The 261,646-nt window shown below is 41.0% G+C and overlaps 7 protein-coding genes across 10 annotated transcripts; 4 read left to right on the top strand and 3 right to left on the bottom strand.

The window, feature by feature from the left end:
• Positions 1-3,838: 3,838 nt before the first annotated feature.
• Positions 3,839-9,116, bottom strand: LOC137297683 (uncharacterized). The gene is made up of 3 exons (XM_067829599.1): positions 9,086-9,116; positions 6,387-6,419; positions 3,839-4,461 (listed from the first exon to the last, which is right to left on the bottom strand). The coding sequence occupies exons 1-3, from the start codon at positions 9,114-9,116 to the stop codon at positions 3,839-3,841; spliced, it is 687 nt and encodes a 228-aa protein (XP_067685700.1).
• Positions 9,117-27,743: 18,627 nt separating this feature from the next.
• Positions 27,744-42,052, bottom strand: LOC137297999 (large ribosomal subunit protein mL45-like). Its single transcript, XM_067830017.1, has 8 exons — positions 41,790-42,052; positions 40,883-41,032; positions 38,630-38,765; positions 34,784-34,848; positions 34,383-34,534; positions 33,845-33,899; positions 28,995-29,144; positions 27,744-28,476 (listed from the first exon to the last, which is right to left on the bottom strand). Exons 1-8 carry the CDS (start codon positions 41,832-41,834, stop codon positions 28,195-28,197), a joined length of 1,035 nt encoding a protein of 344 aa, XP_067686118.1. The 5' UTR covers positions 41,835-42,052; the 3' UTR covers positions 27,744-28,194.
• A 3,727-nt stretch (positions 42,053-45,779) lies between these two features.
• On the top strand, positions 45,780-69,658 carry LOC137298533 (eIF5-mimic protein 2-like). Of its 2 annotated transcripts, none has more exons than XM_067830830.1 (13): positions 45,780-45,877; positions 48,126-48,193; positions 49,337-49,419; positions 49,701-49,794; positions 49,931-50,040; positions 52,037-52,238; positions 61,355-61,464; positions 64,060-64,146; positions 64,515-64,598; positions 64,909-64,974; positions 65,533-65,752; positions 66,854-66,976; positions 67,412-69,658. In XM_067830830.1, exons 2-13 carry the CDS (start codon positions 48,133-48,135, stop codon positions 67,432-67,434), a joined length of 1,263 nt encoding a protein of 420 aa, XP_067686931.1. In that variant the 5' UTR covers positions 45,780-45,877; positions 48,126-48,132; the 3' UTR covers positions 67,435-69,658. The 2 variants fall into 2 exon arrangements, with proteins under 2 accessions (XP_067686931.1, XP_067686932.1); XM_067830831.1 differs by having other exon boundaries at positions 45,783-45,877; positions 48,104-48,193.
• Positions 69,659-70,447: 789 nt separating this feature from the next.
• On the bottom strand, positions 70,448-130,627 carry LOC137298051 (dual oxidase 2-like). Its single transcript, XM_067830097.1, has 32 exons — positions 130,611-130,627; positions 102,533-102,631; positions 100,699-100,782; positions 95,929-96,090; positions 94,377-94,564; positions 93,857-94,061; positions 92,820-92,986; positions 92,282-92,342; positions 91,790-91,886; positions 91,577-91,637; positions 91,074-91,176; positions 90,730-90,902; positions 89,798-89,976; positions 89,473-89,591; positions 89,038-89,175; positions 88,375-88,503; positions 86,387-86,598; positions 85,699-85,884; positions 85,049-85,141; positions 84,414-84,549; positions 81,573-81,666; positions 81,135-81,310; positions 80,961-81,006; positions 80,566-80,807; positions 79,770-80,000; positions 79,371-79,511; positions 78,460-78,741; positions 77,387-77,616; positions 76,824-76,988; positions 76,317-76,472; positions 71,882-72,013; positions 70,448-71,583 (listed from the first exon to the last, which is right to left on the bottom strand). The coding sequence occupies exons 2-32, from the start codon at positions 102,606-102,608 to the stop codon at positions 71,461-71,463; spliced, it is 4,587 nt and encodes a 1,528-aa protein (XP_067686198.1). The 5' UTR covers positions 102,609-102,631; positions 130,611-130,627; the 3' UTR covers positions 70,448-71,460.
• LOC137298052 (dual oxidase maturation factor 1-like) lies at positions 126,783-158,371 on the top strand. 3 transcript variants are annotated; one of them, XM_067830099.1, is made up of 9 exons: positions 126,783-126,854; positions 148,283-148,445; positions 148,600-148,657; positions 151,145-151,279; positions 151,570-151,635; positions 153,198-153,351; positions 154,846-155,057; positions 155,329-155,465; positions 155,797-158,371. In XM_067830099.1, exons 2-9 carry the CDS (start codon positions 148,284-148,286, stop codon positions 156,337-156,339), a joined length of 1,467 nt encoding a protein of 488 aa, XP_067686200.1. In that variant the 5' UTR covers positions 126,783-126,854; position 148,283; the 3' UTR covers positions 156,340-158,371. The 3 variants fall into 3 exon arrangements, with proteins under 3 accessions (XP_067686200.1, XP_067686202.1, XP_067686199.1); XM_067830101.1 differs by lacking the exon at positions 126,783-126,854 and adding an exon at positions 130,013-130,076; XM_067830098.1 differs by lacking the exon at positions 126,783-126,854 and adding an exon at positions 130,889-131,043.
• Positions 158,372-185,492: 27,121 nt separating this feature from the next.
• LOC137298856 (UPAR/Ly6 domain-containing protein qvr-like) lies at positions 185,493-225,544 on the top strand. The gene is made up of 3 exons (XM_067831189.1): positions 185,493-186,413; positions 218,342-218,479; positions 220,378-225,544. The coding sequence occupies exons 1-3, from the start codon at positions 186,326-186,328 to the stop codon at positions 220,599-220,601; spliced, it is 450 nt and encodes a 149-aa protein (XP_067687290.1). The 5' UTR covers positions 185,493-186,325; the 3' UTR covers positions 220,602-225,544.
• A 14,658-nt stretch (positions 225,545-240,202) lies between these two features.
• LOC137298895 (uncharacterized) lies at positions 240,203-243,693 on the top strand. Its single transcript, XM_067831259.1, has 2 exons — positions 240,203-240,277; positions 240,742-243,693. Exon 2 carries the CDS (start codon positions 241,031-241,033, stop codon positions 242,066-242,068), a length of 1,038 nt encoding a protein of 345 aa, XP_067687360.1. The 5' UTR covers positions 240,203-240,277; positions 240,742-241,030; the 3' UTR covers positions 242,069-243,693.
• The last annotated feature ends 17,953 nt before the right edge of the window (positions 243,694-261,646 follow it).

Raw genomic sequence — 261,646 nt, 5'->3', positions numbered from 1 at the left:
ACACACTTTGAATAAGAGAGTAAGATTCTTTATGGATAACAACTTCTTTATTACATATGATGCAACATTTCGGTATGTATCATTATACTCTTGTCAAGCATTTCTCATAATGCCAATCAAACAAACACTTTGAATAACTTTCTATTTTCTTACCAACAAAAGCCACTAGATTCAGTCAACTAATGCATACTTTGTGATGTCTGTATGTTAAGTATGTGTTACATCATGAGCTGGAGCTATAGATATCTTGTAGTCACATTGTATTGACATCACAATCTAGTGGACTAAGCGACATATGTTGCATTAGGTTTACATGTCATAATACCTGTTGGGAGTGAACAGAGTTTTTCTAGCTCAGAATCATGTGCAATAGTGTGACGTCATGGTTCAAGAGTTAGCTGGTTGTGTCAGCATCTTTAGTTGTTAGTGTTTAGGTGTTTTTGATTACTTATACACTTGTTTTGGTTTTTAATGGTGAAATATATCTTTTATTTGCAGTGAAATATTGAATAGTATTTACATTTATTAGAAATCACTGGGTGAGGTTTTGTTCCAGGGGATGCGTCAGACGTTGTGTAATACCTGTCAGTAGTTACACCTGGAATTTTGATTATGTTAATGTATTGTATATATAGCTTTTGATAATAAGCATAAAAGGTGAGTGAGATTTATGCATAAATTACATACTGATTGACTATGTTGTAACTATATTAATCCAGACAATGATGTCCACAGTGGAAATCTTGTTAATAATACACAGCAATGTTCCAAATGGAGCCCACGTAAATCCAGACATGTTGTTTACAGTGAAACACTCTCCATAGTCCAGACAACAGTATCCTCTAGTTGATCCAACACAGCAATGTTCCAAATGGAGACATGTTGTTTACAGTGAAACGCTCTCCATAGTCCAGACAACAGTATCCTCTAGTTGATCCAACACAGCAATGTTCCAAATGGAACCCTTGTGAATCAAGACAATGCTTTTTACAGTGAAACCTTGCAATCCCGATAGTAGTATTCCTTGCCCCCAGTGAACCAGACAGTTCCTCGGCTTACAAGTCTGAAGAGTTAGTGTGGTATTATACACAGATGTCGGCAACAGGAGGACAGCATGTACGGACTGATAATGTTTTACTGTATATGATATGGTGGCATTTCACACTGACAATGTTCAGCATGAAGATGAACCATTGCTGTATATATGACATGTTCCTGTATATCAGGGTGTAGTTGTGTGCTTTGCTTGTTGATAGTTGTAGTGGCTATATATTCAGGATTGTGGAGCACTGCAGCTATATACACAGTGTGTAGATCAACATATAGATAGCATGCAGTTTACATGGTGCTACTCTGTACAAACAACTCTAATAAATTGGTTGAAAATTTTGGGAAGCAATTTTACAATATGTGGAATCTTACATATGAATAAATTTCCTAATCATATTCAGTGAATGTGTTGTATATTTACTGAAAACAGCAGAGTATGAGGAATCAGATCCTCAAAATGACGGAGTTTGAGGTTGTGTGCTTAAATGGCCACTGGTTATGAGAATCAAATAGTCTCTATGTCACACATCAGAATGATGGTGGAACATTAGAAATCAGTCTAAAGAAATAAGAGAATCTGGTGGACAAAGTGACACCTGAGAATTGTGTTTCATCAGAGAGTATGAGGAGCTGACAGTGTTCGTTGGTAGTGGTAGACCACGACAGCATCGCCTCATTACATTACTGGCCCTACGCAATGGGTTCAAATCAGCACTTGCCATTAATAGGGAACTCCGTATGTTCACTGGGCGACGAATTTCACACTCAACTGTTAAAAACGGCTCTATCAGGAGGGTGTGAAGGCAAGGCAGCCTTAACAGTGTTACCGTTACAGCTCAGCATAGGCGCCAAAGACTGGGATGGGCTAGGCAGCATGAGGGACGGGCTTTGTGCCATTGGTGTTACACCATGTTCTCGGATGAGTCAAGGTTCTACCTCAGATTCACAGTTAGCAGAGGTTGTTGGCGACGTAGGGGTGAGCGGTATGCCAGAGCGGCAATCATAAACCATGATCGGTGTGGGGGTGGTAGTTTCATGGTGTGGGGGTTACACATGACTGGTGATCAGATCTGGTCATCGTTAAAGGATAATTGACTGATCAGCGATACGTTGACGAAACAACTGGCTAGAATCATTGTCAGGAATTTTGATTTCGAAGATGATAATGCCAGACTTCATGGGGCGCCGGAAATTGATGAACAGTATGCCATCAAGGTGTGGTGAATGTGTCGCCCAATATGGTGGACACACCAGACATTGAACTTTACGCCCAGATGTGATTAAGTGAATGTTCAGAGCTATTTCACATTCACTGTCATTTCATCAGTTCCCTTATTTTTTGTCGGTAGCATATATAAACTGCCTGCTAACGAAGTTGAGCACTCATGTTTTACGATGCCAAATAATGGAACACACCAGAAAAGGTTGTTCAGTGGAAATGTATTTAAAATGGGTGTTTTAGTTGTGTGCTGTACCTCACGTTTACGGTGTTTTGAGCATGTGTTTTCAGCCTGGTAATGTTTTGATAAAGTTGGAACCGAAGACCCTGGAGATTGAATCTACTATTTTGTTGAAACCCCAAAACCAGAACTAAAATCGGACCGAAAGTGGAAGTTAAACTTGGGATACGGAGACCACTGGGCAATCCATATTCCCCTTATGTCCCAAAGACAATAAAACTCAAAGTGATGTCACACCCAACCTTTATTCTAGTTATACTGACACAGAACATAATGCCATGACAACAGTACATTTACACGTGTGTATAAAAATAAGGTAGAAATATACTATGCATTCTTCATCAGAACATGACACGGGTTCAGAAATAAATAGGAGACGACAGAAAACCGTCCCGATACAAACATCTACAGAAGTATGCCGGATCCTAATGCGGAATACTTCCAAACTGCGGGTCTTCAGTCTACTTTGGTACGCCCTGGTTCGTCAAAAGTGACGTCATCAGATGAACCTGTATATGTTCGCTGGTTTCCGCCGTCACTCGGAAATTCGAACCGGAACCTTGCGAAGCTGTAGACGAAGGACCACCTGCAATGACTACTAACAGGCACGGGAACATACTCTACTGCTACGGTTAAAATTTGGGCAAGTCTGGCTAATTTACGCTGCCACTCCGAGTTATCACCAACTCTACATGCTTTACCCCAAGAAGACGCGCTGAGAGCTCATGTCTACTGGTATACTGTGCATCTTGGGTTCAAATCCTGTACTGACTAGAGTAATAGCTACGCCGCCAGAGAATGGCGCTCGGGAGGCTATAAAACAAGAGTGTATGGCTTTACAAACTCTCTACATGATTCAGCTGGTGGATAAATTACCTGCTCAAGATGACCCTACAAGAACCCCCGAAACAATAACTAGTGGCTGTGTCCACTGGACTTGGCGGAAGGTGTTCCTGTATGCATCTTAGGACCTCAGTCACATCCCATGACATCCACATATACATGACTCACAAGCGGCCATAGTTCTACACTTAGTGTAAGTCACTGTTAAATTATAGGCGTTACAATTATTTTATCGCTGAGACAGCAAGATGAATAGATAGTAAGTGATCTACCCATTGTCTTGAACTGTTAAAGCATATTACTGTGGTTTTCAACAATATTTGGTAGAAACAACAATGGAATCGTACAAAGGTCATAATATGTATACAGCGTCTACAGTTCTGTACCCGCGCAATGGAAAGACAGTGTCAAGAACGTCCCAGGGTGAAGGTCATTTCACCTTCGGTGGACAGAGTAGAAAGTCAGCATCACAGATGTCCGCCATCTTATTTTTTCCAACTTCCATATTTCTTGGTGGCGTAAGAAGCCTTTCCGTATACCCTTTCTCGAGCATACCCGCTTGCCGCACGTGAAGCGTAACCTCCTGCTGAATAACCGCCGTAGTTGGGCTTTACGTAGCCGTTGGTGACATACTGTGGTCTGGCGTAACCGTTGTTGTAGTTGGCGTAGCCTGCTCTAGCTACGAAGCCTCCGTACTTGTGGCCAACACTGGGTGGGTAGGTCTGCTTTGTGTAGCCTGAGGTTCCGAAGTAGTTGCCGTAGTTGTCGTAGTCGTTGGACTTCACGTACGAGCCTTCATAAACTTTGTCTCCCTTATTGCTTTCGTAACCGTAGTTGTCCTTGACGTAACCCTTGCTGCTGTCGTAGTTGACGAAGCCGACCTTCTGGTAGCCGTAGCCGTCATCCTTCACCAATTTGTAGATAGGCTCCAAGATGGCAGTAGCACATGGCACATTGTAGGCGTGGTCGCAAGTGAGGATGTGTTGGTTCCAGTGTGTGCCCGCGGGGCAAGAGAACTCGATGGGCGATCCCCAGAAACAGCGGTAAAACTTGCTGCAGTCTGTAGGATGCGAGTAGAAGTTGAAGAGAGTCGGGCAAGATCCAGATCCTGAAATGATATAACGTACAATGTATTTGTAGCAAGAAGCTGCTGGCAGCTACAACAGCATCGTCAGGTACCATGGAGGTGCTCACATTGCCCTACGTCCCTCTCTGTAGCAAAGACTAGAGTACACTCATGGAAACGAATAAGAAAACACCTGAAAATACAAGTGTTCCTTTTTTCCCAGAATTTCACCCACGGTCCAATGCAAAGCTTGTGAAGAAACTTGGAAAAGAATAAAGGAACACTGGTACTTTCAACTGTTCCCTTATTCATTTCCATGAGTATATATACAGAATCGCTACAAAAAAATCTGTGAATGATTAAGGTTAATACTGCTTGTGTCATTATTTCAGTGATGTCACGACGGGGGACCCCACTCAATGACAGATTGTTCACTTGAATATCGAACCCGAGTTTTCGGCGTTTTATTCAACTGGCTAAGCCACCACTACTTGTGACGAAAAGCATGGCATTTTGAGTTTACTAAGAATAATCAGAGATCGTTCAGCAAATTAGGAACCATTGTCATTGGAATCAGAATTAGTCAGTATCATTCAATCTTGTTTTGTGTTCCCTAATTTGTTTTCATCAGTATTTCGCGATACTTCTCCAGCAGTATCAACCAGCATACGTGGTCATGTATTTCCAATATGCTTCCAATACATGATAATACAACTAAACTAGCCGAAACAGTTACGTTGTACTCTTACACAAGTGGGATTTCATGCAATATTATGACGTGGGACACAAGTAATGGGCTTCATACATTATACCCATGTGAGGAATCGAACACAGATCTTCGGCGTGACGAGCGAACGCTTTAACCACTAGGCTACCCCACCACCCACAAGACTCGAAGAGTCTTACCGGCTGGAATATCGTTTAGTGCATTTAACATTAAATAGCAAACAGGCTCCGATGGTACACCGCAAGAAACAGCGGTCAGTCACCGCCCACGGGTGCCAGGTGAACACAGCCCCTCCGAGTCGGAATATAACAGACAGCATAGGAACATGCGGACTGATCTTTTTGAGTCATTGCGAACATAATAAGGACAACGGGATCGTTGACATTCGCTCTTTTCTAAACTTCCTCAAAAACTGACTTCCTTAAATCAAGCACGATTTAGCTGTCTGTTGTGTCGGGGAACAAATTGACAAACGAGCTCCACAAACATGTCGTCTGCTCTCGGCACACTCAGGGCAGATTCGCGCGGGAAATGGGAGGGTAAATAGGGCCAACGAGCTGCGGCTGACGGCTTCATTGACAACTGCAAATCAACTGAACGACTCAGTCCTAAGTAAATGCTAATACAAGCCCTAGGGTTGTCGGACTTGTTCACAGCTAATGAGACGATGATTTTAGAGAACAGGCTCACGTTAGAGACGGGGACACCGTTCTTTGATTTGAGACTTCTTAGTCTGTTTGGGATGTTATTGCATACGAGCACTCAACAGGCATACAGGAGTAGCATAAAAGTGCATTTGATATGAAGAGATCTTTTATAAAGACCCAGAGACGCTGGTTCTGTAGCAATGATCTTATTTAGTGCATTTAGGTTGCGATAAAACTAAACTATACGTAATGTGTCTCAACCGACACGTCAGGTGAAATAACAAAGGAGCGTGCTGTAAATACTCCATGCATCCATGTCCTACAGTAGGGATATCATAGTGCATACATTACTTTGAAACAACACTAACACTTTTTATTGGATTATCTGAACTGAAGTTGAAGGTGAGTTTAAGTCGCATCGGCGCCTCTACACCAAATTTAATCAAATATACAAACATCCAGTCAGTCACACCAATACATAATTCCAATTTATGACAGAGACCAGCTTCTCTCATGTAGTTAACAATGAAGATGTCCGCTAACGAGGAAAACAGATCTTTCAAAGTTATTGCTTCCCAGTCAGTACTTACCACTGGAGGCTGCTGGGACGTGTAACAGGGCGAAAACTGGAATAAACAATAGAAAAATGAGTTAATGTGCAGTAATGTATCATCTGTCTGGCTGCCCACCTCACAGATCTATGTGATTAGCTCTACTCAAATCCATGATTAATCGTTGGCAAGATCAGCAAAACGCACAGGTGTTGACTGTGCCCAACGATTAATATTTGGATCTGATCGGGAACAATTATTTCATTTTTTGAAACGGGATTATTGTCTCGGTCACGGTTGCCACCCAAGAACACCACAAACCACAGACAACATGTCGGGTCATCAAATAAGGCAGTTTCGTTTGACAGTTGCTACCGCCGCAATGAAAAACAAAAATTCCTTAATAAACAGAACACTTGGATCCTCCCTGTTTGGTAAAACCGGATAATCTTATTTCGCCAATAATCTTCAGAAGTGCAATGGACTGCTGCTACTTCTGCCAACTAGCTGCCATCACGCGTGTGTCTTCACACAGGTTCGTACTGTTTGTCTACAGCGGTCCTCGCGGCAGTTGGACAATGTAGAATATTCCTGATGATAATCAAAGATAGGCCGGCGTCACGCGACCCCGACTACTGTACATCCTCTTGTGTGTTCAGGATTAATGGGGGACGCTGACAATCTGTTCCCTGGCATTGATGTGGCTACGTCATCAGTGTTGAATCTGTCCTCATCAACGATGATGTTGGGAGGGATTTGTTTGTATTGGCGTTAGATGTGCTTATCAAGAATGGGATACCAATTGTAGCGATTCCAATCATTTCCGCATTGGGAGAGGGTTGACATGCACACTGCTAATCACTGCGATGTCACAAGGACATCGGGACATCCTCTATATTGTATAGCGCCCTTATTGTATACTACGACGGTTGGAGACATCGAGGACAAGCACGACGTTGTCATTTACCGGACCGGACATTACCATTTTGAGACGTTAGAGGAAAGGGCCAGTTTGGAAAACTTATTTGAATTATATCGAGGGAATTCCTACGAAACGTACCCTGTGTAATCTTGAATCAGGAGCGATTATTGTTGAACGCGTTATGGGCGGATGGGATAAATTGTGATACAACACTAGCTAAAGATCACTTATTCAAATGATATGATATTGGATCCCGATAATACATCTTTAAATATTTGAACATGAATTATTCCATGAACATCGATCAAATATACCGGAATATGTTGTCAACGTCGTGATTCTCCTGACAACTACAAGGGGAACCTTTCCATGATGGGTCTGACAAAGTAGCAATGGCGCTGTCCAGAAGCAACAAGTGATATATAATAGGGTGGTATCAAAATCTGATGGCAGACCCAGGACACAGACAGTAACGAGATGGTATTTCTTGAAATACAACAATCATGGCTACATAATATTTACGATTAACCGTTTTATTAACTTTCTGTTGTGTCGACCGATGCTATGTTTGACAAACGTAATTGACACTATTTCTAAATCATGTAAACTTATTAGCAATTTCAGAGACGAGTGATACAAACGATGTCGACACGGTGTTATCCTCTGACCTATGACTGACCCCGGCAGTCTGAAATGACCTCCGGAACCATTACAGAATCTTACATAGAAGAACATTGATTTGTATTCCTTTAAGAAAAAAACCCAAAACAAAACAACAACAAACCAAAATAAACAAACATACAAACACAACAACAAACAAACATAAAAAAACAACAAGCAGCTGACAACCTTGCACTTGATACCTTGTGCCAACTGCCTCTGAGCTTACACGTATGAATATCATGTGCTGTGTTGAACGTTTCAACGAATTGCAAGATTGTCATCTAAGTGTTAACTGATGAAGATTTATCGTATAAATGACATCTGGGAGCTTCGAAACTGATGGATCCTAATTTGCTAAGAATTCTACATTCTAATTTTAGAACTAATTTGTGCTTCCAATGCAGTAAAATTGTAATAGAAATGATCAAAATAGCTTCTTAGAAATATATATGTATCTCATGTAACTGGAATTAGGAAATCTTTCATTCTAAATCTAAAACTGTACTGACGATTGCTGTCACGTGAGAAACTAATGGCTGCTGACAATGCTAAATTAAAATCCCGATATGGACGAACAGATACCAGAACATATAGAATGTTCGCTGTTTTATCAACTTGACGTTTTCCAATCTTGTAATGACAAATGTTTCATATGATTTATCCAAGACGGGGATGCAACCTGCCCATGAACCCCCTTAATGACTTAAGCTGAGTTGCGATATTCGCTGCTTGTAGCATACTCTAAGGAAAAAAACAAGACTTCAAGGAAACATGGATTCGAACCCATAACATAAAATCTTGTTCAAATATACAAGCGGGTAGAAATGAGGCACAAGACAAATATCCTTTGCACATCAACTCAATGAGCTCAACCCATAACGTTACAACATGCATGTTATTACTTAAATTCTTACCTCCACAAATTTATTTAAACTGGTCTCGAGAACGAATAAATGGGAAAAAAAGAATTTTGAGACATCTGACAGTGTGTCCAATTTAAGTATCATTTAATGACAACTTGAGCATAGGAGCTTATATTGCAGCATGGTTGCAGTTTCTCTCTCGGCGTGTAGCACCGGAACAGGTAAACTGGAACTCACAGACATCTGACATATTCCTCAGTGATTAAACATTAAATGTAGTAAGGGGTTCTTACCTGCCAGCGAGCAGATGGCAGCGTGGATCATTGTTACAGATGTGAGGTTCTCTAGTGCTGGTTATTACTCCCGAGACCGTTAGCTACTGAGAGGATAAAGGGGGTCCCCCATTTTATAGTCCCCCTCTGGAAGCGCGTCCTGTTATTATGTCAACAGGTGAAGCCCCTTCCTACTCAACGAGTAGACAAATGGAACGCGCCGTAGCTTTGTGTGTAAGACAAGCTGCTATTTGACTGGCTATGTTTGGCTCCCTCCCTTCCTCAACTTTGTAGAAATTATCGCATATTCCGTCACGATCAGATGCCCGCGTTGTGATTGATGTAGGTAAACTAATGAGCGCTAATATGTATTGCGAAAGCACTCTGCAATACTGTTTGCTTTAAACCTCATGTTCTTAATTTGGTTAAAAGTAAAGAGATATTTCAGTTCATTTGAAGGGACTATTTATTTGCACTCATCTAATTAGAAAGTCAAGGGTTTTCTTCCTACCTCTGACCAAAGGTTAAACACGCCAATAACTACGCGGACTTCTGTTACCGGGTGTCAAGGGGTAGAGGGTGACAACGTTTTGTCATTACAAACAATTAAGACAAATTTGTTCCCCACGTTTGGATTGAAAGTGATATTTGCCCAATACAGTGGAATTTGTAAAAGCATTACAAGATTTGCAGCCTGCTTACTTGAATCAGTGTAAGGCGACATCCTAGCATTTAGATCGGCTTCGTCGGTGTTAGTCGGAAGATGGGCTGTACAGGAGGCATGAAAGGTATATCGATGAATGTACAGGTGGTCAGTGATAGTCGCAATGTCCACTTTCTCAGATTACTGTCAACAAAGACCTCTCGGACACATGAATACGTTTTGTCCATGGTGACATCGGCCATGTTAAATTTCACCCATTCTGTGATTCCTTATGTCATTTGTTTTCTTATTTATTTGCATCAGCATCCACCCACTACAAATGCGATTATTGACGTATGTAGTTACATGCAAAGATTTCTCAAATCTGTTTTCCATTCATAGAATTATGACTGAGCAACACTTACAACCAATGCGTAAAATGTGAGATCTCCACACCATCAATCGTCCAGCTAAGAGGTAATGAGTGAGTTTAGTTTTACGCCGCTTTTAGCAATATTCCAGTAATATCATGACGGGTACACCAGAAATAGGCTTCACACATTATACCCAGTAATTGTCTGAGAACACGTCTACCTAGCACCTGTTGAAGACAGCAATAACGTCAATATACTTGACCAATTAAATTAATACCTGAAGAAGAAATATCTGTCCCGCGTAGACTGAACCTTTATCAGAACTCGGAAATGTGTTCAGGTTTATTCTTTCTGTAAAGGTGATACACAGAAAGACGCAAGTATGAAACAAGCTGGAACTGTACTTATAACAGCGGTAACACCCGCACGCTTCATCAATGATGATGGTGATTATGTGTGTGTGTTTTGCGTGCGTGTTTGTGAGTGTGTGCGTACTGGTCAAGTTCAATGTAAGGACAGATATTGTACTTGGGCCGTGCGTTGCTGGAAAACCACAACAATACACCAGTGTGAGCCGTGCCATGAGTCATGGGGAGGCATTTGTAAGACCTCTAGTTTTATGTGTTGTATTGAGTATTGTAATTACTCACGATAGCATGTTTTTCAGTTTTCCAGACGGACTTATTCCATGAACTGCCGAGACAAAAGGTATCCTGGTTTTTCACAAACACATTCATGTGACTGCCTTCATAATGTTCTGTTTGTATAAACTGCCACCTTTCATTTGCACTTAACGAAAAAATTGAAAACAATACAAACACACGGTATGCTTAACAATATTTAAATGTCTTTTTTTTTCAAATTAACACTGCTGCCTATGTGATGGTGACATATACACGGAGACGTCGTTTATCCACACATACCGTTTCCTCAGTTGTTGTCCTAATTAACATATACCGGCTGACAACAACAACAACAATAAAAATCTAAGAGTAATGCAATTTCTTTTACATACATATAGAATTCGCACACAGAATCTTACAGATTGTAGGGTTCCCAGACTATCGGTTACTCCCGGAATACCTCCCGCCGTGGAACGTAAAGAATGAGTGTGTCAGAGAAACTCCAAGTATGTCCACTGTTTCTTCAATAAGCCCAAAGTTACGCTAAGCCTTTGTTTCTGCATGTAAACAAACACTGCCCATCTACTGATTATCTACCAGATCTTTCAAGAAGAATCTTTATAACTCTTACCAAAACGTTACTAAAAGTCCCCGAAACAAAGCAAGATCTAAACCTTATCCATGATGGCGTGATGAAACACAAAGCCATCGACTAACCGTTTCTTAGTTAGTGTTATATTTAGCCACCATCAATCTTGGCAAATACTTATTTCCACCTGTTAGTATAATTAATTTATGATGGCTTGCTGTGGCGGAATGGTCGCTAGGACCTGTGTGTACCTGGGATAGTCAAGTAACATAGTACCATGAATGGACTGGCGCTTAACGTAACTTCTCACACAGGCCTGTGAGGCGAAAGGTTTCGACTGGTAAAGATAAATACAATTCAGTAATACGTAAAATGATGAAAGGGAATTTGAAGTGGATTCGTTTGACCCCCGGTCGCTTAACAAACTCGCCTGAGCACGTTGGAAAATATTTGACAGAATTAATTAAGACGTACAGTGTCAGAGTTTAATCTGATGCTGGGTCTTGTATGAAAAGCGAGTCTGATTGCTTGATCTCCTATATACGTAAAAGGATTAAGATATTTGCCAACGCAAAACAGACAATTATTTACAATTTGACTTTACGAATCCACCTGCTTTTTTCGCCATTGTGTTGATTTTCGTCCCATTGGTCATGCAAGCTCTGCCACTTGACCTTATAAGGTGGCATTTGCCCACATGTTCTAAAATGCTAATGGGTATGATCTGATATTGAGTCCAGTGATGGCGGTGTCCACTATGTGCCCAGTGTCACAGTTTTGGGGGAGTTCACACCTGATACACACGTCCAGAGGACATATCTTGTATACATGAATCTGTATTACAAATATTTCCTGATACGTGTTTATAGTTTTCATAAATTGTTCTGTACAAAGCATTCAAGTGTTGTATATATGCAAGGCGTTGTGGATCATGTTTATACAAGTGTAAGAAAAGTGTTTAGTTCGTTTTGTGGTTTCCTTTTTTAGGCGTCAAGCATCTTATTTTTTTTTTTAAAAAAACTAATTGCAATGAAACAACTGCACATTATAAAATAATCCCCGAACATATTCCAGGAACATCAGAGCTCCCACTGGTGCTGGTGTCTGCAACAGTTGTTCTTGTGACTACACTCATCCAGCATGAAGCGGTAAATGAATGTTGCTCGTAAGAAATGAATTTATGCTTTGCGTGTTTTGTATCTTCACTCAGAGCATCAATCACCTGATTGTCTGGTCCAGGCTATACCTATTACAGAGTGCGAGTGTTTAGAATATATACATCTGAATGTACTTAAAAGACCCAAGAGATTTATTCCGGGAACATATATGTAGGGCGTTATTAAGTGTTACTCTTCAGGAGTTTGTACATCCCTTTAAACATGATTGCTTTCGTGAATATGTTACATAATATCTGAATACATAGACATAGATGATGAGTCGACATGGTTTGATTCGAGTTGACTTTCGTTGATTAACTGTCAATAACAAGGAGAACTATCACATGTGAAATGTGTTGCGTCTCGTAGACGACAGCGCGATAAATGCCTTCCATTGATCGAGTTGAACTTGCTGAATAAAGGCCGTCCGCGTCAAAGTGATTGGTGATTGGTGATTGGTCACATACCACACTGGATCCCGACATGCAATGGTACATGTGCCCCTCTCTCACTGCAAATGACTGAACAGTTGAAGTAGTCCATTGACACGTCTCTGTGTAAAAATCTACTTGGATATGCTTTGATAAAATCTTGGGTTAATCGTATATTTATGCATACAAGATCAAAACACACCTTTTTTAATAAACCTACACCAAATGAAACATTGACACGTATCTTTGAAAAACTTAAGATCAAATATACTGAAGACCCTTAACATTCATTGCTGTTCGCTCAGTGTCTGATCGTAAAGCGAATATTTAACCTATAATAAACAGTGGCCATGTACCCCACTATATGTATGTGGATATTCTTTATTGACTACACAGCCAGGTGTGCGAGTGGTAAGTCAAGATGTGTGAAACTAAACACGTCAATAGCAGTGCCCTCTCCTCACGGTGTACAAGACTGTCCGAACAAGGGGCGTGGTCACTGGGTGTCACGTGGTTCTACTAAGCAATCTATCACTGGACACTGTACTGGCTAGTGTGGTTGGCACAATGTTGAATTACCTGGACGTGGAAATATTGAGTACCCCAGGTGGTGCTGACCTGTATTAAGTATGTTACTTGTCCAGGTGTCCGACACCTCGTCATCAGTAGGGGGCACGGTTGTAGTTGCCAGGTACCTTGTGTGTGTGGAAATACCTTCATCTTTGTTTAATCACAGAAACACTGGACATGTTTGTTAACGATGTTTGGGATTGTCGCAATTCAGATCAACGCTCGGGTAACCAGTGGTTCGTTCGTTACGTCTAAGGCCCGGTTCCATATTTCATATGGATACAACTCGTCACGCCAATTATTAGAATGTTCTGTCATGTTTGCGAGTGGGGGTTTCTTTACTCATCTTATGACAGAGAGGAGACAGACACAATATTCACCGTGGGAACCTTGGTCGTCGGCTCGGCTACAGAAGCTTAATTCACTTGACTTTCTCAGCTATAAAACATTTCCTTTCCGAATGTAAGGTGCTAGTTGTGACAAACGAAAGCTAGATGTGACAAACAGGTGTGTGGCGATAAACAAAACCGAGAAACATAGCTAACAAAAGAAAGAATACATTACAAACAAGATTTTGGTTATTCGATGGTGATATTATTTAATACAGGTATCACAAGCAATACTGAATAAGTGTTTCGGTAAGTGATGTCAGCCTTGCCCCATTTTGATAACGTTTCGAAATACTTTTTTTTAAAGAGTATACTTTCTTTTGCCTAGAAAGAAGTTAAACCTGACTAAAAAACAAAATAAAAAGTACCTTCCCTAACTCCAGACATACACATTAATGTGTTTAATAACCCGAGTCCACATTAGGAATATTTTACAGGAAGTTATCCTGTCTTCCTGTGACGTCATCTAGCCATATGTACACACATTAATTAATCATACCGTCAAGTCATGTGTATTTAGGACAAATGAACTTTTTCGGTCTGGGCGCAATATGGAATGCGAAGCTAGGTTTGCGCGTCGAGCAAACTTACTCTTTAATACAAATTACTGGATTATTTTAATTAACACCCCTTGAAATCATTCCCACCTTGTTTAACCACACTGTGAGTTGTCCTAGCGATGATTTACGGGATTATTATATGTGGGATACTGTTAATGTAGCCCTGGTGATGAGGTTGCCGCGTCCCTCCGGGAGTAAATACCCATGTGATGACCTGTGTTTGGTCCAGTATAACAACGTCCTAGAAACATCTTCTCTCTTCCGGGTCAACATGACGTCCCGGGCTTGATAATCCAAGGAAACATCACGGAATGTTTTTTGTCTGTCTGTATGCTGGGAGACTTCAAAAACAAGTGCAAGTTAAATAGTGGAACCTTTACAAAGAGAGTTTTTAAAATTAGAGTATTATCTAAAATTGATTTGGGCGTGTATGGCCTCATCTTCTTCATTGTAGAGATAACAATTGGCGCGGGTCACGGAAGGCATCAGTGAGCGATAGTTTAGGTGTTGTATGGGATTTTGTAAAAAAGTATTTTGTGTGTGTGTGTGCGTGCGTGCGTGCGTGCGTGTGTGTGTGTGTGTGTGTGTGTGTGTGTAGAGTTCTACATCACACGACTGATATTTTGTGAAAATGTTTTTCTGACTATTTTTGTATTGTATATTTCTGCAGAGAAATTTTAATGTGTCGCACAACATTCTTTATTGTCTGGCATGCCTGATTTGAAAGGTTGTCATAAGTGAAATATTTATATTCAACCCTGTTGTTTAACAAATAAGCACACATTCCAAGATAAAGGCTGGCGAAGCATTCAACTGTCTTTAGGTAACTGTCTTTGAATGATATGTGTGGTCCTGTGCTCAGAGCGCAGGTAGTTAAGCAACGATGAGCGCGGAGTATCCTTGGATAGGTGACTGTGTTTGGCAGCCTGGTTCCTGAGAGTTTCAAGGACTTCAGACCTGCTCTCACCTTTTGCTTCTGTTTACTCAGCAGAAATATGGGTACCCGGTGGGACAGACCATGTGACTATTAACCTTCTAGCGCTTCACGGCCGGCTCGGGTTATCCGTGGTAAGAATAATCATTTTGTAGAGCTTTTAGGCGAACCCTACGTGGTGCGAAATTCAGCGCATTACAGATGTCTTTATTATTAACATTGCAAGTTAAATTGCAATGTATTTCATACAGACTTTACTGCAATATTGCTCTTTGGCCCGTTAACTCTGTAATCAACCTATGACAAGACATTGAAAACAAAAGTACTTTTTACGATTACCTGTAAATGCATATAAATTCTTGTAAAGAAACACAACTATCAGAATATGTCCTTGTTAGTTCTGACTGAACACACCAATGATCAGATATTGATATCAGAATTAGTAATATCAATTAGTATAAAGGAATTACCTCCCATGACAAGAACAGTGGCCATTATTGACAACTGCCACACTGCCAATCACCGGACTGTCACAAAATTCTCAAGCCAGATGTGTAAACATGCACACGTTGTTGCTCCATAATACAATGTGCTGTAAATGTCCTTTCTCGTATTGAGAGTGTTTTTAACATTAATATTTGTCTTGGGACGGCTTCATGACGGTTGTATGTGCATGTCCTCGTCTGCCGGTTACCATATTGGCACGTTTGTCCTCTACACTTTATGGGGAACTATCGCCATTTTGATTTTACTTGGTGTGTTATTCGGAATTCTTGGCACTTTACCGACGATCAGGCAAATCAAATGTCTGGCGCATGCCTCACTTGGAGGATCCGTTCACTTCCGGCTGTAATGACCACGATCAAACAACTAGGTGCTTCGCGACAGCAGATATCCCTTAATCAATTATCTCACCGTTAACATTCTTCTTGTGGGTATTTGCTGAAAGCCATCAGTCTGCACTGACCTGTATGTTGGTTGTAAATAGGTACATTCTTCAGCGTTCAATTTACTCTGGATAAAGGTGGTTATAGGGAAATGCATGAATAAAAAAGGTACGAGTTTATTAATTGTTCATTAATTATGTTTATGATGGGGCAGGATGCGGTCACCTTTTCGCGAACACCTGATGCCCACACTATACATTGAGTATAGTAATTCCTGGTGCCCCCCATCGTGTTATTGCTGGAATACTGCTAAAAGCGGCGTCAACATAAACTTGTTTGCATGTGCCCACATAGACGAGCTTACATGTATAGAGAATGAAATATTGTACTGTCTAATCTGCACAAAATGAAAAGCTGGTTTATATTCATTGATGTGTTTGACAAAATGAGGTATTATGTTGACTATTTCGTCCTCGAGATGTGCACCGGCATTACGACACGAGGTGAAGGCCACAGTAGTGCGTCTTCCGAGCAAAGCATGATTCTATTTTATGACGATATTGCTTAAAATATCACAAAAAAGAATAAGAACAAAGACGTATCAGTCAGACTCTTTCATAGAGTACAGTCCTAAGTGGAGACGGTGATGGACCGCCAGTCAGGTCAAATATTAGCTAATATGAGAGGGAACACAATAGGACAAATAACCACAAACGACAACGTTCATCCTTGAATTTTGTATAGCTTTGTTTAACCTTTGTAGTTTTATCTGCGAAAAAATATACAAAACAAACTTCATCAATGCCGTTGCTGCACTAATTGCATGTGCAGCATATCACAGCTCACCTGATTAGAAAGAACAATAAACAGGTGGGACGGGCTGTTTGAAGCTACAACATGTCTGACACTCATCCACTGCTAGTCCACGCCGTTGTATATCTACACCTCCGTGTTTACGACGTGCTCGGCAACGTATACCTGCGTAGTTGCTTAGAGTGTTGTTGTTGCCGCCGCGTAGAGAGGTGTACGTCTGTAGTTGGTCGGTCAACAATGGGTTGAGTAGGGATGTTGGCATAGGTGAGGGCTTCCTGGCTGAGGGTGTGCCCATAGGGGTGCATGCATATGTGAGGACGGCGGACGTGACGACATAGTCTCCACCGTCTACACATGACGACGGCAGGCCAGGGGTAGACACAGTGTCTCCAGGGACGTCTCAAAGGAAGTGACTTTTTTTTGGTTTGTGTTTGCTATATTGAAAGTACTTTGGAAAGTTATAACTCCCATGTTGATGAACTGGTGAACTGTGTGAGTGTGTGAGTGTGTGAGTGTGTGAGTGTGTGAGTGTGTGAGTGTGTGTGTGTGTGTGTGTGTGTGTGAATGAGTGAGTGAGTGTGTGTGTTTGTGCGTGTGTGTGTTGTTGTTGGTTGTCACTAAAATGTCAGTTGCAGTCGTTTAGCTCTTAACAAGAGGAACAGGGCTAGAACAATGGCTTTCAAAAGTGGTCAAATGTAACTCATGTTATTATAGGGATTAAACTTTCTCGGTAAAGTACATATTCTACTACTCCCACCAAGCAGTCGAATCCACGCTCTCAGCCAGCACACAAAGTCAGCCATCTAACCGCCACCGTGCCTGGCAATTATAAACACACTATGGACAGTCGTGGGAGGTCGTATATACATTATATAACATGCAAATGAACCACTTTGTACGGTTGTCGAACATGTACATGTAATTAAAACAAACGAGACAAAACAGTTCATATATAGAGTCGCTTGATCTGTTTGACTTAATGTAAGTATGCGTTATATTAATCACTAACCACTAGAGGGTTTCACGTGATGATTTTCGCAACAATTCCGGTGATCTGTGCTTTTCAACCGGAGCGAAATTTCTATGTCCATTAGAAACAGATCTACCACAGAGTGTGCCTAGTTGGTGTCCGACGGAGTACCAGCCTCGAGACCCGTCCCCAAAAGTCCCGTGAACACTCTAGAGGAGTGAGTGAGTGAGCGAGTTTAGTTTTACGCCGCACTCAGCAATATTCCAGCTATATGGTGGCGGTCTGCAAATAATCGAGTCTGGACCAGACAATCCAGTGATCAACAACATGAGCATCGATTAGCGCAAATGGGAACCGATGACATGTGTCAACCACGTCAGACCACCCGATCCCGTTCGTCACCTCTTACGACAAGCATAGTCGCCTTTTATGGCAAGCATGGGTTGCTAAAGACTTATTCTATTCCGGATCTTCCACCTTCAGCAAAGTGTGGGTGTGTAGAAATGGAATACAGGTCTAAACACTAGAGAGTCAGTAAAACATGACACCGTCCTTAGGTGAATACACCACCCATTCTCTCCATCCATGTTTAACTGAAACAAGTTCCAAGGAGACGGCAAGCTCGCAGAGCCAAGTCAACGACCTAGGTACCACGGTTCCATGGGTTCGTGTCTGTTTCTTGAATCCCATGACGTGATATTTGCTGCAATATTGCCTGGACACATTTTCAACAAGGAATGACATCAGACGCTTTGGTGATTTCGTATTTCCCATTTTCACCGACTGGGGCCGAATGGTGTGAAACGATGCGTCATTTAACAGCAGACACCTATAACTGGTTCAAATCCCGTTTCTGGGCCGATCATGTTTCTACGGGTACGGCGGCCAGATTCCAGAGTTGGCGAGTTTCACTACACTGGTAAACATTGGAGACATGCATTGCTTCGGGTTCCCTCCCATTTCTGGTTTTCGCACTGGATTACTGTCACACGTGTACTCACTCACTCACTCTTTGACTGTTTCCGATCTGGTGACAGTTTCCATACTGATGAACCTTTGACGTACGTCATACCTTTCAATCAATTATTAGTAGAAGTGTCTACCCCTGTCCCCGGGTTTCCGATATCGCCGCCAGATACACAAGGCAGAGAGGAGCAAGAGCTGAGTGAGTGAATTGAGTTTTACCCTGTCTTTACCAAAGTCCCACCTAAACACGGCGGTCACGGTTTGGGATGTACACTTTCGAGCTTCGGCATAACGAGAGGAGGTTTTACTAGTCTTCTCCACATACCTTCTTACCTACTTCGCCACGACTTTGTTTGGGGAAATGTATCTCTCCATTCCTTACAGAAGTGGGGTGAGGGGGTGTGGGGGATGCTTAACATAGCATCTTCGCCACCTTTTTCATTGCAGCGATGTACTAGAGTAAGATGTTGTACAAAGATGTAAAAACAATTAGCAGAACAGTATCAATATTTTCAATGTTCACAGGTTCGCCTGGTCAAACGCCGCTGATTTCTGTAAATCACGGTCCCCGCATACAGAGACTATTTGTCTCCCGCTATATCTATAGACCTTGCGTTGTGATATGTTCGACCACAGTGGTCAAAGGGAACGTACACCGGGCACCATGCTGTGGCCTTTAAAGTGCTCAAGTCCTCACGAAAAAAAGAAATCGAATACTAGTACCACATTTAGGCGTTCGTGTAGAATAAAGCCTGTAGTGTAGGTGTAATGTTATGGTCTTAACACAATTAGACCGAGTCCAAGTATTTTTGTGTCTAAACGACATTAAGTTACCGAGGATTTCCTATGAGCGAGCTTCATTAAAATAAATGAAAGTCGATAATAATTTGCCTAGTTTTCATTTCTTTGTATTGCTTATCATAATTTATTGTACGACGGTATCGACTTTGTGTCGCTAATTTTGTAACAATAACTTTAAAATGACGAAATATCGTAACGGTTATTCATAGCCATAAAGGTATATGCTGTGATGTGGTGAAGACGTTGTGGTGTAGAGTACAGTATTTCTTCACTACAATCGGCAAAACTCGCTGCTTCCCGTCATTGGCCGACCCTTTCTGAATGTATTTGCCAGTGTCTACTGGACAGTTCAAACTACGGCAACGGCGAGCACGTGATTGCGACTGATGACGTATATTTGATGGGCTAATCTTTCATCTACAGTTACTCAAACACGCCTTTTATGACCTTTGACTGTCCAAGTGTTTGGACATTGGTATAATTACGACGTTATTTGAAAGACACCGCCGGACGACTGGTGATATTTTGATCAAACCTCCCGTATTTGGAGTGACACCTGGATTGTGTTGGAGTGACATTTATCTATCATTAGGGCATGATTCGTGATATTTGTATATATAAAACCTACCACGAAAGGTGGAAGGTGAACCATATCTGCACTGACTGTTGACTTAGTAACATCAATAACCTTCGCCTCTCCATTGTGATAATTGCCAGGTAAGTTCACACTCTGAGGCAGGTGTGAGTATGTATGGACCATATGACTGTCTGCTTGAACTGTCATTTTACCACATGGAAACATTAAAGGAGTAGATTAAAAGTAAAAAGGCAGTTTGGATTAATGTTTAGGGAATTTTTTAGAGGGGATAGGCCTTTACAGAGTGAATATGGTTTTCTTCGCCCAATTAAGTAATATTCAAACAATATGACGATGATGATAAATGGGGGATCGACCAGGGGGGTGGGGAGGGGGGGACGACAACCTTAACCGCGAGGCTACCCGCCACACCAAACCAATAGGAAAACATATTCTCAGGAATGGTAGGACAGGCCTACATATCTATCATCACTGACTATTTCACACTGGCTTGGTTCATGTCACTGCTGGAGATTACAGTACACAGTTGAACAGATACCGCTGAACGCGGGCAAAGGAAAGGAGTCTTGTAGTATGAGATACTTTACCTGCATATAGTATGTATTTGCTTCCAGTACATCAAGTAGACCATGATGATAATCAACCAAGAAAGATGATTCAAATTGTTAAAAAAAATATTGGTACACACAAAGGTATCGCTAAAAAACTCAGATTTTGTTATTTTTATCATATTATAGGAGATGAGGAACATTTTATATTAGTAACAAGATATTCTCACAGGCATTTACCAAACACCTCCTAACACGGGGATCTTGAAGTTAATTTGCTAAATACATCAAGATTATGACCCATCGTGACCTTCTCAATTCCAGTTGCACTGTCGTTATTGAATCATCAGGTCTTATACACGTAAATATACTGTATAATTGTATTGCCATTAGCTGTACAAAATTTCTGGAATGTTCAAAAGAAAAAGCGACACCATAAATAAAAGTTGTTCTCAGTTAAAATCAATTCACTTCTCACAACCTTTGCATATAAAAAGCCCACACCCATATACTACGTTCTTAATGACTCACAATAGACACGTGTGGTGTTCTGATGGTGTGACAAAGAATGAATAACCAAGGACACTTTCACCTGTTACAGTTTTACATTGGTGAAATATCGTGCTGCCATTGCAACCTACGTGTACTTGCCTCCCCTCAGTCAACACTGCAACTTTATCTTTGATATTTTCTCCAAACCAAACGAACTCGATGACAAATGGATTTGTCTTGTGAAGCTATGCATTCTGCAATGGGGTCCGTGTTGTTTTCTGGCCGTCGGCGTTGTCAGCAAAGTGTAAGTCGTGCCGTCTGCTGGATGTGTCGTCTGCCTCTCATCACACACACATGAATCCTGCTTTACTTAAACACAAAACACTGGCTTAGCGAAACTTGTCCATGTTTATATATTCAATTATACAATCATTTTAACGTAATTGTTGACCTCGCAGAGGTGCACAAAAACTTGAACCAAGAGTCCATAAAAATATCAGTAATACTCTAGATGAAAACATTTGAACTGAAACCAAACCTTATGTATACATGTCGTTGTGAAGTTTTATAATGAGTCATTGTGCAGCTGGGACATGCTGGGGTCACTCCACAGATAATTACCGGTCACTTTGCTGCACGAGCTGACCTTATTGGTCACGTGGGCAGTGATTCTGCCTCAGGTTCGTGGTTCAAAGTCAAGGAAATAACAGTGGTACACTTGAAGAGAAATGTGGTACATACTACGAAACTAAAGTCATCGGGTGGTACGCGAGACTCTCTGACTTGTTTGATCCATATCCTCATGTCCAAATTGCGTGGACCTATGGATTCTCAAGTGGTCAAATTACGAGATTTTCTGGCCCAACATATTGCAGTCAAACCAGTCCGTGAGTAGGAACCCTCCACCATGCAAGTAGGTATTGAGGTAAACTCCCTTAGAAATGTTCAAAGTCTGCCAGAAACTCCTGGATCAGGAATGTTCGATGTTGGACCTGAACACACACAATGGTTGGTTTGATAGTTTACGAAATTTTCAGGTACCGTAATGAGACTTTTTGGTTGGCATTCTAGAAATTGGATAGAAGGAGGATGAGGCTATTTTATGGACACACAACATCGTTATTTTGTATAGGCAAAGTTTCGACATAGAGACTAATGTCGTTGTCAAGGAAGTGATGTGAAGTACTTGACAACAACATTAGAATCTATGTTGAAACGTCGCCGATAGAGAATAAAAGTTGTATATCTATAAAGATAGCCCTCATACTTCCTCGTCTTGAGACACAATTTGTGATACTGACACCTAGACAGCAGCTCCGTTCCTCTCAGTGTCCCATCACTCTGTGCATCCAGGAGAAACCATGAAGAAACAATGTAGACATGTACATGCTGATCTGGGTTCCGTTTCCTACAAGCGTGAGAGTCCTCAAACCGAGTCCATAAACACTGGGAGCAGGAAGCCGTGAAACCCAAATCCAGACGCTTAATACAGTGGTTTGTGTGCAATATTTTAGCTATATAAGAGACGATATAATGTCATGTTCGATGTTCAGTAATTACATTACCTCGAATGTACGATTAGTTTAATCTTTACGTCGACCAGACAATCAAGTGCTTGGCCCGCTGGACATCGATCTTGGCAGTTTGGATGCAATGACACATAATTATCAACAGTCTGATCACCCGACCTTGTCAGTCATGTCTTTTGACAATCACTTGTTGCCCAAAACCATTCCAATCCGGATCTTCAGGCATGTCTCGACTGGTTCTTACCACCATGTACACCAAAGCGCCTTTCTGGAGTCAAATTGGTACCGATTTGAAAAGACGAATTTGAATCTGTAACGTGTTAACAACAACCTAGAAAGTGCTCTGTATTAGATACACGGAACTGTGCGAAGGTACTTTGCAAACACACACAAGGTGAGCTGGGATTCTGAAACCGCCGGCAGCAGCTATACTGCTGTCATGCAACACGGAAGCGACACACGGACCGCGGAGTCTAGTTGCTAGAACAACCACACTAGACCAACAATAAACATGACAGGTAAATTAGTTCAGGCAGTTGCGGGTTGGTGCCGTAACATTTTTACAGGAAATAAACAATATTAAGAAGGAACTCAATTGTGATGGGAAGGAATGTTGCAGTAATTGGAATAGAGGTTGGGAGGGGGAAATGAAGGAGGGGTAATAAAATATCAGGCAAGTTCCTTCAATGCTTCTCATTGTTTACAGACGTTTTTGTGTGCATTACAACAACTTTTTAGGCTGTTCTCGCTAACAAAATGGCATTTAACACTTAGTGTGACCTAAGGAAATGAGAAGGTAAATATGTATTTTGAGAAGTTTTTCTTAATTATCCGTCAAGGACTTAGGTGGGGGCGAGCCCTACTATCAGCAGGTTGAAATATAGGTTAGATTTGGTTAGTAACTAAAGGGACTTTGTTCGAATTAGCAACAGGATATGTAAAGTTTTTTTGTTTTTTTTAATGCATGAAAAACAATCCCCAAAGAAGAACCATCCTCCGCAACTACTGCACATAATGGCTTGCATTAGACAGTACAGTGTGCTGACGGGGATGGTATAAATACATGTACAGTGTATGAAATGCCACAGGAGTGGTTCCTAGAGACAAGGTTTTAAAGACAGTTGAGGATATGGTAGTTTCTATTACTGATATTACAGTGAACACCATTCAGCATTTGGGTAAATTGTTGGAAGTGTTGTTAGAGCGCCGAATTCTCAGGGTTTAGTTACAGCTGTAATGACGTAACAAGTACATGGTGAGTGTGTGAGTGAATAAGTGAGTGAGTGTGGCTTTACTCCATTTTCAGAAACATTCCAGCAATATCAAGGCGAGGGACACCAGAGATAAGCTTCACACGTTCTACCCATGGGGGGAATCAAACCCCGGTCCCAGAACTACTATTATTGAATCGCACATAACACATACTACTTACTGTAAACAGAGAAGCACGACACCTTGTTATGGACTAGTCTGATACGACAAAAATTGTGATGAAGCATGTACAGAGTCTCTCTTTAACTCCATTGTTGGAGGTACTTATTTTATCTACACTAGAACTGAAACCGTCAATATGTTCAAGACTCGGCAAACATAAGTTTCCTGTTATTGCAAAATGACATGAGTAAATATGAAACGACATAATTACAGACCGATGCGAAACTGTACATATCTGATTATTGTTTCATAACGCACACAGCAATAGTCCAGTCTGTAGAGTGGTTCGTGATGTCTGTCTCTGACTTGGATATAATCTGTGGCGGGGCGGTAGCCCAGAGGTTAAAGAGGTTAAAGCGTTCGCTCGTCAAGTCGATGACCCGGGTTCAATGCCCACATGAGTATGTTATGTATAGTAATTCCTGGTGTCCCCGCCGTGATATGCTGGAATATTGCTAAAAGAGGTGACATCGCTTGAAGACTGCTCTGCGGCGTAAACATGTATTCGCTCGAAGTTCATTTTTAGGCATTGACACAGCGAGCTTGTGGACTAACTGATTTGCCCTACGTTTTCGAAAATCATGTTTTATGAACAAAATATTTGTTTGGAACTCTGCTAGTTCTGACGAGGAAACTTTCGTTAAAACTTGTTACTTACCATTCACAGAGTACGGCATGTGTTAATATGCTGTTAGTTGAAACGGGTCTACCAAACAGTACTTGTAACTGATGGTTAAAAACTGGTGAGAACAATTGACCCCGAGACGTCCTTTCAAAGTCACCCCGGCAATGAACCCAGAATATTGCTCGACTGATGCTGACAGAGAAAAGATATTTAACCAAATATCTGGAAATGAGTAGGTATGCTTAGACAAATTGAGGATTGTCTGCTGTATGTATATAAAAACGTAACCGTCATCCAAACGTGCTAATGCTTCCAGTTCAAATTTATATAGTTACACGAATACATGTGCCATTACATCTTGGTTCTGATATGTACACACTTTCTCGCTGTGTTCATGTTTCTTAAACTGACGAGGCTGCTTCTTAATCAGAGTTATTTAACGAAACTAAATTACAGCCTGCTTCTTAACAGGATGTTCAGATAACCAAACTGGAAAGACTGTCTCAAGTTGATGTGTTTGTGCGTTCTAAAGACCAGCAGACTGCTCAGGCTCAACACCATTATAAAGCATAACGTATTTCGTTTTGAATGCAGCTTCTTAATTTCTCATACTGAGTGAGGAGTATTGTTTTTAGCAACATTCAAACAACCTCACGGTGGGGGCCTCACATTCTCATACTGAATAGCCCTTTAAAACTATATTTAGTTTGGGATGGTGTTTTGTTCACTGACGAATCGAGATTTCATCTAGACAGCTCAGATGGCAGGGCAAGGGTGTACTTGCAGCGAGGCGAACTGTATGCTGACGCTTGCGTTGTTCAACGTCGACAGTTTGGTGACGATAGCGTTATGGTATGGGGTAATCACATATCACACAGCCTGTCATTATCAACTTCACGCTTCAGCAAGAAAATGACTGTTTACATGTCGCTCGTGTTGTTACAGATTTCCTGAGAGAAGACACTACGATAGTCCCCTGGCGGGCTGTTTCTCCGAACTTCATTCAGCACGCGTGTGACATGGAGGGACACTTACGTCAAGCCCAGAATCAGCCATTGACATGTGCTGAATTGGGACAAGCGTTAGTTCAAAGGCGGTCTGTAAATAATCGAGTCTGGACCAGTCAATCTAGTGATTAACAACATGACCATCGATCTGTGCAGTTGGGAACCGATCACATGCGTCAGCCAAGTCAGCGAACCTGACCACCCGATCCCGTTAGTCGCCTCTTACGACAAGTATAGTCGCCTTTTATGGTAAGCATGGGTTGCTATTCTACCCAAGACCTTCACGGGTCGGTAATTCCCCAAGCATTCTTCAATTGCTTAGTGTCGTCCATACGTCGTAGGTGTCAAACGTGCATCAAAGCCATTGATGGAAACACAAGATACTGAATTTGTAAACTCACACCACACCTCTTCAAGGTCGTGTGACAATGCCAAGTGACAAATCATACATACTTCGATATTATCTTGTCAGCAGTTAAACTGTGACTATGAAAAACACCACCGAACATTGATTCACCATCAAATAATGCAGATACTATACTCTAGTAATATATTAGCACAATTGCGCATATTCTAGACTTCGCTGAATCCTTTTTATCTACATGTATTCCCTATGGTCTGGGAGACTGGCTTTTCGTTATGAGGAAGGGACAGGAGGGTTCCGTGACTGCGCTGATGGTATGTCATCGTGTCTCAGAGACGTGGATTGTCGAAGGTGTTGTCTGCCACTGATATGTGTGGTGCACGGAACACTGTGGTAGTTATATGGCTGGAATGCCCTCTGTCTTGTTTCAATCAACTCTCAGTTAGCTGGAGAAACAATAAGATCACACTAAACCTAAAGTTCCGATGTCTTTATAGTCTGGGGTAGCTTGAACATCCTAACGTTTCCTTGAATACGTACGTATGGTATTGTTTAATATATCCAAGCATTACACTTGCAAATTGTGAGTGAATGAGTATGGTATTAGCTTTTAGCAATATTTCAGCAATATCACGACGGGGGAACCACCAGAAATGGGCTTCACATGTTGCACACATATGGGGAACTGAACCCGTAACCAGCGGATGTTTAAACCACCAGACTATCCCACCACCAAAGTTGCAAAATATTCTGAGTATTTCTTTAGGAGTCACACAGAAATCTGTACACAAGCCAAACATGTAAAGGGTGCGAGGTAATGTAATTATGCTTGGAATTCTCACTTGTCCACATGATTAAACTCAGGTGTAAAATGTGTCGGAAAGATACTTGTGGTTTTAGATAGAGGACAAAATGTGTAAAGCATCGTGTACACATGCGTGTGTGACTAGTTGTACTGTAGTTCTGGCTGCAGCTGACAAGAGCAACCAAAGCGCTATAAAAGACCTAAGTCTCTGTTCATGTATAACTTGACTTCCAAATTGCTTTGCAAACTACATCCAGATTATTGTCCCTTTTATTAAGCTACCCTTCAGAAAAGCCATGCCACAGTTTAATAATATCTATCTGACTCCGACACAGTACAGGGACACCCAGACATTGTTTTATGGCATAAACCTGGAGTGACAGACAGGTGACGGGACATCACTATTTTGAATAACGAACTGGGTATGGAACGCTGACCTTTTGGCTTCTGATAGAAGCTCTGTCTCAACCACTGTCACCAACAGCACGACATACATTATGGTAACTAATAAGTCATCACCATAATCAAATGTTTCTTTAGCTTAGCATAAGAGAACAAGGAAACTCACTCTTTACTGTTCAGCTTTATTACAAACTCTCACACACTCTCGTACCCATGTGTATATCGTTAGGAACGCACACCCAAGTACAACTGGATGCATCACAGAAAATATATAACCTACAGTCTTACGGGGTCAAGGAACATCATCAACACTTCTCATCCAGGGCATTACAAGAGCTGAATGTCTAACTGAGGATACAGAGCCCCTTCCATCATGGACATAGGCAAGTCGTCAATACTGTTATGTCACACAACGAGCACATGAAAAAATATTTATGACAGTTTATGACATTACACAGCCTCCATGAGGACTGATGTCTGGTGCTGTGGCAGGACTTCACCAGACAGGGTGTGAACATGACAGATAGCACTGCCCCAGCTTGCCCTGTGACACTACCAGACATTGTCCAGGGCCAGATACTCCACCACACTGCTCATACTACACGACTGGTTGCCTGCCTCACGCAGCAGTCTGCACAGAAGTGTCTTTGTCCGGCTTCTCCTTACTGGTGGATGAATTGTCTTCCTCTAACTCCTCCAGAGGTTCAAACTTGGGTACACGATATGTCTTTATCAAGGGCTCTCTCGGGGGCATCCACTCTGGAATTATCTTGCCATGAACTCTCCATTGTCCATAAACATTTGCAATATGCTTCTCAAACACGACATACTCTAAACAGTCTTTAGGAATAGTCTCACTGCCATACATCAGACGACCAAATCGGTCATAGATAGCAAGGATCTGCAACAAAGTTCAATTACAATGAGAATGGTGATATCTGGTACAGAACTTACACCAATGAATAACACTTGTGAACATATCGGCTTGCTGCTGCACGTCTCACCACTAAATGTACCCCTGAAGATGTGTTGAGCCACACAGGAATGAATAACACCCCTGTAAGCCCACTTACATTAAGTAACCCCTGAGTATATGGTGAAATGCCTGACCACGCTGTTGTGGCCGGACCACCCTTGAGTATATGTGTAAACACCTGACCACCAATGACTATATGTATAAACACCTGACCACCCCCGACTATATGTGTAAACACCTGACCACCCCCGACTATATGTGTAAACACCTGACCACCCCCAACTATATGTGTAAACACCTGACCACCCCCGACTATATGTGTAAACACCTGACCACCCCTGACTACATGTGTAAACACCCTGACCACCCCGGACTACATGTGTAAACACCTGACCACCCCTGACTACATGTCTAAACACCTGACCATGCTGCTGTGGACTGACCTGTTTGGTATGCATCCTGACGGTGACCTGGGCATACAGGTTGTCCTTCCCCAGGACCTCTGTTGTTCGGACATGAGTCACACGGGGCGGCTCGATGGACTCCACAAATCCCCAGCGAAAGGTTTTGTTCTCCAAACCCCACACCATCTCCTGCAGAAACAACCACATTGACAGGATAGTATCAGAGAATTCAAAGGTAGTCAATAACAAGAGTGTTTCTTTTTCCTTGAGAGGCATTTCAGAAGTTGTAAAGGTTAAGGAAAACCAAGTTCTATGGACAGTCAACCTATATAATGCAATTAGTGTGACTTTTTGGTGTAGGTACTAACCCTGATATCCTGATATCATCACATGTTTGGTAACGGTGTTAGTATCTACAATGAAATGTGACACTCATGGCAATAAAGAAACTGACAATCCATAAAACTCGGATGTATTTCTTGAACTGAAAACTACCTTCACTGAGTGATAAAGTTATTCAAATATCTGAGAGTGCTTCATCAAAACAATCATGTAACAGTAGCACAGTATGTGTAAAAAAGATTATTTGTTAAACACTCAATGAAATTAGCGATACTCCCGACACCATGTGGAACTTTCTCAACAGACATCAAAATAACATCGGAAGAGGTATGAAGTGAGTCATCCTCGATATCTCCAGGGTCTGTGTTCTGATAAGTCTCCACTATACCCTGGATACATCTACTTGTTAGCCTGATAATTTTGTTAACTCTATCTGCTGGCTCTGCATTCTTACAGTAGCCATTAAGCTAATCCACAGTTATAACTGAACTTGCCAGAGTACCTCTGCATTATATGTGTTGCCAAGTTTCATTGGTTAGATAATTCAAAAAGTGAAAGTGAGTTGTGATTGGTTTGCACAACTTCCCATTGTAAACACCTGCTTGGATAAAAAGCCAGTCAAGGGAGGTAATAAATTCATGGGGCTGAGGCGTAGATGCATAACGGGGACTTATCGGAACATATACCCCGGACAAATATCAAGCATACAAGGGAGATAACTATTGGATAAACCAAGCTCTATGTTTTAAGTCTTTTATGAAAATTCACTTCTTGTGTTGGGAGCAGTAAACTCACACTGGCACACTGAGCATAAATCAGATACCATGATTAGATGTTAGTCAAGTAATCAAGCATTGCCAGAAGATTTGGGGTTCCATTTTCAAAAATTCAAGTGAGCGATTTAGTTTAGTTTTATGCTGCTTTTAGCAATATTCCAGCAATGTCATGTGAGGGGACAGAAATCAGCTTCACACACTGTAGCCAAGATGGGAATCAAACCATGTCTTCAGCATGACGAGCCAACATTTTAACCACTGGGCTACCCTAAATCCCCCAAGTGCAAGTCTTTTCACAGATGAATATATAGTACTTTTACAGTAGCATATACAATGCATAACATCAGGTTGGAGACAATCACTTACTCATTGGAAATTAGGAAATATCCATGTTGTGCAGAGTAGCAAACAGATAACAAGCAAACTAAACAACACTGTGAGCAATCTGTGGATAATTGTGGTGTGGAGAAGCCTTGGGTTTAAGTGTCTGTTCGTCATGCCTGGGGGGCCTGTTTCTTTCACCACACGGGTACAATGTATGAAGTCCATTTCATGTCGCCGTGATGCTGCATGGTTAATGACTACTCAAGCAATAGCAGTACTTATCAGTGGATACAATGTTCTTGTAAATAATGTAATTTTCTGAATGAAATTGATATTTTATACTTATCATGACTCATGCTTATTATGCTTATCTTCTCCCTCTATGCAAAGATAGAGGAACACTTGAAATCCCTTGCAGTTCCTTTCTAATTGCAGTGGATGTACAAAACAATCACCCACTAGGCGCCTTCCATTTCCCACCAATACAGTCACATGACCAGTCATGCTTGCCACTCTCTCCGAATCACATAAGCCCGACATGAGTATTGCTGGGACTTTAGTATGCCAAAGAGGGGTGGTTAGGAGGGCTTGATGCCATGAGTCAGGATAAGTATAAAATATAAATTTTATTCAGAAAATTACATATTTTTCCTTATCTTGACTCATGCTTATTATGCTTACACAATCTGATGGAAATGGGGGTTGGTCAGGCCATGCTGGATTCTGTTGACTGCCATATAAGTATGTCCAGTCACAGGCAAACTGTAGTGTAAATGGGGTTGCCCAGCGTAGAGAATATAACCAGTCTTCATAAAAGGGAGCAAAGGTTGGCATTGCACTTCCCTCACTTTGGTTTGAAAAATATCTTTCATGTCAAAAATTAAATATCGCCATCATCAAAGGTACACTCCCATTTCCTCACTTGGTTGTGCTCCCTGATTTCTAACCCAATATTTAATAATTATTCACATGAAATATTTTTTATTCGATGTTTTAAGCACCACTCATGGTATGTAGGATCATTCTTGACCTCCATGTCCCCATACCAGCTTCTGATTCAACACATCTAACATGTTGAGAAACTGAATTGGGAACCGCTGTAATTCATGTAATTGTAGACATCCTCGTCTGGTCAAATCCTGTGCTGATGTGAGCAGACCGAGTAGACATTGCCACTGTCGTAGTAGTAATGGAGAGAGTACAGCTTGTTCTATCATGGCTTGAATTTTGACAGACTGAACATCTGAGACGATGATGTGGTTCAACGGAGTGATGAATTGAATAGCGAGGAATTGAAGATCTTGCCTGTAATTCTGATTTCTGTAGATTCACAAGCCATCCAAATTGGGTTAGCAGCCTGGTGGTGAAGTCTTAGTGTAGTCTGAGTTGACTTGTCTAATGATGTGTCCAGTAAAAGGCAGTGGAAAGATAGGTGCTGTGGTGCTGCCTGTAGTGGGATCTTGTAGATATTTCGTAGGATGCTCATGATGTAAGATTCGTACAGAAGTCCCCAATTCCTCCAGTAGTGCTGTCCACCCACTTGTGACGGTTGTATGGGAACGGCTGTGGGTGGAAGACTCCAGTCATTCCAAACCATGGGAGCACCTGTTTCCTCCGGCTGAGCGATGCAAAGAGCCCTTGTCGTCACGAGTGTTGTACTTCTTGTCTCTTGTGCTCTGAACCCTGGAGAACTTTGACTTGTTAGAGTAACACTGAGAAGTCTGCTTGAGGACAGTAGTCAAAGTGTCGATGGACTATCATCATTCCTTCCGTGCACTCCCGAATAATGTATTTGGTGACGTCCTCAATTCTGCTGTAGAATACCGTGGGTGCTGACCAGGAAGCTCTATACAAGGGTTTAACAAAGCTGTTGCCCCAAGAAGATATTGATAGTAGACCTTGCCGGCATAGTAAATTCAATCCAACGACCTTGAGGCTAGATGCTCCAAAATGAATTGGTGATCCTTCTTCTGAGTGACAAGTGCAGACAGGATCATCGTTTCTTCCTTATTCTCCGGGTTGCTGAACTTGGAAAAGAGAGCCTCGTTGATAGCCCTTGAACAGGTGAGTCAGGAGAAGGTACGCCACGTGGTTGTGTCCAGCTAAGCCAGTCACTTATCTTCCACCTTGTAGGATCTATTGCAAGTATCGTTGATGAGCTTGCATGATTTGTCTGCTTTAGGTGCTTTCATAAAGGGCTCCATATGATGAAGTGGGAATCGACGAGCGCTGAAGGCCAGGATGTGTTGTTGCTGATACTTAGTCACCGTCTGAAAGGCTGTTGACAAAGCACAATCGGCGAAACATCAAAGTATGGATGTTGACTCATCATATCGGTATGTTCCTCATTGGAGTCCTTAGATGGTTAGAGTAAGTTCAAACCATTCGTGATCCATGATGTAATCTCTGAGTCTGAGAAGAGAGCTTCATTCAAGGAAGAAGATCAGAGATGTCCATCTACGTCCTGTAAATGCGCACCCATCTGATGAAGATGATGAATGATGATGGCGTCTCTGATGAATGGGGGATGCAGGCAGTGAATGCTTGCGGCTGTAGCATGATCTATGAGTGCGAACACTCGGCAAGTCAATGGAAGGCAGTTGAAGACTTAATCTTTGACAAAGCCCACTTCAACTTCTTCGTTTGAGACGATCCCGATTCTGACGATGTGCTCTTCTGAGATCTTGTTGATTCACTGGTAACTTGATCATGCTCCTGCGGTACGTCTGGCTGATCACTAAAATGATGAATGTCAGCTGTTAGCAACATGTGGTTACAAGACTCAGAATCAACCGATTTAGACATGACTAGTGAGCCTATATTGTATGTCCTTCGTATGCCTTTGAATGGAATATAAACATCATGCAAATTCTGAATCAGATTATTTCTTGCAAAGTTCACAGCAAAAAAAAAAAAGGTAAGAACAAATAGGTTTGCATGAAAGACATACTACATGAGGATCAATCGCTCACAGCTGTACTTTACACTGAGATAATGATTTCATCAACTTAGACCAAGTCCAAGTTGATGGAAAATATGTCCAAAACACAAGAGAGTTTAAAAATTTTGCACAAAAACAATAGGGATACAACATAATTTAGATCATATGACATTAAGGCAAAAGCTTAACGCCATATCAGGACAAAAGTGTGCCTCCAACCATCCTCGTCGGGCGATGTAGGAGAGAGTGAAAAGCATGGTCATGTGATTGTAATGGCGGGAATGGGAGGCTCACAGCGAGTGAGTGTATTGTACAACCGCTTCAATTATAAGGGAACTGCAAGGGATTTCAAGTGTTCCACTAACTTCGCATAGAGGGAGAAGATAAGCATAATAAGCATGAGTCAGGATAAATAACAGTTTATGATTAAGGACATTTATAACTAACTAAAAAACTAATCAGGGTTAGTTAACTTCTTCAGTGCTGTATAAATGACTTATACCCACCACATATCCCTTCTCAGATACAAGTTCATGGAGTCGATTCTTGTTGCCTCGTACACTGAAGCAAAGAGAGGAGCATTGTGAGGTTCGTTGGTTGGTTTGCTGCCTAACACCACACTCAGCAATATTCTAACTGTATGGTGGCGGTCTGAAAATAATGCAGTCTGGACCAGACAATCCAGTGATCAACATCATGACCATCGTTCCATGTAATTGGGATACAATGACGTCTGAATGAAGTCAGTGAGCCTGACCAACCAATCCTGTTAGTCACCTCTTATGACAACCATGGGTTACTGAAGATCAAATCTAAGCCAGATCTTCACAGGTCAGACAACAGCACCACCAGGACAAATGGCAACATGACTAAATATGACTCCCTGTCGAAAGTTTACACATGCAGCAAATAATATTTTATAACAACTAAAATCATGTTTTAAGAAAAAAAAATAAATCATGTTTTAAGAAAAAAAAAAAAGAGTTCTTTTTGTATAAACTGGCACAACTGTCAACTACAGTACAGGCTAAACAGTCTTCTTACTCCTCCAAACACTTCTGAGCCTCCATCAGAATGTCTTGGGCCTGCTGTGCAAAGTCCTTAATATCGAAATCATCTTCGAACTGTCGCACTTTCCGCAGGGCCATAAACGACTTGCCTTTCTTCTCAAACTCTGTATACTTCTGCTTTACTCCCTGTCCAACAGAAACAAACAATCTTCAGAAATAGGAAACAAACAATCATTTCCTTGTAACAACAATAAAACAGGACGTTAAAGCTGATAATCATATGGAAATCTTAGAATTTCAACAAGTCCTATCATATATTTTATATTTTACCCATTAGACAAATTGGAACAATCCATAATTATGTGATAGAAAAGTTACATATTCTACATGTACTATTCTGAAACATTCTGAAGTGATTGATAAGGGTACACTGACCTCAGTTGAGAGAAGGGAAGACTTGCCATCTCCTTCTGGAGGGACGAAGGGTTCAAATATGGCAGCTGCAACAACACCACCAATATATCATCTCCTTGCCTGCACTGAGGGAGGAAGGGGGAGGGAGGTGTGGTCAGGAGAAATGCTTTTTAGAGCTAACCCATTGAAATACCATGTAGGGGATTAACAATGAAAACTGTCAATGGCTGATGACCAAACACTTCAACCAATACTTTTCCAAATCGCCCAACTTTAAACACCAGACTAGGGGTGGTGGTAGGGGGCTCCCTATACGTTAAACAGAGGATGGTACTGTCTCATAACAGAGGATAGTACTGTCTCATAGCAGAGGATGGTACTGTCTCATAACGGAGGATGGTACTGTCTCATAAGCCATTAGGTGTTGCATACTAATGAGAAGAAGTAGGGGAACAGTTGAAATAATGGTGAAGATTCAGAGACAGTAACATCATAATGTCCACTAAAATTATCCACAATGACAAAAATTTGATAGTTTATCTGTTCATTGAGAAATTGATCTGTTGGCATTGAGTAATTAACAACTTTTTATTATATTATGATTAGAAAGTATATACATCTAACAGGGATAAACAAAAAACAACATGGTAGTTAATCCCCTCATGTGTACAATCATGTTGTTTAGGTTAATCTAGACATATATACATCTGTTCTGTGCTGTAGTTCTTCAGACTTGCTTCACAGAAGTATATGAATCTGAACTGAAATGTTGCATAATGTCATATAAAAGTTTAAATGCATAAATTATTCTGTATTTCTTGTTCAGTACCACAGGCAATTTTAAACGTGAGCTTAAAGAGGCTGCATTAGTGATAGAGTGTTACTGCGTGCACATGAATAACTTTTTGCAGGATATAACATGACCCGCGGGGATTATTGAAAAGTAAGCTCGCTTCCCGCAGGAAAAGCCCAAGGCCAAAGGCCTGCAGCTATTTTCGAATTAAATGGAGCTTACTTTTCAATAACGCCCAAGTCATATCAACCTATAAACAGATTGAAGATATACTTTATGCATAATTTCAAAATTTGGAATTCACTGATGAAATAAACTGGGATGAGACTGGCAGCAGACGCCTCGCCTTGCACGCGTAATAATCCATGTGTGCTGCATGCACTGCTCTTCTTGCGAGAAACACACAATTCATACTAAGAAACATACAGAGATTTTACATAGCCTAGTGGATAAAACTGCCAAGTAGCAAGCCAGTACTACATGTTGGAAATTGTCAGTAATGTCATATTTTACGATCATATTCAGAGAAAGAGAGAGAGACATAGGAGGATCAATCTTCAAAACAAGTAAAAGTTTGGGGGTAGGGGGAGATTATTAAATCACATATACTTGGGGGGTACAAATACATAAATCATTTATTAACATTGTTATAAATGAAACTCTGTCATGAAAACTACTCATTTCGAAATTTAAGTATCTTAAATCGACCTTTTTGACAACATCCGCCAGTCTGAGAATAAATGGTATTTAGGATTGTTTTTACCAAGTTACAAAATCTAAACTACTTTCTACTTGTAGTCAAATATCCGAGGACGAAATCGTTATGCTACAAATTGTGTCGTTCAAAATCCTTTATCAATCATTACTACAACTCGTAAACAGTTTTGATTTTTAAACTTCATGACAACAAATCTAAACAGCATCTTGAAATGGGGTAGGTGTCCAAGAACCTGATTTAATATGCACAGGGTTCCCTAATGCTCGCTTCGCACTCACAAACCACATATTTAGCATGAACTGAGGGGTCCTTTGGAAATCTGTTTATGGTGACACCATTACCCGACACCTGGTCGCATTTTGACAGCAACCTAACAATTCCGCATGCCTTTCTTGAAGTCAAGAAATCAGCAAATAGTCAAGTTTGCTACACATTTACTATCCACTAACTGAAAGTCCTTCCTCACATGACATCACACCGGTTCGCTGCAGTCCCCTGGTGACAGGGTTATGCAATCTGTCTGTGTTTTCGTTGGCGGGTGAGTGCGAAGCAGACAATTTTTGACAACTTTTAATCACTCTGTATTACTTAATCAAGCTTTTTTTTTTTAAAGAAACAAATTGATGTTTTGCTTAAGACAAACCTGAAGTCATCCATATGCAAATTTGTAATGTTAAAAGAGAACTAAACATTTGACTTGTTCTTTAAGATAAGGCCAGATCAAAGGGACATTATTTAGATAATTGTCCAAGGAGGTGAGACTGTATCAGATTTGAAGGTCCCCTGAGAACAATAGAGTGACGTCACTGTCAGTTTATAAGTGAAAGTTCATGTTGTTATTTTAAGTTACGTTCAGATGTAACTCCATGCTTTGTTAATGTAAACCACATACAAAAACTACATAAAGCTACATAGAAAAATCATTACTCGGATTACAGTCATCCCTTGCAATAACGTTCTTCGTTGATCGTACATAGCCATTGTTTTTCAGATGCTCGAAACATTCAGGGTTTGCTCAATAATAGTAATGCGAACAGCGAAATATCGCAGTAACTTACAAAAGACAAGACATGCCACCAGTCGAGTACCTACAGTGTTTGCTGTGATGCAACACTTCACCCTATAGCATGGGTAAACACAGTCATCCGAGAATGCATGGTGTCAGAAAACACATTTTATTTGATTAAATTCAATCCCATTTGTATTCATTAAAACTGTTGACAGTAACAACGGAGACACTGTGAGAGAAATGGTATCACCTCATTCCATATGTGTACAACCTCCACTTACTACATTCGTGAGGGTCCGTTTTTCGCTTACGCCAATAGCACCAATTTCACATTATCCTTAGCAATCACAAACAGATTACAGCCCTGTAATCCATGGACTCAGAGACCCATGCTATTGATTCATTGAAGTCATTTTTGACAATTAAGTAGCCAAAATTTTGTTTTTACAATCAAAGTTGCAAGTACTGCGGGAAGTCAGTGGTGACTTGTCAAACTGTCTACATAAAATGTATCCAGACAGGTAAGGGCCTGTGTACATTGTTACGTTAAATATGTTTGTGGAAAACATGCATTACATACTAATATAATAGCAATAAATAATATATCTGTTACAATAACTGGTTAAACATATAAATTATCCTCATAATGGAAAAGAAATTCTTTGATGTAATATTATCGGATCGTTTTTAACTGAAAACATTGGTATATTGGAGCAAAACATCTGTGCACAGCTGATCCTTATTTTTGGCTAGTTGAATAACAGGTAGAAAAACAGGAACAACAATCAAATTATCACGTCTATTGATTTTTTATTGCAAGTTTGCCGTACATATAAATATTTTCATTTTCAAAGTTTGTTTCTTTTCACTTTCTGAGCACAATACATGAAATACATGAAATGACAGTTTTGTTATGTCCTTGAACAATACGATTTTACTTGGCCTTTGTTCCACAATATGTAATGGGTACTGTAACGTGGATATCTAAGACTGCAGGGGGGTCATCTGTGAACCCCAAGACGTGTTATGGCAAGGGATGACTATTTTTAATCAGAGGCATAGTGTACACTAATAAATCAAAACTTTAACTGAGTTGTCCTAGACTGTGTGCTATCCCACTGGCTATTTGTAATTATGTAATGGATTCCTTATATTGTTATTATGATATGTAGACTTAAAAAGGTTTGACAAGTATTTTGTAATACTAAACCTGAGGCATGGGAGGTAATAACATGGAAAGTCAAAATTTACATTATTTCTTACGGAATTTGAAACAGTCCTCCTCATGGTACTATACATAACTTGCTGTGCATACGTCCCTGTCATTGTGGAAGGGAGGTAACTCACATGTGCAGCTAATATTGATGGGTCTCTCTTGAAATATTCGTGGTGGTGGAATTTTGTCTTCCTTCATTTGTTTGTGCTTCTCATCAGCTGACATGTTCCTGTCTTTCATCACCTTTCCATAGTCTGGCAAGTCAATCTGAAACAACAGCCATAGGTGTATGGTTGATCTAAAGTAACAGACATTTTTGCAAAGCCATTCCAGCATAACAGATCATGAAATTAGATCATTACAGATGACTATCAAAAGCATGTTTGAGTTTTCTAAACTTGATCAAGAGATCACCATGTAGCTTGTAACCTACATGCCATGGACAAGCATGTGAGTTCCACACAATGTCAGTATCTGGAATCTATCAGTGAGAGTAAGTGTGCGTGTGTCTGTGTGTGCATGTGTGTGCGCATGTGCGTGTGCATGTGAGAGTGGTTCTGGGTCACTTTTAGCAATTTCCCAGCAATATTATGGTATGGAAGATGGGTTTCACACATTACAGCCATGTGAGGAATTCATCTTAGAGAGTCATGAGTGAATGATTTAACCTTTAGGCTACCACACAGACCCTGGCCAGTGAGTGCTCAGTGAAGCGTTTCACGGGTTCCAAAAAATAATTTGAAAGCCACTTGCCACAGTGACTTAAAGCAGGTAATTATGATGTAATTATGAATGAATTCATCAACATAGTATTTGATGTTAATGTTTACTGGACTATCAATTAAGAAGTGATCAATAGTAAAGTAAGATAACTCTACTTTAAAGGTCACATGCAACGTAAAACACAACTTTGCAGATTCTGATACCTTTAGGTATGCACTTACTGAAACAAATCATAAAAAATGTCAATTCAACCTATAAAGTTGAAAAAAAAAACGCGATGAAAAAAAGCCCGCGAAATCGGAGTTCAAACATTTCACTAAATTCCCCCCAGTGCTGGGCGGAAAACTGGTTTCAACAGCTGTGCTGCGCTGCGTCCATGACGCATGCGCAGTGAATAGGTTCACGGAGCTTGAAACAGTATGCATGCCCAGCGTCGTGAGCAGTAGTCTAATCTTGGTTGTGTACACAAACAAGTAAATAATCTACTCGTTACGTAAAACAACTTGTTGATTGTGGTAAGCAGTCTCTGTCACAGAGAAAGCTCAGTGTCTGGTTTATTCACACCTATATGTCTGTCTGCCTGTCTGCTAAAGGCAACATGCAATACACAGCTTCAATTATTGACCACGTGCAATTTGAACTTAACACCTATCAGACTATACGACATAAAGAAAATAAGTTGATTTATGACTCGTGCACCCGTGTCCCATGTCTGCCACATTATGTAATTAGGCACGTGTGATACACATGACATGTTTTTATGTCTGTGGGTTGGAAACAAACTACATTCATTTTTTTCGGATGATGGACTTGACGGAAACTGGTGCAAACTCTTGTCAGTTTCAAGTCCTGCTTTGTACTTGGACGAATGACAGATTCCAGCCACGCAGTAGTTTACAATCTCTACTGACATGATTTTTTATTGGATCGAGCGCAAATTCAGAGAACATGTATTTTCTAAACCAAACATCTCTATGTACATTCTTCATAGATAACGACTTCTTTTAGTGTATATGGTTTTGTTTGACAACAGTATATGAATCTATACTGAAACGACGCATCAAGTACACAAAAATAAGTTGTTATCCATAAAGAATCTTACTTTCTTGTGACTCGCTATACTTCTATAATGCCCATCAAACAGATCATCTTTCTGTACACACAATGAACTCTCAGCATATCAGGAAATGAAACAGCCAATCAGAAGCCGTTGTTACACTTGAGTGCATATCCACCCGCTATGACTGGGTTCAGTCTCCCGAGGGCTTCGTTTCGGGGGAAGTAAGCCCAAGTACAAAATATTGCACTTTTGAATCGCGATTGTACGCTTATAATTGTGTTTATTTGTTTCTTTAAAGTATCAATGTATATTATATGTCATGAATAAGCGATAAAAGAGTTTTAACTATGTTCGATTTTTTGGTTGCATGTGACCTTTAATATCATTGGGAAATTCAATAGCTACATTTTGAGCAGATATGAAATGAAATTCAAGTTTATTTGCAGTTTGAGACTGCAAGCTGTAATTATCTAGTAAGTAAGATACCCTTGTTTGATTGCCCATAATGAAAACTGACTTGTTCTGGGCGTGTGGCGATGCGATTTTTTAACCTGTGTGTTTTGTTGCCTGTCTTGGCAGGGCTTGGTGCAGCCAGCCTTACCTTCATAACCTTCTTCCTCCGGAGTTTCCGGAACTTTGGGTTGAAGTGTTTACTTGATGGGTATCGCACCTGAAGTACACACACAGCGGGTGCACACTGGGATATGACAGGCACAGAACATCTTGATACCACTTGACAGCTTAATATTTTCTGAAAAGAAAACTAAATAAGTATGAGCATGTGGGGCTGTTAAAAGATACTGAGTCTGATACTGGGAAGGATACTGGAGCAGATGACAAAGGCTTGCAATAGTTACTCAAAAGTTACCACAAACTACAACAACTGAAACCTGAAAACTGTATTGTGCAAAAATAGTCAAAGAATATAGTTAAAAAATATCTAAGCAACATCGTTGCAAAGCTGTAAATGTGACAATGAAATTCTGTTATTATTTATCCATGCATTCAAGGGCGAATGTTTCTGGATATCCCGTTCTGACAAACAACTCCATGAAACAACCAGCCATTAGAAATCAGTGAAGCGATCAAAAATGTTTTTTTAAAACATATATAAATTTCTTGGGTACTACTAACTGAATGCAGGCCGTGAATCGGGAAAAGGTGTTCAACCCAAAGAATCCTTTATATGGGTAATTTTCTCAAAGCCGAATCTATAAAAAAAAGGGCAAGCCTAGTTAATCAAGTGTGGGTTAGAGATCAATAGCAGTATGTAGTTCAATAATATTAAGTCTTGCAACCAGTGGAATATAGTCTGGTAATAGTGTCAACCGAAAAGAAGAGGACGTGCAACAAGTGCACGAAAACAGGGGTATCTGTTTCCACGCTCGCTGCGAGCTGCTCAAGAAATCAATGTTTAACAAACGAATGGGAAAGAGAAAGACATTGATCAAATAACAAAAAGGACACACAGTAATCAACATAACAAATGGTACGCAAATGTCATTCACCTGATGACAGCCGATACGCACGAGTCGGCTTATGTGCGCGGCCATTTTGCGGGGACAAATTACGCGTCACGTGACTAGCTAGCCAAAAGCGTGGTCGTGATACATTTGCCCTAAGAACGAACTATAGCACTTCTATGTCGTCGACTGAATGCCATATATTAATTTGCTTTCAGTTTAAACGTCCATTTCTTTCATAAAATCCAGAGAAACAAATCCGTAATACAGTCTTACGCTGCCACCTCATGCCAGAGTACCATAACTATTATTTTCATGATGAAGAATGCCGTATGTATGAATACTTTTCTCGGACTAATTTTGAACAATGTCTATTCTGAAGATTTTATGGATATCAACTTCTTTATTATGATTACACTACGTTTCGGAGTTAATGCTTACTCCTTTATTCTACCTAAGAATGAAGATTTTATGGATATCAACTTCTTTATTATGAGTACACTACGTTTCGGAGTTAATGCTTACTCCTTCATCCTACCTAAGAATGAAGATTTTATGGATATCAACTTCATTATTATGAGTACACAACGTTTCGGAGTCAATGCTTACTCCTTCATCCTACCTAAGAATGAAGATTGTATGGATATCAACTTCTTTATTATGAGTACACTACGTTTCGGAGTCAATGCTTACTCCTTCATCCTACCTAAGAATGAAGATTGCATGGATATCAACTTCTTTATTATGAGTACACAACGTTTCGGAGTTAATGCTTACTCCTTCATCCTGCCTTAGAATGAAGATTTTATGGATATCAACGTCTGTATTATGAGTACACAACGTTTCGGAGTTAATGCTTACTCCTTCATTCTACCTAAGAATGAAGATTTTATGGATATCAACTTCTTTATTATGAGTACACAACGTTTCGGAGTTAATGCTTACTCCTTCATCCTGCCTTAGAATGAAGATTGTATGGATATCAACTTCTTTATTATGAGTACACAACGTTTCGGAGTTAATGCTTACTCCTTCATTCTACCTAAGAATGAAGATTTTATGGATATCAACTTCTTTATTATGAGTACACAACGTTTCGGAGTCAATGCTTACTCCTTCATCCTACCTAAGAATGAAGATTTTATGGATATCAACTTCTCTATTATGAGTACACTACGTTTCGGAGTTAATGCTTACTCCTTCATCCTACCTAAGAATGAAGATTTTATGGATATCAACTTCTTTATTATGAGTACACAACGTTTCGGAGTTAATGCTTACTCCTTCATCCTACCTAAGAATGAAGATTTTATGGATATCAACTTCTTTATTATGAGTACACAACGTTTCGGAGTTAATGCTTACTCCTTCATCCTGCCTAAGAATGAAGATTTTATGGATATCCACTTCTTTATTATGAGTACACTACGTTTCGGAGTTAATGCTTACTCCTTCATCCTACCTAAGAATGAAGATTTTATGGATATCAACTTCTTTATTATGAGTACACAACGTTTCGGAGTTAATGCTTACTCCTTCATCCTGCCTAAGAATGAAGATTTTATGGATATCAACTTCTTTATTATGAGTACACAACGTTTCGGAGTTAATGCTTACTCCTTCATCCTGCCTAAGAATGAAGATTGTATGGATATCAACTTCTTTATTATGAGTACACAACGTTTCGGAGTTAATGCTTACTCCTTCATCCTACCTAAGAATGAAGATTTTATGGATATCAACTTCTCTATTATGAGTACACAACGTCTCGGAGTTAATGCTTACTCCTTCATCCTGCCTAAGAATGAAGATTTTATGGATATCAACTTCTTTATTATGAGTACACAACGTTTCGGAGTTAATGCTTACTCCTTCATTCTACCTAAGAATGAAGATTTTATGGATATCAACTTCTTTATTATGAGTACACAACGTTTCGGAGTTAATGCTTACTCCTTCATTCTACCTAAGAATGAAGATTTTATGGATATCAACTTCTCTATTATGAGTACACTACGTTTCGGAGTTAATGCTTACTCCTTCATCCTGCCTTAGAATGGAGATTTTATGGATATCAACTTCTTTATTATGAGTACACAACGTTTCGGAGTTAATGCTTACTCCTTCATTCTACCTAAGAATGAAGATTTTTATGGATATCAGCTTCTTTATTATGAGTACACAACGTTTCGGAGTTAATGCTTACTCCTTCATCCTGCCTAAGAATGAAGATTTTATGGATATCAACTTCTTTATTATGAGTACACAACGTTTCGGAGTTAATGCTTACTCCTTCATTCTACCTAAGAATGAAGATTTTTATGGATATCAGCTTCTTTATTATGAGTACACAACGTTTCGGAGTTAATGCTTACTCCTTCATTCTACCTAAGAATGAAGATTTTATGGATATCAACTTCTTTATTATGAGTACACAACGTTTCGGAGTTAATGCTTACTCCTTCATCCTGCCTAAGAATGAAGATTTTATGGATATCAACTTCTTTATTATGAGTACACAATGTTTCGGAGTTAATGCTTACTCCTTCATTCTACCTAAGAATGAAGATTTTTATGGATATCAACTTCTTTATTATGAGTACACAACGTTTCGGAGTTAATGCTTACTCCTTCATTATGTATTTCACTTCTAAATGCCCCTCAAAGAATGTCTACTCAGTGAAGGAAGCAAACATGCTTTTATACCGATGTACCTACCCACCTACTTATAAACAAACACTACTTCAATAGCTTTTTCAGTTTGCATAATAGACTGACCAAACGTAGAATGTAGGGAACGTGATGCTTTTTGTATGTTTCTCTTATAAAAAAAATACCCTGAGGTGTTGGTCAGTATATCACTCACGGGGTTACATGCCCCTGGCTTGATTATATACCGGCCATACTCGTCAACTGAGTGAGTGAGTGAGTGAGCTAGGTAGGTAGTTACGCCGCACTTGCAATATTCCAGATATATGGCGACGGTCAGTGAATAATCGTGTCTGGGTCAGACATTCCAGTGATCAACAGCATGCGCATCGATCTGCGCACATGGGAACCGACTACACGTGTGTCAACCATGTCAGCGAGCCTGATCACCAAATCCCGTTAGTCGCCTCTTAACATATTCCCCTTTTTGGGCAAGCATGGGTTACTGGAGACCCGCTCTATCTCGGATTTCCATGGGTCCGTCAAATGACAATTTAATGTGCATAAGCGAATGTTATTGTTTTTTTTCTCTAAACCTGTCACACAGCCTTTCAGTACATCTTTCCACGCATAATCAAAATGTGGCCCGAAACACTGTGTAGCTTGTAGCTGTGCGTGTATTCATGCCACGTATGGCTTCTTCACCTACTCAGCTTGCTGACGGGGTTGACCTCTTTGGTCATGTGGACAAGGAGTCCGTCTTCGGATCAGAAGGTCCATCGTTCGAATCCCAGCACGGGACTCGGAAATATTGTGGATGCTACATCGGCGCCCAACGCGGGGCTGAGCACGTACATGTCAAATTTGAACAAAATAAGCCTCAGTACCCAACTATGCGGCTCGGGACCTGCTTCTGTTGACGGGAATGTATGTAGCAGGGTATGAAGTTCTCCCACAAATGACATCCTTACCTTGTCAGTTTATTGACGGGGGTAACCTCTTTGGTGATGTGGACAAGGCATCCAACTTCGGATCAGAAGGTCCGCCATTCTAATCCCAGCAAGGGACTCGGAAATTGTGGCCGCGACAATTACATAAAATCTTTCTATGTGTATGAGTATAAATTTAAGCTATCTCGTTCACGGACTCTACTTCGATTAATCAGCATGAGTCAATAAGACATGGCATTTACGTGTTGGGGATAATATATATTATCCGATTGTTTGTTAAGTTTACAATTTACGTCATTTTAGACCTACAAACAAAACACACTACCTTCGTTTTCGTTGAACTATGGTCAGTGAGAGGTGCGTAAGATGCAGCGCCTTGATTAAATTCATCAGGATGTTATGCATCGATATTACGGGTAGTGATTAGTTGTTTAGTGGCAGTATCTGCGGCATCGATTCATCACGAGAACTTGCGCGACGCTGCGAGACTTACCCTCAAACCGATTCCTGTCGAAAGGAAAGGCTGTATTGAACGTAAGGAGATTTTCAGTTACCAGTTATGGGTTTATTGTACGATTAATTTCCATGAATTTATGTCAGACGTTTAGTATATCGACTGTATTGTAAGATGAAAGTAGTTGATCTGTTACATAAGCTTCCTGTATGCGAACATTACTCAACTTGATGCAATGTGCGTGGTTTCGCGTCATGGCTGCTGGTCCGTAGCCATGTTGTGACTGGAAAGGCAAGAGGATAGAAAATGTTTTAGCGAACCGAGGTCAACGTTTCTTGAAAACATTCAAGTGTGATCGCGATTATTCTGATGAATGTTTCTTTACTTTTAATCGTGTTCACATTAGTTAATTGACTTAGCCATATTTAAACTTTTCTGTATTTTTTTATGGAAGTTACTAAAAAGAATTAGATTTTTATTCCGAAAAGGGAACTTAATTACATACGTGGATGTAATGTTGGAGACTCTCCACGCCTTTAATTCTCTTTGTATCATAAGTTGACACTTACTGTGAAAATATTGTGACTCATCATGCTGGCAGATTTGGCCTCGCAGCTCAAATATCAGTCATCACTTGTATATGGCTTTAGCCGATAAAGTGAAAGGGTAATCTCATTTTTTGAGATGGCAGTTAGGCAGAATTAGTGATTCTTGACTTTTGTTATTGGACATGTTGTCAGGAACTGTTCCAAAATAAAGGACATAAATTGCTGATGAGGCATTATTGTCAAAGCGATGACATGTTAATCACATTTTTTTTTCATTTGTAAGTATCCACAATTTGTGAGATTTCTTTAGACATCTTAAAACTGTTAGACATTTGAAGTAAATAGTGTACAGTGTGTTTATGAGTCTGGAACCTTAGAATGGGTGTGTATGATGTTACGGCCATTTTGATGTTTTACACTAACAAGAGGTCAGTGAGCAAATTAGGCAATGGCAAAGCAGAAAATGCCGTGAAGGCATTTTGTCTTAGGTGTCTCTACCAACAGTCTCCTTCAAGGGTAAATCATTAGTCACGCTTGAATTGAAGTTTTTTACATTCAGGAGTATCTTTGTATTGCATTCAGTGCTGAGAATAACAATGTCATTTAGTTGTGCATTATGTGAAATCTGTCACTAGTGCAAGTCCCTGTAATGATGATCGCTTAAGCCAAAGTTAAAAATACCACTTTACATTTTATTTGTTACTTATGTTCTAAAGAAAAAAAGGAAAGATATCTGCCCGTAACCCCTGTTTTTCATAATTATTCTGTGTCCAGTAATAGATGGTTTTATAGAAAGCCAGTCTAGGTAAACTTTGTCTCAGTGTATTTCGTTACACTCCACCACTGAGTGTAACAAAACCTAGTAGAAGGTTGCGTCAGGTAACCTTTGAGCGACCAATGACCGTCCAATCAAATGCGAGACGGTTAAATAGATTTAACCAATCACGCAACGGCTACTATTACTAGTACTATTTATTGATCAGAGGGATTTTCAAAATATTCAGCCAGGTCACTGACACAGATCTCTCCACAAACAAAAATCCTCATATATCACAGCTATTTGACCTGCAGTATATACGCTAAGGGGTTTCAGTTGACATGGTTACCATTAGCTAATATTTCTGCAGTATAACATCCTTGAAAATTGCCTAAAACACTATTTTCAGTGACTGTTTACTCACCATTGTCATGATTGTAAGTATGCCATGTGCATCACCCGGCAGTGAATGTACGCTAAATAGCATTCGGAATCATTCGGGTACAAACCTTTTTGAGATTAAAAATTCAAAAGTTCTGTGCGAATGTGCACGTTCGCCGTTTAAGCTGTGCTCTGATTGGTCAGTCTCAAAGGTTACCTGACGTGACCTCCCATAAGGTTTTTTAGACTCGATAGTGGAGTAAGTTTATTTAGACTATAGAAAGCCTACAACAAACCTAACCCTAAACCTAACATGATGTTAAATCTAAACCCTAAACCCTAAACCCTAAACCTTAACCCTAACCCCCAGAAATAATCATAATAAATTGATTGCATTTCAAGCAGGGGTTATGTTTGGAACTCTGGCCAGATAAAATAGTGAATATTTTCTGTGTTTTGTCATAGGACTAGGAGATGCCCAGTAAATCATGTTAATGTAAAGTATTGAGGCTTAAGTTATTTTGACTACCATGATCATTGTTCACAATTGACCCTTAATAATAAACCCTTTTTGGATCTTTTGTTGTTCCTTTTACTGATCTCTGGTTTTGTTTTAACAGGAAATTATCGGTGTATTTGCAGAAGTTTTATGACTACTAAGGCAGAAAAACCAACACTATCAGGCACCCGTCTGAAAACCCGGAAAAGGGGTAAGTGATTGTCTTTGTTTTGTAGTTCAAGAACCAGAATTATAATCCTACTCCTAGTATACCAGGTAATCAGTCTCTACCAAAATTCATTGAGTCTTCTAGCGTTTTAGTTTTTAGTGTTGATTTATTGACTATCAATGCCAGGGTTTCCTAGACTTCCAAAAGTTTATATGGCCGATGCTTTTGTCTTGTTGCTAAAGTCAGTCTTGCTAATTGTTTTTGATGTTGGTGACCAATGATCCTTTTATGATCGTGTAATTATTTGTGTAGTGAAACAGGATTTATGTAGGGCTGTGGCATATATGTAGGTTGATCAGATAGCTTCGCACCAGTTTGCTAAACTCTCTGTACCCGGGGTTTGAGCAGTGGTAACTTTGGAAAGATTTTCGCCAGGAACCTCCATATTTGTATTTTATCATTCTTTGCCTAAGATTATAGGATTAATGTTTTCATGAAAACCTACACCTAACCTTAATGTACTGTCGGAAATAGGAAAAACAGCTGTTTTTAGGCTGTTACTCTGTATCCCTCAAATTTACACAACTGCAAATATATACAACTGTATGTTATTTCAAAATAACTCACTTTGGCCTAAGTGGGCATTCAGTGGGATGCGTAAGAGGGTATCCAGAAAAGCATGTTTACTCATAAAATGTGGCGAAACTTTGACATAGCGTTATCATATGTTATCTGATATCTCTATCCTCAAGCCCAAGCCCAACTCCAAGCCCAACCCCAACCATCATCTTCTTCACCAGTCCTGGTTTTGCTTTTGAGACAACCCCTCATATTGGCTTATTTTTACAGTGATACTGAGAGTCCATGGTAGCTACAATAGTTTCAGCATGAAAGTTATTTTTCACTACAACAGCTATCGTTCATAATCAAGTTAAGTCTAATTGCAAAAAGTGCCCTTTGCAAAACTGTTTATTCCATAAAGCCATAGTGTGTTCCAAATAAGTTTCTTTGGAAATAAAAATCAGCATGTTAACTTTTAAACTCTGATATTGCTTTTGCATGTGTGATCATATGCGGTTTATACCTTCCTAGTTAGAAATGATGATGGAAGATGAAGGTAACCATTTAGTACTTCCTGCTGACTTATGTCACCAAATGGTTTATGCAAATATTGTTGTTCATCAGATGAAAAAGAAAAGTACGACCCTGCGGCTTTTCGAGACACCATTATCCAAGGGCTTGATGAAACTGAAGGAGATTTAGAAAAGGTGAGCATGAAGCTGACTAGCTGTTAGCGTATGTAACAGTATATGCATGGCTTCTATAGTTGTGAAGTAGGTATTACATGAACATATCTGTTTAGGGTTACTGTTATTTTCATCATGCAGCCTGTAGCTTATTACAGGTACTGTATGAGGTTTGTGGGCATGAATATGAGATGTTCTAGGCCAATATTTGTAACATATCACATAGTTTCATCTTGGTCGTCTGTGTCAAGCAGTATTTTCACTTGCATAAAAAAATCTGTTATCTCGTCTTTTCATTCCAGGTTTCTAAGTTCCTTGACATTTCGGGCTCCCGACTCAACTATCGCCGCTACGCTGATGTGCTTTTTGATATTCTCTTTGCTGGTGGACAATTAGGTAAATGTTCTGTGAATATGATGGAATGTTTGCGCAACAAGATGTCATTCCTTGATACTGCCATTTTCTTTGCTTTTTTGAGAAATGACTTGGTAGATGACTGTCAGGTTAGTGCATACTTCTTTACTCTTTACAGCTCCAGGTGGATTTGTCGTTCAAGATCCTGACCCAGAAAAGCCATCACGCACTAATGTTTGCGTGTTCTCCACTGAAGAAAACGTTGAAAAGCAGAAGAGCTTCTATGAGGTCCGTAATGTCATGAAATTTATCACTGTGAAGGTTTGTCTGCCAGTAGCAGAGTTGCCAACCTCTTAAGATTTTATTTCATTTTCAGAGCAGAACTCAAAAACTTCTTAATATCTGTTAGTAAAACTTTCTAGATATGTGTGGCAGACCCCAAAGTGGTGCCTTTTGGTTTTTAAGGTTTCTGTGATTTATTATTTTCTTGGTTTCCATGGAAACGTTTCAGACTTAGTCTCAAAATGGAGCGTGGACTTCGTTCCCAGAGCACAACTCGAAAACCATGTCATATCTTTCAAAAGATCTTGGCAGATATATGAAACAGATCTTGAAATTGTGACTTTGCTGGTTACAGACATATGGCATTTATAATTTTCATGAATTCCATGGAAACAAGTCAAACTTAGTCTGAAAAAACAATGAGTAACTCATTGTCCTTTCAAACATTTGGGGGCCAGGGGGATTTGTCATCTTCTTATGACTCTTGTTTTTGTTTTTCCCTGGAAAATTTTTATGTTAGTCTAATAGTTGGGTGGGCTTCGTTTTCCGGAGCAGAACTCTGAAACCGTTCAATATTTTTCTGCAAAACTTAATAGATATGTGTGACAGATCCCAGAGTGGTGCCTTTTGCTATGTACAGGTTTTTGTGATTTCTTATTTTCTCCGTTTCCATGGAAACGTTTCTGACATAGTCTTGAAATGGAGGGATTGGGTTCGTTTCTGGAGCAGAACTCCAAAACCATTCAATATTTTTCTGCAAAACGTGGTAGACTTATCAATCGGAACCTAAAGTGGCGCCTTTTGCTATTTGCAGGATTTTGTGATATATTATTTTCTCAATTTCCTTGGAAACGTTTTGGACTTCTGTCTCAAAAGTGAGAGGTGTGTTTCGTTTCTGGAGCAGAACTCAAAAACTTCTTAATATCTGTTAGTAAAACTTGGTAGATATGTGTGGCAGACCCCAAAGTGGTGCCTTTTGGTATTTACAGGTATTTGTGATTTCTTATTTTCTCTTTTTCCATGCAAATGTTTCAGACTTAGTCTCAATAGTGAGAAGTGTGTTTCATTTCCGGAGCAGAACTTATATATATGACAATTATGTTTTTCATGAATTCCATGGAAACATTCAAACTTTGTCAAAAAACACAATAAGTAACTGTCAGATGATTTGCAGTCTAAGTAAACTTATCCTCAGTACTTTTTGTTACACTCCACTACTGAGTCTAACAAAACCATATGGGAGGTTGCGACAGGTAACCTTTGAGATTGACCAATCAGAACACAGCTTACCAAATGGCGGAAGTGCACATTCGCACATACCTGTTGAACTTTTTATCTCGAAAAGATTTGTACCAGAACGATTCCGAATGTTACTCGCTTCCGGATCATGAACACGGCTTGCGTACAGCCATGACAACGGTGAGTAAACAGTTGCTGAAAACTGGACAATATTCAAGGTTGTTATCTTGCGGAAATATTAGCTAATGGTAACCATGTCAACAGAAACCCCAAAGCGTATATACTGCAGGTCAAATAACTGTTATATGTGGATTTTTGTTTGTGGAGAGATCTGTGTCGGTGACCTGAATATTTTGAAAGTCCGATCCCTGAATAGTAGCAGTTGTGTGATTGGTTAAATCTATTTAACCGTCTCACATTTGATTGGACGTTCATTGGTCGCTCAAAGGTTACCTGACGTGACCTTCTACTAGGTTTTGTTAGACTCCGTGGTGGAGTGTAACGAAATACACTGAGACTAAGTTTTCTTTGACTGAGATGAAATGTCCTTTCAAACATGTCTGGTCCGGGGGGATATGTCATCTTCTGATGGCTCTTGTTAGCAGTTAGTTGACTGCTAATTTGATGGTGAAGCTACTTCGTTTGATCCTTGAAACTCCCATCTGCAACACTTTGGGGCTGCTATCTGAAGTCTGCAGTAGCTGCCATCTTCAAGCGTGAAAAAATGTTGAAAATTTTATCAAGATTGCTTGGTTTTTTTCAGGTGTTCTACAAGCTTATCCGTCGCTACAAGTACTTAGAGAAAGCTTTTGAAGACAGTTTGAAGAAGATCCTTGTGTTCTTGAAAGGCTTTAGTGAAGATGAACGTCGCAAATTGGCAATCATCACCAGCCTCCTGCTGGCAAATGGGCTGTGCACTGCACGCGTCCTTGCCAGCCTCTTCGAGGACCACTTGGTCAAGGAGGGTATGTAGTCAGGATTTGACCCCCATGCTGTTTGTTCTCGTAGGAATTGCCAGTATGATTGCATTACAACTGATGTTATGACCATGAGGACTTTCTAGTGACTGGTATGATTTGTTTTTTTTCTGAAAACCAATTAGAAGTGTGCTTTCAGTGCTTAAGCATTTATGCTTTAAGATTATTTTGTGCTGTTAGAAGTCTTCAGGAAAATTCCCAGTTTTGAACTACAGTCAGCTTGTGTTAATCCGATCAGTGTAGTTTATCATAAAAATGTTTGGAGAATGAAACGTTAGGTTTGCTGAAAGTTAGTGAAACAGGTCCAGAGCACCTCACTGCAGTAGCATTTCTCCCCTTTCACTTGTAACTTAATGTAAGAGAACACAAACTGTATGTTACCACAGATACCAGTAAGCTGAATTTTGAGGACTGTAGGTAGTCTGTAGGAAGGAGGGGCGGCCTGTCAATGCATTGCACTTCAGTCTTTTTGTGAGGGGGTAAGAAAATGACATTGTGTCTCTTTGTGTGAAGAAATGAGAAGAGATGACGTTGTCAGTAATGTCAAATTTGCAATTAAACATCAAGTCAGTGTCAAGATTAGTTACTGATTCAGTTCTTATTTGCTTTTGCTAGGCATTGTCTTATATGCAGGAATTAAGATAACATGTGTGATTGTCTTGTATACAAGTGAGTAAGTTGAAAGATAAATGATAATATAACAAGATGAATTCAGATTCTGAAATTGTTTATGAAGAGAAATATAATTCTACTATTACTTCATTTCAACTGGAGGTTGTGGTTTATAATCATACGAGAGGTTATTGGTGTAATGCTGCTGGATAGTTTTTTTATACATGGAACAATTGGATCTGTTACCAATGATGTTTCAAGCTATAGTGAACAAGATTGGTTTACAGCTTAAAGGTTACATGCTATGTAAAACACAACTTTTCAGATTCTGATACCTTTTCGTTATGCACTTACCGAAACAAGTTAACAAAAATGCCAATTCAAGCTGTAAAGTTGAAAAATGTGATGAAAAAAAGCCCGCGAAATTGGACTTCAAACAATTTACTAAATTTCCCCCAGCGCTGTAGGAAAAAGTGGTTTCAACAGCTGTGCTGTGCTGCGCCCATAACACATACGCTGTGAATAGGTTCGTGGACCTTAAACAGTATGCATGCCGAGAGCATCAGGTCGTGAGCAATAGTCTAATCTTGGTTGTGTATACGAACAAGTAAATAATGTACTTGTTACCTAAAGATATGTTGATTATGATAAGCAGCCTCTTTCACAGAGAAACTCAATGTCTGGTTTATTGACACATATATATCTGCCTGCTTGTTTGCTAATGACAATGTGCAATGTCACTGACCACATGCAATTTGAAATGAACACCTATTGGGCTTATACGGCAGAGAGCCGGCAGATGAGCAGGCCAATGAAAAGAATTTCTTACACTTGAGTGCTCAGCCAACGGCTCTGACTTGGTTTGGTATCCTGGGTCCTTTGTTTTGAGGTCAGCAGACCCCAGTACAAAATATTGCACTTTTGATTTGCGATTGTACGCTTATAATTTTGTTTGTTTTCTCATAATCAGCAATGCATATTATATGTCATGAATAAGTGATAATTGTGTTTTAATCATGTTTGATTTTTTGGTTGGATGCGACCTATAAGTCTGTTTGGATGGCGTGGGAGTCAGATCATTGGGGACTGGAATAATGAGGGAAAGAAACCTTTCAAAATTTCTCATCAGAACACAGGACCAGTAATTAGTGGTCCTGTCAGTATTTCACAGGCCTCAAATAATAATAATAGATTTACTCACAACTATCAATATACAGTAAATCGTATGCCATGACTACCGCAAACTTATCAGTGGTTTTGATTCAATCTTCAACCACAAGGCCAGCGAAAATTTCGCACACTGATAATGCCACCTGACTATATCTTTTACCTTCCTGGTGTACCCATAGTTCCTGAAAAATGTAATCTCTTTTTATGTCCCCGCCATGATATGGCTGGGGGCATGTAGGGTTACCCTCTGTTTAATCTGGTGAATGTACACAATCCACTTTTCCCCCAAAACTGTATGGAATTCAACAAACTTATACATGGGCATACATAATGTAGTAAGGGACGAAGTGGAGGTGTACGTTATTACACCTGAGATTACACATGTGGTTTAAAGGGACTCTAAAGGTGTGCATCTCATATTTTGAATTTGTATTTTATTTATTTTTCCAATTTTCATGCCGTTTGAACTTCTCTGAGTATAGTGTTACAAGGGATGAAGTCTATCCACTTCTCCACAAAAGCAGCTCAACAGAATTGACTGAGCTTTTACATGTTTCATTGAGACTCTCATGCCTTGTTCATCCAGTTTCTTAAATTTTTAACTTACCTTACCATAGGTCTTATGCATATTACCTCAAGCTTCGCTAGTAGAGATCAGACAGACGTTGATTCGCCATTCCCTGAATGGCTACCTCGTATAATCTACGGATGTAGTCACGGAAGTGACGTGATCTCCCTACTCGCGGGAAAGCGAGCCATCCCAAAATTCACTTTTACTTCTAGCGTTCGTCTGATCAGACGTGTTTGTTTCGCTCGGAGTTTTCTATTGTGTTGAATAAAGTTGTCGTTCAACAGGTAGGTATGTCTTGTTTCCCTAGGTGTGTGGTTAGTTAAATTGAATTTAACTTCACTTACCTTGCTACCTCGTGTTGTAAATGTTTCTTTCTTTTTCTCACTTCGATGTGGGTTTTCCTGCGTTGTTTGTGAGGTGTCATGGCGGCCTTGGAGGTTCTTTATTCCGTCAGGAATACTTCCTCCATCTGTTCTGCTATTTTGTATGGTATTTCCTCCCGATTTTTGCCGTTTTCATGTGTTTTTTTGTCCCACGTGGCATGTTTCACAGGTAGCCATGTTGGTTGCTAGCCGTCGCTGTCGCGAGCTTACAGGCGTACCCACTTTAGGTTGTGGGTGCGCTTTTGCTGCATTTTTTATGTAGGGGTGTTTTTCGTTTCTACCTCTAGCGTTATTGTTTTATTTCACGCTTCGGGTATGTTTTTATCTGTTGCAGTTAACTGTGTATGACTCGGCAGTTTTGTACTGTCTGCAAGGGGCAGAAGTCAGCCAAGGATCCCCACCCCTGGTGTCCGGATTGTGCATCGCAGACCTGTTCCCTTGTCAGCCGCTGTCAGCATTGTACTAGTCTTTCTGTGGCGGATTTCAAGACCTGTTTAGCTGTCCGTAGAAAGAGGTTTACTCAGCGGAAGAGGAGAATGTCTTCCCCAGCTTCTTCTTTAGGTTCTTTACAGGACGACCCGGAGCTGCCTACCTTTACAGCACCAACGCCGACGTCTGGTTTGGAGCGCTCATCTACGACGCCGGTTCGATCGTCTCCGGAGCCACTTCGCTCGGACGCCTTTGTTGACTTATCCCGTCCGGACGCCTTAGCGCACCCAGAAGTTCAGAGGCTATTACGGTCTCTCCTGACGCCCAGCACTTCTACTAGAGAGCCAGCGCCGACCTCAGCTACTGTGCCAGCGACGTCAACGCCTACGCCTATGCCAGCACCGACACCTACGTCAGCGCCTATGCTCACGTCAGCGTCTACAGCCTTGATGGGGACACCTTCACTGGTTCCAATACCAGCACCTATACCTACGCCAGCGCTTGTTCAGACGCCGGCTCCTGTGCCTCCGCCAGCGCCTTACCGGATCCCCAGGATCTCTCACACGCTATCTAGAGAAGAGGTGCTACAACGTCAGCTAGACGAGGAGCGCGCTCGGCGCTTAGAAGCTGAGCGCTCGAGACGCAGATCATGATCCAGATCTCCAAGGAATCGGCGCTCCCGTTCTCCTCACCGTAGTCGGCGCCGGCGCTCGCGCTCATGCTCACGCTCTCCTAGACGACGGCGCTTCCGTTCGCGATCCAGATCTCCTCGGCGCTCTTCCAGAACCCGGCGTTCACGTTCACCAGAGGCCTCGCGAGTTTCACTGAAGGATTCTTCTACTCGGACGCCTTCTACCTCTTCCACCCAGCGGCGGGAATCGACTTCAGTCTCTTGGGAAGATTTGGAGGAGCAACACTTCTGCCCTGACTATGAAGAAGAGGCAGGTGTAGGCGAGGATGATGGCACCTATCTACCACTATCGGCAGTGTTTGAGTGGATTGCCGACAGGCTACCTGACTGTCCTTCTCCGTCAGTCGATCCTAATAATCCGGCGTCCATCCGTTTGTCCCCGGAACTACTAATTCCACCTCATCCTATGGTGGCGGAGGCAGTGTCTCTCCTGGACGAGGATTTTGCCAAGCTGTCTCTGAATCCTACGATCAAGGCGTCTAAGTCGAGGAAGTCGGATTACAAGATCCACAGCCTAGACTTCACAGATAATGGTGCAGCCCAGGACGACTCACTCAAGCGCTTGTCAAGTTCTTCACTCTCAGCTTATAAAGTGCAGGACTCCAAATTAGCAGCTATTGACACGGAACTCAAGCGTATGCTTAAACCCATTTCGGCGTTAGCCTCAGCTACTTCAGCGGCTGCAGCAGACCTATCAGAAGACAACGCCTCCAGGGTGGATCATCTCACGACGATCTTCCAGTGGCAGGGCAAAGTTCTTCATGACTTACTCGGTCACTTACGTGCAGCGTTGGCTATGACAACTTCGGTTCGCCGTTCCGGCTTCCTGGATACATGTAATTGGCAGGAGGAATTTAAGCGCCAATTACTTCGGGCTCCCTTCACTTCCAAGTTTCTGTTCGCCGACAAGATTCCAGATATTTACAAGTCGCACGCGGAATTAACGAACACTGAAGTCGCGCTGTCTACCTTTGAGGCGCTTGGTTCTGCCTTTCGTGGCAGAGCCAGAGGAAGTGGAAAGAAGCGCTATATTCCCAGGAGGGAATCCATCCGCTCCTCCTTTGGGAGGGGACGGGGCCGCACCAAGGATAATGACACTCAGCGGAAGCCCCAGGAGCGCAGCCGGGACACCCCCTCGATGCCAGGGCGAGGCAGAGGCAAGCGCCCCTACTCTGGTCGCTGAAGCCGTGGATGTCTCCGACTGGGACCTCCCACCCCCAGTCGTACCTGTCCATCCGACTCCAGTAGGTGGGAGACTAGGGATCTTCTGGCCCAACTGGTCATTCCTAGAGGATCCGTTTGTAAGCAAGATTCTGAAGTCCGGCTACAAACTACCATTGGTCGAGACTCCACCGCTGACATCTACTCCCCAGTCGCGGATATATCCTCAACACCAACTAGCTCTCCTAGAGTCCAATATCGACATTCTGTTATCCAAGAGAGCCATAGAGACAGTGCTGGAACCCCACCGCTCCCCGGGGTTCTACTCACCCATCTTCCTGGTGCCAAAGAAAGATTCCGACAAGATGCGCATGATTCACAACATGGCGGTCTTCAACAGACAGTATCTGGCCGACCCTCCTCATTTCCGAATGACGTCCCTAGAGCAGATTCGAGCCAAATTGTCTCCCGGGGCTTGGCTAGCCAGTCTGGACCTACAGGACGCTTACCTACATGTTCCCATACATCCGCGTCACAGGAAGTACCTGAGGTTCGTCTTCAACGGAATACATTACCAGTGGAGGGTGCTTCCGTTTGGCATTTCTACGGCCCCGTGGCTTTTCACACGCATCACGCTTCCGGTTACCAGGTTTCTTCATCTAAGGGGAGTGGACTTCGATCCATACATAGACGACTGCCTTCTCAACCACGGCAGTCCTCTACTGCTACGCAAACACTTGGACTTCTCCACCCGCCTGCTGCATCAACTGGGTTGGATGGTCAACACCAACAAGTCACATCTGGAACCAACTCAAGAACTGACCTTCATCGGGGGATTATTTTTAACAAAAGACAATCTTGTCAGGGTCCCTCCAGATCGATGGCTAAAGATTCTGGCGTTTGCGGATCGAGGTCTCTCTCAACCCATGACCCTCAGAGAGTGGCAGTCTCTGTTGGGTCTTTTGACATCGGCGCAGGATCTTACTCTCAGAGGGCGCCTTATGCTACGGCCCTTACAGAGGTTTCTGTCACCATTCATCCAGATGAACGACCTCAAGTCACGGGTTCTTCTACCTCCACATCTACATCAGTATCTCCGGTGGTGGAGGGTAGAATCGAATGTCTGCGTCGGCGTCTGTTTGGAAGACTCCAGTCACGACCACGAGTTGTTCGTGGATGCGTCTCTACTAGGGTGGGGCGCCCATCTGGCGGGCCGAACGACCTCAGGGCTGTGGTCCGACGCCGAAAGGTTGTGGCACATCAACAACCTGGAATTGCAAGCCGTCATTCTAGCAGTTCGCCGCTGGCTACCGATTTTGTCCAACACCAAGCTCCTGGTGGCGTCGGACAACTCCACAGTCGTCTGGGTTATCCGGAATCAGGGCACGACCAGGTCCAAGCAACTTCTAGACCAGATGTTCGTGTTAGCAGATCTGCTAGACAGCAACAGGATCACAATCAGGGTTCGACACATACCCGGCTGCAAGAACATTCTGGCAGACGCGTTGTCGCGCCCAGGCAGACCTTCACCGACGGAATGGATGCTTCATCCAGACGTGTTTCGTCAGATTTGCCTTCGCCACGGGAGACCCTTGGTGGACCTCTTCGCCACCAGCTTCAACCATCAGCTACCAACTTACGTGTCTCCCGTACCGGATCCACAGGCTTGGGCAGTCGACGCTCTATCTCTGTCGTGGGAGGGTCTAGACGCGTACGCTTTTCCACCACCCGTTCTTCTCCCAGAAGTGATTGGCAAGATCAAGCAGACACAGAACCTGAGACTGCTTTTGGTCGCGCCCTGGTGGCCAGCCAGACCGTGGTTCCCCGATCTGCGACGCCTCGTCAGCGGAGATCCGGTTCAGCTTCCAGATTGGCCACACCTCCTTCGTCATCCGCACAGTCAACAACTCCATCCAGATCCGCTGAGATTCCATCTGCACGGCTGGACCATTTACAGAAGGCATTAAGGGCGAAAGGCTATTCCTTGCAAGTGGCGCTCATTTGAAAGCTTTTGTGCTCAGAGATCACAGGATCCCATGACAGCTTCCCCACAGTTCGTGGCGAATTTTTTGATGTTTCTACGTAATTCCAAGCATCTCAAAGGGAGTACGTTGGGTACATACTTGTCAGCGTTGAACTCCGTCTTGGCGGTCAAGACGGATCGTCAGATTTCTAAAAGTTCCAGAACTGGTTGCCCTGCTGAAGGCGTTCAAGTTGGAGGACCAGAAGGTCAAGTTCCGCCCTCCAGCTTGGGATCTGAATGTTGTTTTGCAACACTTGAGAGGCTCCCCATATGAGCCCCTAGAGGATGCTTTCTTCGAGCTGTTGTCCAGGAAGACGGTCTTCTTACTTGCCCTAGCTACGGCAGCTAGAGTTAGTGAGATTCATGCCCTGGATGTCACACAAGTGCGTTTTGAACAAGCTAGGCATGGTCGAGTCCACTTGGGATTGCTGTGGGACTTCATTGCCAAGAATCAGCTTCCCGGGCAACCAGATAGACGGTTCTCCATCCCGCCTTTATCGACCATCCTCGGACGACATGATACGGAGGAGGAGTTCCTGTGTCCAGTCAGGGCCCTTAGATATTACATCCAGAGGTCTGCCTTGAAGAGACATTCCCGAAAGAGACTGTTTATCCCTTTTTCTTCATCGTGCAAGGGGGAAGTTAATAGAAACACTATTGCTCTGTGGCTTCGTGCGACTATCCTGGCGGCGTACGATGCCAAGAAACTCCCCCATCCGACGGCGAACAACCCCCATGAAATTAGAGCCCTGGCGTCCACTATGGCCCTCCACAGGAACTGTACGGTGCCACGGATTATGGAGGGTTGTTTTTGGAAGTCGTCCACCGTTTTTGCCTCACACTACCTGAGGGACTTGGCTGTCGAGGACATGGAGGGGCTTCAGTCTTTTGGCCCGTTGGTGGTTGCACAGCAACTTACCCAGCCTTCCGCCCATTAGGTAATTGTGTTGTTCTTACCTTTGGTCTTAAGATTAACCTCACCCTCTGGGTGCGTCGGTTTCTCTTTGGAGTTCCCTTGGGTTATCCTTTGTCCTGTTTCCAGGTTTGCCCTGTGACGTTGGCATTGGTCTCCCGGGTCTCCTGTGCATGTGCTTGGTCTGCTGAAGATGTGAAGGTCCTCCGGAGTCCACACCACCGTCCTCTCTCTGTCGAAGCCATATGCATAAGACCTATGGTAAGGTAAGTTAAAAATTTATTAAAATCTAAATATTTTAGATATTTAAATACTTACCTTACCATAGGGCGGTGACTCCCTCCCAACGCTGGATGCTCCTCCCCACTTTGGACTCATCGGACCTTTCTTTCCTGCTGCCAGTAAAAGTGAATTTTGGGATGGCTCGCTTTCCCGCGAGTAGGGAGATCACGTCACTTCCGTGACTACATCCGTAGATTATACGAGGTAGCCATTCAGGGAATGGCGAATCAACGTCTGTCTGATCTCTACTAGCGAAGCTTGAGGTAATATACATAAGACCTATGGTAAGGTAAGTATTTAAATATCTAAAATATTTAGATTTTAATAATTTTGTCACTTCTGCAGATGTTTGAACTTAGTTGAATTTGGTTCTATTCATCCTGTTCGTTCGATACAAGTGGGAGTGTACTTTCTTCACTTCTTCTCAAAAACCACTGCACAAACCTCAAGCTTTCATGTGTCTTTTATAGGGACTCTAAGTCTAAAGGTGTTTGGATGTTTAAAGACATTTGAATGTTGATAAATTTTTCTCTGATGGGGAAAAAGGGGATTAAGTCTATAATATATTAGTCTATTACTTCTCCATAAAAACTGCTGAACAGAATTGAATAAGCTCATTCATGCGTTTCACTAGGACTCCAGAGGTGTGCATCTAAGAGTTGCATAGATGTATATTGAACTTGTTTAGAAATAAATCACCACAGCACACTCAATGTAGGGAAACGCTTCTTTCTGCAGCAGGGGCATCCATGTCTCTGGACACAATTTTGTCTTGTTTTAATCCTAAATTGTCATAATATATAGATAATCTGGTACAGTATCGATGGACTTGCATTCCAAGATATATTTATTTCATGTGTGTTTTTCAGGTCTCTCTTTGGAATTCTCCACGGTAATGTTTAAAACATGGCTCGGAGAACGAGATTTGAGTTCAGTGTTCTCAACACTGAAAAAATCCCAGATTGACACACGTTTGATGGTAGGTACACTTGTCTTCAAGCAACTGTTGCAAAATACATGTAATTTAACATTCATCTAATGCAGTGCTTCAGCCAGATAGCGCCATTGTGCCATTCACCCTAAAACATATGTTACGGTTAAGAATTTGCTGTGACAAAAAGCGTGAGAAATCCCCCGTGAACCAGCAAAACAGAATAAAGACAAGTCTAAAACATTCAAATACTGTATTATTAGATCTAAGCAAGAGAGCAAGTTATACAAGGTCACAAGTCATTTTCACAATACCGATTTCAAATTCAATACAAGTGAGACAAAATCTAAGGCAATGGGTCACAAAATATAGTATAGCAAACTCACCAAAGTCATAGTGCAAGAGAGAAACAGTTATGCAGAATGTAACTCAGCAAGTGGTCTGATGGCTATGAAGATCAAGCGTTGGCACTGATTGATGATGTATATACTCCAGTAATTGTGAATCTGTGTCTGTGTGTTCATCACAACACAGTGAAGCTGTCTTACTCGGACCCTTAGTAACTCGGTTTTCTATATAATTCGGAATGAATTGTTGGTCCTGACAGAAGTTAACTAAGTTATCATTACATATAGGCTATATAATTCAGACTTCATGTAACTCGGATTTCGGACTGAAATCTCCGCCCTTCAAGTTAATTTACTATGAAAACATTGCTAATTAACTCGGACTAGCGGGACTGCATCAGGCGGAAGTGCTTTGTAGTTAGCCGATTACCGACTTCAAACGGATTATCAGGTGTGATGATAACCAGTTAACAAAAGGAATTAACACAGAAGCTCAGCAAGCTGACATGACTCACTCAGTGAAGATTGCATCACATGCGCTTCCATACAAGGGCGTTATCCTGCAGAATAGCGAGTACCACGAAATCATGGTACGTCACTTCTAGCGCTCGTGCTTACGGACAAGATACAAAATGTATGTTGCATTGGAAACCACCAGACAAGAGACCATTCTAACAATAAATTATTTATAAAAGATGAGGTGATGTTTATTGACGGAATTACAGTTTTGATAATCTACTGATACGCAATAATCTTCATGATCATCTTTTGTGCTATTACCCCCGAAAACACGTTACACCATGGTAAAAGTACCATGCATGCATATCTCCTGGTCAAGGGAGCTAACTCTTGACTCTCACCAGTCCAATTCGGACTCTTCGTAATTCGGACACAAAGGTCGGTCCCTGTCGAGTCCGAATTAGACAGCTTCCACTGTATACAGTTGTGCCCCGTTTATCCGAACACTTGTGTTTTTATCGAAATGGTCCAGATAAGCGAATTTTCAGATATCTGAATCACAGGCCATATGTACAAAGAAACGAACATAGAAGGCAACATACATAATCTTTATTGATTATGGAACACATAAACATCAGTGCATACAATGTCTCATACCTGTTCATGCAGTTATGCTCGCTTGAAGAAATCAGTCATAGCTTTTTGCACTGGCTGTATAGAAAAGCGAGAGGACTTTTGCCAGTCAGTTCGTCACTGTCAACATTCACAAGATCATCGGCAGTAACAGTCACATATGCAACTTGTGCTCAGGATTGTAGTACATCGCGAAGTTACGACAAGGCCATGTCTTCTTGTGGGTCCTCATTTGATTGGATGATATCCACATGACAAAAGCAGTTAGCAATTGCCTTTTCACTCACAGCTGTCCAGGCTTGCTTAATTCATTATGGTGACCCACAAAGTGTGCGCCTCAAAATTAACTCTATGTCATCTTGCTACTCAGAGGAAAATAATCTTCTCACCCTTCAAAGACTGTCGACGTCTTTGTTACGTGAGGCCCTTGGTAATTGCGTGTGTAAACATACAGGTGCTCAACCATCCGGATATACGAGACAAAAAATGCACATAATTTAGTGTTTTGTATGTGAAAATGACTGTACGGTCATGGAAACCAGATTTCTGGATAGGTGAGTAGTTTTACAACGTTGTGAATTCGTTTTAAGGAATTTTCGTCCTGAAGTATTCCGGATACCTGAGGTTCGGATAAATATTCGTATATATATTCATTCATTTCCTAAAAGTTTGAACACATACGACCATCGTTACTAACGTGGTAAGCTCTACAATAATCTCCCGGAAGTAAACAAATAGAAAGGTTAGGTCAGATAATTTCCAGAGAGTCTGCTGCCAAAATCTTAAAAATGCTGACCATCTATAATATGAAATGTGACCCATTATAATTATTATTCAAAACACTAAAACCGTTAGTATTCTGACCCAATTACAACTAAATCAGTAATGACCCAAATCATGGAAAATACACACTCGTAACACATATGCAATGGCACATTTTTCAATGCTAGAGCGTACTCATTGGCACAGTGTTTAATATAATCCACAGGTGTTCTATACCATGGTTACCATGAATGGCAGAAGTCCCAAATGCAATCGCTCACTTCGTAGTAGTTAAGGTGCCAAATGGCAACACTCACAAAAATCCTGTCTGAAGCACTGCTAATGATCTGAGAAGTGAAAATACCAGAGGGATTTGTATCTTTCTCTCTCCGTGCAATATGTGTGACAGTTGTAAGCAGTGTTTTTTTTCACTTTGTTTTAGGAACTGTTTCCCATCAATAAGAGGAATCAAGATGTCTTCTCGACATATTTCCGGAACGCTGGTCTAGCAGTAATCGCTGAAATGCAGGTTTGTTCTTCCATTACCTTCATCCATGTAACGTTATACACCCACTCTGTTACAGTGTCTCTCTGCCAGAGAACTGTGTACATTGAGATGAAGCCTTCTCTCTTGACATGCCAGGAGACATATTCTTAGACTAAGTGGAAATATGGCAACACATTTTTCCCACAAGTGTCAGTTTTATGTGAATTTAATACTGGCTAAGTCACTACACATATACACTGATGCATTCCAGGTAAGGTTGTAGGACTAAACATAGGTATGCACTGTCTATTCAATACTGCTCTAGTGCCAGTGGCTCTACAAAGTATACTGTGGCAGGAATGAGCAAGGTACTTTTGATGATACAGCTCATTGTTTGATTTATTGTGCAGGTAAAGCAGGAGGCTGTAGAGACAAAGAAAAAACTCCAACAGGAGATGAATGATATGATCCGGGAACAGCAGCCAGCAGCTGAGGTATGTCAGACATAAAGCAAGTGTTAGCTCATGTAGTATGAAGCCAAAAATGTAGTGAGTAAAAATGTTTCACATCACAAATATATTGTCACATGTTACTAGATTCCAAATTTGTGCAACATATTGAGATATTTAATATTTACTGAGAGTGGTTAATTTCATAAAACACCAAAAATACAAATCAACAATCCTAAATTCAGCTGTGGTTCTGAAGATCAGTGTGAGGTCAAGTTCTCTCCTCCTGTACTGTTTGTTATGATGGATTATTAAGTTCTTGCACATCATTTTTATACCTCTCAAATTGTTACAGATTAGGGCCTATGTTCTTGAAGAGATGCAGAAGAATGGCATCCCAGAGCATGAGGTAGTCATCCTGGTAAGTATGCATAACATGTTGCCATTCGGTTAAGTCTGTTATGGCCTGTGAAAGACTGGAAATTAGATCCTACGAGAAAGGCTCTAGTGGCTAGATCTCTTCCATGATGGCCGTCATGATTGGATCCCCTGAGCTCTTGCCTTAAGGTGTTACAAGACATTATCTTGTCTTGCACTCGACTTTAACAGGGAACACCAAGGAGTTCATGTACTGTGTCAGAGTAAGGTATCCATTTTTTTTACTGTGGCATGGACCCTTAGTGGGTTGGTACTTTAATAATGGGATAAGTGCGGACTACTACAAATGTACTGAGGTTTGGCACCCATTAGAACAGTTCAGGAGCTTGTACACTAGAAGGGTCACCAAAACAGGTCACCACAAGTCTTTAACAGTGCTAATAGCATAATTTAGCATGGCCAGTGTCTTAGACATTCATGGATGGTAGCTGGCATCACCACAGTTGCAGTGATCTGTAGGCTTTCCCCATATGGTATATGTAAACAGTTGCTGTATTTGTGAAGTCGTTTGTCCATATTTGTATCTTATGCCTGATTGCAGGTGTGGATCATTGTGATGGGCTCTGTGGAGTGGAACAAGAAGGATGAGCTGGTCACTGAGCAGGCCTTGAAGCACCTTGCCACCTATGCTCCCCTCCTGGCTGCAGTATCCAAGTCGGGCAAATCCCAGCTGGCACTTATTCTCAGGATCCAGGAATACTGCTATGAAAACATGAACTTCATGAAATCCTTCCAGAAGATTGTTGTCCTCCTGTATGATAGTAAGTTTTTGAAATTGTACCATCACTGTCATCATGGTTTGTTCATTGGGTCAGATCACCTCAATCTTCTTTCATCAAGAAAAAATAAATAAGCTAGCTCTTGATTCATCAAGACACATGCAAAACATTTTATGATGAGTGCATATTGAGAAATCTGTAAATGTATGAAACTCATTTATAACGTTTTTCAAAGTTTTGCCTTTCATAGATATTTCTGAGTATCTGAGGACAGAAGTAATTACTCGCAAGTCTTTTTGTTGATTGTTCACTGGTGGATTGAAGGTTTATCTATTGAATCTGTATTGATACACATGGCTGAAAGGTTTATGTTTTACGACTAATCAGGTCAGTTCCAGTGGCCTTTACACCTTTTATTTGGATATATGAAATGAAGAAATTAACTATTTAGAATCGATCAGAACTATATTTGTACTTATGACATGAACACAACATCCCATGAAGATACAGAAAATAAATCACATCTTATGTCGATAGCGTTCAGTCAGTCCATCTGTCCATCCTGAAACTTTGTCCGGAGCATATCTCTTAAAGTTACATGCTACGTTCACCAAACGTCACACATGTTAATCATTACCTATACATGTGCCTTTTGTTGTTTTGAAGCTTTTCAGAATTTTGTTTTCTTTTATTTTTCCATGGAAACACGACTCAATGCCAAATGTGTATGATGGTTCTTTCCGGATCATATTTCTGAAAGTTTACATGCCAGGTTCACCAAACTTCACACACAAGTTGATCATTGCCCATTGATGTGACTTTTGCTGTTTCACATTTTTTTCTGAAATTGTTTTGTAGTTGTTTCCATGGAAACATGACTTGGTGCAAAATATGTTTGATAGTTACCTGGCCACAGCATATCACCTATTATCTAACACGTATATAAAGTTTAGAAAAGGGAAGGAGAACATTTTGTGAGCTGCTGATCCTTGTCACATACTATATCAATATCAGTCATTTCCATGTGTCAAAGTTGGAAGTGGGGGTATGTGAGCTGTTGTACTCACTTCTACACTCCTTGTGTTGATAGAGCTGATGTTCCTGTTTGAGACTGTACCAACATGAACTACTGTTTCATTGCAGAGGAAGTACTCAGTGAAGATGTTATTCAGAAGTGGTATAAGGGAGGCCACTCTTCCAAGGGCAAGAGCACCTTCCTTGAGCAGATGAAGAAGTTTGTAGAATGGCTTGAGAATGCAGAAGAAGGTAGGGTCTCATTTGCTGGGCAATTGCAGTACATCAGCTTGCTATTTAAAGGTTTTTTTTCTGTCTATGGATTGATATTAATGTAAGAGTAGACAAACAAGTAATCAATATAACATGCAGTGTATGAATTAGTCTGGTCCATTTAAAATGTCCTTGAGCATGGTAATCTGCATAAATGTAAACATTGCTATGTCTGTGAATTACGTTAGTGCTGGGTCATTCAGCAACCGGGTCTCATCATGAGGGTTTAATGAAAATGGCAGACATCTATTTTCCGTTTAAATTAGTTTTTTTATGAAAGCTTTCAGAATTAATATGGTCACTGATGATGTGGTAAAGTCTAGCAAAGGAAGTGTGCACATATTAGGAACTATGTAGAACCATACCTGCCCTCACTGAGACTAGAGATTTAACTAATATGTTTTGCCATTCCAGAATCTGATGAGGATGATGATTAATGCTGGATACAAGCATGATGGATACAAGGACAGATCTGCAGCTATGCACCAGGGATCTCTTGCTTTGATTCAAGTCTACCATGACTGCATGTTGATGCAGTGATGTTGTACACTGGACTGCCTGCTTTGACAAGGTTCCCACCAGTCGTGCTACAGTCCTTCACTTCCTCAGTATCGGTGTGTCTCCTTGTTAGTACTGGTCCAAATCCGTCTGATTCAGCCCTCAAACATGTATGACCTATATAAAATGGAGAAATGTTGACATCTTGATATTTCACTGGACAGTTGCTGAATAAAGAACAAGTGGAAATATCCTGACTTGACGCAGTTCTTGTTTTGCTCTATATGTTCATGTGTTTTTGCTGTGGCAACAGGTCAGAGAACATCAATGAGTTTGTGGAGAAGGATGCTTTTCACTCAGCTCTCCATCATGATCATGAATTTGGTCTGTACTCATGTATCTTGGTATGGTGGCTTTTATCATAGACGACTTTCTGATTTGCTGCAGACTGTCTTTACAGTCCACTGTTCAGTTCATGCTTTGCATCTGTAGAGACTGTCAAATGTTTGCCCTGTGCCGACCAGTGTCCTCTAGTAATAGGTTTTGATAAATCTTTTTACTATGTTAACTTGTTACTTGTCTGACAAGTGTTAATGAACTAACTACTGGAAAGACTGATTCTGTATGTATAGTTTTTGTTATAAGACATGTGTACTGAAATGTTTTCAACATGACAAAAGGAAATATGTTATTGAAGAATGTCTGCCTCAACATGGAATAAGACTGCAATAATATTTGATCAGTGTATTTTATCTTGCCAAAGATTGTCAGTTTTCTGAATTCTTCATGACTTGAAATACTTGTACATGTCTATGGCCAGTGTAGCCTATTTAGGGTGTTGATGATCATTGCATATACTCAACAATTGTCAGTGTAAAATACCTCAGCTGCACGTTCTGGGTATAAAATGAAAGCAGATGTATTGTTTATAGTGGTGTTCACTCTTCACAGCAGATATATTACAAAGTTCTGAACTCCAGTTGTTAGCAGATGTAAATATTGCCCTATCAGGGAGGTGTTTGGTTATGTGCCTGGAACGTGTAGATGGCCGAGTTATCATTTCATTAAGTTAGTATATTTTTGTAAGGTCATCCACCCAATCATGGGCCCAGTAATGACTCCACTCAAGCAGCAACTCTGTGGCCTTCCAAACTTGTTACAAACTTTCGAAATATCGAAAGAGAAAAAAGTTACTCATCATTGGTGATATTGTTCGTGAACCATCAGTTGTCTATTTGTGACCTGTTTTGTTTCATATGTTAATTCAGTGGAGTTTGATGTGCATCACATGAAGAATGTGTAAATAAACATTATGAAAACATCTTATTCAGAGCTCATATTCAGACATTGGAAACATTGCCAGGTCATGCTAGAGTTATATTACAACATACTGATACGCCCAACATTGCATCTCTTGTCCCATCTCATCATCATGTCTGAGTCGTGTCAAAGCTAGCATGTGAAACAAGGCTTATATAAAGTGCAGCAGTTCATTGGGTACTGAAACTTTCAGACAGAAAAGTCTAGTCAAATTATTCTGTGTCACAAACATTACATTTGTCAGCTTGACAACAGCTGTGAATTGAAACATTGCTAGACCTTTTCTTGATGTTTCACTGACTTTTCTTCAGTTTTGGTGGCAGCCATTTTATTGTACGTGTGACCTCATCCTTTGATTCGGTTTGGACTCCCTGGCTTTTACTTAACTGACGCTTACATCAAAATCATATAGTAATCAGTTACATGGGGTCATCACATGAAGTGTTTGTATGTTAGTCACATTAGCCTTCATACCCTGTGTTACAGTATTTAACCATTCTATTTTGTTATGCAAACCCTCATTTTTGAGGGGTTTGTGCATGTCCTGCACTCTTTCATCCAATAAGTACACTGACTGTTGACCACTTGAGTATATATTTTGAAATCGTAACATGCCCGGAAAACAACTCCAGATGGGAAGATCATGTGACTTGGTCAGAGGCACTGTGGTACATAGTTGTCTTTTTTTGTAAGAACTATGAAAATTTGTGAATAAAAATTATTCAAAATAGTTCTTTGGTTAATAATTATGTAAGCAACTTGTTAACCCACAGGTTTGTGGTGACAAAAAGAATCGATATGTGGATAGAGTCACAAGAAATAAAGCATCTGTATGAATACCAACGTGTTTGTATAAGGTTTTGTGACTTCATGTTAAAGCCATGTGAAGACTTTCACTTAATGTCCAGCAAAAGCTGAACATTATCTTGTAGTGTATTAATTGTAAATTGATGATTCCGCTGACGTACAGTAAAACGTGGCCATTATCCAGAATATACGACAAACTACTAGTGAATGATAATCAGATTTGATAAGGGATGGATGCTATTGTGAGATACAGCAAACTGGTGGAAGATAATGTATTGATATGATTTATCTTGGACTTAATCAAGCTCCATTAAGCTCTATAAAGTAAACGGCGGTGGGGTAGCCTAGTGGTTAAAGCGTTTGCTCGTCACGCAGAGGTTCGATACCCCAAATGGGTACAATGTGCGAAGCCCATTTTCTGGTGCCTCCTACCATGATATTGCTGGAATATTGTTGAAAAGCGGCCTAACACTAAACTCACATGTCTTGTCCCGACCGCGAGTTCGCCGTGTCCTTCACTTTACTGGCGTTCAATGGGTTCATTTAGACTGGCGAAACAGTTTGTTTTGGAGAGATGGGAAGGCCGTGTATCACAAAGATTTATCTCTGTCCCTTCAAACATTCTTTGTATAAGTTAAGAGTCCATCTGCTGCCAGTTTTATGATGGCCTCCCCTCTCTCTCGTATATATAATATAAGACCTGTTGGTATTGTAGCACAACCGTCCAAACTGGGGGTGTCCCTTTCTCTTGTTTCGAGTGGTTGAGCAAAATGCTAGAATGACTGGAATGATTGGCGTGTTTTTCGAGCAATCACAAGACGCTGATGATCATTTATGTGTTTTTATTCCCTTCTCCAGTCGAATTGTGATTCAGTCGAAAATGTCGGTATACACGTGAACGATGTGATGTTGATTTATGTACAGTGCACATGAATTTGGTAAGTAACATTGAAATATGTTACACTAGGGTAACAAATCTGACTTCAACAGTGATACTGAACACACGTCGGCCACATCAACCCTAATAGTGGGTAATATTGTCACACATCCGTCGTGAAACATGGTTGGACGTAGAGGGAAGATGTGTCTTGTATCGTTAGTGTCGGATATTATAAAACTATTAACCATCTCTATACAGCGACATGATGCCAAACCTAACACTCCGACAAAGATGTAAAGATCTGGACAACAGATCTCGTCAACATTTTTCAATTTGTCATCTGCTGACGCCATCAGAGCATCAAGTTCAAAGTTTGGGCATAGGTGGCTTTTGTCAACTTAATACCTTCTTGACATTGGTAGGTAAATGCGAATGTTAATGTAAACTGTGCATGATATGTAAATGTCTATTAACGGCGACGAAATTGTTACCGAGACCCGTGAGCACGACGAACGACTTGAACAGGCATCCCGTGGCTGTCTTTCTTCTATTACGGAACGTGGATAAAACTTCTACAAAACGCATCTGACAAATATTTTTCTACAAAACGCATCTGACAAATATTTTTTTTTGTAAAAAACACATTGCAAGCCATAATCATATACAACACGAATATTATGTACATGGTATAAACTTGAAGAAAACAACGTTGTCGCCAAGCGTACAGACTTTGGCGGCATATCACATCGGCTTATCACAGTATGGCTGGCTGTTACCAGAACCCTGCTTTACCAATATCGTGTGTACAGGAATAGAAAGCAAGAGTCTACTGACACTCGTAGTAACATATACCTGGTTGTGAAATACAGGTAGTTCTAAGCCAGGTAGGTCTGGATACACCGAGAAAACGGCCCCGTTAAGGCACTCTATCTCATCTAGTTTCTCTAGAAGTAGAAATCTAGAAATTCTCGAAGTGGTGTTCAAACAATGCTTTTGTCATCTTGCTGGAGTCTACACATGCCCGCTCCACGCCCTTTGTCACGCCGGGAGGTCCACAGCTGAATACGCCCACTTTCTTCACCTAGAATATAAGCACACGGCTATACATGCAGAGTTGCGTCCCTTAGATTAGCTAGCCCCTTACCTTGATTTTGACTTCAAAACCCAAATTCTACGTGATAACGTTTCTATGTATTTAGGCACCATGGATTTAATCAGAATCATAAACATCTAGGACCTGCATAACATCAGACTTTCCTCACATGTAAAGCAGGCATGTCATGATACAGCTGTAACAGCGTGCAGATACGACGGTATGTGACAAACATGTCGCTCACTTATTCCACCATTATAAGTAGATACACCAATGCGGGTCGTACCTGTGGATGAGCACGGTGTACAGCGTTCATGATCTTGTTGAGTTGTGGGCGGCCGAAGTGAGTGGTTGCCTTCAGCCCGGTGAACACACTCTTTCCCCCTGTCATCTTCTGAAAGTGCTCCTCGAATATGTACTGCAACAAATTTAGCATTTAACGATTACGGAACGCACTATCTGAGAGTTTCCGGTACAGTCACGTGATTGCTAACTCCCAAACCTAAGTCCGATTCCGGATATACGAGGGTTGGCTGAAAAGTTCTCAGCCTGAGTGTTTTTTCCCCACCAGGTAGAGACAGGTGTTTGCCACCAATGAGGACAATCATTTAGTGAATCATAGACACAAGAACTACAAACGTACTAATAGTTTTATCTCAACTACAGCTCTTTTGGTAAACCTACCCTCTGAAATCATCAGAAATGGACAAAACTGAATACAGGGCAGTCATCCAGTACTTGCAAAAGAAAGGGATGTCCCCAACACAGATGCATGCTGACATGGTCTCCACTCTAGGGGATGATGCTCCTTCATTTTCCACAGTAAAGAAGTGGGCTGCAGAATTTAAGCGTGGCAGACAAAGCCTTGATGATGACCCACGCTCAGGAAGGCCTTCAACGGCAACCACTCCAGAAAACATCACGCGAGTGCTCGATATGTTGATGGATGATCGACGATTGACTACTCGACATATTGCTAGTGTAGTGGGCATATCTCATGAGAGGTTTGAGCATATTATCACCAACGAATTAGGAATGACTAAAGTTTCTGCAAGATGGGTGCCAAAGCTCTTGACAGCAGAACAGAAACGTGTCAGGTTCCAGACGTCCCTTGACAATTTGCGTCGTTTTGAAGCAGATCCCGATGATTTTGTGGCACGATTTGTAACCATGGATGAGACCTGGATACATCACTTTCAACCAGAAACAAAACTACAGTCAAAACAGTGGTAGCATCCTGATTCACCAGCTCCGAAGAAAGCCAAGTCTGTTCCTTCAGCTGGAAAGGTGATGGCATCTGTTGGGATTCCAGGGGTATTCTGCTCATTGATTATCTTGAAAAAGGTCAAACTATCAACGGCAGATACTATGCTGATCTGCTGAACCAGTTGCGAGAAGCAATCAAAGCCAAACGACGAGAGATGAGCGCTAAAGGTGTCCTCTTCCACCAAGACAATGCGCCTGTTCACAAATCGGTGGTGGCCATGTCAACAATCCGCGCTTGTGGCTTTGAACTCATTGACCATCCTCCTTATTCACCTGATTTGGCTCCTTCTGACTTCCACCTGTTCCCCAAAATGAAAAAGGAACTCGCCGGTCGCCATTTTGCAAGTAATGATGACGTCATTTCCGCTGTGACTGATTTTTTTAGGGTAGCTGAAGATTTCTTCCTGACCGGGATTCGGGCCTTGCAGCATCGCTGGCAAAAGTGTGTGAACTTGGAAGGGGACTATGTAGAAAAATAAATTACAAACGTGGACTTTGTAACTCTTTTTCACAGTGAGGCTTAGAACTTTTCAGCCAACCCTCGCATGTTTCGTTGGGTTAGATCGCAGACTTTGTGTGACTTGGTGCCTGTGTCTGAGAGTGTGAGAAAACGCACCCCGCACGTGACACCCCTATAGCTTAATTGTACTTTACTAAGTACGTGACATCCCTAGTTGAACTGTACTTTACTGTGTACTTGACATCCCTAGTTTAACTGTACTTAACTGAGTACGTGAAATCCTTAGTTTAACTGCACTTCAATGAGTGCGTGTCATCCCTAGTTTAACTGTACTTTACTAAGTACGTGACATCCCTAGTTTAACTGAACTTCAATGAGTACGTGACATCCCTAATTTAACTGTACTTCAATGAGTACGTGATATCACTAGTTTAACTGTACTTTACTGTGTACTTGACATCCCTAGTTTAACTGTACTTCAATGAGTACGTGACATCACTAGTTTAACTGTACTTTACTGTGTACTTGACATCCCTAGTTTAACTGTACTTCAATGAGTACGTGACATCCCTAGTTTAACTGTACTTTACTGAGTATGTGACATCCCTAATTTAACTGTATTTAACTATGTACGTGACATCCCTAGTTCAACTTTACTTAACTGTGTACTTGACATCCCTAGTTTAACTGTACTTTACTGAGTACGTGACATCCCTAGTTTAACTGTACTTTACTAAGTACGTGACATCCCTAGTTTAACTGTACTTTACTGAGTATGTGACATCCCTAATTTAACTGTATTTAACTATGTACGTGACATCCCTAGTTCAACTTTACTTAACTGTGTACTTGACATCCCTAGTTTAACTGTACTTTACTGAGTACGTGACATCCCTAATTTAACTGTACTTCAATAAGTACGTGACATCCCTAGTTTAACTATACTTAACTGTGTACTTGACATCCCTAGTTTAACTATACTTAACTGTGTACTTGACATCCCTGGTGTAACTGTACTTCAATGAGTACGTGACATCCCTAGTTTAACTGTACTTTACTAAGTACGTGACATCCCTAGTTTAACTGTACTTTACTGAGTACGTGACATCCCTAGTTTAACTGTACTTTACTGAGTACGTGACATCCCTAGTTTAACTGTACTTCACAGAGTACGTGACATCCCTAGTTTAACTGTACTTAACTGTGTACTTGACATCCCTAGTTTAACTGTGCTTTACTGAGTACGTGACATTTTTAGTATAACTGTGCTTAACTGTGTACTTGACATCCCTAATTTAACTGTACTTTACTGAGTACGTGACATCCCTAATTTAACTGTACTTAACTGTGTACTTGACATCCCTAGTTTAACTGTACTTAACTGAGTACGTGACATCCCTAGTTCAACTGTACTTCAATGAGTACGTGACATCCCTAATTTAACTGTACTTCAATGAGTACGTGATATCACTAGCTTATCTGTACTTAACTGTGTACTTGACATCCCTAGTTTAACTGTACTTCAATGAGTACGTGACATCCCTAATTTAACTGTACTTCAATGAGTACGTGATATCACTAGCTTATCTGTACTTAACTGTGTACTTGACATCCCTAGTTAAACTGTACTTCAGTGAGTATGTGACATCACTAGTTTAACTGTACTTAACTGTGTACGTGACATCCCTAGTTTAACTGTACTTTACTGAGTACGTGACATCCCTAGTTAACTGTACTTTACTGTGTACGTGACATCCCTAGTTTAACTGTACTTTACTGAGTAAGTGACATCCGTAATTTTACTGTACTTTACTGAGTACGTGACATCCCTAGTTTAACTGTACTTTACTGAGTACGTGACATCCCTAGTTTAACTGTACTTCAATGAGTACGTGATATCACTAGCTTATCTGTACTTAACTGTGTACTTGACATCCCTAGTTAAACTGTACTTCAGTGAGTATGTGACATCACTAGTTTAACTGTACTTAACTGTGTACGTGACATCCCTAGTTTAACTGTACTTTACTGAGTACGTGACATCCCTAGTTAACTGTACTTTACTGTGTACGTGACATCCCTAGTTTAACTGTACTTTACTGAGTAAGTGACATCCGTAATTTTGCTGTACTTTACTGAGTACGTGACATCCCTAGTTTAACTGTACTTTACTGTGTACGTGACATCCCTAGTTTAACTGTACTTCAATGAGTACGTGACATCTCTAGTATATCTGTACTTAACTGTGTACTTGACATCCCTAATTTAACTGTACTTAACTGTATGCGAGACATCCCTAGTTTAACTGTACTTTACTGAGTACGTGACATCCCTAGTTTAACTGTACTTTACTGAGTAAGTGACATCCGTAATTTTGCTGTACTTTACTGAGTACGTGACATCCCTAGTTTAACTGTACTTTACTGTGTACGTGACATCCCTAGTTTAACTGTACTTCAATGAGTACGTGACATCTCTAGTATATCTGTACTTAACTGTGTACTTGACATCCCTAATTTAACTGTACTTAACTGTATGCGAGACATCCCTAGTTTAACTGTACTTTACTGAGTACGTGACATCCCTAGTTTAACTGTACTTTACTGAGTACGTGACATCCTTAGTTTAACTGTACTTTACTGAGTACGTGACATCCCTAGTTTAACTGTACTGAGTACGTGACATCCCTAGTTTAACTGTACTTTACTGAGTACGTGACATCCCTAGTTTAACTGTACTGAGTACGTGACATCCCTAGTTTAACTGTACTTTACTGAGTACGTGACATTCCTAGTTTAACTATACTTAACTGTATACTTGACATCCCTAATTTAACTGTACTCTACCGAGTATGTGACATCACTAGTTTAACATATTATGTAAATGTTTGTTACATTTCTAAATGTGTCTTCGTGCCCATTTGTGCCCATCTTGTTAATCAAAGCGACGTAAAATATCACTCACATTATTGCTGAGAAGACGAGAAAAGACTTACCAGCATGGCCGTCCTGAGGTCGAAGTTCTGGAAGAACTGTGTGATGAAGATATCAATGGATACCATGCCCATCGTGTCGATCTCTTCCACCTCCCGCAGGATGTCGATCAACCACTCAAAGTGACGCTGGCTGCCCGTGATCCAGATGAAATACAACTGTAACACACACACACACACACACACATCATGTTATTGTAACGGAACACGTGGCCACACACCAAAACAATGTCATCCAATCGAACACGGTCTGTATGCTGAGCTGGTATTACAAACACATCGGCCGCGCCATCCAGCCGAACAGATTGCTAGGAAATCGTAAATGGAAGTTTACGTCTGAAATAAATTTTTATTCTGTGATTGACCGAAACAGATTTGGCGTAAAAGTAAAACAGGTGATGGAAATCATACATATGGATTATTATGAATGTGTCCCTAATACTCGTCCAGACAAGGAACTCGATCTTAGGAGCTCCTCTAGAACAGCTTGAGTCAGTATATGTAGCTTACCTTCTGGCACTTGACTTTGTACATGCTTCTGATGGATGACATGTGGACGAAGTCCTTGAGGATGGAGGCGTAGGGCGTGACTCCGATGCCGGCTCCAACCAAGACAGACACCTCGTACTGGTACCAGTCCTGCTGCCCAGCACCATAGGGACCGTCCAGATAAAGCTAAACGCACATGTAGTCAAATAAAGTCAGATACACAAGTTGTCTTCAGGAATAATTGCTTGCTGTTGCAGAAATATTGAGAGATCACTACACATCACTGAGGAACTTAATGTATATCATTGATGAATTTTCTACCGACGAACGTTATTTAGGAATGTGGTCACAAGTGGGGTACTACATATCGTTAAGGGACGTACTGTATATTATTTGGGAATAGCGAAAATACACATCCAAATCCAAAACTTTGTTCATAAGAACACAACGTTACCCTTGGTTCGTCACTGACATGACTACACCATCATACTGACGTACACAATGCTGTTATCTTGAGGAGTGGATTGTCTTTGATGTAATTGCGCACACGATCCATCCATTCACCCATCTGGGTTATTACTCACCTTCGGGAGTGGGTTGTCCTTGAGGGTCTGAGAGTCAAATGTCTGCCGGATGTTCCATGTCCATGGCCCGAGTGCCCTGATGTGCACCTTGAGCGTGTCCTCGTGGGGCGCCGACGTCAGTGTGAAGGGGTGGTACTCATCCTTGCCCTGAGAGAGGCAGGCAATCCGCACCCACTGTCCTGACTTGTACTCGAACTTGGACGGACGTTTGAATTCAAGCATCGTTACGTCTGATGGAGTAAGACAGAGTTAGGGCTAAAGTTAGTATTCAGAACACCTATGACATCTGTGTAAACATGTGACACTTCAGTGATACATTTTTGGATACTGACTTGCAGGTGCTAGATGGCTAACTTGGAAGTCAAATATTATCTTAAAACACGCCTCTCAACTGCAGGTGACTCTTGAAGAATCGAGCTACTGTTCTCCAGAAACATATCTTATGAAAGAATGGCCAGGAGCACCGACATTCCAAACCCAGGTCTTATTGTCCTAACTGGACATAAGTAGCTGTGAGTTGGTGATATGCTCATAGAAAAGCAAAAACGTAAAGGAAGGAATGTAGACAAAGAAAGATGATGCAGGAGAGCAGTTCAGCTGATCACGTCCTCGTGTTTTTGCGAAGAATACTTGTTTTTGAATATATATCTCAATATTATCATCTCCAAATACTTCACACTTCGGTGCACCCAACTGCCCTGTTTTGCCGATCGCTACGCTACTATCGCATGCAGTCGATTAAAACTGTACGTAAACAACATTATGGATGACTGGCCCATCGAGCACCACTCACCTTTTTAGCAACAACCCAATGTAAGCTTCTCTCATTAAGGAAGCTACGCGTGTGATAAGGGACATCATACATAAATGCAGATGATATGAACACGGTCAGATGTTACCCAGTGTCATTCAAATCTGCTCCTTTTACTGGATACCCGAGGTCAGCACAGGTGAACTTTGTAATCAGCCAATGAACGGCGGAATTTCACAATTCTTACATGAAACATCCAGCAAGTGCGTGTTCACGCACAGCGTTTCCTTATCGAAGTAGAATGTCTGAAGTTGGACGTTACCTGACGGGAGATTCTGTGCTCGGACGATGCTGATCTGGACCTTCTTCCGGCTGAGACTGACCATCTTGTCTATGGTGAACAGCACCGCGGGACCCACGAAGTAGGCGTAGAACAGCGGCTTCTGGACGATGACAGACGCTCCGTGCAGGATGACGAGGACGTACATGACGATGAACAGTTTGTGTGTGAGCCAGAACAGGTTGAAGATATGGCGGCGAGCTGTCTGGGTCGCAAACACGTAAATGATGCACAACACAACCACCAGAAGGACACCAGTAAACCCTGGAGCAGAACACAGACTGAAGGTGAGACTGGACAAACATGGGGCGGATCTTAGTTCACGACAGCCAAAACCTTCAGTATAAATTTGAAACGATATCATATTACGCACTTCATGGAAATGTACTTGCTAGACCACAGAGGTTGACAAACCGGTGGTTAACAGTATGAGTACAAATCAGTGTTCTAAACAAACCAGTTCGCAGTGAAGAAATTATGCAGGTGTTGGTCATAAATCATAAAGAGCACCCTCGTACCCAGTCCCCCTTAGGCCTTTCTCCTCAGACACGTCAACAGGCACGTTACAATGTCTGATGTATCATGACCAAGAGCAAATCACGCAGAATGTTCCTCTTTTGTCAATAGTAGTGTTATAGGACATGCAGGCAAAAGAGGAATTGCGTTGAAGCAATATTTTGATGTTATCAGATTCTGTGTTGTTTGGTATGTGTGTTGCTTACGTTAATATCTGTAATTTGTGTATGTACGGTAATCCCTGTGAAAGTGTGTTTGTTTCTACTTGCGTGAAACTGTGTTATAACGTGAATTTGTTCGTATGGTCTGCAATCTGTATGAAACTATTATGACATATTTGTCTGAATGGTAATCTATATGTGTTATCAATTTTGTACCTGTCATGTTTCCGAACAGCCAGAAGGTGAAGGTCGGGAGCGCCTCAGCGCGGAGTACGATGCTGTCGAAGATGCATAGGAAGCGGGTGGGTTGTGTTGCCAGGCTGTAGAAGTTGAAACTGTAGCCGATCACATGGACGGCTGGTAAAGAAAAATAACATTGTTAAAATCATGTCACAAAACACGTTAGACTTCTATAAGACATAGGATCGGTTTTAGCTGTGGGACATCGCCATGTGTGTAGGAGTTTCACATACATCATTCCAGAAGTCCGGGGATATCAAGAACGTTCATTCTACGTTCTACCTTTATCAGGAATCGAACACGGACAGCGAACGCTTTAACCGCCGGGTCACCCTATCCTGTCCAGAATTCTTCCTGATATCTGACATGGCCTACCTGAGAAGAACAGTGCCGTCCAGGCTACGACCTTGTGGAAGGAGACCATAGAGTCGAAGGGGATGAAGAAGTTGAGGAAGGTGCTTCTAAGGAAGGTGATAGTGTTGCGACACATCGTCAGTAACAGCAGGGAGAATGTGAACGACATTGCGGCGGCAGCTCCTCGTGTCATGCTGATGCCGTAACTCATGAGTTTCCGGAGTCCACTCTGTTCCCTCTGTACCGTGTAGACTGTGGGGAGACAGGGGATATTGTACAGCACCTCAACGTATATAGTGCTCTTTTGAAGTCATGTTTGAAGGGGAAAGGTTAACACAGTAAGTTAACGTACCGAGAGATTAACATTCATCTAACATGGAAAGACATCAGATTTGAGCACCCCAAAGAAGTCATATTAAAAATGCTCGCTCTCGCGCAATAATTATTCAGCATTTTCTAGTTAAAGGCAATTTAATTTGTCATATTTGGTAATGTGTACACAAAGTTTTGAAAGATGTGTTCGCACGTTTCACACAGAAAAATTTAGTACCGATAGGTCCGTAAAGCTTAGTGTGTAAGTGTTTCTTCTTTGAATACAACTATTTAAGTGACTTCTCAAACAGGCATTATTTTCGTGCAGATATTTAAGTGGAATCGCAGGTTTTAAGTGGACTCCCCCCCAACTGTGAATTCGAGCATTTAAGTTGATTCACAAGCAACTGTGAATTCAGTTCAAAGTGGACTCTCAAAAAACTGTGAATTCGAGCATTTACGTTGATTCACAAGCTCAGAAGTTCAGGTAGCTAAGTGCACTTACAGTAGAACCTCTCTGCAGCCAGCCCTAGGGTGATGCCGAAGAACATGACGAGGAAGAAGATGTGAGCCCTGTAGTTCTCCACGAAATGCTTGGCCATCTTGATCTTGGCCTTGACCGGAGTGTACTTCTCCCGGACGGCCGTGAAGCTCCGTTTAGAGCTTGGTGAGGTGATGGAGTCTGTGCTAGACTGACTTCCTGACGTCTGATGGGAATTGGTGCGCTGACGGACTTCAGAATCACTCCTGTGAGGAGATCCAAAGCAAATTTCAACAAAACATAATGTGCTCTTGGCACTCGCTGCGCCCAGCATGTGATCAAAGAAGACGCTGTGATGGGTATATTCCTTTGTTATCTCAGTACTAATCAGTGATGTAGATGGAATGGCAAATACTTACTTCGCTTTGTGATTACTCTTCTCATTGGGCAAGCAGTTCTTGATTCCTGAAACATGACCAAGTAAAGTTCATTAAGTCACATGATATACAAGGCCGGATGAATGTAACTTATAGTATATGATCAGATCACCGCATACAGGCACTAACATACGGTCTACCACGGATCCAACCAACCTTTCCAGTCGATGGAGGCTCCCCACAACATGTCCATCTGGGGAGACAGGATCTGGCAGAAGTCCTCAAACCGGAAGTTCTCCTTATCCGCGAGCCCCGCCTGGACCGACAGAGACTCGACCAGTTGCTCAACCTCGTCACTCTGCAGGTTGCTCTGTGCCAGCTCCAGCAGCGACCTGGGGTGAGTGAGTGATCGGTTGAGTAGTGGGATTTGCAGAAAATACCGTCACAGATGCACCATGACAGAGGACAGTAAAATGTGACTTTATCAAAAGCATTTTGACATCCCGCAACACTACACAAATGATCCTTACAATGTGGACTCTTTATTCTTTTCTTAAGTATTTGGCTATAATTATGTCAGTTTGTTTTTGCTTTTGCCCATTTCGTTGATGAATAAGGTATCGAAATGACACGTGTTGTCGTTATTTGGTGTACCTGAACATCTGACAGATTTCCTTTTTGGTCATCACGCCGCTGCCATCCAAGTCGTACATGTAGAACATTGTTTGCAGCTTATCCTGGCACGTTCCTGTGGGTGGAGGAGTCATGCAACTATACGGATGCACTACAGACACTGTTCTGAGGCGTATGTCAGATTTATTTAAATACATATAAACCGGGTGTAGTATTGACACATCTCCGAGGCAAACGTTAAACATATGTAGCCTCGATATACTGTTGGCACTGCTTTGAGGTGAACGACTGATACCATTGAAATACATGTAACCGTATGCACCATTGACACACCACTAAGATACACGACAGGTTTTAGTTAAATACATGTAACCGGATGTACCATTGACACATCACTAAGATACACGACAGGTTTTAGTTAAATACATGTAACCGGATGCACCATTGACACACCACTAAGATACACGACAGGTATTAGTTAAATACATGTAACCGTATGTACTATTGACATATCTCAGAGATGCACGGCAGGTTTTAGTTAAATACATGTAACCGGATGCACCATTGACACATCACTGAGATGCATGGCAGGTTTTAGTTATACATGTAAACCGGATGTACTATTGACATATCTCAGAGATGCACGGCAGGTTTTAGTTAAATACATGTAACAGGATGCACCATTGACACATCACTGAGATACACGACAGGTATTAGTTAAATACATGTAACCGGATGTACCATTGACACATCACTGAGATACACGATAGGTTTTAGTTAAATACATGTAACCGGATGCACCATTGACACACCACTAAGATACACGACAGGTATTAGTTAAATACATGTAACCGTATGCACCATTGACATATCTCAGAGATGCACGGCAGGTTTTAGTTAAATACATGTAACCGGATGCACCATTGACACATCACTAAGATACACGACAGGTTTTAGTTAAATACATGTAACCGTATGCACCATTGACACATCACTAAGATATACGACAGGTTTTAGTTAAATACATGTAACCGGATGCACCATTGACACATCACTGAGATACACGACAGGTTCTAGTTAAATACATGTAACAGGATGTACCATTGACACACCACTAAGATACACGACAGGTATTAGTTAAATACATGTAACCGGATGTACTATTGACATATCTCAGAGATGCACGGCAGGTTTTAGTTAAATACATCATGTAACCGGATGCACCATTGACACATCACTAAGATACACGACAGGTATTAGTTAAATACATGTAACCGGATGCACCATTGACACATCACTAAGATACACGACAGGTTTTAGTTAAATACATGTACCCGGATGCACCATTGACACATCACTAAGATACACGACAGGTTTTAGTTAAATACATGTAACCGTATGCACCATTGACACATCACTAAGATACACGACAGGTTTTAGTTAAATACATGTAACCGGATGCACCATTGACACATCACTAAGATACACGACAGGTTTTAGTTAAATACATGTAGCCGGATGCACCATTGACACACCACTAAGATACACGACAGGTATTAGTTAAATACATGTAACCGGATGTACCATTGACATATCTCAGAGATACACGACAGGTTTTAGTTAAATACATGTAACAGGATGCACCATTGACACACCACTAAGATACACGACAAGTATTAGTTAAATACATGTAACCGGATGTACTATTGACATATCTCAGAGATGCACGACAGGTTTTAGTTAAATACATGTAACCGGATGCACCATTGACACATCACTAAGATACACGACAGGTATTAGTTAAATACATGTAACCGGATGTACTATTGACATATCTCAGAGATGCACGGCAGGTTTTAGTTAAATACATGTAACCGGATGCACCATTGACACATCACTAAGATACACGACAGGTATTAGTTAAATACATGTAACCGGATGCACCATTGACACATCACTGAGATACACGACAGGTATTAGTTAAATACATGTAACCGGATGTACTATTGACATATCTCAGAGATGCACGGCAGGTTTTAGTTAAATACATGTAACCGGATGCACCATTGACACATCACTAAGATACACGACAGGTATTAGTTAAATACATGTAACCGGATGCACCATTGACACATCACTGAGATACACGACAGGTATTAGTTAAATACATGTAACCGGATGTACCATTGACACATCACTGATATACACGACAGGTTTTAGTTAAATACATGTAACAGGATGCACCATTGACTCACCACTAAGATACACGACAGGTATTAGTTAAATACATGTAACCAGATGTACTATTGACATATCTCAGAGATGCATGGCAGGTTTTAGTTAAATACATGTAACCGTATGCACCATTGACACATCACTAAGATACACGACAGGTCTTAGTTAAATACATGTAACAGGATGCACCATTGACACACCACTAAGATACACGACAGGTATTAGTTAAATACATGTAACCGGATGTACTATTGACATATCTCAGAGATGCACGGCAGGTTTTAGTTAAATACATGTAACCGGATGCACCATTGACATATCTCAGAGATGCACGGCAGGTTTTAGTTAAATACATGTAACCGGATGCACCATTGACACATCACTGAGATACACGACAGGTTTTTGTTAAATGCATGTAACCGGATGCACCAATGATACATCACTGAGATACACGACAGGTTTTTGTTAAATGCATGTAAACCGGATGTACTGTTGACGCGAGGTAAACGACAGTTGTCATTTAAACATACACAATATTCCATAGGACAGATGTCATGCTCATGTGTGAGAAGGGATGGCTGCAGGGAATCACAATTCACGTCATGATGGGGTGGAACATAGACATACCTTTTGAAAAAAGTACGACAGCGTTAAGGAACTCCCTGAAAGAGATGTAGCCGTTCCGGTCGGAGTCGATGAGGCAAAAGAAGTGTTCCACGAAGTCGGAGTCGGCCTTCACTGCAAGAGCTTCGGCAAACTCTTCCTAAAGGGGTCGAATAAATGGGTGATTGAGTGAGTGGAGAGGGAGGTAGCATGCTTCGTCATTCATCGACTTTATCTACAAAAGGCATTGCTGAGTGCATCATCCTGTGAGTTACGGGTGTGTGTGATATCTTCGTGGTGATAACGTTCGCTCGTCACACGTTAGACCCGGGTTCCATTCCCCACATAGGTAGAATGTGTGAAGTCCACCTCGAGTTCGAGTATGCTTTAAAGCTTCGTTCGAAGAGTGACAAGGGCGACAAAGCCGTTTGAGGGGACGCATTTTACTGTACCCACCTTGAGCACCATACACGTGGTCGCGGGATTTGTATCAGTGGTAGATGTCAAAGACCGGCGTCAGCTGGGGCTTTCCTAACGCACCAGGCTCACAGGCCGTGATATATCAGGAATACTGGTCAAAGCGGCCATATACACAACAAAATCACCTCCCAGACTTACACAACGTGATGCAGCTCCTAGGGTGGTTCTAGGACACCTACCTTAGAGAGTTCACACTGAAGGATCTCCTTAGTCTGTTTCTTCATGTCCAACTGGACCTGGTCCAGTGTCGGGTCATAGTCCATCTGGAACGCCTGAAACAGGAGCCAGGGGCTATGTTACATGAACTGATCTCCGGCGGAGATTTTTTTTTTTGAGTTATAAAGTGTTTACCTTTATTGACATTACATTGAAACGAATTATCTCTGACATTAACTTACTAGGAGGGAAACAATAGCACCATTGACAAACTAATGATATGTTTAACACTTCAGACCTGTGAAGATCCCGGGGTAGAATAGGCCTTCAGCCACCCGTGCTTGCCATAAAAGGTAACTGTGCTCGTCGTAAGAGGCGAATAGCAGGATCGGGTGGTCAGGCTTGCTGACTTGGTTGATACATGTCATCGGTTCCCAATTGCACAGATCGATGCTCATGTTGCTGATCACTGGATGGGTGGTCCAGACTTGATTATTTACAGACCGCCGTAGTAAACTAGGTTTATAACATGGTTATATCGGATATAACAACCTATCACATTTGTCCTTTGCACTTACTGCACGTTTTCGTTGAAATGCACCTTTAAGTGGCTCTTTTGAGTTTGAAATAACTACTGCAGTGTACAACAGAACATACTGTATGGAATCGTTACCTCCGCAAAGACAGTCTTAAAGAACTTCTCCAGCTGGGCGTTCCTCTTGGTTTTCGTCATGGCCATGTCGTACAGCTCCTTCACAGACATCTCCTGAACCACGAACTCGGCACTGTAGCTGTTGAGGTAGTCGGTGAGACTCTGCTCAAAGTCGTTTCTGTGGACCTCGCTGGGGAACTCCAACACCTGTCACAGATGACGGTTTAGTGGAGTACACCGCCGTTATATGTATACACAAATGATCCCAGGACAGATCATACCATGGATTTACGTGCAACTTCGAGGGAGCATCTCGGAGGGTTCATACATGGTGCATAAACGGTGCATATTGTGGTTTAGTACTTTGTACATGTTCAGGACAAGGAACTGTCATCATCAGAAATACTTCGGATTCGAAACCACAATGAGCAGATCCTGTCATGTCTAAGATACGCAACGCTGCAGTGAATTACGGTACTATATGCCAGTGTTCAGACATATAGTGTATTGGCAGGAACACTACAAACTCTTGTCTCATAATCAATACTGTAGTCATGGTATACTGCAGGTGTAATATATCTGACGTTTGCACCTACGATTAGGTATAATATATCTGACATTGGACATACGGTAAGCTATGATATATTTGACGTTTACACACATGGCAGGGTATAACATATTTGTAGTTAATTTCAAAGCATTTTCGTACCAAGTCGTACTCTTTGGGTACATGGACCATGAGTACATTGCGTCCCTTGTTGTTGCTGATAGTGATGTTGATAATGCTCATCTTGAGGAGCTTGATGGTCCTGAGATGCGTCCCCTCAGTGCTAAACACCTCCAGCGTCTCCTTAGAGGTGAGATGCAGCTCCACACATCGCCCTGCCGCATCCTTTCCGCACCATTCCTGGGTCTCGTGAACTATACACAGGATGTGACATTATTGCACGGGTGTACTTCAAGCAGTGTGTGAATTTAGTTTTACGTCGCACCTTGCAATATTGTAGGAATATGGCGAAGGACTGTAAATAATCGAGTCTGGACCAGACAATCCAGTGACCAACAGCATGACCATCGACCAACTGGGATACGATGACATGTTTCAACCAAGTCAGCAAGCCTGACCACCTGATCCCGTTAGTCGCTTCTTACGACAAGCATGGGTTACTGAAGATCAGGTCTAACGGGTAACCTGCCTATATCACACTGCTGTCTAAGGTCAAAGGTCTAATCTAATGGGGTGGCACACGTGCACTGTTAAATGTACTTTTTTGCATGACATATAAAGAAGATAGCGAGGAATGGCTCGGAACTACACTAAAACACATACCCCAAGGATAAAAAACTGATTGATATCTATTGAATAACTATGTTTGTTAAATTTCTTTATAGCTACTTTGCATTAATGACTGATCTTTATCAACTGAAACCTTTCTTCATTTTGAAGAGTTCTGTAATATAATTAAGTGTTTGCCTTATATCAGGTACTAGATGTATAATACAACAGAAAATACAACAGAAAACGAAGCACTTTCACTTTCCCCTCAAATACTGACGCTGCAAAGCGAAACATTGTGAACTGAAAGCGTATTTTGCTGAATGGCCAACATGGTGCCGTAGATGGAAGCAGCAAAAGATAGCTATACCAAGCCGACAACGGTTGCCGTTGTCAACGCCTCACACAGCAGACTCATCTACAGACTACGCAGCATAATGCCAAGGTGTGCTATGGTTAAAACAAGTGTTCTTTACGAAACGTGTTTTTCAATTTATCAGGGTCATCATAATAACGTTACGGTGAGTGTTAAGTATGATGTAAGTATTCTAGTATTATGGTAAGAGGAACGATACTCTTGTGACATCATTATAAGGTATGACCTTATTTGGCGGTTAAACTGATAATTGTGCATGTGGTGTATTACGTATTAACGTGTATGTTAGGAGGTAAATAAAAATTAAAACGTTGTGATTGATATTTGTGCGAAAAAGTTACTTGTTTATTATCGAATGGCATGGTGCACAAAATAAGTTGAAATTACTTCTTGATTTATCTGTAACAAAATATTGAAACACATGATGTATCATGTACCAAAGTGTAAAAAACATCCTCTTTCAAGTTAAAAAAGACATAGAGATATTCTAATCAGACTACGGTTAGTCTACCAAAAATACAAAACTAGGTTCAGATTGACTACTCATGAAAAAATATATAAGTAAACACACAAAGTTAATAACATCTTTGAGCCATAACAAAATACACATTTTTTCGAGGAAGCTCATTTCTGTTTTGTCATTCTGATCAGGAGCTTGTTTGTGGAGTTCTTGGAAATTTCTCTCTGTTGAATAACTGTAACTCTCCAAACGGAAAAAAATTAAGAACCCCGATACTCTGATTTTTAAATACAAAATTGATTTTCGGGACCGTTATTTTAGTCCGTAGTCAGTAATTGAAAAAGTCCGGATTATAAAGCAAGCTTTAATGATTAATTAACAACAAATTTAATAGGACTCGGAGTGTAGTCTTGATTATGCTAATATAATACAGTGAGTTCAGATTTGACATATTCCACTGTATATTCCTAAGGGTTTTTCAGTGTCCAAAAGTTTCATATCGCGGTTATTTTTGTGAGCAAAATCATTGGAAAAAGTTAAGTAGTTATAGTGACCAGTCGTTCATGACGTATCTGTATGGCGTACCTGACACACTGGACGACAGGGTACGTCGCAAGATCCTCTTCCTCTCCTTCTCCTCCCTAGCGTCCTTGACCCTCTTCAGGTGACGCCATTTCTTGCACTTTGCCAGAACATAAGCCACTAGGATGCATGCTGTAGACACAGGGATGATTCCGTTCAGAACACGTTTGTGATGCAGGCATTGTTTTGCTGGAATATTCTCTTTATGTGTGTGTAATTCTCAAAGGTCTAATACCGATTGGATTTACTCTTTCGCCGAGACCATATGTTTGTTCTAACGAATTCGTAATGTTTACATGACGACAGCGGATCCACATACTGGCACAGAATAATTATATTCCCTTTCCATTTGGTACAATACTCCGTACATATCAGCAACATTAGCTTCGTTTCGGAAGAAACGTCATCATTATTATCGCTCATATCTGTAGCTTAACAAAGCTTTAGCTCCTGCAGTTATTAGATAAAACGACCATGTTACAACACACTTGAAGATCGAGGCTGCATTCACTGTAGCCATATTTGAAGTTTATATATCTAGACCGTTCAACAGATCAGCCTGGTTCCCTGGGTCTGTTGCGCCTGCGCTATCGCTCAGAGTAAGGGAATCAGGCTGTGCAAGAGCTTAACAACATCTAAGCCCAAATATGGAATATGTGACGTCACCTAGTGGTATAACTCCTATACATGTCCAGATGATGACGTAAGGTATTTCACTTCCGGAGAAGAAGTTGTAGCCCTTGTGTGCTGGACAGGCGCCGAGCATGCTGGAGTTCATCAATGAGGGCATAGGGCAGGGGTCATCTGAAATGCAATGTTTGGTAACAGGCGTGACGCACAACTACACTTATTAATGGTGCTGAAACTGACTAGATCGCCCTGTGCAAACCTCCAGTTATGTCTTGTAACCACACTACACTTAAATAACACCTCAAAACATATTGTCTAGACTGAAATAGGAAGGTGCACGGTGCAGATAACTGTAATGTAAAATTAATGTATATACAAAAGCATCTGCAGTAACTGTTTGCACTAAGTGTCTACATGTGTCTGTCTGTCTGTATGAAGTCATGTGTTGGCAGGCAGTGATCTGGTACTGACTGTCTGAGACGGTGAAGACGTCCTGCTGGATTTCATCCTTCATTATCTTAGTGGTGTTGACGATGATGTCGTACATGGTGATGGACATGATCTCGGCGACCTCCTCGTCTGAGAATATTCTGAAACAGACAGGTAAATAGAAACAAACTGACTCGGTAACAGCAATATGGCAGTAGGGTAGACACACGCGGTGCCAGCATGATACAAGTCTTTAGACGGAAGAAGGTAAAAGTTCTACTGCAGTTTGTGGCTATTGTTAAAACTGACGTGATGTCGCCCCCAAGGTTGCGTCAAAAGGTCCCCGGCAAGTGTTCCCCTCACTCACCCGTTGTTGCTGTTCTCGAACCAGAACCTGTCCCCATCTCGCAGTCTCAGGAACTGGTCCATGATGATGAGGGAGAACAGCTCCCCAGGCCCTCGCGGCGTCGTCTCCATCATCCCTCCCACATAGATGTCGATGTTATCAAGGTTGTCGTTGTGGAGGACGCGCATACGTTCTATTACCTACAAGTGTAGATCACACGTGATGGTCACTGTGAGTCAGAGGGGACCTTACACTGAGCACACTCAGTGCTACGACTGGGGTCTCTGCTGTATTGTATCACAAAGTCGTAGGACTATGCGATGGGAACGGGCCAAGTATGGCCCAGAGGCAGTTCGTGAGGAAAGAAAATGGACACAAATATGCAAAAAAGAAATGATGGAGGGTGGCATAGGTTGATTCTCTATGACCGTATGCATCAAGCATCCCAACAGCCTGTATGATACCTTACTGTGACACGTCAATACATCAAAATCAAAATGGTTCTGTTTATGCGTCCTCGTCTCTCTCTCTCTCTTTCTCTCTCTCTCCCTATCTCTCTTTTTCTTTCTTTCCCTCTGTGTATGTAGAACCTACCCACTGAAATGCCATTCCCATGTCAACCTGGACTCACACACAGACTACTAAGTACTGACAGGATTAACCATTACCATCCATAATTTTAGTGTAGCGCTAAAGATCGAGCCATGGACCTCGTCGTCTCCAGACGGGACAGATGGTAGGCGATAGCTGTAGAATAATCGAAAGAAATGGCAAAGTGCAATATTCCAGCAGTATTTAGCCAATCCTGGATTTCTGACGCGCCTTCGGGGTGAACCTTCGGTCTTTGTAGAGGGCCATTTGTACCCTATGATCATAGTGAACCCAATGGTGAGACGGTTAGTGTGAGGTTGTTGTGACTTGCACCTGCAGATCTGCGTTAGAACACTGATTACCTCGGGTTCTGTGGCGTTCAGCCATGGGTTGATATCACCCCAGGATGTGATAGGGTCCAGACCCATCTCCCGCCGGGCGGTGTTGTAGTCGGGCAGGCCGTAGTCGCGACCCTTCATGATGTTGAGGACAACGCTGTCGTGGCGGGAGTAGAACAAAGGGCCGTAGAACTTGCCTGTGAGAGGAGATTTTCAGTGACATAGAAACAATAACATTTTCTCTATTTGATTTTTTAAACTGTTGAATGATACCTTTTTTCTTGGAGTACAAAGTAAAATAGTTGTCTTATGTGAGGAGCTACAGATGGTACATGGGACATACAGCTACAAAATAGTGCTTCACTTACTTCTGAGGTCCTCGACGATGATACGGTCCTCTCCCTCTGCCTGCTGGGAGGCCAGTCCTAGCAGCGTCTCTTCTGTTCCCTTCATACTTCCGAACAAGACATCCTGAAACAGTGATAGAATGCAGTACAGAAACGATCAGAGTTGAACGGTGCGATATATACATGACATCCCAGGCTCAGCTGCACGAAGACGGCAATATACACACAGCCTCTGGGCGTTAAATAGCGTTCACACGGTGTAATATGTACCGTTGAAAACTTTGACAATCCAAGCACGCTGATATACATACAGCATCCAAGGTCTAAAAGACGCGGACACGGTGACACAGACTTTAGACAAAGCTTCTAAGCTGTAAATAGTCCTACAAGAAAGTTTACCATTTGATGGTGGCTACAATGAAACAAAAACGAATATCATAGTTGTGTCTTGGATCTTGAGCTTGCAGTCTTTTTGCCACTGTTTTTTATCCCCGCAATATTTTAGAAATGTCATCGGTTCCTACCTTTGCGTTCCAGTATGTGTTGCACAGGCGATGTGTCTTCAAGAACTTACACTTGTCTGTTCTGAAACACCAAAAACGCAAAAATATACATCGTTAATCCCTTCACTGTAAGCGTTGAGTGGCACATGTCTGCACAATCTGTAGGTATGACTTGCACGTATACAGGCATAACTGGAGTGCTGAATGAGTATGTGAGATGGATAGAGTACTCACCGTTGATAGAGCCCTGACGGAATCAATGTGTCGATGTATTTGATGGCTGTGGCGTCAAACAGGTCAGTCACTTTGCTCTGCACAGTCGGCCGGTAACCTAAGTAAAAATGGTGACGTCAGAGCACGCGACGTTCAAATTCCTTTTCTCGGTAAAGCCAGAACACAGCAGTTGTGGGTTTGAATCCCATTTCATCCTATGTTTACCAGTCCTATACCCGTGCTCGTAAGGTTCACACAATGGGCTGACAAGATGTGATGGATTGGAATATTGTTCTAAGCAGTGTAAAAGCAACTCACTCGTTCATTAAAACAATACTTCTACCCCCCCCCCCCCCCCAAATGTGATGTTGTACCATGCAGGTATACCGAGGATGCGATATTGCAGGCGATCTATGATAATGTTACCTTAGTAGTACTTAGTAGTATGTGTACTCCGGAAGTTATACTGATACATTACGATGGTGATTCCAGGAATATTATCAAGCTGAGTACCTGTATAGTTCGGGATAGACGTGTTCAGCAACATCGGCAGCCAGTCGTATACGATTACTTTCTGGAAGTACAGGAAACACGTATAACACCTGCATATAGATTGTGTGTCAGGCACGGTTATGTCATGTTAACATCGTTTGCATCTATTGTAGTTGGAAACAGAGTTACGCCACTCATTACGAGCTTACACGTTGCCATCATTAGCAGAGTAAACAGTGAGAGGACAATTACAGAGGCTGTCGGACAGGATTCGGAAATTCTAATTAGAGGGTATTTTCAGGACGCAAATATAATCCATGACTTAACAAAAACGAAACAAAGATGGTGGAAGTGAACACTGACATTGTGTAGCATATTATTTCAATAGTTTCAGTTAACTCTAGCTTTTTGTCTGCTTGTCTGTGATATCGCATTTTGACTGTGAATTCTGGGATGTACTTTTGAGACAGGTGTTCGTAATTCTGGGAAGGTCAAACTCGGGATACAGTATGAGAGTTGCTGGCATCCTCACTGCAAGCAGATGGGGACCAAGGTTTACCTGAAGGGAGGCAATCACCCATCTCCGGGAACGCTCGAAGATTTCGTCTGAGGACAAATTGGGGTGGTATTTCCTTATGTGGTCAGCACGGTAGTTATGGTAACGGAAGAACAGCACGCCAAGGGATAAGATACCGGGGTTTTCGTACACGTGGGTGTCACCTAGTCCTGGAAAACGGAAACGCGTCGATTAATGTCGAAGCTACTGTTCAGTGTGCTTTGTACAAATCACCAGACGTACTGAAGTGCCCTTAGAAATATTTTCTGTTCAGTAACCTTGCATATTGTTTCTCGCTCGTGGCCTTCCGTAAAAGAATGACCATTGTTGAAAAGTGTACATAATAAGCATTAAAAAGTCCAAAATGATCCAAGACTGTATTTAATACAGAACTTTTTTGAATAGAGCACGTGGTATTTAATTTAAAAAAATGTTACAAATATTCGTCTCTTAAGGTATCTTCATTATGATCATATTTTATAACGAGTTGAAAGCACAAGCGGTTGTGAAGAATGACAGTAGATATTGTGGTCGCCAAGATTCTTCAGTGACGATAGAGGAAAGAAGTGATATTTCTACTTAACAGAGAGGAAAGAAGTGATATTTCTTTTCAACTACAATTAATTTAGTGCGTTATACTAACACAACTTGCCGTGTATTGATTCACTCGACTAACTATGAGGTTGTCAGTGGTGATCTAAGGAAGTCAGTTTCACTCCTCTGACAGAGCCTTGCCAAGTTCAGCCCACCTTGTCGGCGGCCTATGCCGTGAACACACTCACGCCTTCACGTGGTTATTGGGGTAAACTCTTTGGCATATGACTGACCATGACATTCTTTGGATGGCGTGTTGCTGGTGCTGATTCGTGCATGATTTGTCGTTTGGAAAGATGAAGGTTTCCCTCAACGTCTTGCAAACGGACAAGAAAGAGCGTCAGTATGTTGTTCTGATAAAACTGTCAAGCAACCTTCCCGTGCACAAGATGAAGTGATGCCACCCCTAAATATAACCTGGATGACTACCCCCTGTCAACACTTACTCCACAGTTCCTCGGGGTTGATCATCTTCTGATTGCAATCGGGGTACATCTTGAAGGGAAGTCGGATGTCGTTTAGTTTTGGGTAGCGTCCCCAGTTGTCCTGGCAAGCCAGCTTGCCAGAGTCGTGCTCCCGGAGGTAGCCGGTGCGGACCACGGAACTGCCGTACACGAAGCTGCCGTCGATATAGCTGGACGCCTTGTTGATCTGCAGTGGGCAGAATAATGAGAAGGGATAGTTGTATATAACAATCTCAGCGCCAAGACTAAGGTATACTCCAAATATTTAACCGAGATATCAAATATAAGAAAAATGATGACGAAGGTGGTGGTGGTGGTGGTGGTGGTGGTGGTGGTGATGATGATGATGATGATGATGATGATGATGGTGATGATGATGAAAATCTCATTCACCAAGTATTGTTCATAGCGTTACCTTAATTATAACACCTGTCAAAGGATTCGTTTTTTCATACTAACAGATTTTCATTTAATGAGCTGTGAGACCTAAGCAGGGACGAACCTGTTTTCGTGGGTTGTTGGGCGAATGGCCTGAATTTCGTGCATAGGCAATCCGCTCATAAGGCATGGACTTATCTCCCTTGCTCTCGGGGTCAAAGTCGGGGTCTCCACGCGGGATAGGTATTTCAATGATCTCAACTGGACAAGTGGCGTCATCGGTGTCCGAGATCTCTCTCTGAACAAGCTGACCTGAAGTGTAAGATATATGTTTGTTTTACAACTGTTGTGTTCTCTGGAATCGGAGAGTGAGTGAGCCTTCAACCCAACACTAGTTACACCCCTTCATTTGTTGAACACGATAAGCGTTAACGCACATTCAATGGGTCGTATCACATACTGGAATCTCCTTGTAGACAAGAATTTCACAACAGGATAATCTATCACCACTGACGTCAGACAATCCATTCAACAAAAAAAAAACTAAATCCCATTTCTTCAATTACGTAGGCTACTGTTTCTTTTCCAAACAATGTAGATTCGGCGGTTGATTTATTATACTAAAAATATCATTTAATCATTGACAGGATTATCAAAATATCATCAAAGCCCATAAGAATAAATCGGTGTTTAGCAAAAGGCACCGTTATCCGTCTCGTCATTCAACATGTCGGTCATACCCACTGACAACTTCCCACTTCTCTATAAGTAGTCATGATTCGAGACAAAGCTTGATTGTTTTAAACTGACAAGGATCACGTGCAGTGTTGGTAGCAGACGACACACGATGATGGATGTTGATCGTTAATGTGTCTTGTGCCAATCACTATCAACATTGCTCTATCCCAAAACGCAACTCTCCCCATCCCCAGACACTTACATTCACAAAAACGATTAAAATGACCCCTAATAACGATATACCGTAAGGGAGAGGTTACGTCAATATTGTACGTCATTTCGTCATGCGGACATTACACCTGCTAGTGCTCACACGACAGGGTATGATTATGAACGTTCAACTCTACAGTATGACACACCCGCCCCATATTCAAGACGAGTTAATCCCACGGTATAGTAGTCAAGTTATGGATGACGGACGCAGCACTCACTGCTTCCACATCCATGTCATTGAACACCAGTGAAAACACACGGTCCATCACTCAGCCCAGCGGCAAAGTCAGTTGACGTTCTTATTCGAAGCACATATTTTCTATAAATATACTTTATGACGTGTCAGGTGGATCAGAAAACAATTCCAGCTCAATACCTTGTTCAACCAGTCATCTTCTACTTGTGAAAGGATCCTAATAATACACACACACTATATATGTGTATAAGGGAATGTGATCACACAACTGGTCACTATACAGAGGAATGTGATTACAAAACTGGTCACTTTTCAAAGGAATGTGATCACAGCTGTCACTATACATAGATGAATATGATCGCACACATATCACTATTCACGCAAAGGAAGGTGATAACAAAACTGTCACTATGAATAAAGGAATAAGATCGCAAAATTGTCACTTTTTACACAGAGGAATGTGATCACACAATAGCTTCAATCTACACATAGATGTACGAGTATACACAACGAGAAACCATGCACCTACCAAAGAAAGCGAAGAGCGCCGTCCTGTTGTAGAAGGAGGGGATGGCGGCGTCCCCCTTGAAGAGGTCGTTGCTGATGGAGCGAGGGTTGGGTCGTTCCTGACCAGACGGTATGTAGGTGAAGTCGGTGTAGCTGGAAGTGATGTTCCTTGCCAAAGGCTGGTCTGAAGCAAAACGTGGATGCCATGTGTTACAGTCAACAACTGACGCCGACAGAGTTTGCATCATTCATAGCTGACCTGATGGCATTGCATTTCAATATGATAAGATGGACAATTATGTTTTATGATTTTATCAATAAATGTAGAAGAGTGAAACGAAATTTAGAATGTAAACAGTTCTCTCGGTCTGCGCCTTATTCAGAGCGTCCAAGTTCGACCCCAAAAATGTTCAAGGTGTTATTTCATGTAGAGCAGTATAGGGCATGACATGAAAAACGCCGATGCAGTGTGGATATCGTGTGACTAAGATGTGTTGAGAGTATTTAGCAGTCATGATTCTACCAACTGATCTTTTGCTATATTAACCTTCAGTAAAACACCTAACATGTTCGTTAGTGTCGCAACTACGTCGCACTCAGAAATATTCCAGGTATTTGACGGTGGTCTGAAAATATTCGAGTCCGGACCAGACAACCCAGTGACCATCGCAATAGGGAGCTGATGATATATGCCAACCAAATCAGCGAGCCTGACCCCCGAGCCTGATCCGGTTAGTCGCCTTTTAGGACAACCATGGTCGCCTTTTGTAGCAAGTATGGGTAGTTTAAGACCTATTCTAGCCAGAATCTTCACAGGTCTGGGTTAACTCGAAGTAAGTGGGACGCGTGAAGATCCAGGTTGGAACTGATCTGCAGTAACCTAGGCAACTAACGGGATAGGGTGGTCAGGCTCACTGACTTGTCACATGTCATCGTAACCAAATTGCTCTTGCTGTTGATCACAGGATTGTCTAATCCAGGCTCGATTATTTACAGACTACCATCATATTTGTGAGTTCGGCGTAAAACTAAACTCACTCACGTAGGAGGTGGTTTCAACCTCCACACAACTATATTTAATGTAGTTTATATGTGAAAGGCGCGTTGTCTGGATATAGTGAGTGATCGAGTGACTTCGCTGTTATATTACGTCATTCTCTGCAATATACGACCTGTATCCCGACAAACATAAAGTATTTTCTGAATGTCATCTTCATTCAAATCAATGAAACAAAACGAAGATGTAATCTGCAAATAGCATCTTCTAAAATGCCTATCAAGCATCTATATCCCGACAGATACCGTTATCAGCTTTGTTGGGAAGTTGAGAGCACATTATCAGCGCATAATTAAGCCATGCATTCTCCGAGTCCACAAAAATAAAGCCACGGGCTAAAGATAGCCGCGCTGTAAGCAGTTTAATAACCTTAAGTCGACTATCTCGGTACTTTTCACGCATTACACCTGGACAATACCCGTGGGCAGACTGTTCAGAATACCACACTACCTGTAATATCCACGTTACATACCTAGGAATGTGATCAAACACCTATGTCTCTAGATATAAGAACACAAAACCATCCAGTGTTGGTTATCTTGAGAAACAGATCTCAGTGGGTGTACATGGTAAAAGAACTGTTACAATGAATGGACCACTGAAAATCAGCAATAACACAAGGTTTCTCCCGATGAAATGAGAGGACATTGACAGAAATCTTAGTACCGACGTATACATTATGACAAGGACGTTCAAGCGAAAAAACCCGAATAAAATGTAGCTACATCTAAGTATGTCCGATGTCACATTAAGCAGGAGTATATGTGAAAATCTTTCTTAAACGATGCAGTAGCCATCTTTCATGCGTGTACCGTTATTGGATTACTTAAACAGCTTTTAATACCTTCTGTGTGGTTTATTGTGATGTATTCGCCGACACTGCGATAATGAGGCTAGGGGCTGGAGTTAACAGAGATATCAACGTCTCTTTAACATTAAGTAGGCTATCTCGCTCGTTTCCATTCAACTAATAGCTAATATACCCGCACAATACCCCGGGGCATGTCGCAGATGTAGAACCCGATCAATTCGACACACTGATGAGAGCATTCAATAGGTGATGCAGTACGTATAAGAAGTCGGTTCTAATATCACCTGTATTTTCACTTAAGATTACGTGTCACGCCTCGGATGCTTACCTACAAATTTTAATTTCCCCGAGTCGTGACTGGCACTAGTTGCCGCGAACATAATTATCATGTATTTCTTTCATTGTCTAGCTCACATACTCACAAAAAATGTTTAATCGGTAAACTGGATTTTGTAAGGGATCATCAGATCTGGATGTGATATTACGTCAGAGGAGTTTGGAAAAAAAAATTGAATTCGTGTCAAAACCTAAGAAGCTCAACGGTAGACTGTGCGGATTAGAATAATGATTGCATCGTGTTTTTGTACAACATTTATTTTATGTACTGACGTGGTAGGCCAACATAGTTAGATAAACTAAACCCAAAAGGTTTTGTAAGTGACATGATGCTTATCTGTACCTAGTAACGCCGGCTGACGGAACTATGAGGGGTTGATCGATTCATATTGATCGTTTCATAAACCACATACGTAAGTCATTGTTATGTACCGACATGCGGGTAAGTTACATACGTATTTTAGTGTGGGGATAGATATAGGTCTCCTAAACATTGTCCGGGGAACTGAACAGGGGTGGTGTGTGTGTGTGTGTGTGTGTGGGGGGGGGGGGGGGGGGGGATATTCGACTTGGTGACATCGAATGTGCTAGATGTACTAGTCACTAGTCTGTCCGGTTATTTGCTAGCCGCCTACATATAGCAGTGTTATTGCTGTATCTAGCTTTAAACAACGCTATAAACAACGGTTATCACGAAGAAAATATATACAACAAAAAGCTTGGACAAAACGTTCGTTATATCCGTCTGATCGATACTAATGTATTCGGTATAAGTGTAGTTTATTGTATGTTCTTCTACTTATACAATGTAATATCGTAAGCATTAACAGACGGAGTGGGGGATGACGTGTTATACCAGGTATAAATTATGAACATTAAGACTACATCAGGTTGATGCAAGTACAAGGCAAATTGTCATACGTGATGACTGTTGTATTTTTACGGTTTGTTTATATTTAGAATAAGGATACCAAACTGACAGAATGTTACAACATGCACCCAAAACAAACCCCGGACATACTAAATATCACTGGATAAGTCAACAATGGCTCCGGCTACCTGTGCAAGTTTATTAGGGGGATATATTTGTGTGGCTTAACTGTCTAAAAAGAATATAATCTTATCAAATAAATTGTATCACCAATATACAGATACGAAATGTTATTTATTTGTTAAACACATGTATTCAAATCTTAAATTCGAATATATTTCCTAACACTACTGCGAGACATAAAGCGGCTTTTGAAAACAAATATCCCTTGAAATCAAGGAAATCCTCTATATCAGATTCATACTGTATTCCATTCACACGATCATTTTTTTGAAAGTCTAATTCTAAAGAGATGTTTTTTTTGTAACTAGTTCATTATCTCAGGTCAAATATGTTTCCATACGGACATTGCAGGTAATGTATTTATCGCCCGGGAAGAACCGATGAAAACGAACGAGTGCGATCAGATACTTCGACTTGTGTATTCGGAACACAAATGAGCTGGATTAGAAACGTAAAAATATTCGGTGCGCCGCGTCCATAAACGGCAACAAGGATGCGGAAATTGTGTTGGCGACAAGTACACCTGTGAGTGGTTGGTGGAGCATCATACCAAGGCCGGTAACTCTGGCAGGTCTACAAGACGTGTATGTCGGCAACAATATCTATTCAGTATTGTCGTGTCAGCACAGCACAAACTGTGTAATAAAATATTAGGTTTCATTTACAAGACTGGACTTGATATAATCCACAATACCAGCTTGTCATTCACAAGTACACAATATTTTCTATTTGTCCTGGTAAATTTTCACTTCACTTATCGAATTGTACATGGGGGAGGGGAAAGTGGGATATGAATATCGTAAGGAGCTTATCTAGTATACAGCTGCACACAGTATGCACCGAGCGTGTCACGCCTCATATCACAATGGTTTGTCAAGGGATTTATCACCCTCCTCCAACAAACACGCGAGGACGTGTACGGGACTTTCCCAAACTGACTTCCGCGTTGGATGTGTAAGCGCTCGTTCCTGTTTATATCCGGAGTGTATTATTGCCTTTATCGCCGGGGGTTGCTATTGGTTAAATGTCGGGTGGATAATATTCGTGGTATTTGAATCTTGTCCGTTGTTGCGTTAAAAAATAATGCGGTTTAATATATAGGCATTTTTTCACAAATATGGTTGTGAAGGGCGTTCAGGCGAGTGCGTGTGCGTGTGCGTGTGCGTGTGCGTGTGCGTGCATGCGAACGTACATGCGTGCACATTTCGCTAAGCATGTAAATTGTCCTGAGAATAACTGTGTTGTGACAATTTTTCAAATACATTTTGGCTCCTTCATACAGACTAAAACGACTAGTATGGTTCTTGTGTGTCTGTTTAAGAAGCAGTATCTTTGATATCTAAATCATTCCTCTGAACCGAGTGACCCTTGACGGCGGCGTCTCACACCGGTGTGCTATCTGCGGAACAATCGCAGGTCGTTGGGGTTGCAAAACTCACATTAATTTCTGGTTGTCATGGAATTTCAACATTTATGGCTGCTTCTAAATCTACAACTGGAAGGTGAATCTTGGTGAAAGAATTCCTGTACTCACTTGTCCCGCCGTCTGTGGGGTTGCCTAGGTTGTTGTAGAGGCCATCAAACCTCTGGGTGGTGCCCAAGTTCACACCGCTCGTGTCTGTGGAAAGCACAATACATTTCATATAGGGATAACCTTCACACAAGCGAGTGAGTGAGTCTAGTTTTACGCCGATTTTAACAATGAACAAGCAATATCACGGCGGGGGACACCAGAAAATGGACTTCACACATTATATGCACGTGAAGAATCGAATCCGATTCTCTGCCACGACGGGCGAACGCTTTAACCACTTGACTACGCCACCGCCCTCATATCACAGGTGTAACCTGGCATTTCACTTGAGGGTAATATTTATGTCACACTGTGAACACGTATTCGTTGGGGGTATAACATCATATTACAGGAGGAAACATGCACTTCATATGGGGAATAACATCATATTACAGGAGGAAACATGCACTTCATATGGGGATAACATTATATTACACGAGGAAACGTGCACTTCATATGGGGATAACATTATATTACACGAGGATAACATTACACTACACGAGGAAACATGCACTTCATATGGGGATAACATTATATTACACGAGGAAATATGCACTTCATATGGGGATAACATTATATTACACGAGGAAACATGCACTTCAAATGGGGGATAACATTATATTACACGAGGAAACATGCACTTCAAATGGGGGATAACATTATATTACACGAGGAAACATGCACTTCATATGGGGGCAATATTATATCACATGAGGAAAGTATTTAACAATGGGATAACATATACATCGCAAGGGAACACTATTTCACACAGGATAACATTTGTATCACCTGGGAAAACATGCGTTCCCATTTTTTACCCATGGATAAATAGGAGAATATACATATATAAAAATCAAATAACCCTATGTTGTGGCATATATTTTCAACTTAATCGATGTAGACGACACGAAGTGAACATAAGATATGAGGTGAGAAAATAGATATAGAACACCGAGAAGAGAAGAGAAGAGCATATGAATATATTAAGATCGCACGAGATGAACATTTGTAGCACTGCTATATCAGAGGAGCATGGATTACTAAGATATATAAGCATTGCACTGATTAGTACTCAGTGGGCTAGATCACATCCCAACCATATGTCATATAGTCAGTGAGTTAATATTTATCGCCACATCGGCAATAATTCATCCATATCGTGACAAGAACAATTAATAATTCTCGGGTATTTTATAGATCAATAACATTAGAACTGTTGACGAAGGACAGTAAAACTACAAGCGTATCACAAATATCAATTTTAAAACCAATAATTAAATCTAAAACTTTTTACATTAAATAACAAGACAATATATAACGGGCGATAGATTACTAATAACTGAAGGTAGATCACGGTACTAGGGAAACATGTCACATGGAACGACAAACCCAGGAAGCAAAACAATAAGGGAAATGTAATATAAATATAGCTTCCACATCTAAGAAATTTATTCCACGATCTACTTATGTAAATTGTGGAGTGTACATCGTGCCACGGTGCACTCTTTATTTATTGCAAAACGTCAATCAAAATATAAATAACATATTAAAATTGACAACTTTGATAAACTTTGAGGAACAATAAGTTTTCGTTGTCTTAAGACGGTGATAAAAAAGGCGACGAGCTGCTCTTAAGGTGGCGGTATGTTATGCTACCGCTTTCATCCCCATTTATACTACACTACAAAACACGGTGCGGGATATACGGCCTAGTTGTTGCTGAAACACATAGCCGACTGTCAACAGATAGGGATAACGTGGAGAAACTGACAGGTAACAACTTAATTCAGCTCACCTTGAAAGAAAAGAAAACTGCAACATATCCACACACCAAGCATCGTCTCTAGCGGAAGGTACCTGTGGTCCTTCATCTCCGGAGCACCTGAGATTTTACCTGTAATCAAAAGCAAAACAAACCCTTATCCAGTTAACAACCTACAGACACAATGACGCATCACACCGTCAAGTTGTCTCAAGCCGCGAACAAATAGTCCGTGAATAGAACGCTCCTGTCAGGCCGTGCGTTGTTTCCAGGTCATCCCGGACCTAGTGGGGCGGATATTGCCGAAGTGTTCCGGAGTTAGAATCCAAGAAATCAAGTGACGTATGAAATCCGGTCAGATCCGGGTAGCAATTGCTCAACACGTGAAAATATATGAGCATGGATTTACTCTTCGGGATAATATTTATTCCAAATAAACATTTACACACACCAGTACATTGTTGTTCTTACAGTGAACACGAACGAACTCACGTGAGTTAGTGTATGTTACATATATAACAACATTATTACAAACCTTGCTATTTACTAACAACCATTAGTTTGTAATAAAACGTTAAGCCGAAATGTTGTCCTGTTAAACTTTAGCTAACTCTCCACAATGAACTAATGAATTGTTTTGTGCGACTGTGAACGAACACTAACATAGGAAAGTTCAAACAACTTCAGAGACTAAACGCCTGGTATAACCTGTGGTTAATGTATTCGAACAGACGCTTCTAAATACATGTATTGCATTGAATATATACTTGATTCCCTCGAGAGTGACAGATACTCCAGTTCATGAATATTAAATACGATCACGTGACTAAACACCGCTGTTTAATTGGCGCACGTTGAAGTCAGTTACGGGAATTATTCACTTCTTTGAATAATGTATCTGCATATTCACACAGACTTATACCTGTTTATAGTGTTGTTTATATTCCATGCCGAGTGTCTCGGTGCAATAGAATCCCCGCCGTGCTACCCATGGTATTCACTGACTCACTCACTCGAAGATCGTGATGCCAGTTACGAAAGATTCTAACTAAACGAGCGTGGATTATATTGCCTTCTGATTTTGTGTGTCAAAATTAATATGTGTCACATTTGGGAAAACACTTCCTGAATAAAATGCACAATCTCTGTCTACTCCGGTTGAGCATCATCCCGGATTCGACCCACGTTCTCAGTGAGACATCTAATCGCTAGCACTAGGCATGTTTATCCACGTGTGAAACTTGGGATGATATGTAACTGATTTCAGACAAAGTTGACAATAATGGTTTGGTATAGGTCGCGCAGTTTGCGTCATAAGCGTCTTTGGGGAAATCTAATCAAAGAACTAAACACCCAATAAATATAACGTTTTTTGCAGTTTCCGTATATGTTGACGGTCAATGGACCTGGTCAGTGAAGGAGGTCGTTTTACGCCGCTTTTAGCAAGATTCTAGCAGTATCACTGAGGGGACGCCAGAAATAGGCTTCACACATTGTACCCATATGGGGATTCGAACCTGGGTCTTCGGCGCTTTAATCACTAAGCTACTCCTCCACCTCTCCTGGTCATTGACCCTTCTCAACGTATCGGTGCTCAAGGAGTAGGTAAAAGTACCCCGTGCTGAACCCCATCAATGTACTTAGACAATGTACAAGGTCAATGGACCTGGTCAGTTTCCATCTATACAGAAGATATAAATAGACTTCTATCACTGGTGTAAGAGATTACTGGTATCTTGTCCTTCAGGAAAGGTGTGGCTTCACTGACGTGATGACAACCCGAAGCTCCACACTCTGTAGTCCTGTGACTCATGGTAAGTATTGTTTGGTACCTACTCCAGTCAGCGAGAGAGTTTGGGGTGACTAATCTGCACAAGCCATAGCACTGTGTGTGGGCGGGACATATCAGTCCGAACAGATGACGTTATTGCGCTGGGTATTGCACTGACGGTGTACTGCTTGCAAAGACTACATGATAATGTATAAATATATTATAATGCAGGTTGATTGCAATGACATATACCTTAGCGGGAATGAAGATTAAGCGCCACTTTGATCAATATTTTTACAATATGAGTTTTGTGTAGATGGAAAGCCCAAAGTAATGCAATTCTTAGATTTACCACTTTATAGATACACATGAGCAAGAGTTCGGCGTTTAGAAAGCTAGACACACAATCAGAGCAATCTGAGGACCCACAATCACAGGTACCTGACTCGTCAAAGGGACGCAACTCTGGCGATTGATCTCTGTTCCACCCCACCCCTCTTTCCATAAGTACGAACGCTTGGTAGGAGTTCAGATATCTTAATTTCATGTATACGAACAGTCATGCCCTCAAGCGATGAAAATCTTGAGAAACCTTTCATGTAAACAAAGTCAAACATGACCTACAGCGAAGCCAATCGGTAATTAAAACAAAACTGCCTCTCACATCATGTCTGATGTCACCACTGCATCTATCCAATGACCAATGTCGACGTGAGTTGTAGAAGTTTTTTTTCTAGCATTGCAATCTGAAAATGAAATATTCTACCTTTCCTGTTTAACGTCTCTCTTCCTGATTAATCGTACCTCGTAAGCGCGTTGTTTATATAGAGCATCGCCACTGTCAAACGCGGTGACAGATTTAACCTACGTAATACCTGTCATTGTTCTCGATCACTGGAAACTCTATATTTCTAGGTAAGGCATCTCATCACTTTATTGATTTATAGGCTGGATTGTGACTTTAATCTATGAATTATATGCCAGGAAGTCATATGAAGTTTTATCAGTGACATAAATTTATATATAAAATTTAAACCCAAACCCAAATCCTAAAATTTATATTTATGACACATTACCTATAGGTATCACGGAGTTTCTTGCTAGTATTGATTCAACCATCGTGTTTTCATGTTACATCTTTATCATAATGGCACTCTCTTGTGACAAAACACATATACAAAGAAAGGCACACTATTCTACACATAAGCACACGTGCGCAAGCACGCGTACACTCACACACGTACACGCAAACACACACACACACACACAAACACACACAAACACACGCAAAACCACAAACACAAACACAAACACACGCAAAACCACACACATAAACAAACATAATAATGCTCACCAGATAAAGCTTAATACTTGTGTATCAATGTAGACGCCAAATCAAAACAGCAGATATTGCGTACGAGGTGTGTCTCGCTATTATAAAATGTCTGTTGAGAAGATCTAGTTGTCGTCTCTCTAAGGCCGTGGCCGACAGAACCCTTCAAAACACAGAGATCAGGTCCCGGATGTTCACACTGACAAAACCAACTTATCAGCGTCTGCTGTACAGCGTGGCATTATATGCTGTACAAGTGTCCTGCGTGGACCAGCTGTAGACTGTACACACTGTACACGTGGGCACCGTCACTGAAACCTCGTACAGGGTTCTCCTGGAAATATTATTACGTGATATGAATTGTTGAAAACAGCACGTCCACAGCACAGACTCCTTGCTCAAACAACTTTACTGCTGCTAAATCGTTTTTCTATTCAAATGATTTCTCTTCAATTCGGAGAAAAGTAATTACTTTGTGACTCGCTTAGTGTGCACATGACAGGTGTTTCTGAATCAGCACAGCACAGACTTCTAAAGGTTTTGGGATCTTAAATCCGACCGAGTGTATATCGCTTGCATACTCTAGGCTAAAGACACTTTATCTAAGACTATCACGCAAAACCCGTGTTAACTATCGTACAGATTGTGTCACAGTGACGCACATCTCCTGCATTTATTATTGTAAAGACAACGAACTTGTCAAAGTGACGCACACCTGCTGGTGCCTATTATTGTAAAGATGACATGTGAAGATCCGGGCTAGAATTGTTCTTCAGCAACCAATACATGTCGTAAGAGGCAACCAATGTGATCGGGTGGTTAGGTTCGCTGACTTGGTTGACGCATGTGATCGGTTCCAAGTTGCGCAGATCGAAGTTCATGCTGTTGGTCACTGGATTACCTGGCGTTATTTACAGACCGCCGCAATACGAATGGAAGTTACAGAATATGGGTGGAATGAGTGCTGTGTAAAACTGTGTAAACTCGCTCACTATTATAGTACAGATAATCACTGTGTCACAGTAACGCACACCTGAGTGTGTGTTATCATTGTACAGTTAACCAGTGTGCCACAGTGACGCACACCTGATTGTGTGTTATCAATGTACATTTAACCAGTGTGCCACAGTGACGCACACCTGATTTTGTGTTTTCATTGTACAGTTTACTAGTGTGTCACAGTGTGTTATCATTGTGCAGTTAACCAGTGTGTCACAGTGACGCACGCAAGTATCTCCCGCATAGCACGTGTTTATTATTGTGCCAACAGTAAAGGTTTGATATAACAGTAGCTTGCATTGCACGTGTGTAATAAGCCAGATCAAGGGGTTGTACAAATGAACATATCGGTGGGTCATTCACAACAGATAACTCTACACGTGCATGGTTATATGTTTTTGTAAATAGCCAAATGCATGTTCGGGGCATATCCATGGATGTTTAATGAAGGAATATTGTGCACAAAACGTGTTCTGAGCATTACAAGTTACACAGATTCATTACGTTGGTAATTATCCATATACATGTTCAGGGCATATCATGGAATCATGATCTCCGCTGACACTTACCCAACTGGATAGTCGCGGTGTATTAACACTTTGTATCATCAGCCCGTGAAGATCCGGGTTGATTTCAGCAAGTCATGACTGACTTATATTTAGTGAAGTAACTAGATTTTAAAGACCGTATATAACTCTTGAATAAATAAATCAGGAAAGGTTGAGTAATTGTTCCTGAAATTTCGCTGACCACATTTTACCATCACTGTTATATTGTCAACGTTCGGCCAAGAACAGTATTAACTGAAGTAAGGTTTTACGATGGAACTTTCTGCTTTGACCAAGATTGAGAGTATTCGTTTCAAGAACAGGCAACACCCAAAGAGGGTACTTAAATTTAGTACACTACAATTCTGACAACATGAAACAAATTGAAATCACTCTGGAAAACGATTTCGGGTGTAGACTGAACCCAGTTGTTCATCCAAGCAATCTGGCAGCCTTGTGAGAGCAGTGCCTTGGCAATAGAGAGCGACATCGCAGCTTTGTGACAGCTAAATTTCAAGAAAAAGAGAGCTACATCTATGAGAGCTACCTCTCAGGAACGGAACATCTGCACCAGAGCTCCATGTGAGCTACGTTTTTACAACGCAGCTTTATGGGAATCACCTCTCGTCAGCAGGAGAGTTAAGGTAGCTACGACTGCTAAAAGCAAGAGGAAAGCTACATTGCACCAACAAGATAGTTAAATCATCTGTGTTATGTGGTTTAGTTAGTCCCACACTCCCAAAGTAGTGTTGGAAGACCGGGTAGCAATACACAGCGAATTAACAATTTATATATAGATTCCTATTCTTAAGTAAAGAAGGGTCAAAGATAACCTAATCGCATTTTCTAATGTGACATCCTTTCATAGTAATCAGAATCTGTGAATCAATACCTAGTTGGTATATTTTCACATCTTGAACATACCGTGTAAATTTGCTCTTTGGATATGATGGATGTGCTGTTTATTCAACCTGCTTGTTGTAAACACTGATTGGTACGGGGAAAACACAAGTACAACTATTTGTAAGTACGTTGCCTTTAAGTTGAAAAGTAGAAAGCTTGAGTCTAATCAAAATCCTGCATCTCTTAGAAGGTAACAGGAACACCTGCAGGTTTAACATCGTTCTTCAACACCTGTTATTTGGGGTAATGGGTATAAACTGTTCACTTAGCCCTTTCGATTCCGCACGCGGGCACAAACTGTTCAGCCCATAATGGTTTCTACGGCATGACATCGCTGGACTATTGTGAAAAGCGTCTGTTTATACATACGCAGTTTCACTCACATTTTGGTTCTTTGTATGGGACACACCTGTTGTCTCCGTCCATAAACAATCCTCTAGTTATGTGGGGTAGCCCAGTGGTTAAGGCGTTATCTCGTCACGTCCAAGGATCTGGGTTTGATTCACCCACTGTACAATGGTGAAGCCCATGTCTGGCGTCCCTAGTCTTGGTATTGATGGAACATTTCTAAAACCGGCATAAAAACTCACTCCCCTAATTATTTATGTAAAGCGTGGTGTTATAGAAATAAAGGTTTTCAACAGAAAGTGAACTATTCAAGACAGAAAGCACTCATAGTGTTAGTTGCTGGATTCATGTATCCTGGGCTCTAATCCCGTGTCTTTGTCTCACACATTCAATTCATTTGTCAAAAGAAAGAAACAAACAAAAACCAACTAAACTAATGAACATAGTTTATATTGTTCGGTGAATGGACTGCTTCATCGGTACACTTTGTGTGAAAAGTATGTTGTTTGATTTAAAAAGAGCAATGGTACATACTGAAGCACCTGTATTTCAACATTTGGATTCGCCCGTGTCAGTGTACCAAAGTACCCATGATCAACCCGAATGATATCAACATCTGGAGCAAGAAACAATGGAGTACTTTACCAGTAAAAAATGAAAATGAAATTGCATGTATAGCTATGTACTCATCTGTAGTGAAAGAAAAACACCATGACGCATTTCTATTTCTCTGGTTTGACAATGGCATGCCTGCAAGGCACCGCGGTTAATGAATCGACGAAAGTCGTAAACCTTGAACACGTGCACCGTCTATGGAGGGTGGGTCCTGTACCCCTTACTTGTTTGGTGTTAGGGAGTTTTACCCTGCACCCGTCCGATTCTGATTGGCTAAGATGCGACAGCGTTTCCTTATTGGTATTATGCTGCGGATGCGAGATCCAATTATCGCTACAGGGACGGAATGAACCGGTCTTCATAGTGTATCACTGCAGTTGATCGCTTTCAGTAGATACAATCTTATGAACTATTTATGAGATGCTGTGAGGAGACTGTTAGAAGACCGTCAAAAATACATTAAAGCTCTGTGTATGACAGAAGTTTTAATTATTGATGTATTATGAGACGAACGCTTCAGCTATCTGCACTGTTTATCTAGTTGCTTAAACCGGCATGGCCAAGGCGCACGCAGATACCAACAGGAGACTCGTAGGTGGAAGTGTGGAGTTCCAGCACACGCTGACTGTGTTAATGCTAATATGTAGATATCTTTAACACAGGCCCGTTGAGTTACCGGTAATATATGGAGATCTACACAGGTCAGGCCCTTTGTGTTATTGGTAATGTCTGAAGATCTTCAACATTGGTCTCTTGTGTTATTGGCAATATATAGTGATCCACACAGGCAACCTGTGGTTAAAAATGAAGACTTTCAAAACAGGCTCCCTATGCTTAAATGGAGATCTTCGCTGTAGCCCCTATTCTGAAACATAGACATTCTTAACACAGGCCCCCTTGTTCTTACACATGAAGAACTTTAACACAGACCAACTGTCATCTTAAACATGGAGATCCCGGATGCAGGTCGCCTGTACAAAACAGGTCTCCTATGCTTAAACATTGAGATCTTGCATGCAGGCCGCCTGTGCCTGTCCTGTGAAATATCGAATGAGTGAATATGGTAAAGTTCCCTGGACTTCCTCCAGTAGTCGAGAAGAAAAAGGGAGAGGGGAGAGGAATGTGTGTTTGTGGTAGTTCTGTTGTAATTGTTGTTGTATCAGAAGGAGATCGTCTAAAGGTCTTATCTTGAAGTGAAAAAAACCCATAATGGATCTATTTCAAAACATATGCACAATCGATAATATTCTTACGTGCGTCACTAAACGTTGTATCAGAAAAATCAAACACACTTTAAGACTTTGTTTAAGTGCGATACCCATTATCTTTCACCTTTAGGGATATAGCGTTCATCCATCACGTGGGATCCAGTACGTCCTGTGTATTAACAGCTAAGTGCACCTCTCCATGTAGGGTACTTCCAACTTATCCAATATAATGTAGCTTACTTTTTATGCTATTATGATCATTGTCATTAATAATCATGATTAAAATAACATCTATATGATAAGGTGATAGTAATATCTGTGTATAAATATATATATATATATATATATATGTATAAATATGATGTCACACAGTATGGGTACAATATGTTTAAAAGTCATGAATATTATTCAATTAAGAATAATATCAGTAGAAATATTCTTCAATCGCTAGTCATCGTGTAAGTCCTGACACTCAGTTTTAAAGCTAATGTTATATATTAAATAACAAAAAAAAAGTAATATTGCGGGCCACATGTATTTTTTATGTGTTCCCAAGATTGAATATTGGTATATGCAATAACTCCATATTAATAAGTGTGTACAATGGCATGATCAAAGTTCACCGATTCGTAGCATCACAATAATAATAAGTGGAATATTTCAGGGACAGTCCTTCAGTCCTTTGTTTTTTTGTCTGTATTTAATCCTTTGAGTCTTCTGCTCAAAAGGGAGGAGGGTTACCATCCCGGCCCTCCTCAACACAGATCCCCAACACCTCTTACTCATCTCCTGTACATGGATGACATCGAGCGTCTTGCCAAAGGAGGTACCAGTTTGAAGAATTTCTCCTTGTCGAGTCCTTTTCTAATCATATTGGCATGACATTTCGACTCGACAAATGTACTACTGTTCATTTGAAACGTGGCAAGGTAACCATTGATGGATCAGTCAAGTTACCAGGGGGAGGAGTAATTGAGCACATTGTGGAAGATCAGGCACACACCTATCTTGAAATACAAGTTCGAGACAAGCTTCAGAATGCCCAGATTCATGATAACATTCCGGCCGAGTATAAATCTAGTTTAAAGAAAATCTAGAGTTCAGAGCTAAATGCTCGAAACAAGGTCAAAGCCACCATTATTTTTACTGTGCCAGTCTTCTCCTATTCGGAGTAGTTGATTGGACCAAGCAAGAAACCCAGAGTGCCTGACCAGAAGGATCATGTCTGATAAAAGAGCCCACCACCCTCGTTCCTCTCTCAATCATTTACCAATCAATTCTGGAGGTCGGTGTTTCATGTGGAGGCTCTTCATGACAGAAATTTTATTGTGTACCTTTGCACGTATTTATCGCATGATCCTCTGGTGATGTATGTCAAGACTCACAATGAAAGCAACGAATTCCACAGCCATTTCAAGCGTGCCAAGGTTGCTGGACACAGTCTGAAGTCTGAGGTTGATTTTGATGACGGCGATGTACTGAAGGACGGTACAGCGATGGGAGTAAACCAGGTGAAGTTAGTCACCAAGTCTGATCAGAGTCGGTCCTTTTATGGAAAATCTGTCTAAGAAGCCATTGCATCGTGTGTACATGCAGTGTGTGGAACAGAACAGCAATCCAACCGACTCCCTTGCCTTGATGAAGTCGGCTGGTCTCAAATGTGAAACTGTGGGCTTCCTTTTTGCTGCTCAGGACCAGTCATTTCCCACTCGAAAATGTAATTCTTAAAGAAAATATCAATACGAGATGTCGTCTGTGCAATGAATTTACAGAGACTGTCCAACACCTTGTCAGTGGATGCCCTTCCTTGGCACAAACAGCATATCTGAAGAAACATGATGACATGGCTCGCTGCTTTTGCTACCGTCTCCGCCATCCCTGTGACTTTGACCCCGAGGTCCATCCATAGTGCGACCCTCAGCATGTCCAGGGAGTCATGGAAAATGACTATATACAGCCTCAGAAAAAAGCTGATCGTGTTCATTTTGATAAAGCTAATGACATTATTTATATCACTGGATTTTCTGCCCCTTTTGACAGCAATGTCATTGGCAAGATTCTGGAAAAGCATGATACATATGCGGACCTCGCATATAAAATGTCTCGCTTGCATTGTCGTCAGGTTCCCTACTGTTCTCGGTGCCATTGGTTTGGTACCTCCTAGACTCTTGGCGAAAATCAGGAGAGTGTCCGGGTTCTCCACAGGGAGCACGGCCCTTCTGACAATCTGGGTAATGCAGAAGGCTGCAATGTTGGGGTGCCCTCATATCCTCCGGAGAGTGTTTGGTTGTTTCGACAAGGCAGTGTTTTCTGGGAGACGTCCCATTCGCTGCCCAGGCATCATTACAGATGAAATTAGAGCTTGGAAATAGAGGATAAATTTATCAAAGTTATTGTTCCTGATTTTGTCAACAATGTAGATGTCTTTCAAATTTTTTTAAATGTTATTAACTTTTGGAACTATTTTCGTCAAACTGCAAGTATATAAATATATGGCTTTTTGCAGAAAAGATTATATGATTTAGCAACGGCTTGTTTCCCGAAATACCAAAGCCTTTGTTATTTCAGATTTCTGCATGTTTTGGATTATCCAGTTTTCAAGTTGGTTACATTACATTCCCAATATACATGACATAACGTTTCACTGTCCACATGACGAAAGCTACATAGTGAATAAGTTTCAATTTCAAAAGCTCTTTTTTGTATCAATTATTCTGTGCAAAAATTTACATTGTTAAATCTTTAAGTTTTATATCTTTCGCATTCTTTCTGCAAATATTAAAAATCATATGCCAATCAACATCAATACCACACAATATTTTATTTGTCATTTTAGGCAAATATGAAGTTTAATATTGTCAGATAAAGTTTATCATAAAATAATTTTGAACCCCTTTTGAAATCTGTCTGAAGAAAGTTATTATGGTCTTATGGTGCTTTTCCGTGACTCAGGTATGATATACAAAAAATATTCATATAATGCACCTCTAATAACAAATTTGAGCTTCAGATCTTCAGGAGACACGAAACCACCTTCATTGCAAAGGTTCTTAATTGTTAAAAATAAAAGTGATTATGGTTTTTGAAATTTTCATTTAACCACAGGGGTTGTGATAAATTTCGTTTAGTGTTGTCTGATTCTAAGGTATTTTTATTACAACATAAATTAAATGCCAGTAAAACATCTTTCCAAAAAGGATTTTCAATTATGTTATGGTAATATATCATTTTAATGGAAAATTGCATGGACTACTCATATTTGTTTTTCTCAAATACTTTTAATTTCATGACATTAATAAAGTGATCCGTTTACTTAAGGTCGTTTTTGTCATTCCAAATAAATCTAAGGAAGTTGTAAATTCATCAGGTGGATTAGGGAAAGAATTCAATGTTTCGAAAGAATCAATATTTTAAATACAGTGATTTTTCCAATCAGTGTCAGATGTCTTTTTCTCTACGTTGCCAGTAGTCTAGTAATTTCTTAAAGTCTCGAGCTCTTTCGTGTGTTGTTTACCCATAAGTCATTCATCAGGTGTCAACTGAAGACCCAACACTTCATATTCTTTTTTTTACCACTGTATTTTCCAATGTTGACAAATTACATCTCTGCTACTCGAATTACAGTCTATCCAGATGGCTTTAGTTTTATTTGTATTTGTCCTTAACCCTGACCTATGAAAGGGTATTAATGGTATCAATAGCAGCATACAAACTTTAATTATAGCCATCCCCAAATAATTCAGTATCATCAGCATATTGTCCTAATTTATAATCCTGAACATCAATTACAATACCCTTCATATCATTACTTTGTTTTATTATACATCCGAGGATTTCAGTTGCAAAAAGTAACAAATAAGGGGATATCGGATCACTTTGCCTCGCTCATTAAGGAATAAATCAGACAGATATCTATTCTGAAAAAAAAATCACATTACGTTGTATCATAAGTTAAGAGATTGATCCAGCGTGTAATCTGTGGCCTCAAATCAAATTTTAGTAATGCAAAGTTGATAAAATCTTTAGAAACTCTGGCTACAGCTTTTCAGAGGTCAGGTAAACTCAACAGACCAGGGACATCTCTCTTCTTTGTTTCAAACATTAGATCATTTAATAACCATACATTTTGACTAAGTGTTCTACCTGGTATAAATCCAGTTTGTTTATTAGCTTTAGGTATATAAGTGATAACTCCTCTCTTCACGGTAAGAGACATGCTATTTGTTCTTGAAACATCATCGATAAATATAAAGATCCAAATCTTAAGTGTTTCCCATCAACTCCAGGGGTTTTATTAGTTATTATGTTTTTTACTGCCAGTGATATTTCATTCATGTCTGTTTTTTCCAATTCGTCTCTAAATTGGTCACTGAAGATTTGAGTTATTACATTGTCTAGGTGGTCATCGTGTCCTTAATTCTGTCTGAGGAATAGAGTTTTTTTAATAAAATTATTTCAGTTCATTTAAGATTGATTTACTGTCATTAATTTCCCCAAAGTTATCTGTAACAATTCTATTTATTGTTTTTCTGACATAATTTCTATTGTCTAATTGGCGAAAATATTTTATTGCTTCCTCACCTTTCCCACATTCTGTTTCTGAGTTGAGTTCCTCTTGTCTTCTTTGATTTGTTGCAGTTCTAATTTTAATGTTGTAAGTTCAGATAGGACGGCTGCGTTAATATTTTGAAAATCCTGTCTACCAGTATCTTCACAGTCTTTGATTTAGTTTCCAATTCACTGGTCTTATTTATTGTTTTCTTTTTAAGTAAAGATGAAGAAGAGATTGATTTTCCTCTAACTTTCATTAGAAGAGTTCCCAAGAATAAGTTATTATCAATCATCAGTAACATTGTCACCACTCGGTTACTTATCTAAGTATTCTTCAACTGTGTTACCCAGGAGCGATCTTACTAAATCAACGACTATGCTTGTCGTAAGAGGCGACTAACGGGATCTGGTGGTCAGGCTCGCTGACTTGGCTGACACATGTCATCGGTTCCCAATTGCGCAGATCGATGTTCATGTTGTTGGTCACTGGACTGTCTGGTCCAGACTCGATTATTTACAGACCGCCGCCATATAGCTGGAATATTGCTGAGTGCGGCGTAAAACTAAACTCACTCACTCACTCACTCAATGAAGTACCAGTATACCTTCCCTCTTTACTGGTTCATAGTGTTTTAGAAAGTAAAGCTCATGACTGAATGATCTGTTTTATAGCCAAGTATGACATCAGAATCATGTGTTATTAACTCAAGAAAACGTCCAACCTTGCTTGCTGTCTGGGCTTTTTCTCCACCCTGTATACTTCCCTAAGACCAGATTTAGGTCTCTCCAGATATCAGTGAGGGATTGAAGGAATTCGATGACATGTGTTGCTCATATTATATATTTTTTCAAATCGATTGTGAGAACAACAACCGAATTCCACTCCCAAACAATAGCTATGGATTCATTATCAACATTACAAATATTGTCAAAAAGGCTTATATACAGATTTCGATCATCCATATTAGGTCCATAGAGATTTGTAAGGGTGAATCTTTTATCTTCTATAGTTACAACAGGAATAATAGAATTACCATTGTCATCCTCAATTTATCTGTATATGGTAAGATCAGTGTTATTATTAGAAGGTATAGGTACCCCTCTAGAGTTTGATCTAAGAGGTGCAACTATTCTTTGCAAACCCCATTCATGTTCAATTCAATTTACATCTTTAGTCACATTCATGACTTCTTTCCTTTTATTTGTGTCAGCTAAGTCGCTAAGTCTCTATAATTAGCTGAAATCGTTCTAATTGACTTAATTTTATCCACAGTCAGATGCTAAAGGCATTTTTCTTAAAATTAAAGTGGTTTAGAGTACGATTTTGCATATAGGAGGTTTTTCTTTATCATGCCTATTAAGTGTTAAAATATAGCTAGGTCGACACTCTCTTCTGTAACATCTAGCACTGAAGTACCACAAACAAACGACTGATATTAAGATTATGTCCAACATGAAAAACTGAGGAATGCTTTCTTTTCATTTTTGACATCTTCAAACAAATAAATGTCTGCAAAAATGCTCAACACAATGCTGTCAAGAGACCCAGCGTTAATTAATCCACGCCCTCCCATTGTAAAGATAATTACATAATGAGATTGAGGGGGCGGGAAGGCTTTGGGGTGTCTAATGCGTCCACCTCTATGGGCATTCAATTTGATCTTTTAAATATGGTAAAAAGTATGCTTCAAAATGTTGGATTATCATATATATGGCAGTCCCAATGTTTTCCCTCCGCAGCCTGGCTGAAAAACTCTGGTAAATACACACTTATAGATCAGTTTAAGCAATCAGGGAATCCTGACCTTCAAAAGTCATCAAAAGGTAAATATTACTCCCTATATAAGAATACGGTCCATCTAGAACCTTATTTAACCAGCCTCCCATTGAAACAACGTGTTTGGTTAACAAAATTGAGAACGTGTAATCACAGATTAACTAATGAAACCGGCAGGTGGTGTAATATTAACACAGAAAATAGACTATGTACAATCTGTAACCACAACGCTGTATGTGACGAATTTTACGTTATCCTATCATGCACAGCTCTAGATGATGTAGGAAAACGTATTCTCTCTAGCTGTTTTTGCAATAATCCCCATATTGATAAATTTAGTTTCCTTACGAAATCTGACTATTATCCTTTGGTAAAAATTGTCATATTTAACTAAAATTGTATTGTCCCTGTTTTAGTTGCACATCTATATTATATTCATATGCATAATAGCCATAACTGCACATTGTAGCCATCCAAAAACATGCATGTTCTCTATATCATTTTGTATGATTTATGAGAATAAAAATCCTGAAAATGAGAAGCCTGAATCCTGAATCTCTGGGCTGTCGTAATGCTTTGTTTGAGGGTTTCAGTACTCAGATTTTATTGTTTCGTCGAATTAACAACACTAAAAGAATATGAAAAGACACGTACAGTCAGTTGATCCGCGAATTAGTATTTGTGTGCTAGTATCCCCTCCCCTCACCGTCGTAAGTCTGAATCTTTGTCATGTGTCTCCTGAAGCTGACCAATCACGTTATGTCAAGAAGGACAGAATCTTCAGGGACTTACAGCTTTCTTTGGGTGTAAAAAATCTTAAGACTCTTTTCTTCACTAAATCCCTCCAATGACTCTTCATTCTATTTGTACATACGTTCTCTGCGCCATGAGCACCACCATATATGGAGTATTGCTAAATGTCGCGTAAACCTAAACTCACTCACTCATTCACTCACAATGTACCGGACAGTGTATTGGAATCCAAATGTATTGCCCACATTTTTAACCTTTTGATGGAAACTCTCACTTTGACGGTTAATGTAAATCTGAGGCAAAAATCAGAAAGCTTTCCGTGAACAATACTGTATCCCTGTTTCTGTTGTTTCTCCTGACTCTGAAGAGGTACTTTACGAAGGATTAAAACTATCATTGCCAGGTGTGTCTAGACATTAACACCGGGTAAGCTTTTGGCAGCACTTTTGTTGCCTTTCCGATCCACTGGGCTGTCTTAAGTTGTACTTCTGTACACAGATACCTCCATTTGGTAAGTGCAGGCACCTGTGCTGAAGACCGCGATGGCTGACCTAATTGTATGTGTTAGTGATCCACTTCTACCTTCTTTAGCCTGCTTCTACCCGCTTCAGTTTGAAATACGCCCAGCGTGCTCTTTCAGTCGTGGTATTTGCAGTCTCTGTGTTTCAAGAAGCCATCTCGCTACAACTAGCTTTAGCTAAGCATTCCTATCTCCTGTACACGTATAATCAGTTATTCAAACAGAATCGAGGGAGCAATTAGGGTAGCCATAGGTTGAACTGACTTTGCAGGTAGGTCGGTCTGACCTTCTAACAAAGACTGATCTTATGAAATAGCCACGATACAATGAACACGCTCGTGAAGAACGAGTGTTCAAGTTGAACCAAAGGGAATATCACCTTGAAAATAATCATCGACGTCACCTTCCAAACAGGCAGCACCATCCAGAACCTCCCGGTATCCCAGAAGCCAGAACCAGCAGGTGTAGTGTACCACACTGAATGTTACTGCGGCGACACCTATGTTGGAGACCACCCAGACCACACCATCAACTCGAACAACACATTTTTCTCAGAAAAGAACCAATCAGACTTCAAAATCCGCATTGCTACAAGAGGCACTCCACATCATGAAGATTGAGCCAGCTATCAACAGAGATGAGGGCTACCAAATTCCACTCGCATATTATCACTTGCTAAATTAATTCTGTACATCAACCCACTCTGTTATAGCAACACTCTACTGCTTCCAATCTCCTATACCATACTCCTTATTAACTTCTGGCTTTCCATTAGTTTGTGTACATCAACAACATTAATTGTATAAACACTCATCTTCTTCTCATTTATTGTAACAACAATTCATGTATATATTCACTCCACAATTTATTACCCTCCACCATTTGCTTGACAACGACATTAGTATCTATGTCGAAACGTGGCACTCACTGAATAAAAGACATTGTATATCCATACATCATAGTCCTCATCCTACACATAATTCCCTTCACGAATGCATTTGAGCGTGAGATTCAAGTGGATGCACCCGGTACCATGACAACTTATCACCATGGAAACAATGAACAAAAGTGGGCCGTATGGATTAATGTTTCGTATTGTCACAATATATTTACCTTATACGGCAATCTGACATGTTGGCAAGGTGTGGCTGTAAAGTGGGCAGATCTGCCTTGTACGATCCTGCTGATGGAGTGGGCTACTTGCACTTGCTCTAGAACAGCTCGTACATAACTATGTAGTAGTGTACCAGCAAATTCATAATACCCTCCCAGATGGATGCAGCGAGTGCTGACAAGCCCTAAAACATTATCGTTTTGATCCGGGATTCGAACCCTCGATCATCCAACACGCCTAAATATTTAATGATCGTACCCACACCAGGTAAAGCCATATTTCGTTGTGGCACAAACAGGTGTTAGTGAAGCCGTATTTAATAATCATGCGAACAGCGGGTGTTAGTGAAAGCATGTGTAATGGTCGTAGCCGTGAGTCTGTGAAGCCATATTTATCGACACATGAACTCCGAAGCCATACATAATTGTCATACGAAAACGGGTGTTAGTGAGGCAAGTCATTGTCGTACAGAGACCGGATGTTAGTAAAATCATGTTTAGTGACACAACCTGTGTGTTACTGAAGCCATATTTACGGACCATATGAACGCCGTGTGTTAGTGAAGTCATATTTAGTATTCTTATAAACATCGGTCGTTAGTAAAGCAGTATTTAGTGACCGTACGAATATCTATTTAGTGACCGTACGAACATCGGTCGTTAGTAAAGCAGTATTTAGTGACCGTACGAATATCGGTCGTTAGTAAAGCAGTGTTTAGTGACCTGCTGGTACCAGATGTTCATACTGATGTACAGGTAGAGCTTCAACACCAGAAATCACCACAAAAATTACATTTAGTGACCATATTCAATGACCTACGGGCACCGGATGTTAGTAAACCCACATTTAGTGCCCGCACGGATGTCAGTGAAGCAAGATCTAATTAAAGACAAGAAAATATCAGAGGTAGGAAACAAGTGGAAGTGGTCATTATAGTTGTATGTGCCACCTTGCTATATGCCACCACTGTTTCCTCATCAGCTACGCCTGGATTAACACTCCATGGCATCCCTTTGTCCATCCTTTTCTCCATCCACTCAGTCAGTGCTAATTATACTCCTCCCCACTGGCTTCCATTTGTTTGTCTTACAATCATGCCTGGATTAACAACCCCTGGCTTCCACTGTTGTCCATCCACCAATTTACTACTGGCTTCCTTTGTCATACTGTTGTTGTTTCAACATGTACATATGCAGCTGTCTGTTCGTAATTGCTTCATTCACCTGATGAAGAAGTGAGAACATATTTGGAAACGTCGTGAGCCTTCACAATAAAGAAGTTGTCATCCATAAAAAACTGTCTATGTGTATCACTTCTAAATGCCTTTCAAATATCTAATTGCCGTGCGAACGCCGGGCCTTAGTGAAGCAATATTTAGTGACCGATGGGCATCAAGTGTTCATACTAATGTACAGTTAGAGCTCCAACACCAGATATTAAAACCCACTACAAAATTATAACAACGATATATATCCATGAATGAATGTGAAACTACAGTATCTACACTGAGCGTTCGAGAATTGCTATAAAAATTAAGTTCATTCCACCCGGTCTTCTCAAATCAATGTTCTATTGACACCATGCAGTCATTTTCGTGATACATAAACCCTAATCTCACTGAGGCTATTTTTGAATCTGATAATCCTCCTCTATTCTATTGCAGACAAGGTCGCACCCGTTCAATAGGTATTCCTGCAGATCCGCACGTACATGTCCACCATACATTACCGCCGTCAGTCCGGGTTGGTATATTTGAAACTTAACAGGACTTTTTTTGTTGTATAATACCATTTATTTGCAGTAGTCACGTGACCACAGTCTGAGGCCAGACTGTCTTGGAACAATATGTCTGTAGGGGTTTGATTAGATAGAGAAAGCGTTCAATTTTCAAATAGACCTTTTTTATTTTGTCCAGTGATTTATGATATATTTCTCATAATTCTTCTATCCATAATCTTTTAAAGATAATAATCTATATTGAAACTGACAGTGACTATACTGAAAGTGACGTTTAATGTTTTTAAACGTTTAACGCACTTAATCACTTGGAAAAATAGATACACTGATTTTAAATATGTTTTGCATTTAAAAAAATGGCGGCTTCGTGAATCAAGAGTAAAGGCTAACGTGGTTTAGAGTGATTGTTGAGTTGCAGGTATGCCTGTAGGATCTGGATACGTGAGTACAAGGCGTTGGATTTAGACAAAGAGTGCAAGTATACATATCAATTAATTACACTACACCTACTTCAGCACGACAGCAGACGCTTTGACTAAGGGTAAAGAAGGAAGCTGACGTTTGTCAAGTCCACTCACGGTGGCAGTGGGTATGTAGACCGTGCTCTCTAGATATTTCGATCTTGACACAACCAATAAACAAATAGGGTGCATATTGGGACAGGTGTCATATCATACAGTGATGGTGTTGTATATGGGGAGGTGATATTGAGACAGGTGTCATGTCACACAGTGATGGTGTTGTATATGGGGAGGTGATATTGTGACAGGTGTCATATCATACAGTGATGGTGTTGTGTGTGGGGAAGTGATATTGAGACAGGTGTCATATCATACAGTGATGGTGTTGTATATGGAGAAGTGATATTGTGACAGGTGTCATGTCACACAGTGATGGTGTTGTGTATGGGGCCGTGATAGTGTTTCGTGAAGTTGTGGGTATCATATCAGGTGGTGAGAATACAGTGATGGTGTTGTATATGGGGAGGTGATATTGTGACAGGTGTCATGTCACACAGTGATGGTGTTGTGTATGGGGCCGTGATAGTGTTTCGTGAAGTTGTGGGTATCATATCAGGTGGTGAGAATACAGTGATGGTGTTGTATATGGGGAGGTGATATTGTGACAGGTGTCACGTCACACAGTGATGGTGTTGTGTATGGGGCCGTGATAGTGTTTCGTGAAGTTGTGGGTATCATATCAGGTGGTGAGAATACAGTGATGGTGTTGTATATGGGGAGGTGATATTGTGACAGGTGTCACGTCACACAGTGATGGTGTTGTGTATGGGGCCGTGATAGTGTTTCGTGAAGTTGTGGGTATCATATCAGGTGGTGAGAATACAGTGATGGTGTTGTATATGGGGAGGTGATATTGTGACAGGTGTCATGTCACACAGTGATGGTGTTGTGTATGGGGCCGTGATAGTGTTTCGTGAAGTTGTGGGTATCATATCAGGTGGTGAGAATACAGTGATGGTGTTGTGTGTGGGGAGGTGATATTGTGACAGGTGTCATATCATACAGTGATGGTGTTGTGTGTGGGGAAGTGACATTGTGACAGGTGTCATGTCACACAGTGATGGTGTTGCATATGGGGAGGTGATATTGTGACAGGTGTCATGTCACACAGTGATGGTGTTGTGTATGGGGCCGTGATAGTGTTTCGTGAAGTTGTGGGTATCATATCAGGTGGTGAGAATACAGTGTGGCGGTGTATTGCTGTACAGGATAACGTGGATATGTTGTACCTTAACAGGCATTACGAAAATCAACCCTGAAGTTGGTAAAACATAGAGAACAATATAATGTGTTTCTCTAACAGTTTACTATACGCTACCGGATCTCCATGAATTACAGTTACAGTACGCGTGTTACATATAACAGGATCTGTGTTACAGTGTGATGATATCTATCAATGCCCAAACTACTTAATACAAGCAACGTTTATGGTAGTAGCAAAGTACCTGCAAAGTACGATTCCGACTGCACCCATAAAACGTGCGTCGCATAATTAGCAGTATGTTATAAATTTTCTTAGCTAACGTCCTGTTAGAATGCTGCAAATTGTATGCTCCTACATGAGGAGGTGAACGGACGCCATGATCAAACAAAGTTCCCCAGTGGGTAGATATGATCTGTCAACCGCCTACAGTATGACGCAGCTATTTTACAGGAATGGTCAAATAGATAATATCACATGTTGTTGTGAATCGCAATTAACTTATCTGATTAAAACAACTTTGGCTCTGCGCATGTGCAAACCGACTATTGCTATCATCGCCACCGACGTCGCCGCCATCTTCATTATCAAAAGTATCAACATTTCCCCCCTTCTCCGACTGCATGTTCAGTATCGTGATCTGCCCAGCAGACCATCGGTGTTATGTTCGTTAATGTACCTGACCTTGTTAACCGGTTAATTCTGCAATCCAGCAATTATGTCATTCTTAATACACAATGTATATATGTGTATATGGTAATGTTTTAATAATTGTCTCCAATGAACTACGTTCATAAGAATGTACATGTCTGTGTTTTGGGAATGTTTGCTAAAAAAGCAACACACATAATTCAACATTGCTTTGATAGAGACTTAGAAGTAAGATTGAAACATTGCGTGCGTTTTGCCCAAACAGCACATATACAGTACCCAAATGCAACGTTGCCATTTCGCTGTGTGCCTTAACATATATACCATTAATATTCGTAATATCGACTGTCTGTTATACTGCTCCCACATATCACGTACGTGCGTTTGAAAGAAATAATAATTTTTATGGTTTCTCCCGGACAAGACTGTAAAACGTGTCTGTGGCGTTGTGACTTGTATGTCATAATCAAAACACTTTTCTAAATATTTACGCCGTGCTTTTGATGGAAACAATACGTTAAATTCACATCAATAATCAGACAGACAGATGTGAATGACACTTATACAAACGCGGTGCCATAATTTGTAACGACTCATTAACAATAGTGTTTCCTGAGTGGACAGGGTTCCCCCAACCCCACCCACCATCTTTCCCGTTCTGAAGTTTTTTTAAAATGACCGCTTAAACTCTCGCGAAAACGGGTGAGAATAAACTGTGCACCCCTTCTTTCCCCCTAAAAGAGTTGTTTGATTCGTCCCCGATGATAAGCATCACCCAAACATACACCTCCTCCTGACAATACATGAAACCAAGGCCACGGTTCTCAAAGCAAGTAAACAGAGACACAGAAATACGTTACAGTCACACACCATGATTTCTATTAATGCATTCTTATGCCCAAAGCATAAACTTTCCAAAGATAGTTATGAAGTAAGTCCTTTTACGCGTCGATGCACACCCACATTAAATATTTACACGTGCATTTAATGTCGTTGTGAAAAAAACTGACTGACCCCAACTCGTCCTGAAGGTGCGTTCTTTTCAGTTAGAATACCGAAGATTATACAACACGTATAATACGCAAGCGAGTACATGGAAAGGAATTTACTTTATTGCCAAACGAGAACGTTTGTTAAATATAGTGGGCGAAACGGATGCAACGTACTTTTGACTAGACGGACAAAAGCTTGTTATAGAAATCTACATTGCTTAGCATTGCTTTTATAGTACACAGACACGGCACTGCACGTACAGACGAGTGCACCCTGGTGAGGTCTGTTTATTGGCTGTTTGGCCTTCCGCATTGTTGTTGGCGCTCGAGGCTTGAACCAATCACAGGACGCACTGGGCCAGGTGATACTTGCACGTGGAAATCAACTGATGATCACGTGATAACATGCGTGTGTCACCGAAATGTAATAGACCGATGAGTAACACACAATTACTGAATATGTTATTGCTGTTTGGGTTTGGGGTTTTTTTTTGACGACTTGATCATGATATGTGAAATGTTCACAGTTTTTTTGGATGCTTCAAAGGGGGTTCCGGCTCCTGACACCTGTTGTGGTTAATCATCATATGCTACTGGTTATCCAGCGCGAGATCATGGGGTATAATTCTTCAAGAAAGAGCTACCATGAACTATCATACAGATTTTACACATTCCATATTTCGGAGGAAAACACCATATGGCAATCGAACCCGGTCTTCGGGGCGACCACTGTGACCTCTTGGTTGACTACCCCGTCAAAATGATACCACCATGGATATACGAGAAGAGGTCATTTGTCACCTTCAACACCAACTGTCGGGTAAAAGACAGAGTAGTCTTAAAAACTGGATCTGACGCAAGACTTACAAGCCTTGTCGTAACAGGATGAAAACAGTCACTAAAAGTCCAAAGCTGTCACAACTGCAAAACAACCTTAACAGGCTGAAAATGGTCACTGAAAACACAAGCTTCAAAAACAACTGCAAAATGACATTAACAGGATGAAAACGACCACTGAAAACGTAAGCTTAAAAAACAACTGCAAACCGACTTTGTACCCGTATTATATATACCGACATGGAATAAGTAGTTCTGTTATTTTAACACTTAGAATCAACACCAAACATACGTGTATATTGTTTTTGCCAGCAGTTTATTTTTTCGCCTTAGTATTGCTTGAAGAGTGTTCGAAGTGGCGTAAAACTAAACTCACTTCCTCATCACATCAGGTTAAAAAAATGGACGTACAAGGATATATGTAACGGATTGGCTGTTATATTTAGTTTTGATAAAATTATGTAATCTGGACTCAGATGTACATGATATTAACTGACACGGAACCGAGGTTAAACGATGACTGATAACACACTACTGTCGTGGACGTGCAACACGCCACACTCAAAGTCCGAAAACCACAGCTCTCTCGTCACCCAAGCTTGGGCTGGCGTGGGTAGAGCACGGCACACAGATACGTAGAGTCGGCAGGCGAGAATCAGGGTGAGATTTAGCTTTTAACAACCCATGTTTGTCGTAAGATGCGACTAACTGGATCAGGTCTGAACAGGCTAACGCTTAATCCCTGGATATATAATCTCAATGCATTACAAATAGACAGATTTAAATTGAAAAGTAGCACCAGGGAAACCAGAGACCAGGAATCCTTTCGCAAAGCACTAAGGTGATCGTGAGCCACTGAAGTAACTTTGGTGCAATGTTAAAGAATGGGAGTTAAAGGTAACGTAAGTAACGTTGGCTTAATGAAAGAGCCCCAGACCTTGAACTTGAAGTCTAAACTTGCTTCACTTGGTGCAACAACATCGACGGAGGGGCTAGGCCGCAAGGAATTAACACGGTTCCGGGACTGTCAGACAGACTGGGGGCGGTGGGTAGACATGTATAATCATATCCACATTGCGCAGGTCGATGCTCATGCTGTTGATCATTGGAATGTCTGATCCAGTTCACCATTTACAGACCACTGTCATATAGCTAGAATATTGTCGAGTGCAGCGTTATGCAACAAACAAACAAACATCTAGTCAAATATGCCTTTAAATGACAGACCCATGCCTTAAAGCAAACAAACATCTAGTAAAAATGACTTTAAATGACCGATCCATGCCTTAAAACAAACAAACATCGTAACAGAGTTACGGTCAGGGTGTAGATTGTACACTACCCAATAACAAATTCTAAGACAGGTCCCTTGATGTAAAATCTGTTGCCATTGATATCAACTGCATACCCATCTCCTACAAGGAAAGCTGTGAGTGCAACATTATGCTTGTTGAGTCATGTTGTACATTGTAAACAGTGAGTTAAAAGTCATATCGTCAGCAGTGCAGCCATAGCCTGACATTTCGTAAGAATGACCTGAAAGATCATATCTATAATCAAAGTTTGAGCTTGAGCGTACTGTTTAACCCAAAACTTCCTTCTTTCTTATCTACCGCATGAATAGAATATATCGTCCGTGAAGAAACACGTTATGTAAAGCGTAAACCTTGATGTTCTCGGAATAGAACCGGATAAGGAGAAACAAGTAGCCAGAACGGAGTGAATCTAACGCATGGCGGAGTTTGGGATAAACCCTGGAGAGAGATTGCGGGTGCGCACGGCAGTGTTCAACTGACCAATCACGGACAGTGAGACATAAATAGATGACGAATCCGGTCGCGAGGTTTATTATATGTTCATATTTCTTTAAAACTATATAAATGATATTTACACCTGCAGAGACTGTCATTTCCTTATCGCATGATCGAAGGGGTATCATCGTCCTTTTCAAGAGAAAAGCCAAAGTTTGATTAAAGGTAGGTTTTCCAATATTTTTAAACTGTTAATTAAATCTGTTTATATACCAAATGACAAGGGAAAACATTCCCGTTTATGTTAAATGGAAAGAACTTGTTCTCATTGTCTTGGCATTTCTTGGCATGAGGCCGCTTCCTTGTGAGTGTTGGCAGTGAGTGAATGTTATTTTATGCAACTATTGGCAATGTTTCTGTGTTATATGGACGGACAGACAAAATCTGGTTGCCATAATCAGAACAATCAAATCACCGTTGTGCTCCTGCGATACCCATTACTATACAGCTCTGAAGTATAACGTGCTTGGAGTATAGTTCCCGTTAATACCCGATCGGTTGGGAGAAATATACTAGTAGTAAAGGGAATTCAATAGCTCTCTTTTTTCTAACCTAAGGAAACTTGTTTGTATCTGTATGAGTGCGCCAAGGCGCCCCTTTACTCCATATTCTATCGCATTTTCATATGCGTTTCATATGTGTTAACGTTTTCTGTCTATATATAGAATATATGTTATTTCGCCAAATAGTATGATTGTATATTTGCAATGAATTTTGTCACGACTCGGCATGTGTTCTTTTGTTGTGTGTTCTGTTGTATGTTAATGGTGTCCTGTCTTGTAAGATCTTAACACTCTCACTCTGAAACATACGCGTTTCACTTTGTCTGAAAGTAGTCTTGGCATAAACAGTTAGTTTATTCGTGTTTCTGTTTGACAACATGGTATCGTACTAATCAACTGTTTCTTGGCGAGACATATTGTATATAATTAGACCAGGAGCTAGATTTCTTTAATGAGGAGATACAGATTACTAGAAAATGTGGTCTGGTATTTATTGGAGAGACATTTATTGAAGTAGTTTATTCAGTGACTGAAACAAACCATTAAATACCGAACCTTTTTACCAACGTAACGCGGTGTATCAGGAGAGCAATCATTAAGAGAAGACAATCATGTCCTTGGCTATAGAAAACAGTGAAAGCTTCTGCAAACGTAACCAACAACAAACCCCCTGACGTCTACGCTGAATCTCTAACGGATCTATTGTTTTTCTACATTGAAAGAAATCTTAAGAGAACACCCAAATATGTCTTGATTTCTCTGTGCTGTAATGTTCATATGGAATAATATCTGTTCTTAGAACGTTTGGTACATGTGATGAAGTGAACGGGAAATGACTGTATTTGGTTCAGTGAATCTCGAGGAACTGGATCCGGTTTGACCCTGAACATATGCGTGTCAGTGTTTTCCCGTTTGTAATTATGTGTTAACCGGTTGTGGTGAACACGGATATGCATGATGTGTGTTTGGTGAGCCAGCCTAGGATGTCCGGCACCACGTGACACGTGCGCTGGGAAGGGTCTGGGTGCCGGACCCCCCGAGTTTAGAGATATTGAGCATTGAATCATCGAATGTCTCAGAATCAGGACATACATATCCTTCTTAACGCTCCGAAATGTTCGAAGGCGACGTCAGTGCTGACGTATTTCCGAGATCTCTTTCTGAGGACTTTCTTCTCGACACGAACAGCCTTTCATCTTGCAATAACCTCGCCCGATTAGCCTTTCTTCATGCAATAACCTCGCCCGATTAGCCTTTCTTCTTGGAATAACCTCGCCCGATTACCATTTCTTCTAGCAATAACCTCGCCCGATTAGCCTTTCTTCATGGAATAGCCTCGCCCGATTAGTCTTTCTTCTTGGAATAACCTCGCCCAATTACCATTTCTTCTTGGAATAACCTCGCCCAATTAGTCTTTCTTCTTGGAATAACCTCGCCCAATTAGTCTTTCTTCCTGGAATAACCTCGCCCAATTACCATTTCAACCTGGAATAACCTCGGCCGATTACCATTTCTTCTTGGAATAATCTCGCCCAATTAGTCTTTCTTCTTGGAATAACCTCGCCCAATTAGTCTTTCTTCTTGGAATAACCTCGCCCAATTACCATTTCTTCTAGCAATAACCTCGCCCGATTAGCCTTTCTTCTTGGAATAACCTCGCCCGATTACCATTTCTTCATGCAATAACCTCGCCCGATTCGCCTTTCTTCTTGGAATAACCTCGCCCGATTAGTCTTTCTTCTTGGAATAACATAAGTCGTGTGGCCTTTCAGTAACCGAACTCATTACTTTTCATTTGTCAGAAGTGAATAGTCTTGCTTCATTCAGTAGCTTACTGAATCTAAGTGGAACATTGTTACATTTTGTAAGAAACTAACTTGTACTTATTGTGTTTTCTACTGAATCATGCAGATCTGAGATCTCCTAATATTAACCTCATTCGAACAGCCTCTCGTAACCTCGAGTGAACATGCGGCCTGAGGCGTCTCCATGCAAGTCCACTCAACGCCCCCCATCCCCCCAATATTATAAAGAAAACACCAACAAACAAAACAAAAACACACACAAAAAACATAAAACAACGACCAAATACCACCTCTCCCTAACCCCACACCACCCCACTATCTATAAAACATACTATCGTAAAACAACAAAACAACCACATCTCCGTTACAGGTATGTTGTGAGATGTTTGAGACATATTGCCTTTATCTCGGGTGGCGCAAGCATAATGTTTCATTATAACTGGTCCAACGATACCCTTCCTGTGACCGTGTACCAATGACGTCATTTAACAATATTTCATTTTCATATTGGTTGTCGTAAACGACGCACATAACAACGGCAACTGGTTAGGTATGCGGGATCGAGTTTTATCACCATGTACAAATAAACAGGTAGTAACTGGTCTACAGTCTACAGTATTCTCATCCAACACTAAACTAAAATCAATTGGTGTTTTTTGAACAACTGACGTCATTAAAACAGTGCACGTGATATATAGTGCGTTCAGATATCGCGGCCGATCACATGGACTGAGAGACGTTCTCTCAATGCCACGTTTAGGATAAACGATTAATCATGCAACAGTCACCGGTATTCTCCCAAAGTGCAGAGACAAATCCAGTTTTTCCCATCTAGGCTCAGATGTGACGTCACGTCAACTATGTTGATATTTGACCAAATTAAACTGTTGTTGTGAAAGTTGTGAAAGGAAATAATGACTAAATAAAGATGTTTTAGATACAACAGCAGCATTGACCCTGGCCTTGTTACAAATGTGTCACCCAGGTCCGAGGTTTCCCCATATACCAGGTCGACGTGGACGTGCTGATGAGGTTGATGGGGACGGGACAAGCAGTCGTCGTTGCCCGGACCACTGCGGGTAAACACCATGCGGCCTCTATTTTCGCCCACAATCCTTGTTAATCGATTCTGGCAAATTTACACCGGTTCAAGAAACAATGCATACACAAATGAAGGGCAATATTCAAGTTAGACGGAGTCGGGAGTCTCTACGTAGGGGCCCTGTATGGGTTAGACAGACCTAATGTAATTGTCCCTGAGTTGAGCCCAGCTTACACCTCGATATGTGCTATACTTAAATTGATGTTTTTACCTTCGTTTTGGAACTTCAAAGGCAGGGTTCCTTAATCTTTTATGTTTAATTACTTTTCAGAAATGCAAATAAATAAATAAATAAATAAATAAATAAATAAATAAATAAATAATAGAAAAACAAAAACATACCAAGATTGCTCCTGGTAAATAGTTTTCTTTGAACTAATTTAGTAAAAAACTTAAACATGATCGAATAAATTGGACTGATGCTCATCTTAGAATATGAAATAATTTAGCCCTCAGGTATTCATTGATGTTTTGATAAATAATCAAATTGAAAGATCTGTAGAATTGTTACCGGAAGCGTTATTTGCTCCTTGAGAGGGCCTCGGTGTTTCATCACGCCAACTCCCTCTGTAGTGACTTTTGCTGGACAAATGTTTTAATTAGACAGCGTGTCATAGTTTTCGGCGTCATGTGACCGTGTTTGGGGTTGACGGTCAGGCACGGCTGGGAATCAGCTGGTATTTCCGTGAGGCACTTATCTGCCAGTTCGTCCACGGCTGTCAACCACCGCAACTGTCATCGTTAAAAACTCAAGAAGTCAGTACATACATATGGAAAGTGTGAGGTCTGAATGTTCCAGATTTGGTTTCAAATGGAAAGCTCAGTTTCAGTGAAATGTTTCGGGGCATTAATATTTTCAAACAAGATATTTTGCTGCCATCGGCTCGGGTTCATACCACAAGATGGGAGGACGCAGGCTGCACGGGACCCGGATGTAGAGACGGGTAAGCACATCGGCAGGGTTAAGGGAGGTGATGGGTAGCCCATCGGTCACTGCGGTGTGACGCTGGAGGTCCGTGTTCCGTCCGATTCATCACACGTATATTCATTACAAGTAATGATGACGTCACTTTGACACTCTCACATATGAATCTATTGGTATGGTTCATATAGCTAAATGTCTCTTGCAGTTTAATACTGCGACAGATCTTCTACTCTCAAGTGGAACTGAATGTCCCTGAATAAGTACATTCCCTTTAACAAAATGTTATCATCATTGTAAACAACAGCTCTTCCGAGTCGAGCCACTCGATAAACCGGCCCTTGGTGACGAAACGTAAATACGTTGATAAAGGAGACTCCTGTATTTACAGATTTGTGCATGAAGAAAGTTAGTAGGCTTTTTGTATTTCGTAAACGACAGATGGATATTTGGGTGTAAGTGCCGAGGTTAGCATGATTACTTGCCATTAAAGCTACCGATGTAACTGTTTCAAGGAAATAGTCAATATTTATAGAATAGCGTTGAGTTGCAATGTGAATATATATTATCAGTAAGATGTCTGATGCAATTTTCTATTTGACGTGTGTTCTGGGGCTCCTTTCACAAAGCAAACCTTAACTAAGGTTAACCTTAACTCCCATTCTAAGTCTAAAGTAACCTTAGTGCAATGTTAAAGAATGGGAGTTAAGGTTAACCTTAGTAAAGGTTGCTTCGTGAAAGGAGCCCCTGGTGTGTATTCAGGTGAATACTTTAATTTAAATGTGCATGTATTTGTGACCAGGGTGTGACAGGATGGACTCATCGTTTCAAAATGTCCTGGTACAATCATTATTCAAGAATGATTCGTAAACACATACTTATGATTGTGCTTGGAATAGTACAGCGAATTTCTAACGAATTTGGAAAGGTTGTCTCTTTTTGCTCACATGATCATAACTACTTTCACCCACGATGATAAAACCAGGCATATTTACATAAATGAATTACATGACAGTTGGCTACACGTTCCACGGTGCATTTATAATGTCTTTATCTATATATACGTATAATAATTACAGTAGATGAAAAAAACTGATACCTACTTTAAAGAGCCGAGAATGCAACACGGTTCGCCCGTTTCCGTGCTCCTGTCTCTGACGAGGTGTCCATTTTACATATTTGAAGCTTTTAGTAGGATACGTCAGTGTTGTCTTGGCTCTCGACAAGCTCAGCCCAAGACAATCTTACATGATTCACCTGCTGCACCACGATTCAGCTGTGGTGGTATGTGCTAAACCCCGGCACCCCATGCCGAGTTACCTCGGTGTAAACTTTGTACTTAATTTATTTTGAGATGTTGTGTTATGAACGTGCTTGTAAAAACCGAGCAGTCATACCTCATAAGTCAAGTGTACGATGTAAGTATGCTGTGGTATGACTTGAGTGTGTACGTGTAGCCAACGTTCCCACAGGCGTATTGGGTGCAGCAGCCTATTAATCACTGTGATTGTCTTTGTTTCCAGTCGAGTCGTTGTTTTACGGATGAGTCTTCTCATTTAGCCATTTACTGGGATAGAGGTTAGGGGCAGGTTAGACCAGACTGAACGAATCGCGATCATTGACAGATAAGATAGTATAGGCGCCCTAGATTTCTATGACGTCACAAAAGTTTAATCAGCTAATATGTTCCATGATACGTTTAAGAAAGGTAATTGCAGTCAGAGAAGAAACCACGCTTGTAATGTGACGTAAGATTGACCGGGGAGACCAAGCGACATGAAAACAACATAGCATAACACCGTGCGACAAGTGCATAGATCAGTGTCTTCAGACAGCATGTAGACAAATACGTGAAATCATCAGACAGCATGTTGACAAATACGCGATGTCATCAGACAGCCCGTTGACAAATACGTGATGTGATCAGACAGCATGTTTACAAATACGTGATGTCATCAGACAGCATATATACGCATATGTGACGTCATCAGATAGCATGTTGACAAATACGTGAAGTCATCAGGCAGCATGTGTACACATGGGACGTCATCAGGCAGCATGTGTACACGTGTGACGTCATCAGGCAGCATGTGTACAAATAAGTGATGTTATCAGGAATTATAGCTAAAATACATGGAATTATCATGATACGGACCTCCTATTATCAGAAATTTGCGGGCCGCTGCAAATGATATTGGACCGCTCAACCTTAACGACGGGCCATTATCAAGCCCGTTGTTAGGTGACGTCATAAGTAGCTCAGCTGTTGAAGTTCAATCACCTACGGCTCGATTGAACTTGGGTTCATTACTGACCATATATCTGTCTCATATTCGTCACATGTGCCTGTGCCATTATGCACTTTCCTGCCTGTGTCAACCATAACGATTGTACCATAAATGACAACATACAGCAATGAAAATATCGACTTGATGTCTAACGTTGTTGATCACTGAAAACAATGGCGGCTGGTAGTATGAGCAAAGGTCAAGGTCGAATGTCGTCACTCTCAATACTGACGTCACCTGTGTTGTTCTATGACGTGTCTATATTTGTAAAATGTGTGTCAGTGACCTCCGTCGTTTTGTTGTTGGCAGTAAATGCTTCTAAACCGATGCCGCTGTTTTTATTCTTATTTTATTAAAAATTCTATTCATTTTAGCTATAATAACGGTAACGCTATTTTTCAGGGCATTATCATTTGCAGAAGCCCTCGGTCTTTTCAACTGCCCTCCTTCGTCGGGCAGTTAATGAAAGACCTCGGGCTTCTGCAAATGATAATGCCCTAAAAAATAGCGTTACCCTTATAGTACGCTACACATACGTGACATCATAAGGGACCATGGTAACAAATGCGTGATGTCATCTGCCAATATTTGTTCAGATACTAGTATATGATGACTTGAGGCACTGTACTTGCATCAGGTAGCAAGGGTACATATTTAACAAATATATATGATACCATCAGGTCAGAGATCAGAAATTGCAGGTCTTAATTACCCACACGATGGTACGTCGTCTCATGCATCTTGCGTCAGTACATTTTGCTTTTAATCATTCAATGATGTTTCATATTGAGAGTGTCGTAAAGGAAAAGTAGATGTTTTGGTATCTCTTTTCACTATAAAAGCTCGAGATAAACATCTTCACTAGATATTAGTGTCGACTCATTGTAAGGGAACCTATTAAAATCAGGATGTCATGTCGTCAACTTAGGTAAACTTTGAAAATCCTTTAAAAGCATGACCCCCATGTCATCACAATGTATAGTCAGTCTGCTGATGAATATCAAAGATACCTGTACACATTGAAATGAGTCTTGAGGGTGTAATGGAACTTCATCATCAGAAAACTATCTTTCTTTAATTCGCTTCAATGCTGTGATATGAGCCAGCGCCCGGGGCTGATGGCTGTTCCTACTGCGCAGTTGTGTGTATCGTACAGTAAGGCAGTAGGTGACAGCAAGAGTCTTATTTGAAGGTATGTCAGTGCGTTATCGGCGTTATAAAGTAGTTATCCAAAGCGCTCAGATGCGACAGATTTGGGCTGTTGAAGTACCCTGACTATGCATCCACACCTACACACTAGAGGGGAAATATTGTGTAATTAGCTCTACGTCAGGTTAATTGTGGCGGTGTGTTTACTACTGATCTACTTAACTAAGCGTTGCCTTAATCTCTAGAACGTGACGGGCATATCTGATGTCAGCTTCGCTGCGAGTCATGTCTAATTACTATCAATAGATCTAAGGATACACACTTGCTGATATTCAGACCCGTTCAGACATTAGAACCCAATCCTATATTTGAATATATTTTATTGTGCACGTCCCCAGGTGACGTCGCGTGGACGTTCACCAATCGAAATTAAGATTGGTTAACTTCAGCCTACAGTAATTCCCCTATGGCAATAATCTCCTAAGTTATACCGCTCAACGAAATCCCCTAGTGTCTGTCCCAGGGGTCTAATCAGCTATATACAATGCAGAACCGGTCGTGATCAAGCTAGACTCAATACAGAAAAGGCGACAATACAGATAAATGTGACTATCAAAGCAAGAAGAAAGGTATTTATATGTTTTTTGTTTACGGTTATAACCAGATATGTGTGGATTTGATATCTACGCGGTATTGGTGATAGATATATATATGCCTATAGATACTGCCTTTAAAAACCTGAAATAATGAAGGAAACCATGCAAATGTGTTATATTACATTACTTGAAAATTACTCGCGTTTCCCTGATACTTCCAAAACTCTTTCTTCCAATACTAATTATATTGGTAAATTTAGGAGCCGTGTTAGAGATGAGATTAAAATATTTGATTAACAGACGCACAACTTCATCTTTTATTTCATTAAAACATATTATCCTTCCTTTACGTATTTCAAAAGTTAGACAACTTATGTCCCTTACTTGTGCAAGGATCTGCGAGTCGTGAGCTGGAATTTCGAGATCCACATGCTTGTAACATGTTGCGACCCTGATCAAATCGTTTTTAGGAAGAACGGATGAGCTTTCAGAAATATGCATACATCTCATTCTGATCTTACAGATTAACCGTTGTAACATGACAGTCATTTTCAGTCATATTCTTTTGAGTAGTATATACATGATCACATTCGGAGCTGAAATGAACTAGAAGAAAATGATGAATAATTTGAGATTTGTTTAAAATGACAACTCCAGATTTGCGCTTTTCCGATTTTGGAAAATGTGTCACATCTATCGACTAACTTGTAACCGAACGTCTTTTAGCATCTGCTATGCCACACACAGACGAATATCAACTTTCACGTGATCTTTCAGTTTTAATCACTGTCTCTGATTCTCATGAATCGAGTGGTGATGCCAAGTTGTTCAGTGATCCAACCGATTGTCACTATGATACTGATACTATGATCCAAGTTAGACTGTTTTCATAACAGTCGCCTGGTAGAAGTATTGCTGAAAACGGCCACAAACAACGCGCACATACGTTTTGTAAAATTAGTGTGAATGGTGATTTGTAGCCAAAGAACAGGACATGCTAACTCTTTCGCAGACACCCGGTGTCAGAACTGACGTTCATTGCTACATTCGTAAAATTTTCAGTCGGATCTGTTTCGCGAAACAATAACAGCTAAGTATTCTTGCGAGTTGACGTTTAATATTTTCAAATAACAGCTTTAACTTCGACCGTACCATTTTATTCGAAGTATATCCGCCAGGAATATTTGTAGCTATACCATCTGATGCTACTCATGCGCTATTAGAGTTCGTATTTAGAGTGGCGGTCCTGTCCAGATACCAATTTAAGTATTTCATGTCATTAGCAATGCTTCAGTACTGAAAAACGCTTTCCGCAAATTTGGAGACATGAAGTCGATGTACCCAAGAATTATTGACAAACGGATCGTCTTTGTTTTGGGCAACATATTTAACTAACCAGGAAACATGTGTGTTATTCTAAGAAACACGGAGATAACGAATATGAACGGGCACAGTAAAATGTTATTTATATAATAACCGTGTTGCTCTAATGCATGCATGCATGCAGAGTTTGCACTCAGATACTTCCGGGTATCAGCGAGGGTACATTGTCTGCGCAACAATAGATAGACTGACTCGTTTGTATACTCGTGTATATATAACTGCTTAACATCCCCGACCCTTAACATTAATGCTGACATCTACTCCGTTTCTTAACGTAACTGATAACATGGACCTCCAACCCCCATCATAGCGTGGACGACTGTTCCCGGACACTAACGCAGTTTTTATGACTCTTCTCGATCCCTAACATAACTGCTTACATCGACTCCTAACCCCTAACACAGCGTTGACAACTGTTCCCGGACTCTTACACAGCTTCTATGAGTCTATTCGACCCCGAACGTTACTGCTTACATCGATTCCTAACCCCTAACACAGCGTTGACAACTGTTCACGGACTCTTACACAGCTTCTATGAGTCTATCCGACCCCGAACGTTACTGCTTACATCGACTCCTAACTCCTAACACAGCGTTGACAACTGTTCACGGACTCTTACACAGCTTCTATGAGTCTATCCGACCCCGAACGTTACTGCTTACATCGATTCCTAACCCCCAACACAGCGTTGACAACTGTTCCCGGACTCTTACACAGCTTCTATGAGTCTATCCGACCCCGAACGTTACTGCTTACATCGATTCCCAACACAGCGTTGACAACTGTTCACGGACTCTTACACAACTACTATGAGTCTATCCGACCCCGAACGTTACTGCTTACATCGACTCCTAACCCCTAACACAGCGTTGACAACTGTTCACGGACTCTTACACAACTACTATGAGTCTATCCGACCCCGAACGTTACTGCTTACATCGAGGGTCTACACATGAACGTTTGTGAGGTGACACTTTTTGTCACAACTTTGACATTAAGCAGGGATGAAGAACGTACCAATTCTATGGTTGTCCAGAGAAGGGGGAGAACGGAGGGGCTTCGTGTGCATCATGATACATTAGGCTGATTCCTTTGCCCAGAGACAAGTGACTTTATTTCGAACATCATCACATGTTTCTTCATAAACATGAAACGATAGTCAAGAAATAAGACACCTTAGGTAAGAAACGTTTGGACAATGTATGACCACAATGTGTGGAGTTTCAAGACCAATACCCAACAGTATGTATACACCATTGCAGTACTAGCAGTTATTTACTATGTCCAGGCATGGTAGCCTTCACTGAAGAGCAAACCTGGATTCTTCTTGTTCTTGTCACTGAAGCTTCTATTATAAAGACAATGTTCGTCAGATATACTTTACTGTCTATTGCTTGAGGATAACTATTTGTAGTACTACCATAAAGATTTCTACTTGAATTACCAGTAAAACCAATACTGTTATGTCTTCACTATGAGATGGTTTCTCATAACTGTGATCGATTAGCTTATAATTAACAACAGTTTAAACCTGGGACAGAAAATATACTCAGTCAGTGCTCTTCAGGCGGAGCGGTTTTCCCAGTCTGTCTCACAGTCCTTGAACCACGTTATTTTTCCCAATACCAAGACTTCTCTGCAGTGCTAAAACCCTTAAACGAAGCAAGTCTAGATTTCCTCAGGTTCTGAATCTCTGGTCTCCCTGGGGCTCTTTTTCGGTTAAAATGGGTTTGTTTGTTACTATCAAAATTATATATATATTCAGAGACTAAGCCGTAGTCTACCTTTTTCAGTATACTCATGATTTGACGTACACTTACATGCCATGGTTGGTGGTTCCAGATTCATAGTGTCAGCTTCTTCTACCATGGAATCCTCAACAAATACAGTCTAAACCCTTGTCATTTGCTGTGCTGCATTTACATCAGGTTTGACTGTTTATCAAGTCTAAGACCAAATACCACGTGCAGTGATGACCTTCATCTTATTTCCTGCACATAGGATAGACATTTGCTCTGTAGTGTGATCAGCTTGACTTGGCGTTGCGTAGGCGACAGTTGTATGGGGTGGTAGCAATTACGGGGTCAGAGTTAGTGTGCCAGGAGGATCATAACATCTAATTTATATAGGGGTCACAGGTGGGGGCATATTGAACAAATATTGCGACAGCTGAGGAGGCTTAATTACATCAGTGAGTAACACGAAGAAACACTGCTGCTACAATACCCGAAATTTGAATAGTCAATAATTATGACATCACTGAATAGGGATACTTGCAATAGTTACAATGAACCTTGAAACCGCAGTGGTCAACAGTTATGACATCACTGAATAGGGATACTTGCAATAGTTACAATGAATCTTGAAACCGCAATGGTCAACAGTTATGACATCACTGAATAGGGATACTTGCAATAGTTACAATGAACCTTGAAACCGCAGTGGTCAACAGTTATGACATCACTGAATAGGGATACTTGCAATAGTTACAATGAATCTTGAAACCGCAATGGTCAACAGTTATGACATCACTGAATAGGGATACTTGCAATAGTTACAATGAACCTTGAAACCGCAGTGGTCAACAGTTATGACATCACTGAATAGGGATACTTGCAATAGTTACAATGAACCTTGAAACCGCAATGGTCAACAGTTATGACATCACTGAATAGGGATACTTGCAATAGTTTCAGTGACTCTTGTTACTGCAATAACGGTAGTTTCAATAGTCATAAATTATGCCATCATCACAGAAGTGATGCTTGCAAAACTTAACAACACTATTATGAAGCCACTGAAGTACTTTTAACCGCTAAAGAAGGACTACACACTATTATGATAACATTAGAATAGCGATACTGGTAAAAGGTACCAACATAGTATTGTCAGTTCCCTTTTTTCTAGCAATATAGACATCCTAAAATTTACGTGCCCATTACTTTTCGGTGTGCATTCTTCAATACAACAGTGTGCAGCTCTAGAGTTTACAAGTTTTGAAAGCAATAAACGAGGTGGAAATAAAGGAAATATATCTAAAAGCAATTAGCGATCATAGCGGGGGAGAACACTCTTCACAAGCCAGTTGCTGGTTGTATATATGTTTCAGTATATGAGTAACGGACACATTCCAGTTTGTACTGGTTACGGGCCATGGACCAGCAGCAAGACAGACGATGGATTTCCCCAGCTGCCTATACAGCAGCGCGAATACAGTGTCAGTGTTTTTTGGCATGTATACAAATTGACTGCAGATTTATTTTGATTTTATGTCAATTTCATTTTTACCTGAGTTTCTATCCTATTTTTGCATTACTATAGTACCTTCCCTTGTGTTATAAATCCTTTCATTTTCAAATCACAAACACAGTTACCATGAGCAGCATCTCTTTGTGTGTGTGACCGGGTTCACGGATACTTACCAAACCGATACAGATGGATGTTGCTAGAAGATATGGTTATTTCACAGACATAATTCATTATGACTCGAATCTATAGTCGTTGTTCCTTTCGCACAGGGAGATACAGTAGAACGGCCATTAACGTGATGGTCTGTCTATACAATGTAAGTGTCCTGGAGAAAGCTAGATGTAGATGAGTAAGTAAGCCGACGGTGCATACAACTCCCTGGTTGAAAGGGATAGCTACGTTTATTTGTGTTATAACCATGACAGTTCGTACGACCCCGAGTTCTGCAGATACTGCGACAAGTAGATTATATAGATATGTTACAACTATGACATTTATACATCATTAATTTCTGTAGATCCTGCAACACGTAGATATGTTAGTAATATAACGGTTCATATAACCTGTACAATCTGTGTCTGCTTGAATCATTAAGTGAAGAGATTCCCCTGTAGAGGAAGACTTCCTTTATAGAAGAAGACATGTCAGGCTGCCGCAGACCCGGATTCCTGGCTAAGCGTCCGTGCATTATCAATAAATATAAAGATCTAGAACAACACTTCTCTAGTGTTGTGGTGGAGATTATGATATAACAATCACGTTGACGAGACCGACGTTGTGATGACTGTAGTCCAGGGATTACAGTCATTGAGGGATGTAGAGCGGGATATTTTCCACCATCCCTCCACATGCCTCGACCCACCATGTAAGACAGCGGTCGGTCGAAGCAGCATGTCGTTCTGGGTCGCACTCGGGGGCAAGAATGTCAACATTGCAGACGCTCGTTTGCATTACCGACATAAGGAAACCAAAACTACCGCTACTTACCTTCATTGCAACGCTGTCAACTTCTCGCAACGTCAACAAGTTTTGATCTGTTTTCCCGTTTTGCGGGGAATGAATGGACAGCGCTGTTTACGAGATTCAAACGGTTTCAAATCAATCATGGGCCGTTTTGTGCACCTTTCTGTTTGCTGACAAAGCAGGGAACGTTTGAGGGATCTCTTGTTCAAACGAAAGGGAGGTTTAGATAGCCTGAGCTTGTGAGAAGTTAGTTGTTGCCTCTGTCCGAGGAGCATGCTGGCCGGTCGTTAGACACCTGCTTCAGGAGCTCATCGTGACACCGTTCACCTGGAGAATACTGTTCCATCACCGACGTTACTGTAGACGGATGTCAGGACTATGTTTTGACATAGTACACGTGAAATGACGTGTGCGCGCACAGCATGGCCGACGGGTTGGAGCGGTAAGTTCAGGCAGTTAAAACAGAAACCTATTTGCTTTGAAATGTTGCCTAAATCGCCCTGATCTGTAGGACTCCTATAGCTCGAAATCAAATTTTTGTATATATGCCTGCAAGTGCTTGACCACCTCGCAACACCAACCTGGCCCAGAAATATATAAACTCGTACGTTACAATGTAATTGCACGTGGTGAGAATCCTGCTTGTAACCTTGTAACAGCTTGACCGGGATCCAGGAAACAGGAATCCTTCCTCACGTTGAGACTTCACTAACGACCACCTTTAGCTAGGTCCTACTGGCAATGAGTGACAAGAAGTATGCTGAATATGTAAATAAAAACGAAACATTCCTTTTCCATAACAACAGAAAATATTTACTAAAGGCATATTGTGCGGTCAAATATGTCATTGGTAAATGTTTAAAATCACTTTCAAATAATGAGGATACCGGGAACTTGTGGAAAGGTAAGCGTATCATGCCCCTAGCACCCATGACCAGTGGTTTGCACAAAACAATGTAATTGTTCCCATTGACAAAAATAAATAAATAAATAAATAAATAAATAAATAAATAAATAAATAAATAAATAAATAAATAAATATAAAAATTTGAAAAAAATTGTAAACAGCTTTTTGTCTTGCCATAATATATATAAATCTCTCATGGATCAACATCTTTACGATTATATAGTGGCGTTATCGGTTCGGTAGCAGGTCTGTACATCCCATGTAACGTGTCTTGATTTGGGTGTGATCTTGATAACAGTCTATGTAGGATGCAAGGCGATGTCAAGATGGTGAGTCATTTCTGCCATTGATGAGGTCTTTAACCCTATAACATATATTTCTCAAGCAGCCCACAAATGAACACCTATGTTTCTATATTTTCCAAGACTGACTACCCACGAGCATTACTATTAACATTTCTAGGTCGAATTGGTCATGATCACTGTATTTGGTTTTCAATAAATAGGGTCAATCGTGCGACAAGAAGTACCACAGCCATAAAGGACTATACAGCTCTGATGGCACGTATGATTATGATGGGTATGTTGGCAACACTCCTGGGTCACTAGCGTGGTCAGTCATCGCTTCGACCTTTACAAACAGACATTGTCTGATATACATGGAACTCGGTTCAAAGCAGTGTTAGACCAAACTCATCCATTCTTACAAGTTGGGCGGTGGGGCATGCTAGTGCCTAAAGCGTTCGCTCGTCACGCCCAACAGCCGGGTTCGATTCCCCACATGGTACAATGTGTAAAGTCCATTTCTGGTGTCCCCAGTCGTGACATCGATTGAATATTGCAACGCTGAGTAAAACTAAATTCTCTCACTTACAGGTGATACTGGTAGTTAGGTAGAAGTGTAGAATGTGAACAACCATTAGCTCAGTCGCGAACAGGAGAAGCTTCATACCATGTGATTCCCCCTTTCAGTTTGTATCAGTGTCTATTATAACACAGTCTCACAGTCCTGACTCGGAACTGTGGCATGTAACTGAAGATATGGACGTCATGCCTATGTTGGGAGTTGCCGTCAGCTCATTGTTTCCTCTTGTTTTAAATCAATTTAAAGATCTGCTTAGTGTCACGTCAGTGTTTGTCGTCAAGGTCATGACGTTAGTTTGCCAAGGTCAAACAACATTACATGGGCGTCCATAGTTTAGGCTGGTTCCTGCTCTGCTCGAGAACCCGAGTAAACACGCATAAACTAAATAGTAACAAAATAATGGTGAATGTGTAAGGTCTATAACTATTTGTTATCGCGGGTACAGTTCCTACGTCGCACAGAGAGGCAACAACGTGGATGGCTAATAGTTCAGTACCGGTGTGAGATGGTCAATACAGAGGTCAAATGTCATCCCAATGATTGCCAACGTTTTATTAGCTCCATCCTGTTTTAGTGGCTGAAAGATTAAGGCTGTATGTCCCTATGTTAAATAAGGATTACCCTCGATCCCGTGACCCTAACGCCTTCATTCACCGATCCCTAAAAGGGTCTTATTTCATAACGGCCCCGATAAACGCCCTGCTAGGGGAGTGTTTTTATTATTCATACATTTCCTATGACGCCCGAACCCACTCTATAACAACAAAATCGCATATCTAACTAGAAAGGAATATGCAATCACTTGGAAATATGAACTGAAGGTCCTCATGTTTTTCATTCATATCGGTCCCTGGGTTTTTAAACACAGGTAGTTAGATCAGGTGAGTGTTTTCTGTCCTTATGTGTAGTGTTAGATACACCAAACGCAGATTGTCATTTGAAGGGGCAAATTTTAGCTATAGGATTAGACAAAAATAAGAACGAGTTACAAACGGTTGTAACGTCCTGGGTATACACGTAAGAGATATTCGTAAAGAAGGATGTCTGAACTTTCGTAGTTTCAATGTGTATAGCCAGTATATGTATGTCCTTATAAACTGCATTTGATTAACAGATGAATGGATAGTCCAATATGTTTTGTGAAATATATTTTGGATTCACAGTATTTACACATATCATCAGATGTAACGCATGTGTCAAAACCAGGTGTCTATGATTGACAAAGGATTTTTGATATTAACGTGCTAATGTGCCAGGCTGGAGGGCTTTATAGGCCCGTCTCCCCGTGATTCACGAGACGTCTTGCAGTTCATTTCACTTCGTTTTATGACAGTAGAACGCATTAATATGGATAGGTGTGTAATGACGATGAGTTCGACCAGTATGTTAGTGCCCGATCAGTCGGGTGTCCGACCATGCCGGCGGGAGGAGCTGTGTAACGTCAGTGTCACTGTTCAGTGACAGGACTTGAGGGCGTGGCAAGGTAGAACAGTGGACCTCACCCCCTTACCGTGTACAATGGGCAGGTAGGAACCACGCTGGCGAACGAGGAAAATCGAAGTGCGTTCTTGCGCAAGAAATACCACTATCTGTTGATTTTCTTGTGTTTGTGTACTGTGTCGCTGAAACAAGTTGTGTTTGTTAATTAGGACAGTGTCTCTCTTGTTGTTTATTGCTGTTGTTTACATACAGGTAGTGCTTCCTTGTTCTTAAATAACAATGAGAAGCCTTTCTCTCCCTTTATGTTACTTTAACAGTGTGTTATTGGTTTAGATGTTTTCCGAAGATTTGCCATGTTGGTTAATAAGGGAAAAGACTCCGAAATCAACACGATTTCGACAAACAAGAAAATGACAAACACCATATTAAATGTATTGAATTGACCGCCAATAAGCATGCCTTGACAGATGCAAGGACTACCTTCAAGTTTGGAAAGGAGTGATGATTTAAGTTCAATCTTGGTCAGTGTTAGTTTGTCCTTAGCACACGTGTAAGAAGGTTCATAACAGAGGCAGGTCAATTATGTGAATGCATAAATAACCTATTTTGTATCATCAAACCATGTATGATTCATGAACTGTATTCAGCGTTCTCCATGCTCATCACTGCTTCAGAGTGTTCCTGTGTCAACACGCATTTTACTTGTGTTATTGGCATTCTTATTTGTACCCATGCCATTGTATATTTTTCCGTATGTCCCTCTCCGTAAACTTCGGAGCGATTTCCCATAAGTTCCCTTACAGGTCCTCCCATAATCCTCGATGTTCAAATATGTTTCTCTATATTTCATGCATGTTCCTCTGCGTTCTCCATTTTCCTCCAAGTCTCTTTATATTCGTGTGCTCCTCCGTGTTCCTCTATTGTGTTTCACTATGTCCCTCCTTTGTGTTGCCCAGTACCCTTCGCGTTCCTCCTTTATGTTCCTTCTTGTGTCTTTCCGTGTTTCTCCATACCCAGTGTTCCTCTGTGTTCATCACCTTTCTCTTTTGTATTCCTCCTCGGTATTTATCTATGTCCATCCTCTATTATCCTATTCACCTGATCGTCCTATATATTCATCCTCTATGTTCAACATGGACGCATTCCTGTACGTCTATCCTCTGTGTATCTCTTTCAACCAGCCCATGAAGGCGCCGAGGGTATACGGAGTCAGGACTGCCACACTTTGTGGTGTGGTTTATACGACCGACATTCACTAAGCCAAATTACACAGGTATTTCCAGCCAATGTCAAGTCCAACTACACAACAGCTTGTGTGAGGCCTACCTATACAAACGTCGGAAAGTAGGCTAGACCAACCACAGTCCAACGTTCCGGAGACTCAGATGGAGGTTATTGTCATGTTACATGACATAATACAGATACCTAGTATATTTATCGGCTTGCATAGCGCAGTTTTCCTGAACACTGAATACAAAAGTTGGCATCCCGAGAAAGTATGAATTATGATTTTCGATTCGTTGAGTTTTATGTGCACAGTTAGAGGCATCCCATGACGAAGTTTTCTTCAGCTGAATTTAGCATAAATACCTTTGCACTGCGAGTTATTTTACGTCTTCGAAACACTAACTGGTTACACATTGCTTGCTTAACGAATGTTTGTCCAGATTGGCCCAGAAATCCGTAATACCGTGACGCGTCAACAAATATTTTAGGCTGGGCAATATTGTCCATATTTAAATCATTCATATATTAAAATAGAAAGTAATATTGAATGATCTTAGTGCTAAAAGACCGATTTCAGTTGGAAAAAATCTTGAATGATGGTTAGTGCACATTGAAAATATTAGCCACAGGGTACCAGTATGCTATTTCAGAGCTGAAGTAGCACAGCATACACATCCCTTAAATGTGCAGGATGTTTATAACTGATATAGCTACTTAATGTGTATCAGACAAACACATGCGTTGTATTTATCTGGTTAAAAATCATATATGTTGACAAAACAAGAATAGATATATGCTGACGCCCGTTCTCGAGGCAGCCCTCCTGATATGTAGCTGACCAAAGTCAAGAAGGGCTTGTCGGCCACCTGGTTCGGACTAGTTAGCGGCTGTCACACATCCAAGTTCAATGTCAGACATTGTTTTTACTGATCAAAAACAAACACTGGTTGGCCTACAGTGCTACAAGTTTAACACTTGTCAACACTGTCTCACGGCTCCTTGGCTCCGGTATCACGTATTACACAGTTCATAACAAAATAGCATCACAGAAATGGAAGCACGGTTTCCACACGTTTAGTGTTCAGATTAGAAACATCAGATACATTTCTACGTGAATACACGCACATAGCACTATATGAGATACTAGGATAACGGGCATTTAAAAGTATATAGCAAAGACTCTTTGAAATACGATGATCTATTTAAATTTTGCTTTAACGAAATATTGATTGAAAGATTTTGAAAGACTAATCTGTAGGAATCGTCAACTGACTTGAATAGCCAGGCATGATCCCTCACTAGAAACAAAACAGGGTGACGTACCTGACTCTCATCGCCTTTACCTACTTATGCTGTACAAACAACCACGAACACAGTTTGGTGAAATAAGTTTATGCTCTCTTAGTTACATCACTGGAGACAATGTGAACATCAGACATAAAAATTCTGGGTCATTTCCGCTACATGGTTTCAGTTGTCCAGCGTGTGATATGTCAGTTTCTCTTTCCATAATGGTCATGACCTCAAGTGACCGTGAACGTTCTGATTGACGTTCACAGTCGGCAGTACAGGTAACCCTGCGTGGATGTCATCAATAACGTCACATTATTTAGAGGTTGGCTCCCTGTTTGTCTGTATGAACTCTCAGACAGGAGGGGCACGTCTCATGATAATCACTTAGGCCTTCTGGAGAAAGCCACGACTGAGCTGATACAAACGTGCTGGAAATTGGTAAACATGTGTCCCAATCCCACCTGTTAAATAAACGTCAGTAAATACGGTAATCGCTGGGCAAACGCGGACCACATTCATTGCCTTCTTTACAACCTGCGTTTGCTTAATCATAGGGCAATCTGCTTACAAACGAAGCATTTTGACGCAGACTTACGTCATGGGTGCAAGCTGAGTTGATCTGATTGGGGACTTTCCTCACCAGAAAAGTCGCAGCTGTAGCAACTTCTGGTTTCGCTGCCCGGGGCGAAGGGAAAGCGCAGGTAACTTATGTTAACATTGTGACATTTCCCTCTTATTCAGACTGTGCAACTCATGCCAGAATGCATTCTTTTGCTACACCTGCAGGTGAACACTTGGTGTTCAGTCTGTTGACGTCTTCAGTCGTGCTGGGGTTGTATACACGAGGTACTTTGTCTAGTAGATATCTGACGTCAAACAGGGTCTTGGTGACCATACTTATTGCTATTCACCACTCAAGTCTTTATCTGACACATAAACTTTCCAATACATATTTTTTGTCGGTATGCATACGTTGATATATGTGGGACGGTCTGAGTGGTCGGGTGTTACATTTTAGATTGAACCATTGTCAAAGGTAGATCGTGTCTGGCTAAATGAGTCGGATGTATGTAACGTGAAAGTTACGTTGAATTTAGCAATTTTTTGGCTTGTAGGTTCACCGCCATGAGCCAATAGTTATGATGTACGTTCACTAAGATTGCAGTATAATAGGAGGACACCTGTTCCAATAGTCACCAGTAATGACACTCAGCCATCCGAAGTGGGTCTAGGTTAATGGGTCAAGCCTAGCACGTGATGCACATGTGACGTGTCTCACTACCAGGGCTGTTCCCAACTCTTTTCAATGAATCAACTGATGCGTTGAGTGATAATACTGAAATGAAATGTTTGCGGAGTTCATTACCTTCTGACACGTACACCACAAAACACATTTCGGGGTATATCCAAAGATATCCGACAGTTCTACAACTTCACACCAAGGTGAGCCACAGTAGTACTTCTGTAGAAGTAAGCCCACTGGAGCTCTGGCTCACGGATGTCTTCAAAGTTTCATGCGTATGCAGGGTCACCATGTCTGACTTTTGTATTCGTGAATGAAAGTTCCCGAGTCCAACGCTTATTTCCAGGTGACGCAATGATTAATATGTCTGTTCTTGAAGAAGGTATCTTCGTGCTTCCCTTGTCTGACTCTTGTATAGACTTCATGATGACCTTGACTGCCTTGTATATCCACGACATTTCATGTCTGACTACTGTGTACAACTAGTCTTGTCTGACACTACGTACAAGAGTGTTGTTGTATCACACGAGTTACATCAATGTTGTCTTGCCTGACCATCTGTGCAACCATGTCTGGTTGGTGGACAGAGGTGACGCAATCAGGGTTATTGACAGGTCACTTACCTTCAGTGGTGTTAATCCAGTGAGTCTTTGTTTCAGGATGGCCTGGTTTGGCGCGTTTAGAAACAGGCATGGCTTCTCGTGGTACGCTGACAACCCCACCGCAGCGACTGTCGACGTCCCCCTGGCAGCAGTCACGTACTTCTGTGTTCTGGTTTCCGTGGCAACACTGATTGCATCTCTTGGAATCAGAGGCAAAGATGTGAGTAAACGTGATAAAAGTTGTAACGTTTATTCATCCGCTGTAAAACAGTTAATGCTCTTTGGCACTGATTTGTGTTGGCCAACTAGTGTTCTTTGTGTTGTTGTGATGCGGTTTCTTCTTCACTGGCATAAAATGTAACATTTTCTTGCAGAGATGGATGACAGCATTGCGAGCAATTTACGGACTTGCTGTCGGTTCTATCATATTAGGTAAGCAGGACATTTACTTGACATTAAGTCATAAAATAGAATATCGAGATGAGGGAACTCATTACAATATGTCAGCTGAATATCTTTAGAATGATCTTATTGCATAAAATGATCAACTGTGGAAACACTTTTTCTATAACGGACAAATACGTTATTGGTTATGTATCATTATATTATATTAAGATATTGGTATTTTTATGATTGATATTTCATCAGTGAGTCAATGAATAAACAGATCATTATTCATAACTTCAAAATTTACATATATCCCTAACTATTTTTGTTCTGTATATGCCATAAGTCTGTGTTTGCTGTATATAAAACTGTGAGAAGACCACTCAAAGGAAAGCTACCATATACGAGATTAGAACAGTTACCCCACTAAAGGTTGAAATGCTCTGTGGTAAAGTTTGATGGCACTTTATTGTCCGTTTTATAGAGATAATCATTTGCAACTAATCGATACTTTAACTGAAAGATTTAGTGTGCGTTGAATCATAAACTCACCACTCTGCCTAGACACAAAGAACAATTATGTAAATGGAGAGTGTGATGCAGTATTGAAGCATTATCCATGGTAACAAACACGCTGGGAAATATACTGGCCATTGAATTTAGGCCAGCGAAATTATGGGTTTCATTCTATTCTAATTTTGCCATCGAGTATAGATTACAAATAATCACCTACCATTGGAAGAATTTAAATGATCATATCACAATATTCTATACAATACTAGTATTTATGTGTGACAGTTAATAACGACTCATGTCCAGTTCGGTTTGTGGTACCTAACGACTTAATGCCACAATGTGATTTCAACACATAAATCCGTCAAGCTGTCTTCGTCACGCGTGACATTTGACCTCCATGTGCAGAAGTGATGTCGTCTGGCACGATGTTGTTCTGCCATCTTGAATGACAGCTATAGGAAGTTGTATGTGATTTGAATCACGTTTTCACAGACAATAGTTCCTTTTATTTCGAAACATTTGACACGGTCCTTTAAAATATTGTTCATCAATTACTTTGTTAAGAAAACATCTGCTAATATGAGAGTAAACTATCATATAATGGTATGTCGTATAAAAGCAAACCCCTTATTTTTAGTTTGATGTTAGAATGTTTGCTTCCCTCGTGCTCAAGATGGTTTTGTATAATTATACTTGCATGTTGCACGCAATGACAACTTGAATATAATTAACACATTCCTAAAATATCAATTAGTTCTAGAAATAAGTGTTATTTCATAATCATTTCATTATGTTTTAATTTGGAATATCATGAATGTCTAGGTTTACTGTAATGATGGATGAGTTTGACGCAATCGTTTGTTTTACAGAGGTCCTTAAGTTCACAGACAGTGTTTTATGTGTTCATATTAGTGGAAACAGTTTTGTGATCACGTCTTGTCATCACTCTCTATCAAGCCTGTCAAGGGGGGACGCGGGGGACTGGGGTGGGTGTAATGGTTGCACCTCTCGACATTTCTTGACATGTCATTACCCTTCAATAATGATTAACTGTTTTATTGTGACAAAGGTAACAATTACTAATATTCTCTCTAATTATTCGCACAGAAACATTGCCGCATGCCTTAAGTAGTGATACCTTAATGTCACCAGCAAATTATTACTCAATCACTAATTCCGAGCAAAATAACATAGAAATTCTTGTTTAATGAAGACTTTAAGAACTAAAGTTCATTCGAGTGCACTGTATTCGAATTGCAATTTCGGGGACATATTCTCCATTGTATACCTTTTAGGTTGTATGTAATATTTGGTTTCGCATCAAATAACGATGGGATGAAATTATCTAAATAACACCTAAACAGGTAGGTCTTACGTCTCTTAAAATATTCTGTCAAAGAAACATGTTTCAAGTTGGGGATTACTGCATCGTGCTGACATGGCCGCTGTTTTGTTCATCTTCCTCTGGACTTATTCTATGTATTATGAATTAGGAAGACAGTTATGTTTTTCTTGCTCGAGAAATAGTTTTATGGGATGTTAGTTTTTTATGTGCTTTGAAAGTCACAATGCGTATAAAGATAAAAGACCTGATGCAAAGGCTAACCAAGAGAAGCTTAGATAAACATCATCATTCCTTCAAAGTAACCATTTCATAATCCATGGGCCCTTTGGTCATGTGAAATATATTTCAGAAAATTCTTGACACAATCTTTTGCGCTATTTTCGAATATAATACTACAAATTAGGCTAATAAACAATAGTTTTTTATTATAAAAATGAATATATTATTTTTTCAAGATAGCTGCTTCTGTTGTGGATGGCAGAGTGGATGAGTGAGTGAGTGAGTGAGTTGTACAACTTTAAACAAATATATTGACATGCTATGTATAGATTATCATTATTGTATACAGCATGTCAAAATTTTTCGTTTTGGCAAGGAAGATAAAATATTAATTGAAATATTGCTGTGATATACCAATGAATATATATATGAATTGCGGGTGTTCTTTCTAGTGGGCGCCTACAGCCACAGCTGGCAGACAGGGACGGTGGAGGTGACCACGCCATACGTGTACCGCTCCCCCCAGCATTTCCGAGGGGTGGTGGGTGTCCACGTTGCCCTCCACGGGGCCAATGTGACCCTTATAGGTAAGACCTCGAGACGCTTCATGATGGCATCGTTTCTTCTTTGACTTTGTCTACCCGATAGCGGTTTTATGTGATGTTTATGGCGATGGCGTTTCTTTGATGGTATTTCTACACTTCTGTGAGTGCTTCTGTGCTTGTATTTCTGTGACAAGGTTCTTATACATTGTATATCATTGTTTCTTTGTGACCGAATGTCCATATCTGAAATTAAACACAGATTTTTTAGTTAGCAAAATAGCTCTCCTACTTCCCGAGTTTAGTTGACTTCAGGGCGTTTGTTTTGTTTCCAGGTAAATTCGGAGGTTCCCCTCATAGTGGTCACGTGGCCTACTCAGAGGCTCTCCCGTGGAGCGACTGTGAGTACCTTCTCATCTTAACCTGCCAAATTAAAGATGTCATATAAGCAATATCTATGTACTTAAATGCTTCTGTTCATATTGCATGCTGTCGTGCTACTATTTTCATTCGGGTATCTCCCATACGTTTCCTGTTTAGAATGTACCTTCATCATCTCGGCAGTGATTACAGATACGTACTGTACTGCTGACTGTAACGTGATCACGGTCCTGGACAGAGATGAAATCACGTGACCATTAACAACTTCCTGCAGTGTACAGGATACATTCATATAATCTACATACTCCCTAATTACTATAATTCTTAGTAAGCAGACACCAAATGAAACGAGTCCGAAAATGCAAAACACCAAATTACAGTTACAATATTGTATGTGGAGAGTCTTTACAGTTCGATGACCCTATAGAAATATGAAGGAGATTTTGTAACAAATCCACGCCACCTAAAAGCATGTACTAGGGTTTCACACACCAGACATCGGATGGAACATTAAGGTCGAGCCGCACATCCATACAGTGTGTCACTAGACTATTTATGTACCCTATTACCGTGTCAGTGGGTACAAGCAGACAATAACTCAGAGCGAGGTTTATGTGGGCAGGGTTAAACCCCACCCCTAACCCCACCGACTCTTTTATGTACATTATATTGAGATCTATCATAACAGACATATCCGGATGGCTTAATGGGACTATGTACTTCATTAACAGCTTCTCTGGTAATTACATTACGGTTCGTTGCTCCTTCAGTCAAGTGTGTATTCTATAGGTACTTGTTTTCTGTTGTTAAAGATACATAACACTTCATAATAGATCATACTTTGCAAGACGATAATAGCATTTAGAACAATGAAAGTAATGCTATGTTAATCTGTGAATGATGAGATCTATGAGTGACTGTTTGTTGCTGGGATCCGCTCGAATATGGCGTGGAATGTACGTTTTACCTGGTAATATTAACTTTGTGAAGGAAATATATGTGATTGTAATTGTCAACATTTCAGTCTCAAATCATAGGAAAACAAACATGACATGCAGGCCATTTTGGAAGGTTCTTTTGCCAGCTGTAGGTCATGTTGGAATGTTCCCTTGCCAGCTGTAGGTCGTGCTGGAATGTTCCCTTGTCAGCTGTAAGTCATATTGGAATGTTCCCTTGCCAGCTGTAGGTCATATTGGAATGTTCCCCTGCCAGCTATAGGTCATATGGGAATGTTCCCTTGCCAGCTGTAGGTCATATTGGAATGTTCCCTTGCCAGCTATAGTTCATATTGGAATGTTCCCTTGCCAGCTGTAGGTCGTGCTGGAATGTTCCCTTGCCAGCTGTAAGTCATATTGGAATGTTCCCTTGCCAGCTGTATGTCATATTGGAATGTTCCCTTGCCAGCTGTATGTCATATTGGAGTGTTCCCTTGCCAGCTGTAGGTCATATGGGAATGTTCCCTTACTAGGTGTAGGTCACATTGGAATGTTCCTTGCCAGCTGTAGGTTTTATTGGAATGTTCCCTCACTAACTACATGTAAGGTATTAGCTCTGAGTGATGTTGGGATGTTCCTTGTTTCAGATGGTCATGAAGCTGACGCCTTCCATGACTTCATAGGACGTGGTCTCCCTGACCCTATCTTGAGGGTGGTAGAACACCTCTGTGCCGACGCTGGTGGACTGCGGTGGGGGAAGGCGTTTCATACATCCGGGGCTTTCGCATGCGCCCTGCTTTGGTAAGTTATCAAAACATGACAGAGAGTAATTTAGTGAATATCAACGATGAGAAAACACATAATGACGTAAATATAGTTAAAAACCTGTAACACATATGTCAGTATGTGTGCATATATAATGCCATGAGATAGGGTTTTGGACATGAAGCATACGTTTTCAAGGGCCATTGTCTGGTACCGTAATACCTAAAGCCCCCTGCTGACCAACCTAAGTTTAACTTCTGAGAGGTTGTGCACCAGTACGCCTTTGTTATATTTGTGACATTCTGCCTATCAGAAGCTGTCTCAATGACTATCGCCTTACAGTTAATGAGGCCCTGTCTCAAAAAGTGTTATCCCCAGGCAGGGTATCGACAATTTAAGATTGTGACGTGTCGGTGATATTGCTTTCTATGGCCACTGGCAGTTCGGTGAAAATAACTTTGAAAGTAAAGGGTTTATGTTCTCGCTTGAACAGGTGAGTGAACATAGGCGATGCCTATCACTACTGACAGCTAGGCTTGTCATGTGGTCGCTTGACCTTCACGTGGACAATGACCTTGCCTTGATATTTCTTCAGGTATCCTATTCTTTCATCCTAAGTTGAACGCTATAAAAACGTAATATAAAGTGTTTCCAAAATATACTGATCAGCAAAAGAACCGCATCTCATAAATACATAAACATGAACGCTTGCTTTTATGAGATTTTACTTTTCCGAAACTTACGTTTCTTTGCGGTAGAGAATATGTTTTGATATTTGATGAAACCATATGATAAAACCATAACCAAGACACCTGGCGCACGGCATCAATGGGTACACGAAGGACTGGAAGGCTCAGAGTCAGTACATTTTCATGCCTAACTGCAGCATGGTATCTTAGTGAGCTAACGCTATAAAAGCAGTCTGTGTCTTGGCTAGTACAAGCAACCACACATACCCTCGCATGCATGTCATCATAGAACGAAATAATCATATGTACAATGTTAAGCCCCATTTCACCTCACCTTACCTCACCTTACCTCACCTTACCTCACCTCACCTCACCTCACCCCACCTTAAACCGCATTCTGTTTGTTTTCATTTGCTGTTTCTCTTGATTTGAATATTTGCCTTATTCGACTACAATTGATGATCCATGCACTATAACGTTTGTATCAGGAGCACCTCTGTCAAATTTAGAAACAATGTACTATGTACAGAATCGGTAATTGAATAAACAATAAATTAAAGCAATGCAGGCATTTAGGTTTGAAAGTTACATGAAAAGATACACAGAAACAGTGAGGATACCGTGTGCCATGTAGAAAGAGGTCAAATGTCACATATTTGATATTACACTCTCTAAAAGAAGTACCGATTCTTATGCTCTTATTTGGTTGAGTCTCATCGGGGTTCGAACTCACACGACTGTCAGGAACCTCATCGCCAACTAACAAAGTAAGCCGTCTTCTCCTTCAGCCAGCGCGGATTCCACAACTATTTTATCACTGTTGTCTTCTTTATCTTTACAGGACATCTTTTGCATTCTGGATCGTGACCAATATACTCTTGTTCAGTGTCATCTGCTACGGGGGCTACACGTTCACCCTGACGGGATTCTCTATGTCCTTGACCTGTGTGGTGTATCATGTCTGCCAGCCCCGGAACTCTCTCATGATATCATATGGCGAGCACATTCTTAGAACACACTATGGCTGGTCGTTCTGGCTCATCCTTGTCACAGGTGAGAACACGACCGTTGTCCTTCATATAAGACTATGTACAAGAGGAAGGTTGTATATCTGTTGGGTGTCAGCATCGTCTGTTTTCTTTTTCTTGAGGAATGAAACCGGTTTCTGTTGTGAAATGTGATCTTTTGAATTGCATATAGGTCATGCTGGTAATATATTCCCAAATACGCCCTACTGCAGGGTTTGCGACGGGGATGGTAAGATAATAACTTGAGCTAGCAACTTCTACATCTGATCTTTCAAACACCACATCCTCTGTTTAAGGAGTTTCGACTTTCGTCATTGGTCTCCTGATTGTGTTCTTGGACCATGTCTTCCCAAAGAAGATGGCCGAGGTAATGGGCGTCGATGCTGGTATTGAGGACGACAGAGGGGATTTTGCAGCCTTTGTGCCTGTCAAGGTGAGCTGACGTATTATGATCAATCTCCAAAAATACTCCTAGAAAGATAACTAAAAAAATATTATGACATCTTCGTAAATTAGAATTAGCTGAATAACGGACAATGGACCTTATACAAGGATGTATATAAAAATCATAAACAGTGCATGTTTTAAACAGCTATAAACGGTTTGTCTTTTTGGGTGCTTTTACATACCTCCCGTTAAGTAGGTTTGGAACGTGTTTTACGAGAGAGATAGTTGGTAAAAAAACTATTTTGGATCCTTGAGAAGGCCAGTGTGTAGTATATTGAATGCCACATTTCTAATTGATGTGTGGGTGACCTTTGCAGGATCGAAAGGAAAGCATCTTCTTCACAGAAGAGCGGAGAGGAAGCCTGTTCCAAGGTAGAGACAGACGCGGTAGTTTGTACCCTGGGGGAGACAGGAGAACCAGCGTGTTTGGAGATCAGCAGAGAAGAGGCAGTTTTTATGGCACGTCCTGGTATTCCAACAAGGGTTTCAGTTCAGGTGATGAAAAGATGAAAATTAATCCCCTTTTCTCAGGACGGAGCAGCATTACAGAGGAAGACGAGTCCAGACCTGACACGCCCCAGGCGGACGTCCAGATAAACATTGAGGATGAACAGGGTAATATCATTTCCGGTGAAGACCGGAAGTCTACATGTTCGTCTGCAAAGGAGGACAGAGACAATGACTTAAATGAGAAGCAGGTTTCTTCTAGTGTGACAGTAGACATTGGACGGTTGAGCCGGCAGTTGTCGCATGACTCAGGTAATGAAAGCACCTGTATTCAGACCCGTGACACTGACAGTACGTCATCCAGTGATGTTGGAGCTGAATGCAGCCAGTCCGTACACTCCAACACTAGCTGAATATCTGCGAACATTCGTATTGCAAACCTCTGCTTTCCTTCATACTATGACTCCATCTGGTTCATCTCAAGACCCTTTAATTCAGTTATACGAGTACAGGAACGTTTTTCGTCTGAGAGGATCCTATCAGTGAATATTGCTCTTATGAGATTCACAAAAGACGGAAAGTCATTTTCGCATTATCGAGTACCCGCTCACAGGTAGAGAAAGTTGTGATTTTGCAAATTTGCCCCCTAGTATCCACTCTACGTCGATGTCGAGGTCAAGGTCACGATCTCTGCTGGTGTACTGCACCTATTCCCCTCTTCCTTCTCAGAATTTCAGAACGGGATTTCAACCACCATGCCAGCCACTGTATTCCTGCTGATACCTGCTATAATACGGTAAAATCAGGCATCCTCCGGAACCAAGATCAGTGACCTAACCTCACCACACACAAGGCAGGACACTCTTACTTGCTACCGTCATTTCACCGTCATATCCGTTGATCATCAGCTCAACATATGCCCATGTCTTTCAAACGTGCATAATCCGCTACTGATTGTGTTTCAAGCTCGTCATATACTAGAGTGTTGTGTAAAGCAAAAGCATGCCCGTGGGAATAACTGTATAGCCAACCGTCTCCCATGTTTTCCTCGTCAGGCTGACCAGTAGTGTTCCTTGTCTTGTAAATATGCACTTTAGTTCCTTGTGTTTTGCACATGAGACAAAATATCTATAGTATCTAGTAAGATGTTGTCATGAACTATACATCTAATGAGATTATTCATTATGGAAACCTCTTTGTATTGACGACATCGCAACTTTTAATTGCTGATTTGACCATTAACGCTTACAACGTGGATGTAGCTTTTGTTCGTATCATCTGAGATTTTGGTTGTACTTACTTGTGTAAATGTAGAACATGTAGAACATCTAGCAGATCACGATGGGTGCTATGTGTGGGATATAGACAACAAAATTCGGAAAGGTCATGATATGTCTTACAAAACTCACCTAACAACTACTTTCGGTTGTGAGTGTTTGAACAATACGAGTCATTACTGACAGAATAGCATCTTTTTGATATCATTAACAATTTGCTAGTTTGATATTTCGTGGAATAATAAGCACCAAGGATTAGTCGATTCCGTACGTTGGACCAGGTTGCACTAACGAATATTCACTGAACTCTTGATGGTCCGTGTCAAATCTTGAAAATAGGTGAAGGTACACGTCAGAGGGTAGTGCAATTACACGCGGTAAATATTGTCTAGGTTTCACGTTAGCCGGTTATAGAAAATGAATTTAGTTGTTGCAACATATCGTTTCTTGTCTTAGTATGACAAAGTACAACATGCAGTTTAGTTAACAGTGATTTGTCCATAATGTGCGAGTGTACACACAGTTGAACTACTAACGTCGTGTGTCCGTCTTCCGCAGTATGTTTCCTGTTAGTACACATAGCCTTGGTAGCGGAATCGACTGTAGCTTTGATAGTGCCCCACCCCCTCCCCCTCCCATCACATGGGCAAGGTATGCTGACCCTCGATCACCTGATACCGCCATCCGTGGCTCGTGACATGCTGGACATAGCGTGTATTAATCTACTTGATCAAAATATAATAGTTCGGCTTGAACACTTGGCAACTGAGACTTTTGAGGGTATTTACCACTCAAAATCAGCTAAAGCTTATGTAGGTTTTCATACTACTTAAGTATATCAAGTTGTGACAGTTTGGCTATTGTAAAATTATACACCTGGTGATTCTTAACCTGTTTGAGCAGGTCTTGTGTGGAAGTAGAAGTCTGATGTTTCACTTATTTACCCTTTGTTTTGCTTGTGTACAGGTTATGTTGATACCAATATAGAAGTGATGTGTTAGGTATGTACAGTAGACGTGTATCTACAGTATAGATAAGTATGTAAGTAGCTGTGCGAAAAGTATGTATACAGTCCTGTTTGACAATTTATGTCCTTGTCAAGAGATTATTGTACAAAATATAACACTGTTAAACTTATTTTTAAATAAAAACTATTTGAAATGTTTAATTTGTTGTGTTGTAATTTCAACAAATACATGCCTTCAATACTAGCGTTGATCGGGATACACTGTCTTAAGCAATAAATACAGATGTCGCACGATCATTGGGTGTTCCTCTCATCTTGATTAGAACCAACATTTGTGTACAAAAGGAGTCAAAAGGTAAACAGAATGCCTGTGGCCCCAGTCCTAGCTTCTACCGGTATTAGTCACGGTTGGTTAGTCAGGCAAATGCATCTTGTTCTACAGACAAGACAATACACGTTGGCTGAATTTACAGAACTGGCTTATTTTGCACTTTTTATAACCAACTCAAACAAGCTATCACGCATTTTGAAGTATTCACCCGATACCGCATATCTTATAACTGATTACAATCTAGAAAATATATGTATGAAAAGTATGTGAGTAATATCTTTGTCTCTTAATTGGAACTCGGGAATTCCTCCCATGCTAAGTAGACACCAGGGTGTTACGTCTATGTTAAGTAGACACCTGGGTGTTCTGTCCATATTTGGTAGACATCTATGTGTTCCGTCCATATTTGGTACACATCTGGGTGTCCCGTGCATGTTTGGTACACATCTGGGTGTTCTGTCCATATTTGGTAGACATCTATGTGTTCCGTCCATATTTGGTACACATCTGGGTGTCCCGTGCATGTTTAGTAGACACCATGCTAAGTTGACAATTAGATGTTCCTCACAATGTTAAGTAGGGAATCGGATGTACGTCCAATGCTAAGGAGACACGTGGGTGCTTCTTCCATGTTAAGTAGACACGTGGATGTTCCTCCCATTTTAGGCAGAAAATCGGATGTTCCTCCCATGTTACATAGACTCATGGGTGGCAATGCTAAGTAGACACGTGGGTGTTCCTCGAGTGTTTAAAAGAGAATCGGATGTTCCTCTCATGTTAAACAGACACTTTAGTGTTCATGCTATCTGAAATTACTACTTGTATATTTTCCCTAGTTTACGTAGACAGTCGTAAATACTTCTTAGCAGACCTAAACATAGTTTGGCCAGACACTCATGCATAAATATGGGTAAAATAATGGTCACAATACACATGCCAGCGGCGTTACGTCACAATTTGGTGGATTTCAGGGCAACTGCAACCAATCACTTTTTATAACTACAGATTTGTTGTCATCCATTAGTAAAAGGTATGTATTTAACCCGTCTGAGTGATATCTGGTGTAGTTGTAGTCTCATTAATTTTATCGTGACATCTTTAGATGTTATCTTAAGTAAAGTGTAAGTGGATGTCTCACTAAATGTTCAAAGTAATTTTGTCTGCTGAATATAAATAGTCGTCTATCGGGATTTAAAGGCCCCGGGGGTAATACTTTTTCCCAGTCTTGTAAAGAGATGTGTGTGTGGTCATCCCACTACAATTACGAGAAGGTAAACTTTTAGTGGCACACTAGGGTGAGAAGGGGATGAGGGCCTCACATGCAGCGTCTTAATGATGTACAATGTGTGTGATACAATAAATATTCTTAAACAAGGCAACTCTGATGTGTCATCCGAGTAATATTCTGAAACAATGTCATACTGAGGTGTCATCCCTGTATTATCCTCAAAGAATGCCATACTGACGTATCATGCGAGTAATATTCTCAAACAAGGCCATACCGATGTGTCATCCCTGTAATATTCTTAAACAATGTCATGCTGATGTGTCATCCCTGTCATATTCTCAAACAATGTCATACTGATGTGTCATCCCTGTAATGTTCTCAAACAAGGCCATACTGACGTATCATGGGAGTAATATTCTCAAATAAGGCCATACCGATATGCCATTTGGGTAATATTCTCAAACAAAGCCATACTGACGTATCATGCTAATAATATTCTCATACAAGGCCATAATGATGTGTCATCAGTGTAATATTCTTAAATAAGGCCATTCTGATGTGTCATCAGTGTAATATTCTCAAACAATGCCATACTAATTGATCATTCGAGTCATATTCTAAAACATGGTCACACTGATGGGTCATGCGTGTAATATTCATAAAGAAGACCATACCTATATGTCATCATTGTAATATTCTTAAACAAGGCCATTCTGATGTGTCATGTGAGTAATATTCTCAAATAAGGCCATACTGATATGTCATTCGAGTAACATTCTCAAACAAGGCCATACTGATATGTCATCCGTGTAATAGACTCAAACATACGAGTAATATTCTCAAACAACATCATAGTGATGTGTTATCCGTGTGATATTCTCAAGCAATGTCATACTGGTGTGTCATATATATGACGTATTTGGTCTCTCAAAGATTTCATTATTAGTCACTTCCCATGATCAAACGCATGTGTGACGTATGTCGCATGTGTAATTTTCTATGTGTTATAGGTTATGTCATTTTTGTTTCATGCTACGTTTTTTGATCCATATACTATCTTATATATTTTATGGTCTGTTTGTTATGTTATACGTGGTGAGTTATTTTTCAATCGTTACTTTCCATATGTTCTGTTATGTGTGATGTGTTGTTTTGTTCTGTATGCTGTGTTTTGCAGCATGTATGTGATATATTGTATGCGATATACGTACTGTTGTATGCTGTGCTTTACAGCATGTGTGTGATATATTGTATGCGATATACGTACTGTTGTATGCTGTATATGCCATATGTTAATATCTGTGTGTGTGAAATATGTTATGTTCTCTGTTGTAGGTGTTTTATATGTTATGTTGCATGTGTGATATTGTATGCCAACTGTATTGACCGGTCTTCTCTGAATGGTGACCACAAAAAAAAATGAACACAAAAAGATTATGAATATGCACGCGCACACAACCATGTGCTGTGCTGTGTTCAAGATTCGGTTCTCACGACCTCAAGGCAGAGTATGTCAATTGTGGTGCATGGTGGCTAAGCACTCCCATGTACTAATGCGACTTTAACGCAAGAAGGATTGTTATTTTAGATTTCATATTTTGATTCACCATTTACCCGAGAAGAATAGGCTATGTGCTGTGGGATAGCGGCATTTCATATAATGAAATGATTCCACATTAAAATGCACAAATAAAGTAATGTAACATGGAAATATTACTGTCCCAGTGAAAATCAAATTTGTTTGTCTAAAGCAATGACAAATTAATGATAAAGTGTGGGTCCCTGATCCTGTCAACACACGTTCCTCTCAGACTTGAATTCTAGTATTATGAGTCGTGAACATGTGAACAAACAAGACATAAACAACCCGTCCACAACATCGCTGTCAACATTCGACCTGCCCACATTTACTTTCACTGTGTACGTGAGCGTTTTAAGTAGGATATGTTATACTTCTAAGGTACTTGTAATTTTCTCAGTATCTTCGTAACAATATTTTTAGTGAGTATCTGCATAATTTTCATGCTAGAACTATTTCGCTGACGCAGTACAAAAGGCGCTGTACACTTCAACAGATTATGTAAACTCAGTGTAGAATGTTACTTTTGTCTGTATTTTGCTCGTATAAACTATATAATGGAAAAACGTAGAGGGTATAAAGTCATGCAGCATGTTTATATGAACTTACATTTCTTAGGTATAGTTTATGTCTGGTTCATTGCAAAACGTACCAGTGACCAAAATGAAGTCCTACTCCAATTTACGTCGTGTAAATGACATGTACAGAATAATATTTTCCTTCAGTATACACAAAGAATGCCCGAAATATCATACGGTAAAGCAGATAAAGTCTTCTATATCTATATCCAATAGGTCACAGAGTAGAGGGCTGTCTAGGCTGTTGAGAAGGAAACCAGTCGGGGAAGAACTTGACATGAGTTGTAAATCTGTACACAGTTAAAGGCTACTTTACGCCCCATCACACTTGCGAAGTATGATTCAAGGCTTAGGGTTCATATGGCTGTGACAAGAGGAGACACAAACCAAATTCTGTTGTTTTTGTCACAATGTGTCAGATACATTAATAGTATACACAGGTTAACAGAGACCCAACATAATGTCGTCATTGTCATGACATTATAAACAGTTCGGTTGTGAATACCCTTAACAGTCTGTCTAAATTTAAAAACATTTCACTGAATAGTTATTTAATAGTTGCCTGTTTCAAATTTGGGATTGAGAAAAAGTACACATCAAGTTAAGCATTCATAAGCGCCAATCTCTTTCGACCCAAAACGTTTGCAGAAAATGTACCCATTTACTTTACAACACTACTTGTTAAGACGTTATAGGTAGGTGTGCCAACAATTGTTGAGTGTTCATCGTTAGGTTTCTACTCCGGGCCTATTCAGCTGTTTATGCATGAAAGTTTGAAGGCAACAACCATTACGTACAGTTTGATGGTCCAGCGTTTGTTACGCTAATGACGCCATCAAACATTAAGTGGCTATATGACTTTATGATTCTAAAAATACACATCAGCATAACAACTGTATAACAGTTATTGAGCTGAAACTCAAAGAAGCGAAGGGTATGATTTATATGTAGTAGCCATTGAAATGCTAATACACGTTGGATTAGAATATGTTTCCGTGTCGCTACAACGTTCACGTAACCGTAAGGAAAGAACTTACCTTTGCAACAGAACTTCTACCTATTCTTTCTCTAAGAATTATGCATAGTTAATATTGTAGTTTCGGCTTCATATTTCCATAGTTCATACCTTGTCCAATGCATCAATGCATTGTGATATTTGTACTAAAAATAATAGTTTCTAGCCAGTTTTGATTATTCCACGTGACATATTCAATTGGTCGTTGGAGGTAAAACTGCAGTATGATGTATTTTGTTCCAAAGGGTTACTGAAAATCCAAGATGTCACCGGGTTTTCGGGTGTAGTGTTTTAAAGTGAATGACGGTGTGTGGGTTGAAGTATGTCTAAGTGCTTTTATTTTCATTGCCAAAATACGAGTACATTGAATAGCATTGATTATGAGGGTTTTCGGGTGTAGTGTTTTAAAGTGAATGGTGGTGTGTGGGTTGAAGTATGGCTAGGAGCTTTTATTTTCATACGAGTACATTGAATGGCATTGATTATGAGCGCACTTTTCCAAGTTGAACGTAATCCATTTACTAAATACACACCTGGAGAAAACACGTTTCGTTTACCTGAAAGGATCGAACAAGATCAGTGATGACACCAGGTCAAAACATGTCTAGACCATTATTGCTCGGTGCTGATGATGAGTACTTCTGGCACGCAACAGGACAGACACTGATAGGAATCGAGATACTTAGTGGTGAACCAGACAAAAAGATTGTCATGTGGACATACTGAGATTATGAGAAATCTCAGGTATCGAGTTAGACTGCGTTGGTTAACGGTTTATTTGATTTTAGCACAAGCATGTGATCTCGCCATGTTAAACGATACCAGGAAGAGGTAGCAGCCAATGACGTATGCTTGGATTAAAGTCACACTGACATGCCGTAAGTCGGGTCACGCTGGCTTGGTGTATCCGGGTGTATCGTGTAACGTGTCATCACAAACATGTCGGGCCTGACGTTATATCATTTGATGAAAATGCATGTGTGTTTGAAGGAAATACCCCTGCTTTACAACAATGTAAATAACAGACAGGTCAATGGTTGATAGTATGTTATTCCACTGTGGTGTTGCATCAGTGTATGTTATACCCTCAGTTTATTTCGACATGTGACATCACAAAACTATAGTGCTGTTTTAGTCAATCTGTTGTAGTGCCGTTTAACATGGTGCCGTTTTGGCCTGATCCGATGTAGGTACTACAGGTAGCGATAGCGAATCACTGCTTAAAGTAAATAAAAGATAGAAACATTTTCATTTCATGCCTCACTTCATGCTGTTGCATTCAAGAACAAATAGGTCATTGCTACTGATCAACAACAGCCATTAATTTCAAAATATGTTTTCCTCTGGTTTGGAGTGGGTGATCAGATGGCCGTCCTCGCTGTCGGATGTCGGCCACATTGCGAGAACTAATGTACTCACTGCGCATGTCTGACTACCGCTCTCATGATGACGTAGTTTCGCGACCACCTGGTGTCATTCCAAAAATCATTGAATTTACATTGACGGCTCATGTCTTGAATACGCGTGTAAACAAACTCCTATGTTTGTAGGCTAGCTAATCCGGATTATCTTTTATCGGAAGTCTTTCATTCATTGGACTCGTTGTCCCAATAATCCACCACCCTGATTCCAGCTGTTCATAAAGCTAATGAATTCAGTAAGTACGGGGACTGGAAAACATTAGTTAAAAGATATATATCAATGGAGATTTTAAACAAGTATTGCGTATTATTCCCTTTCGTCTAAGTAGCGAAGAAGAAACACGTGCTTGAATAATATCTAGGGTTCCTCTTTTAGATGCGATTTCTTCGAATTCTATGTTTTCCCTTTCCTTTCATGTTACCCATACATATCAAGACGTGAACTGATAAATGAAACTTACATGAGAAAAATATTATCTATGAAGGAAATCGAGATCTATTTTAAATTCTCTCTCCGAAGAAGAGACTGAAAATTACTGTAATGCTTTCAGCTCTTTTCAGCTCTCTTCTTTGTAAGGATTTAAACTTTTTTTTATCGAAGCGTGATTCAGTACGAATGAGTCACAATTAACCAACCAGTTCGGAGTGGTGATTTTAAGTTTGGGTTCTACAACCCATAAGGGGAAATCATACCCCCCCCCCTGCCCCAAACACACACAGACACAGACACACAGACACAGACACAGACACACACACACAGACACACACACACACACACAGACACAGACACACAGACACACACACATAGAGAGAGAGAGAGATAGAGAGAGCAACATTGTGTGAATCTCATTCTTGATGTGTGATATTACTAATTACTAATGACTCGTGATGCTAAAGCTACTCCCTCTCGCTCAACAACTCGATCACTGACCATTGTCAGTATGACTTACATAAAGTTTGGGAGCATGGATATGTTGCATTCCAATCAACAGGCTCGACGGACTTCTTGACAAACAATGACTCATTTCGGTAAACAGATCAGACATGATCGTCATGATCCACACCCTTTCATCGCTGTAGTAACTATTCACTAAAAGATAAGGGTGTGATGTTTAATCTTGAAGAGGTTTTCGATAAAATGAAAAATCCTAACATGTCAAACGAAGACATCAAACTGTTCCAACATTTAACGGCTTCTGTATATATGGTAAGTAAGATATACAATGTGTTTCCAGGGGAATAAACTATTTACAGGATCAGTATCACACAGAGAATAGTTCAGAATAACAGGTTTGTAATACATTATCGTCTATATAATCTTCCTTGATTTCAATGCACTTTGTCCAACGACTCCTCTTTTAACAATGTCCTGTAGAAGAAGATTTCATCAAGTTTTGCCTCCAGATAGACCCCCTTGGGCGCTGATCAGTTCAACACTGGTAAAAACTCTACCGTACAGGTGTGATCAGCGTTTGGTGCAAGGATGAATCCCAGTAGGCGGTAGATAAGTAGAGTAACACAGAGACCACAACCTGTGAGGTGGAAATCTTCAGCTGCACAACAGTGACGTGTACACGGAAGTTTTATTGACGTCGCATTGTTCCTCGATACACTGAATCGTTCAACAGTCAACCATGGTCATCCCTTTACTGTCCCCGAAAACCAGAGCCGTGACTTGGAAATTGACACTACTCGCTTGTATCTCTTTACACACCAAATGTTTTCACTGATTGCTCAGAAGCTTTGACTGAAATTAATGTCAATATACAAAGCAGGACAGGTAGCATTTTGGTGCGTTATACATATATGTACAATAGCGTTTACGTGTATAGTGCCAGCATTCGATTACGCACTCATCGTGCCACAGGTCTTGAAGTCCTCATGTGTATTGGTGATTAAGCAACTCAGACTCTGTCTGTCAGTGGTGCATTTCCTCTACATACACATCTTATCTAGACCACTGGTGAGCGAGTGTTCTTTTACGCCGCGCTTCAGTAAATATTCCAGCTGTATCGAGTGGGACATTGTAGTCAGTGACTGGTGTATACATATGCAGTGTTGGGATGATTACACACAATCTACAAGCTCCTAGAATCTAACCACCAGATTGGCATTTCATCCAACTTAACCAGGGACCACATAGCGTGTATATGGTCTCTGGCTAAACGATACCCGTGTGGCACTGGTGATGTATTCTGCCTCGGAGTGTAATTATATGATCTTGAGGAACTATCTTCTGACGACCTTGCATCTCAGATCATTCAGTCATATCAGAGGCCATATAATAGATCTATTATATGGTCTCTGGTCATATTGATTGAGAAGATGCAGTTCCGGGAACGGCTTAACGTCCCTATTGGTCTTATCCATGTTTTATATGATGTTTTTGAGGTTAGAAGCACCAGGGACTAGATTTTCGAAGCTCTCTCAGCACTAAGATAGTCGTCGTAGTTGCCATACATTAACAGTAATTTACGCCTATCTTAGGGCTAAGAGAGCTTTTCGAAAATCTAGCCCCAGACTTGTTAATAATTTTGCAATATTTGTGGTTTCCCAACAGTTCCCGCTACATCACATGTAGTCCACCAGCTGACCTTAGCATAGTCAGTATTATGGCATCTTGTACCATCGTCACTTCCGCCCACGAACCGCATTACACCAGGAATCATAGCTGACCGCCATGACCTAGATACCCCACCTGTGTGATGCTCATCACAATTAACACTGAGCGGAAAATTCACGCCGATAACAATGTTGACATTGCCTGTGGTGATGTAGGTCGGACCTTCCTGGCCTAGGTAGAGATGACCACTGGAGGCTGGGGGCGCTACTACTTTAGGAATGCCCGTGCTATTTCCACATTGTCCCCAGGGTATCGTGAAACATCATGGGATGGAATATGGAACGCGTCCTGGTGGAATCGCGAAGCGAAGATAATCGTTACTGATTCATCAAGTAGCAGATATTCAATGATTTTATCTGAAACATCGCACATATGTTCTCACAGGACACGTGGTCATGACTCGAGACGCACAATGACATGCACATACAAACAAACGTACATCATTGCCCGCTCAAAGTAGAACCGAGGCACATCCGGTCTGTTTTTCATCGAGCGTTCACTTGAATTCAATTGTAATTCGACTGTAATCAGTGCAGGCAATTTAAAGTTTACCACACTGCATTAGGATAAAAGTTGGAGGCTCCATTTAACAGGAACGATTTTTTTCTGGATAGACACATTTTCGTTAACACATGGGGCGTTTGGGAGTAGATGCCAACACCATTATCAAGCAAGTCATCTTTTATGGATAGACAACTCCTTTATTGCAATGGATGCGACGCTGTGGTGTAGATGGCATAGTATTTTTGAAATTTCTGAAGATTCATGCCGAGGACAAAAATAGTATATACGTACAAGAAGAGAGGCGAACGGACTGGCCTGAACTCACACATGTGCAGGTCTATTGCAGTCCTTAGCTGGGCAGATTTTGTGCGAGTATTCGAGATCAATGATTTGATCATTGCTTTTAAATGTGTATCATACTTACTCACCCAAAAGCATATTGAGAAATAATTATAATAATAATAATAAAAAAAATGTTGAGAAATAATCACAATGTATTGATTGAATATCAGGACGGGCACCAGAAATGGGCTTCACATATTTAATCTCATGTGGGGAAAACAACCCGGGTCTTCAGCGTGACAAGCGAACCCATTAACCACTGGGTTACCCCACCGCAAGGAAGACTCAATAAGAAATTAAAGGTTGGTGTGTGTTTTAAACTTTTTGTGATAGCCCTTGATAATCTGAAAGAAACCACTGAGGTCTCCGAAGTTTACCACTGATAGACTCTACCAATTGGTACGGTGCTGACAAACCTTGACTCTGGGAGACACGGGATTCGAACCCACAGAACCCACAGTTGTGGCATCCATGTTTCACATAAGCCATGTAAAGGAAATGGCCTTTAATGGAACAAACCATATAAAAAACAAATATATAATGAAAATAGCCTGTGAAATCCTACGCTCTCCGGGAATTAATCACGTTTTCACTGTGGGCGTTTTCCTGTATATCTTGGGTTTCCTATAGACCACATGCCACCGTGGGTCGTCTGATGTTACACGAGAGTTTCAGGTTGCCTGTGTTTAAAATATAAGGATTCCAGGAATCTCTAATCAAAGTACAGAGATCACATTTTACAAGGATCACACGCTCTTCAGCAAGATCCGGTTCGAGCAGGACTTAGGGTGCAGGGCGTTGAGAGGACACACAACGTCACGTGCACCTACTTGTGGGTTATGTGACAGTTGTCAAGACGACACAACGTTATGCAAGTACCCAGAATCAACCTGACCTGCACATGGGAGGGCAGGCGGAGAGTATCCGCATTGTGAACATTAACCAATCACGTTGCTGTTAGATATTAATATATACAAACCCTGGGCGATGTACATATGCAATAGATTTTAGTAATTAACAGCGGTACAGTACCTGGAGGCCTTATGTGTATTTCTTAAAAACGGTAAAACAGGTTGGAAAACGTTTTGATTAAAGTTCTAAGATGCTTCGGTGAACGATCAAAGGCGCCGACAATACTTTATCAGACTAAAATGTGCACTTTTTGCATTACGTCACAATGTGTTGACGTCACTGCGCCATTCCAGTCTGCCCCCTCATAATCGAACTTTTTTGCATTACGTCACAATGTAACCAACGTCACGATGGACGTCAGTTGCCATAGCCTCGTACAGCCTCCCACAGTAAACTGCTTCGTCGCATCCCGTTTCTTGGTTTGCATTTGCATCACACAGCTAACATCACTGGAGGAAACATTACGTTTATGTTTTCCGAGGGATAAAATGTCTCATAGTTCGACTCAAAATTTTATAGAGACCTGGTAATGTTTGCAATGTCTACATCCCCACAATGCAATCGTAGAATGTCGCATGACTAGTCAGCTTCAGCTGAATGTAGATCTACTGATCTAAACTTTCGTTGGTAGTAGAAATGAGACGATGATATTGTCGTGTATGGTTTAAGACTCACATATGTAATTAAAATAATCTAGAGAAGATATTTAAGCGAACATAAACCGTCACCAAACTGTTCATCATTTGTCTTTCTAGTATCGTTTGTCTTAACGTAGGCTGCTGACACGTCAAAAGAACAGTGCGTCAGTTAGCCCTGTGCGAGGATTCTTAATTTAGATCACAGACACCGTCGTGTGTTTTCTGCCATAGATTAATCGAAATTAGGCTTAGAAATTTTTAAATACGGCATCTTAGAAAAGAAATACAGTAGTTCGTTCTAGTGTAATAAAGCACACTTTCGCCCTGAACTCGTGCTTTAACTATAATAGTTTAGGGCGAACGTGTACTTTATGACACTATACATGGTGGTAGAACCAGAGACCATATAATACTCGTAATATTATATGGTCTCTGGTAGAACGACTTGTATTTCTTAATCAATACCGTTGAACTGTACGCCATAACTGCACTTATAAACACGTGTGCGTGTTTGTGCGTGTGTGTGAAGAAAGTGTTTTTCCCCTATGATGTCATATTGTCGTTTACATAGATACCGGTAAGCTAATTATTGTTCACTCGATTTTTCATTCTCAGCTCCTTGGAGAGTGTACCACCTAAATGTAAATTGTCTGTGGGTCGTTGTAAGTAAAAGTCGTTAAAAGTAACTCAGTTATGACAGTCTTATTCTACACAGTACATTATTAGATTGTCTCATCTCTAGACAAACCATCATCGACACAAGGTATGCGATTCGACATAAATGTTTTGTCTCTCATTAATTCAAAATCGAAATAGGACTTTCGTGCCATTGTACAAAGCGATCTTAGCCCCAAGGTGATCGTAACTCGTAACTGTCGTAACGCTAAGATGATCGTAACTCGTGACTGTCGTAGGGCTAAGGTGATCGTAACTCGTAACTGTCGTAGCGCTAAGATGATCGTAACTCGTAACTGTCGTAGCGCTAAGATGATCGTAACTCGTAACTGTCGTAGTGCTAAGATGATCGTAACTCGTAACTGTCGTAACTCTAGGATTATTTTGTACAGCGGCAGCCTGGGGATTGAGGATGCGGTGCACAAAGCGTCCGTAGCTCAAGGCATTCGTAAGTGGTTTCGGCGTGTGTGTTGCGCTGCGCACGAGGCGCAAGAGCGTTGAATAGGTTCGCGTGCGCCTATCTTTATTCACACACAAACAGCCCTGAACGTTACAGCCAGTGAAAGTCATCGTTACACTTAAGTGTAAGCCCACCCGACCTAACAGGGTTCGGTATCCCGGCTTCATCGATTCGAGGGTATTGCACTTTAGCTTTGAAATTGTACGCTTATAATTTTATTTCTTTTTATGTTTTTGTTATATGTCATGGATAAATGATACTTGTGTTTTGATTTTGTTTATTTTGTTGGTTGCATCAAAGATTAATTCATTCATTCACATCCAAACATGCCGAGCCACATACCCCCATGTAGCAGCACTCTGTGACCTGACACGTGACCTGTGTAGGAGAACCAGGGCAGGGTGCCATCATCGTACACTTGACCCACCTGAGACAAACCGGTCCACCTTGCCATTCACAAGTCCTGTGAGAGCATTTGAGACAATACAGTGTGAGCATTGGGCGTGAGGATTTTGGGGAAAACTAAATTTACTAGGGTGTCAAGTAGCCTTTCCTACTGCAACATGTTTTCATTTGAAGGCGGAGTCTATGTGACTCTACTTCAGCCCGCCTCCTCAAGCATGATCCGACGTCTCACCTGGTACTACTACCCAGGGGTCAAGTGGACGAAGTTGTCCAACAAACACCGTAGTGCGTCGTCGAGAGGTTATGCAGTATTGACTTCGTCCATGTTGATGTGTTCACGTTTCTGAACCCTGACCCGTGTAAACAGCGAGAACAAGGCAACACTTCCTAAGACAACGTACTCGACTATGACTAAAGCATCATAGTGATGTAACTGGTGAAGTTGTGATTGATGTCGCAAAGTTTAGTCAGCTATACGACTCAGCAGAAGTTAGAGAACACTGTATTATTATATTTTTACTGGAGTTGATATACTTGCAAATTACCATCATTATTAATATTAATTCTTTCATGACATAGAGAAATGATAGATTTTAATTGGTTCCTTTTGACTGGTTCCAAAGAACCTTCCTGTTTTTGCTACGTGTACCTTCTTTACGACAAATCATTTCACAAACACATAACCCATGAAAACATCGATCAAGCGACACGTGCACCTTACATCATCATACAATATCAACGCTACATACTATAAGCTGATATTTGTCAATTAGAATATATATTGAACACACAGATTAAATAGGTGAGAGAGTTTAGTTTTATTCCGCACTCCACAGATTAAGTAAAACGCATTAATTTTACTATTTTGCCGTCAGTCAACGGACACTCACGCACGCACGCATCTAAACTGGACAAATTGGAATCAAACTCAGGGGGCCAACAACAAAATTCAGATCAGTACATATAGCTACCATCTTCTATCGCCCAACTGAAATATCCCTGTGCAAGCCGCTGAGAAATGAATGATTTATTGGCCGCTTTTGAAGAACGGAAGCTGTTCGAAGATCGTTCACAGCTCGCTTGTGTACAATATACACCACGGAGGTGGTGATGACTGAAGAGACCAGGACCTAACCGTCCAACAGAAATACCTGCATCCACAAATCAATCGGGGATGGGTGGATTAGCATGAAAACAATCAGGGAATGAGTAAAACAAAACTTGTAGCTTGTTAACAACCGGCGTTTAACCTGCGTCAAGTGTGTCAGTGTTATGCAAATAGGAAATGTTATTTAACCTGACGTCAGGAGCAGGGGGGCTGGTCAGCGTTAGCGGACACGTGGGGGGTGTTGTGGTGTTGACTGGGTCAATGTTGGTGTTTGCACGTGTACGACGAGGTGACACGGTGTAAGCGACGTGAGCGGTTACAGTTGTCGTGCCTTTGTTGGACACATTGGGGTAAGAGAGTTCTGTAGTTTGGCCAAACCTTGTATAGTTACACCAGATTAGTTTGAACCGAGGTTGCATTTTCACTTTAAGATGATGTTGCATTACTAGCTGAAAAAAAGCCACTGTCGCATTGCTGCACAATTTAAGTTTCAACCTGTGTCACATTCACGAACTATCTGGATATGAACAGATGTCACATTGCCACTCTATTTGACTCTAAACCGATTTCACATTGCCACTCTATTTGCCTATTTCACATTGCCGCTCTATTTGACTATAAACCAATTTCACATTGCCGCTCTATCTGACTATAAACCGATGTCACATTGCCACTCTATTCGACTATTAACCAATTTCACATAGCCGCTCTATTTGACTATAAAATGTGAAGGTCCTGGCTAGAATATTGGCCTTCAGTAACCCATGCTTGTCGTAAGAGGCGACTAACTGTTATCGGGTGGTCAGGCTCTCTGATTTGCTTGACACATGTCATCGGTTCCCAGTTACGCGGATCGATGCTCATGCTGCTGAACACTGGATTGTCTGGTCCAGAGTCGCTATTTGAAAGCCCGCCGCCATATACTTGGAATAATGCTGAGTGCGGCGTAAAACAAAGCACACTCACTTATTATTTGATTACAAAGTAATGTCACATTGCCGCACTATTTGACTGAGTGTGATGGGATTGTGGTGTTGGTAACGTCAAAGTGATGGGCTTGTTGTGTTGGTGATGACAAAAGTGATGGGGTTGTTTTGGTGATGGCAAAGTGATTGGGTTGTTGTTTTGGTGATGGCAAAGCGATTGGGTTGTTGTGTTGGTGATGTCAAAGTGATGGGATTGGTTTTTTATGGCAAATTGATTGGGTTGTTGTTTTTTATGGCAAAGTGATTGGGTAGTTCTGTTGGAAATGGCAAAGTAATGGATTTATTGTGCTGGTGATGACCAAGTGATGGGGTTGTGTTGGAATGGCATAATGATGGGGTTGTTGTGTTGGTGATGGCAAAGTGATGGGGTTGTTGTGTTGGGGATGGCAAAGTGATGGGATTGTGCTGGCGATGACATATATGGTTGTATTGATGGCAATTATTGTGATGGTTGTATTGAAGATGACAATTATTGTGATGGTTGTGTTGGTGGTGTCAAATATATCAACATGATCTATAAGACAGTATAATTCTACCCTCTCTTTGGCGCTTGAAATTGAACAAATTCACATATTGTATCATCCTGAAGACATAGAAAGCGAGAGTTGCCTCCCTTATACCTGAAGTTTATCTGAAGCTGGTTGCCAGTTTTGCTGGCACGTTTAGATTCGCATTACATGTAAGAATGTGGTTCCAAGTTCCACGTAAATGGCATGTTGACCTACATGGCGATTCAGAATGGGTATCTCCCCCGTCATTAGCAAATGTGTTTCATAACACTGTAAGAGTAATAGTGCTCTCGTGTGTACCTTTATGTGTTCCTGTTGATGTACGTGGTGCTGTTATTCAGATGATCGCTACAACATACACTTTTCTTTTGTGTATTTCATCTCGTCCAAACTGACATTTTAAAGTAGTCAATGTATCATACAATCTGTTAATACCTGAAAAGGTTACACTGATGGGTGATCCATATAGTATACAGTATACCTGTTTCTAACGGGTTCCCTAACAGGTAATACGGGTAGGTGGTCCAGATATGTATGCAATGCACCTGTTCCTAACCGAATCTCTCGGGTAACATGGCAGGTGGTCCATACAGTATTCAATGAACCTGTTCAGCAATTCTCACGAAATGTGCACCAATGGTGTAATGTCGTGTCGATGACATTTAAGTTAATTATATGTGCTTTCTTGGGCTTTACTATGACTTTCATCACAAAGTTACACGTAGAGCCACTTATTCATACTCATAGGGTACGTACATTTAGTGCACAATACTTATCATTATAAACACCTCATTTCACTCATTTTACCCATGTCGCACAATGGGGGTAGTCTAATAAGTCCTTATCGCTTGATCACTATATTCACTGTATTTCAGGGGAGACTGTATCATGGAGACCTTCGGTGCATGTAATATTGACAGACATATACCTCTTTCAAACACCTCACCACAAGAAAAAAATGTGTGCGTTGACATGTTGTCCCCAATTTTCTGTAATCTTCGATACATTTTTTTGTTTTGAATTTAAACATGTAAAAAGTACAAAGTAAAAGATACATAATGGTCTAAGAATTTGCAAAATGCTCAACAAATTCATATGTAGGCTGTAATTTCATCCCTTAAAGATGCTTTTCTTTGCCGCTGTGCCTATAGTTACTGGAAGAGAGGTTTGTTTTAAGCCTGTAATCTACGATACTGGCCTGCTGTCAGTATCGCACAGTCTGCAGGTGTCTCCACCCCATGTATGGAATTGATGACCAATATACACATACCTTATGCCCTGATTGGAGTCAAATGACACATTATTTGAAAATGACAAGTTAAATAAATTACAAGTGTAATTTTCGTGATGTAATTTTCGTTACCACATTTCAGACCTTGTATCCAAGATCCTAGTTTATGATGGTATGCATGACGGGAATGTTTCCCTGTGCAAATGGGAGTTACATCCCTTTGTGAAAATCGCGGTTTAGAGCGGCCATTACACTTTTACGTGAAGAATACGATTTTGAAAAAGTTGAATGACAGAAGGTGTTCTCTGATTGACTATCGACCAACGAAAAGGTATGTAAAGTTGTCAATGTATATCTGTATACCATCATAGGTTTTTTGTTCATACATAAAGTCCTTTCCTATTTGTAGTTTTTGGAAATATTAGACAGTGCAGCAAGCACACTGATGGTAACGTGATTACGGATGACTGGACTTTTGAAACAAACTTACATCTACACTGTTGAAGGATTATTGTTGAAAGTCCCTTGGTTGTGGTTTCGTATAGCCCTTTATGCAATGAACTTAATGTTTTTATATATATGCGGCACAAAGAAGGCGTTTATTTATACTACACAGTGTAGTAAGGATGAGTAACGAAGATTACAAATATTTCAGAATAAGGTATTCCCGTCCAATTCAAAAGCTGCAGAGACATGTAAGTCCATATTTCTAAGCTGGAACACGTCCTCCAGGCTATTGTCTGTTTTCATTGACGATATTTAGCCTTATATGTACGAAACCTATCAGGTTTTGTTTTGCGTTTTCTAAACAACGAACATTACATGCATTGTAACGAAGCTTACACTTTCGATTGTTTATTCCTTTTGAGTACACAATGACACAAAGTTCACTTAATGCTTACATCTTTGCAGAGGGAACATGGGAAAGACAAGGGCCGAGATTCAGAGAGACTACAGAAGGAGAAAGATAGAGAAAGAAGGGGAGAATTATCACAGAAAGGAGAGAGAACGAATGAGAAAATATTATGTTCCAATATCGGAAAGATCACAGAAAGATGTAAGAAAGAGACGTCAAGATGTCCTGAGGTGGGTTCAGAAGCACAGACAGAAGAAAAGAGAATTAAAGGAAGGCGATACTGCGGGTCATAATTCTACTGTGAGATCAGAGTTAGAAGAGGATGAAAATCAAGTGAGCAGCACGGTTCCCACTCCAAATCCACTAGTGGTACGGTTACCCTTTGTCTCTCCAGACAGGACCAGGACAAGAACAAGGATTAGCAGGATATCTGCCAGACAGAGGAAACAAATCAACAAGCTCACAGCCATGAATAGAGATTTGATGAGAAAGTATAAAAGGGTCAGCAAGAGGTACGAGAGGACGATGAAGAATATGACAGCTGTCCAAATCGATCCAGTTGCAAGCAAGTCATCTGAATCTTCATCTAATGTTACACCTAGGAAGAGAACTGATGGAGAATTAAGGAACAGCGGCATTAGTCCATCAAAACTGCCTAAAGTTATTGTGAAAAAACTACTCCTGGCCAACGTTGTAAGTGATGAGCTGAAATGTGCCAGGCAGGAGACTGGCATAAAGGGAAAACAAGTGATTAACCAGATTGTCTCAGGCGAAATTGTGAAGAAATACCGAATGAAACGTGCTCTTAGTCGGAATGTAGGCATGAACAGAAGAACTCTTCGTATTAGCTCCAAAACTTGCTTTGTTCAAAAGAAACGGCGCTTGCAGGTCCTGCATGAAAAGGCAAAGATGTCAGTTGAACACTTTTTGTCTAGAGACGACAACAGTCGACAGATGCCAGGGAAGGCAGACAAAAAGAAAATTGATGATGAAACTAGACAACGTAAAGTATTGACAGACAATCTGAAGAACTTGTTCTTGAAGTACACATCAGAATCACAGGAATGGAAAATGTCCTTTGCTACATTCTGCCGCCTGCGTCCCAGACATTTTTCACTCACAAAGTACACATCAAAAAACAGATGCCTGTGCCAAAAACATCAAAACATGGCTCTGTTTCTGAAAGCTGCTAGAACTGCAGGGGTTGATGTTCCACCTAATCCAGAAGATTATGCCAGAAAGGTTAAGGAGATTGATTTGAATTCTCTCTTGTCCTGTATCCAAGAGAGAGATGTTGCCTTCGAGCAGTGGCAAAAAGTTGATTGTGGTGATGGCAAGAAGAGGATGAAAGTGATTGAAAGGCATCTTAGCAAGACAGACTTTTGTTCCTTTGTCCACAAAAACACTGCTGAGTTTCTCGAACATTCAGTCAGAATAAAGGAGCAGTACAAAGCACTAAATGATCTGAAACAAGAACTTCGTTCGGGACATGTTATTGTCCAGATGGATTTTGCAGAGAATTATACCTGTTATAACGCTGATGAAATCCAGAGTGCTTACTGGAATGCCTGCTCTATCACTCTGCACCCAACTGTGGTATATTACAGATCAGCATCAGGGAAACTGAAACACACGAGCTACATGTTTGTTTCAGATGACATCGGACACAATGCAGGAACTGTCTTCTCATTTCTGAAACGTTTAATTCCAAAACTCAAGAAGGATATTGGCGATCTTCAGTGGATCCATTATTGGACAGACAGCCCGTCCTCCCAGTATCGCAACAAAACTGTCTTCTTCTTAATATCTGACCACCAAAACTTACTTGGGATACCTGCAACCTGGAACTACTTTGAAACAGGGCATGGGAAGGGTCCATGTGACGGAGTGGGGGGAACTGCAAAGAGGATGGCAGAGTTGTCTGTTCGACAGAAGAAGTCTGTCATCCAAGATGCCGAGGACTTCTTTAAATGGGGATCTGAGAACCAGAAAAGCTGCACCTATGTCTTCGTTAATATTGACGAGATCGGTGCTGTCAGGGAGGAACTTAAGGAACTGACTAAGGATACAGTCCCGTTGAAAGGTACCATGAAGATTCATGCAGTCATTGGAACATCAAAAGGAAACATTATGGCTAGACCCACATCTTGCTACTGTTCTATGTGTCTGGATGGTAATTACCACACTGACTGGTTACCTTCCTCCATCTTGAAGACCACAGCTCCACGACCAGGTGTTGTTACACCAGAACCTTTAGTGATACCACCGGTAGAACATACAGCAGAGCCTTCATCAGAACATCCAACATATCTGGAACACACTGATCCTGAGCAGAAGGAAGCTACTGCTACACATCACCCTCGCACAGTCGTACCTAACAGTGGTGACTTCATTGCTGTTGTGTATCAAGGAAATTGGTATCTTGGAGAGGTTAAAGAGGTGGACCCGGACGACAGTGATTGTCTTGTATCATTCATACAGAAAACTGGAGGATCAAATCATTTCAAGTGGCCACAACGTTTGGATGAAATCTGGGTGTCCTTTAAGGATATTCTTTGCACAGTCCATCCCCCTCAAGCCATTGGTCGTTATCGGCGCACGTATAAACTAACATTTCATGATGAAGCAGACATTACCAAGAGTTTCAGAAATGTGTTGTAATTTACGATACCATACCAAAAAACAGTTAATTTGACTTTTTCGGGATATTTGACAGAACTGATTAGATGTCCTTTACAGCATGATTCATTAGTTACTTGATTACATTCCCTCTTGTTGTCTCGTTGTATTTCAGAAACCTGAAATTTTCGTTACTAACAGTGGTAATCTACAAGACATTTTCAGAATTGTCGACAAATTGTTATTTTCATTATTCCGCAAATGATTTTTAAACAATGTTTTTGTTGATGCGTTGAGATTTACCATTATATAAACGTTTGTCTGGTAGATATATGTAGGCTCGGGCTAACTGAAGTGAAAGTGATGCTATCCATGCACACAACTTCTTGAGAACACAAGTTGTTGTTTTGAATGAAGCTGTGTCCTATCTCCGATGACAGAACACATATTCCCATGTCCTGTTCATATATCCTGACTCCAGGTAGTAAGGAACACAGTAATGTGACCTGTGTAATTGCTTTATACAGAAATTACCGGCATGTGAATGCATTCGATGTGCGTAACGTAAATTACACTAAGAAAAATTAGGGGTCAGCTATAACCAACAGCAGAGTTTGAGTCCTGAATATTCATATGTTTACTTTTAGAATGGTGTACTTACACCATGTTAATTTACAAAATAAAATATTGTAGTTGACTTTTCACACGTTTGTTATGTTTAATGGTGCACATTTCGGTATTCTCCGGTATCACGGATAAGTGGTCCATAGAGTAGACAATGCACCTGTTTATAGCGGGTACTGTCAGGTAAGACGGGTAGGTGATCCATACAGGACACAATGCACCTGTTTAAAGCGGGTACTATGAGGTAAGACGGGTAGGTGATCCATACAGGACACAATGCACCTGTTTATAGCGGGTACTGTCAGCTAACACGGGTACGTGATCCATGCAGGACACAATGCACCTGTCAATAGCGGGTACTGTCAGGTAACATGGGTAGGTGATCCATACAGGACACAATGCACCTGCTTATAGCGGGTACTGTCAGGTAACACACCGAGGCTGGTTCCCCTCCCGCCTCTTAGGCTAACGAATCCGACTCCTCTATCAGCTCCTTTCAAAGTGCGTCTCCCCTCACCTCCTTCTATCACACACACACATGCACACGTATACGCATTCACGCACGTGTGTGTGTGTGCGCGCACACACACACACACACGGACACAGACACACTTCTCCCTTGCATGGGTTTTCTACACATGTGCAGTGCAGCAATGAAGAAACATGCACACCTCATCAAAGTTCTCTTTGTATATACCATGACCTATCGGGTGAATTATGATGACCCCATGCTGTCCATGTCTACATCGAGTGGAAAATCAAAGTCAGCAACTCCAAGTACAGTGCCTGGTCAATACTTTCCTGTGATGACGATGTACTTTTAATGAACGTCTTTGTAGGGGTGTTTATTGAGAAGTCAGGGCTGACTGTTACCAGCTGTGTGTATTGATTGGGCCCAGTGTAGATAACAGAAGGCAGTATGCCCCTCTCAGTTGCCCAGACCCTACCTACAATAGAACACGCCGCCCCCATACAGCAGCCAACTGCATAACTGTCACCGATGAACACTAACGCATTAAAACCATATCGCCCTCGCCATTGAATGCACGCGTGTATAAGTGTGTTCTCAACGTGACACATTCATACTGAACTATAGCTCATTTCAACAACACCGCACTGCCATAAAAGCACCGTCCTGTGCACGCGAATAATGACAGCAGAATAGTATAGCTGTGTCGGTAAATGTCCTTCCCTCCCAGCTATTGCTGGGGCGTGGAATCCCGAGTAACGAGGTTTTGCCACATTGAGGTAATCATATAGGGATCCTCTTTACTAAGACATGTCGATGCCCACGTTCCTACGGGCGGCATGTGCACGTCTACAGACATGACATGGCATTGACATGATGCATATAATATTGATACCCACATCACATACAGACCGACTAAACCTTGATATTCTGTTCTAAAACACTCCACCTTGATATTCTGTACTAAAACACTCCACCTTGATATTTTGCAATTACGTACTCCACCTTGATATTCTGCACTAAAACACTCCACCTTGATATTCTGTACTAAAACACCCCACCTTGATATTCTGTACTAAAACACTCCACCTTGATATTCTGTACTAAAACACCCCACCTTCTTATTCTGTACTAAAACACTCCACCTTCTTATTCTGTACTAAAACACCCCACCTTGATATTCTGTACTAAAACACTCCACCTTGATACTCTGTACTAAAACACCCCACCTTCTTATTCTGTACTAAAACACCCCACCTTGATATTCTGTACTAAAACACCCCACCTTGATATTCTGTATTAAAACACTCCACCTTGATATTCTGTACTAAAACACTCCACCTTGATATTCTGTACAAAAACACCCCACCCTGATATTCTGTATTAAAACACTCCACCTTGATACTCTGTACTAAAACACCCCACCTTGATATTCTGTACTAAAACACTAAACCTTGATATTCTGTACTAAAACACTCCACCTTGATATTCTGTACTAAAACACTCCACCTTGATACTCTGCACTAAAACACCCCACCTTGATATTCTGTACTAAAACACTCCACCTTGATATTCTGTACTAAAACACCCCACCTTGATACTCTGTACTAAAACACTCCACCTTGATATTCTGTTCTAAAACACTAAACCTTGATATTCTGTACTAAAACACTCCACATTGATACTCTGTACTAAAACACCCCACCTTGATATTCTGTTCTAAAACACTAAACCTTGATATTCTGTACTAAAACACTCCACCTTGATATTCTGTACTAAAACACTTCACCTTGATACTCTGTACTAAAACACCCCACCTTGATATTCTGTACTAAAACACCCCACCTTGATACTCTGTACTAAAACACCCCACCTTCTTATTCTGTACTAAAACACCCCACCTTGATATTCTGTACTAAAACACCCCACCTTGATATTCTGTATTAAAGCACTCCACCTTGATATTCTGTACTAAAACACTCCACCTTGATACTCTGTACTAAAACACCCCACCTTGATATTCTGTACTAAAACACTCCACCTTGATATTCTGCACTAAAACACTCCACCTTGATATTCTGTACTAAAACACTCCACCTTGATATTCTGTACTAAAACACTCCACCTTGATATTCTGTACTAAAACACCCCACCTTGATATTCTGTACTAAAACACCCCACCTTGATATTCTGTTCTAAAACACCCCACCTTGATATTCTGTACTGAAACACTCCACCTTCTTATTCTGTACAAAAACACCCCACCTTGATATTCTGTACTAAAACACTCCACCTTGATATTCTGTTCTAAAACACCCCACCTTGATATTCTGTTCTAAAACACCCCACCTTGATATTCTGTTCTAAAACACCCCACCTTGATATTCTGTACTAAAACACCCCACCTTGATATTCTGTACAAAAACACCCCACCTTGATATTCTGTACTAAAACACCCCACCTTGATATTCTGTTCTAAAACACCCCACCTTGATATTCTGTTCTAAAACACCCCACCTTGATACTCTGTACTGAAACACTCCACCTTCTTATTCTGTACAAAAACACTCCACCTTGATATTCTGTACTAAAACACTCCACCTTAATATTCTGTACTAAAACACTCCACCTTGATACTCTGTACTAAAACACTCCACCTTGATACTCTGTTCTAAAACACTCCACCTTGATATTCTGTACTAAAACACTCCACCTTGATATTCTGTACTAAAACACTCCACCTTGATATTTTGCAATTAAGTACTCCACCTTGATATTCTGCACTAAAACACTAAACCTTGATATTCTGTACTAAAACACTCCACCTTGATATTCTGTACTGAAACATTCCACCTTGATATTCTGTACTAAAACACCCCACCTTGATATTCTGTACTAAAACACTCCACCTTGATACTCTGCAACAAAACAATCCACGTTGACATTTTGCGAAAAAAACACCCCATGTTGATATTCTTCAATCAAACACTAAACCTTGATACTCTGTACTAAAACACTACACCTTGATATTTTGCAATTAAGTACTCCACCTTGATATTCTGCACTAAAACACTAAATCTTAATATTCTGTACTAAAACACTCCACCTTGATATTCTTCAATCAAACACTATACCTTGATATTCTGCAATAAAACACTACACCTTGATATTTTGCAATCAAGTACTCCACCTTGATATTCTGCACTAAAACACTAAACCTTGATATTCTGCAATAAAACACCCCACCTTGATATTCTGCAATAAAACAGTTCACCTAGATGTTCTGCAATAAAACACTAAACCTTGATGTTCTGAACTAAAACCCTCCACGTTGATACTCTGCACTAAAACCCTGCATCCTGATATTCTCTACTAGCATCCTGCAAACTGATAATCAGGCGAAGATGGATTGTTCTGTTGCATTTTGTGTTGATGATGACGTGGAGGTTAAACTTTCGCTAAATGCGTAATGTAAGAAAGGTTCTGCTGACTGCGTTGGATGTATTATATAACTGTATAGATTATAGAACAAATGTGACGGTAGTCCTGCTCCTTGTCTGATAGAGTTTACCTTCAAACTAGACCATTGCAACCACAGTACACAGCAACCCAGTAGAGCGAGCTCTAATAGAACTGTCTTGGATAGAGCTCACAATGTGTATTACATAACCGCTGTGTTCTTTGCTTCACACACAAACTTCGAGTTTGGTGAAACTAAACTAAAAACTGGTCAATTTAACTATTTTACGCCATGATAGAAAAACCTTACCCAGTAACTTGAGGTGGTAACTCAGTATAGTATACAAGATATCGGTATATAGTCTCTGAATACACACACATACAGTGAGTGAGTGAGTGAGTGAGTTTAGTTTTACGCCGCACTCAGCAATATTCCAGCTATATGGCGGCGGTCTGTATATCGAGTCTGGACCAGACAATCCAGTGACCAACAACATGAGCATCGATCTGTGCAATTGGAAACCGATGACATGTGTCAGCCAAATGCCTGACCACCCGATCCCGTAAGTCGCCTCTTACGACAAGCATAGTCGCCTTTGATGGCAAGCATGGGTTGCTGACGGCCTATCCTACCTCGGGACCGTCACCTGTCCACACCCATACTGAGAGACCTTGACTCAGGTCAAGCTACTATCAGCTGTGAAATAACGCGCCAGGGCGCACATAACTGATGCAAATGTGTACGTCGGGAAAACCTATTACGTAACAATGAAATCATAAATATCTGTTGACTCTTTTTCCGTAATCAGTTCGTTCAGGTGATTATTGAAGTTGATAGATTGTTTCCGATCAGTTTGCATCAGAGTTGCGTCAGAAGGACTAGAGCATTCTGGCTCTGTATCAGCTGCAACAATAGCTTGACGTCATCACTACGTACGGTTTAGTGTTCGAACAATAATTACACGAAATTTAAAAATGTCAAACGGATGCAGATTGTTGCAATGAAAATGGTGACGTTCGGATTAAGAGGTGGGTGCAATTATCTTAAATATGGAAGGAGGAACGAAAATTAAAAATTAAAAATTAATTTTTTTTCTTGATCCGTTGTTAACTGACCTAGTTGTAGGTGACTAATCCATACTGCTGACGTGCGTTAGAAGGTGAGAATACGGTATATCTCGCCAGTCCATGTGAACACGTTCTCTCTGGTCTGGAGTAACGGGAGAGTTAGTCGATACGGCTACAGAGTAATTTAATTATTGCATTCTCTGAAATCTCGAGCTAACCCCAAACTGGCACCGACGTGGAAAACATCTAAATTATTTAGTTGCTTCAGAGTTCCTAGAAACAAAGGGTTTTCTACTGTGGACAGCCTGCACTCGTGGGACGTCACTTGTTGGGGCCGGGTGGGGATCGTGAATAGGAAGAGCGGGGGTAATGTTGTCTATGTTTTGCCTGGGGACGGACGCAACGAAATCGTGGGAGGACCTTAAATCGATTTTGACCAGTGGAACAACTTGTGCGCTTTTGGAAAGACGAAGCCAAGATTTAACTCGCTTTAATACCTTCGTGGTACAGATGTGGTACATACTGCTAACACAACTACCCAGTCCTAGGTGCACAAATACTTATTTCACAAAGATATGTAAGAACATACAGAACATAAGCGTTAATATTCCACTTCGTAGTACGAACAGTTATTCAGAAGAATTTAAGTATCTGCGTTTGCTTTACATTGTGGCTGCATCTTTATTATTCACCAACTTTGTTCATGTAGTTTAAGTGTAGTGTGTTTAACTGAAATGTTTGTACGTTAGTTCAATTATCATCACTAATATGACTATTCGGTCCGGTCACGTATCGGTCGATAAAGTCCAGCCCACGTCGTGTATGTTTCTATATAACATTTCAGAAAGAACGTTCCTTTCCGTCCTTCTACTAAATACAGGTCCTGTCGGAGAGTCGGGGTGCATAAAATGATCTTTGTAGGGAACATAATGGGGACCGTTAAACCGTTATATTCTGTGACCATAATACCCTTCTGAAACAGTAATGTTCTGGTAATCTGATCGTGTGGCCTCCCAGAGCTTGTGTCGGTCTGACGAGGATTAGACCACATGGAACGACGCTGACAGCGTCTTAATTACCTCCGGCGTAGGATCACTGCGACTTCTTCAGTGTCAACTAACTGGAACATTACCGAGTTGCCTCCCTTGATCTCCCTTGCGGTATACTACGGGGCATGTTAAAGTTGTTCAGCACACCGTGAAATCGCCTGATGGGTTCGTGTGACAGGAACCCGGCGTGATTTGAAATGGTACTATTAACCTAAGTACTCGAGGACGAACGTATATTGTTTCAAACAGCCGTGAATGATTTGTCTCTTAAATATCAATAAACCGCTGATATACGTTATTCTAAAAATCGAAGTGCGAATCTCATCCTGTGCTGCATGATCATGATATGTATAGTACAGCGCTGTGTATATGGACGGAATCAGTGGTGCTGTTGACCTGGTTAGTAGTACATCCTCTTAGACTGTGTGACCTCTGACCTCAACAACAGTGACATGTTCCTCTTGGGGTGCAACGGGGTGGTACAAGCGCGGGTGTATGTAAAGACTGCTCTCGGAGTCAGCATCAACGGACGTGACGTACTCGGCACGCAGCAAATGTGAGCGACGGCTTATTGCTGGAACAACTCGCAGAGACTCGTGTGCTAGCGAGAAGCGCCGAGTGGGTCGAGCCAGCGGTTGTGAATATTGATCAGAGAATATCGGCAGAAGCAGGCAACTCGGCTTCACGCTAGCTGGTTGTAGTGAGGGCTGCAGATTGGGGGAATGAAATAAGGTCAAGTGGTGATGTGCAGTAGCGACAACAGAAGTGCCGCCCGACATCCACAACGCGACGACGTACTTTGACTTGCACGATTCCAGTTGATGTCTGTACAAGTGATTATGTAAATATATCCAGATTTACGTTGGAATGGCCTGAGTAGACACGTCCGTCAATTGTTGCTATCTATGTGCTACAGAAGGCTGGATGAACATAGACAGCGTCCGATCCTCTACACCACGCTGAGACCCATCTCATCTCGCACCAGGGCACTGCTGGTCTTATGACATTGGCAAGTCAGCATCTATCTCAACACCGTGTCAGGAGTTGTCTGTTATTCTATTGGTTCTGGATCTCCCCCACATCTCGAGTTTCACGGGGGGACGGGAGAGATTCCCTGCTGAGCAGCACAACCCGACACCTTCCATCTGAATCTACCTCACTTCTTGGGGAGTTAGGTTACACGTGCAAGCCGTGTCCATCCCTTTGTTTACAGACGGCGCTACACTGACGATACATTGTACTGCTGTAGGAGGATTCATTCGCCGGACGGACGGACGAGAGCTACCTGGCGTGTGAACGTGCGTGTGTGTGTTTGACATACTGTGCCAGCGCCTTACCTGGGATACTATGGGCTGGTTTGGGTATAACACGCAGTTCGTATAGCCTTTAAACTTGGATTCCATATCTGGAAGCGTCTCGAATGTATATTATGTACGCAGTGAGGATCTTGCAACTGTCCGGTTGATATGCTCACCTATTGCTTGGCGCCTCTCGTGACGATAATTCTATTGTCCTGGCATGTGGCGCCCTCTTCAGCTCAAGATGATTACACAGGTAAGTTAAGTGGAAGATCTCCCCATAATCTTGGTGTCAAATGTGTTATATCGTATCTTAATCCATTAAACCTAAAACTGATTAGACTCAGGTAAACCGAATATTCAGTGATCATTTTGAGTCGAGAATAACCTTCTCACATAACACTCAACGACATTACTTTCACTTTCAGAGAGCTACTAGTAAGTTTCTAGTTTCACAATTTCAAGTCAGTGTCTTCTACTCAATTATCTGTTGAGATATCTACATCCACTTGTCCCGAAGTGTATACGTTAACGGCACTGTTCTATTGCATGTTTGTACCCCAAATGAACGTTGCTGAATTCATAGTCAAGTGTTTCCCCCAGTCCATACACGGTACATACAATTATCCACGATCCTAGCAGTCAACATTCTATCTCTAAGTCCTATATTGTTGCAGTAATGGTTTTCCCTTCCTGAGACACGCGGTTATAACACAGCGACTTGGCAGCTAGACGGGCGCCTAGTTTACTCACGGTGTTAAGGAAGCCGGACTCTTCCAATAATCAATATAAGACCAACAGTGTATCAAATCTAAGACAGTTGTGGATAGATCAAGTGCCTGTCTCATCAATATATCATGTCGGTACACTACACTCACACACGCGTCAATCACGATTATGGGGAATGTTTCATTGTCATGTTTATGTACTCGGTAAACTACATATCGCTCGCTTCACGCACTGCTTGTAGCGAAATGCATACCAGTCAAGTGCTAAACAGTCAACGTATAATGTGCCCCCTACACCATTGCAAGGTAAGACTTTCCCCAAGGTCTGGTATATTCTTTCAAATTGATTGTGACTCGTGTTTCCACATACAAGGTGTGATCACATTCCAGTGCATATATGCTACAGTAAAGTATGCTACTGTGTATATGTATATACAGTCCTTGACCTTGCTAGTTTTACTACCACATGTGACGTCACTATGTGTCATGACATGATTACATGTCGACTATTCCCAGGCGTAGCTTGTTTTGTATTCCACAATGTAATTTACGTGTCAAGCGTTATATGTGCTTGCCCAGTTATACGATTATATAAATGAATTTTACAACAAAAATAACTATTTTTATCACATGTTTGATAGTATATGCATTAGTTAAATTGAATATATGATCTGTACACTACCTTGTTTGTGTACTACCGCTTCTATGGGAACACACGCACGCACGCACGTACACACACACACACACCATACATACACATGCATACACATACACATACAGAGAGATAGAGAAAGAAAGAGAGAGAGAGAGAGAGAGAGAGAGAGAGAGAGAGAGAGAGAGAGCGCCCATGTCCATTGTATAAATCATTTGTATTAAAGTAGAATTATCGTGATGTTCTTTAAAGCCATCAAGTAACCTCAAGAATATCAGGACTGCAGGGTGTGGCTGCAGGGTGTTGTAAAGTCAGCCCAACCCGCTTCCCACAGGAACGGTAGTATACGTACAAAATCAATTAGAGCTAGGCAGATCTTTAAATAGACAACCCCGACCCTGTGTAATCCGAGAGCTGGGCTGGGGGGAGCCATCTGACGCTGTGTGTAGGAGATACCTGTAGATGCAGGTCGTCTATTTCCGGCACTGATGGAGCACCCCAGGTAACGAGAAGATTAGTCCATGCTTCTGGTTTGTGTTAAGGGATGGCTGGTACAATACGACCGGTTAACGGGACTGTTATAGGGGTAAGGTTATTCGTGGACTGGTTTATAGATCGTGTTTATGGGCTTTATTCATTACTGTCTGGCGACTTTTCAATTCATCACCTTTGCTGTATGTTTATAGCACAGATAAAGGGATATTTCTGAGGTATAATAGAGCGTTGTGCGTTTTAGAACAGTTAGCAGACATTCATCGTTCTGGCATACGGTTAACTTATACCATCTCTGTGTTTAATTAACCTGCACCAGCCTTGTACACATAAGCTGTATACTAGACTCTTCAAGTGCCAAATAATTGGTTTAGATATGTTTGTTAATTACGTGCAGGGTGCTCCAGGATTGCTAGTGGCGATATAATGTACACTACCTCTACCACATGTCTCATGCTGCAATAGCTACCCCTAAATGGACAATATTACAACAACATTTGACCCGCTCATATATGTTGCTATATAGACGTTTTCACACACATATTCGTCCCCCAAGCCTGACCTGCCCATTAACGCGGACCACACGTACGGTAGAGTAGTGGCACAGGCGTATTAACAACGGTGATTATACTCCATTAATTGAGATGGTATTAAGACGTGTATATGTCTCGGCGTAGGAGTGTTATATGACATTTCAACGCACATGCTCTCGTTCCAGTCTGTCTTCCATACAGGATCTCATGTCCACTGATATAGGCACCTTGTATGTCCACTGTTATAGGCACCTTGTATGTCCACTGATATAGGCACCTTGTATGTCCCCTGATATAGGCACCTTGTATGTCCACTGTTATAGGCACCTTGTATGTTCACTGTTATAGGCACCTTGTATGTCCACTGTTATAGGCACCTTGTATGTCCACTGATATAGGCACCTTGTATGTCCACTGATATAGGCACCTTGTATGTCCACTGATATAGGCACCTTGTATGTCCACTGATATAGGCACCTTGTATGTTCAGTGTTATAGGCACCTTGTATGTTCACTGTTATAGGCACCTTGTATGTCCACTGATATAGGCACCTTGTATGTCCACTGATATAGGCACCTTGTATGTCCACTGATATAGGCACCTTGTATGTCCACTGTTATAGGCACCTTGTATGTTCACTGTTATAGGCACCTTGTATGTCCACTGATATAGGCACCTTGTATGTCCACTGATATAGGCACCTTGTATGGTCATGGTAAGGAGTTATACGTGGTGTGGAAGGCATGGCTATATTCCTGGTAGAAGAGTCTGAGCGATGAGAAATGTTGGAGTATAGACAGGGCATGGTACCGACGTTTCCCCATGCCACACTTGCCACTTGCCACACAACAGGGGCAGAGTTTCCTTTGATGGAAGTTGAGGGATAACAGGCCCCTGACTTCATACGGACTCAGTAGTAATATAAGCAACCGAACTCCTTTCATGATCACAGAGGCAGCGGGGTAGCCTTGATGTTAAAGCGTTTGATCGTTACACCGAAGATTCGGTTTCAGTTCCCTACATGCGTACAATGCATGAGGCCCATCTCTGGTGTTTCCCGACGTTATTTTGCTGGAATATTGCTAAAAGAGGCGTAAAACCCTGTTCACTCACTCATAATCACAATACATCTCTGACAAGAGAAGAGGAACCAGTACGACTCCGACTACATCAACTAACCATGGCAGTTTACAAAGTACGCAGTCAAGACTACTAGTGGTCCGACTTCCATTTTTGTGGAAGTTGCGGTGTCTGGGCGGGCTAGACGGCTGAAGTTGTGTGCTGGCAATTAGGTGCCTGACTCTGAGGATGCAGGTTCGAGTGCCGTATCGGACACAACCGAAAAAGCTCCAGAATTTGTACCTTACTCATTGTAATCCCAAATATGACATGTTACATCGTGAGCACTTGTTTATGAATCACTGTCAAACAGCCGTGTTCGCGGGAAGACGCTGTGCCAGCTGTACCCGTCACAAATGCTCGCAAAGGCACGTCAAATGAACAGGGAACCATATGGGATTGAACGTCACAGTCACACAATGTCCAGCTTTTATGTATTACCTCAATACCCGGGATGGATGAAGGGTGACCGTATTGTTGTGCGCTCCCTACTCTGGGTGGTCATCACGTGGGACAGCTTGCAACGTCTGGAACGTCTTACCTTGTGGTATAAGTGTACATGTGACACAACGTGTCATGTGGTGTTAACACTACAGTGTATATCTGCCATAAGAAATTGGGGAACTGCATTCCTAATATGATTTATGGTTGAAAAAATTGTCAGCCAATGTTGTTATGATAATAATGAATGTTTTGAGAGTGCATCCCACTTGCACTTTCGTATGACTACTATTGTCTGTGCAGTAATCGATCTCGAAAGATGTTTGGCGTATCACGCGAAATTTATATAATTTTCATTTTCAAACAGAAACAAGCAGCAACAACTGAGCAGTACAAGATGATTGGCAAAATGAAATGTCTACAGCGGTATATCGACCTTCTTACAAGCCGGAAAATCAAGAATGACATCACTTGCACGTGTTTGGAACTACTGCCTTGCGCATTTGCATCGCCTACGTTGTATTTAAAAGAGAAATACAAGAGATAAAGAGAAATGGGAGTTCGTTCATAAGATGTCTGTCTTTGAAAAGTTTGTTAACCCTTACACTTCCTATCCAAATTGAGAGTTCAGGATAGCCTAGTTTTTAAGAGTATATGGTGGAGGATTGATATTGCCAGCTATTGAGATATAGTGTGAATAACAGATAGTGGCCAGTGTGAGTTAGTCAGATGTAGTCGATGTATGATGTAATGACATCTAATGCTTGTGCCAGAGAGAATCACTCCGTCTTGTTTGGTTCCACGGTGGCTGCTAGACAGTGTACACTGAAATGTATATATCACGCTTCTGTAAGTCACGATAATGACAATGAGTTTTGTTTCATGTTTGGACGATACACAATGTAGTGACTCCTTTGCAGTTCCCATTCTTATCCTACATACGCGTAAACACATTTAATGAAGACACAGTAGGCTCAATTCCAACAGTGTTGTTCTCGGGGGAGGACCGAGGACCATGAGAGGACCGTGACGTCGTGTCCTGCCATTCATGTTGCAAACTGCTGTCAGCGACCTTGTGCTCTAAGTGACAGTTGAATCTAACCCATTCTAAAATGAACATGTGTTTTTGAATCAGTAGCAAAATAGTGATGATACTAGGTGTTTGCGAGGTGATCGTAACCCTGTGGCAACCGTCATGAACACATACAAAGGATAGCCAATTACTTTTTTACGACACACATGGAAGTGACTACAACTGACAGGGGTGCTCATGCTGTTGATCACTGAATTGTCTTGTCCAGACTCGATTATTTACTGACTGTCGTCATATAGCTAGAATATTGCTGACTGCGGCGTTTAACAAAATCAGAGCAAATAATAGACAAACACGTATCTTCTGTGACAATGTAGATTGCCCCTGGAACTGAAGACTGCATTGACTGCATGAGCTGTCTGTGGGCGAGGGAGATTGCCGCTGGTTAGGGGAGCTGCAACGTGTGATTTTGATGTCATCCGTTCCCGGCTCTGATCGCTGTTTAGTGTAAGCTTTATTCAGTGATCTAAGGGCCTGAGAGAGATCTGTGAGCGATCACACTACATCGGAGGATCTGTACAGGAATGGTGTTAAACGAAAGGAAGGACAGTGTGACCAGATGTGCAAGTGTGCGTGATCTTTGTATGTATGCGTTCCTGTAATGTATGCATTGTGTGCTTGACGAGATCAATACCTGCCCCTCTTGTCTGTATATGAAAGGTCACGTACATATATCGATTGTCGATAAGGGCAAGGCTGAGGTCAAGTATGACCTAATCAGACTGTTGACCTGTCATTACACGTTGCTTAATGCCACCTCAACAAGGAGACACCAGTCCTATAACAGTAGAATAACAGTCGAGCTGTTATCTGAAGGAGACACCAGTCCTATCACAGCAGAATAACAGTCGAGCTGTTATCTGAAGGAGACATCAGTCCTATCACAGCAGAATAACAGTCGAGCTGTTATCTGAAGGAGACACCAGTCCTATAACAGCAGAATAACAGTCGAGCTGTTATCTGAATGAGACATCAGTCCTATCACAGCAGAATAACACCCGAACTACTCACTACTACTACTCCTGCCGGATAACACCCGAGCTGCTGTCTGTAGGATACCACCTCATGGTAACATCAGACCTGCATCCTGTAAGATACCACATCAGGGTAACATCAGAATCACTCCCTGTAGGATACCACATCAGGATAACATCAGAAGTGCTCCCTGTAGGATACCACTTCAGAGTAACACCAGAACTACTCACTGTAGGATACCACATCAGGGTAACATCGGAACTACTCTCTGTAGGAAAACACCTCATGGTAACATCAGAACTGCATCCTGTAGGATACCACATCATGGTAACATGAGAAGTGCTCCCTGTAGGATACCACTTGAGAGTAACACCAGTACTATTCTTTGTAGGATACCACATCCGGGTAACACCAGAACTACTCTGTAGGATAACACCTCATGGTAACACCAGAACTATTCCTTGCTGGAGAATACTGGACCTTCACTGTCATTATGTCAGGAAACAGAACCTATCGACAGACAAACACATCATTGTGGGCGTGCAACAGATGTTCGAATGTGCATTTATCCTTATGTAGGTGTGCTTGTAAAAATATATTGATTTCTTTTATTATTACGATGTATTTATTACATTTTTTTGAGTACCAAATGGATAAGTGAACACGAACACCGTTCAGCCAAGCTGTTGGGCTCCATATGTATGGCAAAGTTTACTCACCAAAAATCATGGATGTCCTATGGAAGGTTGTGCGGAAAGAGGGTTTCAATACTACTTCCCCTGTCACCTCTACTACCACTACCACCACCACCACCACCACCACCACTACTACTACTACTACTACTACTACTACTGCTGCTGCTACAGCTACTGCTGTTACAACAACAACAACAACAACTACTACTTCTACTTCTACTTCTTCTTCTTCTACTACTACTACTACCACTACTACTACTAGTACTACTACTAGTACCACTACTACTACTCTACTACCGCCAATACACAACTGAACCACCTGTCTTGGACAACATGTCCAAGTGCCAGACACTGGCCACAGTGCCAGACTAGACACTGTCTTCTATCTGTATATACACTCTTCATAACATCCTGTTCTTCAATACCGATTACCCAATATATCTTATGTCCCCTCCTTTAATTTTCTACATCGTATCAGCCCACCGCTGAATGGAAGATGCGTACAAAGGACAGGCACCATGTCGTGGCCGTCAAAATTTCCCTGTGCAAGCTATGTCGGGATCGTCTGACCGTAACCTCCAATCCCAGCGTTCTGTGTTCGGTCTGTCTGCTCCATGAATGAGCTTTGGGTTTCATGAAATTGTGAGTCCCCCGATCCCGTGTAGATGCGTTATGTCAATCACTAGAAGTCATGGTGTTCTGTTAGTTTCAAGTTTCTCTATTCCCTGACAGTAGTGTAGTACCCATGGTGTCCCAGGGGGCGGGATAGTGCCAACTGCATTACCTCGGAATATGGGGGCTGGATTTAGACAACGGGGAATCGATTAGTCCCACCAGCTGCAGGACTAGCTGACGCAGGTGACAGCCTCCTGGGCTAGATGTTACCACCACACGTAATAATTACATTTCAGCGTTGTCTCCCTGGCCAACTGAAGCGCATGGATAGTTGACGCAACACATGTGCTTTTTTTGTTAAAGCAATAAAAATACTGCGCACTACAACCGTATTTCCATTAATGTAATCAAATCAACCCCGGTACATTTACAAGGTCTGCGATGAATTATCTATAATTCCACAGTGGTTGAGGCCATTTGTTTGTTTTGCTGGTGTATTTGTGTTCTAACTGCAACTTACATTAGACTGTTAGCTTGTTTCCAGTGACTTGGTAAGCCGGGATGCTGATGTATCTCCTCACCTTTATCACCATGGCAACAGCGTATTGGAATGAAAAATTCACAGTCAATCGACCTAAGCTCATCAGCTTATAATGAATGCCTCCATGTAAGGTTGATATTTTGTATAGTTTATGGGAACAGATATTTATAATGAAACTCATGAATGGTTGTTTACGGAATGGGGGAGATTGACAACATATTTCTGTTCTACTGATCTGTTGGTGGAACGCAAAGACCAAGACTGTCTCTGGTCATGTTAGGTTTATGTCTGGTCATGACCGGTCATAAAGTCATCATTGTTATGCCAAATTTTGGCAGTGGATCTAGGGAAGACTTGACAGGGGTCAAGTGGGTTGATGTTGGTTTTGAGAATGGCGCGAATGAATGCCCACATGACCTGTTGTTGTTGGGAAGATGAATACCCGTCTGTTGTGAGTACAGACTGGTGTTTGATTGTGACTATATGAATACCACCACTGCCATGTTCCATGACCTGTTATTGGGGGTGTAGGAATACCACCAGTGTCCTGTCACATGACATGGCACTACCACTAGTGTGCTGTCACTTGACAAGAATGGGCATGGCACTACCACTATGTCCTGTTACATGACTAGCATGGGCATGGCTATACCACTAGTGTCCTGTCACTTGACAAGAATGGGCATAGCACTACCACTATGTCCTGTTACATGACTAGCATGGGCATGGCAATACCACTAGTGTCCTGTCACATGTGAAGAATGGGCATGGCACTACCACTATGTGCTGTTACATGACTAGCATGGGCATGGCAATACCACTAGTGTCCTGTCACATGTGAAGAATGGGCATAGCACTACCACTATGTGCTGTTACATGACTAGCATGGGTATGGCAATACCACTAGTGTCCTGTCACATGTGAAGAATGGGCATGGCACTACCACTATGTCCTGTTACATGACTAGCATGGGCATGGCAATACCACTAGTGTCCTGTCACATGTGAAGAATGGGCATAGCACTACCACTATGTCCTGTTACATGACTAGCATGGGCATGGCAATACCACTAGTGTCCTGTCACATGTGAAGAATGGGCATGGCACTACCACTATGTGCTGTCATATGTGAAGAGTGGGCATAGCACTGCCACTATGTGCTGTTACATGACTAGCATGGGCATGGCAATACCACTAGTGTCCTGTCACTTGACAAGAATGGGCATGGCACTACCACTATGTGCTGTCATATGTGAAGAATGGGCATAGCACTACCACTATGTCCTGTTACATGACTAGCATGGGCATGACAATACCACTAGTGTCCTGTCACATGTGAAGAATGGGCATAGCACTACCACTATGTCCTGTTACATGACTAGCATGGGCATGACAATACCACTAGTGTCCTGTCACATGTGAAGAATGGGCATAGCACTACCACTATGTCCTGTTACATGACTAGCATGGGCATGACAATACCACTAGTGTCCTGTCACTTGACAAGAATGGGCATAGCACTACCACCATGTCCTGTTACATGACTAGCATGGGCATGACAATACCACTAGTGTCCTGTCACTTGACAAGAATGGGCATAGCACTACCACTATGTCCTGTTACATGACTAGCATGGGCATGACAATACCACTAGTGCCCTGTCACTTGACAAGAATGGGCATGGCACTACCACTATGTGCTGTTACATGACTAGCATGGGCATGACAATACCACTAGTGTCCTGTCACATGTGAAGAATGGGCATAGCACTACCACCATGTCCTGTTACATGACTAGCATGGGCATGACAATACCACTAGTGTCCTGTCACATGTGAAGAATGGGCATAGCACTACCACTATGTCCTGTCACATGTGAAGAATGGGCATAGCACTACCACCATGTCCTGTTACATGACTAGCATGGGCATGACAATAGCACTAGTGTCCTGTCACATGTGAAGAATGGGCATAGCACTACCACTATGTCCTGTTACATGACTAGCATGGGCATGACAATACCACTAGTGTCCTGTCACATGACATGACAATACCACTAGTGTCCTGTCATATGTGAAGAATGGGCATAGCACTACCACTATGTCCTGTTACATGACTAGCATGGGCATGACAATACCGCTAATGTCCTGTCACATGGTTCTGAAAATGTGTATAGGAATACCACCAGAACCACGTGAGTTACTGTTAGGTTCCAAGCCAAGATACTACTTGGACAACAGGGAACGAGACGACCCACTTCACTCTTGTTACACTTCCAGTTAAAGTTGCAAGGATATGTTTTGGAGATATTTCTGCATCACTGTTTGCGTCCACCCTGCTAATGTCCGCTTTTGTATGGAGTCATGGACTACATGGTACACGTACCGTGTGATGGAATCTACTGATCCTCAAACAGCTGATGCTGAAGCTGACATGACTGGCAGGGCTCAGGGATAGGATGCCATATGGGACTATGTAGATCTAGCGTAATGTGAAATGCTTGATACATGGCACGGCAGATCTAGGGTAATGTGAAATGCTTGATATTTGACACGGTAGATCTAGGGTAATGTGAAACACATGATATATGACACGGCAGATCTTGGATAGTGTGAAATACACGATGTATGACAAGGCAGATCTTGGGTTGTGTGAAATACATGATATATGACACACCAGATCTTGCTTAGTGAGAAATGCATGATGCATGACAAGGAAGATCTAGGGTAGTGTGAAATACATGATATATGACACACCAGATCTTGCTTAGTGAGAAATGCATGATGCATGACAAGGAAGATCTAGGGTAGTGTGAAATACATGATATATGACTCTGCAAATCTTGGATAGTGTGAAATACGTGATATATGGGGCGGCAGATTTATGGCGCTGAAGAACTGTGTTGATGAGTTATATGTGATATATAAACTTCAAATCTGTGGACGTGTGAGATATACGTTATAAGTAGCATCATAGATTTGTTTCGGGTTGTGATAGATGATACATTACAATACAGATCGATGACGGCATGCGCAACATGTATATCCATCTGCACATATCCTCTCACACAATATGTAACTCATCCGATAGTGTAAGATTCTTTGACGACGGGGGATTACGAGAAATAGTCTTTGATGGGTGGTAGTGTAAAACAGCTCAATATCTGTTTGAGAATGTCATCACGGCCAAGCGCCAATCTTTGTATGTTGCTTCAGTTAGGGCACTTTGGTATTTACCACACTTACCATTCCATAGGATACACGGCTGATTAAACCCAATCCCGTATTAGACTTCAGTAGGCAGTTCCCAGGAGTGTAATTGCCCTCCCTCTGTGTATGTGCCAGTAATTGGTCACGCAATCAAATTATTTTGCAATGGACATAGCGGTGTTCGATGGGCTTCCCGTTGTGTTGATGACTGTTACTGCCTTCGCCGGTAAATACTAATTGCAGCACATCTAAACTATTTATGAACCATGCTGGGTTGGGAATTTAGATTTTGTATAAGCACACATATTTATATATTTCAGGGATAGAAATGTTAAATGACACGATAATTGATTTTGTATACTGTGGTGGCTTATGATGTATGTGTAAGTGAGTGTGTGTGTGTGTGTGTGTGTGTGTGTGTGTGTGTGTGAGAGAGAGAGAGAGAGAGAGAGAGAGAGAGAGAGAGAATGAGTGTGTATACGCGTGTGCGTGCGTGTGTGTGTACATGTATATGCGCATGTGAGTATGTGTGTGCTCGTGCATGCGTGCGTGTATGTCTGGGTTTTGCGTGTGTGTGTGTGAGTGAGTGACCGAGTTTAGTTTTATGCCGTTTTTACCACTATTTCTGGTGTCACGGCGGGGGACACCAGAAATTGGCTTGGCACATTGTGCCCATTTGGGGAATCGAACTCTGATCGTCGGTGTGACGAGCGAACGCTTTAACCAACCACTCCCTGCTGGCAGGGGTTGTGCATAATAGACTACCAGAACACCAATTGGTGTCGTGCTTCAGGCATCTACGTTACTTACAGGCTGTAGCAGTGAAACGACAACTATATCCCATATGAATTCTTTACTGAAAGCAAAATATTCTACTTATGTAACATCTAATCTGTGTATGCCTGGGTATTCATTACCACAGGCTTTACTGAATTATTTTATTATTTTCTTCTGTCGTCTGAAAGGAGCAATATTATCATAACGAATCTTTATGGCATTTCGCTTCTCATAGCCCTGGAACCACATTATTTCCCCTACCGCCTATCCCTCTTTGCAATGCTGAAGCCTTAAATGAAACGAGTCTTGATTTCCTCAGATTCAGGACTCTCTTAAATATTCCGGTTGCTCCTATTCAATTTAATCAGGCCTTTTTGTTAGTATAAAAAATATATATGTAAGACTAAGCGTTAGTCTAACCTGCAGCCAGAAGCTTCTTTACGACGTTTCCGTCATCGGCTACCAGCAGGGGGCGCAGTGCACGAGGGTACATGTCGTCTGCACCTGCTAGTCTCGCATGTAGTTTTAGTGGTAGGTTAAAAACATCATCTTTCCACGTTGTGACGTTCGTGCAACATGGGAATGGCAGATGTGAAGTACATCGACACGTGATGACGTCAATCGCAACCATTAACACGTGCATATAATCCTCGGAACGCGAACGCAAAGAGGCCCCTGTTGGGTGAAGTCATAGTGATACATGAGGATTTGGATAAAAGACATAGGTACTTGTATTTGATCATGGTGTATGAGTGTGGCAGAGTATAATACATGACAGGACGGCACACTGCATCGTAGTAGATATCTGTACAAGATCAGCCTCATCATTCTTGCAGTGTTCAACGTTGAATTCGTTTAGGCTTGTTTCACTATCATTCAGTAATTTCTATTATTTTGTCCAGAGGTAGACATTGACCTGCACTCTGTGACTCCTGAACACAGCTACCACGTGTGTTTGTTCCCATGACTAGGGTATATCACAATCGATTCTGGATGAGCTCCAATAGCGTGTGTACTTCAAATTGGCATCAGTGAAGATCTATGTTAATTGCTATATGCACAGGCTAGACTAGCATTTGTCTCTACATTTTAAATGCTATGGGAATTTGTCAGTGAAACGGAGCCGAGATAACCATTTAGTTTTCGGAAACTGGAGATATCTTGTCATGAGGACATATTGTGTAATTTGATGAAGGTAAACGTTCTCGGAGATTTTAGTGCGGGGTCTGTGTGACATACAAAACAATGATAACTAGAGAATGCAATATCCCATGGTTGTACTGTCTGTTGATGTGTGCGGCCTACCATTGGTAATATACATGCGGTTCTAACTTCTAAATACGTCAAATACATTAAATGTAACCATGCTATACATTTACCGTAACTGTAACATACATTAACTGTAACAATGGCAGACACTGGAACTGTCACCTGTTTGAACTTGAATTGTGGTATAGATTATCTGTAGCATGCATTAACTGTAACCAGGATACGCTCTTACTGAAACTGTGATATGCATTAACTGTGACAATCATATTCATGTAACTCTACCTGTGGCATATTCTAGCATTAACTGTAACTGGAATATACACTTACTGTACCTGTCACATATTTATACTGTAACAGCGATATACAGGTAAATGTACCTGCCACATACATTGACTGTAACAGCGATAGGCAAGTCAATGTATATCACTGGTGATATACTTGACTGTAACAGTGATATACAGGCAAATGTACCCGTGATATTCGTTGGCTGAAACAGTGATATACACGTAACTAAAGTTGTGGCATACATTAACAGTGTTTACCTTTCACATACACATAGCGTTTATTTAACACATGCTGACTGTAACTATAACACGCATTGGTCACTGACATTAACACCTGGCCTAAACCCTAGCCTGTGATACAGATGATAGCACATGTCCATTCCCCAGTCTGCGACTTAGAACACGTGCCATCATACACTAAACATATGGTAATAGCCCCCAGTTACTGGGGATATAAAGGTGTCCACATGATCCAGTCTGTGTGATATCACAGGTGGCAACTTCTCCCAATCTCTCCAGAGATAACAAACATATACAGTTCTGATTCCCTAATCCCAAGATGGTGTCAACGTGTAGTCTGTTCTCGTCTCTTCATCGGCACTGATAAAAGTAGGTCAGTGTCTGTTAAATCTCTGTTAGTCCAGTACTTAAGAGGCCACATGCATATAGTACTAAGCCAGATAACAAAGATGGCATCCAATCACAAGATTGCCGGCGAGTTTTTCTGTACACAAACGCATGGTGGTTATTTGTACATCTACATACTTATGCATCTACCCTTCTCGATCGTAAGATCATGCGAAGAACATCTTAGGGGAAGAATATTCTGCGATTCATTTCGTCGAAGTATCTGCACTCGACTCTCGATCAGCAGTGCTAGAAATAGGTCAGTGCCTGTCAGAATGAGAATTATATTGATCCTTCACTTATACACCAACAGGTGATATCTATTCATAACGTATGTATGTCTAATGTATGTGCAATTTCCATAAGCCAGTTTCACTAGGCATATATCCCTACATTGGTGATGTTGCATGTACTCAACAATACTCCTTGAACAAGATGATTTCCTGTAACGGAACAGGATATATGAGGTCAAAGGTTGACATAACTCCGTCCTGGCTACGTACTACTGTAACTGTAGTAGCACTTACTCCCTACTCCTGTACAACCCTAAATCTGTAAAAGTACATAACGCCTCTCGATATCTCTGTCTGTACAACACTTAACACCTACTCCATATTGTGGATATCTCTGTCTGAACAACACATAACACCTACTTCCCATTGTGGAGATCTCTATCTGAACAACACGTAACACCTACTCCCTACTGTGGATATATCTGTACAACACTTGAACTGTACACGTTTTTTAAACACATACTATCTACTGTGAATACCTCTGTACAATACATGTAATGTATGACTGTTATTAAGCACACACTACCCACTGTGAATATCTCTGTACAACACTTGAAGTGTGTGACTGTCATTAAATACACATTACCCACTGTGAATATCTCTGTACAACACTTGAAGTGTGTGACTGTCATCAAATACACACTACCCGTTGTGAATATCTGTGTACAACACTTGAAGTGTGTGACTGTTATTAAATACACACTACCCACTGTGAATATCTGTGTACAACACTTGAAGTGTGTGACTGTTATTAAAAACACAATACCTACTGTCAATATCTGTGTACAATACACGAACTGTGTGAGTGTTATTAAACACATACTACCTGCTATGAATATCTCTGTACATCACATGATCTGAATGGTTGCACGTAAACGCTTACTCCCTGTTGTGAATATCTCTGTACAACACTTGAAGTGTGTGACTGTCATTAAATACACACTACCCACTCTGAATATCTCTGTACAATGCATGAACTGTATGACTGTTATTAAATACATACTCCCTACTATTTCCACCTCCGTCCAACAGTTCAACTATATGACTATTATTCACCCTCACCCTCCCCCCCCCCCCCCCCGACTCTGTCCACTTCTGTACAACATTTGAATTGTATGAATGTTATTCAACACACACCCCTACTCTGTCCACCTCTGTACAACAGTTGAACTGCATAACTTGTTTTATCCAAAGGCTTCCCAACTCTCATAGTCTGTGTGGATTATTGTTATTTAACACAGAATACGGTTCGGGACATCAAAGTTTCCAGTAAACGTTCAGCCTGTGCCTAATGTCGACACTGTTCCAGATTGTCGAACACTCCATGTAGAGTTGTCGTTTGTTATGTCCGCCATTAAATCCATTCTCAAGCTTTACCGTCGTGGACTCAATGTTAGTGTAGTTATATAGCTCACAGCCACAAATATCAATAGATCCCATGTAGGGAAAATCAATGGCTAGTTGCTTTGAAACATTAGTTACAATTCAGTGTTAATGCCATATAATTGTGTGCTTTGTCTATATCCCCAGCAGAGTCCGGTAGCTCTGTGTGCGTTTAGAATGTATGTATAGGTCATGTATTGATGTACGACAGTAACATGGTGAAATGAATGTGTTATATAGATTATACATTGCTGTCAGATCTACAGTGCACATTCAGTAAGCGTCATTACATATAATATCATTCCAAGAATGATTGTTGACTGCATAACAGATACACGGTATGCTTCCAGACTGTGTCACGGTGTATAATGCTGTCAGTGAATGCAGATTATATATTGCTGTCAGATATACGTTATACATCCAGGTGGTGTCATGGTATATTCTGTCATGAATGAGTGTAGATTATACATTGCTGTCAGATATATGTTATACATCCAGGCAATGTGATGGTATATATATTCATGAATGAATGTAGATTATACATTGCTGTCAGATGTACGTTATAGATCCAGGCAATGTGATGGTATATATTGTCATGAATGAATGTAGATTATACATTGCTGTCAGATGTACGTTATACATCCAGGCAATGTGATGGTATATATTGTCATGAATGAATGCAGATTATACATTACTGTCAGATATACGTTATACATCCAGGCAATGTGATGGTATATATTGTCATGAATGAATGTAGATTATACATTGCTGTCAGATGTACGTTATAGATCCAGGCAATGTGATGGTATATACTGTTATGAATGAATGTAGATTATACATTGCTGTCAGATATACGTTATACATCCAGGCAATGTGATGGTATATACTGTTATGAATGAATGTAGATTATACATTGCTGTCAGATGTACGTTATACATCCAGGCAATGTGATGGTATATATTGTCATGAATGAATGCAGATTATACATTACTGTCAGATATACGTTATAGATCCAGGCAATGTGATGGTATATATTGTCATGAATGAATGTAGATTAATTGATGTCAGATATACGTTATAGATCCAGGTAATGTGATGGTATATATTGTCATGAATGAATGTAGATTAATTGATGTCAGATATACGTTATAGATCCAGGCAATGTGATGGTATATATTGTCATGAATGAATGTAGATTAATTGATGTCAGATATACGTTATAGATCCAGGCAATGTGATGGTATATATTGTCATGAATGAATGTAGATTAATTGATGTCAGATATACGTTATAGATCCAGGCAATGTGATGGTATATATTGTCATGAATGAATGTAGATTAATTGATGTCAGATATACGTTATAGATCCAGGCAATGTGATGGTATATATTGTCATGAATGAATGTAGATTAATTGATGTCAGATATACGTTATAGATCCAGGCAATGTGATGGTATATATTGTCATGAATGAATGTAGATTAATTGATGTCAGATATACGTTATAGATCCAGGCAATGTGATGGTATATATTGTCATGAATGAATGTAGATTAATTGATGTCAGATATACGTTATAGATCCAGGCAATGTGATGGTATATATTGTCATGAATGAATGTAGATTAATTGATGTCAGATATACGTTATAGATCCAGGCAATGTGATGGTATATATTGTCATGAATGAATGTAGATTAATTGATGTAAGATATACGTTATACATCCAGGCAATGTGATGGTATATACTGTTATGAATGAATGTGTGTATATATATATATACATATATATACAGAGGGAGGGAGAGAGGGGGAGAGAGAGAGAGTATATATAGTATGGTCTCAACTGGCACCCATTCTTTGTTGTGTGAACAGAGCAGATTTCACTCCCTGACAGAGGACACCACATGGACATGAGTGTTGTGGTTGTAGCGTAAGAGCCAAAATCCCTGGAGACGACCTGCCGAGGTCAGTCAACAGTCCGGGCTCCCTGAATGTTGTCAACGTTGTTGCGTCATTTATTTTCAACTGACCAAACAACGCATGCTAACAAGCGGAAATATCACCTCGAGCTTCCCGTTCACAATCTCCGGTCAGGTTAATGTGACTGATTTACTGGAGTGTCCAGAGCCCCATTGAAGACTAGAGATTGCTGAACCTGGGAAAATCTAGAATTGCTCATTCAGGGTTTGGGAAGCGCAAGGAAGGCCAGGTAGTGGGAAAGCAATAAGGTTCAGGGACTGTGAGACAGACAACCAATCATGCCTTTAAAAGGAACCGGATCAGATCTAGGCAAAACCACGACAGGTATTTCTCATGGATAGCAAAGGCGCAATATCAGACCAATCCAGTGGCACAGTCAACAACAGACTTCGCGCATTCTGCACAAACGTCACACTTTAAGAGAAGTCCCCCTTGGTTTGTTTTCAGGCGCTAGTCGTGGTTACATAGTGGATACATCGATAAAACATCCTCACTGCTCCCAGAATAATTCAGTTTGGTAGAAGTCGCCCACACAGACTAGGTGTTCATCAGCTAAGCAAACACTTCCTCATTCCAGAGAATCCCATTGCGACTACCACTAGATTCTTCCTCTGCTCTAATGGCTAACAGAGAGTGAGAAGTCACGAATAGTTTTTATATAATGGCCATTGTGTTGTCTCACTGTTGGATGGACTGAGTGAGTGAGTGAGGTTAGTGTTACGCATTACACAGCAATATTCCAGCTATATGGCGGCGGTCTATAAATAATCGAGTCTGAACCAGAGAATCCAGTGATCAGCAGCATGAGCATCGATCTACGCAACTGGGAACCGATGACATATGTAAACCTAGTCAGCGAGCCTGACCACCCGATCCCGTTAGTCGCCTCTTCCGGCAAGCATCGGCCACTGAATACCAATATTGTAACTATCGGAAGTAATGTAGCTGACTAATAAGTTTCTTAGGGTTTAACGAGCTTTCGAATACCTACTGAGTTATTTTTGGCTTGTGATAAATGAAAGGTCGATGTAAGACCATACTACTTAGCAGAGAATGTACATCGTGTTTACTGATACATCGAACTAGAGGGGCATAAAAGGCTCCATAGTTTGGAATGCATTTGAAAGCAAAGCGTTATGTTTTGTTAGAAACTTAAAACTTGTTCACGAACGCCTGGTATCGTCACTTTTAGTTATGTGTACACCAATGTTTATTCTACAGTCGGAATTTATATAATGACAAATTAATATCGAAACACTCATGTCATATGAAACATGCCTCTCTAATCGTTGAAGTAGTTTCATGTGTCCATTTGCTGCTCAAGGTGACTGTATACCGTCCTGTATCGGGCATGGTTGCATATCTTCCCGTTGGTTGGTGTGGGTGTAGATTCATATCTTCCCGTTGTTGGGTGTTGGTGTAGATTCATATCTTCCCGTTGTTGGGTGTTGGTGTAGATTCATATCTTCCCGTTGTTGGGTGTTGGTGTAGATTCATATCTTCCCGTTGTTGGGTGTTGGTGTAGATTCATATCTTCCCGTTGTTGGGTGTTGGTGTAGATTCATATCTTCCCGTTGTTGGGTGTTGGTGTAGATTCATATCTTCCCGTTGTTGGGTGTTGGTGTAGATTCATATCTTCCCGTTGTTGGGTGTTGGTGTAGATTCATATCTTCCCGTTGTTGGGTGTTGGTGTAGATTCATATCTTCCCGTTGTTGTTTGTTGGTGTAGATTCATATCTTCCCGTTGTTTGGTGTGGGTGTAGATTCATATCTTCCCGTTGGTTGGTGTGGGTGCAGTTTCATACATTCCCGTTGTTTGGTGTGGGTGTAGTTTTATACATTTCCGTTGTCGGGTGTGTGTGTAGTTTCATACATGCCCGATGTCAGGTGTGGGTGAAGTTTCATACATTCCAGTTGTCAGGTGTGGATGTAGTTGTCAGGCGTGGATGTAATTCCGTGTTCACATTGCCGACATAATTACGCGTGATATAGTGATATAAAAATACTTTTGCTCTACCATTATTTTATATATTTAAATCACTCACCCACAATGCTTAACTCAGCGAAAACATGATGAAATGTTGCCCCTAGCAACGCTACCCACTACGCTGATCATGAGAGTTTCTTAGATTTCAGCTCACGGACAACCACCTATACAGTTAGCAATCTCATCTACACAGACGTGCCGTTGTGGGCCGTGTCCATCTTTTGGCTCCGTTCCATATTTTCTTTCAGAAAATCAAAGACATGCCAAGTTTTAGAGCTGTGGTAAACGTCTGATGAAAATGTATGAGAGCTAATTCTATCAAAGTGAATCCCTTTAGCTGGCTTGGTACCGTGTTGCCAATAATATACGTTCAATATCGCTGTCCTGTATAAATCCTAAGCTATCTCTGAGGCATTTATTTTGCTCCCCTAAACCCTGCCATTATTAATAAGCATGAAAACCAGCTCAGTCGGTTTGTTTTTAGGATGGTGTTTTGTAGCCATTATGGACCACGCAAAGGTCTGTTTCGGACGCCCAACTATCATCTTAATCCTTGTATCATGCGACTTTGCCTACAGTGAACATTTACCACTAAGCTGCAGAGCGAATTTTGATAAGTCGACCCATCTTTTACAGTGATGGTAGCATTAATGATTAAGCCAGTAATGGTCTCAGCCCAACAGACCTCTTAGCCACGATTTAACTGACCAGTTGTCCTGCTCATGAACTATAATCGTCTTCACGCTAAACAATCGCCAATAATCTGATCACTGGTCACATCAGGAAATCAATCGATAATACCACGTCGTTCACCGAGTGAAACAGTATTTGTAAGCTACTATTCCATTATGAATATCGTTTATGATTAGTCATTCTGTAAAGGAAAATGTACAGTTATTTTCGTGAAACAATTTCGATTTCCTAATGTCAAGAGCAAATATATGTAATGATTCCTATAAGTAGAAATGATCATGACTAGTCTCCGTGTGCAGCAATATTTAACAATTTCTGTTCGTATATGCATACTAAATAGATTAGAAAGAGTCACCAGGGCTGTTGCCCTATCAGTTTGAACTGGCATTTCTCTTCTCACGCTCCTGCGCTCGGAATGTTTCCTTTGGTTTTGTGGCACGACTGGAATACAAGTGTGAGCGAACTTTCTGGTTCATGAAATGTAAGTTGTTAGGTGGAATGAATGAATCGCAAGTCTGACAGCAAGCTAGTCCTGTTGGCACTATATGGGGGGCATGATGGCACATTAACCTCATGTGGCATGGAATCACATTTATGTTGATGCCAAACCATTGTGTGACTTGTTGACTCCCTATCTACGCGACAAAAAGCCCCCAGTCATTGCGGCACTGTAATCTATGAAGTTTATGTGTGGCATCCACTCAGTGATTGTCAGGTTCCACTATAACCTGATGTGTTGAGATGGGCATGTTAACTTTCCAGGATAAATGAGGATTTCTCTACTTTTGAATGCAGCATTCGAGAACATTACTCAGATTTCACTACACTAAGCAATATGAACTACTTAGTCCTTTACAGTCTAACATTACATAGTGCGGCGATAGTCATGTTTTTCATACCAAATTTTCACAACATGGCTGATTTAGTGTCAATGTGGAGGAGAAATTGAACTTATTCTTATATTTATAGACGGGCCAAACATGTTTGTATTCTCAAGGACTGGCAACTGAACATGGGTGATGTAGCGTTAGGTTGTAGAGAGACTGATGTCTTCACGCTATGATCACTTCAGGTATTGATCTCATTCCGACTGCAGACGATGAGAGTTTCCCCCAAGCTGGTCATCAAATCTCGCTTATTGCCGTTAAGTCTCGCCCAGACGGGATGTAGCCCGCGAAACACTCCCCACGTAGTATTTGCTTTTAATGTTCTTTGTTGATAGGCAGGCATTAATTAATCGCATTTAAACAGAGGGAAGCGAGGAGAAGATAAGGTGTCCTGGAAACCACAAACGGGGATGCTTTTTGCATCTTCAGTCCAGCCTTGAGTGTAATTATTGCTCGAACACGGCGTCACTAAGAAATACCCAGTAGCTCTGTGGGACAGTGTTCTTTAGGTGTTCTTCGTTGTCAGACTTCTATAATGCTTATCAATGGTGAAGAATATTTTTGGTGTCCACAGGTCTAACCTGACTGTCCTGTCAAAAATCATTCAAACAGTAACTGAGACTTAAAGATGCAACCGTACCTTAAAGACAAAGATTTTCAAGGGGTTATGAAAGTGATAGTGTACGTTGTCTTGTCTGTTCTTTCTGTAGGGGAAACTGTATTCCATTCTTGCCATGTAGGCATGCTAGAGGCTTCTCTTGTACAAAAGCAGCACAACGTATTAGTTCTTCGTTTTTGTGGGCCAGAATATTGATCTCTTGAAGACCATCATAGCAGCAGTTCATCAGGGCGTGCCGCGGTTTCATCAGAACATCATCCACGCTATATACTCCACAATACAGAGCGCCGTCGGTCGGTCGGTCGGTCGGTCGGTCGGTCGGTCGGTCGGTCGGTCGATGTCACGTTGAGAATAGGTGTACGTTCAAAAGTGGAATAGTAACGTCAGAAATCACCAAAGACTCCATGACAGGAAATTAGTCACTGTTCAACGATGGTGTTTAGAAATTAGATTTGTTTTGTTGTAAAAAATTAATAATCCATCTTTGCGTGAGTACGCGTTGTGTGCTGTGTAGGAAATGTGCTGAAGCCTATCTGTTCCTATCCACGTTCCTAACAACGCTTAATAAGAGTCATTCTTAACAGGTTTTACCGACAATCCTATCGGTTGCCATCCACGTTCCTGAAAGGTTTTACTGACAACCATATCGGTTGCCATCCACGTTCCTGAAATGTTTAACTGACAACCCTGTCCGTTACCATCCATGTTCCTAAAAGGTTTTACTGACAATCCTATCGGTTGCAATCCACGCTCCTAAAAGGTTTTACTGACAATCCTTTCCGTTGTTGTCCTCGTTCCTAACAGATTTCACTGGGAATCCTATTGGTTGCTACCCACATTCTTAACAGGTTTTACTCACAGTCCTATTGGTTTCTATTTTAATACTTCACAGGTTTTACTGACAGTCTTATCGTTTGCTAAATATATTCTTCAAAGGTTTTATTGACAATCCTGTTGGTTGCTACCTATATTCTTCAAAGGTTTTATTGACAATCCTGTTGGTTGCTACCTATATTCTTCAAAGGTTTTATTGACAATCCTGTTGGTTGCTACCTATATTCTTCAAAGGTTTTATTGACAATCCTGTTGGTTGCTACCTATATTCTTCACAGTCGCTAAACGGTAATTATCATTGTTTTCCTGCCGGGCACCAATTTTATTGGTGAGTGAATAGAGACACCTTTGTAACAAAACCACTTACCTAATGAATCACATTTGTTTCACTACATCGAGATAAGTCGCAAGCTTCACCGTGAATAACATGCGCCTGTTGAATATGACATGTGACATATGACATATGACATAAGTCGTCTACGTACTATGTGTACTATTTCTGTGCATAAATACAAGAATTTATGGATGGCAACTTCTATAATTTGCGGAGATATATTTTTCGGTGTATATTTCTACTCCTTTAACAGGTAAATGGAAAACTGCGGAACAGGAATAGTGATAAGATAACAAGGGCCGCCAGTATTTACAGTGGGAAATTGACTCTGGCTGGTAATGGATATGGGCAAACAGATGCCAGGTATTATTCCAGGAGTCAGTGATGAGATGATTTCATTAACAGGGGAAGCCAGTAGTTACTCAGCTGACAACTGTAAGTTCTATGTGCCACTGTAAAAGTCACTGGAAGACTTTATTTTAACAAAGCTAACTTATTATCTATTTTTCCACGATGCTATTTAGGAAGTGTTCAAAGGTAACACATTTTCTGATAAACTGTAATTTTAAATAGAACATGCTTCACTTTGATGAGTCCTCTCTTCCTCCTGTCCTCTGCTTTCTCCTACCTCCACCATCTCTGCTTCCACGGATGACGTAATGCATGATGACGGAGGTTTAAACCATGCAGTCCCATACAGATTAATCAATATGGTGTTATTGTTTTATTCAGAGCTCACCTGCGACCTACTAACCGGCTCGATAGTTGTTGAATCCCATCAGTTTGAATCATAAGAACATTCTTAAAATACTTGTAAATACTCAGCAAATTGTAAAGGAAGCGTGCACCACAATCATTCTTCTCAAAATAATGTGATAGGTGTTCATTAACTGTCTCAGTTTCACGCTAGTGGTATATCAAATGTCAGCTTGAGCCCTCACTGCGGAACGGACATTGTTAGTGTCCTGTTAGACAGGCACCTTAGACAATACGATGATAAATGATAGTTCAAATATTATAATAATTTCTAAAAAACATGAATATGAAGAGCCAGTAGTCCCTTTAACAGAATGGTGTACTCGGATGTACTGTCCACATTTCTAGGCTTGCCTCTTTAAAAAATATAATTATTATACGTCCATGAACTCGGAGCAGTCTTGGAGCTAGGCTAGTACCCTGTATCTCTCGAGCTGTCTCACGCGCATGCACTACAGATTACTTTGGTAAATGTCTGGACTGAAGATTCTGTGTTAACTTTTGTAAAAGTCTGGACTGAAGATTCTGTGTTAACTTTGTAAAAGTCTGGACTGAAGATTCTGTGTTAACTTTTGTAAAAGTCTGGACTGAAGATTTTCTGTTAACTTTCGTAAGGTTATGGCTAAAGTATTAGCCAATAATGCTTTAATCCACTTATGATATGAGTAACATGCACCGGATGAATTCGCTCTATCGAAGACCTCCAGGGCAAAAGATGATGAATCCCAAGGTGTCACTGAGTTGAAACAGCTGCAGGATCTCAAGACATCAACAGATTATTACAACCGGACTCTGGAAACAGACAACGGTATAATTACTTTTCGTGCTGAGGTGTTTTTTCCGCTGGGGTTGTGCGGAGCTGCTTGTTTGAAAGTTAATCTTTGTAGTAAAAGTCCGGGTTCAGTAAATGAATGCTTTCATGTCTTTTTGAAGGTGGTTTTCTTTGTTGAAAGTGCTTCTGTTGGTGTCATCGACGCCTGCAGACGCTCGCGAGACCAGACGTAATCTAAACGGAGTCAGAACGAGACTAAACGAGATTCTATGAAGGTCGGAAGAAATCATCGTCACCCTTCCCGCGTCTATAGAACACGGTATAGCAAACTGTAATTAAATGCAACCCAAAGAGATTTCTAGAGGAAAGGAACCATGGTGTAAGAGAGTTTCCTCCGACCTTCAGTCATGGATCTTTGTCACACTTTGGTGGGAGGTGTTGGAGTTACTGTAAGTTTCCTTGGTTGATGTCTTGCCAGTCTTCCAGCCCTATGACGCCGGTCTGTAAATATGACGAACCAGACAATCCTCTGATTGACATCATGAGCATCTATCTATTCATCACTGTGTTCGGACGCTTTACAGATCTTCTGATGAAGGAAAACCAAGTTCTATGGATAGTCTACTTCTTTATTGCAGTGTCGAGCTACCTACACCGAAACAATGCACCAATGTACGGATGATTCTGAATGATACAGTCCGAACCGGTTGACGGCGGTTAAAACCTACTATGGAAGGACGACATGATGCTGTGTATCAACATGTGATAGCTCATACCAGCTGTTGTATGTATAGCTACTGCACATGGATAATACTGAGTACTAGAGCTAGTCTGCGCCTGCATATGTGTTAGCATATAGACACGGATATCATGAAATAATGAGTTTTAATAAAACTGTCTACCACAGCTGGCTGACTGGATGGTTATTGTACAAATGGCTTCAACTTAACTCATTAACTGTCAACAAGCAATAAGTTCTGCTTTGAACGTTCCTGACTCATGATCACCACATATAAAACCGGTAAATGAATCCGAAGTCTTATTTTCATAAGCAGTTTAAAGACAATCTCTCCCTCGTTTATTCTGATATCATAATGAAAATAAAACCTATAGCTTTCCAGTTTAATTGACAAGTGATGCCATTTGATTGTGATGTCATGGTAATGTTGATGGTGATATCAAAATATCTTCCAAAGCATTGTTAAGGAATTAATTGTTGTGCTATCACTCAAGCAGGACCTGCAAAGATAACGACGCTGTTGCTTTTATACATGTTAATCGCATACTGTGTACAATATGTGTTACATACTGTTATACGAATAAATACATGCATAAACAGTCTTTCACATTTCGAACTGATTCACTATTACAGTGTCAGGCACGTAAAACAACATTCAACTTTATTGCAGATATTTTGTATGTGCCAAAACTGCGAAGGACAAATAAAGTGTAAACATGTCTGACTGTTTGATTGCATGCCTGCTTGGTTGTACTGACCTGGATAAAATACTGAAACATGCATCTCACTGTAACAGCTTGTGAGGATTAATAAACTCTCGCATCAGACCGCCACCACATAGCTGGAATATTGCTGAGTGCGGCGTAAAACTAAACTCACTCGTTCACCCAATCAGTCATTCCAGCAGGCCTGTTGTTTACAAAGTTTCTCCTTCGGGTAAAAGACAATTCTTAATTAAAAACGGTGTTTGCATGAGGATATATTGCGTAGTCTGCTTGTAAATGAAAGTTTTTCCACTAAACGGATCCAGCCTTTATCTGAAACGCATTAACTAACGCCGAGCTAAGTCAGCCGTGTGTGTTGATATGCCTTATGGGATCAATGGCAGTGCCACTCATAACGAGTATTGCCGCTTTAGCATGTTCTCCTATAACAAAGAATGTATTTAGGAGCACATAGAGACTTCATTTTCGTGAAATGCTGTGGCGTGTGCGGCTGCTTTCTTTGATTAGAAAGATGATTGTATTGTCGATAATTGAAGTCGAACCCCATTCATTTGAAAATTGATCAAAATGAAAATAGATTTCCAACAACGACAGAACATTGTAAATAATCAATAGCAATCAAACTTCACTTTTTATTGAAGCGGTTAGTTTCTTCTTTTATTATATTCTGTAGCTCACCTTCTCCGATGTTTAAACTTCTGCTTGTTAGGGTTAGCCGTGCCAGTGGCAAGATATGTGTGAGTGAATGGGTGAGTAGGATGGTGAATGAGTGAGTGGGTTGCAGGGTTTGGGGTTTGGAAGAATGGGTGAGTGAGTGGGTGGGTGTTTGAGCTAGCGGGTCGGTGAGTGCGTGAGAGAGTTCTGATGATCACTGGTATCCTGGGAGCTATAATCCACGCAACAGACGTTCATTCTATTCTCAATGATCCGGTTGGGTTCCTAAGCTACTGTCACTAAATGCATACTTCACTGAACATAGATTTACAACAGTTGCAACGCTGCGATATGGAACCTGTCCAAGCTATCCGTCTACTCATATCGCCTCATGAGGACCTCACAGTTATGGTCAGTGTTATACAAGAACAGATTGCATCACCTGGACCATGGTTTGATGTGGCTTTGAACAGTCATCAGTTACATAAACCATTCAGCATATTTTAACGAAATTCCAAAAAATACAGTAGTTGACATTACAATATTAGTGATGTTCACAAGAACAAACATGGTGCAGACAAACCAAGAATTATTTTGCTGGATTCGAACCCATGATTTAGTTTCGTCAAGGGAGCACTGCAAAGGAATTGCTACTCTTTGATGATTGCGCCATCCGTGATTAGACATCCCGTGCATCACAACGTGCATGGCAGATAGTGTAGGTTTACAACACAGTACATCATTAGCTACCTAACATAGGTTACAGAGCCTTGTACACAATGCCTCGGGGAAAACGTTCACATGTGACTAGTCCACCGCCGTTGGCGTATTTGCCTACAGACAAAAAAACAACACAAGTCGGATCGCGTGGCTTACTTGTTTTTTCTAGTAATCAATAGTAGTTCACCCTGTGTGTGTTGAAGAATGAGGGATGGTTTTTAACGCCGGAGATTACGCTGCATCATTATTGATCGTGTGGGACCGCTTCTGTATTGCCGACTCATTGGCCCTCTATTAAATGCAATTAGATCACAATTTTGGCCGTTACCGTGTTTGCCTGGCCGCTGCCCTGCTGACGTAGACTATAGTAATGGAATTGGGGATCGTCCAATGTGATATCTGAAGATGGACATTCTAGATAAATAGGATTTGGTGATGAATTATCTCGAAACTTTGTCCTGAAGTAGCAGCTATGAATGTATTGTTTGGAGCTGGGTTGTGAGGCATGTGTGTTGTTGGTTGTTGGCTGTTGGCTGTTGACTGTTGGCTGTTGGCTGTTGGCTGTTGGCTGTTTGATGTGTGGAGTGAAGGTAGTTGTCCGTTGTTTTGGGTTCTGAATGAGGATGTATGGGTTGTCGGTTGTGAATTTGGAGGATGTATGGCTTGTAGGTTGTGTATTCTGTGATGTTGGTTGTCGATCGGGATATGGGCTGCGTGTTGAAGGTTATAAGCTGACAGATGTGAGAAGGATGTTTGTTGTGGGTTCGGTGAGGTGGTTGTACTTTGTGGGCAGTTTGTTGTGGGCAATTGGTTGAGGATTATTGGCTGTTTGCTGTAGGTTGTGAATTGTGTGTTGTCGGTTGTGCGCTGTGTTTGTAGGTTTTGAACTGAGTGTTGCAGGTTGTGGGCTCTTTCATGTGTGTTCTGGAGTATATGTTGTAGGTTGTGAACTGTGTGTTGTGGATTGTGTAGTCTGCTGTTGTATCAGTGTGGGATATCGACATTGTATAATTTTGGTCATATGGGTTCTTTATACATGCTTGTTGTGACCATGCGTTTTGCCCACCGTTGATTGTGGTTTGAAGGCTGGAGGGTTGGCCTTTTGGCTTTTTAAGTGGGGCTGGTTGTCGATTGTGTAAACTCCATGCTATAGGAAGCTTTAGATTGGCCCTATTGGGTTGGAGAAAGTGTGTGGTGTGTTGGGAGCTCCTTATCTACATATCGGTACGTTGTTCTATCTCCCCCTCCCTTTAGCAGAGGTTTCTTATGGATGTGGAAAGGGTTTGTCGCTTCTGTTGTTCAGAAACAAAACGTAAAACAGAATATACGGTGTTGTTTTGTTCAGCACTTGTTTTCGGCGTGTTTACAAATACCGCAAATTACCACTGCGCATACAGAATATGACGTACTGGTTGAAGCAATGTGTAAAACATCGACATCGGGTTGAAGTTGCCACTCTCCATGTTCAAATATTTCATTTCAACACACAAGGCTTCTAGCCTTGTTCCCAACAACGATCGTTCTGTCAACGTCTTTCTTGGTTTATGATACCCCTTTCTGACATGTGAATGTTTACATTCACTATACATTTGACACAAGATACATCAGTGCTTTTCACGCCGTCTCTTTAAAACCACAATTTTACAGCTGCCGAATATTGTTCTATTTGGAAATGCAGTCCCGATGGTATTGAGAATTGCCTAGTTGCTTTGAAAATGTAGGAAATACCTCATTTATTCTAAATAAATGGGAACAAAATTTGCTCTTATTTCACTGTGCGTGTTTGTTGTTGATCAGGGCATGTCAGTATATAGTCCCGCCATCCAGTCTTAGTCTCAAGAGGATTCGAAGAACGCTGTGTAGGATTACTCTATGGCGCCGATGGGCCTCGCAAGTGTTACCGCTTGCTTTCTACATAGCTTAATCAACGATAGAATTTTGGACGCCTCAGCTCTCGAACCTTGAAAGGTTTAGGGGTTTAGCGAACTGAACGAATTTTCCTGTCTATTGACTTGATGGTTGGTCAATACTTGGGTACATCTGGGTGATGGACTCATGGGGGACAAAGACTTGTTGCTCGTTATAGTGTTTTAACAGACGATCTTTCAGAGCTATTCCAGAAACACCTCGGCTGATGGAGACTGTCAATAGTATTCACGTATAGTAACTTTGGGGATCCCTGAAGAGTCGGTTTTTAATAGTATTCAGCAACCTTTGCCTGTCCTATAAGAGGCAATATATTATGGGTGGTCCGGCTGACTTGGTTGACATCGTGTCCCAATTGCATAGGACGATGTTCATTATGTTGATCACTGGATTGTCTGGTCCAAACTCGATTATTTATAGCCCGCCGCTACAGCCCGCTTATAGCTAGAATATTGCTGAGTGAGGCATCAAGCAACAAACCGACCAACCGGCCTTTGGGTGAAATGAACAAGGCTGTGACGACGACCACAAGTTTCAAAACTCTACCTCATTAAGAGACATTAAGAGATGTAGGGCGAAATGTTGATGCCAGGTCTTCAAACGTTCTAACGGATATCCTCCTTATAATTAGTTGCTCCTCCGCTCCTGCAAGAGTTAACATAAATGTGAATAGAGAGTGTGCGCGTATTGAATATCCCCAAATCGATTAGCACATGGCTCATACGTATCTCACTCATGCAAAATATTGGTCTCATGAAGTCACATCTGCCTGTAATTAAAACACAAAGGAAAATATTGTTCAAAGCGATATCTGTCATCCGTGTTATAAGGTACCGTACAGATTGCTTCAGTTGATAGAGATCCTGATTGCCCCAACCCAAACGTACCCTACCCCGACTATGTAATCCGGCATATGGTAATTAGAGCAAGCCCAATAGCTGCCGCTTTATAACGTGCAAACAAGATAGCTCTTAGTGAAATTCACTTATGAGATTCAGCAGATGTTAGTAATCCATTTAAAAGAATCCCGATGGATCCTCCAGGCTGCTTTGAGCCACGGAAAGCTCTGTGACTTCTGTAATGGGTCGACGTGACTTATCGGATATTCCCGAATATTATGCTTCCCACAACATGGTTTGGCCTCCTCGTGTGGTTCACAACGGCATATGTTTTGTATGTGTATTTTCGTTGACATGTCGTAAACAGTTTTCTGAGAGGAATTTCTCTGTTCACGAAAAAAACCCTCTCAGATTATGTTCACTTGAAGATAAGAGCGTGTGTGTCTCGCTTATGAATGTGTCACGAACTCCTGTTTATATGGCATGTTGGACCATTGTATACATACTGACGGCATTTCCCAGATAGGTGTAATCTCAGAACGTCAGATATAATGATATAAGCTTCAATAATATTCCAGCTACAATCAGCATGCAGATTCTGGTTTCAGGTGTAAACAAAACCGAGGTTAATACCATGAACAGTGTCCCATGTTGTCATGGTATACTGACCATGTTGTCACGGTATACTGACCAACTTGTCACGGTATACTGACCAACTTGTCACGGTATACTGACCAACTTGTCATATTATACTGACCAACTTGTCATAGTATACTGACCAACTTGTCATGGTATACTGACCTCGTTGTCATTTTATGCTAGCCAACCGCCCCTACGTCAAACATCGTGACCATGTACATTTTCCTACATAAGGTTAACGACATATATGAGTTTAGCTGGTTTTACACTGCGTATGTGTATTTGGCAGTACGATAAAGACTGCACATGAACTATTATGATGGTCTGAACATTTCGGAGCATAAACGCAGACCATTTTGTTGTTTATCCACGTGACCATAACCCTGCGCAAAATTCACGCCATTTTAAACGTGTGTTTCAAATTAGTAATCAACTTGTAGTCTTACAGCATGCGTCGCACCCGTGGTGTAGTCCACAGAGGTTGCTGATTCTGTCTCTTGGGCGCGTTATCACGAACAATGACGTCTCTCAGCATTTTGATTGTGGCAGTTACCCCTTGTTCTTCAATACAGCATATCGAAATGGTATTCTATGGTGCCGGTCTGTCTCCTATGAAGAACCGGTTTAGAACAGACCTTCAGAAGTCTATGCTTATGGGAAAAAGCTACTAACGGGATCGGGTGGTCAAGCTGACTTTGTGTGATTAAGAACAAACGAATCAGCAACGAACAGACTGACTACTTTTACAATGTTGGTCAGCTGATTAACCATGCTTTAATCATTGAGTGTATATCGGACTTCTTGCTCCGGGCTTCCTTCCCTCATCAAACAGACCCTAAGTCATAGTATTATTATCAAACACACATTGTGTTGGACTCGCACACTGGTATCTTTAGTTGAACAAACAGCTATGATTTTAAAACAAGCACATTATTCCTAGTTTACGTCTTGACTGAATTCACATAAGGGGATTAATGCCTTCATGTTTTTGTATACTGACTGGAGCATTATATCACCAGCATGTGCCCTAATTGACAATATGTTGAGGGAGGAAAGAAACACATGTTATTGAGCGAGTGATTAGCAGGTGTGTTATCGGACTTCTGTGACGTGATTCCAAGGTCTCATGGTGATATTGATTGTCGAGGGATGATGTTACTCCCGATTCCATCATGACACGGTTAAATTGACAAGGCCATTACAGAGCATAACCAGGGCTTTAATGCTAACGGCCGTCACAACATATTTTCGATTAGATTGTTATCGGAGATAAACGCCAATTATCACCAATTCATGGTTTTGCGATAAGCGTCAACTGACTGTATATTGTTTCTGACAGTTGCTGTGTATTTTCCAGAGCCAATCACCTGCTACATCTGTGTGGGTCGCGCAGTCAACAGTACGTGTTCTGATCCCATCGACATGAAACGGAAGGAGCTGAAGACGAAAGACTGTGGAAAAGGAATATGCCTCAAGTGGACCTTCTACAAGGAGAGTGAGTTGGCCAAACATGATCTTCAGTTGTTTAAACGTCAGATGGGTAATTAAAGCAGAAGCTGATAACTGCTGATTACGTTGAAAACTGGTAATGGTTTTAAGAATTCAAAAACAAACTGGTATTTTGAGATTGTAACGTTGTTAGAGTATTCGTTTCAAAAGAACCTATATCGGCGTTCTGTGCCACGAGAATGGTATGTTGCCTCTAGCGTTTCATCTACCTGATACAAGCAACAGGACTCAAGTCATAGCTAAAGTAGACGTCAGTATGTCAGTACTAAAACACCTGGCCTTGCATCCAGAGAGAACGCGATGCATTCACGCTGAACATGAACGTAAGGGCGATTTTCATTAAGAGAGAAACGCTGCACGTACAAAAAATGCAAAATGTAATATTTGCTGTTAAATGGAGGTGGGTGACTAAGAGGTTCTGTCGATCGCTTCTCATGCCGAAAACCATGGTTCGATTCCCCACATGCATGCAATACAAGGCTGCATTGTGTTATTGTCAAAAGCATCGTTAAACACTCACTCAGCCATTCAAGTCCCTTTCCCAATATGATCTGGGGTACGGAATATGTGAGCATGTGATGCTTGTGCTGATGCATGTTTTGGTTTCCCTAGTCCTTTTCATCACACTGTATTTCACAAAGCTAGAGTGTCATCTCTCTGCAATCTGAATCCCAATTATATCCCATATCAAGCTGATTTGCCATGATTGAAGCAACTCGATACCTCATTCAGTCCAACAGCACAGACACGATCTCCTTGGACCGTACACTTCCCCCAGTCTCGCCCACACGACAACCGGAGTCCTTGACCCTGGCGTGTCCTTGACCGTGGCCTGTCCTTGACACCCATATGGTATATTAACAACAGCACTATGTGTTACTGACGTTAGGTAACATGTTTCTTATGATGAAATATGTAGTCAGATAAGATGTGCTTAGGTAATTGCTTTAATTCCGATGCAAACACAACAGCTGATATCCCGCAAACAACATGTAAACAATGGTATTACGAAAAGAGGAATATATTTATGTGACCTTTTAAACATTTCCCGTGCATGACAGTGTTTATTGTCAAGATAGATGTACGTCGAAGCGTCCACTTCAAGGTGGATGTGGACACAATACACACACACGCACGCACACACAGGCACACGCTAACACACACATACACACGCCACACGCCACACGCCACACACACACCACAGCACAGCACACCACACTATACACATAACACTCACAACATACATACACAAGCACACGTTAGTTAACACCGTATTGTGTGCTATTTGTACCGTCCACTGTACATGCAGGGAGACCCTGCAACGCGTACGTCACAATGTAAGGCAGAAACCCCGTACCTTCAAAACTTCTGTTGTAAGATTTCAGAACATGACAATTGGGTTTAATGGAAGCCATTTGCTGGACTTTGATTCTTAGACCAGTGTGGCATATTAGTTAAGAACCGTTTATTGACTGTAGCAAACATAATACTGCCAGTCTACAATCACTGGACATGTTGATGATCGTATTCATACAGAGAAGATAGATCCTCATAATTTTAATCACTGGATTGTTTGGTCCAGACTCCAGTTTTTACACACCCCTGTCATATATGTAGCTGGTAAACAAAACGAAAAGCCTACAAAAATAAAAATAAAATAAAGAAGTCAAAGTAACACGATATGTACCGTCGGTGAATCAGTAAAGATCGATAGTCTAACCAGTCATATTGGAACTGCTTTGGATCACACCAACAGAACAGACGCCTCCGTCGCTACTCCCATGTATATAGTCCGTTTATGCTTTGTAAATTTCCATTCCAATGTTTACTTCATTTGTTTCATGATACAAATGCTGACTAATGATACATCACATTTCATTTCAGATGTTCTATATTTGCAACGCACGTGCTCTGCCGATCTCAACTTTCATCTTACGATGATTGACGGAGTTTGTCGGACAGAACGAAATGGGAATGGCTACTTGTGTATGTGCGGCAAGAACTTGTGCAATGTGGCCAAGCAAAGTAGACCGGATTCCTCTGCCATTTTACTCCTTCTCGTCTGTTACGCCCTCATATCACAGCGGCAGTTGCCATGGTTTTCATGACGTCAATACAAGCGGTATGGTACTGCTGGGAACTCGAAAATTGCCGAGTGTTTTGGTGCGGGCTTCAGCCTCACTATAGTGCAAAAGAGGGACAGCGGTAATAACGATGATATATTGTCATCTACATGTTGTATGGTGAGGGATGAGACAACCGTGATAATGACCCTACGTCAGCGCTATTCTCTAAGCCAGGGATAGATATAGATCCATCAGGGACTTTTAAGCAACTTGACGCTTTCATGAGATCTACAGTATTTAGCGCAGTGGGGTTTCCGATTAGATATCACTACGCCAGTCAAACGATTCATCTATGCATATTCTGCCATTTTTAACCTACTGGACTTTCATGTACATAGTCACGGCGAAGATTGTTGCTAGTGCACCCACTAAATGCTTGTAATGACTGGTTTCAGTTATCCCTGTTGCGTGCACCCTACCCCCACCCTCACCCCTTCCTACTGGTCCCTGTATAGACGGGAACCCAGTCTCCCTCCCGTATACTGCAGTTCATCTAGCGTCTACAACCTACAGAACACCTCTAGTACCTGACAGGACAATGTAAATACACCTCGACTCACATCGATAGCTGTACATAGCCAAATAGACAAAGCTTTCCTGCGCTCATTGATTTGCGAGCACATGTTCACTACGGACATTGGACAGCATTACAATATGCGCACTTCCTGTCATTGCTCTTCTAAGTACCTCCCCAGGTGTCAAAACAGTGATAATGTCGCATATTGACGAGATATTGCTGTGTACGTTCATACTTCATTCTTCCCCACCACTCCCACCTAACTGACAACACAGAGTGTGCGTGCACTACCAGCTCTTCCTTCAACCTCCCACCTAACTAACGTAGAACGCATGGAAATGAGCGTTCAGTAGCTCTTCTTTCGCTCACCAACCAACTCACGCAACACAACGTGCAAGACTACATTGTGCGTGCACAACTTGCTCTTCCCTCACCCTCCCACCTACCGCACGCTCTCGTCTTACCCTTTTAAGCACAATCAGTCGAGATGTACACGAAATTTGCTCATTTTGTGTGGAGTAGGTAAAATGTGTCCTTGAGACGCAACCTGTACACCTAATTACGTTGTTACCATGGAGACAAAGACTACGTCATATCCACTGTCTACTAGACGGAGACGCTCGAATATGTCCACGTCCATGGTCTAGTATTACTCTCTCACAACTAGGGAATTTCACAGCATTAATAACAATGGATGACGTATAATAATGAAAGCACAAAGGACAATGTGTACCATCGTGGGATCTGATGATTCATTCGCAATAATTAGTCAACGCATATGAAATATTTGAACGTTTCCTGAAAGTAGTTTCAGAACCAACTGTTTTTGTTAACTTTCATTTTTTTACATTATGTGTTTTAATCTTTACATGTCTCTTACGTTCAGGGTATCAGTAGCTTCTTGGTCAAAATTATATTGTAGTAGCCCCAACAGACATTAAGACACATGTGTTTTGAGCCCTTCCTTCTTACAGTGGTAAGATCAAACACCTGTTTGATCTGTACAGGGTAGCACTCTCTGAATCAAGTGGAACTATTTACCACGTGTTCAACTACAGAGATGTGTCAGCTTTTCCATCAGTAATATGTCTGTTGTTTATTGTTTGTCTTCCAGGCGTTTCCATGACGATGATAGTGTTAAGAATGTCGTTGTCGTCGCCGGCGACGTCTCACATGCCACCGCCTCGTATGGGGCCACAAAAGGAGGAAGCCAAAATGAGATTTGTTGTTTTGTAGAAATTGTTGAAATTCCTTTGAATTCCTGTACTTTCTTGAACTGATTTAATAGTGTGTTTTGCTGAGATGAATGGGCCAAGTGCCATAGTGAGAACATAGTTATATACAGGCAAAGTTAAGCAGGATTGATTTTTACTCCAGTGTTTTGTTTCATTCCGTTTTTCGCGAAGCCTCCATTGACAAGACATGCTTTGATTCCCCCAAGAAAACTGGGCCGGAACACGCATGCAATACCTACCTGATCGATACTCCAGGCGGAACTCGTTCGCTTGTATGGACCGATGGTTGTTCAATAATTAATAAACTAATCACCAGACTCGCCGTTGGTCTGTCACTGAACTGATTTCGGGAATACATGCAGTTATTACGTATGTCACTGTTTGATACTTGAAGTAGCCGGTGTCACTGGAGTTTCAGTTTTGCGCTTCAAAAAGAACAGGTTAAAAGTGAGACATCATACCGCAGTCCTGTTATTCGTGTAAGAGTTATCTCCCCTAGTACTTGATAAACGTGGATTTACTGATTACTATGCATTTTTTTTAAAACATTAATCGCGTGACTGAACACAGAATTCACTCGCACATTTCCATCAATGTAGATATTTTTATAGCATTATAGAAGATTAATCATTTGAAATTTTACCGTAATACTTAAAACATAATATATATTTAGAAAATCTATTACTTTATATTTTGCACTGGGAATGCAAAGATTTAGCACTTACTGAATATTCTCGCAGTTGGCATTTTTGCACTTTATAATTTGAAATGGAGACGGTTTGAAACAGTCACGATGCACGGTTTATTTCTTGCTTGTACTGATTAGATCCTGTGGAATATGTTTAAGTATTTCGGTCCTTTTTTCAGCATGTCCTATTGGCTTAAAGCCATTGTACATAGCTTTTCTCAAGCCTACAGGACCAGTTTATCGAGTTTTCATTTAGTGGAGAAGATGAGATCCACATTTTGAGCTTCATTATGAGGAAGGACAATGCTCGTCATTAGTGATACCTAATAACAGCTACCGCTTATACCATCGTAGTTCGGAATAACATGACCGTTGAACATATTTACCATCAGAATGTGTTTTTGTAAGCATGCTCTCTCTCCAACATTTCCTCTATTGAACCCCATGGTCTGTACAAAACACCGGGTAGTTGTTGGAATTCACCACATATGTTATCTTTTGACTACACATTTGAGGTAAAGAGCGTCTGAAAACAATTATTCGTCCGGACGTTTTATCAAGGAAATAAAATAATCTAAACTGAGCTACATGGGTTTGCAAGAGCTGTTCCCTTTGTCGTGCATGTTATTCTCCGTTATAGCGCTTACCAGAGATGCGATATCGCTGTAAGGAGACTGTTATACCATTCTACCATCTTTGCTACTCCTTTGCTAGATATTTCGACATCTGGGTAAATATACAGAAATAGGGTTCGTTTTGCATCAAAGAGTATAATTTTACGAAGTATGGAATTAGTTCAGGCATGCTGGTGGTAGAGTGCTATATGTGCAAGAGTATGTTTACTATCCAATTTTTGACGGCATGTCTCCATAGAAGGTCTTGAACTGTACATGTGCTATCTGTAAGTAGATTGGCAACCAACAATGGGTCTGTTTGCATTACAATACAGTTGAAGCAATTACTTGTACTAGCAAGTATCATTACATCACGTCACTGATTGTTTACATGCGCTTCACTTTTGGAGCTTTGCCGTATTCTTATAATATAGATCTCGCGAGGCTCATGTACTCTCGCGTTATTTCGTAGAATCATGGGCAGATAACTGAGCTATGACTGAGGATCGGGAGGACTGAAGACGATGGCGACTGTGTTTCAGAATATCACTGAGAACATTTGTTTTAAAATTACATACACTCATATCATTCAGGCATGCAGGATTAAGAATGCAAATGATATTTTTCACTGTGTATTCTTTGAGATACCATAATACCTTGAACGTGTATTTACCCCTTTTTTATCGAGCGTTGAAAGGTTTTTACCTTTTTAGACTAGACATATTTCGTTTCCATCCAAAGCCTAACATTTTTGGACGTTTCAGCATTTCTGTTAGGTGTAGTCAGTGCTATTCTGAGATACACTGATCTCCGTGCCACGCTTAGCGTGCGATGACGTCATCACCAACTGTGCGATGAGGTCATCAATAATATTTTATCCCCTCCCTATAACTGTCTGAGTGACAGCTCGAGTGTGTATGATAGATACATGGTTGTAAGGGTGAAACTGGTTACTATGTTAGATTATTGTCTTTTACATTATAATTGTCTTTTACCTTTCTCCGGCCAAAACTTTGTGATTCTTCAAGTTGTTTGTCGGTTTTTACGACATTACCAAGAACTATGTTGACACACTTCTCTTCAATATTGCGTTGTTGTTGTTGATTTATTTATCTCAAGTCCTCTGACGAGGCACCTTCAAGCTGTTACCAGGCGTTTCAGGTACAACATGATCACATCCTTTCCCAATCACGTGTGTTATTTTAAATTTCCACTGACTTATACTGAGGTAAAGTACATTTGTATAACATATTCCTTGGTAATTTCTAAGTCTTTTTAAGAATGTATAAATGCCTTAGTATAAATATGCAACACAGAGGCTAGTTAGATCCAACCTGCTGTCCCTCAGATTTCAAAATGGCCTTATAGAGAAGCTTAATATATTTAATATTGTCAAGGGGAATCCTGAAATACTGTTTAATATGAATGTATGATGGACCCCAGGTGAATACTACTGTTACTGCCCAATGGCAGTTAGGTAAATATTGTACCTGGGACTACCCTGAGATACAATTAAAACTACATTGGTGTACAATAAAAGTCTGCCCCTAGGAATACATCAATTTCGTTTTGTTACTATTTCTGTCTGGTAGAATGAATTGATCAGTTATGAAATCCCCCGTTTTCTTAATGCTGTATAGCAAGCAGCTCGTGGTTAGGTACAACGCAGAGGCGGTCGTCGGGAAGCTGAGGGGATGCAGGTTGGGGTTGTTGTTACATCTGAGGCCGTGGTAGTGAGTGGTTCCTACCTTATGCATTCAGCCTCGGTCCCAGTTTGATGTATCTACTGTTTCCGGTTTTCCGCCATATTGATGTACATATCTTGATACACCTTTGTAATGTCATTTGGAGATTAAATCATTGCAGAATTAGGTCGTTTTTTTCTTCTCAGCATGTTTCTCCACGAGGACATCTACGACGAAAGCGTGATTGGGAAACTGGTAAACTGTTCAGTTTGCAGACTCGCCTGTATGTATCATTTTATGTCGAGGTGAATTGCCGGAAATATGTTTTCATGCGATCCTCGTCCTTATCCGAGCTCCGAGGATGGGGGTAGTCTAGTGGTTTAAGCGTTCACGCTGAAAACCCAGTTTTCAAAACCCTATGTTTATAACATTGCTGGTGTCTTTTGCCATGATACTGCAGGAGAATTGCAATTTTGGCGAAATACTGGACTCATTAGCCTGCTGTAACCGGACCTTTTGTAAAGTCAAATATGTTGTTGTTGATCTTAAGCAAGGAATACGAAACTGAGCACACAGTAATCACTGCATCCCCCTGGATACTTTGGTCAGTTATAAAAGCGAACATATCCTCGTCCTCGGTGATGTATTGGTAACTGTGAGATCTATGGAAGGACGACACTGTCACCGTTCCCCGGTATACAGTGCGTTAATACGTCTACATCAATTAGGAAGGTTAAGTTTGAGTTTGATATGACGCATAAACACCTAAAGTGATCGAAATGTACAATCCCCGTAGGCAACCATATTCCAAATACATCATGACAGCAGGTACATAATCCAGATTAATAACATGCACAAACGTCCGCTGTAGCAGGACACTATGATAGGTAGTCACATCATAGAATCAGTCCACTATACTGTCTCCATAGTAATCGGCCGTCGGATGAGGTATATGTATCAACGTGACCAGCAGGATGTATTGTACAGCCATGTTAGATGTAAAGTGTACGTAAACACAACTCCCAGGGGTTGACAGAGTCTTAGGGACACATACTCAATTAAAAGTCCGATGATCAACTTGTTTCACTGAAACCATCAGGCTGGGAGAAGAAACCGCAGAGACATCTATTCATTTACAAATCAGATCAACTCGTTTCACTGAAACCATCAGACTGACAGAAGATGGATGCCGTCAGACGATGTATCTTCAGTGAATGGTCCCTATCAATTACCCGAGACACTCCAAGTCTAAAAATACCACACGTTCCAGCGTCACCGGGAATACTCCGGCTGACATTCCTAACTATTCGCCTCTTTCCGTGACTAAGAACATGTAGTTACGAATGCAATGGATGGTTGAACAACTTTATGATCGATTGTGTTGATAGAGTGTGTTCGTAACTATATATTTATATTGTTCAACATAACCCCATCGAGGTCCCAACATTAAAGATACGGGAACCGTCAGTTTCTGTGGCATTCTGTGGCATGATATACCTTCTCAGATTAGAATATTATAGACTATTAATGGTCTGACCATTTCATAACGTTTTCAGATGTTAACACTTTCCGCCAGCGAGGTCAGTGCTTGGATGTAAAATACTTCCCCGAGGAATAGGGAGGGATTACACAACGACGTCTGAGTGAGTGAGTGAGTGAGTGAGTTTGGTTTTACGCCGATTTAGCAATATTCCTGCAATATCAAGGCGAGGGACACAAGAAATGGGCTTCACACATCGCGTCCATATGGATTATAAAACTCGTGAGACGTCGTTAGTGTGTAATCATATCATATTTCCATGTTGGTGAAGGTTCAAGGTCTTCCTCCTCTTGAATAATCTATGCGGCTTCCCCTTCTGTGCATTGCTACCCTTACCTTCAGGGTAGATCAGTTTCAGCAACAGATGGGACGCAGGGTAACCGAATGGTTAAAGCGTTCACTCGTCATACCGAAGACCCAGGTTCCATTGCCACCATGTACAGTGTGTTAAGCCCATTTCTGTTGTCCTCGTTGTGGTATTGCTGAATTATTGCCTAAGGTGGCGTAAGATCACACTCACTCACCCCAAAGCAACACCTAGACTTTGATGTGTGCATCACCATGCTGCTTGCTTGTGTATTTAGCTCAAACGTTGGTTGTGTACGCAAGCAAACTTAAGTGTTTCAGATGAAAGCCTATCAATAGCTCATTCTCTGTTCTATTTCCGTGTAAGACTTTCTGTTACCAGGCCCCAGCACACCACGTTTGCAAGTGTGTCTTGTAGTATTCTGAGTACAATGCAGACATGTTCACCCCAAGAATGGACAGATCTTTCCCTAAGGTACACTTGCTGATATAAACTCAGTGATGTGCAAATAGATGTCTTTAAGTGACCGAGTCATGCCTCTAACCTTGTCGAACTGTATCACCTGACAGTAGGTATGCTATGTTCTGGAATACATGTCAGTGGCAGAGAGTATACCATTCCATTCCGCCCAGTCAGAATCATTTGTGTGGAGATGGAGTGGTCACCAGATAATGTCACTAAAACATCAAATTCAAGCGACATCTTCACCGTAGTTAAAGCTGCACTTCAGTATCTATTTCCGTAATCTTTAACACAGTAAATAATACTTCAAAATTTCACAGCTATTTTCAAGCCATGTGCAATTTGAACACGATAGAACAGAACCTGGGCGACATTTTATGATTTTACAGCAGCTTTAAGGACAAGCTTTTCACACATTGCTCTTCTCATAGTGTCTGTTTGATGATGATAATCTAATATATACAGCAGTGAAAGCTGGATACAAGCATCCTGAAACATATAAACACTGACAGAAACGGGTGAGTGTGAAAGCTGTCACCAACAGTCTACCAACGCATGGCTGTAACAACGTCGTTAGAGTTATCGCCCTTCATCAGGCTTGTTTCCCTTAGGCTCAAGTGGATGAAAAATAGAGAAGGTGGTGTGGTCATTCTTTCCTGGAAAGTTCTAAATTCGACTGTATCGGTTACAAGTCATATCTTTGTATATTCTATTTGATAGCATATCAGTCCAGAATAAATCTGTTCAATTCCTGTAAAAAGCAGATAAGAGATGCTGTTGCCACACCACCTATAACGTGTGTTTACTGGCCATGAACCTGTACGTCTGTGATGGGACTCATGTGTAGATGGCATTCATGCACCAATACATATGCACATGTCCGTAAAATACCGTATTTGTGTGATGATCATGATCACACCCTGACTGTAGCAGAGACCCAAACCCTTTCCTCTGTAGGTTTAATTTTCTGTATGATGTCGGGACGTTGAGGATGTCAGTTGTCTAAGCCTACTACCAAATAGTTCCACGTCAACTTCAGCAGGAACGGCTCCACAATACCACCTTCTATATTCGTCTTCCTGGAACACAACAATCTATAGTGTGGAAGTTTTTATAATCTGCCCTTGTAACTGATTTTAGGCACATTTGTGTATTTTACCATGCTAGGAGTCAAAAATAGCACGAAAAAAACCCCGCCAAGTTATAAAATATATTGTAATTTTGTTGCAATATAAGTTTTCCGCCGCTAGATGGGACATTGTCCCTCGTCTCCTGTTGACCAAACAACAGAGACAATAATGTATGCTCCACACAGCGCGGACAACCTGTTGATATTAACAGTATATCGGTTATCCAGGTAGAAGCATCAACAGGGTATCTGTGTATACTAATATAAACACACTTATCTGCAAGGAGATGCCTTAAGGCTATGTAAAAGAACAGGCGGCGGATAGGACTTAATAAGCAATACATAGAATTACGTGTACACACAACCGATAGTGAAAGCTGGAAATGGGGACTTGCTGCTTTTGTGAATGGTTGTAAATGTGATTATGGAAATCTGAATGGCACTGACTGGAGGCGTTTGATACATGTTAACAACTGCAAGAATTACAACAGACACGTGATAACGTAACAATATATGCATGACAGATGCAGTGTTATAGAAACATTACGCTTCCAAGATTCACTGAGTGAATATGCTTTTACGCCGATTCTAGCAATATTCCGATATCACGGCGGGGGACACCAGAACTGGGCTTCACACAGTGTATCCATGTGGGGAATCGAACCCGGGTCTGCGGTTTGACTAGCGAACGCTTTAACCACTAAACTACCCCACGGTTGAGAATGTTAATTGTTATCATTTATTAAAGTATGCTACGAAACAATACAAGCGAATGTGATATAATTTATGTTGTTGAAACGAATATTATCACATAAAATGTTTGATATATTTAATTATATTATTACATTGTCTTAAAAATAAACAAGGAGCCGTAAAATGAAATTTTCAGTTATGAATAATACAAAATGCATATTTTGAAAGTGTTCAAATGATACAAATGCTATTTTTTATCACTCAGTGCAAAAAGTGTATTGCTGGCGATCTGGTGCATCACAAGAACACAATCTCAGATATATCATACGTGAACTCATGCTGAAGCTACATTACGTACGACAAACATGTCATGGGTTGTATCGTTACATCTTCAGCATTCACTCAATAGTTACACGCAAGCAATCTGCGCACCAGATTTGAATGCGTTATTTGCACGGGTTTCATTTGCGCGGAGCGACACCTCCGCTCCAGGCGCTGTTTAATTACCCCAGGACTCGAGTCCAAGTTCAAGATCTCGCGCTGCTGTTGATTGACAGCAACATACTATTCTAAATGTTACCTGTAAGGCTCTGTCTCTCTTTGATGCTGCCGCCTTGCACCTGAGCTTGAAAACTGACGTTTTAGTCGGCTTGAGAGACATTCAACATGACGTGGAGAAAGTGCTGTTAGGAATGCCTAATAGCTAGACTTACGTGAGAGGGGAAAATAAGCAGCTATTTACATATGCACGTTGTTTGGCTTCCTTATGAACTGGCTCCCTAAGGGGCATTAAAGTCCTCCAGAGAAACGTGGAAACAAATCCTTAATGAAGTGACGACAAACTGGGGTCTGAGACGCCAGTCTGGCGGACCTAGATACAAGGGTTGGCACCGTCTGTAGTGGACACGACATGAACAACATGTACAGCCACGGCACTGAAAAAAATATATAAAAAAAATAATTCAGACTTATTGTATTTAAGCATTTGTCACTCCGCAACCGTATTTGATACAGAAAAGCCTCTAATAAATACACTGGTAAAGTGTGCACTACATTAAAAAGGTATCATCTGTCCAACACCGTCTGAAATACACTTCATATACACAGAAAATAAACCCAACTCATACACTTAAAAAACTCAGAAAAAAGCCTGTAGACTTGTAGAACTTGCCTGCATATGTTTCAGAGGTCTAACCGAAACATGGTGTGAAATGAGACAATACAAACAAATATGCTTTCACGAAATTACAATTCCCCTTTTTCATAAGAGAATGGTATTTACAAATAAATTTGAATTTTAAACTTTTTTTAAGTTAAGCAACCAAGTATGCACATTGTGAGTTCTTAATTAGATTTGAACCCAGTGCGTTTGCAGAGGGGAAAATACACGAAAACTCAGTCACACTCAACAGGCTTAGTATCCTGTTGCACATGTATAGTGAAATCCGCGAAGTCTGATGACTGGTCTTGTACACGTCAGTATAGTACAAGTATGGCACGGATGCTTCGCAATGGCAGATGATAGGCATGGTGGAAACAGGCATGTCCCTCAGAAAGGTTTCAGGGCACTTTAACATTAGCAAATTAGTGGTCCACAAACTGCTATCCATACACGGAATGACAGGTGGTGTGAAGGACAGACCTCGTCATGGTTGGAAAAGAAGATTAGTGCACGTTATGATCGTCGTTTGGCTGGGATGGCGAACCATGATCCTTCCATTCAGCCAAGAATGGACACAAGCAACAGACGGCGTGTCTCCTGAGTTATGAATAAAGTCTTATGGTAGCTGCATTATAGGCTTGAAGACTACCTAGGCATATGCAAGACACATTACTCTGGGCTAGACAAGGTCAAAACTGGAACATCTGAACTTGGCAAAGGGACAATTTGGGTCACGCTACAAATCCGTACGCTTACTTTCGTTTACGTGTCCGACGAGCAACCAAGCTGAACCGGAAGTGTGTCCTCCCTGCTTCCTACTGTACGAGTTGAATTCATTGAGTCCCTTTATTGTCAAAGCCAGTGTCCTGATGTCAGCCCGATAGAGCATTAAATGGAATGAGATTTGTAGACAAGTAAAGCGGTGTGGTCAACCTCTGACCAGCCTACAACAGCTTGGATATACCGTACTGAATGCTCGGAACAACTTAGCAAATGAGATTTATACATAATCTAGTGCTCTGTATAAGGCGAAGATCTCAGGAGGTGATAAACAGCCGTGGTGACTCGTGTAGGCTGAGGCTCATTATGTCAGTTTTGACATGTGAAAACTACGTCATCAAACAGTCTACAACCTGTGCTGAACAGTCACACACCCCACCTTACTCTTAAATGTTTTTCCCGACTACCCAAACCTTGTTAGCCATTTATATGCCTAAAGCATCACCATTTCAACATTGTGTGATTAAATTTACACCATAATAACAGAAGCTTGTCTTGTAATGATGTTTAGAACCTTGGAGGTATTGGTTGACAGACATCCACCAATATGTTTGTCATCATGAAGCGTTAGGAATGAAATTGACACTTTGTTCCATCACATCTGAAACTTAAGGTGTTGCTTGACCTTTAGCATCAGCATATTATTCAGAAACTGCACAAATCATGAAAAAAACATTCTTCTTCACAACAAATACCTCTAGAAAAAAGTGTGATGACACGACGGTTTAAACTACAAGTTGTCAACGCACTGGACAATAAAATCACAACGTACTGGACAGTCTCTTGGCTCTATGTGAGCACCTCCAGGGGGGTGCCCTCGCGCAACGCGCAGTTGCTATAAATATAAAGGGTCTCAGGTCATTACAAAAAGATCTGTAGATTTCCAGACCTTTCTACCAAAACCTGATATACTTGCAAAATAAAGAAAATGCGAGGAAAACTTACCTTTATCCTTGCCCCAAGTGCTCTTCTTTCACTGTCCAGCGAGGAAATTGAGTTGCTCTTGGGACAACTCCACATTTTGTGTGGAAAGCACTTCCACCCTGTCCTACAGTAGCGGCCCAAAACAACATTAATTGTTAATCTACCACACTGAAAATACATCTGGAATAAAATCCTCAGTGCAATAATGACACTCTCTGTATATCCACCAATACCGGTATGAGTTACACGGTTTTTTGAAAGGATGTAGGGACTGTAAGACCCTTGAAAATACGGAATTTACAAGGGTCTTACAGTCCCGTACACCCTTTCAAAACACCTGGTGATGAATTTATTACTGTCAAGATCTTTTAATTTTGCTTATCTTTAAACAACATTCGTTATTCGGCAGAATGAGACGCAAAATTTTTCGTCACGATATTTTCCGAACGGTCATAAAGGGAGATAACTCGGAATGGCTTAGTTCATGATGAAAATGATCAGTTTGAGGTTTTGTTAAACGACAAGTGAAATACAAAATCGTTTTACTTTTTGGATACATTTATTGACATGCATAAATAAGAAATTATGGCAACAATTGTAATACTCTGTTTACAATTATAATTATATACGTCAGCTCTGAAATTTCAATGCGATGGGCCGTTCTGCAACCATACTCCATCTAAGGTCAAGGTCATTCGTACAACCTGTGGAGTGTGCCACGTGACATGACAGATTTCACGGGTGTACGGTTCGTACGCTCAGGAAAATCTGCCTACATGGTTTCGTATGTTTGGGCTATTAACTAATCAGAATTCTTCAAATTTATTTTAAGGGTCATAAAGTACGATAGACACTGTCTGTATATCAGTGTCAGTGTACATGACACACCTAGACAGTATGGTAGACAGTGTCTGTATATCGGTGTCCGTGTACATGACACACCCAGACAGCACGGTAGACACTCTCTACATATAAGTCAGTGTACATGACACATCTACACATGTACAGTACGGCAGACACTGTCTGTATATCGGTGTCAGTGTACATGACACACCTACACAGTACGGTTGACACTTTCCGTATATCGGTGTCAGTGTACATGACACTTAGACTGTACAGTAGACACTGTCTGTATATCGGTGTCAGTGTACATGACACGCCTAGACAGTACGGTAGACACTTTCTTTATATCGGTGTCAGTGTACATGACACTTAGACAGTACGGTAGACACTGTCTGTATATCGGTGTCAGTGTACATGACACCTAGACAGTACGGTAGACACTGTCTGTATATCGGTGTCAGTGTACAGGACACACCTAGACTGTACGGTATGCTATGTATAATGGGAGACAATGTAATTTGGCACAACAAAAATGTTAGCAGAAGTAATTTTAGATACATACGCCTTATCACTTTTTCGCGATGTTTTCACGAATGCAAATCAGCATAAAATGTTTTAAAACACTGATATCATAGGAATGATTGTTTTACAGAATTACATACTCTATAACTGTTGTTTTTTGTTTAAAAGTTGAGAATGGTGACTTTAATCTTTCCTTTCGATATCTAAATCACTGTTATAGGTTTATTAGGACTATTTCACTCTTCTGAAAAAGATGCATTTCGCCGAAATATGAATGCATCTGAAAGTTTTTTTGGTGATTTGCATAAAGCTGTAATGTGCAACTTTCGTATCAACTAATGCCTTCTAACATATGTTTGATAGTTTTTAAGTAATTCCTAGTATCAGGGTCGTGTTTCTTTTGGCGTTTAGTTCACACATGTGTATGATTATTGTGATAATCTTGTTGAATGTAACTCCTTGAGTCAACTGTTAATGTACTTAACCTATTGAAACGTGAATCTTTCAACCAGCCATAATTGTGATTTGGATTTGAAACATTGTGCATTGTTTCGTTTTGGCCTTTGGCATGGAGAATTTGCAAGTAATAAGTAAGTAGAGGATTTGATAAATCTTAGTCCAGTGCTTATACAGTTTTGTCTTATATGTTATACACAGGTATGGGTCATTCTATTCTAAACTCTCAAGGTAATATGACGGGATGTTGTTTGTATGTGGGTGTGTAAGTAATAGCACGTGTAACTAATGGGAGGATACTTACATGACACACACCTGTGCAGTACTGCAGAAATTGGATATGTGTCAATGCATCTTCAATATTGTCACACTGTAAATTAATCATGTGGTTTACGGGAATAAAAAATGGTTCTTTCCACATGCTACATGCCACATTTTACGGTTGCTGTTGAAGCGGAAATGACATTTCCTCTTGTCTCCAACAAAGGCATATCATGACCAATATTGTTGTTTAGCTTCTCGTGTTATCCCACGAGACTTGCGATGTGTGTATTGACGACAGCCGCTCCTCGCTCCATCAATACGACCACAGCGACAATGACCAGCTGCAGCTATGAACACAGTTGGAACAAATTTGGTTTTTATCAGTGCCTCATCGGTAAATATGGGCACAAAGGGTTCCGATTCTTTAAATATACGGTACTGCAAATTGCTTTTGTTTGGGGTACGATTATGCTCCTTCCCAGTTACAAACACCAGTGTGAACGAAAAGGGGCCTTCTTGGGGTGCAGATGCCGATCTTCTGAATCCATTGTTCGTAGGTTGCATAATTTTTAAGTTTTATTATTTCATTGCGCGGAAGGACTATAGAAATGGTTATAACTGTGTTGTGCGAAAATTAATGACGCATAATTGCCATTGTCTGAGACTTGAAGAAGGAATATAAGAGCTAGGTACACAAAATATACACTGAACAATACAATTCCGATTTTAAAGTCATTTTAGTGCAGAAAATTTTCAGTATGTTAGAACCTTTTAGTAAACAGCCATATTTTGATCGTGGTCCCTACTCACCAGACCATTCATTGTCTGGCTATCGTACTTTCCCCTTGCCAGGTATGTTTCTGATTAGTCGTTGTTAAGTCGTTGCCACCGCTTATTTGATGTTTGCCTTCCAACCAGATTCAAACTGACGTACAAAAGAAAGTCCACACGCACTCGTATCCAGTGGGTATTCCTACAGTCTTCCGCCTCAATCGATTCCTTGATCTCTTGAAATCAACATACAGGTCTGAATCTGGTGTACTAATATTATCTCGATAATATATATCTGTCGATACGTAAAGCTTGACACTCGGTGGTTAATATCACGGCGACACTAAAACCATTCACTAATGTATGAAAAATAATTAGTCGCGATATTAGAGATGAACATACTTCACTTGTAGGCATGTAACAGATGAGAATTTCATGGACTGCAGTTTGTTTACCGAAGGTATCCAACCTCCCATATGTCAAAGCAATACCGCTTTGACGACATGTTTACTTCAGTGCATTGAAGGTCTTTATATTACGTCCAAACTGAAGAAAGAAATTATCGATTTACCATAACCTCTTGATACTTTGGCAAAAACTGTTTCCGGGTAGCCTTTTTGTCAGCCTCACCGTTGGAACAAAGTGAAGCAGGTGGGTCCCCGGTACAAGAGACCAACCAACCAACTAACCAACAAGAGACCAAATGGGTTTTGCTGATCAGAACAAAGGCGACCTGGCGGTGAGAGGAGAGATTTGTTTCCAGCCACGGGTTTCACCAAGGCTGATTTGTGATCCACAAATATTCAAGTTGTACCCAGCCGTGAGACCCACTTTACCGGTGACTGACGGACGTAAATACTGACGATCTCCTGGCATAAATTGATGTCAATAGTCAGTAAATAATCAGAGAACTGGTGATATCTTAAAAAATTTACAGATTGTCCTTGATGCCCCGTTCACACAACAATGATAATACGATACGATTCTTGATAGAATCAATCGAGATGATGATGATGATGATGATGATGATGATGATGATGATGATGATGATGATGGTGGTGGTGATGATGATGAAGGAATGTTAGCGTATGTTTTGGCGTAAATCCTTATCAAAACATGTCCTGTGCAGTCCTGATGCCATTAAAAAAAGACGATGGAGTGCTACTCATTTGGACCACCAGAGTAGCAGTGCCTACTGATGACGACAGGATCAGCATTAGAAGTGCTGCCTGTTTACCAAGGCCTTGTTAAGGAGGAACAGACTACGGTGGTAGAAATTATTTCAAAGCGCTGTAACATTATGGTAGAAAAAGAAATGATGGCAAAATAAAATACACCACCAAATCTCTGTAAAGTAGAACCAAAAGCCAAATATAGTTTTGAAAAATAAAATGTTGACTTCCGTGAACTTTCAGTAGGCTTTAACTGGTAACAACTCATGGAACATGGTGTGCAAAACAAATTAGTATAGGGAACACTCCCTTGGCCTGTTACAGTCTTATGGCAATGCAGACATCATTTTTGTTTTGTAATCTGCTTGATTTCTGTGACAAATCGAATAACACAGATTAAGAAAACATAAACGTAATTATAGTAATGTTGATAAGAATGTTGTTTTAAGAAGTACAACTCTCTCCATCAAAATAAATGACAGTTGGTGCGATACATCTGTTAACGGTGGGAAGTATACATCTCGAAGAGGTTAAGTAGAAAACTGATATCATGCATGTCTGACATCTACGTTACCACCATCTGTAATCCACCAGTTTCAATCAATATAATGTAACATGAAACAAGTTTGGAATAAAACTTTGCCTTGTACAAAATATCATCCACTATAGACCAGAAATCAGTGTAATATTCTTGCTTGGAAAGGGCATCATACGACACGATACGACACGATACGGTACGAGTAGATATTTGTATAGCTCCCATATCCAGTTAGGCGCTTTGTTTTTTCCCTCGATCATTGGATTTCCATCACACCGGCACATAGTATTTTCAGTCTCAACTCCCTGGGGATCATACAGCTCTTGCAGCCTACCAGGCGCACCGAGTTAACGTTAGTGTGGCCTTCCCATCCTTACGAGGTACCCACAGCTGGGTTTACTGCACTTTGCTGTACCCGCAACTAGGTCTTTGCACGTATTCGTGTGGCAACCATCTGGTCTTCTACCAACGGATTCGTGGGTTCTTTTAAGTGCACAGGGTTGTGCACTGCACACTAGGGGTTGTGACAACACTGAAAGAGGTTGACTCCGAGGTTTTTCACACCCGGTCACGGATGGGCACGATCCCGGCTCCTCCAATCACGTTGGACTAGTAGGCTGGCACCTTAGACAGCTCGCCCACCGCGCGATAATGATCAGGGTTTACATATTACCGTTGTTATCAGGCATTACAGAATTGTCAGTTAGGAAGATTTATCTGTCTGCCCATCTGTCAAACCCACCCATCCATCAATCCAATAACCTTTAATAGTATTGAGGCATAAATTTGATAACAACATCGTTATTAAATAAGTATGAAAACATGCGACCACATACAAGCTGGCATATTTTACCCTTAAAATACTTGATTTCAAACGAAAAACACCCACGTCATGCAGAGCTGAGTTGAGCTTTACGTCACCACACCATTATTCCAGCCATATAGTGACGAGATCAAGTTTGGACTCATGCCGTTCTGTGTCCATGGTCCAAAATATCTTGTCTCAAAAACACATACCTTTATTCCACCTCTGAGAGTTTGTATATGGAGTGATAGACATGTGGTCCCACGTGGACTGCTTGGGGTTGAGTTGAGATGGGCTTTACGTCACATCGGCTTTATTCCAGCCATATTGTGAAGAGATCATAGGTCATGCAGAGACAAAATAGATGTGATACAAGGAAGATCAGTGTATGTCATAAGAGATATCAGCCACGTGTGTCGTACAACCCTATCATTTTAAAAGGCAAAATTCTAAAAGAATCTCTAAAACAAAAGATCCGAGGTAAGTTTCGGTACTCGTGAATGATTACATTACTGAACCCGAACCATTTATCATTTAGTTGAGTGAAGATCGCCAGCAGATTATCACCCATATGACACAAGGGTTCTCAGAGTGTTGCTGTGTTCTGGAACATGACGTTGTGTTTGCTGTCTTTGTCATGTTAAGCTGGAGCGGTTGAGCGTATGGAAGTGAGGGCTAGGTAGCGCTGTGGTAACGGCGCTGCTGTCATTGGTATATAGCGATTGAAATATGAACCATTGTATACATATCACACAGTGTAATGATAAAAGAGGTTGATCTAAAGTGTATCCCGGGCTTTTATTCAGTAAGCGATTTCACTTCTACGGTGCCGGGAGTCTTGGTGATATTATTGACACATTGTATGTATTTGAGCCTGTACCGGCAGACTGGCGACGTGGTGACTAAGTATGGATTAGCCCAGTTATAACATCAATCCAGATATAACATCAATCTAGTTATAACATCAATCCAGTTATATCACGACCTGTGAACTCACGTGGGAAATGATGAATGTCTTTGACCTTTACCACTATGGTAGAACCAGTAGGTATACTATTCTGAAACATGCAATGTTTGTGATTATAATCCACGATCATAGGTTCCTGGCTTGCCAAAGGTACGCAACTCTACACGGTGGCCACCCGTACCTATAGCAAACTTGAACGTGCTCTCCCGTACTGACTGAGTAATGCATTCTCCTAAAACATACATTACTGTCTGTATTTCGCCCGACTACGCTACATGACGCATTTTGAAATAACATATCTGGCGAATTAATCAGTTTAAAACGGTCCTCTAAATAACACTGGTTATAAGTGCGATGTGTGAGAAAAGCACCTCATAAACGTACCTGCAGATCTCCTTTCGAAGACGAAAACAAATGTTACAGTATGGGTCTATTATGTAAGAAGAAACATGCCTTTTTGGACACACCCAGGAAATGTATATCACACGGAGGATGGGGCACAACGCACAGTTACCCTCTTCGTATGTTGTAGAAGTCCGCATGTGGTAGAAGAGGCAGATGTATATTTACCAAATGCGTATTTATCGGAACGGAACAACAACAGCTACACCAACAGCTACATAACGTCGTCCACAGGTGCCAAGTATGCATTCATCACATGCCGACATCAAGCGAATCTGCTGATGCTTCTTGGTCACCTGTCCATGTCTTTTCTATCTAGCAACACTAAGAGCCTATTTGAAATATAATATTTGAATCGAAGACACCTGAAGTATTTTAAAGTATATCTGTTGAATTGAAAAATAAACCCTAATGATGGCTCCACCCAAAACAACCACGACAATCAAACACAAAAACCTCCAACCAACAAAACAAAAAATAAACAAAAAAAGCCAAGAGCAACAAGTAAATAAAATAAATAGAATAAAAATTTAAACAACCACAACTAACAAACAAAGAAACCCAACCAACCAAAGAAAAAATAAAGAAACAAAAAAAAAAACCTAACAAAAAAAACCCAAAACGACAAGTAAATGAAATAAATAGAATAAAAAATAAAACGACCACTACAAGCTTAGCTTATCTCGCATAAAAGAAATCAATTAAATTAAAAGAAAAACAAATATTATAATTTTAATATTTTCATAAATTTGATTACTGACATATCTAATAGATCATGTGAGGCAAATGCAGTCGATTATGTAAACGGGATAAAAACACGGGCGAATAAACTTGAAACTCGACACGAAATGTGAATCGGATTTGAAAACATAATGTTTATTTGTTGTTCCCGAAGTGCATATTGTATTTCTATAGCGCTAACACTACTTCCCTGCGGGCGAACACTTGAGGATACATATCTTAATTAAACCCAACCTGTCCACGAAACACCCATACAAAGAATATTGTATTAATCAGTGTCGCCCCAAGGGAAATCACCAACCCTAAAAGAACCTCACCTATAAACCTGCTTGCCGTCTTGCGCGTCGAGTTCTATAAATAGCTCTCGTGGACGGGTTTGTACGGCATGCATACCTGAGCGGTGTGCCTGACGGGTTAGTCATGGAGGGAGCGCGTCTCCAGGTATGTAGAACTGTATTTAATTAAGGATTGCCAAGCTAATGAAGACTTTGGTTTGTTAAACTACGAATTTCCCAATTTGCGGGCCCGTGTCGTTTCCAGACATGACATTTAGTGTTGGAGAAAATTAAGAGAAACCGCCTTTCAGTTGGTTGTTGTGCTTGTGACAGTAACAGAGTCGCCGTGTTGGGGCAAGTGGTACATCGAAGTCTTTGTATACCTCAACGATAAAAATAACATTGAACTTATAGATCTCATGTGTATGACTTCACTAAGCCTTCAGTGCTCACGCTGCTGTAAGAAATCTGCCTTGGCTTAATGGTTCAGTGATTTTGTCTGAATCGATTTGTGTGGATTTTGTCCTGTCTGGGGTCACAGAAACGAGAGTGGGAAAGAAGTGAGACCTAACCCTGACAGAATCAGTCATCATAGTTTAGTTTTCACGTTTTTCTTTTATCTGTTGACAGCGCTACAAAGGGACTTGAAAACGACGTGTGCATCATTACCTACGTGAAGCCACGGCTTGAATGGGTGCGACTCACTCAATTGCTTGAGATCAACGCATTTCAGCGAAAAGCCACTGTGTGGAATTTGTCACATACAGTACAACATCGATCGGACTCACGCAAGTTGTTACGAACTATTATCAGGTATGGCTCCGGGTAGATCTCTGTTGTGAACACGTCTAGTTATCACAGAGGACAGTCTAGTTGGGGGAAATACGTTCTCGTCTGCTCACCATATTTACCTGTCAAAATGTCGTCTGCTGAGGAGGAAACTGTCTCGTGCTCATCGTCGCAGGGTGTTAATGATGTGTTGGTGCTAGGAGATGACGTTTCATTGAATAGCGACACAGATTTCAACGATGTGGTTGGAAAATTTGACACGGGACTTTGTTTGGAACCCGACACCAACATATCTGTAGGTGATGGAGAAAACAGTTTACGGGACAGCGATTCAATGGGAGCTGCTTCAAGCAGCAGCAGTATGAAAGAGGACGTTATTGAGGAAGAACCTAGTGATGACGATAACGAAGAGGAAGAGGATGAAGAGAAGCCCACAGCTAACGGTACGTCAGCTGTTGCCCTTGCAGGGGCTGTTGCAGTGGCTGCAGATGCCGAGAGCAAAGACGATAAGAAATCAAAATCTGTTTCTAGTCCCACAAAGGAAAAGAAGAAAAAGAAATCCCCCTTTGCACTTCTTAGGAAATTAACAAAGTTTGAGAAAAAGCCGAAACACAGGCCGTTTTCTTCGGAATTCAACCAAATTCGAATTGATCGTCTACCTCAGTTGTTTGTTGCCAAGTACTTGGGCAAGAAAGACTCCAAAGGCTTGTATGGACTCCACCATGTGAGGAAGCCAGTGGACGAGATGGTCAACAAGGTCAAGAAGGGTCTTGAGGCAACAGATCGCTTGGAGCTTCCTTTAGTTTACCTTGTGTTCACACCAAAGGGCATTGATATAAGAGAGCATAAACTGAATAAGGTGAAGGGAGTTGAGTACGGTATGGTGCCAATAGACTTCATATCGTATGGTGTACAGGACATCAAATACTGGCGTGTGTTTACGTTCATTGTGGTTAAGGAACTGTCCTCACGTAGCAAGGTGACGGAGTGCCATGCTTACCTATGTGACTCTTCTTTGAACGCCCGGAAGATGGCGCTGGCTCTTGGTGCCTGCTTCAAGCTGTACTCCAGGAGGTTGTCCACGGAGGGCAAGTCACATAACTTCCAGGTGGAACTCAGACCCCCGGATGAACTTGCAGATGCGTACTCAAAGGAGTACGAGGCCTAAACACTGACTGACAGTTGATCCACAGCCGTCATCAGATGCACTTCGGGCAACGGCATAAAGCATCCATGGCGAACAGTTTATGCATCTGTACCCTGTGTGTGATACGTGTGTGCTTCCATACGTTATCCCATTACCAAATCTTGAAAGCAGATTCTTTCGAAAAAGTAACTTATGTCTTGTCATTTACCCAGAAAAGATGGTGATTCATTTTTGTGAACCAGTTTGATGAGGATGAATAAATCTGAGTTGATAATTCCAGCCACGTCCTGATTCCTGGGTGTTAAGTGCTCGTGCTGAGGATTAATAGTGACCTGAAGGATAAGTACTGCTGACTTTACGAAGGCTCGTAACTCTTCCAGTGATTTCCGGTTTACTGCAGTTATTCTTTGGAGTGGGGGCTATGCTTCCATGACCCCAGGGTCAGACACGCCCACACTCCTCCCATATGGTGGATGTGTCATGTGGTATTACATCTTATTTTCTGTGTAAATTTTATATGATGTGCATGATATTATAAGAAATGTCATATTTTGTACGTGTTTAGCATATTATTGCAATACCAAATTTTAATCGTTACTAAATATCACAGTATATGGGATGAGATATACAAATCGTATGTACTTAATTAATTTGAATGGAGGGGTCTTTGTATGGTTCTGTTCTTTACCTTCCTGAGGAACCTTTACACTTTACAGTCATGATTAGAGACGGTTGGTAACTCTCACGTTTATAAATATTTACATTCTGGCGTAAACTTTGTTGTCAAATAATTTCTTTGTTTGATGGAAATGTTACTTTAAATTATTAAGGCTCACTAATTCAGCAAAACCATCTCATTGTCAACGTGAAATTAATCGCAAATGGTGTGTGACACTGTGAAAGCATCCATAGGGATGTCTCTCGCGGCAACGTTGCAGCTGGGTCGACGTCATTCTCTACTGCAGCAGCACTAAATTGTTAAGTTTCATCCACATTCACAATTTATTCAACTCGCTGTTTTCATTCCTTTTCATAAATATAAGCACAGCTGATTTTGACGTTATTGGCTGAATCCTACACTATATGCGCCACCTGGATGTCAAGTAATGGTTAAGCAGATAGTGAACACCTGTGAAATTTAATACAAAATCCAGGGAATAACTTATTAATATCACCAACCAGTCCATATTCTTGCCGCGCTTCCGATATATTAATGTTGAGCCAACGCTCGTATTAAAGGGACTCTCGTAATATTTTTCTATCCTGTGTTAATTTATCATGCGGAACCTTTACTCTCATGGGAAGTTGTTTAAGTCATATTTTATGAAAGCCGTAACTCGTAAGTCCACTGCTGGTAAAATGATAAAAAGGCATACAATTTATGGAAATTGTTTTGTGACTGCCCTGAAAGCCCTGTGTGTGTCTTTGGGAAGCCATAATGTTCAGCTGTCGTAAACAACCGTGACGACTCCAGATTAAAGCTATTTATACACTTATATCTCTACTTAAGTATGTATAGCGCTGTTCAGGGATGGGACAGTCGGTTTGTTCTTGCAGAAATGTACATGTGCCAAGACCTGTTTCAAACAATATTAGTCACAAAAAGAATATGAATAATAAAATATTCAGACTATATTTTCTTTTGCTTCCGTGTGTTAGTGTTGTCATGGTAACATGGTGTAGCGGTTTGCCACTAAAGATGTTTTGTCGGTGTATGTTGTAAGAGATATTCATGACATGTTATTGTCGCTGTATGAACATGACATCAATGCCCAGCATGCAGCCTTCCATGTGGCAATGCATATCGTATGTCATCCTCCTGCGTACACCATTATCCAAGTATGTGTTTGTTTATTGTCAACAGGGCCGCCTTGAAGCAGGCGATAACACCAAACAATCAAACGATGAATTACTTCACCAGAATTTAATCAGAATTTAATTCCTGAACAATAATGCGAGAGGGATGTCCATCTGTTGTGGGTTTGGATCAAACCTATTTGTGTAACCGGTTTGAGACTGGATCAATTTCCGGCGATCGATTTGTAAGTGACGATACTGTTGATATCTGTAGATATCGAGTGTTGTGACCCAGTACGGAACACCTGCTGTCAGTAAACGAATAGACTTGGCGTCGGTCGATATTTGCTTTCAACAAATTCCATGTCTGTGAATATCATGTACCAGGAAAAATATGTTTTGAGAGGGAGAAATAGGTTATTGTGCACAGTCATAAACCACATATTCATATCACAGTAATTCTGATTCCTTTAAGTAACTGCATGCTTATCTAACCTTTCATTGGTATCTTCAAGTACTGAAATAGAAGATGCGCCTGCTTTTAAAGTTGGTTACTGGTATGACGTCAGTGTAGGATAGGGAGCCTGGAGATGGCCAATAACTGTACTGCACAAACCTTTGAGGAGGTATGTTTATTTACAATTACTACAGTTATCATCAACCATGACACTAAACAAAGTTTTGTTTACTCCATGTCTAACGCCACAGTCAACAACATTCCAGCTATACGACAGCAGTCTGTAAATAATACAGTCTGTGACAATCCAGTGATCAACATCATGAGTATCGATTGTCACAATTGGGGTAGGATGACGTGTTAACCAAGTCAGCGAGTCAAACCACCGGATCCCGTTTGTCGCTTCCTACGATAAACATGGGTTGATGAAGACCTATTGAAAAGGGACCGTCATGGGTCAGTAGTAAAAACAGAATGAAATGGAATAACAAGTAATATGAAAGTATGTAGCGGAATAACAGATCAGCTATAGTAATGTGAAATTGAATGTCAGCTCAACTCTGGAATTATTAAGAATCGGTCGTTCTTGAACTCTTGGTGACTAGTATGTTTACACCCAGTTATCTGGCGTACAGACCTCGCCCTCGAGAACATGTGGAAGTAACTGCAATCTAACAAAGTAAATAAACTATTTTCGCTGTAAACGAACAGGTTAATGTGATCCTTGAAATATATGATTTATGAACTTCTCTGTGAACCAGCATATGTAATGCTATAAATATTGGCAAAGAGGGAGATATTGATACAACAGAGATACAGTCCCATGTTGTTATCACAGATACAGTCCCATGTTGTTATCACAGATACAGTCCCATGTTTTTATCAGCGGCTGTCGTTGAGTATCATCACGCTCAGTCATGAAGGGATCACTGTCAGTTTTTTTCTGATGTACAGTGTATCAGAATCTCCTCAAGCGGCTTTGTAACGATGTTTGACCACTACTGACCCGTGGCTGTCCCCGCGGGCTAGTGGTGTTTCCTCTTTGTTGTCCTCACGCGTGGATGCTTGACACCTCCACAGAATGCTTGTTTGTGAAACAGCGCTAAGGTTTCAGTAAACGTGATTACCTGAGTACTGACCAGGTGTCCAGTCTCAGTCCCTTTGTGATGTTCAGTTGCCCTGTTGCCTGTTGCCACAGAACAGCCCTGTCCGGAACAGCGTGAGTCAGATATGGATCAGACTAGTACAGAGATCTATCTCTTCCCTACCCTTAAGAGGGTATTATCAATATCTGTATCATTGACGTATCACATCTCTGCTCTAAGAGGGTGTTAATCTTGTCTGTCCCACGACCTACATCTCTTCTCCCACACTGTATTTTCTAGATCCCCTCAAACCTCTGCTGGCATCACCGAGACATCTGTCGTAACCTACCCTTTTTCTATATTCCAAGGATCTCTACACTGTGTCCACCATGGGTGACCAGTCCAGTCGTTTAAATTTGACTCAACCCATTCTCTTCCTCCTGGTTCTTTGTTTTGTAACTAGTTCTAGCAGAGCTTTAGCAGGATCACTAACCTGTACGGGCCTAGTCATAACGCACAGTCTAATCTCTAGTGACCCTGTTGCCCTACAAAAACTGACCACACCTTGTCTAATGTCCCCATTACCCCCTCCTCGTGCCCACGACCTACCATGCTTCTACATAAGCTGGCCTATGCTCCACCCCGCGCCCTGACCCACAAGCACTGCCTTCGTGAGGCTATACCCCTCCTGTACCCTGTGTATGACAATGTTTGTTAAGGGTGGTTGGTGTTGACGCACCAGAGCTGTCTTTGTTCCCTGATCTAATGGAATGTGTGACGGTGTTTTCAGACTGCCCCTATATTAGTTTCGGTGGACCGTGGTGTGTGGTTACCAGGTGACCCTGAACACACTCACCTGACCTGGTTTGGAATAGCGAAGAGATGGTGGACACAGTCATTGTTTCGTGCCATTAGTGAGAAAAACGTTGTTAACAATTCATAAAGTCCTGTGAAATGCTACAATCGGCACAGAAACGATCATTTGTTGACAGTATAAATACGTTATTTCTAATAAGGGTCGTGTTTGTGCATGTGCATGTGCGTGCGTGCGTACACGTGTGCGTGTGTTATCAATGGTACACAGAAATGATCGTTACATGAACATGTTCACAAACCTCAATCACAGTCTGCATGTCTTCTCGTCTGCCAGACATGTATTGTCTGCACACACCACCGTTCCAAATATGCAATAATGGCAGGAATATCATGTCGTCTTCTCTAGACAACGCTCTCATTGATCTATGTTCTGAGTAATAAAGAACCCTTATACGACTAACACATGGATGGTTGCTGGGAATCAAATCTTATCCATCGTTCCCGCTGTCTATGACGTTTTTCAATACTGCAAGGTGGGATTCAAGAAAGTGCGTGGAGTAACCGGTTCCACTGATGGTAAAAGAAACTGTGCTCATTTGTAGACACATGAAGAAGAGGAAGGATAAGATATCGATGTCATTTAATCTTGAGATCAATCCTATTGCATTCAAATGTGCAAGTGACATGGGGCACGTTTAAGGCGATAGTAAAGATGATTGTATGCGCCTAAGGTAGATTGATTACCCTTATGGTTCACCGCTATATAGCTGGAATATTGCTGAGTGTGGCGTAAAACTAAAACTCATAAACTCCTTATGGTTCGCTTTTCACATGTGTTAAAATGTTAATTGAATGCCCAGCTAAGTGACTGTCACATGGGAAGTATGGTAATATAAGGATTTAAAACGTTCCATAGGAAGAACAACACTGAACCTAGGTCCACCTGGTGCTCCAGTACCTACGGATTCCCGAGCAATGGTCGCTAGGGTTCATAACTGCAGTAATTAGCTGTAAGAGGCTTGTTCCACTTGGACGAGCAGCTGGCTAATACATCCCTCACCACTTGGTCTGTGGTTAATGTCACGTGTGATGTTCAGTTTCCATGTCGTGACACTCAGAAATATTTCAGTTTAACGACGTCACGAGCTCTGTGTGCAGTTTTTTTTAATGTTTTAAAGATACAAAGAACAATACATTTGTGACAGTTTTACACAGGATGTCGGGCATAGTTGTCACGTGTAAAGAGCAGCCTGGGCGAGTGTGTACAAAGTAGCGATGGAACTGATGCAACACGGGATTACATTTTATTTTGTTTTTATTAGTTTTTTATTTCTTCATACGTCATTAAAAATTTGTTATACAGATGTAGGGCCTCTAGCTAATGTCAATAATTTACAATATGTGACATTACACTCTGGAGACGAGTGAATGAACACTGTTCACCTGTGTTTATACTTTACCCTCTACAAGCAGTAGCGCGCTGCTCTATACAAGGCATGTTTGCAGAATGTGTCACCTGTCTACATGGTTTTTGTGCTTGACTAAATTTATGGAAAGTAAAAAGTAGATTAAAATACATTACAATAGTATACTTCATGCAAATAACATGGGACGTGAACACATTACTCCAGTCAAATCCAAAATGGTTATGCATTGACTGAACTCTCTTCGATCCCTACATCAATCTTCGAATTCAAGTGAATTAGTTCACACTTATATATGAAGGGATAGAACAAGTATAGCAGTGTCCACTACTCCAGATCTTCCATTGATTACTATTGTAGCTATATATCTATTGTACACTGAAGCGTTCATAGTAACTGTGTATCTGGAGAAATTCACTAAACAACTCAATACAAACTGATCTCATTTCAACTGACACTGTACATTTAGCGTTGGTTATGCAAGGTTCGAAGTCAGACCATGTGTTTATGGATGTGGTCAGTCTCGTTTTTCCTAAGGCCCTTGATTAAGTTCATCAAACGGATGTACAACTACATACAAGACCCATAAAGACATTGTCAGTGACCTCGACAAAGCCCTGACCACGTCAATCGGCCTGTGATGTTCAATGTCCGCCGCTGATGTTTGTTCACCGATCGATACAGCCACACAACCAGTAATAACACAGATAGACGCTATCTGTTCAAGCTTTGTTCACATGACCTCGCTGAGTCCAACTCTGCTCAGGGGCAAGATCACGTTCCATGTAATACCCATCATTTAAAAAGTGAACACAACTGTTTTTTGTAGCCCTTCTTGAATGCTGTAACTAGGTCAGGTATTGAGATCGAGTGATAACAGTTAAGGAGAGGTGAATGTTTCAAGTCCTCATTGCACTCTGTGCTTGTGGCATGTATTCTCAAGGAGTCGGGCACTCCTGTAAGGGGGTGGAGGGCACATCTTCCGAGTGTAGGTAGCTACATGTTGTGTTTGAACAAAGATTTTTAGAAAAAGGCACGTAATAAATCTGCTATTTCGGTTTACAATTTCAGTAGCTCTCAGTTCAGTTTGTCATAAACGATCCACCTTGCTGCAGCATGAAATCTAACGGTACACCGAGACGACAGTTTAACATGTAGAAACAAAAGTTTCTGATCGTCTTGAAATAAATGGACAATAACCTTTGACACGTATTTTTAAATCTTTGATCGATGTCGTAAGAGAATGACATCCAACATTTGGAAGTAAGGTTGTTAAAGACTACACCTTTCAGGTGCAAAACTTGAAGATGGAATGCTTCACATCTGACAAGGTAACTTAACTCACCTTTACCTGCGACAGGTATACATATTTCAGTCACGTTCAGCCTTCTATCAGTACCTGTTGACAAGTTAGTATGACATCAGTATCATAATGGCTCGTAGACTTAGTGACAACATCAAAGTACCCGAAGTTCGTTAGTCCGGCCAGTAGCGCTCAATCGTACGGAATAAATAAGACAAATTCCATTAGCATAATGTGGGTATTAAGAGGTATCTTTGCATATCTGTCGGACTGAATCTTTAGATCGTCGCTTTTTATTGGGTCATGGGTTAGGTATGTGTCGAACGAATTTCTCATGCAAAGTACACTGACAAAACCAGACAGTGGGGTGGTTCTGTGACGTTATGAAGCACATTCGTTTTTGGTTTGTTGTTGTTGTTGTTTTGTTATCTTCAGTATCGTTTTTTTTTGCAACGCTGATCGCGTGCTCCGTTTTGCGACACATCACTGGGACTAACACACGAAGCGTTGCTGTTCGAGGTTAACAAGCCCCAAGCGCCAAATCTTATCTGATCGTGTCAATATTGGCTTTAGCCAGGAATGTGGATCGAACACATTGGCTTTAACACAATTGTTAAAAGCTGGGTCATGTTTGTTACAGTTCCTTGTCTGTACATTATGCGTGAGTTGGTTTAACGTCGTTTTGATCTGTACCTCCGTTGTGTATGGTTATCACGGGTAATTATGACGAATCATTGCGAGAGAAATCTGGCATTCAAAAACATCTGATTCTGGCACTCACAGGGGACGCAACTGTTAGCAAAATGCAGCCTTACGTTAACCAGGATCACCAGGATACTACTGGAAGCACCGTTCAAACTAGCGTGGTTATACTGTATAATACGTTCGCAAGGAATGCGTGCGAGTTTGCAACTTGTTGAGAATCGAACCCTTTCGGTGTTTCGAGGAAATGCGTTACCCACAGATCTGACTTCAACAAAGGTATTCGATATAGTCGCATGTCAATGAATCGGTCCATAACGCATTGATTCGTGATGTTTGATTTTATCACAAATCGGCTCTAGGAACATCAGTCTGCTTGGGTATCTTAATCCCCTCTTCTGTGTATATATTGTGTTGATTCAACTAGCTAGTTATCGGTGTCCCTTTGTGACCATTCCCAGTAACTGCAAGCCTCCACTTCATGGAGATAATGTGTTTCTGGCCACAGACCTAGGTTGTTGGGTAAACTCGGTACCACCCGGAGTCGCGGTCGATATATCTATCTTCACATGAGGCAGTTTAGGGTAGCGCTTAATGTGCTGCTGGGTTAGCTGGCTGTGTCAATATAACTGTTGATGTCGTTGTTCTATACTCACCCAGTCGTGTAGTGTGCTGTCGTTTTGAGACTGTTCTCAACCACTGCTGTAATCAGACCACCCTTAACACGGGGCTAACTACTAGTCTCCTCCGTCACTTCATACACAGAGGACCCGTGAAGATCCATGTTAGAATTGATCTTCACTCGCCCATGATTGTCAGGTTTGGGTGGTCAGGCTGACTGACTTGGCTGACACACGTCATTGTATTGGAACTGTGCAGATCAATACTTATGATGTTAATCACAAGATTATATGGCCCAGACTTCATTATTTACAGACCGCCGCCATATAACTGGATTATTGCTGAGTGCGGCGTAAAGCTAAACTCACTCACTCATACACAGTGGTATGATCCGACTCCCCAGAGACACGACCACCTTCATCAGCAACAACAGCATTCTCCATCTCCGACCAGATGAGATTATTTATAACAGTATGCCCACACAATATATGATAACATATCACTTCCGGCCTCGCAGACTGCCACCATTGCCGGCCCACTGAAATACACAGGTTGAATCACTACCGGCCCACTGAAATACACAGGCTGAATCACTACCGGCCCACTGAAATACACAGGCTGAATCACTACCGGCCCACTGAAATACACAGAATACATCTCCTTCCAGCTGACTGAAATAAAAAAACCCAAACAAACAAAAAAGACAATTACAAAGACAAGACAAATGACTTACAAAGACAATTTCAGACCTACTAAGATACAGAGTTGAAGATACTAATGGATGTTTTTTCGGTCTATCGATATATAAACACGGCCAGGTGGCCAGTTTTAGGAGCAGTACATATTTGTCCTTCATTGTTATCATCGGATTGTTACAGCTTCACGGTTAAGCGACATATACAAAGAAGTGGAAGTGTATCATCTCACAGAGAGCGGTTTCTCCAAACAAATCACTGCCATTATCATGCCATAATGTCAATGAAGGGCCAACCTTAAAGGGACAGTGCCACGTGTCATATAACATTGTCTGTATATATATCGTGAATCTAAGTTCGAGTGATGATGTTCAGCCCGCATGGCTCTGTCTGGCTCTCGGGGGCCGCCGCAAGTATCTTGGGCTGCGTTGTGTCATCATGCTCCTTGTGAGAGCTGAATCAACATCCAGATTAAGTCGCTAGTCCCTTCAATTCTCCTCAAACGCCGAGGAGTTGTGTCAACAGAAGCAGAGCAGCACATCCAAAGACATGGTTATCGGATTTAGAAGAGTTAAACCGCCAGCAGAAAACTGTCAACAGTCCTAATAAAGTTGACATTATTGTCATAATCCCGTGCCTGTAGACCAAGCGTTTGCAATTTCCTGCTTGTTTTAGAATTAAGTCAACGAAATGGGATTTGAATATTTCGAATTATATACTCGTGTAACGTGCTGAGTGAGTGAGTTAAATCTGTTGTTAACAACATATTATTTCAGCCAAACACCGACTCAGTATTTGAACAATCATGGTATATTCAATTCCGATGATAGTTAATCTAAATGTTATCTTCTTTCAAAACTCCCAATGACACTGTGTAAAGTGTCCATCATATCATGACACTATCCACCAGCTTAATGCATATCATGTCAAAGTCCCCTAACTGCAAGCATACTCTGACACTGTCCCCAGCTTCTAGCATATAACGACACTGCTGCCAGCTTGTAGCATATCATGACACTGTCGCCAGCTTCTAACATGCCATGATACTGCTGCCAGCTTTTAGCATACCACGACACTGTTGCCAGCTTTTAGCATATAATGACACTGTCGCCAGCTTCTAGCATATCATGACACTGTGTGCCAAACCTTGGAGACTGTGAAAAATGTTGTAAGTGTTCCTATGTCAGTGATAGTCATTTGAGAACTCTTGAGTAACTAACCTGATGCCAATCTTTATACAGTATTCATTTGGCACTTTTTATGTAAGGTGTGCTTGTTAATTAGGCTTGGGCTGGCGAGTTGACATGTTCACATGTTGTGTTGGTTTGTTGTCGTCTTGGTGATTTGGCGTGTTATCCTGTCTTTAATGTAATAACAAGTCACATTAAGCCAATCAGTTGTGAAGTTAGGTGAAAAGTTTGTCGAGTGTGGGTATGTGCATGTTAGGTTATAGACTAAGTTTGATCTGTTCACAATGTATAGACAAATGTGAAAGGTTGGTACTTTCATTCGAGACATGAATTTGTTTCTTGTCTTGAGAACACAGCATCACAATAAATCCAGTTGAAAATATAGTGCTCATTTACATAGCGCCAAAACTCCACCAGGCATTCTCATAGCGCTATCAATATATTGAGGTTCATAGTTATAGAACTTTTTATAAGAGAAAGATTTTGAGATGACGTTTTCAAGGGTTGGATAACTAAAGAATTGAGTATGAAAACAATACAGCCTTTTGACAAAAGGTTTTACTTGAAAAATGTCCTAAAAGTGATCACGTTACATTTTCACATGGGAAGAGTAAAAAGAAGCAGATGAGTCACCGCCACCCACACTAGGCACTTATTGAGATGACATCTCAGGAAGTGGATCTTAATCTTCCACAGACATAAAGTGGATATTTTTTTACCGCGCAATGCTTTTGTCTACCCGCCCATTTTAACAAACATGCGTTGCAATTAGAACTCAACGGCAACTATAAAGATCTTTTGTATGCACATGACGATCTTTTGAAGCATTATACAAAAAATTATCATTCATTATCAGACAGTGTCTGGTCACCCATTGACCACTCATTTACAAGCAGATTTTGGCAGTTATGGGTCAGTGTACAAGACACTGGGGATATCAGAGTGAGTGCCATATACAGACAGTGGATGTGCATCATTTTGATGTAAATATCGAAACACCTAAAATATCAAGATTTCAGTCCAAAATCGTAAGCTGCAACAGATATACTTGTCTTAATTGTCCAAACCGAGACGCTGTAATTGTTTATTTGCATAAGGTAGAAGACGGCCGGAGATCGGAAGGAAAGGTGGGGTGGAGAAAAAGAACTTACAGAATTTCTGTATCGTGAGGGAGTAGATATATTTTTCACTGTGTTGGTGTGTGTTAAGAGCTCCCACAGATATACAGTGTCCATGGATATTATCTACAGTTGGTGGTGATCTTACCACACAGGGTCAGAGCCTGGCAACATTCCTCAGTTTCTTGGATTTTAGAACTGACTTGGTGCACCGGCTGTGATACTCCAGAATATTGATACCGTGAATATTGCTAAAGCGGCGTAAAACCTCATTTATTCATACCATTTCGGTCCCTCATCCACCTCTTTTTTTTGCCGCTGCTTCAATCTCAGTATCTCGTTCTTCATTCTCTCTGTTCTTTCTTTCTTCCTCCCATCCCAGCCATAGCATCCTTTCTCTTTGTCCATGTCTCTCCTCCTCTCTGTCGACATACTTTCCCCATTTGCTCTTTCTTATGGACCTATTCTCATTCTAACTTGATGTTTGTCTCGTACTATCTTTATAGCACGCCGACGAAATACATCCTTATTGTTTAATTATTTCATTAGATATATTTCCATAATTAGTACAGGTACACTGATTCCCAAGGTGTGGGGCATAGGACAAGAACAGAGGGCAGGGTTAAAAAACTACCGTTGACGATGATTTATGAACTTGTAGAGATGACATCGCCAACAGACTTGGTGACACTCTCGCCATCTTCATCCAATTATGTCCCTTAGTTTCAGAAATATGAGACTGCGAATAGTTCCCAGCTTCAAAAATGTGCTAAAACTTACTGTTTAAATCAATCAAGGTCCTTCACTTTCTCCACGAAAGACACAAACATTAGTCCTGTCATTTTATCGCGCATTTGAATGCACCAACTCCAAACTGGAGAATAACCCTGTACCCATCTGTGTATGTCGTCTCAGTTTTAGGACGCACTTTTTCGGTGTAAAAAAAGTACAGAAAAAGTATTTACTAGAAAATAGACAGCAAATTCCTTTCATTGTTGCCAAAAGAAACTAGCTCACAAAATGTTAAGAAAATCTAAAACGCTATGCATATATGGATTAAAGGAACATTGATGGCCACTTATTCCTGAAGTATACATAATGTTAGACTGGCATGCTAGGTGTGACGCGCCGAGGCACCTTCCCGTCCTATTACCATTCATTCAATAGGTGAACACATTGTTAACGACAAGCACTCCTGAACCAGTTAAGCAACGCAAATTGAAATATGACTATAACCATAATTGCCTCTGTCGCCTGTACCTATTAAAATTAACAGTCAGAGCATATCTGTCCGATATTATCTCACAACGGCTTACGACTCAATCTGTTTGCAGAAACTCCGCCATGTAGGTACTTTAACGACCTTGCTTTCACGGGACACAGTACACGCCGTGCTCTGACACCGCTCCAAGATCTCGTCTCGGGGAGAACTCTATCTGTGATTATAATTACGTTTATTTCTTGAATACAGAGTCGTTCGTTACCCTATTCATACTGGTCTCATTTGTACAGGAGCGGAAGGTACGAGCTACTGAAGTCTGGCCTACCCCTCCTCCTCTATGTACTGTGTGTATTTGTGGGTAGGACTGGCTGTACCCTCCTCCTCTATGTACTGTGTGTATTTGTGGGTAGGACTGGCTGTAGTCCTGTATGGTCGAACAGCTTCACTCAGGCAAGGTATGCAAGGAATCCACAGTTCACGTTTAAAGACAGATACCCACGTGGATGTATACTTAACCAAAATCGGAGAATTGTTCCGGGTACGGGTACATTGACATGTGTTTACACAAGGGAGGGGGTGCTCGCCGCTAGTTTTACTGGAAGGATCTGCCGCTTATTCCTGGAGTGCAGAGCTGTGGTGTATTTTGTTAGTCTCTATGGTGATTGGGTGGGCGTGTGTGCGTATGCGTGCGTGCGGACGTAAGTGTGTTTGTGTATGATCGTGAAAGACAATATTTTAGTATATGTGTTGATCTTTGAAATTTTGCCCGAGTGTTTGTATTTCTGTGATCGTGCACTATACTTTGAGGATGTTTGTAGGTGTGCATATGTGTGTGTTTGTGTGCGTGCATACAAGCTTCCATGTGATCACGTTTTTGTGATCGTAATGTGTTCTTTCTTGGTTTAAATAGTTTGAATGTAAATTAATAGTGTTATGTTAATCTGATATATACTTGCTGAAGTTTGTTGCATCCCTTGAGAACGTGTGTCACATTTCCTCATGTAACCTGATACTCTATGGTCTACGTAGCAATCAGATGATCCTTTTCGAAATGTCATTAGACTGACAATCGTGCGAATGTGTTTGGGTGGTTCTGGGGTAAATGATCATGCTTCCAGTTTCAACTAGGGGATTGTTTTTAAGGGTGTACTTGGGGGGAAAGCGTCAATAATGTCGCACGGTTAACCAATTTCCTTGTAAGCAGTCACGCTGAAGTTCAGCAAACAATATGTGTGTTATGTAAAGAGGCGCAGATCAAAGGGAGACTACTCTAAATGACAGTTCCCCATCCTGTGGTTGTACTAGCGTGTTTAGGTAATGCCAGACCTACCTGACCTTCAGGATGTAACCTTTCTAGATGTATCAGGGAGAGATGGGAGGGGCCAACAGGAACAGGAGACGCGAATCTGGAATAATGTCTCACCCATGTGCAATGTTTAAAATGCCAATATGGTTTGCCCAGTAAATTAGGTACAGTTTATGGCAAATGTGTTAAACCAACACGGCATGTATTACAAAGGCAAATGAAATATCTACGAAGAAAGGATAGATTAGAAAAAAAAATGCTAAATGATGTGCATTAATGTATACGTCCATAACAGTTTATCAATAGCAAGATTACGATCGTTCAGTCGTTGGTAGTTTGGCAGCTGGCAGCATTTGGGAATCTATGGATGTTTGACGGCGATGTAGGAGCGGTCTTGCAGGCGTGCCTGACGAAGATATTGGACCGCGAGATACCATCAGTGATGCGGAAGCTGTCTAGGGAAGGTGGTCTTGTAGGTATGAGTTCTGTCATATAAGGAAAGCTTCTGTGAGGAACAAGTTGGAGGGGTCAGTTTGTTTCAGGATAGCAGAGAGAAGAAGAAAGAATTGATTTACGCACCGTGTGTTTTCGAAAACTTCCTAAACAAAACAATATATGAAACTGCTTTGATGTTTCCCTTCATTGTGATTTGCAGCATAAACGGGCATCCGCAACACTAGGTAGACTAGAGGGTTGTATGGAGGGTGCCTCCTTATTGCGATTAACTGGGTGTCGATATGTTACAGTAAATGTGCCAAATCAGGAAATGTCTAAATTTCCTGGAACAGTTAGGAAATTTACACATCTCCTGATTCACTCAGTAATATATATTCCAGGAAATGAGTAAATTTTCTGATTTGAGGGCCTGATTTTTTACACATATCCTGACATGAAGTTCTTATTGAAAGACAAACAAAGTTATCAATTTACACGAACTCATTTATTGCGGCAATTCAAGCTTGACTGACAAAGGCTATTATACTTAAGTCCTGTTTGTAACATTTACATTGAAGGATCAGAACGGTTACGTACCAGTTCGAACATGCAGGAAATGAGTAAGGCATTCACGCCCTCTAAATCAGGAAATGTGTAAATTTCCTGGAATATTCAGGAATTGTGTACATTTACTGACTGAATCAGGAAATGTGTAAATTTCCAAAATATTCTAGGAAATTTACACCTTTCCCGATTTGACACATTTACTGTAACAGGTATAAGGCATGCAAACGAAGTACCTTCGTACACCACCGTGTAGAATGTATGCATAGCTCTCAGCAGGAAATCACCCATAAACATTTGTTACGGGAGATGAAATCCGCACATACAATTACAGCTCTTGAAGTGGTAATATTATTTGATCGAAGTATTTTCATGCGCCTCGTGTTCATAACTGAGTAAACATTTTGTACGATATGCTTGACACGCCCTACTTGACTGGGCGTGGTCCAGTCTGTTCCATTACCCATGCTGTGATTTGACGAGACTGTTGCTCCAGGCAACAGAAGCCTTTCTTATTGTGCAGTCGTGCGCACATATCCACGCATGTTTGTGTGTTGGTGACTTTATGTCTTCCGAAGACGAATGGTTTCTCAGTCAGCAAGAGATGTCTGATTCAACAGGTGATACAGAGTGTTGAAGTGAATGGGGTGGGTGTTTGGTTGGGGACGCGGAAATATGGGGTTGCCTTGGGTGGCGGGTTGGTCGAGTTGGTGGGAGGCACACTACATTACAGATTAGGAAAATTATCCCCATTATAGAAACTCCATAAATTAGGGTTCATTAACCTGCTCAAATGCGTTGCACAACTACCATTTGTTAAATTTGGGAGTACGTTTTCTAAGACAAGATCATGCTCTTTGTTCTGTTACTTTTAGTCGATTAAACTCACTTAGCCTTCCAACCCACACTTCTTAGAATAAGGCGAGATATCGCCAGCACTGAAAGTCAGCGATCGAACCCACTCAGCCACCGAGACTTCCATAACAAAGGAAGTACGACAGCTGCTAGTCTGGCCCTTGCAATACCTATCAAGCGAACCATCTTTCGGTGTGGACTCTCTTTGAAAGGATCAAGTTCAACTCCAGATAGGGTCTCAGTCCCGTGGTGGATTCGAACCCCCTATGTTAGTCAGGCACGATGACTTGGTTAAAAGCACGGCGAGGATTGTATTCGGGTTGTGGTACATCAACAGTCTGTCAGAACTAATCATACCTGCTTATAGCTTATATACACCTGTTCTAAATACATCTAAGAATATTGTTAAAAGTTTTTCTCAACAATAAATCTTATAGCAAATGCTTCGATGAGATCCGCTTTACTCCTCTATGAATATCCTTTTCGGTTGTGCCACTGTGTCAGATCAACTGCACTCTGAACAGGATCGAGAATAATTATTATTGCCTCAGTGATTTAATTAATATGTATAATTCCTTAGTGATTATTTTCGTTTCATCTATGGTCGCATGTTGCTGTCCAATCAAAAGAAATTTAAAGAAATGTATATGACTTGTGTAAAGAGATAAGGAAAATTTAATCAATAAAGGAAATACATAAATTCCTTATTCCTCATGTTAGGAAACAGAACTGCTTAGCAGCTTGTTAAGATTGCTGCTGCGAAAATGATTTATGTAGCCATTGCATAGATACCTTTCACCTGCGTGTCCACCTCGTAGGAAACCGTCACGATTAGGGTAGGAAGAGTTACTCCCCCTTCCACTAAACGCAAGTTCAAAGAGTGCTCCTTCTTCTGAGAAATCAAGGGTATATAACGTGATTATATATCTTTGAATGGTTTCATTTCACTAGTCCCAATCCAGTATTTACCCGAGGATCAAGTTGTATGCAGTGTCCGTTTATTTTGTACTATATAAATACAACCGACTATGCATTTAAAAGGTATTTCTCAACATAGTGAAACATTGTGTTTAGACCAGTATTTTATGTACACTCACCGATTACAGTTACTACTAGCTTTCTCCTGACATATAACGGTTGGTGGTTATCACCAAGGAACGTGATTTCTTATGTTAAAATCCATATCTAAATGATGGTACCATAGTCAAATATTTCAGTTACTGCATTATGCCGTCTAAAACAAAAACAAAAATCAATAATCTAACAAAATGCAAGCTAAAAAATATCGAATACGACCGGTGAAGATCCGGGGTAGAATAGGTCTTCAGCAACCCATGCTTGTCGTAAGAGGCGACTAACGGGATCGGGTTTTCAGGCTGCCATATTGCCATTTACAATCGTTGACCTCATGATAACATTTTCACCCTTATAATATATAATCATATTATCTACAATGTCAACTCGCTTCCTGCGGGGCAGCACCAAAATAGTTGAGAGCAACAGGTGGCTGTTTATTGTAACGTACACTTGCACGAAATCAGCTTGTTTGCACGATTTTCATAAACACTGTTTGAAAGATTTTGTAAATCCATCATATAACGTTGTTCCAAAATATTATAGCCCCGGGCTTAAATACAGGAAATCGCTGCTCTGGTGATGAAATATTTAACCATATTTATGCCCAGGTATTAAATTCGAAAATGCCAATACTTTGATAAAAATAAAAAGAATCGGGATTTTTTTAAAAACTCTCTAATCAGCAAAACTGGTCCATGAATTTTCAACTGAAAGTTTACTCGAACGAGAAAATGTAATTATGAATTATGAAGTCATTAGTCAATTTAATGCAAAACGTAAACTTCAAACTTTTAAGACTGATGTCGACAAGAGTAACGCTATTTATAGTGAATGTCTCGTTCAAACAGATCTTCCTCGGAACCAATGTGCTACGTCGATCAATGTTCTGTTGACGTGATGCAAGACTAAGATTACGTAAAAACTCTCAACTTGTTTTACATTCTGACAAGAGTGTAGGCTTCCTTTAAATGTTCAAAGCATGATTTGTTAACTTCAATATCAAGTAAACGAGGTAGTTTCAAAACGTCGTTCTTAAATCCAGTGAACATGCATAAATGATCCAAGACTTTCTACTCCTCCACGTGTCAGATGTGAACACTTGGCTCCTGTGTCATACACCTGCACTTGAATGACCCCACCTTTTCTTATGAAGAAATTACATACACGGCTTTGTTCTCGTGGAATGTGTCCAGTTAAAACATGAGTCAATTTAAAGGTCAATTTAAAATCAAACATAATTAAAACACAGTTATCACTTATTCATGATATATAAAAATGCACTGATGATTAACGACAAAAAACAACAACAAAACAAATAAACAAAATTGTAAGCGTATAATAGCAAATCAAAAGTGCAGTTTTTCGTACTTGGTTTACCTCCCTCGAAACGAAGCAACCGCGATACCGAACTCAGCCAGAGCCGGTGGTTGTGCATTCAAGTGTAACGAAGCCTTTTCATTGACCACTGGTTCAACTGCCGATGTGCTTAGCCGGTAGGTGTCAATGTCCAATTGCAAGTCGTCAGTGATTGAGGTTATGCGTTGCATGGTGTCATTAGCAGAGAGACGGGCAGACAGATAGGTGTCAATAACCCATACATTGAGTTTCTCTGTGACAGAGTCAACATGTTGTTTCTTGTATAACGTGTATATTATTTATTTGTTTGTGTACACAACCAAGACTATTGCTCAAGACCTCATACTTCGGGCAGGCATACTGTTTTAAATCTATTCAATGCGAATGTGTTATGAGCGCAGCATAGCTGTTGCAACCCGTTTGAACTCCGATTTCGCGGGCTTTTTTCGTCGCTGTATTATACAGCATGACCTGACATTTTGATGACTTGTTTCGGCAAGAGCACACCGAAAGGTATCAGAATCTGCAAACTGTTTTACGTTGCATGTGACCTTTAACTACAACTGCATTCCCATCACATGTGTTAAAACCATCAATTTCTGTCACTAATAAGTGGCCTATATGCGGGAATTCCTGGTATATAGACAAGACCAGCCTCCTACTGAAAGTCATCAGACGCATTGTAATACACTTTAAAAACTGTTACAAAAAAATATATATGATTTCATGTTCAAGAAATGATATAGTGGCATGCAGCTTGTGCTTAAATGACAAAACGTCCTTCTCCGTTTCCCTGCATGGCCTGATCGATATATAGGTCAAGTGAGTGGAAAAGGGGGCTTGAAGGTTGAGTTTAAGTGAATGTATCAACACCGTTGCTTGTGGTGATGCGTTTACCTGATGCTGTCGGTCACAGGATTGTCTGGTCAAGACCCGAACATTTACAGCCTGTTGCCATATACGCCGAATACTGCTGGGCGCGACGTTAAACATCAAACAAACAAAAATAAAACACCTTCAGAATATATGAAGCGCTATAAAATCCTTCCAGTCATTTCGTGAACAATGCACCACCAACTAATTGTTGTTCAATACCCACCGTCTCTCTTACTAAGATCTGTAACGTTAATCAACCTATTCCTATCACCGAAATGTGATGTATCAGCCTGCGTACACTTCTTTCATGCTTGTGGATAGACCATCTCTGTGAAAACAAGGAGGGCAATATTTTCTCAGGGAGTGTTAAGGTTCAAACAGTCGGGCTATGTTTTTACTCTCAAATATGCAAACGTAAAATCCCTATGATAGTATAGTGGCGTTGTATTAATGCGGTGTGTTGAAGCATGTGGTGATATATCCTCCTTGTATAAGTGTGGTATTTTGAAAAGAGACCGGTCTTTGTTTTCTCTGTTACGCAAGCCTGTCTGTACGTTAGATCGCCAGCGTTCGCTAGTTACCTAGAAGAACCAGTTAGAACTTCTATTTAAATGGCGTCCTACTGTTTACCTGGAGACCGGGTACATTCTCTTACAAAAGTCTGCAGCAGTATCTACGGGCTGTTGCTGTGCCGAATAAT

This window comes from Haliotis asinina, chromosome 10, assembly GCF_037392515.1.
Source record: "Haliotis asinina isolate JCU_RB_2024 chromosome 10, JCU_Hal_asi_v2, whole genome shotgun sequence".
Taxonomy (NCBI): Eukaryota; Metazoa; Mollusca; class Gastropoda; order Lepetellida; family Haliotidae; genus Haliotis; species Haliotis asinina.
This window is presented reverse-complemented; position numbering and strand designations above follow the sequence as displayed.

What these genes read in the sequence shown, in the direction of transcription:
- LOC137298052 (XM_067830098.1), top strand. Translation starts at nt 130,934, where the DNA reads ATGTTTCGGGGCATTAATATTTTCAAACAAGATATTTTGCTGCCATCG. An exon ending in TTCGCATGCGCCCTGCTTTG is followed by an intron (nt 153,352 to 154,845) that starts GTAAGTTATCAA and finishes TTATCTTTACAG; the next exon opens with GACATCTTTTGCATTCTGGA. An exon ending in CTGGCTCATCCTTGTCACAG is followed by an intron (nt 155,058 to 155,328) that starts GTGAGAACACGA and finishes CCTCTGTTTAAG; the next exon opens with GAGTTTCGACTTTCGTCATT.
- LOC137298533 (XM_067830830.1), top strand. Translation starts at nt 48,133, where the DNA reads ATGACTACTAAGGCAGAAAAACCAACACTATCAGGCACCCGTCTGAAA. An exon ending in AGATTGACACACGTTTGATG is followed by an intron (nt 61,465 to 64,059) that starts GTAGGTACACTT and finishes ACTTTGTTTTAG; the next exon opens with GAACTGTTTCCCATCAATAA. An exon ending in AGCATGAGGTAGTCATCCTG is followed by an intron (nt 64,975 to 65,532) that starts GTAAGTATGCAT and finishes GCCTGATTGCAG; the next exon opens with GTGTGGATCATTGTGATGGG.
- LOC137298895 (XM_067831259.1), top strand. Translation starts at nt 241,031, where the DNA reads ATGTCGTCTGCTGAGGAGGAAACTGTCTCGTGCTCATCGTCGCAGGGT.
- LOC137297999 (XM_067830017.1), bottom strand. Translation starts at nt 41,834, where the DNA reads ATGGCCGCGCACATAAGCCGACTCGTGCGTATCGGCTGTCATCAG. An exon ending in GCTCAGAAGTGTTTGGAGGA is followed by an intron (nt 33,900 to 34,382) that starts GTAAGAAGACTG and finishes TCTTTGCTTCAG; the next exon opens with TGTACGAGGCAACAAGAATC. An exon ending in TATCTGAGAAGGGATATGTG is followed by an intron (nt 29,145 to 33,844) that starts GTGGGTATAAGT and finishes TTGTTTCTGCAG; the next exon opens with GAGATGGTGTGGGGTTTGGA.
- LOC137297683 (XM_067829599.1), bottom strand. Translation starts at nt 9,116, where the DNA reads ATGATCCACGCTGCCATCTGCTCGCTGGCAG. An exon ending in TGCCATCTGCTCGCTGGCAG is followed by an intron (nt 6,420 to 9,085) that starts GTAAGAACCCCT and finishes TGTTTATTCCAG; the next exon opens with TTTTCGCCCTGTTACACGTC. An exon ending in ACACGTCCCAGCAGCCTCCA is followed by an intron (nt 4,462 to 6,386) that starts GTGGTAAGTACT and finishes ATATCATTTCAG; the next exon opens with GATCTGGATCTTGCCCGACT.
- LOC137298856 (XM_067831189.1), top strand. Translation starts at nt 186,326, where the DNA reads ATGCTCACCTATTGCTTGGCGCCTCTCGTGACGATAATTCTATTGTCC. An exon ending in AGCTCAAGATGATTACACAG is followed by an intron (nt 186,414 to 218,341) that starts GTAAGTTAAGTG and finishes TGTATTTTCCAG; the next exon opens with AGCCAATCACCTGCTACATC. An exon ending in GTGGACCTTCTACAAGGAGA is followed by an intron (nt 218,480 to 220,377) that starts GTGAGTTGGCCA and finishes ATTTCATTTCAG; the next exon opens with ATGTTCTATATTTGCAACGC.
- LOC137298051 (XM_067830097.1), bottom strand. Translation starts at nt 102,608, where the DNA reads ATGAAGGACCACAGGTACCTTCCGCTAGAGACGATGCTTGGTGTGTGG. An exon ending in AAGAGTAATCACAAAGCGAA is followed by an intron (nt 80,808 to 80,960) that starts GTAAGTATTTGC and finishes ATCTCCTCACAG; the next exon opens with GAGTGATTCTGAAGTCCGTC. An exon ending in ACCTCAGGACGGCCATGCTG is followed by an intron (nt 72,014 to 76,316) that starts GTAAGTCTTTTC and finishes AATTTGTTGCAG; the next exon opens with TACATATTCGAGGAGCACTT.